Below are 241,375 nucleotides of genomic sequence, written 5' to 3' on the forward strand. Positions count from 1 at the left end.
CTATACGTCTTCCCATTGACAGACAGTGTGTACGGATAAGATGAGTTACCGTCGATAAGTTTATTGGGCCAGAAAAGTCAACGATAGTTACGATTTTCATCTCAAGTCGGCCACAACCAGTGATAGACTGAATGTTGGCAACGGCCGTGAATTCTGATTGAAAAGTGATTATAATTTTGTTTAAGTTTTGTTAAATTTTAGTTATTGGTACTTACGTAATTAAAAAATTCAAACAAGCTATTGTTATTTTATAGCTGTTCAGTTCGTTATTTCGGAATTCTCCATTTTTTTTTATTATACCAACTTCTTTAGATGTTATTTTTAATGTAGGTTGGCGTGACGCAAGCGTATGCAGCCTCAGTGCTGCGAAACACGTCGGGTCCAGTGAAATTCCTCATCGGCAGAGAAAAGGACCCCGAAAACAGCGAGGTGGCTCACCTCATCCGGCAGTCACTAGCAGCTGACAGAGAGAGAGAGGATAGGTAGCTTTACAACAACATCATATACTATCTTCAAATCACATACACCGATTACTTTCATCTACAGAACTTTGTTGACGATTTATAATGAACCAGGAATTATACAAGTGTTTTGAGTTTTATGAAGTGTAAATTCCGCGAAGAATTGTCTTTAATCAATTCGATACGAAACTGAATTGACTGAGCCGAAAACCGCTCTTTCGACAGATTGAAGACAAATCTTAGCGGAATTTACACTTAAATACAACTAACTCATCAGGAAAAAATTTAACCGTAATTAAATTTATTTAATAAAATTGTATACTAATTTTTAACACAAACGTATGCTTATCGTTCAGAGCGGCGCGAGAGAGACAGCGTCGACAGCAGATAGAAGAGCAGCAGACAGTTCCCGAGCGCGACGCACATCCAGATATAGTCACCCTGAGGGCGCTGCTCAATGAGGTACTTAGCATCATGTTACTGTCCTATAACACCAACTCACTCCACCATAAATCAAATCAAAATCACTTTATTCATGTAGGTCACGGAAATCGCAATGACATTGACATGAATGTCAAAAAAAATTTTCTTTGAATCTACCGCTACTTCGTAAAGGGTTGTGCTAATGAAAAGAAATAGCAGGAAACTCACTGCCACTCCAGATTTACATTTTCATCGTTTTACAAATCATTTCAATTACAATATATGTAAAGTGATGCAACAAACATACTCAAACGTCAAACTGGCCAAACAACTTGGCCGATTGCTCTATTTTATATTGTTATTTAATTGAATTTCTTATGTTGTATCAAAATTGAGCCATATAAAATGCATATTTAAGAACATTGATTTTGTAGGGTTGATTGAGACACGCAAATTCCTGAAAACTATTTACAAACAACCTTTAAAAATTAATTGATCAGTTCGCGCCAACGGGTATCGCGGATACGCCCTTGCACGTTGTCATCCTCCCTATTACCAGTGGGAGGCTTCTTTTGCACAAGATGCCGGAATGATTATGGGTACCACAACGGCGCCTTTTTCTGTCGTGAAGCAGTAATGTGTAAGTATTATTGTGTTTCGGTCTGAAGGGCGCCGTAGCTAGTAAAATTACTGGGCAACTGCGACTTGGCAACTTATGTCTCAAGGTGACAAGCGCTGTTGTTGCCGCTCAGAATTTTTTGGGTTTTTCAAGAATCCTGAGCGGCACTGCATTGTAATGGGCAGGGCGTATCAATAACTAACAAAAACGCTATTTACACGGTATCACAGACCTAGTCATAATTGATATTTATTTTTACAGCTAATTTGTAAAAGCTAATCTTTTTCAGATTTTCCGTACACGAGATAATGTTTGAGAATTGGTGCCAGTTGGTAGCAAAAGAGAGGGTAGTGAATAATTTTACAAACCAAATACGTCTAGTGTAATATGCTCGAATAATTTCCTTGAGGCTGGTTTATATATCTCCACTAAAGCATTTAAGCGTTTAAAAATTAATATTCAAAAATTTTGATAAAACTTTTTTAACATCAGCTTAACGTCCATCTCGTCTCGTCACTTATTGTCATAAAAAAAATTACAGTTGATCGGCATGGAGGCAGGAGGCGGCACAGCGGCGGAGATCACGAGTCGACTCCACGACTGGTGCTCCCAGCGCGTGCCCCCGCCCGAGGACTCGGAGCAGCTGCGGCACGCGCTGGCACGAGCCACGCACTCCGCCAGCCGCGCGGCACACAAGTACGAGAAGGTACGCTCCACCACTCACACCTTACATTACAGCCCGAGGACAAGGAGCAGCTGCGGCACGAGCCACGCACTCCGCCAGCCGCGCGGCACACAAGTACGAGAAGGTACGCTCCACCACTCACACCTTACATTACAGCCCGAGGACAAGGAGCAGCTGCGGCACGAGCCACGCACTCCGCCAGCCGCGCGGCACACAAGTACGAGAAGGTACGCTCCACCACTCACACCTTACATTACAGCCCGAGGACAAGGAGCAGCTGCGGCACGAGCCACGCACTCCGCCAGCCGCGCGGCACACAAGTACGAGAAGGTACGCTCCACCACTCACACCTTACATTACAGTCCGAGGACACGGAGCAGCTGCGGCACGAGCCACGCACTCCGCCAGCCGCGCGGCACACAAGTACGAGAAGGTACGCTCCACCACTCACACCTTACATTACAGTCCGAGGACACGGAGCAGCTGCGGCACGAGCCACGCACTCCGCCAGCCGCGCGGCACACAAGTACGAGAAGGTACGCTCCACCACTCACACCTTACATTACAGTCCGAGGACACGGAGCAGCTGCGGCACGAGCCACGCACTCCGCCAGCCGCGCGGCACACAAGTACGAGAAGGTACGCTCCACCACTCACACCTTACATTACAGCCCGAGGACAAGGAGCAGCTGCGGCACGAGCCACGCACTCCGCCAGCCGCGCGGCACACAAGTACGAGAAGGTACGCTCCACCACTCACACCTTACATTACAGTCCGAGGACACGGAGCAGCTGCGGCACGAGCCACGCACTCCGCCAGCCGCGCGGCACACAAGTACGAGAAGGTACGCTCCACCACTCACACCTTACATTACAGCCCGAGGACACGGAGCAGCTGCGGCACGAGCCACGCACTCCGCCAGCCGCGCGGCACACAAGTACGAGAAGGTACGCTCCACCACTCACACCTTTCATTACATTACATTTACACGCGCCCACATTTTCTTGCAAGCAAGTAAGGATAAATAGAATCATTATTAACTTCCACCAATATATGAATGTGCGAAACGATGAATCAATGAACATATTTGACTAGAACACGTTTGAGAACAACTTAATTAGGGTTCATTCTAGTAATTGAAAAATGATTTTTTTATATATTCTTGTTTAATTGTATGTTTTTGTTTGAACTAATGGTCTCTTTGCCAATGTTTAAATAATATAAAAAAGTAAAGAAAATTAAATTTTCTAACAAGAAAAATAACCTAAAGAAATTTGGGTTGAGCTGACGGCAAAACTAAATGAAAAAAAGTTAAGTGCATAAAAGTCATTTTATGTACTTAACATTTATATTTACCTTATATTTGCTTGCAACATCAATCCAAAAATTTATTATTATTAACTTGAAACCATCAAAATTGCAGTACAAGAATTATGTATGAACTACTTCAGTGAACTTGCAAAGAAACTGCTTAATAATTACTGTCTATAATAATACGATTACTTTGCAGCAGCAGTGCAGTTTTGTTTGTGGAATAGCTATTCATTTATCTCAGCGGTCCTGCAGAGTACCTGCAACATGCCTGTTTAATAGAATACTAATGTATTATCAAACATTGATCTTTTTGACAGGCGTCGCTTTTTACACGCTTTATATTAGCTTCACTTGTATGTTTGTATGTTTGTAACCGACTTCTTTGGGCGCGATTTTGACTCACTTTAATTACACGCTTTATATTAGCTTCATTTGTATGTTTGTTACCGACTTCTTTGGGTGCGATTTTGACTCACTTTAAACGGCTAGATTTCGTTCAGACTTTGTAGATTTATCGAGGACCGATGACATTACACTAATTTGATAAAATTATTCAATTTTCAAAATATGATTTTTGTTAATTTATATAATTTTTAAATAAATAAATCACTAATAAGCGCCATTTAGTAATTTATTGTAAACTACAAAGGAAACGCGCGACATGTCAAGACAATTCCACAAAATTAAAGCATCTAATTCGTTTAGAAGCGAATAGATGGCGGTGAATTTATATTTCCATTATAAATTATTAGTGCGTGATTTAACTGAGCTAATTATTATAAGAGCTAGTTCGGGGATCTCGGGCTAGCTGAATTAAGTGATATTTCAATATAACTAAAATATTTTTATTTGCAAATATTAAAATCCCTTCATTCAATCTAAAAAAAATAACAAAAAAATGAAAAATAAATTATAGTTTAAAAAAAACTAAAGAACACGCTTTATATAAAATTCAACTAAAAATAGAAAATAAATTTAAATTGAAAATAGTGTAAAATAATATTATATATTTCATTATAAAAAAAGCGTGGGGTGCTTTTTAAGATATTATTAAAATAATAATTCTTCTATATCCCACGCTTTTTTTATAATGAAATATATAATATTAGTTTACACTATTTTCAATTTAAATTTATTTTCTATTTTTTAGTTGAATTTTATATAGAGCGTGTTCTTTAGTTTTTTTTAACTATTATTTTTCACTTATCTACATAAAAACTTAGTACACACATAACCATCTAAGGGTAATTCCAGAGAATTTAATTCCGTATAAAGTCGATGTGGAGCCCATAGAGTAAACATTACTGTGTTTCGATCTGAAGGGCGCCGTACCTAGTAAACTTACTGGGCAAATGAGACTTAACATCTTATGTCTCAAGGTGTCGAGCGCAATTGTAGTGCCGCTCGCGTTTTTCAAGAATCCTGAGCGGCACTGCATTGTAATTTATTTATATATTTATTTAATTAATTAAGGTACAAAAACGATTACAAAGTAAAACATATGAAATAGAAAATATTAAAAATAAAGTACTTATCACTATAAAATTGTAAAAACTATTGTACACAGCGTTATATTATTTAAATTCACATTGATAATATGTAAGTACAACTAATACTTGGGTGCTATGTAAGTGTTTCTTAATTGTTATTTTAAAATTATGCAAACCTTAATTAAATATGTCGATCTCACAATTTTTTTTCTCCATCTCAAAATTTCAATTTTAAAATGGGTAGGGCGTATCAATTATCATCAGGTGAACGTCCTGCTCGTCTCGTCCTTTATTTTCATAATAATAAAAAATACAGAGTTAGAAAACGAGTTGTTTTTCATAATGTTATGTGACGTAGGCTCGACGGGCTTTGCGCGAGTGGAAGCGTACGCGGGCGATGGTGCGTGCGCGCGAAGAGTGGTGGAGCAATACGCTGCGGGAAGCGCATCACGAGTACGCCACCGCACTATCGGCGCTACACGACCGAGTCGCGCGCCTCGAGGTTCTTTTGCTGGTCTGTATCTCAACTTGTTCAAGCTTTTTTTCTGACAGTTAAATTAATATTCCAGCGAAATAGATAAGCCGACCTTGAATAATATTGGTAAATGTGATTTAATAATAACACACTGAATCATTGACATAGACATGACATAAACTTATAATGCCTACTACTCGGCTAAGTCGATTTAGTAAGTCTTTTGTGAGGCAATGTATATATGCTGTTACAACAAGATCCCAGAAATTATTCAAAACAAAAGTATTACGTTGTTCAAAAGAATTGTTTAAAAAAAACGATTGTGTGGTAAAGGTTACTATAACATAAATTAATTTCTTAATGATACCACAGATTAGGCATGGAGCGACCGCCCTCAGGCTATTAAATAATAAGTTTAATTGTACAATATTACTTTGTAAACATATTTTTTCAATGAAAAAAATAGGCCGCTGAGATTCATGCGCCCATTCTTCATTCATTTTGGAATGGGTGGTAGATTTTTTGACTTTGAATAAGTGATGTCACATCCTACTTTGAATAGAAATATTTGAATTTGTTGTGTTTGGTACTGTTCCTGAGGTTTAATAACGTTTTAGTCATAAAATACCAAATGTTGTTTATTGATACGAAATTGGCTTACAGTACCGCAGACTTATCTTAAATAAAAGCACTTAGACTTTTTCAATTTTATTAATCGTATTTTGACAGCTCACGGCTATGAAGTTCCGTATTAAGTTCAAATTTCAAACAAACAATATCGTACTTCATCGGCGGGTACTGCCCCCTTAGTGATGTGCACACAAGAATAATCGGATTTATTTTCATATTAAGTATCATCATTTTAGCTAGAAGACATCCATCCACTGCTGGACAAAAGCCTCACCCAAAGATCGCCATGACGATCGGCCCTGTGCTGCCCTCATCCAATCTATTCGATCTTGATCAGATCTTAGGTCCATCTTATGAGGCCTACCAACTTTTAATATTAATAAATATGATTATAAATACTTAGTCTGGACATAAATACTGTTAGATTTAAAAATATACAAAATTAACATTTGAATTTGGAATCGTGTAATTTTTATATGATTGTTCATTGAGTTTTTTTAATTTTTGCGCCAATACATTATACAATATTTTGCGATATTAAAATGGAGTGGGGTGATAAAGAGAAACGAATCGCTGTGATTGCATTACACAAAGTAGGTATGGAGCCAAATGCAATTTTTAAAACTCTCCATAGCTTGGTATTAGTAAACACCCCAGTACACAAACTATTAAAACGTACAATGAGACCTCCTCTGTTTGTGACAGAAAAAGATCTGGCCGTCCACATAGTGTTTGTACGAAAAAGGTGGTCGAAGCAGTAAGGGAAAGAATTCGACGAAATCCTGTCCGAAAGCTAAAGATTTTATCTCGAGAGATGAAGATAGCACCTACAAACATGTCGCGTATTTTAAAAGATGCATTAGGACTTAGCCTATAAGAGACGTACTGCTCATTTCTTAACTGCAACTGCTGAAGCGGTACGCAAAGGACCGTATAAATATGGTGATTTTTATATTTTAAATTGTTTTATATTTATTTATTAAACTAACACACTGTAAAAGTAATAAAATTAATGTTATTTGCAAATGATTTTTTTTTTCTTTGTTTCAGTAATTATAGCAAGACTAGGTATATCGATAATAAAGTCCATTAGGATATCACTATTAATTAAATGGACAAAGTGTAGTATCAATATTTTTGCTTAAGTATTTCGAATACGACTGTAGAAAAATCGATATGAGATGTGTAGCCTAATGGAAGATAGGGTTGAGGGAATAGTCCTCATAACTCTGGTTATCATGTTGTTACGTAAAATGTTCGCGAGAATTCGATTGGCACTTTGTATTGAATTGGTATTAGTATATATTTACAAAAGCATGAGTAATTAAGTGTTACATTGCGTTGTCGACTAGGAGACTCAGAAGAAGGCTGGTCTGCCGGTGATGTTACCGCACGAGCCGTCTGCGCGACGAGAGACGCCGCCGCTGCCCAGGAAACCTGACCCCGATCCCTTGCTAATTAATGGTAATACATTTATCAATTAACATATAAAAAAATGGCAGTTGTGAAGACTGCCAATAGAAGTGAAAACTATAATATAGAACTTTTAGTATTAAAATTTTAAATTTCATAATGTTTAAAAACAATTAAATTATTAATTTCAATTTATATTTAAAACTTATTTTCAATTATATAATTCAATAGTATATACAAATTGAACTTATCACCACATCCACATCACAATATGTCAGCTATACTACTCTAAGCATTTCGGTGTCGCGAACTCACGAGATTTCACGCATCCAAAAAGTGTCTAACGATATATATTTATATTAATTTTATATATACTTATTTTAACTAATTTTTTATATATTTATTTATCGCGTCCGCCAATTATGAGTATGACGGTGATGCAAGCCCATAAGATTTTCCCCTACCAAAAAAATACCCCACGCGGCTACTTCAAAAATGTTTTTTTGTTATAATCGCCAGATCAGCACCTGGTTTCCCAGAGAACATAGACTCCAAGTCAAAATTATTTCATGTCTTTTCAAAACAGTTTTATTATATTGTTCCTATTTTGTTTTTTTATTATACTACAACATTATCGTTTACAGATCCATGGAGTTCTGATAGTGACCTATCAGATTTGTCGCCAATCGAAGACGAATACGCGAAAGTCGATAAGTCGGATAAAAGACAACGAGAGGCTCCCGACATTGGTGACGTGACAGCTTCGACTGAACCGCAACCAGATACCACACCTGTCACAAGTACCGCCAACGTAGACGTGACGTCACCTGCTGTCACCGCCGCTGTCGTTGTGACGTCACAAGTGTTCACCAATGCGCAGTCCACCTACACAGATACAATGTTAGTTATATAATATTTTACATAGTAATAGTATATCAGTGATTTTATTTTGTAGCTTATTGTTACAAAATACAAATACAAAAACCTTATTGTTAACATACATTTTGATCAATATTAGTAAATGCGCTACTTTTCAAAGGCATCCAGTAAAGTTTGACAAAACCCCTTAGCAAAAAAGAAACAGAATTATAGAAAATTTATTGAATTAGGCGTTACTTTGCGGAAATCCATAATTATACAAATGATTTAAGTTTTCTTTAGTGTTAATTCCGCCAATATTTGTTTTTAAAAACAATTCGACACGTGTTTCGACTCTACACGAGGCATCCTCAGGACGTGTTGTCTCGACGAAATCTGGCAAGAGTCTCTTGCAACATAATCATAATAAAGAAAAGGTAGCTGACTAAAATAAGTTGCTGCCGTCTTTTTATTTAAGCTCTAGAGATACCACTGATAAATAAGGTCGACAAGAAGTTGTTAAGCCTGCTACCAATATTTTCATATTCCATAACCCAAAGTCCCTCAGAGTATGGCTTGAGTACCTCCAGAAATAAAGACATGCATGGCTGGAAAAAGTTGATTTTCAAAATCAAAATTGTTTTTTGAACTCATAACATTGATTTACAATGGCTTAAGTTCAGTCATACACTTAATTACATAACAATAAATAAATAATATCAAACAGATAAAATTAAAATCAAACAAATCAAATAAGTAATATAAATAACATCAAACAATTAAAATCACATAAATCAAATCACACTTAAGTAGTGCAATTCAATTCCAGGCTGGTTTATCATTTAAATAATCTTGGATATTGTAATAGCCTTTGCTGCTTAATTTACTTTTTGTGAAGGCTTTGAATTTGTTTATAGACATATTTGCTATCTGTTCGGGGAGTTTATTATAGTCAAGTCAAGTCAAGTCAAAACATCTTTATTCAGTGTAAAACTTTATAAGTTATTTAGTGCAAGTCAGGATGAAGTACAAAAGTTACAATAGCATTCAAATGAGTATAACAATATTCATTAACAAAATTTAGAACATTAATTCCAACTATCTTTATCATATCAGCCTTAGATATTAATTTATTTTTTACGATACACTGAAATTTTTTAATAGGTAATATTTTAATTTCATTTGGGAGTTTATAATAAAATATAACACAATCCACTTTAAAAGATTTAGCAATTTTACGGAGCCTAGTAGATGGAATTGCTAGTTTATGTTTGTTGCGTGTATTGACACTGTGTACATCCCTATTCTTTTTAAATTGGCTAATATTTTTATGAGCGTATAGGAGGTTCTCGTATATATACTGGCAGTGTACTGTCATTTTTTTTTTATTTAGTCCACAAAACTGACTACAATTGTATGGATTGCAAAGTAGTAAAATATACAAAAATATCGTTATTATTATCAATTGAGTCTACTGGATGTGGACGTGGCATGCGTGATTGAGTGAAACAATAACTACAGCGCAACAAAACACGCTTAACAAACAAGCTTGATAAAAACAGGACTTATTATAACAGCCAATAACAAGAAGAAAAAAAATTAACAGATTACTTACTTGCTAACTTATCTATGTACTTAATTTATTTTTTATTTTGGGTATATTGTCACAGAAGATATCTATAGCATCTCTGTAATAATTTGCAAAAAAATTGCATTCTATAAAGCGGACTATGATCACCAAGTTTTGTTCTTATTTGTGGCAAACAGAAAGTCTTGTGATTATGTAAGCGGCTACAATCACGAGGCACAACGAACTTCAAGCGTTCAAGTAATTCAGGCGCGTCAATGTGTCCCTTCATTAGCTTTGCCAAGAAAATAACATCTGCATTCTTTCTGCGGTCTTTAAGTGATTTCAGTAAGAGAGACGAGAGTCGTACGAAAACAATTTATTACATTTGAAGTCTTTGTAAGATAGATGGTATAGAAACCGTTTTTGAATTCGTTCCATTCTATCGGAATGAACTTGATACCCTGGGGGCCTCCTCCTAAAATCGATATTCGATAAATCGTGGCATTAGTCGTGTCGAATCCTACTCTTAGTTACATCGTATTCAATGTCGAAACGATGATTGAACGAACGAAACATTATTTGATATTATCGGTCCTAACCCTACTCTTAGTTGAAAATGTCAGAGACGAATATTCGAATTTCACAATTAATCAAACTCCACTTTTACGATAATCTCAACGACACCTTCTAGGCTGTCGATGTTTATATCGTTTCAAGTTGTATAGATATATTTGCCATACGATATACATACTTAATAAATATTATTGAAATAATTATATGTGATTTACTATTCAACAGGATTTTTTTACTACTAAGTCATTTAAGTCATTTTATTGATCGTTTATGCGTAGAAATAATGCAAATGGCCGCCTGATAAATAGGAAGTCGACGAGAAGGGTTGAGTTATTTTTTTTTACATTTTATTATCCGCAAGTTTTGTATTATTTATTCAATTTTAAATGGTCATATTATATTCATAACATATTTTTTTAACATTGACATTATTTGTAAATGATACCAAATTGGTGGTACAGAGTCTGGCATGGTCCTTAGCTCCTAAACTATGTTTTGACTTTTGACAGTAAACAGCGGCGTAGCACAGATAATGTTTAGGTTTGAACATATTTCATTCACACTTACATCGTAAAAAAATCAAAATATTAGTCTATGGTAACGATAAACGATAAGGAATTCGAACATTTGTAAGAGTAGGGTAGTTGCGATATATTCGGAGTATTATCGTATCGTTCCGAATGTATCGTTGTCGATTTTGCGAGTAGACCTCCTGGACTCCATACCGTGCTGCAATATTCAAGGATACTGCGGACAACACTGTTGTAAACGAGTATAGATAAACTGGGATCTTTAAATATTTTCATTTGTCTGTAGACTTGGCCAGATATTTTTAACGCTTTAGATGTTATTTGTTCTATGTGTGGGCGAAAACTTAAAGCCGAGTCTATAATAACACCAAGGTCTCTGATACTATAAACTTCCTTAAGACTAACATTGTTTATTTTATATACACAGTCTAACGGAATTTTTTTTTTGTTAAATTTAATGTGGAAACATTTTTCAATTTTTTTCAGTGAACAGCATCAATATCATTTTGTAGTGTTGTCACGTCAGCTTGGCTGTTAATAGTTTTGTAAATGTTCATATCGTCTGCAAACAATTTGAATTTAGAATTTAACTTGAGTGCCAAATCATTTATGAAAATTAAAAAGAATGTGGGACCTAAATGTGATCCTTGAGGTACACCCGATGATATTTTTATCTCATAGGACTTGAAAACATTAACAGCAACCAGTTGTGACCGATTTCTTAAGTAAGATTCACACCAACGCAACAATGAGCCATGAATTCCCAAGAACTAAATTTTTGACAATAAAATATTATGGTTCACCATATCGAAAGCTTTTTCAAAATCAGTGTAAATTGCATGTACTTCACCAGTAGCATCTACAACCTCTGCGATGTCTGAAATATAACTAAGTTCGAGGTAGTGGATTTACGAGGGTGAAACCCGTGTAGATTAGGATCGAGATATGGAGCTATATGAGAATATATTACTTTTTGAACTAGACTTTCTAAAACTTTTCCACATATTGATAAAACAGATATAGGCCGGTAGTTTTTTATATCTTTTGATTTGCCGGACTTATGGACTGGTGTGACATATGCAATTTTCATTTTGGTAGGAAATATGCCCGTTTGCAAAGAACAATTATATATGAGAGTTAGTGGTTTAACTAATTGGTGTGCGCATTTTTTTAGAAATATTGGAGCAATAAGATCTGGACCGGGTCCCTTAAGTGAATCCAGGTTTAAAAGGTATTTTAAAACTTCCTCTTCAGTTAGTTGACAACTACCGAGTGGAGCATTGGGAATGGTATTGTTTAGGTGTGGTGCATTTCTTACGTGACAGTTACTGGTGTTAGTATAGACCGATGAAAAATGTTTAGCAAAGGCGTCGCATATATTCTTTCCTCCTTTGGCCACAAAATTATCCAGACTCATTTCTTTCGGAATACAATTGGTACCATTTTAACGTTGTTGTTTAAAAAACTTCCAAAAGTAGGTAGGATCATCATGGATAGATTCGACAACGCGTTTTTTAAAATTGTCATAACAACCTTTTATCATGATGGCACAACGTCCGCGTAGTAATTCGTATGAAAATTTGTCCATTGAGTTGTTATATTTTTTACTTATGTGGTGGATTTTTGCTTTTTCTTTAAGTTCTCGTAACAATGGACCTGAAAACCATATAGGACAGTGACTATCTCGCGGTTTCCGCATGGGTGTATGTCTATAAATAATGGGCATTAGTGTCTGGTAAAATATTTTTAATTTTGCATCGACTCAATAGACATTGTGAAATAGAGACAACCAATTAATTTTTTTCCAGTTCATTACAGACATTACCATAGTCACATAAGAAGAAGTTAAGAAATGGTGTACTAGAAGGTTTCATGTAGCGGTTACAATTTACTTTTAAGTTAATTTGTAGGGGTGGATGATGGTTGTCTATTGTGACCAAAGCATTTTTACTTGAATCCAATCAGTATTATTTATAAGAACTAAGTCTAAAATACTTTCGTTTATATTTTGAATAGGATTGCATTGTTTTAGGTTGTTGAAAGCAACATGCTCTAAAAAGAGAGATTCAATATTATTACATTGTCGACCAGACATTAAGCCGTTTCCATTCGGATCAGCTGCTCAAGAGATGTTAGATAAATTGAAATCACCAACAATAATAGTGGGTGAATCTTGAGATATTTTGTTATTACATATATCAGTCACACTTTTAAAAAAACATTCTAAGTAATCTTCTTTTACAGGCGCTGGAACGTAGACACCACAAAAATATATAAAAATATTATGACCGACTTTAATCGCTATCCATAAATCTTCACATACAGATTCACATGCGTACTTCCTTACAGACTCAAATTTTTTACTAACAGCAATTGCAACGCCATCCCCTTCTTTTTTATGGTAAGATAGTGTAATTTATAGTCATAATATTAATTATAGAAGCGAACACACTGACACCTAAAAGAATTACTGACTTTATGAAGTCTAGTGGCAGGCATGGCAAGAAATAAGGGTAATTTCTAGTATTAATACTTTGTAAGTCACTTAGTTTTTGAACTTATTTTTATTTTTTTGTACAAACATCAAATTCTTGTAAATGTATTGTGAGGCCACTGTCATAATACCTATTTCTTTAAACTTATTCTTTAATGAAATTCTAGATCCCATGTTATAAATGGCTCTAACGGCTCTGTTCTGCAGCACAAATATCGTATTGATCTCAGCAGCATTACCCCATAAAAGGATACCATAGCTAATAATGCTGTGGAAGTAACTAATATATACTATTCTGGCAGTATCTATGTCAGTCAGTTCTCTTATCCTCTTAACCGCATATGCTGCAGAGCTTAATCTGTTTGCTAAGGCAGATATCATCTAGAGTTATAAAAAGGCATAAAAGGCATTTATTTTCTCAAAATTGATTCCTTTAGAATTCTTTTTGATGTCATTTCTAATAACTACTAGATACTACTACCGCTTCGGAAACAAATGGCGCTCTGAGAGAGAAGAAGCGGCGCAAGAAACTCTCCCAGCATTATTTTTTTGCGCTCTTTTCAATAAAAATATACAATATTGTACAATCATTTCTATCGCTATAAAATAATCACAATCTAGTCCCAGGCTGTCCGATCATTTAGATATTCAGCAGTGGAGTAATAGGATTTACGACAGAGCCATTTTTTTATAAAACATTTAAACCTATTTATAGATAATGCCTGAACAGTGGCTTTATTATAGAAGTGTATACATTTACCCTTAAAGCATAATGTATCTTATGAAGCCTACTAGAATTAGTTACAAGCAATCCCTTATTTCTAGTGTTATAATAATGAAAATTACTATTAAGAGCAAAAAGGTGACGATTTTTGTGAACGTATATAAAATTTTCATAAATGTACTGAGAATGAACAGTCATAATATTTATTTCTTGAAATTTTTCTTTGAGAGACTCTATAACCAAGCTGATATATAGCACGAACAGCTCTCTTTTGCAGAGCAAATACTATATCAATGTCAGCAGCATGACCCCATAGTAAAATACCGTACGTTATGATGCTGTGAAAATAACTGAAGTACACTAATCTAGCGGTCGCAACATTCGTGTACTCTCTAATCTTTCTAACTGCATATGCCGCAGAGCTGAATCTATCTGCTAGATGGGCAATATGTGGACCCCACTGAAGCTTTTTATCTAACGTGATACCCAAGTGTAAGACCGTAGTGTCCACAAGTTCCAATCTCTGGTTATTTATAAGTACGTTGGTTTGTACCTCCGCTGTGTTTGGTGTAATGAACCGTAAACACTTTGTTTTTTTACTGTTTAAGTGCAGATTATTCGTCTCAAACCAACGCACTATCTTTGAGAGTGCATTGCTTACCTCGTCATCAACATCTGCACGTCGCTTCACTTTAAAAATAAGTGAAGTATCATCAGCAAACAATACAATCTCATGGCTATCATCTACCACAAACGGTAGATCGTTAATATTTAAAAGAATCAAGAAAGGACCGAGAATAGAACCCTGTGGAACACCTATTCCCACAGGTTTACCCGAAGACCGTTTGCCATTTACATCGACTATCTGAACTCTTTCGCTTAAATATGATTTTAACAGATTTAGGGCTCTATTTTTCACTCCATAACGCCTTAGTTTTAGGAGTAAAGTTTCATGGTGGACGCAGTCAAATGCTTTGGACAAATCACAAAAAATGCCCAATGCATCCTGTGACTCTTCCCATGCGTCAAAGATGTGCTCAATGAGTCTAGTACCCGCATTAATTGTTGATAAGCCCCTAGTGAAACCAAATTGATTTTTGTTTATTAATTTACAAAAATGCATTTGTAGCTGTTGAAGCAAAAATTTTTCAAAAATTTTACTTAAAACAAGCAGCACAGAAATAGGTCTGAAATTTGCAGGGTCAAAAGAACTGCCCGATTAAAACAAAGGTATAACTTTGCTGTATTTCATGAGGTCAGGGAACACACCCTCATCTAAACATTCATAAAATATTATTGCTAATTCAGGTGCTATAATGTCAAGTATGTATTTTACAATATTAGTCGAATGGCCCCATAGGTCTTTTGTATTTTTTAGGTTAATGAATTTAAAGATTATTATTATATCGATACCTGTAACATACTTAAATTTCAAATCAGTGAAAGATACTGGTACGTATAATTTAAGCATATCATGTGCTGCTTTTGGTGAAGTGTTAAGGTCTTTGGTCGTGACAATCGGGATTTCGGAGATGTATTTATCAAATTCAATTGCAATTTCAGCATTATTTACATCTTCAATAGTAGTTGCATGTCGATTAACTTTAAATAATAGTGATGTATCATCTGCAAACAATACTATATCATGTGTGTTCTTTATAAGATAGGGTAGGTCATTAATATAAACTAAAAACAGAAATGGTCCGAGACTTGAACCCTGCGGGACGCGACCCTGCGTTATGTCTCAAGGTGACGAGCGCGGTGAGGTGTAGTGCCGCTCAGAATTTTCGGGCTTTTACAAGAATCCTGAAAGGCACAGCATTATAATGGGCAGGGCGCATCAATTACCATCAGCTGAACGGCCTGCTCGTCTCGTCCCTCATTTTCCCTAAAAAATAAAACCTAGAGTGATTTATGTTATCACTTTAATAACATAACAAATTGGTAAGGTAATAATTTCGTGTGCAGGAGTAGCGTGAAGTCCGGCGTGTCGAGCGCGGGCAGCGTGACGTCGGAGGCGGGGGTGTCACGCGAACTGGACGCGGCCGTGCCCCGCTGCGGGCTGCTGGACACGTCCGTGCACCGCGCGCGCACCGACCTGGCGCGACACCGGCACCACGCGCCGCACTCCGCGCACTCGCCGCACTCGCTCAGCAACGCCAGCTCGGTGAGTGACACACGTACATATAATATAGGAGGCGGGGTGTCCGCGCGCACCGACCTGGCGCGACACCGGCACCACGCGCCGCACTCGCTCAGCAACGCCAGCTCGGTGAGTGACACACGTACATATAATATAGGAGGCGGGGTGTCCGCGCGCACCGACCTGGCGCGACACCGGCACCACGCGCCGCACTCCGCGCACTCGCCGCACTCGCTCAGCAACGCCAGCTCGGTGAGTGACACACGTACATATAATATAGGAGGCGGGGTGTCCGCGCGCACCGACCTGGCGCGACACCGGCACCACGCGCCGCACTCGCTCAGCAACGCCAGCTCGGTGAGTGACACACGTACATATAATATAGGAGGCGGGGTGTCCGCGCGCACCGACCTGGCGCGACACCGGCACCACGCGCCGCACTCCGCGCACTCGCCGCACTCGCTCAGCAACGCCAGCTCGGTGAGTGACACACGTACATATAATATAGGAGGCGGGGTGTCCGCGCGCACCGACCTGGCGCGACACCGGCACCACGCGCCGCACTCGCTCAGCAACGCCAGCTCGGTGAGTGACACACGTACATATAATATAGGAGGCGGGGTGTCCGCGCGCACCGACCTGGCGCGACACCGGCACCACGCGCCGCACTCCGCGCACTCGCCGCACTCGCTCAGCAACGCCAGCTCGGTGAGTGACACACGTACATATAATATAGGAGGCGGGGTGTCCGCGCGCACCGACCTGGCGCGACACCGGCACCACGCGCCGCACTCCGCGCACTCGCCGCACTCGCTCAGCAACGCCAGCTCGGTGAGTGACACACGTACATATAATATAGGAGGCGGGGTGTCCGCGCGCACCGACCTGGCGCGACACCGGCACCACGCGCCGCACTCCGCGCACTCGCCGCACTCGCTCAGCAACGCCAGCTCGGTGAGTGACACACGTACATATAATATAGGAGGCGGGGTGTCCGCGCGCACCGACCTGGCGCGACACCGGCACCACGCGCCGCACTCCGCGCACTCGCCGCACTCGCTCAGCAACGCCAGCTCGGTGAGTGACACACGTACATATAATATAGGAGGCGGGGTGTCCGCGCGCACCGACCTGGCGCGACACCGGCACCACGCGCCGCACTCCGCGCACTCGCCGCACTCGCTCAGCAACGCCAGCTCGGTGAGTGACACACGTACATATAATATAGGAGGCGGGGTGTCCGCGCGCACCGACCTGGCGCGACACCGGCACCACGCGCCGCACTCGCTCAGCAACGCCAGCTCGGTGAGTGACACACGTACATATAATATAGGAGGCGGGGTGTCCGCGCGCACCGACCTGGCGCGACACCGGCACCACGCGCCGCACTCCGCGCACTCGCCGCACTCGCTCAGCAACGCCAGCTCGGTGAGTGACACACGTACATATAATATAGGAGGCGGGGTGTCCGCGCGCACCGACCTGGCGCGACACCGGCACCACGCGCCGCACTCGCTCAGCAACGCCAGCTCGGTGAGTGACACACGTACATATAATATAGGAGGCGGGGTGTCCGCGCGCACCGACCTGGCGCGACACCGGCACCACGCGCCGCACTCCGCGCACTCGCCGCACTCGCTCAGCAACGCCAGCTCGGTGAGTGACACACGTACATATAATATAGGAGGCGGGGTGTCCGCGCGCACCGACCTGGCGCGACACCGGCACCACGCGCCGCACTCCGCGCACTCGCCGCACTCGCTCAGCAACGCCAGCTCGGTGAGTGACACACGTACATATAATATAGGAGGCGGGGTGTCCGCGCGCACCGACCTGGCGCGACACCGGCACCACGCGCCGCACTCGCTCAGCAACGCCAGCTCGGTGAGTGACACACGTACATATAATATAGGAGGCGGGGTGTCCGCGCGCACCGACCTGGCGCGACACCGGCACCACGCGCCGCACTCCGCGCACTCGCCGCACTCGCTCAGCAACGCCAGCTCGGTGAGTGACACACGTACATATAATATAGGAGGCGGGGTGTCCGCGCGCACCGACCTGGCGCGACACCGGCACCACGCGCCGCACTCGCTCAGCAACGCCAGCTCGGTGAGTGACACACGTACATATAATATAGGAGGCGGGGTGTCCGCGCGCACCGACCTGGCGCGACACCGGCACCACGCGCCGCACTCCGCGCACTCGCCGCACTCGCTCAGCAACGCCAGCTCGGTGAGTGACACACGTACATATAATATAGGAGGCGGGGTGTCCGCGCGCACCGACCTGGCGCGACACCGGCACCACGCGCCGCACTCGCTCAGCAACGCCAGCTCGGTGAGTGACACACGTACATATAATATAGGAGGCGGGGTGTCCGCGCGCACCGACCTGGCGCGACACCGGCACCACGCGCCGCACTCCGCGCACTCGCCGCACTCGCTCAGCAACGCCAGCTCGGTGAGTGACACACGTACATATAATATAGGAGGCGGGGTGTCCGCGCGCACCGACCTGGCGCGACACCGGCACCACGCGCCGCACTCCGCGCACTCGCCGCACTCGCTCAGCAACGCCAGCTCGGTGAGTGACACACGTACATATAATATAGGAGGCGGGGTGTCCGCGCGCACCGACCTGGCGCGACACCGGCACCACGCGCCGCACTCCGCGCACTCGCCGCACTCGCTCAGCAACGCCAGCTCGGTGAGTGACACACGTACATATAATATAGGAGGCGGGGTGTCCGCGCGCACCGACCTGGCGCGACACCGGCACCACGCGCCGCACTCCGCGCACTCGCCGCACTCGCTCAGCAACGCCAGCTCGGTGAGTGACACACGTACATATAATATAGGAGGCGGGGTGTCCGCGCGCACCGACCTGGCGCGACACCGGCACCACGCGCCGCACTCGCTCAGCAACGCCAGCTCGGTGAGTGACACACGTACATATAATATAGGAGGCGGGGTGTCCGCGCGCACCGACCTGGCGCGACACCGGCACCACGCGCCGCACTCCGCGCACTCGCCGCACTCGCTCAGCAACGCCAGCTCGGTGAGTGACACACGTACATATAATATAGGAGGCGGGGTGTCCGCGCGCACCGACCTGGCGCGACACCGGCACCACGCGCCGCACTCCGCGCACTCGCCGCACTCGCTCAGCAACGCCAGCTCGGTGAGTGACACACGTACATATAATATAGGAGGCGGGGTGTCCGCGCGCACCGACCTGGCGCGACACCGGCACCACGCGCCGCACTCGCTCAGCAACGCCAGCTCGGTGAGTGACACACGTACATATAATATAGGAGGCGGGGTGTCCGCGCGCACCGACCTGGCGCGACACCGGCACCACGCGCCGCACTCCGCGCACTCGCCGCACTCGCTCAGCAACGCCAGCTCGGTGAGTGACACACGTACATATAATATAGGAGGCGGGGTGTCCGCGCGCACCGACCTGGCGCGACACCGGCACCACGCGCCGCACTTCGCGCACTCGCCGCACTCGCTCAGCAACGCCAGCTCGGTGAGTGACACACGTACATATAATATAGGAGGCGGGGTGTCCGCGCGCACCGACCTGGCGCGACACCGGCACCACGCGCCGCACTCCGCGCACTCGCCGCACTCGCTCAGCAACGCCAGCTCGGTGAGTGACACACGTACATATAATATAGGAGGCGGGGTGTCCGCGCGCACCGACCTGGCGCGACACCGGCACCACGCGCCGCACTCCGCGCACTCGCCGCACTCGCTCAGCAACGCCAGCTCGGTGAGTGACACACGTACATATAATATAGGAGGCGGGGTGTCCGCGCGCACCGACCTGGCGCGACACCGGCACCACGCGCCGCACTCCGCGCACTCGCCGCACTCGCTCAGCAACGCCAGCTCGGTGAGTGACACACGTACATATAATATAGGAGGCGGGGTGTGCGCGCGCACCGACCTGGCGCGACACCGGCACCACGCGCCGCACTCCGCGCACTCGCCGCACTCGCTCAGCAACGCCAGCTCGGTGAGTGACACACGTACATATAATATAGGAGGCGGGGTGTCCGCGCGCACCGACCTGGCGCGACACCGGCACCACGCGCCGCACTCGCTCAGCAACGCCAGCTCGGTGAGTGACACACGTACATATAATATAGGAGGCGGGGTGTGCGCGCGCACCGACCTGGCGCGACACCGGCACCACGCGCCGCACTCCGCGCACTCGCCGCACTCGCTCAGCAACGCCAGCTCGGTGAGTGACACACGTACATATAATATAGGAGGCGGGGTGTCCGCGCGCACCGACCTGGCGCGACACCGGCACCACGCGCCGCACTCGCTCAGCAACGCCAGCTCGGTGAGTGACACACGTACATATAATATAGGAGGCGGGGTGTCCGCGCGCACCGACCTGGCGCGACACCGGCACCACGCGCCGCACTCCGCGCACTCGCCGCACTCGCTCAGCAACGCCAGCTCGGTGAGTGACACACGTACATATAATATAGGAGGCGGGGTGTCCGCGCGCACCGACCTGGCGCGACACCGGCACCACGCGCCGCACTCCGCGCACTCGCCGCACTCGCTCAGCAACGCCAGCTCGGTGAGTGACACACGTACATATAATATAGGAGGCGGGGTGTCCGCGCGCACCGACCTGGCGCGACACCGGCACCACGCGCCGCACTCGCTCAGCAACGCCAGCTCGGTGAGTGACACACGTACATATAATATAGGAGGCGGGGTGTCCGCGCGCACCGACCTGGCGCGACACCGGCACCACGCGCCGCACTCCGCGCACTCGCCGCACTCGCTCAGCAACGCCAGCTCGGTGAGTGACACACGTACATATAATATAGGAGGCGGGGTGTCCGCGCGCACCGACCTGGCGCGACACCGGCACCACGCGCCGCACTCCGCGCACTCGCCGCACTCGCTCAGCAACGCCAGCTCGGTGAGTGACACACGTACATATAATATAGGAGGCGGGGTGTCCGCGCGCACCGACCTGGCGCGACACCGGCACCACGCGCCGCACTCGCTCAGCAACGCCAGCTCGGTGAGTGACACACGTACATATAATATAGGAGGCGGGGTGTCCGCGCGCACCGACCTGGCGCGACACCGGCACCACGCGCCGCACTCCGCGCACTCGCCGCACTCGCTCAGCAACGCCAGCTCGGTGAGTGACACACGTACATATAATATAGGAGGCGGGGTGTCCGCGCGCACCGACCTGGCGCGACACCGGCACCACGCGCCGCACTCCGCGCACTCGCCGCACTCGCTCAGCAACGCCAGCTCGGTGAGTGACACACGTACATATAATATAGGAGGCGGGGTGTCCGCGCGCACCGACCTGGCGCGACACCGGCACCACGCGCCGCACTCCGCGCACTCGCCGCACTCGCTCAGCAACGCCAGCTCGGTGAGTGACACACGTACATATAATATAGGAGGCGGGGTGTCCGCGCGCACCGACCTGGCGCGACACCGGCACCACGCGCCGCACTCCGCGCACTCGCCGCACTCGCTCAGCAACGCCAGCTCGGTGAGTGACACACGTACATATAATATAGGAGGCGGGGTGTCCGCGCGCACCGACCTGGCGCGACACCGGCACCACGCGCCGCACTCCGCGCACTCGCCGCACTCGCTCAGCAACGCCAGCTCGGTGAGTGACACACGTACATATAATATAGGAGGCGGGGTGTCCGCGCGCACCGACCTGGCGCGACACCGGCACCACGCGCCGCACTCCGCGCACTCGCCGCACTCGCTCAGCAACGCCAGCTCGGTGAGTGACACACGTACATATAATATAGGAGGCGGGGTGTCCGCGCGCACCGACCTGGCGCGACACCGACACCACGCGCCGCACTCCGCGCACTCGCCGCACTCGCTCAGCAACGCCAGCTCGGTGAGTGACACACGTACATATAATATAGGAGGCGGGGTGTCCGCGCGCACCGACCTGGCGCGACACCGGCACCACGCGCCGCACTCCGCGCACTGGCCGCACTCGCTCAGCAACGCCAGCTCGGTGAGTGACACACGTACATATAATATAGGAGGCGGGGTGTCCGCGCGCACCGACCTGGCGCGACACCGGCACCACGCGCCGCACTCCGCGCACTCGCCGCACTCGCTCAGCAACGCCAGCTCGGTGAGTGACACACGTACATATAATATAGGAGGCGGGGTGTCCGCGCGCACCGACCTGGCGCGACACCGGCACCACGCGCCGCACTCCGCGCACTCGCCGCACTCGCTCAGCAACGCCAGCTCGGTGAGTGACACACGTACATATAATATAGGAGGCGGGGTGTCCGCGCGCACCGACCTGGCGCGACACCGGCACCACGCGCCGCACTCGCTCAGCAACGCCAGCTCGGTGAGTGACACACGTACATATAATATAGGAGGCGGGGTGTCCGCGCGCACCGACCTGGCGCGACACCGGCACCACGCGCCGCACTCCGCGCACTCGCCGCACTCGCTCAGCAACGCCAGCTCGGTGAGTGACACACGTACATATAATATAGGAGGCGGGGTGTCCGCGCGCACCGACCTGGCGCGACACCGGCACCACGCGCCGCACTCCGCGCACTCGCCGCACTCGCTCAGCAACGCCAGCTCGGTGAGTGACACACGTACATATAATATAGGAGGCGGGGTGTCCGCGCGCACCGACCTGGCGCGACACCGGCACCACGCGCCGCACTCCGCGCACTCGCCGCACTCGCTCAGCAACGCCAGCTCGGTGAGTGACACACGTACATATAATATAGGAGGCGGGGTGTCCGCGCGCACCGACCTGGCGCGACACCGGCACCACGCGCCGCACTCCGCGCACTCGCCGCACTCGCTCAGCAACGCCAGCTCGGTGAGTGACACACGTACATATAATATAGGAGGCGGGGTGTCCGCGCGCACCGACCTGGCGCGACACCGGCACCACGCGCCGCACTCCGCGCACTCGCCGCACTCGCTCAGCAACGCCAGCTCGGTGAGTGACACACGTACATATAATATAGGAGGCGGGGTGTCCGCGCGCACCGACCTGGCGCGACACCGGCACCACGCGCCGCACTCCGCGCACTCGCCGCACTCGCTCAGCAACGCCAGCTCGGTGAGTGACACACGTACATATAATATAGGAGGCGGGGTGTCCGCGCGCACCGACCTGGCGCGACACCGACACCACGCGCCGCACTCCGCGCACTCGCCGCACTCGCTCAGCAACGCCAGCTCGGTGAGTGACACACGTACATATAATATAGGAGGCGGGGTGTCCGCGCGCACCGACCTGGCGCGACACCGGCACCACGCGCCGCACTCCGCGCACTCGCCGCACTCGCTCAGCAACGCCAGCTCGGTGAGTGACACACGTACATATAATATAGGAGGCGGGGTGTCCGCGCGCACCGACCTGGCGCGACACCGGCACCACGCGCCGCACTCCGCGCACTCGCCGCACTCGCTCAGCAACGCCAGCTCGGTGAGTGACACACGTACATATAATATAGGAGGCGGGGTGTCCGCGCGCACCGACCTGGCGCGACACCGGCACCACGCGCCGCACTCCGCGCACTCGCCGCACTCGCTCAGCAACGCCAGCTCGGTGAGTGACACACGTACATATAATATAGGAGGCGGGGTGTCCGCGCGCACCGACCTGGCGCGACACCGGCACCACGCGCCGCACTCCGCGCACTCGCCGCACTCGCTCAGCAACGCCAGCTCGGTGAGTGACACACGTACATATAATATAGGAGGCGGGGTGTCCGCGCGCACCGACCTGGCGCGACACCGGCACCACGCGCCGCACTCCGCGCACTCGCCGCACTCGCTCAGCAACGCCAGCTCGGTGAGTGACACACGTACATATAATATAGGAGGCGGGGTGTCCGCGCGCACCGACCTGGCGCGACACCGGCACCACGCGCCGCACTCCGCGCACTCGCCGCACTCGCTCAGCAACGCCAGCTCGGTGAGTGACACACGTACATATAATATAGGAGGCGGGGTGTCCGCGCGCACCGACCTGGCGCGACACCGGCACCACGCGCCGCACTCCGCGCACTCGCCGCACTCGCTCAGCAACGCCAGCTCGGTGAGTGACACACGTACATATAATATAGGAGGCGGGGTGTCCGCGCGCACCGACCTGGCGCGACACCGGCACCACGCGCCGCACTCCGCGCACTCGCCGCACTCGCTCAGCAACGCCAGCTCGGTGAGTGACACACGTACATATAATATAGGAGGCGGGGTGTCCGCGCGCACCGACCTGGCGCGACACCGGCACCACGCGCCGCACTCCGCGCACTCGCCGCACTCGCTCAGCAACGCCAGCTCGGTGAGTGACACACGTACATATAATATAGGAGGCGGGGTGTCCGCGCGCACCGACCTGGCGCGACACCGGCACCACGCGCCGCACTCCGCGCACTCGCCGCACTCGCTCAGCAACGCCAGCTCGGTGAGTGACACACGTACATATAATATAGGAGGCGGGGTGTCCGCGCGCACCGACCTGGCGCGACACCGGCACCACGCGCCGCACTCCGCGCACTCGCCGCACTCGCTCAGCAACGCCAGCTCGGTGAGTGACACACGTACATATAATATAGGAGGCGGGGTGTCCGCGCGCACCGACCTGGCGCGACACCGGCACCACGCGCCGCACTCCGCGCACTCGCCGCACTCGCTCAGCAACGCCAGCTCGGTGAGTGACACACGTACATATAATATAGGAGGCGGGGTGTCCGCGCGCACCGACCTGGCGCGACACCGGCACCACGCGCCGCACTCGCTCAGCAACGCCAGCTCGGTGAGTGACACACGTACATATAATATAGGAGGCGGGGTGTCCGCGCGCACCGACCTGGCGCGACACCGGCACCACGCGCCGCACTCCGCGCACTCGCCGCACTCGCTCAGCAACGCCAGCTCGGTGAGTGACACACGTACATATAATATAGGAGGCGGGGTGTCCGCGCGCACCGACCTGGCGCGACACCGGCACCACGCGCCGCACTCCGCGCACTCGCCGCACTCGCTCAGCAACGCCAGCTCGGTGAGTGACACACGTACATATAATATAGGAGGCGGGGTGTCCGCGCGCACCGACCTGGCGCGACACCGGCACCACGCGCCGCACTCGCTCAGCAACGCCAGCTCGGTGAGTGACACACGTACATATAATATAGGAGGCGGGGTGTCCGCGCGCACCGACCTGGCGCGACACCGGCACCACGCGCCGCACTCGCTCAGCAACGCCAGCTCGGTGAGTGACACACGTACATATAATATAGGAGGCGGGGTGTCCGCGCGCACCGACCTGGCGCGACACCGGCACCACGCGCCGCACTCGCTCAGCAACGCCAGCTCGGTGAGTGACACACGTACATATAATATAGGAGGCGGGGTGTCCGCGCGCACCGACCTGGCGCGACACCGGCACCACGCGCCGCACTCCGCGCACTCGCCGCACTCGCTCAGCAACGCCAGCTCGGTGAGTGACACACGTACATATAATATAGGAGGCGGGGTGTCCGCGCGCACCGACCTGGCGCGACACCGGCACCACGCGCCGCACTCGCTCAGCAACGCCAGCTCGGTGAGTGACACACGTACATATAATATAGGAGGCGGGGTGTCCGCGCGCACCGACCTGGCGCGACACCGGCACCACGCGCCGCACTCCGCGCACTCGCCGCACTCGCTCAGCAACGCCAGCTCGGTGAGTGACACACGTACATATAATATAGGAGGCGGGGTGTCCGCGCGCACCGACCTGGCGCGACACCGGCACCACGCGCCGCACTCCGCGCACTCGCCGCACTCGCTCAGCAACGCCAGCTCGGTGAGTGACACACGTACATATAATATAGGAGGCGGGGTGTCCGCGCGCACCGACCTGGCGCGACACCGGCACCACGCGCCGCACTCCGCGCACTCGCCGCACTCGCTCAGCAACGCCAGCTCGGTGAGTGACACACGTACATATAATATAGGAGGCGGGGTGTCCGCGCGCACCGACCTGGCGCGACACCGGCACCACGCGCCGCACTCGCTCAGCAACGCCAGCTCGGTGAGTGACACACGTACATATAATATAGGAGGCGGGGTGTCCGCGCGCACCGACCTGGCGCGACACCGGCACCACGCGCCGCACTCGCTCAGCAACGCCAGCTCGGTGAGTGACACACGTACATATAATATAGGAGGCGGGGTGTCCGCGCGCACCGACCTGGCGCGACACCGGCACCACGCGCCGCACTCGCTCAGCAACGCCAGCTCGGTGAGTGACACACGTACATATAATATAGGAGGCGGGGTGTCCGCGCGCACCGACCTGGCGCGACACCGGCACCACGCGCCGCACTCCGCGCACTCGCCGCACTCGCTCAGCAACGCCAGCTCGGTGAGTGACACACGTACATATAATATAGGAGGCGGGGTGTCCGCGCGCACCGACCTGGCGCGACACCGGCACCACGCGCCGCACTCCGCGCACTCGCCGCACTCGCTCAGCAACGCCAGCTCGGTGAGTGACACACGTACATATAATATAGGAGGCGGGGTGTCCGCGCGCACCGACCTGGCGCGACACCGGCACCACGCGCCGCACTCCGCGCACTCGCCGCACTCGCTCAGCAACGCCAGCTCGGTGAGTGACACACGTACATATAATATAGGAGGCGGGGTGTCCGCGCGCACCGACCTGGCGCGACACCGGCACCACGCGCCGCACTCCGCGCACTCGCCGCACTCGCTCAGCAACGCCAGCTCGGTGAGTGACACACGTACATATAATATAGGAGGCGGGGTGTCCGCGCGCACCGACCTGGCGCGACACCGGCACCACGCGCCGCACTCCGCGCACTCGCCGCACTCGCTCAGCAACGCCAGCTCGGTGAGTGACACACGTACATATAATATAGGAGGCGGGGTGTCCGCGCGCACCGACCTGGCGCGACACCGGCACCACGCGCCGCACTCCGCGCACTCGCCGCACTCGCTCAGCAACGCCAGCTCGGTGAGTGACACACGTACATATAATATAGGAGGCGGGGTGTCCGCGCGCACCGACCTGGCGCGACACCGGCACCACGCGCCGCACTCCGCGCACTCGCCGCACTCGCTCAGCAACGCCAGCTCGGTGAGTGACACACGTACATATAATATAGGAGGCGGGGTGTCCGCGCGCACCGACCTGGCGCGACACCGGCACCACGCGCCGCACTCCGCGCACTCGCCGCACTCGCTCAGCAACGCCAGCTCGGTGAGTGACACACGTACATATAATATAGGAGGCGGGGTGTCCGCGCGCACCGACCTGGCGCGACACCGGCACCACGCGCCGCACTCCGCGCACTCGCCGCACTCGCTCAGCAACGCCAGCTCGGTGAGTGACACACGTACATATAATATAGGAGGCGGGGTGTCCGCGCGCACCGACCTGGCGCGACACCGGCACCACGCGCCGCACTCGCTCAGCAACGCCAGCTCGGTGAGTGACACACGTACATATAATATAGGAGGCGGGGTGTCCGCGCGCACCGACCTGGCGCGACACCGGCACCACGCGCCGCACTCCGCGCACTCGCCGCACTCGCTCAGCAACGCCAGCTCGGTGAGTGACACACGTACATATAATATAGGAGGCGGGGTGTCCGCGCGCACCGACCTGGCGCGACACCGGCACCACGCGCCGCACTCGCTCAGCAACGCCAGCTCGGTGAGTGACACACGTACATATAATATAGGAGGCGGGGTGTCCGCGCGCACCGACCTGGCGCGACACCGGCACCACGCGCCGCACTCCGCGCACTCGCCGCACTCGCTCAGCAACGCCAGCTCGGTGAGTGACACACGTACATATAATATAGGAGGCGGGGTGTCCGCGCGCACCGACCTGGCGCGACACCGGCACCACGCGCCGCACTCGCTCAGCAACGCCAGCTCGGTGAGTGACACACGTACATATAATATAGGAGGCGGGGTGTCCGCGCGCACCGACCTGGCGCGACACCGGCACCACGCGCCGCACTCCGCGCACTCGCCGCACTCGCTCAGCAACGCCAGCTCGGTGAGTGACACACGTACATATAATATAGGAGGCGGGGTGTCCGCGCGCACCGACCTGGCGCGACACCGGCACCACGCGCCGCACTCCGCGCACTCGCCGCACTCGCTCAGCAACGCCAGCTCGGTGAGTGACACACGTACATATAATATAGGAGGCGGGGTGTCCGCGCGCACCGACCTGGCGCGACACCGGCACCACGCGCCGCACTCCGCGCACTCGCCGCACTCGCTCAGCAACGCCAGCTCGGTGAGTGACACACGTACATATAATATAGGAGGCGGGGTGTCCGCGCGCACCGACCTGGCGCGACACCGGCACCACGCGCCGCACTCGCTCAGCAACGCCAGCTCGGTGAGTGACACACGTACATATAATATAGGAGGCGGGGTGTCCGCGCGCACCGACCTGGCGCGACACCGGCACCACGCGCCGCACTCGCTCAGCAACGCCAGCTCGGTGAGTGACACACGTACATATAATATAGGAGGCGGGGTGTCCGCGCGCACCGACCTGGCGCGACACCGGCACCACGCGCCGCACTCCGCGCACTCGCCGCACTCGCTCAGCAACGCCAGCTCGGTGAGTGACACACGTACATATAATATAGGAGGCGGGGTGTCCGCGCGCACCGACCTGGCGCGACACCGGCACCACGCGCCGCACTCGCTCAGCAACGCCAGCTCGGTGAGTGACACACGTACATATAATATAGGAGGCGGGGTGTCCGCGCGCACCGACCTGGCGCGACACCGGCACCACGCGCCGCACTCGCTCAGCAACGCCAGCTCGGTGAGTGACACACGTACATATAATATAGGAGGCGGGGTGTCCGCGCGCACCGACCTGGCGCGACACCGGCACCACGCGCCGCACTCCGCGCACTCGCCGCACTCGCTCAGCAACGCCAGCTCGGTGAGTGACACACGTACATATAATATAGGAGGCGGGGTGTCCGCGCGCACCGACCTGGCGCGACACCGGCACCACGCGCCGCACTCCGCGCACTCGCCGCACTCGCTCAGCAACGCCAGCTCGGTGAGTGACACACGTACATATAATATAGGAGGCGGAGTGTCCGCGCGCACCGACCTGGCGCGACACCGGCACCACGCGCCGCACTCCGCGCACTCGCCGCACTCGCTCAGCAACGCCAGCTCGGTGAGTGACACACGTACATATAATATAGGAGGCGGGGTGTCCGCGCGCACCGACCTGGCGCGACACCGGCACCACGCGCCGCACTCCGCGCACTCGCCGCACTCGCTCAGCAACGCCAGCTCGGTGAGTGACACACGTACATATAATATAGGAGGCGGGGTGTCCGCGCGCACCGACCTGGCGCGACACCGACACCACGCGCCGCACTCCGCGCACTCGCCGCACTCGCTCAGCAACGCCAGCTCGGTGAGTGACACACGTACATATAATATAGGAGGCGGGGTGTCCGCGCGCACCGACCTGGCGCGACACCGGCACCACGCGCCGCACTCCGCGCACTCGCCGCACTCGCTCAGCAACGCCAGCTCGGTGAGTGACACACGTACATCTAATATAGGAGGCGGGGTGTCCGCGCGCACCGACCTGGCGCGACACCGACACCACGCGCCGCACTCCGCGCACTCGCCGCACTCGCTCAGCAACGCCAGCTCGGTGAGTGACACACGTACATATAATATAGGAGGCGGGGTGTCCGCGCGCACCGACCTGGCGCGACACCGGCACCACGCGCCGCACTCCGCGCACTCGCCGCACTCGCTCAGCAACGCCAGCTCGGTGAGTGACACACGTACATATAATATAGGAGGCGGGGTGTCCGCGCGCACCGACCTGGCGCGACACCGGCACCACGCGCCGCACTCCGCGCACTCGCCGCACTCGCTCAGCAACGCCAGCTCGGTGAGTGACACACTCGTTGCTAGCTCTTCTAGCAGTTGCTAGGTAATTCTTGTTTCTTTGAACTGCATTAGCTCTTCTAGCAGTTGCTAGGTACTTCTTTTTTCTTTCAGCTGCACTAGCTCTTCTAGCGGTTGCTAGGTACTTCTTGTTTCTTTCAGCTGCACTAGCTCTTCTAGCGGTTGCTAAGTACTTCTTATTTCTTTCAGCTGCACTAGCTCTAGCGGTTGCTAGGTACTTCTTGTTTCTTTCAGCTGCACTAGCTCTTCTAGCAGTTGCTAGGTACTTCTTGTTTCTTTCAGCTGCACTAGCTCTAGCGGTTGCTAGGTACTTCTTGTTTCTTTCAGCTGCACCAACTCTTCTAGCAGTTGCTAGGTACTTCTTGTTTCTTTCAGCTGCACTAGCTCTAGTGGTTGCTAGGTACTTCTTGTTTCTTTCAGCTGCACTAGCTCTTCTAGCAGTTGCTAGGTACTTCTTGTTTCTTTCAGCTGCACTAGCTCTAGCGGTTGCTAGGTACTTCTTGTTTCTTTCAGCTGCACCAGCTCTTCTAGCAGTTGCTAGGTACTTCTTGTTTCTTTCAGCTGCACTAGCTCTAGTGGTTGCTAGGTACTTCTTGTTTCTTTCAGCTGCACTAGCTCTTCTAGCAGTTGCTAGGTACTTCTTGTTTCTTTCAGCTTCACTAGCTCTAGCGGTTGCTAGGTACTTCTTGTTTCTTTCAGCTGCACCAGCTCTTCTAGCAGTTGCTAGGTACTTCTTGTTTCTTTCAGCTGCACTAGCTCTTCTAGGGAAAGTGATATTCGACTCAGTTCTTGATTCCAATTGACTTTATTTACAATCACCTACATTATTTATACCGAAAATGATTACAATAGTGTGCTGTCGGTGTGCAACAGTGATTATTGAAAAGGTTGCTTACTTATTGCCAAAAACTTATATTCATCACAAAACATTACACGTGTATCCTAGATTTACAGTTCAACATACTGCTTATTAAGTTAAAACTTGATTCGTTGACACTTATTTATTAGAACATTTTAATAAATATTTCGTTTCACTAAAATATTTTTAACTATTATATTTACTATGAATCTATGTATTTATCCAATTTATACATTATATTACATAACAAGTAATAATTAATAATAATTAAGTTCTTGAGTTGAACAATACGTAAATATATGAATTGTATTAAGTTGCTTTCTATTGTGATGTACTACGTACTATATATACTAAATACACACTACATATTAAATCAGTGTCGAGGCTAATAATACATAATATTATGTTAAAGTCACTTTTTTGTTAAACATTCCTTATTTATATTATAACTTATGACCTATATTTAGCAGTGTAATTTTGTTGCCAATAAACTTTATTATTATTATTACTATATTTATATTGTTACAAAATTGTTCCAGTACGACGGGCTAGACGACTCATACAACGATTCTGCGGACGAGTCGCTCAGCGAGAGCACATCGGGTGCGCCGCCGCATAACTCTCAGTTATCCGTAAGTTTTACACGTTATTAACTACTATCACTGACCTGTTTAAATACCACTGGACAGTACCGCTGTTCTATATGTTTGACAGCAAATTGTTTGTGCCTATTTGAAGCGCCACTCGCGAGCGTTCAGAGAACTAATTTTGACGTATACTACAAATGGCTGCGAAGGAACGTACAATACTCTGAAGTATTTTTGCATTTTGAATTAATTTCGTTCGTTTTCCGTGTAATTCCGTCTTCAAGAATCGACGTACACATTTTTTTTTGTAAATAGTTTCCCACCATCTATCAATGTTTGCTTTGGTTGTCATCACTAGTTTTAGTACCGCAGACTCGCTACATGGCCAACAGTGCCAAAATGGCGAATATCAAACAGCCACAAAAGCAATATGACAGCCGCCAGTCCAGTGGTTATATAATACAGTCATGACTAATACTATACTTGAACTGGGTAAATTTATTATATTGGACAAAAATATATACTTCCTTTATTTGTTTATTTATAATTGGATATCCAGTTGTTGTTACAATATAACGTACATATAAATTTATATCAATAATCTTACTATTAAGTAAAAAAACTTTGTTACCAGGTCATAATCCAAAAAAAAAAAGTACAACATTTTAAGCATGTCACAGCATGCTCAGAAAAAAGTTACATCCGTATTATATTGAAGGAATAAAATATTGGAAACTATTTTTTTTTAAATAAACATCGAAGTACAAAACAAAAATTCTATGGAATTTGAAGAATGTATGATTTCATCCGTTCTCTCTCAACAATCTCAAAACAGCGATTTTGAATTCTGGTAATATCCTTCCTTCGTCCGTTCCAGTTGCTTTGTTTTGATATTAGAATTTTTTAAGCGGTATAATAAGTATTTTATAATATTGTTCAGTTTAAAATAGCTCGTTGGTGTGTCTATCTCTGTATAGCCGAGTGGTTAGCGACCCTACCTACTAAGCTAGAGGTCCCGGGTTCGAATTCCGGTAGGTGCAAGCATTTATATGATGAATATGGATGTTTGTTTCCGAGTCATGGATGTTTAAATGTATTTATGTATGTTTATATGAATTTATGTATGTTTAAGTAAGTATATTGTATTAAATATATTGTTGTCTTGTAACCCATAACACAGGCTATATATGCTTAAATTGGGGCAAGATAATTTGTGTAAAAAGTGTGTCAATATTATTATTATTATTATCTCTAGTATCTATACATACTTATAATAAAAATGTAAATTTTTTCGTCGTGTCGGTTGTCACGTGATAGCCCAATTGCGGGACATATTTTACACTATTCTTTTAAAGCTTGAAAGTATTAAAATTTCGACTCATCAAAAACAGTTTAATTTCAAGTTTTAACTTAAATTTCCAATTATATTATGAGATATATATATTTACATTTTTAATTTGCAGCGTGAAACCAGACAGAGCTGCGGTAGTTCTGTCGGCAGCGCCACCGATGACGCGGTCTACTCCAGGGACCACAGACATCATCAGCTCTCCGGTAACTTGATTTTTTTCTAAAATACTCAAAAATTCCTTGTTATTATGTGATGACCACTATCAATAATTTGCAACAAAACAGGAATTCGCTTTTAAACACTAGTTATTAATAAATACAAAAAACAACAGTTAACTTGAAAACTATACATTAATACTGTTGTACAATTATATCGTTATTAGCAATTGCTTATGTGATTACTATACAATGCTTTATTTATGTATATTTTGCTATGATTGAATAACTGTAAGTGTGTGTGTGTTTCTAATCTTGTGTTATATTTGTTGTGTTCGTGCTAAATCACAATATGTGTGTTCTTCAAATCACAGTTATTTTAATACTCGTTACTTCGTATTACACTGGGAATGAGAATAGTTCGTTGGAGACTTATCTATTGGCTATAGGCGAAATATGTAGGTATACACACATAACTGCCACGAGCGTCGTTTATTATACTCAAAATGAAAATAAAACTTGATGTATTTCTTTTTTAAATTCGCGGAAGTGGTATTATAGAAAACCGTACTATTCATAGGATGAGAATGCTAACATATTTTCATAAAAAAAGAAAAACATAACTAAATTAATTTAACAAAACAAATTATTACATTTGAAGGTTTTTTGTAGCGGCGCGCACTAAACTTGTAAAGGGTGTACATGAAGCAACTTCAACACTTGTAATCGTCTACTGTGACTATGATATCCTATTAGTCGAGTATTGTTTTTAATTAAGTATTAGTATCATGTTGTAATAGATTCACTCTATGAGATAAAAGGTATACCCAAAAAAAATATTTATATAATATATGAATCAAAAATGACTAAATTATTTGACTATAAGACACTAACTTTTAATTAAATTATTTTTAGGGCTCACGGCGTAGAATTATATGCGCGTTATTTGAGATAAATAATAGTTATAAAAATCAAATAATTAACAGTAGGGCCACCGAAATAATCGAGTTGAGTCATATTTACGTAGTCATTTGAAATAGATGCGTTCGGCTGTATGGTGTACAAGCCTTTGCCTATTTCGATTTGAAGAATGAAAAGAAATGGATAAAAATATAACAGCTGAGTACGATAGGGCCGGCCGCGTCGCTCGCCGAGCAACTGAAGCACGTACTGGCGGAGCGAGAGCGGCGCCTGGCGACCTCCTCCCCGCCCGACCCCGTGCGACTGACGCACGACCTGGTGGACGAGATACGACAGGCCGTCAGCGAGGCCAACGCGAGAGGTACCGCCCCCACCTGAGCCATTTTATAGACGGATGCAACCCAGCGTCCCATCACAGGTGACCTTGATTGTTGCCATCACCGTACACTGCCGATGACTTTCGAATATTGATATGACCTTCATCGTCCTTGGATTGTGGGCGCGTGATTCTATCCGCGGTTAGACAGTGTAGATTGCATCCGTTTAACCGGAAAATTACATCTAATAAAGACAGTTGCGCCAGGCTAGCGAAACTCTAAGAAGAAAGCGATTCACTCGATTGTATGAAATGTGCAGTCATTGATAGATTGACAGATGACGGTTAGAATCTTGTATAAAAAAGGAGATAGCCGAAATCCAATAGCAACTGTTCGCTTTCAAACTTAGCCGAATTATACTTCAAGGCTAATCGCGATACTGTAATTACTACTATTTCAAACTTACGTCAAATGACTGCACATTTCATACTAAACTAAATTTCAATTTTCTAATTACGTAGTGCTTACATCCTCTTTGAGATGCGCTGTAACACGCAGTGAGTGCTGATATATACGTTAATAAAATGTCGCGATAAGATCATGTCCATAATAAATGAAAGGACTGAGATAAAATACCACATTTTTTGTATGATCCATATAAAATGTATTATCATTTAATTTAAATTATTAGAATTAGTAGTGTACGGTTAAGCAACCGTAAAAAGTTTTCAATGTAAATGACATCATGCAATATTGTTTGCTGTGTTATATTTTTCAATATATTACTAGGCTCTTAGCGGTCTTTTCCTTTATAATCATGAATTTTTATATCAGCATTTCTAAAAAAAATGTCTATTTCAACCCGCACCCATACTGTAGTGTTAATTACTTAGAAAAAAATAACCCTGAAATTATAAAGCATCAAACTGCTAAAGAAAGGCACTCTTTGAAATTTTGACAAGTTTGGAGCAATTACCAAAGCCATTGTTTACAACATGATAAGATGTTTTCACACCAAAACACGACTCGCGACTGATTCGCTAGCATATTGGCGCGCGAACGACATCCGTGTGGCCGAAATACAATCCAAGGATGGAAACCAAGCTCACTTCAAGATGACCCCTGACGGAAGGCTGGATTACATCCGTATAAAAATGCTAATCACAATCGAATGTCACCAGTTAACGCTCAATATTTCCGAGCGCTCCCACTACTATAGGTGTTTTTGCTCCAAGCAATAGTAAAATGTGTACATATCTATTTGTTGATGTATAGAGTTTTTATAATTATTAGAATACTATTCACGTGCCAGTGACGTACACAAGCGAGGAATAAAATACTTCTGTCACCTTTAATGTGTGATAAGGTAATTTATTGTGTATTCCTTATACATACATGACTTGCTGCAATTAAAATATTGTTCTGTATTACTAGGAATATTAAAATATGTGTAAAGTGGGAAGAACTTGCCCACAGAAATCAATAATCCGGAAATACAACTAAATATATGTTTTATTTGCAATGATACTGAAGTGGCAACTAAAATCTGAGCAGCGGTTTCGTTTGCGATAGCAGAAAAAAGAAATAAAATACATTTCAAATTGATTTTCATAAAAATAAAGTGAATAAAAAAATATGTATATTGTATGGTAGTCGTCGAATACCACAAACTTATTAAATGACGAATATAATCTTTACAAACAATCATTTTAACACAAAACCCATTATTATTGTGCTTCAAAATAATGCTTTTCTGGTGGTGGATTATTTTGTTAAATTTTCTACTTATATATTATAAGCTTCAACTAATTAAAAAAAAATCAGACTGAGATCCGGACACATGCCTTTGAATAAGTTTAAATTCTTGATGAAAATTGCGGAGTCACCTCTATGTGAGTCATGTGAAACAATTGAGGATGTTGAGCACTTTTTAAAGGAATGTGTCCGATTTCAGTCTAGTAGAGACAAAATTGTAAGACTTATGGGTTTGATCAGATTTGATACGGGCATGTTTGTAAATATACTTGCCTGCCCTGCATCTAAGGATGCCATAAGTCTTATTTGTTGAACACTATCGATATAACTTGCTTTTCGTTTTATTAACTTTTTTTTTTTAGTTTGATATGTTAAGAATTTTGTTTTTCTTTTTAATGTACTTAGATTATAATGGGGCTAACATGTACATACGTATAAAAGCCCCTTAATCAATAAAGAAAAAAAAAATTAAAAAATGTATAAAAATATGTTAAGCTGGGTCTACATACATCGAACGAAGTCAAACGAAAGAGAGTGTACGGCCAAATGCCAATCAAACAGAATCTTTTGTCCGCCATCATTCATTGTAGGTATATGGACAAAACTTAAGTTATACTTCGTTGGTATTAGTGAGATAATATTTTTTTCACGAATTTAAGCAAATATTAACTGAGCAGACTTATTTTAATATTTCATATAATAGTGTTTATAGATATTTTTATAGAATCATAATATAAAACATATTGACATCGGCGCGAGTAACTTCGTCTTAATCTGAAAATACACTCTGATTTGTTTTTCTTAACGCGACAAAAGAAGTATAAGTTCAGAATATATTAGTTATGCTCTTTATTATATTATTCTCTCACGATTTATTCTTTTCATTCTATGCATATGGATATTTCAGAAGTACTTGGTATTAAGTAGTTACTGTATCTATACACAGTAATAAATTGAAAAGCAATATCATAAAATTTTTGAGCGATTTTTACGTTATTATTATGTCATAACCAATCTTGCACGCAACGCTGATACTTTTCAGTAGTGACGTCAATGATGTACTATAATATAATCACTAAGGTAGAAAGGCTAGTTGGAGGCTCCTTTGCACAGGATGCCGGCTAGATACTGGGTACCACAACGGCGCCTTTTTCTGCCGAGAAGCAGTAATGTGTAAGCATTACTGTGTTTCGGTCTGAAGGGCGCCGTAGCTAGTGAAATTACTGGGCGCTCGTCATCTTGAGAGATAAGATGTTAAGATTCACCTTCGCACGACACGGCACAAGTTAGGATATCATCCTCATCCTCTGGATGTGTGGCGGTCCTCTATAGTGCGGTTTACAAGGAGCTTTCTTCCACGTACTACAAAGCTGTGGAATGAACTTCCTTGTGCGGTGTTTCCGGGACGATACGACATGGGTACCTTCAAAAAAAGCGCGTACACCTTCCTTAAAGGCCGGCAACGCTCCTGTGATTCCTCTGGTGTTGCAAGAGAGTATGGGCGGCGGTGATCACTTAACAACAGGTGACCCGTACGCTCGTTTGTCCTCCTATTCCATAAAAAAAAAAATTTAAGTCTCATTTGTAGCAGTAATTTTACTAGCTACTACGTCGCCCTTCAGACCGAAGTGCTCACATTACTGTTTCACGGCAAGACGCCGTTGTGATGCTCATAATCTAATCCGCATTCTGTGCAAAGGAGCCTCCCAATGTTAAAACTGGTAATGAATCGTGTGGTTGGTTACTATAGTGAAGCGTGCCCCGAGCTGTGTGGTGGGGGGCGAAGTCCCGTGGGAGCCGCTGTCGGCCGCTCCCAGCGAGGTCAGTCTGTCGCCGCCGCACGCGCCGCCCGTCACGCTCTGGACCAAGCAACAGGTACGTCTGACACTCAGCCTAGTAGTTATAAACTCCATTTCAACAAAATATGCATGCAAAGAAAAATTGTCAAACAAAAGTAGGTATTTCAAGAAAACATAGTGTTTTATGATAATAAGTATAAATAATTCAATAGATAGTACGGAGGAAAAACTAAGTAATGTGCGGGCCCAAAAACAAATTCAAATGCTTAATTTTTTAACACTGACTCACTTGCAATGAAAATATTTGCTTATCGAACGTTGCCAATAAAATGCGAATAGGTTCTTTTGTTTTATATTATTTTCCGATATGCACGCATATCTTCTATATATATAATGAAAATGGTCTTTGTTTGAGGCTCTTTCACGCCTAAACCACTGATCGTATCGACATGAAACAACCACCATGGGATACGAAATTTATCCTAGATGGATTATGGCTACTTATTTTTTATTTATAAAATTTGCCCAGCGAAGCGAGCGGGAACTTCTAGTATGTTATACATATATTATGTGTAAAGTTTTTTTTTAATTGCAGGTGTGGCAATGGGTATCGAGTCTAAGTGAGGGCCTGGACCGTCACGCGGGCGCATTCGCAGCCCGCGGTGTGGACGGAGCGCTCCTGCTGACGGTGGCCTCCTCGGACCTCAAGCTGTTGGGGCTGAACGGAGATGAGCGGCGCCGCATGAAGCGCCGGCTCAAGGAGCTGCGTGCCGCCCACGAGAAACACCTCAAGGCTATCAAAAAGGCTGAAAAGAAAGCCAAAAAGAAGTAAGAATTATCACAAGAAGCGCAGAGATGGTTCGAATGTTTGCGCCCGATCAAAATGGAATGATATACGCGCGGTTCATAGCGCAACGATAAGACTTATTCTCAGTACGATGTTTCGCTCTTTTTTTAATATTAAGTACTTCATTCTCACACTACTTCACTCAATAACTCTTTTTTTATCACTTTGACATGTTAAATAGAACCATCCCATTTTGATTGCGCGGAATAGAGATTGTAGGTGCAGATGTCACTCCGCTTCAAGTTTGTCTTTTATCATTGGTAATGGAATACCTTGAAAAGGGGTTAATGATTAATCACCCAATTAATTATTTTATTAAACTAACTTTCAAATTGCTTATAAATTAGGTTTGATATTGCAAACAGTGTATGAATTTTGAAAAGTTTATTTATAACCGAAAACATTGACGCAAAATGAGTACAAAATATAATTGAAAATTAATCATTAAAAACGAGCAATAGAATTTGAAATTTTAATGAACATTACTAACATGTAAAGTAATGGTAATGGGTTTCTGGTAAATGGAGTAATAAACATAAATTATTGGAGGTAATGAAATATTGTTTAAAATGCGTCCTCTAGAAAGAAAGATAATCTCATACAGCATTTCGGTGGCATTGTTGTGCATGAATTTGTCCTTCAAAAAGTTGGAATTAGACTTTTCAACTAACACCTAACATATAACGAAAAACATTCAGTTGGGAGCATCAACAAACTTGAAGCGGTAAAATGATATAAAACATTAATTCCATCACTAAATATTATGGTTATAGGAGCTTATTGTTAGTCAATACATTAGGTACTTTACGAATACTCGGAAGCAATGCGTTTGGTATTTTGATGTGATTGGTGTAATCTGTAATGTTCCACACGTGTCACAATGTGTGCTCGCAGGCTATGAGAAATTCATTTGTAAATGCAACACAATGCAATATTTGGAGGAAATGCAACTATTGTTTATTGATTGTTCAATGTCAGATCAGAGAGAATGTGGGGTAATTATTATAATAATATTATTGTGTCAAATATGATATTTACCCTTGATATTCGTTTTTATATTGCTAAATGTCAATATGTTAGTCATATACGTTCAGATGGTGGTTAAAATTGGCTAGTTAATACGGAGTGCCATCCGACTAGCTCATAGTTATTAGAGAAATTGGACTCGCGTGAACGTTTAGACGAATAACAGTTGAATAAGGCGTATCCCGATTGAATTGGATCCGCTTTCTGGAGCGTTAGTCAAAGTCGGAACCGACAAGTATTAACTGTCTCGCTCACTCTCGATACTCTTGCACTACGATAGCATTATGGTGATTGTTTGCTTGCAACGTTGAGTCAATCCCTAGAATACGGGCCGTAATAATATTACCAAAGCAACATAAACATAATAATTATAATATAAATAAAGAAATACCTAATATATTTTGAGTACTGAACTTCTTCGTTGTTCCTACATTTTGTATTTGTTGTGTCAGTTTCTGTACAATGGTGTGATTCGGATTGCGTGAAAGATACTGGCTCAATCTAGTCATAAGATCAACTTGTAAGATTAACGCCAATTAATTAATATCATCTCTCTGTATTTAATCTAATGGTGATTTTCAAATGTTTAGAGTTATTTATTCTATTGCTATAAATGTATGTGTGATTAATGGCGCTATACTTAGTCTTGCCGAAGATAGGCGTATGTATTTTGTAACGGCATTTATGTATTGTATTGCACAAAATGTACTTAGTGAACGATTTAATTGGATAATGTCTTAGATTTACATGTGTAATTTGTGTACGAATAGCAAATCAACATTTAATATTGTGATCTCATGAAGTATAACGAATTATTGCCATCGTCACACACAAGATAGCCATAGATCGACCGATACTGTCTCCCCCGGGTGTCAGTCAACGGAACAGATTATTGTAACATTCCAGTCTTTCTCTATATATTAGCTAAATGTAGACTCTTTGTAGCTAGACTACCCGTCTCGGGTGACATACCATTGAACAGTATTTTCTTTCTTTTTAGCTCTATTTAATCTTGTCTACTATAAACTATAAATAAATCTTTGTAGACTAGCTTCAAAGAGTAGATTTATTAACTTATTTGGTGTGATTTTATTGATTGGACAGCTTTACAGTTTGTTCTAGGCGAAATTAGAGTAGGTATGTCTTGATTATAATTGTGTTAATGTCGAGTGTCTGTTAGGTTACAATATTATATGTGTAAATACAAGTCTCAAATGGACTGAACTTTTGTGTTGGCTTAGTGTATATTATAAACATTATTGGTTAAGATTAATAAGAGTATGTAAACACGATTACTTGACCTTGAAACCATTAACAATTGCCAAATTATGTACTATTTTTTTTTTATTAATGTTATTGTTTTCTTTTCTTATTATAATTTCATTAAATTATTTAATATTTATTTTGGGACCAAATTAATTTATTACATACTTACAATTTATTTATTATATGTATTTGGGTGTGTTCAGATAAAATAATTTTTATTTATTAAATAAAGAAACCAAAGTTGAAATCAATCTGCTTTTTATTTAAACAAAAAATACCAGATTGAATTGTCTGCATTGTGATTATGACATTTATTTATTATGATTTTTATTTAAATATATTGATGTGTTTGAATATATTTGCTTGTAATTTCATATTTCTCATATTACAACTTATAGATCTAGTATGACTCCCAAATATGAATTCCACCTTCGCACGACACCCCACAAATTAGGATATCATCCCCATCTGGAAGTGTAGTGTTCCTACACATTGCAGTTTTCAAGGAATTTTCTTCCACATACAACAAAGCTGTGGAATGAGCTTCCTTGTTTGGTGTAAATCCATGACAGACAGATAGATGGACACTGAGAGTCCCGTTTGCAAAAAAAGCTTTGTGGTTTTTACTTACAATACAGAAATATTCCCTATCATAGTGAACAGATGTTATAATAAGTCTTGCTATTATTTATCTTATCTTACTATTTTTTATTATCTTGTTAACAAGAAATGATACCTATTATTACCTACAAGCTACATTGTGCTAACTTCAGTTGAGTCTTCTGTAAACAAACTTATTCAGAATGACGAAGACCTTTAAGTATATCCTCAAACAAAGATCTATATCTTTCAGACAGTCTCTCAAAGTAAAATTTTACGAAATAAATATTATGACTTTTCATTGTCAGTACATTTATGAAAACTTAATATACATTCACAAAAATTGTTACCTATTTGCTCTTAATATTGATTTTCATTATTATAACACTAGAAATAAGGGATTGCTTGTAACTAATTGGCTTCAGAAGATACATAATATCTTTATAGGTAATGTATACACTTTTATAATAATGTCCCTGCCACTGTTCAGGCATTATCTATAAATAAATTTAAATGTTTTATTAGAAAATGGCTCAGTTGTAAATCCTATTACTCCATAGCTGAATATCTAAGTGATTCGACAGCTTGGGACTAGATTATGATTATTTTATACCAATAGGAATGACAGTATAATATTGTATATTTCATTAAAAAGAGCGCAAAAAAAGTTTGCTAGGAGAGTTTCTTGCGCCACTTCTTCTCTCTCAGAGCGCCATTTGTTTCTGAAGCGGTAGTAGTATCTAGTATATTACAAATGACATCAAAAAGAATTCAATTTTGAGAAAATAAATGCCTTTTTTATGCCTCTCATTCGTTAAAAATTAGGTTATAAAGAAAAACTATTTAGTGTTAAGTTTTTTAGTCTTTATTCTTATTCTTTACTCTTTTACTTCTCTTCCTTTTCTTAGCTTTTTTAGGAGGTTGAGGTGCTTCTGGTGACTCAGTTTTATTCTCTTCATCTCCATAACTAATAGTTACAAAAGCCCCAGGTTTTCTCTTAGTAGGGAGTTTCACGGTATTTTCAACATCTGAGCCATCACTATCAGACTCCTTAACATTTGAATTGTTATTTTCTTCATCAGATTCCTCTTTCTTTATTAAATGATTTTGTCTATTCAACGCCACACAGGTTATACGACAAGCAGCATTTGTAGATGAAATTTCTTTCAGTTGGCTTCCTTTAACTGTCCATACCTTCAATTCTCCTGAGCTAGATGCAGAATATAGTGTGTTATTTTCAAAATACAAACACTTGACCCTTTGTTTATGAGCTGGACATGTTTGTGCCTGTGAGTCAGAGACAGTAAATGTAAGAATGTTTCCATTTTCTAAACCAACAAATAACTGTTCGTCACTACCCCACTGAATACAAGTGGGTTTTGAATTACATTTAATTCTTTTCTCTAAAGCAGCTTCTTTAATCATCCAAACATCAACATTCTGTTGTGAAGCAAGGGAAAACTTGTTCCCATCAGGTGAAAATGTAATATTGGATGGAGAAATAAGACCTTTACTAGCAAGGTTTATGGTGAAAGCTGGTCTGCCTTTTACAAGGTTCCAAGTCCTCAAAGTCTTATCACCGCCTAAACTAAAGGCTAATTTATCCGAAGGATGTATAGCTATAGATGTTACTGGCTGTCCTGAAAAAATTAAGAAATTATTTTATTTGCTAATTTCAGCAAGTGTTTCATAATATAATATTTAATTAGGTAATAAATAAATTATAATAATAATATAATTCAATATAAATATATAATTTGTCTTGTTATGTATTGTAAATGATGTTATAATCTTATCATTTAAATGTCTAGATAGAATGTGACAGCTCTGAAAATGTCGAAACAAATTGAGTTTGACAGTTAACCTCTACTTTGAGCAATGCACACACAATAACATTGTGATTGTAAGATTTAGCTTGTCACACACACTAAAGTAATAAATCTGGCCTGTTTTCATTGGTTGTCTAGCAGCAAGAGGCTCTATCTAGGCATATAAATTTTCTAAGGTTATAATAATACAGGAATGATGATATTATAATAACATGACACTATCTTAGGTTTAACGATTAGGAAGGTTCGAAATTACTCATATATCTGAAAGAATATGTGATATTATCATTCAGTGGTTAAAATCTCATAAAAATCAGGCACATTCACATAAGTTCAAATTGAACAAATTTTCGTTTTATTAGTATAATTATATTCATGTACCCTTAAAATTTCACATTATGAGGTACTTAAACTGTCAGTTAGGGAGTATGAAAATAAATAAAGATCCTGGTCATAACATAACACATGCATGCTAAATCACAACATAAGATTATATTGCATTAGATTATTGTCCTTTATGCTATTAAACACAAATGTCTTATAAAACTCATCTAAACATAGCTGTATAATAATACAACAAGGCTGGCAATACTCCTGTGATTCCTCTGGTGTTGCAAGAGAATGTGGGTGGTGGTGATCACTTAACACCAGATGACCCGTACACTTGATTATCCTTTTCCATAAAAAAAATTATTAAAGTAATCAATTGGTCATTTTTTTATTTAATCTTACTACTTTGTACTGGGGAGGTGCAGAGAAATATTGCATACCTCAGCCTTAACTTATTTCATTCATGAGTTTGTTGACTTCTCACAATTTTTTAATAAAATATCTTGTATTATACAACACATCAACACAGAAGTAGAAAAATATGCAATGCTATCAAATATGTAACTCTATATGCAGAAAAACTTTACTTGGCCAATAGCTATTTACCTCCATGGGCTTTTTTCCATATTTTCTCTACTTGCCAGTTGCCTGTTCTTGTTACGATAATTGATCCATCATCACTTCCCGTCAAAAGATGGGTGCCTCCGTGAGTAAAAGCTGCAGTATTTATTGTGCCATCATGGTTCATAAGTACAGTATGTTCTTTTCTTGTTTTCATATCAATAACCACTACTTTATCGTCAGTTCCTCCTGAGGCAAGGAATTTACCGACAATTGATAAACAACGCACGGATGATGTGTGTGAATGTGTTGCGAATGTCTGTTTTAATTTTGTAACCTAGAAATAATCATTTTTATATTTATACTTTGAAGAAGCAAAACATTGAAATAAGTTTATTTATTAAAGTAAACGCTTATAACGCACCTCATTTTCGTTGCGCAAGGAGTATCCAAGCAAGAAGCCTTCGTAGGTTCCAACAATTAATTCATCCATTTTGATGGCTAGTGAAACTACAATGCGTTTTATTTTATTTAAGAGTATTCAAAATAAGTAATTAAGCATTATTCGACTGTAACACCATATATCTACTCAATTTAATACAAGAAATAAATAGAAACTAATCCAATTTTTAATTTACTAACCTCTAAAGGCTAACAATATTTTTATTTTCACTGACATACACATTTTTTTGGGATTTTATGACCTGGTAACTAATACCTTTAAGTCAAGTCTTTTTTTATACATACACTAAACCCTTGACACATTAATTATATAGCCCATTAAACCCTGGGGATTAAAAGTGATTTGAATATGGAATGTCGATACAATATAAGTAAAAAAAAAAGTTTGTCGAAGACTTAGAACATTGACACTTATATTCTAAGGTCGAAGAAGTTAAACAAAGGCGCGGATTCACTCGAATGGGTTTTGAATTCGTTTGCAATTATTGTTTACTCAAATTTGGGTTTCACTTGGTCTTAAACAAAGGCGCGGATTCACTCGAATGAGTTTTGAATTCGTTTGCAATTGTTAACTCAAATTCGGGTTTTACTTGGTCTCTCCAAAAATAAAGTGTGTCTTACTCAAGTACATAGTAGTGAGAATAAGTATCTTATATTAACTCCAGATAATATTATATTGGAAGCTAAAATGGCATACAGAGTCAACTTATTACCTCCCTTGATCAATACAAAATTTCATAACAATATGACAATTTCATATAATTATTTTGACTTGTGTAGTGTGTATTATTTAGGTAATTATGATTTTGAAGTCATAATGGAGGTCTAACCTATATAAAAATCTTGATAAAACCCATAAAGCTAACAGGTGTTTTTTTGTAATCGAGTATATTGAAAGGTAATTAATTCTTATTTATATTTTGGTTGTCTTACGACCGTCAGCTCGTCTTCAATTCTATTCTTCCTACTGTGGCTTCTGTGTCTGCTGCTCTTGTTACCAATGCTCTAAATAAAAAAAGCTAACTATGAATTTGACAACGATGCAATATTGTTGACAATTGTTATGTTTTTTGGCGGGAACGAGTGAACGAAGGAAGGCGCGCTTATACAAAAAAAAATTGTTTAAATTATTGTTCATTGTGCATATATTTTTCATACTTGTAAATTGTTTATCCTGGTTTATAAATATTCGATTTTTGTATATATAAATTGTTAAGTGCGCTTCCCCATCGCCATGGGGAAGCGTACAGGTAAAAGGCCGAAGAACGGCCAGAGCGACGCAGAACCAGCAGACGAACTTCCCCTATCCGAATCCTCGGTATCTGACGCGGAGGTGACTGAACGTCTCATTGTAAGAAGAAAGGATAAAGAGAAGTATACCCCTTATAGAGCGACAAATTATTATAGGTTGTACGACGAAAATTCAAATAAGAAGGAATTTATTGTATTTCTCAATCGCAAGCAGGGTGAAGTCAAAATATCAGACAAGGACAGGTTGGGTCTGTCAAATGGAATCAGGAGGCATTGCGTATCGGGTGTGTTGCACCTGAGGTCCGTTAATGCTTTTAAAGTTGGTGTTACCTTTGACCTGCCTAACAATGCAAATGTATTTTTAAAAAATGAAAAGTTACTTAGCGAGTTGGAGATGGTTGCCTCAATTCCGGCTTCTGAAACGGAGGTCACTGGAGTTCTTACTTCTGTTCCCACTGATTACTCCAACAAAAAAATTCATCAATTAATTGCATTGAGTAAAAAAGTTATTGCTGTGAGAAGGTTCATGCGGCGAGTAAAGGACCCACAGGGTGTTGTCTCCTTTGTTCCAACGCAAACTGTTGCAGTCACATTTGCATCAACGTTGTTACCTGAGTATGTAACACTTGATCACTGGAGGCATGAGGTTAATGTATATGTACCCCCTATTAAACAGTGTCTACGCTGTATGAAATTCGGCCATATTGCTAAATTTTGTAGAAACAATGAAGTTTGTTCCATATGTTCTGACAATCACAATTTTAAAATGTGTCCAAAAACTTTAACAAAATGTGCCAACTGTGGTGGAGATCACATAGCTATCTCATCTACCTGTCCTCTGAAAAAACAAAAAATTGAAGAAAACAAAGTGAAGTCCCGTAGTGTTAGATACTCAGATCTCTTCAATGAATCTGCTTTCCCTCAATTAAACTCAAAGTATATTGACACACACCTGAGCAATCTTATAAAATCTGACAAATTTATGAACCTCTTGGTTGAAGCAGTTTTACAAATTTGTACGAATAAAGATAAGTTAACTATAAATTCAAATAGTATTAAGGAAATTCTGAATAACACTTTTAGAAAAAAGACATCTAGTTAATTGTTATTATGGATACATTGAATATAGTGCAGTGGAACGCTCAAAGTATTATTAGTAATAGGCTTATTTTTACAAGGTTTTTATATGAAAATCATATCCATATTGCTATAATTTCGGAAACTTGGTTAAAACCACATCAGTATTTTTTAATAAAAGGCTATAACACAATAAGGAATGATTGTGGTAATAAACACAATGGTGTAGCAATTTTTATTCATAATAATATCACATTTTCTAACATAAATACATATTATGATAGTGCTCTACAAAATGTTTGCATTAAAATTAAAATTAATAACAAAGAACTGAGTATTCTGAGTTTTTACAGTCCTTCCAATTCAAATCCTCCATTTAATAAAAACAATTTAAACAGTTTAATTAAGTCCATTCCAGAGCCAATGATATTTGCAGGTGATTTCAATGCTCATCACATGTTGTGGGGATGTGTTGATACATTGCCTCGAGGTAAAGATGTTTTAGAGGTTATAGATGAGAATGGTCTTGTTATTCTGAATAATGGTCAAGCTACCACAATAGGATCTCCATCTTGGCATCCTAATGCTCTTGACTTGACTTTGGTAACTCCATCATTGGCTCTTTTATGTGACTGGTCAGTTATTGACAGTCCTCTGGGCAGTAGTTATCATCTCCCTGTAATAATAAAAATGGCAGTAAGTAGTGATAGTAGTAGTTTGCAAAACACATTATGTAATAATCTACATTTGCCCACTCACCCTAATTATAAGCAGGTGAATTGGAATATGTATAGTAACTTAGTTGTTTCTTATTTGGATGATGTTAAATTTGACACTTTATCTTCAATAGATGCTTTTAATTCCTTTTGTAATACTTTACTTTCTGCTGCCAAGCAGTCAATCCCTAGCTGTCTGTTTTCCAAAAGTTCTAATAGTAATAATGTTACTAGTTCTTGTTCACAAAAATCTTTTAAATATCCTTGGTTGCCTTGGTGGAATCAGAGGTGTACAGAAGCAGTTTTAAATGCTAAAAATGGTTACATTAATTTTAAAAACAACTCCACTGATGAAAATTATGTGGAGTTTAAGAGATTGCGGGCTTTAAAAAAACTTATCTTAAAAAGTGAAAGAAGAAATAGCTGGATAGGCTTGTGCAATTCATTTAATCGTTGTACTCCTTTGTCTTCAATTTGGAAATACATGCGCAAATTTAACAAAACTTACATTCCTGACAGTGTGTTGAATGATAGTTGGATTCCAGATTTTCTACAAAAGTATACTTCTGACATTTGTATCAAATGAGTTAACTAACTATGTAAATGTTGTTAATGATAGTAATAAATATTTGATAGAGCCTTTTTCTTTACAAGAACTAAAATCCGCTTTATTTACTAGAAGAGATACATCTTTCGGTCTTGATACCATTCCATATATTTTACTCAAAAAACTTAATTGCCACAGTCTCAACATCTTTTTAAATAATCTTAATCGCCTATGGAAGGAGAATACTATTCCTGCAGAATGGAAAACAGACTGTTTAATCCCAGTTTTAAAGCCAGACAAAAATAAAATGTTACCTGACTCTTATAGACCTATAGCTCTCACGTCTTGTGTTGGGAAGATATTTGAGCAGCTTCTAAAACAACGTCTCGAGTTCTTTATAGAACAAAATTGTCTTTTGCCTAATAATCAGTTTGGTTTTCGCAAAGGTCGGTCTTCTAGGGAGAGTATAGCGCAGTTACAGCTTGATGCGCATCAATGTTTAGCAAGTAATCAGTAGGTATCTTTTGTCTGTATTTTTTGACATCTCAGGTGCCTTCAATAGTGTAAATATTGCCGTGCTTTGTGACGAGTTATCAATGTTAGGGATACCAGGTAAAATAATAAATTGGATGCAGTCCTTTTTGACTGACAGAAAAGTATATGTAAAATTTAATAAACATTTGTATGGACCACGACTTTCTTCTCTAGGTGTTTGTCAGGGGGGAATATTGTCTCCTTTAATTTTTATTATGTACATAAGACGATTGAACCTTATTTTGGGGCCAAATATAGTAAACCTACAGTATGCAGATGACTTAGTCGTCTATGTATCGGGAGTTGATCTGATTAATTTAGCCGCTACTATTAATAAAGCACTTGTAAATTTATATCAATACTTTTCTTATCTTAATTTAAATGTAAATCCAACCAAATCAAAAGTCTTTGTGATTGGTCGTAAACGCATCATATTGCCTCCCATTTTATACAATGGCATTCCACTGCCTATTTCATGTGACATAAAATTTCTAGGTGTAACATTTACTCCAAAACTTTCTTGGAAAAAATATACAGATAGTGTTATAATTAAAGCGAATAAAGCTTATAATGTATTAAAATCTTTGTGTGCAACGTCGTGGGGAGCGGACCCTAAAATATTGTTAATTTTGTATAAATCGCTTATTCGTAGTCATTTTGAATATGGCTTTCATTGTTTCGCCGCAGACAGCAAAATTGTTAATAGTCTGGATAAAATACAAAATAAATGTATGCGTACAATATTGGGTGCACTTAAAACTAGCCCAATAGCTGCTATGCAAATCGAGGCCAACCTTCCTCCTTTGTGTATTAGATTTAGTTATCTTAAAGAAAGATTTATTTTAAAGCTCTATAGCTTGCCGACGAACAATCTTCTTAAGAATCTTATTGCTTATCAATCGTCTTCATTTCCGAGACAGTTGTTTATCTTGCAAGATTTTTCTTCATTTTTTAAATTTCTACAAGATTTAAATATTCATCGGAATAATGATATACTTCCCTGCCATGCAGGTTCTTTTCGATGTAAATATTCTGCAATTAATGTTGTAATAGATCCAAATTTAACTTCAAAAGAGGAGGTTCATGTATTATTGTCAGAATGGTCTAATTGTAAATTTGTTTATACGGATGGCGCAAAAAACAATAATAATGTTTCTTTTGCAATCTACCTTCCTGAAATTAGGAAGGGTATTGGCTTTAAGATTAATAGATATGCCAGTATTTTTACTGCTGAAGCCGTCGCTATTCTTTTTGCTTTAAAGCATATTAAGAAACAAAATCAACTTAATAAGAAGTGGGTAATAGTTAGTGATAGTATGAGTGTGTTAAAAAGTTTGTCAAATAACAAAATGAGTGCTAACATCAATTACATCATTTTTGCTATAAAGGAATTGTGGTTCGAACTATGTTTAATCGATATTAAAGTGGATTTCGTTTGGGTCCCGTCCCATATAGGAGTAGCAGGAAACGAAAGCGCTGATTTTCTAGCTAGAACTATCATTAATATATCCGATCTATCCCTATATCCTGATTGCAAAGATCTAGACATTAACATACCATATACAGATATAATAAGTAATCTAAAACAGCGTATGACTCTTCTTTGGGGAAGATATTGGTACAATTGTACAGAAGTTGAAAATAAGGCTCATTCGTATACTTTGTTAGATAAACCCGTTAATAGCACACCCTGGTTTTGTAAGTTTAAAAATAACGCTCACAGAAAGTTCTATACTACAATAACACGAATGCGTATTGGTCACTATCGATTGAATTTTCATCTTCATCGCAAAAAAATTGTCTCCTCTCCTTTTTGTGACCATTGTAATAAGCAACAAGATCAGTCTCTGGATCACATCTTTTTTGATTGTTCGTCCTTTGGCATACAGCGCCTTGTGTTGATGGATGAGCTACTGGAAATATATGGTGCACCCAATATAATCCCGCTCTCAGTAATAGATCTATTAAAGGACACATCAACTTATATGTCCTTGTATAAATTTGTATGTAGTACTGTAAATACATTGTAATTTGTAGATACATACGTTGTAAATTTGTTTATAATTATGTAAATACGTTATAACTTGTACATATACAACTAGTAATAGCATAGCGCAATTCGCGAACTGAACAGATAATGTAAATAGGTAGGTATTATTCTAAAAAGTTATGCAAATTACACTGGATTTGACTTTAAGAAAAGGGGAAAATTATTAGAGACTATATTACTGGATTTGGACTTACTAAAAGGAAAATATGGAAAATATTCTTTAGAGAATTATACATTAACGGAAATGGTAAAATAACTGATGACTTTAAGACTGGATTGGATTTGATGAAAGAAACTACTATAAATATTCGCTATCGAATATACATAATTGGAAAAGGAAAATGGAAATAATGTAAGATGAAATGAGAAAACTGGATTGGACTTTTTGTAAAACAAAATAGTGAAAATAATAAATACCAAAGAAATGAAAATACTAACGACAAGGCAGTAAGGCCCCTGGCTATAGCCTGTTCGAAAGAACGAATTAATATAAAAAAAAAAAAAAAAAAAAAATGACAATTGTTATTTGACAATGACATTATATTTTAAACAAGCCTTAGATCTGGCTTTTCTGATGAAAACTTTTATTTTTGTGTTATTTATATCCTGAAAGAAACTCCTCGACGTCTATATTATATTGCTAAATTTTAACGTGTCCATTTACCTATTTCTGGTGGAGCTACTTTTTTCATTCTGGTGAGTGCATTTTGTGCAAGTATTTTGCGAAATTTGTATTGATTTTCAAAATTTTTTGTTTCAATTTTAATGTTCAATGTTCAGGATTCCCAAAAGAGGACCTATTTGGATATATACAAAATGGATTTAGCCGAAACGATGAAGAATGTATTGGCTAAGAGTAGCAGTGGATCATCAAGTGCACCAAGCACATCCACTTCGGCATCTACACACGGCGCCGAGGGCTATGTCACAGAGAAGTTGTACATGCTGTTGCAGCTGTATTTACAAAACAAGGGCTGGAGTCCGAGCATAGAGTTACTACAGTGTTTTAGTGATCTCAAAGAGTCTTCCATGTTACCAAGTTCTTCTTATTTGCAGTAAGTTTTCAATTCTTATTAGAATACTCAATGGCCCACTAGTAACATTAAGTCTAAAATAGGTACATAAAATTAACTAATGTTTTTTTTTTTTTATTTAATTAATTATTTCACATAAATCTCATAAAAAAAGAATCTTCAAGTAATGGGTAAGAAAATTATCAATATTAGCTTTTCTTTGTAGTGAGCTGCACTCTGTGTCTTCACAACATATATTCATTTATGGCAAGAAATAGATACATAGACAAACTTTTAGAGAATTGTAAAAAGCTGTTATTTTCATATATATATGCAAATTTGTTCCTATGTATTCATATAATCATTTCTATAGTTTTGGGAATTAAATCAATTATATGTTATATAGTAACACTTGTTCGTTAAAAGTTAGACTTTTTTTATACAAGAACAAGATCTAATGGTCAGTGTTACTCTCTGCATAGTGCCACTCAGTATTCTTGATAACATATTTAATAATATATTTAAGATATAAGATGTTACATCTTATTAGTCAAGTGATTTTACTAGCCACAGCACCCTTCAAAACAACACACAAAGATCAATTGCACAATACTGCTTGATGGCACAAAAAGGTTCCAATCTAAAAAGATTTACACCCATCTAGCTGACATCTGGAAATAATGATTATGAATTAATTTTCACTACTATATTTTGATGTCCTTGAATACTGCCTTTTGTAATAACTAATATTATTATCATTTGGTACATAAAAGTAATTTATTTATAATTTTTCCACAGAATGATGGCATCAAGAGTGGGTCTTGATGCTCAAGGCAGGTTAATATATCGTGAGAATGGTAAAATTATTTTACCTTATGAGCACTTTGCTAATGCAGTTATGTTAAAACACATGAATGGACCTCATGGGTTACATCTCGGACTAGAAGCTACTGTCAGAGCTGTAAGTTAACCAGTTTAATTCAATTTACAAAAAAACATTATACATATTATATGAATTTTTTAGGGATCTATATTTTAAAAGAATCATTTCAATGATCATAACTTTAAGGAGTTCAGCTCCACTCATCAAGTAAAACTCAATTAATATAAATAATTTGCTGTACCTAGAATTAACTCTTTGTAGGTAGGTACTTACAAACAATGATTTTGGTAGGTATACAATGTTAGGCAAATAGATAAAACATAAAACAACCCATATTATGTAAACAATTCAAAACTCAGATATATAAAATAAAATTCGGGTTTGAGCTTGGAACTGGAATATTCTTATAAAGCCAGAATGCTATTATGAATACTTGTACATAGATATGTGTCTACCAGAACTAATGTTTAGGTATTATTACTAGATATAACTACAAGCTTATAGTGTCCCCTACTAGGCTCTGTAAAATAAACAATTCTTTTGCATACAATAGTATTAAATTTTACAATAAATTACCAAAAAGTGTATCTGAATTATCAATAAATAAATTTAAATCTTTTATTAAATGCAAACTCATGTCGAAGGCTTATTACAGTATTGAAGATTACGTAAACAATATTACAATATGGAATTAAATAGTATTATAGTTGTTTTTTATGGATTATATGGTTCAGCCTTGTGTTGTTTTGCTAGTTTGCATTGTTTTGAAAATATGTTTAAACTTTTATGTAATTAATATGTATGCATTTTTGCATACATATTAATTACCAACATTGCACCAACGTTTTTGCTCCATTGTTCTATTTTATAAAACAATTTTCGAAAAAAGAAAACACTATAGACCAGGGTCGATAATTTTTGAAACCAAAAAAAATTATAGTAGGATGAAACCCATTGGAAGAAGAAGCGAATATAACATAAAAGAAAAAAGGAAAAATAAATTACAGGTGATCTTTTTTTTTTTTTGAATGCCTGACGTCTACGTGTTGCGGATGGTACTTTGCACGTAATGTCCGATGGTGGAATTCGGCCGCTGGAATCAACCCGGACAGCTCCTCTGATCACTCCCCGTGATAAATGCGGTAGAAGATGCAGAGAGAACCCACATCTCTACGCAATGCTAGAGAATCAAGCCGATCGGAGATGACTTGATCGTCGATGATTCGAGCCGCTCTTCGTTGTATGCGGTCAAATGGAAGAAGCTGGTACTGGGGAGCACCCGCCCAGAGGTGAGAACAGTACTCCATGTGAGGCCGAATTTGCGCCTTATAAAGTTGCAGGCGGTGGCTTTTAGTGAAGTACTGTCTCGCCTTACTGAGTACACCAACCTTTTTAGAGGCCAGTTTGTCCTTCTCTTCCAAGTGACCACGGAACTGAACGTCGCTCGATATATCGACGCTAAGTATGCCAATACAGGCTGTGGCAGTTAGAGGAGTGATCTCGAATCGAGGGGATACGACAAAGGGAGTCTTTTTAGTGGTGAACGCACAAACTTGTGTCTTCTTGGGGTTGAATTGGACTAAATTTTGTCGGCCCCATTCCGAGACTTTGCAAAGCATAGTCTCGATTTCAGACAAGTTTGATCCGGTTCTCGTCGACGCTATCCCGGGACATGTTGGCACGGCCGGTGTAGGAAGCATACCCCGTGCTGTCGTCTGCATAGCAATGAATATTGCTGATTTGCAGCATATCATTGATATGCAGAAGAAACAGCGTAGGGGATAGCACACAGCCTTGCGGGACACCAGAGTTTATGGGTTTTAAGTCGGAGCATGCACCGTTGATAACAACCTTGATGCTCCGATCAGCCAAAAAGCTAGTGACCCATTTGCACAACTTCTCGGGAAGCCCATAGGATGGCAGTTTCGCTATAAGCGCTTTATGCCACACCCGATCAAAGGCCTTCGCTATGTCCAAACTCACGGCCAACGCCTCTCCCTTCGACTCAACCGCTTGCGCCCATTTATGGGTGAGGTACGCAAGAAGATCACCAGCTGAGCGACCCTGACGGAAACCGTACTGGCAGTCGCTGATCAGCTGGTGCCCCTCTAGGTATCCCAAGAGCTGGCGGTTGATGATCGACTCCATTACTTTGGAGAAAATGGAGGTAATGGCAATGGGGCGGTAGTTGGACGGATCTGAGCGTACACCTTTCTTAGGGATCGGGTGCACTAAAGCCGCCTTCCATAATTTCGGGACTACGCCTGATGAGTAGGAGAGCCGGAAAAGACGGGTAAGGACCGGCGCCAGTTCCGGAGCACATGTCCGCAGCACTATCGGGGGAATGCCATCGGGCCCGCTCGATTTGTGAATGTCCAAGGTGAGAAGCGCCTTAAGCACGTCACCATGCCGGATTTTTACCTCCGGCATATATGAATCGCACCGCGGCATATGCGGTGGTGGTGCACCTTGGTCATCCAGAGTCGAGTTGGACGCGAAGAGGGAGCCCAGGAGATCAGCTTTCTCTTTCGCGTCATGGGCCAGCGAGTCATCATCCCTGTGCAGTGGCGGAATGGCTGGCTGGCAGAAGTTTCCTTGGACAGCATTGGCGAGCAACCCAGCAAGAAGGCGTGCAAGTCTCTCGCCAATTCTGCCAATGTGCTTCGACTTTGCGTCAGCAATAACTCTTTTGAAGGACCTGGAGGCATGATTGAAGTGTTTTTTAAGTTCGCTGGAATTCACATCCTTAGATACCACCGCATTGACCCAAGCCTGATAGCACTCCTGCTTTCGGCGAGAGGCCATTTTGCAGGAGCGGTCAAACCATGGTTGGGACCTGCCACCGATAGGCACAGAGGAGGATGGAATGAAGAGTTCCATACCTTGCAGTACCACATCAGCAACAGCGTCAGCAGCGGCATCTGGATCTCCCAGCGAAAAACAGATCTGCCTCCACGGGTAGGATGCAAAAAAGCACCGCATCTCGTCCCACTCTGCTGACCTATAGTGCCACACGCGGCGACAGCCTAAGAAGCGGGGCCGTGTTGGGCGCGTGATCGGCACGGTGCTTCGGATCAGGCAGTGGTCCGACGATCCCAGAGGAGGGTCAATGGAAACTAGGTAGCCGTCCGGATGTGAGGTCAACAGAAGGTCCAACAGTGAAGGTGTATGATCTTGCACATCTGGGATTCGCGTTGGCGCAATAACCAGTTGCGTCAGACCATATGCTAAGGCGAAGTCGTGAACAGATCTCCCTGCATGATCGGTGGTACGTGAGCCTAGCCATTCGGCGTGGTGGGTGTAAAAATCGCCAAGAAACACGATCTCTGCAGTGAGGATCTGCTCCATCACGGAATCTGTAGTCATTTGGATGTGTTCGAGGAGCCGGTCAGTCTCTGCGTTACCGCTATGGGACCTATACAGGCATGCGTAGATTCGCGGATGGTCATCGCAGTCTACACGCAGCCAGATGATGGATAGGTCATGTCCTTCAAGAAAACTCAGGCGTCGAGAACAGACATCCTCCCTGACGTAAACGCACACGCCAGCCCGTGGTATAAAGGAGTGTTCCAAATTATACCCCGGGTAGGAAAGGTAAGATGAATCAGCCAGGGAGGATATCTGTGTCTCGGTTAAAAAGAGCAGGGCCGGCTTCGCCGTCTCCAGGTGAAAGTGGACGGCATTTAAATTTGAGCGAAGCCCCCTGATGTTGCAAAAGTCCACAGCGAGTGTGGAGGAGGGTGGTTTGAGCCTCCTGCTCTGTCTGCCCCGAGTCAGCGCAGATTTACCCCCTCCAGAATACGCGGGGCAGCCTGGGCAACCACTGTTAGGTACAGGCCCTAATTGTGGACGCCCAGGGACGGATTTTCCAGGGCTGCATAGCCTAGTACCGTCCTGGAGTAGTCTCGTTTTAGTCTGTGCTGCCATTTGTATTTGGGAGGGGGGGTGTCGGCCTCCGGATACCCCACTCACCGGACGAAACACAGCGGCATAGCCGCTATTTCACGCCGGTTTCGAGTGGGGGAGTGGTATTTCTCCAGGCGTGCCGGCCCAATTCGGTTGTGTCCGTGAGGACCCAACATGGCACTACCACTCCTAATCTGAGGCTGGGAAGTGGAAAAGAGGGGGTGTTTAAGGGTAAAACAATTTTTATCTCGATTTCTGGTGAAGACCTATGGACAAAAATTAAATAGCAAAGTTGTGGTAATTTTTTTTCCATGAACCTTGGTGAAGTTACCTTTCAATATCCCAAAAAAAACCCTCATTGTCAATCAAAAAATATGACGGGATCAAAATATCAGCTTCTTCAAAACAGTCTAGGTAGGCTTTATGTTCGTTGAAATCTCTACTTTCTTATGGTGTGAAAAAAATATACATTACTATGGTAAATGTTCAGAAAATTTAAGCCCATCACAAAGCATTTCATAGTAAATTCATACCTAATTGTAATTTAAGTAAAAAGGATACTGATTCAGTGTTATATTATCCTTTTTTTATAAATAGATTTGCATTTCCCGACCTCAGACCACCCATAATATATTTTTCCTTTAATTTTTTTATATTCTCTTTCTTTTCCAATAGGTTTCATCCTTGTATTATTTTTTTCACTTTTTATCATTTTCAAAGGCTTCAGCACTGGTCTACTAGACTAATTGATATTCATTATAACTTTAAGATTCTCTACGCGCCAATCCTCTCCACCATATAACAATTTTATTTTTAACTCTTGCGTCCTGATATTCCCACCACAAATAATAATTATTATTACAAGAATATTGTTTTATAGGTTGTAGAGTCTTACACAATTGGAAGAGAGCAGTTTGGAATGGAGAAAGAATTCATTGTGGAGGTTGTACAGAACTGCCCGAACCCTGCATGCCGCTATTACAAGAATCAATTAGAGATGACCCAGAAGTCTATACAGCAACATCTTTCTCAACAACCTACTTATATACCAGGTATGTACTGATATTAATACAAATGCTGTTTGAAGTGTTGTGTTTTACTGTTGCGTTGCTAGGTATTTTACTCTGTATAAAACAAAGTGTGTTTGTATGTTCCCTTAAACTAGAAAATAGTTAGTACAATTGAAATGAAACTCTGGAAACATATATAGTGACATGACCGCTCCAACCAATATAGCTATGTTAGGTTGCACTGGTGGTGATTTTTTTCTTTTCGGTCTTTTACTTTCGGTCAAAATGTCGAATTTTTTTGGCGAAGCAAAACGCACCAGTCCAGCTGTTGTTGAAAATAAACTAATTCGTTCTACTTAATAATCGCGTCTTTCATCTGAAGAACTATTATTGATAATACTACATTAGTTTGAATTACTACTCTGTTATGTTATGTTCAAATGTCAGGAATATGGTTGTACAATCGCAATTTTATAAAAAAAAGTGTGTGCGTGTAATCTTTACGCGCGATTGAAATAAAACGAAATAAAACCTTATTCCTAAATAACTTTAGGAATAATTAACAGATACATAAATACATTAATTAAGGCTTAAGCCATCTTCCAACTAAGGACTCAACCACAATATAACCTCATCTTTTGGGCAAATTTGGCATTTCATTCTCTACCAAGAATGAAAAAAAAGTCTTTTTAATTATATTATTTTAACATGTTAGATTTTATTTATTTTACGAAGATTGATATAGAATAATATTGATATTATTCATTAGAAAATAAACACTTTCACTTTTTACAGGTCAAGTCATTATCAGGTTCTTCTCTTCTTCTATCTTTGTTTATTGTTTTTCTCTTTTATTCTTATTTATTTATGAAAGAGTAAAATATTCCTGGGATCCTCCGTTTTATTTAACTGATTATTATTCTCATTTTATATTCTATTTATAATTTTTAATACCATTCCACAATTTAAAATTTTCACTCATAAAATAAAATATTGAAAAATAATTGAAATTAATAAATTGTAGGTTAGATTATTAATTACCACATATCAATATAACGTTGTTTTTGAATTTTAACGAATATGGCTGTTTGGGCTCGAACCCTTTGCCTTTCCTAATAATGGACGTATAAACCAAAAACCGGATGGTACAGAAATGTGACGCCATCTTGCCGTAAAGGACTTCCGTTGCATAGTCGTCCAGTTACCTCTTAGTCGCGCCTAAAGAAATTTTACTTAAAAATATGGTTTACAGATGCAGGCAGCTCAAACTTGTCTGACAGTCAAGCAGTAGAGAGACTGTTGAGAGGAACAGCATTGCCACAAGACTATCAACTGCCTCTTGCGCCCCATTTAGCTGCCCTCAGTGAGTTGTTAAGTAAAAATCATATTTACTTATTTTATTAACCATTACTACACCTGATAGTATGTTACTGACCAATGAATCCTACTAATATTATAAATGTGGAAGTTTGTATTTCTGGATGTCTGTTTGAACTTCTTTAACGCAAAATCTACTGAATAGATTTTGATGAAACTTTACAATAATATAGCTTACACACCAGAATAACAAATAGGCTATAATTGTGTGAATTATACAAAATATAAAAGAAGTGTGATTGTTACTAAAGAATACAACTAGCGCCGTCTCTTATCAACTAGCAAGCAAAAGATCAATACAATTTAAATGGCAAAACAACGTTTGCCGGGTCAGCTAGTATAACATAAAAAAACATGCCAATGGACCTCTTAACTCATAACTGTGTTTATATATTAGATTACATTCGATTTTGCGGTTGATTCAACCACAGTGCCCCTGAAAACGTGACCTGGAAAGGTCTCGAAACGTCGGGTTAACTAAAATGATAATAAAAATGTAATTTTTACGCAAAATCTGCTGTTACAATGACACGCGTTTTCATCATTTAAAAAGTGTTTTATTTAAATGTGTAACACTGGCGTTAGTCAAAGAAAATACTACTATTACTTAACAAAAAATAGCTCCATAGTAAACCATCTAATATACTAATGCTTCTATGCCTCTATGGCATTCATATAAATAAGCTAGGCGATAGTAGAAGTACGTGGGAGAGGATTTACCTACAACCCCAGGGAAAATCTCAGGCACTGATTGGATTTCCTCCGCTGCCACACAATGGATCCACACTGGAATTTAGAAATCTGACTATCCCTGTTGTACATGGTACCCTGTTTTTTTGTGACTAAATATTTTGATGAAATTCGAGCACAAGAAAGTAAATAACAACTTTTTAGATTCTTACAAAACCTTCATAATTATTAAATAAATAATTGACACACTCTTTAAAGCAGAAGTCTATGATACTTTTGATTTTTATTTCTAACTTACATTGAATTCAAAATTAAGTTATTGAATAGAATCAATGTTATCACTTTATACTCCAGATTAATTGCTAAATTTTCTGGTTTCACTAACGCAACTAAGCTGTGAAGAAGCCACAAGCAATATATTTCAATGCTGAGCAGCCTTATAAAGTGTTTTAAACTGTAATTATAACTCAAAAAATGCAGTCGAATTCTTTCTAAATCATTAAAAAAAATATAGGTACCTTTGAATTAGTGTCTTCATTCAAAAAAGGAATGTTCTTTGTTAAGCTTGCATTCAAACAATCGTAGCGATATACAGTTACTGGTCTATATATAATTATTTTATGTTTTTCAATTTCCTTTTATAATAATTAAGATATGCTAATTCTTGACTTCTGACCTATTTAGAAAAAAACAATGTTCTACCTACATGACAGTCAGGTTTTAGGAAACAACACAGCACAACTACAGCCCTAATAGATGTAATAGACGTACTTTCTTCACAAGATGCAGGGGAAGCTACTGTTATGGTTCTATTAGATTTTTCCAAAGCATTCGATTCCATTAATTTCGATCTTCTCTTAGCTAAATTGCGATTCTACGGCGTAGGAGAAAGAACTTTGCGGTGGTTTTCGAAATTACTAACCATGACGGAAATGTGACCACTTCGCGGCCTCTCCCAATTAAAAAAGGGGTACCTCAGGGGTCTATCCTAGGTCCCTTATTATTTACTCTGTACACAGCGGACGTGGTTCAACATATCAAATATTGTAAATTTCATATGTTTGCTGATGACATACAAATTTACCTGTCTTTCAAGCCGTATGACAAGGAAGCTTTCAATACAATTACCTCAGACCTTAATCGGATCTTTGACTGGTCGAAATCCAATGGATTGCTATTAAATTCGAAAAAAACGAAATATATGGTTATAGGTACTCGGCATCAAGTTAAAAAAGTAGTAACTGGTAAACCCAACATTAAAATTAATAATGAACAAATAGAGAGGGTAACCGAGGCCCGAAATCTTGGCTTGCTCAAAGACGAAAACTTACGTTTCGAAAAATATATAATTCAGATTGTTCGTAGTTGCTTTTATAGACTGAAAGTACTATACCGAATCAGAAACTCAATAAAAAAAGAACTACGTGTACTCCTCTGTGAATCTTTGATTCTTTCCAAATTTAATTATATGGATGCAGCCATAGGTCCACGCTTTTTGGAGCGTACTAAACGTCTCATACAACGTGTTCAAAACGCTTGTGCAAGATATTGTTTCTCCATCCCGCGGCGAGACCACGTTACTCCTTATTTGAATAGAGAGTCATTATTAAAAATGGGGAGTCGTATGAAATTGCACTTTGCTACTTTACTATTCGGTATAATAAAGAACGAAATCCCTATTTATCTATTTAAAAAGTTAAAATGGAGATGTGATGCTAACATTCCACATAAGTCCCGCGCTTCGCATGACTCTTTAAATATACCCATCTTCCACACATCCGCATTTCGTGGTAGCTTTCGCTACGCAGCCACTAAGTGTTGGAATAACCTGCCACCACCACTTCGAAATTTGCACTCAAAGGAATCTTTTAAGAATAACTACAAAAAGCTATTATTTCACGAGCAAAAACTAAATTAAATACATCGATTGTAGTGAGGATGGGTATCAAAATGGATATATTTTATCTATATAATATTATATTACTCATGCATTTTTTATATATATTTTTATTAAATACTTGTGTAGCTAGTGGGGATGTACTTTAATGCGTGTATCTGCATCACTACGTGACATATATTTTCTTTTCAGATTTATAAATTTGTTAAGTTCTGAGCTTTGTTTGTTAGATATAGATATACGATAAATATTTAAATATTATAATTATTTTTTCACACATTACTGCCAAAATAGCTCGCACGGAAAAAATATATTAGGAAGTTCATAATATCAGTGTTAGGAAAATACGTCCTAACGTTTGCTGAGAACTTTCCTTTTTGCGAATCGCGCTGCTGCCTCGTTTTCTAGTTATTAAATAAATAAAACTTACATGTTTTAAAGCATTAGTCTTTATTGTTTTTTAACATTTGTATTGTTATTTTTTCTTTTCTTTATTTAATGTTAATTGTTCATATCTATTGTAATTGTAAAAAAATTGGTGGCAGTTTTTCGCAAATAAAAAATTATTATTATTATATTATATTAATTGCCCATAGTAATCTGAATCTATTTTGTTATGTGTGCCATTTAAACAAACTGAATAATTATATTATTTATTCGATATTTAGTTTGGTATACAACATACCTCAAGGTATCAAAGGTGGGCATAATTGTTTGGACTATTGGTAATGTCCTTTATCAATCATTTTTACAATTCCAGCAAATTTAGCTGGTGATAAGTCTGAGCGGCGGGCTGCGGAGAAGCTGACTCAGCACCAACAGATGTTGCTGCAGCATCAGAACAGGTCGCTAGGTCACCAGTCGTCAGTGGACAAGTACGCGCAACGGTCCACCTCGCTGTCGCAATCAAATCTAGAAACAAAATCAAAACACCATTACAGTGACGAACACAAATTAACCGACTTCTTAAGGTAAGAGTCAACAAACATGTTGTTTCCTGTATAATTGCTCAAACTCTGTATTTTTAAGATAATAAGTTAAAAGGAAGGGATTTTGAAAATCCAAAATTAACTCGAAACATAATCTGCGTTTTTTATAAACGCGAAGTAAAGTTATTCCAAATTTTAAACTTTTTTGTCTTTATCTTACCTTTGTCTCTGCAGAATTGCATGACAAGGAGAAGTAATTTTTTAACTTTGAGTAACTTTTCATTGCGTTTATTAATAAGACAATGTTTAGCCAGATGTTAGCGCAGTACTTTCACTTGTTGCTTGCATACTAAAAACTTGCAAATAGTGCTTGCATATTAAACTCAAAATAGTGTCTCTGTGGTTATTGGGTTGCCATATAATATAGAGCCCGTGTACGACGTGGTCCAAAAAGCATCAAAGTATACTTGCGGTGTAAATGGGGCACGTTATATATACGTGATAAAAGTTTCGTACTTCTAGCTAATCGGAACTATTTGAATTTCGAATGTTACATTTTTTGAAACGTTGCAACCTTCTTAGTAACAAAAAAAAAACAATTGGTGGGAAATCATTTGTCATAGCGTTCAATCAGTACGTAGAAAACATGACTTCAGATCTGTGGTCCTCCTGTTTTACAAAATGCTTCGATCGCATGAAAAAATGTTTAAAATGTAAAGGAGAGTATTTTGAAAAGCAATAGACATAATTTTTTGGTTAGGACATGTTTTTTTAAGTTACGCAAAACTTTTAGTGTGACCTAAGTATAGGACGTAAGTGTGGCCATATTGTTGAGGACTTCTCCTATCACTTTTCAGTTCTCAAAATGTGCTAGATACTTTCCATAAAGTAGCACATGGTCGCGATGTTACGTAAGTAGTGATCTGTCTTTGGCCCAATATTTTGCAATTGCTGCTTTATTAGTATAAAACCAGTTACTTATGCTTTTTTCGTTCAATCGACTTTTCATCTTCCCCTACCCATTGCTCCGTCGTTTTATTTAGTTCTGTTTAATTTGTTGTAACGAAGGCCTGACCATTATACAGAATAGGCCCCTCGATGACGGCTCCTTTAAAGGTTTTGGTATTAAATGCACAAATTCAAGAAATATATTATAGCTTCTTTGACAAAAAAGGCTTACTATAATATAGTAGATTATATAAAAGGTAATGGTGCATGGTTCATGTATGGTTCTGCGCAGGCCATATAATTTTATATTTAATAGGCAAACTTTTTATATGATTTAAAAGATTGGCTAGGAGTTTCTTATCAGTTCTTCTCCCCATGTCAAAGCCCCTTTATGTACCGATGTAGCTTCATGACGTTTACCAAGTGTTGTTGCAGTATTTTATGTTATTGTCATTCCCTATTGTAAATAGATAACAAAGAAAAAATGGCGTGCGTACAAAGTACACATGTCAGAAGTGAAACTTCTTTGGAAAACTAATTTTAAATCAATTATCCTAATCTGTTCACTAAACCAAATGTTTTTTGTCAATATTAGAAATTATTAGATGTTCTACTTACTGCTCGATACAAAGTTAGTGGAGAAGATGTACTACGTTTTCGCTGCCGCGCGCTGAACCTGTACGATATAACTCTAGTAGGGAAGATGTTCTACTAACTAGCGACCGCGCACTAAACCTGCACGATACAACGCTAGTAGCGAAGTTGTTCTACTTACTAGCGATGCCATGTGCCTTCATGTTACGTTCGCTCTTTCTCACCCTATCTCAATCGGTCTCAATCTCCCTCTCCCTCTTCTTGGATAAAAACGTCCCACAAGAAAATTCTTGACACTATTCGCACATATAGACACTGGATTAAAAAATGATCCCAAATTAGTTTTCTGCACCCTCGAGAACCTCGGATTCGATATTAATTTTGTTGAAATCATAATTTTGGGCTGCGGCCATCTTGTATTTCAAAAATGCTCCCAAATTCGTTCTCTGCAACCGCGAGAACCTCTAATAAGATATCCAAAATGTTGAAATCATAATCTTGCGCGGTGGCCATCTTGGATTTAAAAAAAAACCTGCACGATACAAGGCTAGTAGGGAAGCCTAAGAGTAAGAAATACTCTTCCTCAATCGGTGTCAATCGCTCTTTCCCTTGAAAAAAAACCTCCTTCACGTGTTGAACAAAATCGTCCCACATTTTCGTGACGCTCTATTTCGTTTCATTCGTATAAAATTTACCCTCATGCGCCTAAAGAAGTTTCACTTCAATAATATACATATTTCTATTTATATGAGGACGTATACGATAGCGAAATAATTAAAATAATGTGTACTTATTATATATTAATAGGTGTTTTTATTACGACAGAGCAAATTTAGATAGCCTGGAGTCTCTGTCGAGCGGCGGCGCGACCGTAGCGGCAGCAGGTGCGGGCGCGGGTAGCGGTGCGGGGGGCGGCGGGGGGCAGGAGCGGGTGGTGCGGGCGTTCGCGGAGCTGGCCCGCAACCTGCAGCGGATGAGACCGTGTGTGCGGCCCGCCATGTGCAAGCCGTACGGGAAGCAGAGCGAGCAGCTGCAGAAGAGTGAGTAGCGTGCGGTCACGGGCACGAACATGTTGTACATACTACGTTCGCGGAGCTGGCCCGCAACCTGCAGCGGATGAGACCGTGTGTGCGGCCCGCCATGTGCAAGCCGTACGGGAAGCAGAGCGAGCAGCTGCAGAAGAGTGAGTAGCGTGCGGTCACGGGCACGAACATGTTGTACATACTACGTTCGCGGAGCTGGCCCGCAACCTGCAGCGGATGAGACCGTGTGTGCGGCCCGCCATGTGCAAGCCGTACGGGAAGCAGAGCGAGCAGCTGCAGAAGAGTGAGTAGCGTGCGGTCACGGGCACGAACATGTTGTACATACTACGTGGGAGCGTGAGTGAGGACTAGATTATGGGTACTACGACGGCGCCTATTTCTGCCGTGAAGCAGTCATGTGTAAGCATTACTGTGTTTCGGTCTGAAGGGAGACATAACATCCTATGTCCTAAGATGACGAGCGCAATTGTTGTGCCGCTCAGAATTTTAGGTTTTTCAATAATCCTGAGCGGCACTGCATTTTTTTTTTATGGAATAGGAGGACAAACGAGCGTACGGGTCACCTGTTGTTAAGTGATCACCGCCGCCCACAATCTCTTGCAACACCAGAGGAATCACAGGAGCGTTGCCGGCCCTTTAAGGAAGGTGTACGCGCTTTTTTTGAAGGTACCCATGTCGTATCGTCCCTGAACCACCGCACAAGGAAGCTCATTCCACAGCTTTGTAGTACGTGGAAGAAAGCTCCTTGAAAACCGCACTGTGGAGGACCGCCACACATCCAGATGGTGAGGATGATATCCTAACTTGTGGCGTGTCGTGCGAAGGTGGAATTCGGCGGCAGGAATCAGGTTAAACAGCTCTTCGGAACATTCCCCGTGATAAATGCGGTAGAAGACACACAATGAAGCGACGTCTCTACGCAACGCCAAGTGATCCAGCCGTTCACAGAGCACTGGGTCCCCGACAATTCGAGCTGCTCTGCGTTGCACGCGGTCAAATGGATCGAGCTGATACTGGGGTGCGCCAGACCAGAGATGACAGCAATACTCCATGTGTGGCCGGACCTGCGCTTTATAGAGCGCTAGTATGTGGGCCGGCTTGAAGTATTGCCGTGCTCTATTAATGACGCCCAGTTTCTTTGAAGCCAATTTGGCTTTGCCTTCCAGATGACCACGAAATTGGCAATCGCTCGAGATTTCAAGACCCAGTATTCCGATACTAGGCGAGGCTTTGAGGGAAGTGTTGTCGAAAAGCGGTGATACGACAAATGGGGTTTTTTTACTGGTAAACGCGCAAACTTGAGTCTTCTGGGAGTTAAATTGGACAAGGTTCAATTTTCCCCATTCCGCGACCTTTCAAGAGAGGACTCGATAGAAGACACAAGTTTCTCCCGGCACTGGTCGACGATTTCCCGAGAGAGACCTGCATGGCCCGTGTATATGGCATCACCAGTGCTGTCGTCTGCATAGCAATGAATGTTGGAGGTGTCCAACATATCATTGATATGTAGAAGAAACAGCGTGGGAGACAGCACACAGCCTTGGGGCACTCCAGCATTCACGGGCTTCGGGTTCGAACAATATCCGTCAACAACGACCTGTATGCTACGCCCAGTGAGGAAGCTGGAGGTCCACTTGCACAAGCTCTCGGGAAGCCCAAAGGATGGAAGTTTGGAGAGAAGCGCCTTGTGCCATACACGATCAAAAGCCTTCGCTATATCCAGGCTAACTGCCAGGCCTTCCCCCTTGCTTTCAATAGCCGCAGCCCAACTATGTGTCAGGTATACCAGAAGATCACCTGCCGACCGACCATGGCGATACCCGTATTGTCGGTCGTTGATCAACTGGTGACCCTCTAGGTATACCAAGAGCTGACGGCTAATTATGCTCTCCATGATTTTGGAGAGCAGGGAGGTAATAGCAATAGGCCTGTAGTTTGCCGGATCCGAATTGTCTCCTTTTTTTTGGATCGGATGGACAAGGGCAGACTTCCATGAGTCAGGGACTACGCCTTTAGAATTAGAGTGCCGGAATAAACGCGTTAGCACCGGCGTCAACTCAGGGGCACACGTTCTAAGCACGATTGGAGAAATGCCGTCCGGCCCGCTCGACTTCCTGACGTCCAACGAAAACAGAGCTCGCCTAACAGTTTTCTGTCTGAACTGTACTTCAGGCATAAAGCTCTGACACCGCGGGATGGTCGGCGGTGCTTTCCGTTGTCGTCAAGAGTCGAGTTGGAGGCGAAAAGAGTGCACAAGAGATCGGCTTTCTCTTTTGCCGTATGGGCCAGGGTGTCATTCCTCATGTGCAACGGCGGCATGGACGGCTGGCTGAAGTTACCAAGAGCAGCTTTCGACAACGACCAGAACTTGCGTGTTCCGGTCGGGTAACTGGAAGCTGCTCGCCGATTTTGACGACGTGTTTAGATTTTGCACGGGCGATTTGCCGCTTAAAAAATCTGGAGGCACGGTTGTATTTCCCTTTTAAGAACTATGCAGTTCGGATCCTTTGTGCCCAGCGCCGCAACCCAAGCTCGATACGCCTGTTTTTTGCAGTCAGATGCTGCTTTACCTGACGCATCGAACCAGGGCTGTGATCTGCCACCGATGGGTACTACAGAGTTTGGTATAAAATATCCATACCCTGTAGTATCACATCGGCTACTGCAACGGCGCAGGCACTAGGATCATCCGAAGGGAAACAAAACTTGCCCCAAGAGTAGGATGCAAAAAAGGCACGCATCCTATCCCAATCTGCTGACTTGTAGTGCCAGACGCGGCGGGTCGCTGGTGGTCTGCGACGTTGGCGTCGGATAGGCACTACACTCCTGACCAGGCAATGGTCGGACGTTCCGAGAGGGGCGTCGACAAAGACCTGGTAACCATCGGGATGTGTAGTCAGCAGAAGATCCAATAAGGACGGCATGTGGCTATCCACATCCGGGAGCCGCGTTGGCGACTCAACCAATTGGGACAGACCATATGCCAATGCAAAATTAGGCACAGATCGCCCTGCGTAATCTGTGGTACGTGATCCAAGCCATTCGGCATTGTGCCCGTTGAAATCACCCAAGACTACGATTTCAGCGGAGGGGATCTGTGCAAGTACGTCGTCAATTGCCGCTTGAACGCAGCCCATGAGATGATCGGTTTCTGCGTTACCACTATGGGACCTGTAGACACACGCATAGATGCGGACGCGATCCTCTAAATCTACGCGGAGCTAGAGAGTGGACAGGTCCCTACCCTCAAAATTGCTGAGACGGTGACAGCAGATATCCTCCCTAACGTACACACATACCCCGGCATGAGGCAAAAAATTGTGCTCAATTTTGTACCCGGGGTACGTTAAATATGACGTATCGCTAGGTCGAGATATCTGCGTCTCAGTAAGGAAATACAAGGCCGGCTGCGCCGTCTCAAGGTGGTGGTGGACGGCGTTTAAATTGGAGTGAATTCCCCTGATATTGCCAAAGTCCACGTTGAGTGTGGAGCGGGGTGCCGAGGTAATATTGCCTCGTTTGTCCTTGGTCATGCGCGGTTCTGTGCCCTCCCCAGAATACGAAGGGCAGCCCGAGCTAGAGTGCCCGGGGAGGGCACTCTATTCGGGTATATCGGCTATTCTCCAACTCTGGTAGAGCCGGTACCCTCCTGGGGTAAAATCTTTTTTAGTAGCGCTGTCATATTCGGGTGGAGGGGGGGGGGAATGGCCACCGGTCCTCGACACTAACCTATGCGAAACATAGCGGCACTAGGCCGCTACTTCACGCCGGTATTCTGTGCGAGTGTGGTAATTAACCCGGACGAGTCTGGCCGGATTGTGCTGACGTCAAAATACGGCAGCGTGACTCTCCCACTTCTAATGGCATTGTAATGGGCAGGGCGTATCAATAAAGATCAGCTGAACGTCCTGTTCGTCTTGTCCCTTATTTTCATAAAAAATACGTAATAAGATTAGGTACTGCCTAAGTAAAAATTGGTTTAGTATGAAACGTGCAGTGAGATTTGACATAAGTTTGAAATAGCAATTACAAAATGCAATTGCGACAAAGTATAATCCGGCTAAGTTTGAAAGCGAACAGTTGCTTAACGGCCGTTTTCAATAACCTATCTATCCTTAGTTTAACTTACTAGAGTTAGAAAAATCCATCCCTTATCACTTACTTACATTTCAATAACCTATCAACAGATAGCACTGGACTATAACAAATAATATAACTATATTGGACATAACTAACGATTGATAAGATCTTGTCATTAAACGGCGATAGCCATCTATCCGTTACTAGAGATACGTTATTGAAAATGGCCGTAAAACGTAGTGGATTCCAGCTATCTCCGTTTTTTTACAAGATTAAAGCCATCATCTGTCAATCTATCAATCGCTGCTCATTTCATACAATCGCTTTTCTAAGATAGATTCATTAGGCTGAACTGGCACGGCGCACTAACGACCTTAGGTGCTGCACAGGGGACGTTTATTGATTTTCCGACGCGGTAGACCCTGTAAATATAGTCGTTAATACGCTTATCATTTTAAAATTTATAACATTTAGTAGGTAATAAGAATGTAAATTAGCTTACCATTTTTTTGCGGTTATCAGTTCAGACTGTAAAAATTTTTATTTGAACTTCCTTTTTAGGTATAAATTGATTTGATCCATGGATCATTGATCCATTGGCCCCTGGCGGCCTTTTTCTTGTTATAAGTTTCTTTCTCTTATCCATATACTATATATAGTAAAATTTTCGAGAAATGTCCTCAGAAACAAGACACTTCCAAACCGATACTAATCCCAATATAACACAAAACTTACATAGTTGTGATCATTAATTAATGTCTAACATGAACTCAACAATCTTTGTAAATATTTTGATGCTTTCGAAATTTCAAAAAATGACATCTAGTATAAATTAACGGTATATTTCAGTACTGCTGGATACAATACAATTGGTTCAGTCACTGCGGAGCTACCTGCCTCCTCCACACATACAGGTCACCTCCTGGAAGAACGACGACAAGCTACGGTAAGTGCCGTCCTTCTTACGTACAGGTAGGCAGAGGTAGAACTGTAGTTCTACAGACAGCGATACTTTCCGTGCCAGTTAGACTTACTTTGGCGTCGATGTCCTCTCTCTGTGGATGTTATGGTCGAAACTAATTAAGATGCTTCTGTGTCTGAAACCGTATATTTTCGCACGATCGCTACTATAACCGGTAACTTCTCACTGAACTGACACTTTATGTTATAGTTAATAGTTTCACCGGCAGCCCCCTTTGCAAAGAGCATGTTTGGCATCGCAAGAAACCAATCCTTGAATGCCAAAGCCTGGATATTATACACCAGGCAACCAGAAAAAAAATACCTGACAACCCAAAAAAGCTTCTTTGCTTTTGATCGGAATTGAGTTCTCTGTAGTAATACAGTCCACTTTAAAAATAATTATTTTTGTACTTTTTTCAGTTCCACCAATATGGAAGAGCTGGAAAGTCGTAAGATAGTAAGTGGTAACTAACAGTTGTGCATTTATTGATGTAGGTACACACACACTAACAAACACACTGTCACATGTTTATTTATATATCACTTGTATTCTGTATTGTTAGGTGTCAAAGTTATATTTGTGCTTGTTTAAACCTTTTAATTATTTTTGTTATATTCGTATTTTTTATATATCCTAGATATATGAACTGTCATATTCAATAACTTTTTCACTGGCATTATTACCTTTTTTTGGTGGTACCTACTGTTGGTTGTATGTGGTATTGGTTTACCCGTTATAAAATATTTTCTTTGTAGAAATATTTGTGCATATAATATTTACACCGCGGTCGCGGCTGTCTTCGAAAGTACTAATAGAACATATACTAAATATATTATATGACATTGTACGAAGGTAATATTTATGAAGAAGAACATGCTTTACAGACTATTTATATTACTGACATAATGTTTCGCACAAATGCAATATATTACTAGTTTTATTTGTGTTATATTTAAAATTCGATTTAAGTATTCGGTATGTACTTTTTGTACTAATGTTTAATTTATGACGTGTGGAGGGGTTGGTTTAACATAATGATTTTATCATATATATATATATATATTAAGTGCATTATTTACACTGTGATAAGTGTAATGTTAGTATTGTATTTAAGAGAGTGCTGTAGTTAAATTAACTTATGGTGATAGAGTTAGGAACTAGAGCTCTATAGGGTAACACAATGAAACACTAATTACCTCCGTATTGTATTACTAAAATCTTAACCAATTTTTGTTGTTTGAAAATTTATTAATCCATTAAATATAAATTTTAAGCAAAAGTATTAAAATTTTAAGCTGGGCGCTCTAAATGGTACTTATACCAATAGAGCTTACTCTATATATGCTGTATGCTGGTAACGACACTTAAAACCAAATAGAGGAAAGAAAAATTACCGCTATAATGGTTATTAATGAAACAGGGTATCAATGTAGGATTCGTGCGGGGCGAAGTTCTGGCGATTTATGAATAAAATTGTGAATTGAACGAAATCTATGTAGATTTGTGATGCAATACGCCACGACTCATACAGAAACTGTTATGAAAAATTGCGCGCTAATCTTTCTCTCCTCCACTCATTACCATAAAAAGTGTTGAATTTCAAATCGGTTTAGTTGACTAGATTACTAACACTAGGGTAAAAGGTTACTCTTTCTGGTGTATAAAACTGCCAGTGTGAGGTAATTAGTGTTTTTTTTATGTTGGCAACCCTGTTTTAGTTTTTCTGCTTACAAGCTTGAAACGGAATTCTAAATTTATTTCCTTCGTCAAAACCCGCCTTTTATTCTTTAACTATTTATTGTAATGTTTATCTAATTGGCTATTTATTTATTGTAACCTTAGTTCGGAATAAGTTTTTGAAGTGACAACATCCCATTGAGCGTATGTGACTAAAGACTGCAAAGTGAACGCTTGTGTAAAGTTGTACGTAAGTTACTTAGTGGACTATTATTTGATTGTGTAATAGCTTTGCCTTAAAAGGTTTTTAAACGGGATGTACTTCACACCAATATATATGGCTGCAACATTGTAATTTAGTGAATGGCCTGGCAGTGCTATTTCGGCAATACTGTCTTAAACAGTCTTCTACATAATTCATTTAATACAATAAGATATTATGAACATACCTTACATTACAGAAAGTAACGGCCCAAGCAATTAAAATCTAAATAACAATACCAAACAGTCCCCATACAGAAAAGGATACATATACCTATAGGTGGCTGAAATTATAACTGACCAGGTAAATATAGCGAATATTAGTAGCCGGAAGGTACTGGAGATGTTCCACCAATTTTGTTGCACCTACTTTATCTTTATAGCCACTGGGTGTAAAACGAGAGAGCAGTATTGCCGATGTCGTGTGCTCGCTTGCACTTTATAGGTTAAGGAATGTACATTTATAAAGTAAAACTACTATAGTTATCTTTGGCATTAATATTAGTTATGAGTGTCGCCTTACTGTGTGGATATTTTTTTTTATAAATAAGTTAAGATTTTCATTTATTTTTAGATGTTTGAACAGTTTCGGTAGATACTAATATTTTTTTTTTAAAGTTTATTATTATGATTCGTGTTTTGCGTGTATCTCTTTATCTTCCAAAAATCACGTTATATGTAAGATTCTAAATAAGATAATATGTTTAGTGCAATAACTAGGCAAAGCCTGAATTCAATTTATATATCTTCAGCGTGTATTTTAAATTGTAAGAGTAGGCGGATAGAAGTTTTAATATTAGATGTGATCGGATTTTATACAGCCTATACATTGATGGACTAGCGTAGTAGGGGTCACCGGTCACTTCGGCTCGACCTTTGCTAACATTAATCATTTTTAATTTATTGTTTGAAATCCCAGTGCGATTGATTAACTGCGCATTAGTTTCCCTAACCGTGTAAGACCCGCGCCCTTTATTGGCAGTTTTGTTAATATTGGTTATTGTCAAGGTATTGTTTTTTATTTTCAATATTGTTGTTTTATAGAGTGATAATTTCAAAAAGCTATACATATTGCGTTTAATCTCCCCAAATTAAATTTGTAAACAACGTAACGAGGAACTTTCTACAAACAAGAAGCGTCACCAATTACAAATTTTATGTAAGGCGCTCGTTGTGAGAAATTCTAGAGACAAAATGATGCGTATTAGGATATTATTCAAAATATTTTTTCTGAGAAAAGTGAAAAAATATTGCCTTTCCAATATAGTAAAAAATATTTTTTATCGATGATGTTATATCGATGACCTCCATTTTGGTATATCATTACATTTTGAAGTGGCAACTTCTTTAGTATTGTTGTGATTTGAAAATAAATGAAACGAAAAAGCGACAGTAAAAAGAGACAGACACATAAATTCGTAAGATTATACGTGGGAGAAAATGAGATAGGAAGCATTATACAGTGTTTTCGTACCAGGCGATCATAGTTGAACAAGAGATTGTCTTATGTATGATGCGAGTATATCTTTATATATTCTGACGTCATGCGCACGACGTATTACTACATGTGAACATAAATATGGTAGCGGTGATAGTAATGTCTTTCATTACGGTTGAAGTCATGTCTTTCATTACGGTTGAAGTCATGTGTCATCGTAGCAACATGTACCAGGACTTCATATGCAGCTTAGAGGTTCTTGCACAATGCACATCTTAAAATGATTATAAAACTGATGACCCGTTGTTATCCGTTGGTGTTCGTGCTCTGCTTCGTGCCACCTCCGCTCGTGCTACAAGTGTTAATACGTATTTGTGCGCGCATGCGTAGTACAAAGCTTGAGAAAAGGCACCAAAAACCCTGTTTTTTTGTATACGTGTACGTATTATACGTTTGTAGAGTTTTTTTTTATTATTTTTATACTAAAATTTTTCATCATTTTTGAAGGTTTGTTGTGACCATGTCTAATATTTTTTATTTTATTTTTTCCCGCATTATGCTGTGTTATAATGCTTGTTTGTTTGTAGTTCTTATTTAATATAAATATCAAATTAATTAGTTCGTAGGTGTCTTATCCATACATTAAAATTACAATGAGGCTATTGTCATTTGTTAATCGGGTCTTTTTCGTGACTGATATATATATATATATGGGGAGCACCATTTATTTTCAAATATCACGAATAAAAAATTGATCTATATTCTATTCAATATCTAATAAAAATAACGCAAATGAGTCATGTTTTAAAATTATTAACAACAATCTATATTAGTTTACTTCTTCTAAATGCTTTTTATTAGTTAACGAGAATATGTATACATGTATTGTTTTTTCTTACATTTTAGTCCATGCTTTGTCAACCATGCTGATTTGGTTGAATGAGCTTTTTATACGACCTATTATATATATTATTATTAGGAAATATTTTCATTTATAAAATTGAAACTGGAACTTAAAAAATATAACATAACATCAAATTAACTCGAATGTATTATTTAAATTATTTTTTCTGTTTCAAATGAATCTCTTCAATTAAAATTTATTATGATTTCTAGTCAAAATTATAAAACCGCGACAATCTGGCATTGTCATCACTATCGTTTTTGTCTTATAGTTGTTTTAAGTTGCGAGATGTATCCATCCGTTATATAAACTATTATTCGTATATTTCATTTATTGTCATTGCTGAATGTACAGCATTTTGTATTGTTTTATATTTTGTCTTTATTGTTTATTGATTTCATAATTGTAATAAATCATCTATTAAAAATATTTCGGCATCTTATATACTGTGATAAATTGATAAAAATGTATTGGGATTTATTTTGGTCTGACTATTGTCTATTTAGTTTTATTTGTGTTAAAAATATCATTTATGTTTTGCCTATAAATAATATGTATAGGGTATATTTTGGCCTTGCCATGTAATTGAGTTAAATGTAAGTAATGTGGAAAAAGCTTGAAATAAACACAATATAAATTATGAACTGGAGAGTTTTATTGTGTTTTAACTTTATGTTTATATTACAAACAACATTTAATCAAAATGGGTATCGATTTAATAAATTTACACTTATTTTAACGAGTAGGTAAATGTAAAGTTCACAATATACAAAGAGTTAAAATATCACAATGTAGAGGATAACGAGGAACATTCGTCTTGTAACAACTGAGTTTATGTGATACGACTCTGTAGTAACACGGCGCGTCATTACATTATTACACATTATTTTAATTCATTATTCACATGTTCACACAGATGAGAAGAGAGTGTCTATCTGTCAGTCCAATCGAGAAGGAAATTCTACCATTTTATTGATATAAGTGGAAGTGAAAACTACTATAGGCGCGCTGAGTGATTTATTTTATGTAATCGAATGAAACTGAGTCATCACGCTCGGCCATGTAACCCACGGATGAAGTCCGTCTGAGAGCTAACTGGGGGAAGCTCGACCAGTCAGAACAAAAAATACTAAATATCGTCTTATGAACCTTATTATGATTTCATATCATCATCCGGTAGGTACATTGATGTTCTGGTGATGGTTGATGTCTTGGAATAGTAAAAGGTTAATATCAAATGAAAATATTCTACGTGGTTGGTTCTTTTTTTTAATGAATTCATTCGGCTCTTATCGTTTTATTTTGTTTTTAAACAACCTACCACACTCACCCTGATGTAGGACCTCCGAATAGTCCGAAACTAGTCGGTAGCGACACTGACAAAAACGTGAGTAAAGCCGTATTAACAGATAATTTTTCACTTCGGGTGAAAAGTGCCAAATGAAAGACGTACGCCCTAACCTTGTAAGGAGACTGATTTACTTTTAGCTTTTTAGTTAAACGTGATTAAATGAAACATTTGATAACAATGATAGTTTTATCCCGATATTCTGAGCAGTTCTAGGAGGCGCGATATAACAGTATTCTACGCGACTTCGTTGCGGGCAGAATTCTCGTAGCTTAGCAGCGCATGTTCTTTCGTCATACCAGATATGCAACGCTACTTCGACAAACAAAACTTGTGACAGAAACACAGACAATACAATACGAATGCCCTCGAAAAATGGACCATACAAAAGCACATCATCATACAATACGCGACATACTTCTTAAATGTTTACATTACATTTGACGTAATGTTGTTAACAACATAAAATTACTGCTATCAGGAATATTTCACTAACGGCCGTTTTCAATGACGTATCTCTAGTTACGGATACATTGCTGTAACCGTTTAATTACAAGATCTCATCTATCCATATTTATGTCCAATATTGATTTGTCTACCTCTAGTAAGTTAAACCAAGGATATTTAAGCTTGTTGTGTTTGAGGTTATTGAAAACGGCCGTTAGTGAATAATAGTTTTTTAGTTTTAGACCTCAAGCCAAGTAAAATTTACAATTAATTAATACATATAAATAAAATTAAAGTGAAGTCTTATAATATTAAAATAACAGCGTTATATTAAATACATACGAATGTTCACTAGTAGGTATTTGTACCAGAGTAACATTTTATTTATTTTTGTCTGTCTTTCTGTTTGTTCCGGCTACTCTCCAAAACGACTGGATCGATTGTGACAGAACTTCCACCGGTATACAGTTTATATTATTATGAGTAACTTACGACCGTTCTCTAGATACGATCTATCATACAAGATTATTTAATCAACACAAATCATCAGACACTAGGATCAATAACAAAAGATTATTAGAACATTTCAATATGATAGATTAAAATATTAATATCGGCTCGTTAATTTACGATTGCATTTGAATGTAAAAATCGACTGTACCGCTTCTTCAATTTTAGAAAATGAATTTGAAGATTTAGAAGAAAATATAAGTGGGAAAATATATTTGGGAAATTCCTAATTTCGATTTAATGGCCACCTGGACGAAAATTAACAAGCCAATGGCGCATCGGATAATTTTTATACTATACCGGTGTTGAATGAATCAGTGATCTATTCTATAATAACCCAAAGTCACCTACACATTAAGTACTTAACATTCATATAATTAGCAAATCGCAATTACGTAAAAAACGTGAACAGCCAATGTTAATATCATAATATTTAAATCAAACGTCAATTTCGTGTAATGTAGACGTTATGATACCCTGATTTAATTATTTGTAATAAATAAATCAATTATTTGTAATAATTAAATCAGGGTATCATTTGCACCGCGGAATGATCGATACTTACGTATTAAGTATATCAAGTTAACATTTCCAATTACCAGGTATAATGTATTCATATAATTTTTAGAATACAATACTGCAATATATAGATACCGTACAAAATGATTACAGTGTAAAAAAAACATTAACCTAAACATTTTTTTATTTCAAAATTTAACCATTAAAAGTAAAATTCTCCCCTTACATAAATAACAACCTTGTCTATCTTAATCTATGGAAAAAATTATTTAATTTCCCAAAACAATTGAAGCTTGTTTTTGAAGATCTATATTACGAATTAAGGTTTTATTAAAAAGTTGAGAAAAAACTGGGGCATTGTAAGTTAAGTATTGAAGATGGAATGTTTATTAAAATGAAGCCCAAATGATTACAGCCTACTCACACATTTAATTTAAAAAAGAACTATTTAAATCCAATACTTGTAAAAATATATTAATAAAGTTTAATTTCACATTGCCACTGACTATAAAGATAAGAAATAGACAAAATATGCTTAATGTAATTTTATATAACAATCAAATATAAAATAGAAATAACATATGGTTTTTATCCGTTTTGAATTCTTTTATAAAAAAAAAACATGAATTTATAATGTGGTTATCAAATAAATAATCTCACTTGTCGCCTTTATGTATTGCAATATGAATGTTACGTTTGTAAAGTTGTTCCACACGACTTAATTATTTGAATTTCGAATTTACCCATTTCCATTTCTCTCATAAAACTTCTATATATTTGTAGAATATAAATACAATTAATTCTAACCCAGAGACAAACATTGAATGTAATTTTTTAGTAATTAATTAAAAATAGTACAATTTAAATGCAATCAACTCCCTACATGTTACAGAATACAATAATGTATTGAGGTTTATTTTATTTAGGAACTAATTAATTAAATTAAACTGATCTTAGGTGACGGTGAACCCTTAATCTTAACATTCTTAGTCATATTCTTACAACATTTCACGCAGGCAGGCAGATTACTTAAGTGTGCAGGGCAGCTACGTCTTACACTCGTGATATGTTAGTCACTTTGTATTAGTGTGCGTGCGTTGCTGAAAATAGAGTCTAACAGTTCACCGCTATTTTTTCGACATGTTCACAGCTGTCACGGTCTATACTTAGACGTATAAATTATTCAAAATTTATTCAATTCGTGGGTATTCTTAAAAGTATAAATAAACCCCCTTATTCATAATAGTCTGCTAACTTAAAGCGTTGCTAATTCTCACTCTGTCTTCTTCTATTGACCTAAGTCAGAACGAGAAAAAACACTCCTTAGCGACTGTTTAAAGTTAGCGGACCATTATGAATAAGGGGGTTAGTATATAAAAATGTAAATTGTGGAAAAATGTTGAAGTTGAATGTGTTCATGGTTTTTTAATTGGTCTGAACACATACACGGAGTCGTCAAGCCAGTAGTAGGCCTGCGCGAAGTCTCCCTCGCAGAGGTACGGGACCTTCGACCAGGCAGCTAGCTCGTACCCCATCTCCTCTTGCATGAACTTCACAAAAGACGACGCCTGCTCTTCGAACCCTGTCCCCTGAATCAATAGACGCTCCTCGGGTTTGTGGTCTTGGGTTACTGCAATCATGTAAGGTTCACTAATTATAATTATTATATAAATTAATTGTATTAATTGGCACGGTGTGAACTCCATCCATCCTTCGTTTCTTGTTTTGTGTCTTAAAATAAATTCTATTATAATAAATGATGGTTATTAATAAATATATATACTTATTATGGCGGCAAACGGACAAGAGGTTCAAATGATGGCGGTGGAACAACGGCGCCAATTTCTGCAGTGAAGCAATAATGTGTAAGCATTACTGTGTTTCGGTCTGAAGGGCGCCGTAGCTAGTGAAATTACTGGGCAAATAAGACTTAACATCTTATGTCTCAAGGTGACAAGCGCAGTTGTAGTGCCGCTCAGAATTTTTGGGTTTTACAATAATCCTGAGCGGCACTGCATTGTAATGAGCAGAGCGTATCAATTACCATAAGCTGTACGTTCTGCTCGTGACATCCCTTATTTTCATTGAAAAAAAAAAACCGCCAATGGACATCCACCACACCAGATGTCAAGAGATGCGTTGGTTGTATATCAATGGTTGCCGGCCTTTAAGGTGGTAGGAGTATACTTCATGCTTGAAGATACCTAAATCGTATCGGTTCAGGAAAACTGCAATTGGCTGATTCTACAGAACAGTGGTGCGAGGCAAAAATGATTTCGTAAAACGCGCAGTTCTCCGCCAGAGCTCATGGCCGTTTGCCCCCTCTTATATAAAAATTCCTAACGGAAATACAGCAAGATAGAAGGGGAAAGCGAATCTAAGGTTACTGTAGCCGATTAACCGACAAGTCGTAAACAGTTAGCCAAAGTTGAATATTAAACTTCTAGCTAACAGACACATTGACAAATATAATTGGACACGCATTAACGGGCTGTCAGATCGCCTATACGCTAGTATATTCTAGCGGTCTTACAAATAAACTTGGTATAAAGTTATATCTGAGACTAAACCAAGAATATGGAAAATTTATTTATTTAATACATCACAAAATCCTCAGAACATAGGTTATAAAAATACTATTGTAGAACTTACTTCTAATAATGGATTTAAAATATTAATAATAAGACGTGGAATTTGTGCGTGTGTGGTTTTGTGTGAGTGCGTGCGTGTTTGTGTGTGTGTGTGTGTGTGCGTATGTGTGTGTGTGTGTGTGTGTGTATGTGTTTGTGAATTACTTTTAATTTATACTTATATTTTATATTCTAATATATAAAATTCTCGTGTCATGGTGTTATACATTGAACTCCTCCGAAACGGCTTGACCGATTCTCATGAAATTTTGAGTGCATATTGGGTAGGTCTGAGAATCGGACAACATCTATTTTTCATCCCCCTAAATGTTAAGGGTGGTCAACACGAATTTATTTTTTTTGACATTTTTTTTTAAATTTTGATTATGAGTCAGCATTAAAGAATACATACAACTTCAAATTTTCACCCATCTACGATCAACAGTTACTTTTGTAACGCGATTTTAATATCGGCAATACAACGATTGCTGGGTCAGCTAGTAATCTATAAAATGTTTACAAAATAGACATTTTGCTTATGATTGCTTCATTCGGACGTATAACGTTTCCCGCGTATTACAAGGCTGCCTGACATTCGGAAAACTTCAGAATTACCATTCTATTGACGGTGTTGTCAGTGATATAGTCAACTTTTTGCATATTCTTGATTTATTCCCATTTGTTAATTTAGCAATACTGCCGTAGGAGTGAGCCTCACGTTAATGACAATGAAAGAATCACCTTCAACGTAGGGTTTGTAGGGCAGCACCAGCGCCAGCACCAGGAGACCACCCTCGCGGAGTGCGGAGCTGGCCTGCCGCAGCATGACGCGGGGCTTGCTGCAGCGATCCAGCAGGTTCAACATGAACACACACTCGAACTGCTGCTGCTCCGACCACTTATCAGCATCCAACACCCTGAAATGAAACAATCTGAAATTAATGGAATTATTTATTTTGTTTTGGAATAGGGTATGTCCAGATCTTCACTATTACAATGTGTCCTTTATTCAGCTCAAATTAAAAGCATGCAAAAACTTAACACTTATATAAATATTCATTAATACTATAAAAATTATTTTCAAGCAGCCATTTAAAGAGTCTTGGTATAAACATTTTATTTGACATTATTTTCAAGTCCTCAGGCAATTTGTTATATAATTTTAAGCATATGTTATGGCCATTTTTAAGAAAGAGTGTTGTTTGAGGCACGGACGAGTAATAAAAGAAAGGACTCCGCGCCGTCATATTAGTAAGTGAAGCACCGTTATGCTAGTGTGTGTGCGGTTACGGGGAATACTAGTTACACAATATTTTCTCGATTAAATTATCATATATGGCCACAAATACTTATAAAGTATCGTTTTTACACTTTTTCACAACGCACGACGGCATTTTTTAAATATTTTATTGAGACGCAAACTGATCTGTCACAGACGATGACAATTCTAATGGCCGCCTATCGGCCTGTAGTAGTGTAAGTGTGTGCGTGGGACTATGTATTTACACGTTAATCGGCTTGTTTTGGTGCTACACTGTTATGTAAGGTGACACGGAGTCCTTATTTTTTTTACTGGTCTAGTGGTTTTAGGATAATGTTTCAAAACCAGTCTATGCAGTTGTCTTGTTAATCTAGCATTCACCTCAACAGCTGACGTGAAAAGATATGGAAGGACCGTACCACCGTTTATATAGTTTGTATAGACTTAAGAGTCTCGGCATCAATTTAATGGCAGGGAAATCGGGTGATCTGATGATAAATGACCATTCCAGCAATTATTTCTTATCAGCAGAGGAAGTTCAGTTTGTATGAAATATGAATAAATACATGTCGTAATATATGTACTAATACGTCATATTGACTTTTTAAGTTCGTGCCATAGGACTACGTTATAAGAGACAAAAATTCCTTGAGAACCTGTGGAGTATTTATGTAACGGCCTTGATGCCCGGCTGAAGACCAAAACAGATTATTTGAATTCAAAAACTTAAACAAATTTAAAATACTTTATTCAAACAAAACAATGCTTACACTTACAATACTACGATTACATTAAATTAAAACTATCATTACGGGGAAGTGTACCAAGAATACTGGGAGCATACGAAATAGCGCGCAAGTTTTTTTTTATGCACACGCCATATGTAAGGTGAAGGTGCCTACTTCAAAATTATAATTTTAGTGATAAAATTTATATGTTTTATAACAAATTATTGTGAATTATAAATACTTTGATAATAATAATTGTATTTTCGTCTTAATTAGGGACACATTTATTTATTCCAAAAATGTAAATGGATTTTCAGCGGCATAGAACCTATTTGTTGTTACAAAAATAAAACTGTATTACCCGCTTAAATTGAAAATACCCTGTTCAATCTTATGTAATTTACAGTGAGGTAGTAACTTAACTTTTGTATGGCTAATTATATTATGCACTAATGTGTAATAGTTCGCTTAATAGCCTTAATAACGATGTAAGAAGGCTCACTTTACGCAGGTGTGTTGAAAAAAATAAACATTTTTTATTTGATTTGGTATAATTCTCATGAGATAAATAAAGTGAAACGTACGTGTATCCCTTGCTGCTGAGCACCTTCCTCATGGAGGCGGATATCTCAGTGGCGTACTTGGCACTGAAGAGGTGTGCGAACCGGCTGCTGACTTCACCATCTCCCGCGCCCACGTCTACCATCGCGCTGGGCTGGCTGCTATCCCAGTGGACGCGGTTCAGCAGCAGCCGGGTCTGGCTTTCAGACAGCACGAACATGGAGCCGCGACCCAGCCATCTGGACAACAAGAGTCGGTCAAGAGTGTGTTGAACTAAACACAGTCTGATCCGTACACAAATCTAAAAACTTATTTAAAACGTACAAATTTAATTTGTACCACAGTTCATGGACGATGCGAGACTAGAACTCTCGAGTTCCGTCCGAGCGCTCTTATAGCCTAAACACATGGTCAGATTTGGTCCTGTCGAACTAGTTTAGGCTCCTTTGCACTAGGCACCTTGGCACTTAGGCTAGATTGGTATCACAACGGCGCGTATTTCTGCCGTGAAGCAGTAATATGTAAACATGACTGTGTTTCAGTCTGAAGGGCGCCGTAGCGAGTGAAATTACTGGGCAAACGAGACTTAACATATTATGTCTCAAGGTGACGAGCGCAATTAGCAAGTAATTGTTGTTTTCTTTTTAAATATTATGTAATTTAATTCTAAGCGGCTTTACACACAGATAAGCTTCCTAAAGTTTAAGTGTGTGTTATTATATTGTAAGCTATAACTATATTGTATTTTAAATAAATATTCTAAAAAAAAAAAATTGTAGTGCCGCTCAGAATTTTTTCGGTTTTTCAAGAATCCTGAGCGGCACTGCCTTGTAATGGTGGGTAGGGCGTATCAATTACCATCAGCTGAACGTTCTGCTCGTCTTGTCCCTTATTTTCATAAAAAAAAACCGAAGGACACGGTGCGGCGCAGGACCATATTCGATGGTATGTTGTATTGTCCATTGCACAAAATTATTATTATTAGCGTCCAGACCGTATCGAGTACGACGGCGGACCAATGGGTGCGAGGCGCCCATCCGAGACCACCGGACCGTCCGATGGTCCGGCCGTACCAAATCCGACCATGTGTTTAGGCTATTACCAATTGAGCCAACCGTCCGACTTCCGAGTGACACATCGACCGAAAATCTTGGTATGTCTTGTTCAACTCTCAGGTTGTGGCTCCATCTACAGGAACTACGTTACAGATGATAACCTGCTCAACCCCAATAATTGCATTAAGAGTTGAACAAGATATACCACCCAATAATTGATTATGGTGCGAACAGTTAAATTTTTAATGGCGTTTAAATCTAAATTTTGCCGTAAGTTCCATAATTCCTAATAATAATGGAACTTATGGCATTGAAATGAAAAGGGCAAGAACAGCTGTTATAATCTGACTGTTTAGGAAGTTTTCTTATCGCGGTGTATTTCGTATTAGTATCGTTTCGTGGTATATTATTGGAAGATAATATAACGCTCGATTCATGAAGATAATCTAGTAGAGGTAGTTACCTAATTTCGTAAAGGAAGACAATGCATTATTTAACTTTAACCTTCTGTTAAAAAGTGGCGAGACCAGCAAGACGTGCACCTGACGGTAAGTGATACGCCCTGTCCGTTACAATGGAATGCCGCTCTGAATTTCTTATTGAACCGTATGTTCGGAGCGACGCTCATCACTTTGAGACAAAATAATAAATAAATAAATATTGACACACTTTTACACAAATTATCTTGCCTGTACTATGGGTACATGACGACGATATATTTAATACAAATATCCGGACGACCGAGCCTTGCTCGGATTTTTAAGAATGTACAAAACTTGAACAAAAAAAAAACTAATAGGACATCTGGATTCAAACCGGGGTCTTCTACTTTCCGGATCACCCAATGTCCCATCTGAGCTATAATAGTCTTGTATATAGTGGCGAAATTTACCTTTGTATTCTAATGTTATTGTAGCTGTTTCTCATTCAAACATGGATAAAACCGTTTTTTTAAATTGAAACCTAGCTAGATCGATTTATCACCCCCGAAATCCCATGCATACCTAATTTTATGAAAATCGTTGGAGCCGTTTCCGAGATTCAGATTATATATATATATATATATATATATATATATACAAGAATTGCTCGTTTAAAGATATAAGATAAGATATACTTACTTAAACATACATAAATACATATAAACATCCATGACTCGGAAACAAATATCCATATTCATCATATAAATATTTGCACCTACCGGGGTTCGATCCCGGGATCTCTAGCTCATAAGGCAGGGTCACTAACTGGGCTATAGGGGTCGTCATGTTAGAATAGAATAAAAATATATTTATTTCCCATAGGGAGTGACAATAACAGACAAAATATAGCAACATCACTTGGTAACGTCATAAAGATACATCAGTTCGTAAAGGCGCTTTGACGTGGGAGAAGAAGTAACTAGAAACTCCCAGCCCTTCTTATGATTATGATTAACGCAAATTTTACATATTTTAAATAAAATATTATTCAATGGATTTAAACGCGTGTAGTTGTAAATTTGTTTTTACATTAGATTCTTGAGTTTTTACTTAATCATTTTTATCATAATTTTATTTATCCCGACGTTTCGTGACCTTTTCGGAACACGTTTTCAGGGGGACTGAAGTTGACAGCAGTCGAGATAGTATTTGTCATAGATGTCATTGCGAAGTTTAGTGCCATTTATTGCATCGGAAGTGGTATTTGCTGTAGACAGATGGTTTTTGAAAAAAATTACTAACAGTGTTTTAGTATGTGTAGTTATGGGTTTTAATTTGGAGATTATTGCATCCCATGTGTTAGATAATTTTAGCCTGTGTTCTCTATTGTAATTTGGATGTTTTTAATTTCAATGGCTTCACGTACCGTTCTTGGGAGAAATCTATTCTCTTTTGCCATTACAATTTAATATCATCTTTAATTGAGCAAAGGATATTGGTCAAGTGGTATAAGTGAAGTTTTATCGGCCGTCATTACACTGGTCTGACAATTGAAGAGCCACGGCCTTACCAAGTTATTGGCGGGTAGGTCGCAATTACCGCGGATAAAACACAAAGCAGTGCAGGGCTGAGACTGCATCGAAGCGCAGCAAATTAAATGCCTTTGGCAGGCGCTCTGCCCTCGAGGCCGCGACGACTCCGGGCGGCCGCGGGCGTTCGTCGCGAGTGGATAATGACTAGCAAATCCTCTACTCATTAGTTGAGATCGAGCATCGAAGCAATCGATACCAATCGCGTTGGCCAAGTAAAGCCGTAATTGTGGTTGCCAGAGCCGGGGCTCTGTTATTAGTGAGTGGGGCATATATCACGTTAGCTAATGCCTCGGCCCCGGGCGACGCATTCGCCTAATTATATTACAATTGCCTTGGACAGCCTTTGCATATTTATGTCCATTTTCCTATTAAGTGCTGTTTTCCTAAATTGAATGATGAAAGCATTAAGAAAGCTTTTTCCGAAGTGGTGATAAATTTAAAAAGAAACAAACTGTTTTGACATTAATAAGTATAATTTCCTTAACCTACATGAATAAAGTGATTTTGATTTGATTAGGAAGACGCAGTGTTGGTAGGCCCCACACAAGATGGACCGATGATCTGGTCAAGAACGCCGGAATATGTTGGATGAGGGCAGCACAGGACCGCTCATCATGGAGATCTTTGGGGAAGACCTTTTTCTAGCAGTGGACGTCTTCCGGCTGATAATGAGGACTTTTTAGTTACCACACTAATATTTGTTAATTACTAGTCTACGTCAAAACGTCTATCACACTAATTATGTTCGACAGGAGATCGCAAAACAGCGGTACCGGTCTAATCACAGAAACATAAGACATTGTATCTTTAGTGATGGGTTCAGTGTGATGTGAACGATAACGCGATACGATTACAATTATATAGACATTGGTGCCTTTTAACATCCAGTGAGACATCAGCTCAGTCCCTTATTAATAAATAAGAACCACTAGAAAACACAGGTCAAACGCCAGTCAGACTCGCACACAATAGATTCCGTAACATCGTACATCATTATAACATCTACTTTTCTAAGAGAAACATTTAGAAACTTTTGCATATCGATCCTTTTAGATTTGCCAAATTTTTGTGATTAATAAAAACTTTGTCAACGTTTCAGCGAACTATTGCGATTTATGAGACACAGCCGGCTGACAGACGGACAGACTGTGAAGTTGTAGTAACCCGGTTCCCGTTGGTTACCTTTCGATGACGGAACCCGAAAAAAGTAACGCTTCACACACTTGATGTAATGGCAAGGGATCTGTATTTTATGTCGAGGGATCAAATCTGTCCTTAGTACTATTATCCATTACGTACTAAACTCAGTTTGCTAGTCGTTGCCACCGGATTGCTTCATTGTGCCACTCAGCGCTCACGCCATAAATGTTTCATGAGCCAACTGTATCGCCAGTAATCAACAGACATACTAAGCGTCATTATATGTAAAACAAATCATTGCTATGAGATCGCATTACTTCCCTCAAAGAAGTTCCATTTTAAGATCCCCAGAACGAAATTGCACTTGGCAAAGTGTAGCGCAGCGATAGGTGTCTAGTCGTGTATCTATTTCAATAGAATACGTTGGCCTGCAAGTTGCAACAGGGAATCCGATGCGGTTATCGAAGACGGAGGTGAGAGATGTACGCGAGGCGGGGGAGGGGGACGGGCGCAGGGGGTGCGAGGCGTTCGTATCGCGATTGCATCGGAGAGCAAACAAGCGGGCGGGGTGTCGCCGGGCGCTCAAATCATATTACCCCTGCTCCTGCCCCACACCAGCGCCTCACCACACACGTCATGTGAGTGTGCGTCGCTATGGCGACGGCCCGGGCCGTGCATGATATTAGTACGCGCGCGACTCATCTCCGGCCGTTTAAGCCTCGCGCCCGAACCCGCGGCCTCGCGGGGAAATTAGAACCAGCGGCGAACGGAAGCCGCTCGACCCCGGACTATCTTCGTCACTTGCCACGACCCGTCCATCCACGTTCCATACTCTAATTATTACAATTATTTATATAAAAAAACTAGATCTAGTTTTTTTATATAAATAAACTTTTTAAACCAACTTGAATAACGCGTACCTCCAACAAAACTGTGGAATAAACATTCTTTCGTGTTGTTTTCAGGCCGACACGCCGTGAGTGCATTTATAAAAGATTGTACTTCCACTTAAAAGGCTGCAAAACGTTCTTGTAATCTTTAGTCGTGGAACGTCAAATCTCTTCTTATTAAAAGTAAGCCAGTATGTACGTGTAGGTACTTTATCAAACAATCTTCATCATAAACAACCTATCCTGCCAAGGACACGAGCAAAATTAATTTAACAACACAATAAGAAATATAATGGAATTACATAAGGCGGTCGTATATCTAAGCACGTATCTACAAAGGAACCCCACCCTCGTGTGTATGTAGATACCTACACATTTGCTTTGCTCAAAGACATTGTCGCTTTCAGGCACCTCATTAGAGCGCGTCCCATGTGAGCCTACCTAGTACCCCCACCCCACAGCCCCCCCTTCTCACAAAGGAGAGCAATTCTTTTCCTGAGCTCGCAAACTTGGATGGATAATTACAGTTAGGTAGCTATGAACCCATTTGTCCTTAATGTCTTTCAAGACGTTTGCAAATATAAATGAAGTATAGCGGAGATAAGTTGACTCAAATGAATAACGCTTTGTAACTTTGAAAGTTAATCAACGTTGATTATCTTGAACGGCTGATAGAATAAATAAAAAGAAAACCGTTTGCATGTCTTCTAGTACAATCCAACAGCGAAAACATTATGAAACTTAAAACGATTCATAGCTCTATAAAATTCATATCCGTTTAGAAATGATATGTAATCTAAGGTAAAGTTTTATGTGATATATTAGCAGACGGCACTCGAAGCCGAGGACTATAAAAATTTGAATGATTACGCGAATATTACAGGGAAAGCGTTGCCTTGCAACTGAACATCTACACGAAGATAGGTTAAACGTTTTAGTGCTGAGAGTGGTATCGTAAACAGCTGACACGCATCACTAAAATATTAACGACACTGAGTAGAAAAATGAGGAGTATCAATATTGGTAGCGATTTTCGGTCGTGGAGACACTACAAATAATGGCCGGCCCGAATTTATACGCGGACCCGAATTGGCCCGATTGAATATTTTACCACGCCACGAATGCTTTCCACGATATTTTTCTATTTCGTTGCCCATTTCAACTATCAATTGCTTAGTTTCCCTCTTTAATGCTATTCGTGCGACATAAGGAATTCGGTTTTAAATGGAATACAGTGTTACAAATGGTGCACTTATCTTTAACTACCAGTTCTTTGGTGAAATAGTTAAATGAGGTTATGAGAAGGATTGATGAGAAAAGGAAGATGTTCAACTGATGGCAACTGATGGCAATTGATATGGCCTTCCCATTACAGTGCCGCTCAGGATTCTTTACAAATTCAAAATCTGAGCGGCACGGCGATTGCACTCGTCACTGTGTCACATTAGCCCAGTACATTCACAAGCTACAGCGTCCTTCAGCCTGATACACGTTAAATGTTTTCCGAAACGCGTGTTCGACGGAGTTAAGCGGTTCAATATAAACAGTTTGACGTGCGAACACGAGATCCTTATGATAGTAGAATAGAATAATCCCACGAGACTCATGCAACTCTTTGGAGTTAGCTTCGAACCAGCTAGGACTAGCCGCAGCTCTAGAATTAGACCAATATGTCAACGAAAGGTTGTTTTCACGAGATCTTTATAGTGCTGGCCAGTACATAAATAAAACAAATGGCATATCTAGGACGAGTGTTTTTGTGTACAGCGAGTATTTATAATTTCGAAAAAGACATAGAAAAGGCACGGACTAGTAAAAAAAGAAGGACTCCGCACCGTGATATTAGCAAGTGAAGCAACGTTATGCTAGTGTGTGTGCGGTTACGGGGGATACCAGTTACACAATTTTTTCTCCTTTAGATAATCATATATCCACAAATACTTTTATATTATTGTTTTTACACTTTTTCACAACGCACAACGGCATTTTTAAAACATTTTATTGCGACGCAAACTGATCTGTCACAGACGATGGCAAATCTCATAATGGCGACCGATCGGCTTGTATTAGTGTGTGTGCGTGGGGCTATGTATTTACACGTTTACCGGCTTGTTTTGGTGCCTCACTTGTTATGTAAGGTGACACGGAGTCCTCATTTTTTTACTCGTCCGTGAAAATAGGCTGAACTGAGCATTATAACATGCCATTGCTGAATTAAAAATTTAATCGTTTAATGTATAAAATACTTATCTAGCTAGTTGTATTTGTTACCTTAGCATACTTTTCTATTACTAAATACTTGTTATTACTTGACTAATAAACAAGTTTGCTTTTAAATATATCTCTTATTAAATAGAGCCACACTTGAATCGAATTATTGGCCCCAGTGGCAAGTACATACTAAAAAAAGAAAATATTCTCAATAATTAGGTAGATAATAGTACATTAGGTACTAATATTAGGTAGTAATATTAGGTACTTAAAATACCTATTTCGTTTATTCATAATATATTTATTATCTGTTATTTGCATTCTTCGGGGTATAGACGAATGGAGCAAAATGCATCACAGACTGGTATCCTAGAACTAACGATGATAACAGGCAAGACATGGTCTGGGATAGCTAAAGATAGAAAAGAGTGGAAGAAGTTGGAAGAGGCCTTTGTCAATAGAGAAACAGATACTGATAGATATTTAGTTATGGATAGAGAAATAAAGAAAAAAAAATGTCGTTTTACATTCTCCTCACTGGTGGCTCAAATGTAAATGTCTGTGCCAAAGTCAACACAAAGCTTACATATATACTCCCCATGTTGTCGTCATGTTGTGAACATTCCAAACACTTGAAACAGTAAGAGTTATAATAATGTGTTGAGCAGAGTATTGATATATAATATGTTCATATTGCGGGTTCATATGTATATTCCATATGTAGTAGCCACATGTCATCATCTCGTATATATTATATATACTCCCCATGTTGTCGTCATGTTGTGAACATTCCAAACACTCGTAACTGAATAAAGGCTTATAGATTATTATTGTCTGCTAAATGATTCTGTAATTGGTGCTATGCATTCAATCTTCTCCAAAACAAATATCGATGCAATTTCATTAATACTTATCATACGGACGATCATACGAAACTTTCTTCACCTAATTGTACGAGTTCGTCGTAGAATGAATCCTACGAATTTAATAAGAGCGCAATACTTATAGAATAGTGCGGCTTGCAGCATCCAGTATTTCCCGTAACGAGGGAATCATGAATCATGATATACTCACTCGTTATGTCTACGAACCGCGCTCTCGAGTGTTTTATTCCCTGTAAAATAAAAATATCTTCTGTTTCCTATTCGTTTATATCTTAATATGTAACCTCATGTTTATTACGTTCAAAAGTTATGCCTCCGTGTTACTGACGTGCACAATGAACCTTTCGGAAACACAATAACCTTTGAGGTGTTAAGCTGCATCCAGGAGTACTCCTCGGATGGTTTATTGCTTATTGAGTGGGCCTGACGGAATGCGTATTCTTGTTGGAATCTCAGTCAATATCACATAGGTGACACCAGAGTCGTCTCGGTGGGAGGCGTATAGATGGACCGAGTTTACAATAAGAGAATAGTTTAAAACAATGAGTATTGTCGCGTTTGGTGCGAGCTGTACCCTCGTTAGCGGCGGCCGCGCCATTGGCCGACTCATTGGGGGCGTGGCGTGCGACGTGCGCACACGCAAATAGCGCAACCGCACACGAATTAAAACAATAAAATGAAAGTGATAAAATAAACTCTTGAGAGTATTCGTTATTGGGCCTTAATGGCACGGAGGTGATGCTGCGCTTTATGGCGGGAATCATTCAATACTTTAACATAATTGTAGTCGCAGTTCCCATTTTGAAATACACTCGTCAAGAGCTCGTTATCCAAACATGGTTTAATACTCCGGGTTAAACTAAATCTCTCTTATGATAATATAAATTATTTATGTGAGACTTTTCCTATACCTGCGTGGAAATCGATTCCTTTGCAATCATGTCGCCCCATCAATATTTCGGTATTAAAGGTATACTATTTCCATCCTCTTTTCTTATCTAAAACCTAGTAGGCATGTCCATGCCAAATTGATCATAAATAAATAATGTTCATAATTAATAGGTTAGTTGCTTTATCGTTCATAACAAAATATAAGTTAGGATTATTATAACAGGCAAGACATGATCTGGGATAGCTAAAGATAAAAAAAAAAGAGAAAGAAGTTGGAAGAGGCCTTTGTTATTAATAATAATTAATTAATACGTTGGATGAAGGCAGCGCAGGATCGAACGTCGTAGAAATCTTTGGGGGAGGCCTTTTTCCAGTCTTGTGGACGTCTTCCTGATGATGGTGATTATTATATTACACGAGTAGGTTCCAGTGGTATACAGACAAGAGCATCACGAGTTTCCGAGTTATAGATATTTAAGTTTGTTTAAATATGTGTATTAAAGTTAAAATTTATTCAGGCGTGATGAGGGTAAAAATAAACTAGCAGCGGAAGTAGACCGTCGAAATACGATTTAGCGGAAATACTCAAGTCAGGGTGATTGCCATAAATAGTTATATAGCCTTGAATGAATTATTAATATGTCAAATAATTAATATACTTGTAGATAACTGAGGTATAATAATTTGTTTGATATCAGTAACTGCGATGATATAATTAAGCGACAAAATTCAAAAATCAGAGTAGATAAAATTATTGATATAGAAAATAAAAGTTTGTTCGTACTTATGCGATACCCTTCAACTTTGTTAACCGACTTCAAAAAGGAGGAGGTTATCAATACGAGCGGTATTTCTTTTTTTTGTATGTACACCGATTACTCCGAGATTTATGATCCGAGTTACGTAAATTTTGTCTTTAGTTCGATGCAGAATAGATGCCATTTGGTCCCATAAAATTTTTACATAGTTTGGCCCAGTAGTTTTCATTTTATGAAAATTTTTGTTTATCTCGGTGATATAATTGTTTTTTGTGTACGTCTTTTGTAGGAGTTTTCATTCAGGTTGATTATATATTATAATTATTAGTTGACACTAAAAAGTAAAAATTAAAACTACGTTTAAAAAAACCGACTTCAAAAACTGAAAAGTATCACATAACTAAAAATTTAATTTAATACACCTTTACCTTTAATATTAAAAACTAAAAAATAAAGCTAAATGTGTTATAAAATAAATTTTTTAGTTACTAAAAGTTTAAGTTATTTGATACTTTTCAGTTATTGAAGTCGGTTTTTTTAAACGTAGTTTTATTTTTATGTCTACTTACCGTACCATCAAATTCAAAGTCATAAATCGAATATTTACATAAAAATCATTTTCAAAAGTATCTTCATCACAATATTTGGTGTGTGCTTTTTTTTATGAAAATAAGGGACGAGACGAGCAGAACGTTCAGCTGATAGTAATTGATACGCCCTGCGCTTTATGCAGTGCCGCTCAAGATTCTTGAATAACTCACAAATTCTGAGCGGCATTACAATTGCGCTCGTCACCTTGAGACATATGATGTTAAGTCTCATTTGCCCAGTAATTTCACTTATTCGCCCTTCAGACCGAAACATAGTGATGTTTACACATTACTGCTTAAAAAAGCCTTAAAAAACGGTGACGTTAATATATTTTATTAAACCTGTGCACATAGTAGTTGGATCACGTGAATATAAGTGATGGGTTCTGGCAGTCGCCAGTTCACTCGGCGGTCTGTAACAAATGCAGTCTCATTTACTAATGTATCAAACACAGCCGACACTGTAAGTTGTTCCATTTCGGTAGCAAATGAAGCGAAAACTCTACATTGTTTTGTACTTGTTTGTTGATATTGATCACTTATATTAAGTAATAGTTGTTTAAACATAACCTTAGAGTAGGTCAGTACCATATACAATCAATATTGTATATGATTGGAGATTGTATGACCGTAAAAGACCACATAAGACATCAATTCGTTCATAACATTCGTCCTGATTCTTCTTCGGCGTTACACTCTTGTCAGAGTGGTCGTGGTCATCACGTCGAGGTTAGTGGCCTGTTTCACAATGCGACGCCACTCGTCTCAAACTGCCGCTCTTCTCGTGCATTCATGCAGAGTACCGTCGACAGCTTGCCTCACTTGGTCCATCCACCTTATCGGGGACCTGCCTCGTGGTCTAGTGCCCTCGACTTTACCCTGCACTATTAAGCGTTCTATGGAGTCGCTTCCACGTCGCGATACATGCCCGAAGAAAGTGAGAATGCGATTCATCCGGATACGTCATTTATAAAAAAAAAGTTTTTATTTATAGATTTCTTAAATGTTAAATTGATACTCGAAAGAGTTAATACGAAGTAAATAGTAGGTATATAACTTTAAGAATATGTTATCGAATTTCTTTAGTACAAGCCGATGTCCTGGGTGTTAATACACCCTAGAACACAAATAAAATTTGAAAAACAAAATTTTATGAACGATGCGAGATTCGAACCCACGACCTCCGGCGTTCCGTGCCGGTGCTCTAACCAACTGAGCCAAACGTTCGAGTACCGCCTCGTTATAAAATTCTGTTTGCTTTGTTCAACTCTCAGGTTGTGGCTTCATCTACAGGATCTACTTTACAGTTGATAACCTGCTCAACCCCAATATTTGCATATTAGGAAATTGACTTGAGATGTCGCTCTTGTAAATCTAAACAATATGTTATGTTTTTAAAGTGATAACCCTCACTTCTAGGATTAATATACAAATAAAATTTTATCAACGATGCGGGATTCGAACCCACGACCTCCGTTCCGCACGACGACGCGTTCCGTGCTGGTGCTCTAACACCGTAGTAGTTAGATCGCATTTTCCCCGTAACGCATAGTATTTTATTCTAGAAATATTCGAAGAAAGTGAAAAAAAAATATTTTAGCAACATACATTGCAAGCATCAAATTGGATATGACGACATGAATTGAACGCAGGTTGTCACATCAATGCAAAAGCACTTTCCGAGAAGGTGTCGTAGTATAAAGGTGCTGATAGACTTAGCATTTTCTTGGTGCAGAAGAACGAACATTCGCCGTTTTCAATATAATGTTAACACGAGGAAGAAACATAAACTTGTTATGCCTAATACTCGGTTAAGTCGAGTTAGTAAGTCTTTTATTGGGCGATGTATATGCTTCTACAATATGATCCCAGAAAATGTACAAAACAAATGTGTTACGAAATTTAAAATAACTGTTAAAAAACGTTTGTGTGGGTCAGGTTACTATAGTATAAACGATTTTCTTAATGATATCACAAATTGGGAATGGCTCTTTAATTATAAATGTTTATTGTACGATATTGCATTGTAATCCGTTTTTATAAAAAAAGCCCGCTGAGTTTCTTGCGCCCGTTCTTCTCAGGTCTGAGGCAGTCTATTTTGAATTAGTGGTAGTTTTTGATGTTCAATAAGTGATTTTGAATCCTGTTTTGAATAAAAATATTTGATTTTCAATTTGTCGAACTGAACAACGATTAGAGCCAAAAATCTCTACGAACATTATCACGCCAACTCCTGCGAACGCACTAGTAAATAGTACATTCCTGAAGTTGTCAGGCGGTCGCGTGTACTGCATTTATACTTATGGGCTATACTAAAAATTTACTGTCACTTCGCTAGAATGTTCCACTTAATTTTTTTTTAATTTTAAAATCGCTAGATATAACAAGATAAATTTTAAAATTAAGGCATGCTCCTTAGTGTGTTCCTTCCAAAGTTCGGTTTTCGACGTACTTTTTTAACCAAACTGTGGCATGTCTGGGTATTTAAAAAAAAATGTACCACTATGTTTCTTACCGTACGCCTTTCTATTCCTTTTCCATAATCACATTAAAACAAAGTTATTTTTATTATCATTTGATTATTATAATATTTCGCAAACGAATAGTCAGAGCGCTTTCGCACTAAATCCGATCCGAACCCGATCCGTATCCGTAAAAACACGGTCCGAAGTAGTCGTAGAACAATTCCTATTGTAGTTTACGCACTTGATCCGTCTTCCGTCAACCGTTAGAAATAGTTCTACACCGGACCGTTTTTCACGGGTACGGATCGGATTCGGATCGGACGTAGTGCGAAAGCGCTCTTAGTCTCGATATTTTGTTGAATAACGATAAAAGGAACGTAATGTCTTCGAATGGCATACGCGATCGTTACTAGTTTTTAAATTTCAATCTAATAAATATTTTTTGGGGCTATATTATGAAAATCATCGCGTGAAAATTGGTGTTATGTGGTACTCAATCTCGACTCGCTCGAAACTATTCGTACCAATCCCAGATAGGGACCTCCTGAAAAGAGGTCAGGTTGACATAAGTGAAAGAAGCCAGGGGACAGCAGGACTGTGCCGACTCTAAGAGACAGGTGCGATTGTTTTGTTTGTATATGCATAGGTAACATTTATAGTTTCAGATATCGATTTGTTTGGCATAGATATATAAGGTATAGATACACTACGTTGAAGAGACCGTTGATGAGTTTGTAATCGCCATCAACGTTTGCTCATCAATTACTCCGTGAATCGAGAGACAATTTTGCAAGCCGCTGCCTGATTTCGTTTATTAGCAATGTAAACGTAATGTTTTTCCTCAAGGAGGCGGCTGGGCGCTCAGCGGGAGCTAGTTAGCTGGCACCGAGCAAACATTCGACGTCAAAGCGTGATTGTGAAGAGGAGCGTGATTATTATAGCCGCCGTAGTTAGCGGAGGCTTCATTAGAGGCGGGTGGTGAGCCGCCCGGGGGGAAGGGGGGGGGGGGGCGAGCTCATCTCACGGCGGGTGCATCGTGGCTGCGCGCGCAAACAAATTAAAAACGTAAGACGCGCCCTAATCAATAGCTGACTACGCCGCGAAGCCGAATTAACTCACCCGAATGAAAAAATGAACAAAATTATATTCGCGCGAGACCCTGTACCCTACACCTCGGCCCCTCGACCCGCGCCCGCGGCCCTAACCCCCGCGCCCTCCCAAGGAAATTGCTTTTCTTTCAGCGGGCGCACACACGGCGCGACGGGCGCGACGCGAGAGGGTTAACTCACCGACACACACAATATTATAATTTACGTTTCCCCGTATATCGCGCTGTAAGTAGGCACTTTACCTGGGTGTTTCACGCCCGCTCAGCCCTCGGCGTTCGCTAAATCTGAGCTTTATACGTTCACTTGACGCGACGAGAGCGATATTAGTTTTGAGCTAAAGCCTCTCCAACTACATTATATATTAATGCTCTTTTGTATTATCAACTGCCGAACGATCGCTCGATTTCCGAACAAATACGATCGAAGCACTTATGCAACACAAACATGTTGAGACGCCTAATTGTAATAAGCATTAGGTACGACACAAGCCTTCGAGGCCTACGCCACAAGAGGCAGCATCTCGTATTAGACAGGTCTCATTAATCGGCGCTCAAGTCCGCCCAATTAACGCGTGGGCGATGTTAGCCGCCCTGGCTGGCCAATGGCGTCCGCCCGAGGATTAATTAAGTAACTACCCGTCATCTGACGCTTGCCCCCCCTCGGGCCCCGCGCGCTTCCCTCACCCCCTCGGAGTCTGTGGACACGCCCGGAAAACTAACCACCTAATGAGGGGAGATGACCTTACGTGTTTGTGTGCTTTGTCTGCCAGTGTAAGGACAAACTACGTCCGGGCGACGTGTGGCTGTGGTGGCCTTTGTGTACTGTTATGTAACAGAAACGTAGGTACCTACTATGTGCATTTCAACGTTCCTAGTTAAATTTTTCATAAGCTTTCATGATTGCGCTCCGACTTGTTCAAAGGTGTATAGTTGATAAGACAGACGACATAACAAACGAATCGTGTTTTATATCGCACTTATTTCGTTGTTGCCTACATAATTTTCAGCGGAGTTATGGTCTAATATTATTCCCTACTCATGGAAAAGGTATCGCGGCTGCATAGAGGATTGTTTAGTTCTCTAAAGACAGCGCTGTAAACTGATGTTTGCATCACGTACCGACACATTTAGGAACTCTTTGTTTTGTTATTCAACGTTTTTGATATAAAAGATCGGTAATATTTTTTTAAATACACTAATAAACGATCACAAGATCAGAATTTCATTCATTTGTAATTTAAACTTATCAGTGATTGATTCCCTATTTCTTTTATTTAGCTTATATCATTCATTCTCGTAACATTCGTGTTATTTTTTGATCATAATACTATTCAGTCACCAAAATTAAATATTAGAAATAAGTCAAGTCGAAATATTATGTTTCATCGTTTTGAGTCGTGTGTTCATATTAGTCTTATTAAAATACCAACATATAAACGTTCGAGAGAAATTGGAAAAAAGCCTTAAAAATGAAGCATAATCGCGTACGACGAACGTAGGGGTGCCGAAATAACTAATAGTTTTCGTGGGGGCGTGTTAGCATTTTTCTTCTGTCGGTGACGGTTGCCCCCTCAGCCTTGTGGGGGCATAAGGCCCAGTTTCTGAAGCCTCCGATCATTTACACTCCATTTGTTCACTTAATAACAAAACTATTATACGTATTTTTTATCTTTTGTCAACAAACAATCATATTTAGTTTCAAACAAACACCAGTCAGCCCGTTTTCAACTAACTTCTGATGCCTGCTTGGATTGAGTGAATCGGCAATTGAGAGTCAAATAAAATATTGTTGTTATTAAAAAAAAAAATGTTCCATTACTTTTTTTTTCGTCTTTGGTCACAGAAAAGGATTGCTTTTATATATCAGATGTCAGTAGGAGTATACTCTAACGGCCTTTCCCAATAAACTATCTACAGATCGCGATAAATTACTACCTTCTACTGTGAGTAATTAGCTGTCAATCATCTGAAGCTGTCCCAATATACCCGATAAGTCATTCTTAAAGCCTTATATTGGGACGCGTGAATTGCACCTTTCATACAAACTTCTATCGCTGGTAAGCTATACGTCTTCCCATTGACAGACAGCGTGTACGGATAAGGTGAGTTACCGTCGTTAAGTTTATTGGGACAGAAAAGTCAACGATAGCTACGATTTTTATCTCCAATAGGCCACAACCGGAGATAGACTGAATATTGGGAACGGCCGTTAATCTACGGATTCCTAAGTCGTTCCACAAAGTGGCCGTGTGAGGCAAAAACTTACTTGCGAAAGGTGCGGTTGCTGACGTGAGACGCGACTTGTGCCGATATTGTGGCTGGCGGAGCTCGAAGAAGCCGCTGGCTAAGAAGCTGAACATCAACTGACATATAGATTGAAAATAAGAAGATCCTCTTCCAGTTTCGTCAATATCGAGTGCCAAACGGCACAAATATCTATACTACTATAAGGATTTTGTTTCATTTAGTTTAGAGAGACTAGGTTCATGCTAGTATGCAGTGTTGTGAACGCGCCTCATCAGGCTACAGACAACCCAAGCCCTGTCAGTTATTTTGGTCAACGGATCAGTCAAGATATCAAGCCGCCGTGTTATTAGTAACTACCACTTTAACGAACTCATGCATTTCGTTTCTTGTTAATCTGTGGACACGTGATTTATATTGTTCCCATAAAAGTGACAAAATATGGATCGTATTTTATGGCAACCTAGATGCTAAACCAACAACATCAGGCGGTCCATTTGCTCGTTTAGCACTTATTTTGACAGAAGAAATAGAACATAAAATCAATCCACTTGCTACATCAGTAGGTCGGAGTGTCACTTTAGATATATCATCAAATATAGGTATCAATATTAGAAAGTAACGCGAAACGGGGTGTAATGACGCAATCTCAAGCCTAGATCAAACTGGCTGATAATGGTTGAGACAAAGAAGTTAACCAAACCAAATCGACTTAGATTATATTCGCATATTTACAAGATAAAATCAACTTAATACTCGTATGGTATTCATTCATTCCCTTTGACAACAAAAAATTAATTACGATGGAAAAATTACAGCAACTGTCAACTCCAATTGTCACGAGGGGCTGCTGAAAACCAGAGTTGTGTTGGTGTCTTCTGCACTAACACAACAATATACTGAGTCAGCTCCTTTTAGCAGGGAATCACGCACTGCACAGTTCCTTTTTTATATTTAAAAAAATTTTGTGACTTATTTCATTTAATTTATTATTTTAAGATTGTAATTCCTAATAAATTGTATTCTATTCTAATGTATCTCCTACTAACCTTTCCATTTGAAAAAATACTATGATTATTCTTTTAAACGGGAATTAGTAAATATAGTTAAATTTAATTGAAAAAAATTGATTGAAGAGAAAAATGCATAATTTTCCCCATAAATGTTTAAATTAAGCATCAATTTGAACATTAAGCTAGTGCCTATTATAATATAAATGTATCACTATTGCTTAAGCCCAATTAATATAACAAATTCCTATTTTCATTTAACAGCAAAAAATATTATACTTCACGTAACCCAAAATCTAAAACGCTTACGGGATAGACTCGCATGGCCTGATGACATCTCTTACTTGAGATAAAAATCGTAATTTTCGTTGACTTTTCTGTCCCAATAAACTTATCGACGGTAACTCTCCTTATCCGTACACGCTGTCTGTCAATGGGATGACGTATAGCTTGCCAGCGATAGAAGTTTGTATGGAAATTGCAATCCACGCGTCCCAATATAAGGGGATAAGAATGACTTATTGGGTATATTGGGACAGCTTCCACCAACTAATTACTGACAGCAGAAGGTAGTAATTTATCTCTATCTGTAGATAGTAAATTGGGAACGGTCGTAAGTAAGTATCTTAGCCCCGATCATTCCGAATATTAACAAACCACTAAATAGAGACATAATAGATCGTCACGATCACATTTTGCATTTTAGATTTCAACCTCAAACACGAATCATTAACATACATCAGAATTCAATCAAAAGTTATACAGTCGCGCGTTACGCAAACAGAATTTCGCTAATAACTTATTCGCCCGCGGATCCAAATTGAATGTTCATCGTCGACGAGAATAAAAACATCTCGTTTAGTCGAATAGTGGCGCATTTAGCTCCGTAGTGAGGTGCGTGAAATGGCCATTTACATCGGGAGAGAACGCGGGCCGACTCGACGTAAACTCAATTCTTTCCACCTACATTTGTTTTACGTTCCAATGAATAGCTGCATGCAAATAAAGCTGCGTTATTGTTTCCGTGAAGGGCTGAAGATGAGAGCGGAACAACGGAGGGCTCCAAGTAAACGTTTTTCAAGTGCAAATATATCTTTATGTGTTCCTGCTTTTAGAAATAAAAGGGAACCGAGCTCACATTTTAACGTAGGCACATTTAAAACTACTTGCTTACATTACTTACTTGTTGTTTAACGTTTGGAGTCTAGTGTTACTATTTTCGGCAGACCTTATAAATTTTTTCAGTTTTCATTAAGATATCATTCTGAAGGGGTAGAGAAGAGCATACTTAGGTGTTTACGGTAAAAACAAAGCAATTTAACATTGTTAATTTAAAAGTACCTAATGTGTTTTAATTTTTGTTATGAAAATAAGGGACGAGACGAGCAGGACGTTCAGCTGATGGTAATTGATACGCCCTGCCCATTACAATGCAGTGCTGCTGCTCAGGATTCTTGAAAAACCGAAAAAATCTGAGCGGCACTACAACTGCGCTTGTCACCCTGAGACAGATGTTATGTCTCATTTGCCCATTAATTTCACTAGCTACGGCGCCCTTCAGACCGAAACACAGAAATGTTGACACATTACTACTTCACGGCAGAAATAGGCGCCGTTGTGGTACCCATAATCTAGCCGGCATCTTGTGCAAAGGAGCCTCCCACTGGTAAAATAATTACTAACCATCTATATAAGTGGAGGTACGTACCAAGTTTAATAAAATTCTAAATGAGTCTAGCTGGGAGTGATTAATCCACCGCCCCTTAGGAACGCCCGGAAAATCTCAACCCTTTCGTCTTAATTACTGCTAGTCACTTCAGCGGCGCCCTCCCATTGGTCGAGAGACTTGCCGCACTGTCGCCCTCCGTTTTAATTGGTCGCAAGTAATTAATGCTGCGTACGTACTGACGGTCCGCTTCGGCGAGGGGACGATTCTAATTTGAATTTTTAATTACGCTCGTGAACGTTTCAGCGACGCCCATTGGTTGGAATGTTGCTCATTTACATAGAAACAATACCTATTGTTTCGAATACCTCCTAGTTCGCGCCTGTTGCTGCCCAGACGATATATAACTAATGCGATTGATTAGTACGTAATTATTACCTTTGTTTATTAAATCAATGACGACTAATAAAGGAAATTATCAGTACCATTGACGAACATATGAATAATGTTGTAATTATATTATTATAGTAATAATTCTGAATGAACCTATGTCAAAGTTATAGGTATATTTCCATATTAGGTTAGGTATCCTAATTGAGCAATTTTGTCAAATGCCTGCAATTCTATCCATCATTAATTGTGCTTTATATTATAGCGAAGTAAGTTAAATGATTTAATGTTAGTGGTGAACACTTATTATTGAAAATATTTTCAAGCAAAATTTGCAAGCACTGCCAAAAACAAAAATAAATAAGAGTTTATTCAATCAAAAGTTGCCAATGTCTACATTTTTCAGAGCTAAGTTTAAAACAATTTTTAAATTAGTTAAATTTCCGAAAACTGAAAATATTATTTGTTTGTCATTGTTTGCGTCACAGTCTTACTCATAGCTTACAATATACTAGCGAATACACTAACCTGACAGCCCGATCATGCGTGAGTCGTGACAAAGCAACCAATATCACCACGGAACATTCCGTCAAAACGCCAAATGTCATCAGCATCCCGTTGATGTCTAATGACCTTCACAACCACAATATCTCAAGAACCTGCACAGCCACTTAGTCTACAATATGAGTTAGGGACCTTCTAACTCGAGAGTATACTCCCACCTCAAACACCGACAACGTATTCATGTACCCCTAGTACTGCGAATGTGCCTGGGAGACTGGTTTTTACTTTCATCAGATGAGCGACTTATCCTTTTGCCATTTCGTAATATAACAAAAGTCAGAATTTAAAAGAATTGAAATACAAGAAACAGTGTGTATTTTTTCAATGAGTCGCCTGGTGTTAATCAATTGACGATCAATGATCGATGACGATCTACATAGCCCAGTGGTTACTGACCCTGTCTACTGCGCTAGAGGTCCCGGGGTCGAGTCCCCGTAGGTGCAAACATTTATATGATGAATATGGATGTTTGTTTCCGAGCCATGGGTGTTGATATATGTATGTATATTTAAGTAAGTATATTGTATTAAATATAGTCTTGTAACCCATAGTACAGGCTATGCCTAGTTTGGGGCAAGATAATTTGTGTAAAAGTGTGTCAATATTATATTATTACCGCCGCCCACATTCTCCCGCAACATCAAAGGAATCACAGGAGCGTTGCTGGCCTCTTAGGAAGGTGCGCGCTTTTTTAATGGTACCCATATCTTATTCTCTTGGAAATGCCGCGCAAGATGAAGAATGTGGGCGGTAATGGAAAGTTCCTTAAAACTCGCATTGTAGAGGAACCAAATGGTTGGGATGATATTCTAGTTTGTGGCGTGTCGTTCGTGGTGAAGGTGGAATTTGGTGGCACGAATCAGATCAAACACCTCTTCACACTTCCGACACACGACGAAGTGTCTCTATGCAATGCCAAGTGATCTAGCTGTTTAAATGTTTCTAGCACAGGGGCGTGCATATCATATATGCAATTAGGCGGTGCCTACCTCGCTATGAACCTAAATAAATATAGCACTAGTGATAAAGTTAATTTAGTTTAATTTGGTTTCGTTATTTTACTACCAAAGTTCTATTGAACACCCACTCATAAAATTTGTCCTTACGCTAGCTATCTAGATACTAGACACCTACGGTAAGCAATGTTTGCTTATTCCGAAGCTCAACTACGACTAGTTAGATCCACAGTGCCTACCTTGCTAGAAAACCAATGCACGCTCCTGTTCTAGCAAATATACTTTTTACAATAGTTAATAACGAATTAAAGGCAACGGTGTGGCAAGAGAACACGAGTCTCGATGATAATTTACTATCCGATTTCACTCAACAAACAACTAAAGCTAACCAAAATACCATATTTTTATGTACAAAACCATTTTATTTATGTAGATGATGTCAATGACACTAAAAGCATACAGATTTATACAGCTTCCAGATTTCAAAGCGGAGTTTTTCCTCAATTAAGCAAGCCGATCGCTGCGTGTCATTATTAGACCGGAGTTTTTGCCCGGGGCACGGGTCAAGCCGGATGAGACAATAGCCGGTGCTGGCGTCGTGACGCGCGCTTGGTTCCGCGTGCCGATCACCATTCACCAATAACCGCTCCATTCAATGGCGAAGCTTTTTTCTACTTCAGATCGGTCATGCATTCCTGGTACCGTCGCTCACGACTTTCAGTTTGCACTTAACTTTTTATTGGATGTAATTTGAAATTAAGTAATACGTTCGCACCAGTTATTAATTAATTTAAATGAAACTTTTTTTAGAAGTAATATAATATGTTTCAAAATATTTTTTACGTCTTTTCGACTGTAAAGTTTCTTTTTTCTATGAAAGACGAGAATAAATGAACATACATTCGGTTAACCTGATGGTAACTAGTAGATAACTGCGGCCTACTCAACAACTCATAAACGTGCAAATGAATTCGAAAACCGAAAACACATTCGTACGAGAGGGACCTATTGCGCCACGGACGCTTTTAAGTTCTCTCAATAAATAAATATAAACACCTGCCTTGCAGACCAAAATGGACAAAAGCATTACAAGATTAGCACTCGATGACATAATCACCTCGGTATGCAGGGGCCTGGGATTCAATGAGCGAATACGCTGCAGAGGTACTGAAGGATCTGCATTAGGCAGATAGAGTGAGAAGAGCCTAAAGTATAAGGTTTTTTAATCTGTTTTGGTTTTAGATCCGAGAACACCATACGAGATTATCACCATGGATTTTATTACACGTAATAGTATATTACGCACCTAGGGAGAAAGGTCATTCTCACCCGCGGAATATTGGCAATCGCGGGAGGCAATGTCCTACTTATCGCGCGTGGTGCGTATACAATTTTTGGCCGATTCTCTCCCGACCCCCAATACGCTCCTCTTTTTGCCCCTCGTACCAGGGACTAAAAGCGAGCTATTCATCCAGGTGGGAAAAAAAATCTATAGAAATCACCTGGTAGAGATTAAAGAGCTTCTGCCACGGTCTATCTGATCATGGATGTATTGAACAAGTGAAACAAACATGTGGATAAGAGCATTGGGAAAGTTTTGACGCAGGATGTACGGCACAACTCCCCGTATTGAAGATAGGTCCAGGAGTAGAGAACCAAGAAGAAACATTCTGTTAAACTGCATAACCGACAGAAAAAATAAAGAAGCCTAAAAAGCTTATAGTGTATTATCCGGGTGGCCAGACATGTCTAGCAGTAGGGTACACATGACAAATAGTGCGCTTCCGAAGTGCAACACATGAAGTATGCACAGCGCACTCTGTATAGCCTTCTTGTAACCCAAGCCTTACGCGCAGCACCGCGCCATAACATAATTAAAAATGATTTAAGGCATTCGTTGCGGCTGCTTTGTTTTGTGCGTTATATTTCACTTGCCCCCACCACAATCTTAACACGACCGCTCTTAATTCTGTCACAGTTTTTATAACCCATTCCATTTTTAATTCCTTTTGGTTTCGGTAGCGCTACGCTTCTCGGAAAGCGGTTTAGACACAATTCCCAAAACCATGTCCTTGTACGTATCCGATTTCGGGCCTCGAGCCTTTGCAGCATCGATTTTAATTACGCCGTTTTAATTAGCTCATTTAACGGCTACTATAAACTATAATTGCAAAGCGATCCATTACTCAAGTGATATAAAAGTTTCAATGTTTAAGTAATAAAATTTTAATAGGTCGAGTGAACAATGGCGCTCGATGCATAAAGTTGTAGTGTATAAATAAGTATGAAAAGGATTAACTCTGGCTTGTTGACGCGTTCTCGTTGGCCGGGCCCGGCGCGGTCGGGTTTCCCTACCGTGTCCGTGTTCACGTCGCCCAAATGTAATTCTTCACGGATCATACGCGGCTCTTGATGACTCTACATTAAACAGGAGTGAACGATGAGTGTTCAATTTGTGAAGGATCGTTTGCATTTATTTGCGTGCATACCTGTAAAGTTTTTTAATCACAGCTTTTCTTATATTTATATACTAGCTGACCCGGCAAACATTGTTTTGCCATATGGGTTATTTTTTATAACCGAAGATGAAACGGTCACTCACGTATTCCTGGAATGTGCTGGGGTGGCCAACCAACGGGCACAAACTAAGGTTTGTGTGTGTGTGTGTTGTGTGTTTACTAAGGTAAATACAAGGTCGCTCCAGGAAGTCTGTGAACACCCCAGGAGTGTTCTGAACTTCTGGAAGGAACTGGGCTGGTTGGAATGACTGGCCAACACTGCACGCAAAATGGACCCAATTAAGCGGTCTAATTGCGGAAACAGGAGCCCTTTACCAATACCAATGGGTTATTTTTAGAGTTAAATCGTTTCTTGGACATTGCAAAACTTTATTTTTCTAAAATAAACGTAGCCTAAGTTACTCCTTATTACAACAGCTACGTGCCAATAAAAAACCCGTCAAAATCAGTCCAGCCATTTCAAAGATTAGGCGAAACAAACAGACAGACAGACATACAAAAATTGTAAGAAATGTTATTTTGGTGTATGTACCGTATATATATTCATATACATGTAGTAAAAACGGTTGTTTCAATATTACAAACAAACACTCCAATTTTATTTATATGTATAGATATTATACGAGATTTGCACAGATTTGATGAGTAATATTGAAATCAACATCATTAATATCACTACATATTATAGAACAACGTTCTCCGCCGCGTCTGTTCGCGATAAACTCAAAAAGTACTGCACCGATTTTCATGCTGTTTTCACCATTAGATAGATTTATTCTCGAGGAAGGTTTAAGTATATAATTTGTTAAGTTTTTGTAGACATGCGGTGTTGGAAAAAAATAAGCCGTCTGGGAGCTTTGAACGAAAACCCTTTGAGATATAAGTAATCAAATAATGTATGGTGAAATTGTGTATCTTATATAGTTCTACAGAAAAGTCCGCGATGGCATATTATGTCTATCTCTTAAAGATAACATACCATATCCATTTTAATACTATATTGTTATGTTTATACATAATACGAAATAAATCCTTATCATTTTATTACTACATAATATCATAAAATCATTCAGAAATACGTTTTTGTTTCATTTGTAACTTATTAAAAAAGATTACTTATTCTAGACTACATTATACCTGAATATTTACATCATTTTTTTTCTATTGACAGGATAGCATCTGTCGGGTCAGCAGGTATACTTTTGCCAGGGGCGTGCATATCATATAGGCAATTTGGCAGTGCCTACCTCGTAATGAACCTAAATAAATATAGTGTTACAATTATAATTAATTAATTATTATTAATTTAATTTGGTTCCGTTACTTTATAACCAACTCCTATTGAACCCACCTCAACAATTTTCCTAAATACCTACGGTAATCAAACTCTAGGCTCAACTACGACTAGTAATGTACAGTGCCTAATACCTATATATTTCTTTGAATTGATCTCTGACACTGCGAAAACTATTTTTAGAATTAGCAATGAAAAAGTGGTGCAAGTTGTATTAACAAGTACAATATTCTGTCGAGACTATATGTAGATCGCGGAATGGGTTGTAGTGAAGCCCTTTCTGTTAATACTCAGAAAATACAAGTTTGGACTTTAAGAACTACGAAAACTCTATTTGAGGTATAAAGGCTCTTTGATAACACCATTCTTAGTGTCTCGTCTAGTGTTGGAATAATGCGGTTGCCAATTTCCCAATTATAAGAAACTAGAGGTATATAACTATAAGTAATACAATATTTGAAGCTGGCCCAAAGAACAAGCTTCACGGCAGAAATAGGCGCCGTTGTGGAACCCATCATCTAGCCGGCATCCTGTGCAAAGGAGCCTACCACTGGTAAACTACGACGACCCGACAGCCCCGTAATACGTGACCATTTTGATTTATGATTAGCTAGTGCTATAATATTAGAAATACTAAAGAAGTAATGCCAAGCGTGGCGTTTACGACTTGATAATCTTAATCGGTTTCAGTATCAAAAGATTCGCTTTCCTTATTTCTGTCTTGCTGTATCTCCGTTAGATATGTTCTTCTCTCTCTGTGTCTCTCTTTGTCTATACGTTAGTATATTGTAAGTCTACTTTCGCGGTAGAAGATACAACTTGAAGCCACGTCTCTACATAACGCCAAGCGATCTTAAACTAAAAGTAATGCTATTTTTTTCCAACATTTTTTTTTAAATAAAGCCATATTGGATAACCTTCTCTCAATTAATTGATAATTCCATTCCGTCGACTTAAATTTAGTTGATTATCAAACGTCCAAATCAGCCCAAACAAAAGATAGGGCCTATTAAGCCCAACACTTTAACCCTTCGTAGGTTAATCAAAAGCCATAGGTATAATCCATCCCATTGACCCAGATCATAAAATTTTACGAGTATAGCAAGGCCTCACCACAAGTAAAGGAAAACTCCTAAAAAGTTACTTGTTTTCAACTGACTCTAAAAAAGGAGGAGGTTCTTGATTCGACGGTATATTTTTTTTGTATTCTCGATATCTCAGATCTCAACCATTTTTAGACCGATCTGAAAATTTGTTTTTGCGATAAATTGTTTGATAGCAAGTTTGTTGAATTATGAATCATCACTTTTGTCGCCTACAAAACAATGGTAGTAAATATGTCTCAAACCATTGAACTTTTTAATTACTTTTACACTCTCGAAAAGCCTTTATACGAAAAACTGCGTCGTTTATTTATATATTTTGTCAAATGAATATTTTGACCCAAAGACTGATATTGGCACAATAAAAATTAATATATTCAGTAGTTTTTTCGTTTTGCCCAGCCATACATACACACAAAATTTCTATACAATACTTTTTGATCCGGAATTCTTTCCAGAAAACACAGCTAGTAGCTACTTATATTTTTTTAAATTAATATTCAATGTACAGTTTTAAGTTTGTTAAGATTTTATTGTATGTAATATGTATTGACAGATTGATGACACTCGCAGATACAACATTTGGAACACAGATCTTCAGATATCCAACAGTTTCGGTCTATTTAGAATTCTTTAGACAGTGTCAGGTTAACGTTAAGGTTATTTCGAGCGATGTTCAGTTCCGTAGTCACCTGGAAGAGAAGGCTAAACTGGCCTCTAAAAATCTGGGAGTACTTAACAAGGCGAGACAGCACTTCACTACAAAACATCGCCTGCAATTCGGCCTCACATGGAGTACTGTTCTCAACAAAGGGCGGGCGCTCCCCAGTACCAGCTTGTTCTATTCGAACACACATGTATAACGAAGAGCGGCTCGAATCATCGAAGATCAAGGCTCAGTGGATGGATGACTGCTCAGAGGAATTCAAATTCAAATATTTTTATTCAAAATAGGATTTATAATCACTTATTGAACGTCAAAATCTACCACCCATTGTTCGAGTTGATACCAGCATACGACTTCCATCACCGGACATAACATCAAAATGCTAAATCCACCCGCATTACGTTGCCTTCTATTATTATACTACAGCTGTTGTTTACGATGTTGTCATTTGAAAGTGAAGTTCGATACCCCGTGCCCGATCACCTCAACTGGTATGATTGTTTGCATTACGAATATACCTCAACTGGGCTATAAGATCGATGGTAGACAGACATACATCTCAGCCAAACTCGTCACTCAATCTCGGCGGCGACCATTTTATTAATTTCGTATCGAGTGAAAAACAAGAAGGCAAACAAAAAGACATTGTATTATTTAGTGGTATTAATTCAGCCGGGCACCGCGGTAAGTGGCCGGCCGGGCTTCGTGACTCGAGCTCCGTCTGCGTTAATTAGTTTTTTGTTGGTTGGGCGGCTCAGTCGACGCCGTCAAATTACGATGAGTCGGCCGTTCGGCTACCGGCCTCGTAATAATTATACACTCGTTACTACTGTGGCGCGGCCTCGGGTACCACGATGCGTCAGCGTCGCATACGACGTCCATTTCAACATCGATAGCTAGTAGTCGGTTCTATGGTATTCTTGTTTTTATGGAAGTGGAGGGCAAGGGCCGTTGCCGACCTTTAAGGAAGGTGTACCTACGCACTTTTTTGAAGGTACTCATGTCGTATCTTGCCGGAAACACCGCGCAAGGAAGCTCATTCCACACCTTTAGTGTACGTAGAGGAAAGTTCCTTAAAAACCGCACTGTGGAGGACCGCCACACATCCAGATGGTGGGGATGATATCCTAATTTGTGGCGTATCATCAGGTGAAACAGCTATTCGGAACACACCGCGTGATAAATGCGGTAGAATACACACATTGCAGCGACGTTACTACGCAAGGCCATTTGATTCTGGATTTAATGTCACCGTCAATTAATGCTGAATCTGGTTTTCAATAAGGCGATTATAATCTCCAAATCAATATAGTATTGTACAGAAACAATAAACTATCACATTCAAACAAATCCCAAGCTACGTCATCCGAAAGATGGATTCAAGAATGATATGACCAAAACTTTCTATAGATCGGTTGTTGAAATGATAAAACCAGGTATTCGAATCGCCAATTTAGGACGATGGATGCTTAACTGTACCTATCATGCAAATACCAATCCAAAAATAAATTCTATCCCACTGATAGATTGAAAAGAATTAATGTCGTATCGCCTATAATATTTAGAATTGCTATCTTTAATATGCGCCCGAAAATTCATACAGTCCATATATCATGAGCTTTTATCCCTACATGATCCAGTCGGCTGTTTTTTGAGTTAAATAATTATTATTATTCATTATGGTTCACTGCTGATCAAATCCACGTTTTTCGTTACTTCCTTCTTATTACAAAACCAATATAATCAAACATCGATGCATCGGGGCTTAGTAGCATCGCAGGTAGGCGTGTACCGAATGAAGTAGTATCGATAAATCTATCGATAAAATCGGCGACGTCGACGCGCGCGGTAATTCCACACTGACATGACAGCGTAACTCGGTGGCGACGCGTGCGCATTTCATTCCGCCCGCACCGAGACGCGCTCCGAAATAATCGTCATCCACTCAATGTAGATAGTAATCAACGCGGCTATTATTATTCTTAATGTAATTTTTTCTGTGTCGGAGATAGGTGAGGATTACACGAGATTCTCTTTGTTGTTTTAAAGTTCATGTGGTTTCTTTTTTCTCTCGAACTTAACTAACGTGATTTAAACTTTATTCCCTTTAAGAATAATAAATGATTACTTTATGATAAATGTTAAAATATAAATAATAATAAGTTGAAAAAAGTCTTTTTGCATACAGTTTGCATTTTATAATTTTATTACAAAATAGTCCTTTTATCGGTCTTTTTAAAACTCAATTATATGAATGACTAATTTATTACAATTTTTATACTATATTTGACTTTTTAAATTTTAGATTTTCTTTTTTATAACCTTGTGTTTAACTTTGTCTACATATGTATATTATGGTTATTATTTTCTAATGACAGCAAAGCTATTATACATTGGTGTTGCAAAAGAGCAATCGAAAGCAATGTTTATTATTATAATTATTGTTGGCGCAAATAAGCACTCAAATCTGATCTATTGTGCCCCCTACGTGTGTTTGGTGGACGCACGCCCTAACGATGACTATGCTCAATGTGATGAGGCAGTTGGGCAACGTTGAGAGAATTTTCCCTTGCATATTCGAGTTCAATTTGTATCTAAATGACATCCTAAGCCAAGCAACCTTAAGGCGACACTAAATGGCAGCGACCTTGAGCGATATGAGTTCACGTCTGCCGGCCCGCCATCTATGTAACAAAGCCAATATTTTCAAAATTCTTGCGTGGAAAACAGTTTATATGCTTACAATCCTCGTTATTCACTACTAATCTGAATAAATGAACCTACACAAAAAAGTACAAGGTATAAGAATAACTTTTCTGAGAGAGGTACCAAAAAAATGCGTCACGCCATGCCAAAAAACTTGTTTAACTTCAAAGAAAAGTGGTAGTTCAAAAAGGCTCGGCAGTGTTAACTATAACCAACAGCAAGCATTAGCAACCTACAAATAAGACTTGAGGATATGTATAACAGGATTGAGTAGTGTTCATAGCTCGAAATGCTATACTTTCACGACAGAATTTGTCTAAAAACATCATGTTTGCGTGTTTTCTGCTTACTCTTCGCCTTAAAGAGGCGCAGTATCCTCATTTGACACAGGTGGGGTAGGTCTTCTTCCTGGACATTGAGGGCCTTGAGGCAACCTGACCTCAATGCGGCGATGGCCTCACATTCCAGAAGGATGTGTTTAGGATCCTCGTAGGCCTCTTGGCATTTTTTTTTATTAAAATCAGGTATAGTTAATCGCAAAACTGCAAAATGGAATTGGACAGGCCATATATCAAGGGCCAGTAACGAAAGATGGAGCAGTATAGCAACAAACTGGTACCCATTAGACGCCAAAAGAAGAAGAGGTAGACCTGGTACTAGATGGAGAGACGACCTAGTAAATTACGAAGGAGTGATGTGGTCGCGCACAACATACAATAAGGACCAATGGAAAAAGAAGGGGCAGGCCTTTGCCCAGCAGTGGGATGATATATAAAAAAATATTGTAAATAAATTAGTAATAGTTTTAATATTGTAATAGGCTTTAATAAGTAATAAATAAATAGTTAATCGTCCTTTAAACAGCACGCGTTGTATATTTCGTGCAATTTTTGGTGAAAGAGTTAATGATGAGGTATTGGGATTCCAATATACGTTGTAGACAAATTTTAAAACTTTAAAATTATTTTTCTTGTATTTGTTATGGAAACAGGAAGTTACAGCAGAGCTACCTAACAGTATGTAATACATTCGAATATTTTCCCATTTTCATACAAAACAACTTAGATTAAGAATGATGAGGGTCACCAGTTGATCAACGACCGACAGTACGGCTTTCGCCATGGTCGGTCGGCAGGTGATCTTCTGGTAAACCTAACACATAGATGGGCGGCGGCTATTGAAAGCAAGGGGGAAGGCCTGGCAGTTAGCCTGGATATAGCGAAGGCCTTTGATCGTGTATGGCACAAGGCGCTCCTCTCATAACTACCATCATTTGGGCTTCCCGAGAGCTTGTGCAAGTGGACCTCCAGCTTCCTCACTGGGCGTAGCATACAGGTCTACGGATATTGCTCGAACCCGAAGCCCGTGAATGCTGGAGTGCCCCAAGGCTGTGTGCTATCTCCTACGCTGTTTCTTCTGCATATCATTGATATAGCAATGTTGCTATGCGGACGACAGCACTGGTGATGCCGTATTCACGGGCCATGCAGGTCTCTCTCGGGAAATCGTCGACCAGTGCCGGGAGAACTTGTGTCTTCTATCGAGTCCTCTCTCGAGAAGGTCGCGGAATGGGGTAAACTGAACCTTGTCCAATTTAACCCCCAGAAGACTCAAGTTTGCGCGTTTACCACTAAATAAACCCCATTTGTCGTATCACCGCTCTTCGAGAACAAAAAAAAAACTACCGCTCTACCTAAGAACAAAAGCTTTTTTATTACGGCAAATATTAGATGCTTGTGTGTGTGGCGTCATGACACTCAATGGCATCTTTCAAATTTTGTAACATACGCTTCGTGTTATTTTACATTAAAATTAATAAAATACAAAATACCTACTGATGCTATATAATCCCAGTGTATTTCTTATTTCTTGCAGTATTATTTTTACACAGTTTTACTACGTAACCCGGCTTTTTAGTTTCAATTATTAGCAAAGTTTAACAGAACATGTGGCACGTCAACGTCAAACATTGTTAGAGCGCAGCGGAGACCAGACCTTAATCTAAGAAAGACAAATACTTTCAATTTTAGTTTTTTAGATGGATCTGATAGTTTTTCCTAACTTTGTCAAACCACCCCAATTTAAAAGTAAACAAAATCATTATAGAAGTATTGAACTTATAACACTAGAAATAAGGGATTGCTTGTAACTAATTCTAGTAGGCTTCATAAGATACATAATAGCTTTAAGGGTAAATGTATACACTTCTACAATAAAGTCCCAGCCACTGTTCAGGCATTGTCTATAAATAAATTTAAATGTTTTATAAAAAAATGGCTCTGTCGTAAATCCTATTACTCCACTGCTGAATATCTAAATGATCGGACAGCCTGGGACTAGATTGCGATTATTTTATAGCAACTGTACAATATTGTATATTTTTATTGTTAAGAGCGCAAAAAAAACAAAATCATTATAGAAGTATTGAATTATAACACTAGAAATAAGGGATTGCTTGTAACTAATTCTAGTAGGCTTCATAAGATACATAATAGCTTTAAGGGTAAATGTATACACTTCTACAATAAAGTCCCAGCCACTGTTCAGGCATTGTCTATAAATAAATTTAAATGTTTTATAAAAAAATGGCTCTGTCGTAAATCCTATTACTCCACTGCTGAATATCTAAATGATCGGACAGCCTGGGACTAGATTGTGATTATTTTATAGCAACTGTACAATATTGTATATTTTTATTGAAAAGAGCGCAAAAAAAAAGAATGCTGGGAGAGTTTCTTGCGCCGCTTCTTCTCTCTCAGAGCGCCATTTGTTTCCGAAGCGGTAGTAGTATCTAGTAGTATAAGAAATGACATCAAAAAGAATTCTAAAGGAATCAATTTTGAGAAAATAAATGCCTTTTATGCCTTTTATACTATACAGACGAATATATCTAATATATAAAAATCTCATGTCGCGGTGTTTGTAGTTAAACTCCTTCGAAACGGCTTGACCGATTCTCATGCAATTTTGAGTGCATATTGGGTAGGTCTGAGAATCAGACAACATCTATTTTTCATCCCCCTAAATGTTAAGAGTGGTCCACGCCAATTTTTATTTTTATTTTTTTGACACTTATTTTAAATTTTTTGATTATGAGTCAGCATTAAAAAATACATACAACTTCAAATTTTCACCCATCTACGATCAACAGTTACTTTTATATCGCGATTTTAATATCGGCAATACAACGTTTGCTGGGTCAGCTTGTAAGCCTATATATTCGTATGTATAGTATGTAAGTGTATATGTATATGCGGTACAAAACATAAAGAGTTTTTGTTGTGTATAAAATTACTGCTTCCTAAGTGCATGCCCTCCTATGGAAGATAGGTATTTATTAATGATTTAATTAGTTGAGAGCACGGCGGCTACTGATTTCTTTGTTGCCACTTGCAGTCATTCAAACACCTAAATTGGGCTTCTAACTAATTACCGCCTCACTTCAAGGGCTGTCAAGATCTCAAGATACGAATTTAGCGAAGATTTAAATAAATTTAATCATGTATCATGCTTCGATCGTTTAAACGTCTAGATAGACGAAATGAATGACGAATGAAAACGTCGAAAACAATTGAGGTTGACAGTAAGCCTCTGTTTTTTTTTCTTTATTTATTTATTTAGGGGATTTTATATGTATGAACATGTCAGCTCTACTATGATATAAGTACATTTACACTAAAACAAAATTCTTAACTTAACAAACTAAATAAAGTTATTAATAATTACCAGATTTTTTAATTATCGAAAAATAATAATAAATAAATAAAAAAAGGCTTTTATTGTATATCAAAATTATATTTTATTGATTATCCTCTATCACAATCATCCTATTATCAAGCTACCGACTTGACTTGGAAGACTCTTAAACTGAGGTCAAAACTGCAGAACTACTCGCCTGCCGCGAACTTGGGGTGAAGTTGAATCATCGCGACAATTTGTTTTTTTTTAAAGTTATAATCCTCACTTTTGGGATTAATTACAAACTGAGTTTGTATCACTTTAGAAAAAATAACAAATTGTTTAGATTAGATAGAGCGACATCTTCAGTCAATTTCCTAAATATGCAAATATTGGGGTTGATCAGGTTATCAACTGTAAAGTATATCGTGTAGATGAAGCCACAACCTGAGAGTTGAACAAGACATACAAGATTTACCAACGATTCATCACTAAAACAGTTGGCTCAGTGGAAGAGCGCTCACACGGAACACGTTAGTTCGCGGGTTCGAGTTCGGTTCCCACATCGTACAAAAATTTTGTTTTCAAACTTAATTCGTGTCAATAATCGTGGCCTCATAAAACCGTACAATAGCTTTTTTAATTAAACATTCTTACCACCAGAACATTTAAGTCTTTTTTTTTATGGAATAGGAGGACAAACGAGCGGACGGGTCACCTGTTGTTAAGTGATCACCGCCGCCCACAATCCCTTGCAACACCAGAGGAATCACAGGAGCGTTGCCGGCCTTTAAGGAAGGTGTACGCGCTTTTTTTGAAGGTACCCATGTCGTATCGTCCCTGAAACACCGCACAAGGAAGCTCATTCCACAGCTTTGTAGTACGTGGAAGAAAGCTCCTTGAAAACCGCACTGTGGAGGAACGCCACACATCCAGATGGTGAGGATGATGTCCTAACTTGTGGCGTGTCGTGCGAAGGTGGAATTCGGCGGTCTTAATTCAAGTATTCATTGAATATTTTTCAAACTGTACAACTGACAGCCCTAACACTCATGATACGTAGTAGCTATAACGCATACGCGGAGCAATGTGAGGCCGTTAATTAAAAACTTGGAAGCCATCACTAGATTAGTTGTAACGGCCACAAAAAGGACGGAGCTGGTTCGGGCGAAACACCTCGATTCGTCACGAGTCACAGCTTTATTTTTATTTGAATGCGCCCTTTGTTCGACTTAACCGAATTTGCTGTTATAAAAACTGGCTAATTAAGAAATGTTTTGACTGCCGTTAGAAGTTTTAGCGTTCTTGTCCAACGGCTCCCTCCGATTGTCCTCATTCAAATTTTATTGCGGCTTCAGATATTTCATTAGACAATTCTTTGTGCTTTTGAAGGATGTTAAATCATTGTTCTTAATCTCCGAAGAACCGTAAAGTTTTCTATAAGCTTACATCAATTGTTCACCAAAAAAGCTTCTTGTCCTTATAATATAATAATAATATTGACACACTTTTTACACAAATTATCTTGCCCCAAGTTAAGCATATATAGCCTGTGTTATGGGTTACAAGACAATGATATATTTAATACAATATACTTACTTAAACATACATAAATACATTTAAACATCCATGACTCGGAAACAAACATCCATATTGATCATATAAATGCTTGCACCTACCGGGATTCGAACCCGGGACCTCTAGCTTAGTAGGTAGGATCGCTAACCACTCGGCTATACAGGCTATATATACCTTATAACATACATTTGACGAGAATATTATGTATCTTGTTTAGAACAACAAAATAAGTCTTTAATACTAGAATCGTTATATTTTATATCCATCCACGTGTAAATAGGGGTGTTATGATTTTGCGTGGCTATGTGTAGCATTCTACCTTCCAAAGTAATGGACCGATTTTGATGAGTATTTTTCATTTAAAGCTGATGTGATGATGCTTCTAAGCTATTACATAATATATGGCCAGGGATATTTAAAATTTATAATTTTATTAAAACTCAAACTTTTTTCTGGATCGTGTAAAGTTCATCAAACTTAAAAATCGCCAACTAACATTATTTTGTTACATACACTAAAACAATAGCTTTATAACTTTCTACTATTACTTTCAAATATAACAATTTAATTCAAAACAAAAATAGGAAATAAAAGAAAGTGCCTTGACCAAGACGCCCGGGAAGAGCTTTTTTAATCTTTACAGAGATAGTTTATAAGTCTTATGTATCTTATTACCTTTTATCTTTATTTATATGTATTACAATATCATTTTATCTATTTGTTTCGTATGCACACTGGGTATTTTGCCTTTAATAAAAACTTATTACTATTATTAATAATTTTGAACAAGTAGGTATATCTGAACTGGACACGATCTTCTCAGGTGATTTTTTTAAGTTACTTATCAATGTGTTTATTAAAACAATTATCTATTCATTGCACTAACTGTAGTCTGTGTTATTTATTATACATGTACAATTAATCAAGCATATATATCTATATATATATCTTTAAACGAGCAATTCTTGAACATATACATATATATATATAATCTGAATCTCGGAAACGGCTCTAGCGATCATAAAATTTAGTATACAGGGGATTTCGGGGGCGATAAAACGATCTAGCTAGGTTTTAATTTAAAAAAAATTAGTTTTATCCGTTTAATGAGAAATACCTACAATAACATTACAATACAAAGATAAATTTCGCCACTATATACAAGACTATAATAGCTCAGATATTGGGACATAGGGTGATCTGGAAAGCAGAAGAAACCAGATGTCCTATTTGTTTTTAATCCGAACAAGGCTCGGTCGTCCGGATATTTATATATAATATACTTTCTTATTTTTTATTAAATTCGAACTCATATATTTTTATTAATACTTACTTACTAATATTTTAATATGAACAAAAATTAATAAACAGACAGTCATGTGGGAAGGATGGACGAAAGTAGCTTGACTGCACAAGTTTGCACGCCTAGGTCAATTTGTCCTAGCTTTCCCAGATCAGGGTGTACTTAAAAGAGAGCAGGCCAGCTTTCATAAAAGGGTGGATGCGAGTGTAAGAACACAGCGAAATACGGAACCGTGTCAAAACTAAGAGCCCTCTGAACGATTCCTTCATCATTCGCCTCGCAAAGTTACGTCCCACACAAAAAATTCTTTGTTCGACCTAGATTTTATTCCTATTTCGGCTCGAAAATAAGAATAATGAATAATTTATTATTTTATTCTTGTTAAGTCACACTTTCTGTTCATTATTCGCCTCGGGTATTAATTTATGTGTTTTACAACATGTTTTGTACGGACAGCGTACAAAATATTTTAACTAATCTTATTTTTGACAATGAATATTATTAATTAACTCAACAAATTAGTACTCAATACCAGAAATAAATTAATGGCAACAGGAGCCTTTTTTAACCGTTAAATGCATATAATATAATACTTTTGTTTTTTTGGTTTTAAAACTCTTTTAAAAAACGTGTACAATGTGTGCCCGCTAGACATTTAGACAAGCAAGTTTATAACTTTACATTTACAAGCAGGTAAGTCATAACGTAAAGTCGTTTGGTCTCGGGTAAGCTATTGCTCTTATATATATATAATATTGTTGTAATTCACATTTTTTTTCTGGCTGTACTAAAATAACATTATATGAAGTGACCCGAAACATGAACAAAAATAAACATGGGACGAAACAGGAATGTAGCACGAAAACTCGAGGCGAAACAGGAACTAATCCTCTGAATTGTTTTTCTTGAATTCGGTTGAACACAAGTTCTAAACATCATTTTAAGAAGACGATATATTCATTAAACACTGAAGTAAATCAAAATAACGAAAGAGTAAGTAAAAAGATAGAGAATAGCAATAACATCGGGCCGGTCCCGCTTCTGATTTATGTCCGTAATTTTCCAGACAGTTATAAAAATCTAGCTGCGATTTTTCATCGCGCTCACATAATTAGACAATTCATGAATAGGAGTCATATTTCGAAAAGCTCACGTCACGGATTTATCCTTGAATCGTATTTAACCTACGACAAATAGTGTCTAATAGCCGTTCCCAATATGCAGGCTATCCCTTACTTGAGATAAAAATTGTAACTATCGTTGACTTTTCTGTCCCAATAAACTTGTAACCAAGTAACTCGCCTTGAGTTACCATCGATAGCATGCACGCATCCGTGCACGCTTTCTGTCAATGGGACGACGTATAGCTTACCAGCGATAGAAGTTTGTATGGAAATTGAAATTCACGCGTCCCATTATAAGGCAATACGAATGACTTATCGGGTATATTGGGACAGCTTCAGATTATTGACTGCTAATTACTGACAGTAGAAGGTAGTTATTTATCTCTATCTAGAGATAGTATATTGGGGACGGCGGTAAGACAATGGTGTACTATATTAACTTAAGTAAACACATTGTACCAGTAAAGTAGGCTAATTGTTCGACCATAACTATTAATAAACAGGGTGTAAACAGACAACCTCGAAATACGTAAGGTTTGCTTAGAGCTCCCTATAACTATATCATAGCTACTGGCATTTTAGCGAGGAGTTCTGTAGTTGCAGAAAAATAATTTTTAGGCAGCATTCTAATGCATATACATATTACAAAGACTGTAAATAATATTAACTTTATGTTTGTAAAGGTATTAATATGTATTCTGTTCAAGTGCGAGTCATAGAGCCGGCATCCTGTGCCAAGGAGCTTCTCACTGGTCTAAAATCAATGAATCAAAAAATTAAACTGATGACAAATTTAACAGAGAATTATAATAAACACATCAATTTCACTTTAAACATACATTTTAATACTTATAAAAGCAGAAGGACATTTTTATTATAAGAAAATTACCATAAAATAAAAATTAATTTTATATAATGCATTTAATCAAGGCCCTTTACTACTAAATTCAAGTGTATTCCATATTCGGTAAAATGTTTATCGCATTAAAATCGTATATTCGGTCATAACTCGTCATTAATTATGAAATATATAAAACAAATAAAACAAGTTGTTTGAATGTTGTACACAGGCCGGTGCCTGCACCCCGGTGTTCCGTATTAATTTCTGTCATGCCTTTAATTGGTCACCTCGCGCTAAAGCCTTTACGTCGTAGAGTATTAAACCTAACTCAGACGGCATTTACAAGCCAAAATTATACAAATGATTTGAGTTTTCTTTAGTGTTAATTCCGCCAATATTTGTCTTTAACCAATTCGACACATGTTTCGCCTCTACACGAGGCATCCTCAGGACTATCTATTTTCATTCATAAACATTAACATTAAGTTATGTGTGATTTTACCGAAATTTCAGTTAAATTATTCATTGAATAAACAATAGGCTCGGTTCAATGTGTGTCGGTGTTATTCCCAAACTCCTACATTCTAACCATATAGGTTAGGCATAGAATAGAACCCAGACAATAGAACAACATTGATTTGGTACTGGTACCAATAGTTTAAGATATTAATCAGTTCAAAGACTAATATGCTATATTAGTCCTATAATGCTTTTATACTATATTTCGTAATGAAGCAAATGGAACGCTTAGATAGATCTAGAAAATAAACAAAACAGGAGTATTAATTTTATGTAGTATATAGCAGTTTGGATCAGGCACACAATAAAGCATTAAAAATATAACAATAGCATCTCCTTTTCGTTTATTATTCCAATATTTTAATAAATTCGTGGACAGCACTAAGTCCAGTGCGATCTAAAACGTCCGCTCACTTGATACAAAAACGAACAGATTTTAATTTATAAGAGACAGGACAAACGATTAATAATTTATTTTGGACCGTCCGTCCCTGCGAGAGGGCGAGCGTTAAAAACAACCGTTAAGACCGGCGACTTTGTATAGTTTGCGTTTAGTCCGAAATGCCAATTGCGAGTATACACAAGTATAACAGCGAGCCGGAATGTCGCATTAAAAAACCCCGCAGATAAATAAATCGCGTCGCACATCGGGCAGCCAAAAAAAACTTCTATATTCGATTCTTTAATGTGTTTAAAAAAGATATAAATAAGCGGAGAGTCTGGATTCGATTGAAAATGAATGAGGGTGAGCGCGATAGTGGAAATTAGCATTGAGGTAGGATTCAGCGGCCTTTGTGCGATCATATCGAGGTGTATTCTTTGCGCTTTTTACCGTGGCGACGGAGCCGGCGCGGCGTTTCAGGCCTTATTACGCTCCTTTTGGATTTTTTCGTCTAAATAATTACGAAGGCGCATCGATGGCTTGTCGATAGAATTGCAATCGGGACCACTTCCACAGAGATACGATGAAACAAGAACAGAATGCGATTTACTTGCGTGTACGTATTTGTGGCCAAGGGATGTGCGTTCGTTATTAAGTAGAAGTTTTAACCTATCATTAAAGATATTTACCGTGATTCAAGGATTATTATTTATTTATGGAATGGATCACCTGGTGGTAAATGGTCATTATGAAGGTACACAATTTGGTTGCACGCGGAGGAAAGATTCCCGTTTCCTGCAAACTTCATAATAACGTACCGTGATGTAGGTAAATATATAATATGGAAGGTAAGAAGTATGGGATGAAGCGGCTGTGATGAAACCGTTAGAAACTCAGTCAAATAATGCAAAACATCCCGATATTAGGGCTATTATTGTTCAAAATGATGAAAGATTTTTATATAATGGATAGGAGGACGAACGCAGAGTTCGCTTGATGCGAGTGGTATACCTGTCTGGTTTAATAGTGAACAAGAGGATGTGTTGCAACGTCATCTAGGTACAGTTTATGACAAAGTGGATATCACAGAAACCGTCACCACGGAATTCAAAAACAATCCTGGGATACAAAATTTCAAATCAATGTATCGAATAAATTCTGAAAATTTTCGACAAAAATTATACGAAAACTGAATTTTGTGTACATTATACGAATTAAATAAATGAACAGTTTTTTCTTTATTTGTTTGAACGCACTAATAAAAAAACATATACACAAATAATTCCAAATAACTAGTTAATAGATTAACGTTGTTATTTAGCTAGCCTTAAATATATAAATCGTAAGAGAAGCCGAACTGTTTTATCAGCGTGTGGTGATGTAATGTTTAGTGATAAGTAAATTATTTAAGTAATGAATAATTAAGAAGATAAGAGCTAAGGAAAAAAGGGAGTAAGCATTAAGCAAGAGATCATTAGCGATGGCGCCTTAAATGACGACATTGCAATAATAAAGGCAACAATGGGATTGAATGCAGATGCTGAGGACGGAGCAGGGAAGGCAGCGCGATCGACATTTGTATGCGGTATCTAAGAGCACAATTGGAAGCCGGCGTTGCTCTTCACGCTAATGGTACACTATCGGACGATCGCTGAGCGGGGACCGCCTCGGAAGACCACACCGTACTTTACTGCTTACAATAAATAAACGCGGCTTCAGCCACCGCATAACACTTACTAAACAATGCCCTATCATTACAAGCTAGTTTCTTTGTTTATGCAAAACTACATCTGTCGTATTCTGCATTATATGCGGTGTGGCTTTTACTATTGTTAATTTAGTACTGTTCGAAAGGAAATTGGTTTATTGGGAATTTTCTGCGATTTGAAGCTTTTTAAGTAAGGACTTTACCAGCGTCAACTTCGATTACATCATGAATTGGATTTGGGTCACAATTTTGAATATTTTTTAGCTCGAAACACTCATCGCTTACTAAAGACTGTCCTATCATTACAAGCTAGTTTCTTTGTTTTTGCAAAACTAAATCTGTCTTATTCTGCATTATAATATGTGGCTTTTACTATTGTTAATTTAGTACTGTTCGAAAGGAAATTGGTTTATTGGGAATTTTCTGCGATTTGAAGCTTTTTAAGTAAGGACTTTACCAGCGTCAACTTCGATTACATCATGAATTGGATTTGGGTCACAATTTTGAATATTTTTTAGCTCGAAACACTTATCGCTTACTAAAGACTGTCCTATCATTACAAGCTAGTTTCTTTGTTTTTGCAAAACAAAGATGGTGGATGGTTTGAAAGAAAATTATCTGCGATTTAAAACTTCTTAAGGAAGTACTTCGCCAGCGTCAGTTTCGTTTAAATCATGAATTGGATTTGGGTCACAATTTTAAGATTTTTTAGCACGAAACATTTAATAATTGGACATAATAGAATCAGCTATTATGGTTTCAGACATATCGTGAACCTTTATAGATTCGTCATGTCTGTCTGTCTGTCCGTGTATGTCACAGACACATTTTTCCAAAACTATAAGAACTATACTGTGGAAACTTGGTAAGTAGATGTATTCTGTGAACTGCATTAACATTTTCACACAAAAATAGAAAAAAAACAATAAATTTTAGGGGTTCCCATACTTAGAACTGAAACTCTACATTTTTTTTCATCAAACCCATACGTGTATGGATAGGGTCTTTAAGATGTCTTTAAAAATGATATGGATGTTTTTAATATCATTTTTTTTTCTATGCTACATAGATTGCGCGAGGGACACTTCCAAAGTGGTAAAATGTGTGTAACTTCTAAAATAAGAGAATGATAAAACTAAAATAAGTAAATGATACATTACCATGCTAAGTAGTTTTTTTTAATACGTATATGAGAACTCATTTGCAATATATTATTTTAAGCAAATAATTTTTTTAACGTTTTCCATTTAAATAATATTATACCATTTTCCTTTCTATATAACTTATATATATCATGTTACTTGCTGCTACGGAATCCTTCATGGACGAGTCCGACTCGCACTTGGCCGCTTTTGCGTACTTAAATGGATAAAGTGATACTAGTTTGATTTGAAGATAAATTCATCAAAATCCATCGAAAAGTTTTTTGAGATGTGGCAAATTATCGTTTTTGTTAAATCAGCCTGGACAAATTTTGCATTTAATATTATTTTATACCCTAAACCAGCATATTTGGAAAACAATAATAGATCTTAAATGGAATAATTTGTGGTGAAATGACCAGATGACCTACGTAATGTTAAGAGGCATTATCTGACCATAACATTGAACAATTATGATTGTGTAATTCATACTGTAGCAATTCATAAATCACACCAAACGAATTTTATTGCTGACTGTACTCATAAGTACAGATATATATATATAGATATTCTAAGTAAATTTTGAAGTATACCGAGGCTGGGAATACATAATATGTTCTTTTGACACACGATTACTCGTCGTGTAATATTAAAAGTATTAGGAGATGGGTAAAAATTTTTTTTAATTGAGAATTATTTATGAAATTTTTCAATGTCACATTTGTGTCGATGTTTATGTGGTTATGTTAGAACGACTCTACAAACGCACTAAAGTGAGTTTTTTATTTTGATGCGACCCGATTATAACATTACATTGTATATGCATTGTCTCATGTGTCTGCAATCTCACCTCCAGTCATACATAGCAAAATAACATAGGTTTAAAATTTTTAAACAGGAAATCTCAGGGCTACAGCATGTCTTCAAAAATAAAGTCGCGGAAACTTTTAAACATCAATGACCATATGAAGCGTCTTGCAACTATAAAATATTTAAATGACGTGGTTTTAATGCTCACAAGAATGCAATTAAAAGTATGCTTGTGAGACGGCGCAATTAAAAAAGGTCACTGTAATTAATATGTCGAAACGGCGATTTAAGGTAACTTAATTCTTGCGCATTTAAATTTATTGCTTGTGAATCATGAGTTGCCTGACATTTTACTGGATTTATTGCAATAATTATTGTTAATTTGTTGCTGTCGCTAATTATACCTGATTGATTAACGTGGCTGACGTCAATAATCTTTGGAAATATACAATGTGAGGCCTTTGGATATGTCCCGGTTATTGTCACAGATTCACCTTTCAGTGGACCCGAGAACTCCAGTACTATACGGCCATATTATCTCTGGACCTCGCTGTAACGTGAAGCCCCCTCTCGTTCCCCTTTCACCCCCTAGCTCTCGTCCTGTTGCGTCAGTGCGCTTTTGCAGTTTCATTACTTTTGTTTACTTAAAAGGGGCACTTACCTGAAACGATATTCCATGTATTTTTAAATTTGAGTATGCTGTTATGTGAACAGTTTTTCACTGAACAATTTGCGTGGTGTTCTAATCAAAGCGCGGTCGAAACACAAATGAACGAAAAGTTTGCTAATGGACGCGTAGGCAGAGTTTGCTTTGGTTAATTTATTTTTGTGGGTCTAGTTGTTTATTGTACGTTAATGTGCGTCCAATCAGATCATATTGTCAGGTGGGTCTAGTTAAATTGGGTCATTTGCTCGTAAAGTCATTTATTATGATACAGCCAAATCTATGCTAGGAACCGGACTACCTTAGATAGCTACATCTAATATACGATAATTTATAAATAATATACTTAGTTAAACTAAGCTTTCTTTAATCGTCACTATTAATATTGTTTTCCTTAAATTACTGAATCTATCATATTCTCGGATAAAGTAAAGCTCGTGAGAAAGACATTCTAGAATCTCAACGACCACTTTTCACATCAAAGTATTTTACAATGGATGTTAAAACAAATTAGTTTATAAGGTGCTGCATCCAATATATGAATCGTGTTCCTAGCTGAAAGTATATTTGACTTTAAGTTTGGCTTTGAGTGAATTTATTGAAAGATCTAATAAATTAATAATTTCTCAATAAAATTCGACCATTAACACCGGAAAAGTCAATAGGTTTCGAAGCTAGAGTTCATTGAGTCATTTATCCTAACTATAGGCGCAATGATTAATATCCCGGATATTTTGCTTAAGGGGAGCTAATAACATCGTTACAAACATTTCCTGCTCAACAGACACCACTCATTTCTACAATTCTTTTTAGAAATTATTGTGGGTAGTTCGATTTTATTGGTCATTCGTGTATAGGTGTTATTAAGCTGCTTTAACAACACGCTTTTGATACACGTATAATTTAGCAAAGACTTTCCAAAGAAATTCCTCTATCAGGTCGGGAATGTACTGAAAAGGGGTTAGGTCTAAGATCATGAGAGTTTACCGGTGGGAGGCTCCTATGCACAGGAACCTAGATTATGGGTACCGCAACGGCGCTTATTTCTGCCGCTAAGCAGTAATGTATAAACATTACTGTGTTTCGGTCTGAAGGGCGCCGTAGCTAGTGAAATTACTGGGCAAATGAGACTTAACACCTTATGGGTAAAGGTGACGAGCGCAATTGTAGTGCCGCTCAGAACTTTGGGTTTTTCAAGAATCCTGAGCGACACTGCATTGTAATGGATAGTGCGTATCAATTACCATCAGCTGAACGTCCTGCTCGTCTCGTCCCTTATTTTCTTAAAAAAAAAAGCTTAATGCGAGTGGATGAAGTCAGGACCATGGCATATGGAGCTCCATATTCTGTGCTTCCCTCGTAGTATTGATGACGATATAAGGCAACCCACACATATAGACATGCATCTTGAGACAACTCTAGTAGGCAATAGGCACTACTTAGTCTATATTTAAACAGGAGCTCCTATGTTGTTGATGATTATGCTGACGTTCGACTGATCGTATCGACGTAATTTTGCGAGACATGGCCGGGTTTTTACACGCTTTTTATTAGCACAAGAATGTTTGTTTGTGACCGACTCATTTGGGCGCGATTAAACAGACAGACGTCATTCAAACTTCGTTACATTAATTTGATAAAATTATTCCATTTTTCAATTTGCAAAATAAGATTTTTGTTATTTTATATAATTTTCATCTATCAACTATAAGGCAGGAAAAGGTGTTGATTTTAAGTTTCATCTCTATTTTTTAGTTCGGTTTTCAATGAATGCGTGTTTTTTAGTTTTTTGTAACTACTATTTATTTTGTTTGAATAATTTTAATGTATTTATTAATGTTTAGGTGACTATGGAACGCGTGGTGATGCAGTGAGTTGAAGACACACGAGTAAGAGGTATGTGACCTGTTAGATGGACTGATCAAGTCGGAATGCAACGGGAACGAAGTGGTACGCATCACACAACTCGTGAAAAGATTGTAAAGCGAGCCACATTGCCCATTACTGTGATTTTTACAATGACTAAAAATAAAAAGGCATAACAGGCATTTATTTTCTAAAAATTTATTCCTTTAGAATTATTTTTCATGTCATTTCTAATATACTAGATACTACTACCGCTTCGGAAACCAATGGCGCTCTGAGAGAGAAGAAGCGGCACAAGAAACTCTCCCAGCATTCTTTTTTGCGCTCTTTTTAATGAAATGTACACAATTGTAATGTCATTGCTATTGCAATAAAATAATCATAGTCCCAGGCTGTCGGATCACATAGATATTCAGCTGTGGAGTAGTAGGATTTACGACGGAGCCATTTTTCAATAATACATTTAAATTTATTTATAGGTAATGCCTGAACAGTGGCTGGGACTTTATTATAAAAGTGAATACATTTACCCTTAAAGCTATTCTGTATTCTATAAGCCTACTAGAATTAGATTCAAGTAATCCCTTATTTCTAGTGTTATAATAATGAAAATCCACCTTCGCACGACACGCCACAAGTTAGTAATCATCCCCACCATCCTGGAGGTGTGTCTCCACAGTGCGGTTTTCAAGGAGCTTTCTTCCACGCACTACAAAGCTGTGGAATGAACTTCCTTGTGCGGTGTTTCCGGGGCGATACGACATGGGTACCTTCAAAAAAAGCGCGTACACCTTCCTTAAAGGCCGGAAATGCTCCTGTGATTCCTCTGGTGTTGCAAGAGAATGTGGGCCGCGGTGATCACTTAACAACAGGTGACCCGTACGCTCGTTTCTCCTCCTATTCCATAAAAAAAAAATCACTACTACTACACACTATTTGTGAGGTAATGTTGTTTATTTTTTACTCAGTATTTTATTGACTCTTCAGTGGAAAGTCTCTGCAGTTGTAAGTATCAGCAACACAGTGGAGGCACCATCGCGCGGTTTCTTTCGAACAGTGGCAAGTGATAAATAAAGTGTCGGTAATTGAGAGACGGAAGCAGTCAATGAGTAAATCTCGTCCGTCAATTTGTTTAAATTATTTATTAGTGGCCGGCTATAGACACCCGCACGGCGATCGTTTTCAGAGCCCGTTCACAGGGCGCTCCGGACGCGGCTAGGGATGCACTCATTACGCCGCCAATCTAATTTGTCGATATCGATAACGGGGCGTTATCGAAATATGAACTACGTGAATGTACTAGCTTTAAATAGGAATTAGTACTGGATGGAAATAGTTTTCGATAATGATGAACAATATCCGGTGGATAGGAAACTACACTAATAATATTAAGGCGACAGTAACTCTGTACGTCTGTATCCTTTCACGTTTAAACCATTTAAATGGATTCATGAAGTTTCGAAAAATAAATAGGTTACTTGAAGTAATAATTTTACGCAGACAAATTTGTATGTAAGAGTTAGTAAATCACAAATAACTATACCACATAAAGTAGATAGCTTTTCTATGAAAAGTAGTACTTATATAAATTTAATACCTTATGTAATGACAATACGAAACATATTAGAAGGTAGTCATTAGTAATCTAAGTATGAGTACTAAAGTACTGAGTATTTATATTTTCTTTTAACACTCTTTTTTAAATGCTTAAATGCATACACCACTTTTTGAAATGCCAGTGAAATCAAATTATATACAATTTACCTACCATAATGTTTTTTGGAGCTTTTAATATTCATTTCATCAAAATAGAGTTCAAAAAGTACAAAAAGAGCGCATATATATGTTGTTTGACGAAATTTTAATAGTTTTGCTTTAGAAACTTTTCTGTCAAATATTATGAATGTATAATGGAGGGCCAGCATTTAAAGATCATCATCAATCATAAGATGATATAATTATAATATTATCGATAAACAACATTGGCAGGACAACACTAGTGTCGAGTCGAATTAGTTAATTTGTGCAGATACGACACAACACAATGGACGAGGAAATAATATACCTACTTATATAAAGCTAAATATCTATCCACAGGCAGATTGTAATTGGCGTAATTGGTTGAATCTGGACGCACTTAATAATGGGCCATTGTCGTGATTCAATCGGCAAATCACCGTTTGTGAAAGAAATGATTCATTAGTATCTCAAAGTCAATTTGATTGGTTTATGGCCTTGGGAGCCAGATGGTATATTCCGAATTATTCTTACTTGTTGGTAAAATTAATACTAATTATGCCTATTCAAGCTTGACATATAAATTTTAAATTCTGTTAATTTAATTTTATACGATTGTTTTTTTTTCCAAATTAAAATAATGTAATTATTTTTTTTCATAATTACTTGGAAGGTATTTGAACATATTTTTTTGGTTTGTATTACATATAAATTTAAATATTAATTGAGATCTTTCACATCTAACATAATATACGACGGGACATAATGTTTTTAATAGGTTCCGAGATATAGGTGAGACGTAAACTTTATGCCTATATAATAAATAATTGCTAAATTGTAATAAAGGATTAGTTTTTTTCGTTATCAATTTTAACAGTAGGAACATTAATTTTTTGTTATTTGGTAGAGTTTTCGTTACAGGAATCATCATGCTTGCTTACTGCCACTGCTTGTGGCGGCGACGTGGGGAAGGTCGTTCCCTTCCCTAAAATATGGCCCAGGGAGGTGATGGCTGATCCATGCGTCATGCTCGTGAACGGGCGCTACTTGTGGTGGCTGGATGATCCTGTCACCGAGACGTCTAATTTATTATTATTAGAATATATTTTCTAAAGTAAAACTTTTATTACATCGTCTCAAACTTTTTCGTCTGTGTGTTGCATGTCGCGTGACGGTCGGGCGGCGCCTATAGTTCACAGCAGCTGACCGTGTAGTGTATAGACTATTACTCATTTAGTTGGAGACTTATTCTCCTTTTATTATTTCCCATTATCATTACAATTTTCCAAGTATAAAATTAAGATTGATAAAGCGAGTTTTATACCCTCAATGAAATATTATTGCAAATATTTTTAGTTAAATATCTATAATGTGAAAAAAGTTTCACTTTTACCGTGGTTTCATAAAACCACACAATCCTTTTTTATATATAATAGCTAATAATGTTCTCTTATTTTAGTTACGGTATCTGTGGATTGATTCATCAACAGTATTGTACTGTATGTATGTACTCAATAACTCAATTGTACTTATTAATTTCCATTTTTTTTTACTTACGCGTGTAAGGCATATAGTATTTCACGTTTGAGTTTTTTTGTTGCATCACTTCGCTTAAATTGTAATTAAAATGATTTGTAAATTGAAAATAAGAACTTGTAATACCAATCTGTTTTGAATAGAGCAACCTTAGAAACTCTAAGTTCTCTCTCGGACTTTTCTAAGGAAATCTGCCTTCCAAATGAGCTGTATGAAAAAATTACATATTTTGTAATATAATTTTCCTATGAAATAAAATATTTTATATTTCATTTGATTTTGATCAGCTACCATCAAGTGAGTCCCATGTTCATCCGGTGCTGACTGCGTATTTCATGCATTAGATATCCTCCATATTCTAACAAAAATATATGAAATAAAAGCACTTACCCATTAATATCGGTGGTGGTCCAGAAATGTCGGAGTACAGACTTGGCCAGAAGGTACCACAGCTGCGTCCAGATCCAGGTGGACTTGTCTATGGACTCCGAGAGGAACTCCTGCGTCTCCTTATCCGGATGCAGCTGGACAAACTTCTCCTGCATCTCCTGGCTCAGCTTGCTCTTGTCAACATTGTACCACTAGAACAAACCATATTTATGTTTAGACGCGCCCTTTGGTGAAATTAATGAATATTATATTGCTTTCAAGACGTAATAATCTTGTGCGTATAGTTTAGGACTCAGTCCTGAATGGTACCTATCCAACGGGAACCCTTACATATGGGTCCGCTGTCCATTCGTACGTTTGTTACTCAGCTAATATTTTGACAGAGCGTGTATTGCCACAATAAAAACCAATTTATTTTATATATTACGACCCAGCAAACGTTGTATTGCCATATAAAATAAAAATAGAAATTTTGAGGCTTAAAAAATAGATGACAACAGATTCTTAGACCTACCAAATATATCGTACATAAATTTTATCGTACTACAATTATTGTATTCTATTGCCATCTTGCAACCCTATTACGGATCTGTGGATGTAACAGAATAATATAAAAATCGTGATAAAAACAGTGGTTGATCGTAGAAGGATGAAAATTTGAAGTTATGTGTATTTTTCAATGTTGAATCATAATAAAATAAAAATCAAAAAAATTGTAAAAAAATAAAAAGAAGTATTTAGGGGTGGAGTCACCCCTAATTCACAGACCTGTCCGATATGCATACAAAATTTTATATTAATCGGTTTAGCCGTTTCGGAGTAGTTTGTTAACAAACACCGCGACACGAGAATTTTATTTATTTGATAAAAAATCGGGAAATTATTGGTTTTACCCCATTTTTCGAAAATCGAGAGTTTTCATCAGATCTTAACGTTTTAAGGTCCTAGGTAGCTTCCCTGACTTTTCCCACGATGGTGTTCGTAAGTCTGTCTGTATGTATGTGTGTGTACGGATGTATGTAAACCTCTTATAACTTTTGGCCTTTACGCTCATCCGATTTCATCGTGGTTGGCGCCATTCGAAAGGTTTTAACCAAACTTAGATTTTGAATACAATTCGGACCGATTCAGACTGGTAGATTTTAAGAAATCTTATGACGTTTTTTTTAAATAACTTTTAAACGGCTTCACGATCGACTGAAAACTGTGTGAAAATAGGTTTATTCATTCAATGGTAATTATGGTTTAAAAATTTATAAAATAAGGTTTTATTTAACTTTTATATATTTTTTTTGAGGACAAACGAGCGGGTCACCTGGTGTTAAGTGATCACCGCCGCCCACATTCTCTTGCAACACCAGAGGAATCACAAGAGCGTTGCCGGCCTTAAAGGAAAGTGTACGCGCTTTTTTTGAAGGTACCCATGTCGTATTGTCCCGGAAAGCCGCACAAGGAAGCTCATTCCATAGCTTTGTAGTACGAGGGAGAAAGCTCCTTGAAAACCGCACTGTGGAGGACCGCCACACATCCAGATGGTGGGGATGAAATCCTAACTTGTGGCGTGTCGTGCGAAGGTGGAATTCGGCGGCAGGAATCAGGTTAAACAGCTCTTCGGAACACTCCCCGTGATAAATGCGGTAGAAGACACACAATGACGCGACGTCTCTACGCAACGCCAAGAGATCCAGCCGTTCACAGAGCACTGAGTTCCCGACAATTCGAGCTACTCTACGTTGCACGCGGTCAAATGGATCGAGCAGATACTGGGGTGCGCCACACCAGAGATGACAGCAATACTCCATGTGTGGCCGGACCTGCGCTTTGTAGAGCGCTAGAATGTGGGCCGGCTTGAAGTATTGCCGTGCTCTATTGATGACGCCCAGCTTCTTCGAAGCCAAATTTGGCTTTGCCCTCCAGATGGCCACGGAATTGGCAATCGCTCGAGATTTCGAGACCCAGTATTCCGATACTAGGCGCGGCTTTAAGAGAAGTGTTCTCGAAGAGCGGTGATATGACAAATGGGGTTTTTTTAGTGGTAAACGCGCAAACTTGAGTCTTCTGGGGGTTAAATTGGACAAGGTTCAATTTACCCCATTCCGCGACCTTCTCGAGAGAGGACTCGATAGAAGACACAAGTTTCTCCCGGCACTGGTCGACGATTTCTCGAGAGAGACCTGCATGGCCCGTGTATACGGCATCACCAGTGCTGTCGTCCGCCTTCCCCCATCAAAGGCCTTCGCTATATCCAGGCTAACTGCCAGGCCTTCCCCCTTGCTTTCAATAGCCGCCGCCCATCTATGTGTTAGGTATACCAGAAGATCACCTGCCGACCGTCCATGGCGAAAGCCGTACTGTCGGTCGTTGATCAACTGGTGACCCTCTAGGTATACTAAAAGCTGGCGGCTAATTATGCTCTCCATGATTTTAGAGAGCAGGGAGGTGATAGCAATAGGCCTGTAGTTCGCCGGATCCGAACTGTCTTCTTTTTTTTGGATCGGATGGACAAGGGCTGACTTCCATGAGTCAGGGACTACGCCTTTGGAATAAGCGTGCCGTGTGGATAATAAGAGTGCCGGAATAAACGCGTTAGCACCGGCGTCAACTCAAGGGCACACGTTCTAAGCACGATTGGAGAAATGCCATCCGGCCCGCTCGACTTCCTGACATCCAACGAAAACAGAGCTCGCCTAACAGTTTTCTGTCTGAACTGTACTTCAGGCATAGAGCTCTGACACCGCGGGATGGTCGGCGATGTTTTTCCGTTGTCGTCAAGTGTCGAGTTGGAGGCGAAAAGAGCGCACAGGAGCTCGGCTTTCTCTTTTGCCGTATGGGCCAGGGTGTCATTCCTCATGTGCAACGGCGGAATGGACGGCTGGTTGAAGTTACCAAGAGCAGCTTTCGATAACGACCAGAACTTGCGTGTTCCGGTCGGGTAACTGGAAAGCTGCTCGCCGATTTTGACGACGTGCTTAGACTTCGCACGGGCGATTTGCCGCTTAAAAAATCTGGAGGCACGGTTATATTTCCTCTTAAGAACTTTGCAGTTCGGATACTTTTTTCAATATAGAACTGGAACTCTATGAGCTCGAAGTGCTAAAAATCGTCATAAGTACAATTTGAAGTGCTTAGGTATGGAATTAGCAGAGATGGCCTTTAGGGTTAATCATTTTCCATTTTTTTTAAATCATGATGGCGTAGTATCCCAAATTCACAAAGTTTTTAATATAGTTCCTTCTCTTGCTTGTTTTATAAAATAAAGTATTAAAACAGCGTATTATTGATGTGTGAGGGCCGATGGCTGAGCTAATGACGTAATTTCAAGTTACCTACTTTATTCATGACTAAATAAAATCGACCTACATTCGGCAGTAGTTAGTGCGAGAACAAAGCTAAAGATTCAAATCAAAATCAGACCCTACGCAGAGAAACGCCGAGAAAAGCAATCAAAAGAAACCACGGTAATATCTTTATAAAACGCATTACCTAATCACAGGCTTAAATCGATGTTTAACAACAGTCTGCATCAAGAATCTAATAACATGTGGCTCGTAATGAGTTGCAAATAAGAGCATGCTGTTGAGCGTACAAATCGTCACCCGTTGTGTGTTTAACTTGGCCGCAGCTCGCCGCCTTCACAAAAGGCACGGCGGCTGTTAATTTCACGCCGCCTCGAATTAACATTTCTTTACGCCAGAGAATAATAACGAATTAAAAAAGCCTCTCGCCTCTACATGTTGTCGTAATGATCGCGCCGAGGTACGAACTCATCAGAGCCAACTTAATTAATGCCCCGATCTGTCTTTATATTAAAATCAAATCGATGTGGCTTCTGAATACAAAAAAGCAATCCTTCACCTTAAGAAGCATTCGGTTTATAATGACGAGCGGTATTAATATTCTGCGAGTTATTAATGAGGAGCCTTTGTATTAATTCTATGTCATAAAACATGTTGGGAATACTTGTGCCTTCTGGAGGCATCGATGGATGGTGAGCAATATAAAAATGCAATAATAACAATTTTGTTTGATACTTAAAGACTACTAAGAATGCTTTGCTGAGGGCCTAACAGAACAGGTACAAGATATAGATAGTTAAGACATAATAAGGGATAATATACTGTGATATAGGAGAAACCATAAAATAGTTGAGTTACTGTTAACAAACAAACGGTTGTTGATTATAAATTACTAAAAAAAACATAAGAATATCATAAATAAAACTACCCGAGACAAAAACAGACAAGACAAAAGATGATGAAACAAGTTGAAGGAAGATTTTGAACTTCTTCCGATGTGCCAGGTACCGTTATATCGAAGATGTTGATACAAAAAGGGCCAAGCATATAAATTCAGTAGTAATTTAAAACAATGATAAATACTGAACAAAATAAATATTTAATAAGGGAGAGAACACCGATAGCAAATCACGTTGGTGATTATGCAATGCGCCGTCTTTGCATTTAAAATAACCTGCATTGGAACTACGGGACTCGACGAGGCGAATTCTCTAGACAGAATACAAATAGTGGAAAATTTTGAATGCTCAAGACATTCATAATATACATACACATGTTTAGACTTTTCCTGAAGGGTGATCCAATTGTTTATTATTCCGTGCTTTGCATTGTAGAATATGGCTTTGTTTTTGTGTCAAACATCATAATGTTGAACACTTCGGACTGTATTATATAATGCAAATCTAGATTAAGAAAAGCATCGACAGGTATCAGGTAAAAGAGTGGTTATCTTATAGAGGACAAACTGAAACAGACAGTACTACAAAATTAGCGATAATTAACAAGTGGCATATTCTGGAGTCGTCTTTTCTTCCCAGCGTCTCTTCCACTCGGAAGACTCCTGTCACTCTAAAGTCAAGACACACGTAACAATTACATCTGTACACAAATAAAAGTTGAAAACAAAATTTTAGGAACGATGCGGGGTTCGAACACATGACCCCTGGCGTTCCGTGCCACTGCTCTCCCAACTGAGCCAACCGTTCGAGTGACGTATCGTCATTAAATCTTATATGCTTTGTTCAACTCTCAGGTTGTGGCTTCAAAGTAGACAAGAGCGACATCTCAAGTCAATTTCCTAGTATGCAAATATTGGGGTTGAGCAGGTTATCAACTGTAAAGTAGATCCTGAAGATGATGAATATTTATGCAACACTCCTGAAATCGGGAATCGAAACGTTTTTGCCCTAAATGCGCACATATTAACTAATACCTACTGTCAGAACAGCACATATTCAACAGAAAAAATATGAACGTTAATTATATAATGAAATAGTCACCATGTTACACAACTTCTAAATTATTAAATTAATCACATAGGTATATGGGTGTTGTTGTTTTCGAACAATGCTTATGCAGACCAAAGGTAGGTTTAGTTTATTTATGAGAATCATGCTTAGGATTCCATTTCAGCTCGTGTAAGCCCGATTTGCATGAATGACAATATCCTCATTTTAAAAATGTACCTGTTTAGGAAGTGGAAGACAAATCGCGAATCACTTATTCAATTCGCCGTCGTATCGAAGACGAATTACTCTTACTCGTTCTAAAAATATATATGGGTTAAACATGTTGTTGGAGAACTGGTCAACGGGTCAGGACATTAAAAGGACGTGTGCTCTTTGTGTTGGCCGATTATCGATGAGTCGATTGAATTGTGGATGATCATTCTCTTTGGAGGACTCGTTAGCGCTAAGGTCAGCGGAGGTGCCTCCATGGAACGAATGGATGAACGCAAATCCTTTATGCAGCGGTCGTTCGCCTCTCTAATGAATCAAAGACCTGTGAGCATATTATTGTCAATATGAGTGCAGTTACACTGAGTTGAAAGCCTTTGATTACCAGATTAATGATAAATTTCTATAGAAATCGCAGCTAAGTTGAAACTTTGAAACGTTGAAAGTTGTCAAACTGATACTTACGAATGTAAAAGATTTTATCTACACCCATGCTTTAAATCCTCTATTAAAGATTCTGAAACAGTTAGCTTATTGCCAACATTAAAACACCCAATGTTCTAATAACCATTACATCATCCAAAAGAGTGTTGTAATGTTGTACTGAATTTCTAAAACAACACTCCTATTTTTTTTTCATTCCCTTCATGCTCAAAGAGTTTTAACAGACAGCCACATTCTTATTGCTCGATGCGTGGGCATTTGTATAAATTTCAAAAAAATAACATTTTGGTTTACGCGCGTTCCACACCACCAGAACGTCGCGCGCCGTAAAAAAAGTAGGTTATTCGAATCCCCGCCATTTTTCTTCGATATTTTTTTTTGTTGTGTTTACAAAAAATGAGTGATTAATTTCCAAAAGAACATAATATTCAAGTAAATTTTAATTATTGCACTATACAAAATGTAAATTACTACTAAAATAAATAATTCTTTCATTAATACTTAGTGTATTTGTATATAATCAGTAATGGATGATATTAGGTTACTACTAGGACTGGCTGTTTTAATGTTAGCAGTAACCTAACTGTTTCAGAATCTTTTAGAGGATTCATATTTTGGGTGTAGATAAAGTCTTGTATGCAACTGTTGATAATTAGGTATTAAAATACTCATGTGATACTATTATAACACTCGGCTTCGCCTCGTGAGATAAATCCACATTCGTGTTTTAATACCCCTTATTACACAACAGTTGCATAAATAACTATTACCACAACTTTGGAACAGTTGAGCATTAATGAGAAGATGTGGCAAGAAACTCATTGGCAATTTTTTTTTTATGGAAAAAGGAGGACAAACGACCGTACGGGTCCAGAGGAATCACAAGAGCGTTGCCGGCCTTTAAGGTGGGTAGGTGCCGCACTTTTTTTGAAGGTACCCATGTAGTTACATCCCGGAGACACCGCACAAGGAAGCTCATTCCACAGCTTTGCAGTGCGTGGTAGAAACCTTCATGAAAAGCGCACAGTGGAGGACCGCCACACATGCAGGTGGTGGGGATGATACCAAATGATATGACAATATATCAATATGTAACAAACAACCTCCGATAATTGTTCACTTTCCATAATTTTCTTAAAAACTTACTTAATAACATTGAGTATTAACATTGAATAAAAAGTATTAAGAATAACAATTTAGACTTAGGTACTTCCTAAACAGTCTCCTGTTTCCAATCCTAAAACGATAGAGCAAAGAACAAGCGTTAAATAAATACTCCTTATCCAAAAGCAGACTATTAAAAAGACAAGTAGCAGTTAGTATAAAGCTGTATGTTGTAGCTAAGTGGCGCACAGGATCCCCGTGGATTTCCTTAAGCGGCTCGAGAGCTTGTTTGCCCGGCGCTCCATTAAAATGGGATCAGTCGGGATGCAGATTGCCCGGACTATGCAAGCAAGACGTATGGGCGAAGCCTTGAACAAATTATTCTGTATGAATAATTTGGAAACTTATGTCTGGCATTGTGGAAAATTCCCGTCACCGTGAATTAAGAATATGCGCAAAATATAACTACGAGCGAATAATCCTCTAGTGTCGAACTAGAATATCAACTAACATTGTTTTTTAATTTATTGTTAACGAACTGATCCCTACGAACTCGTTCACGTACACATGACTGAGCAAGTAGTTCGTTGTTTCTAAAAATTTTAATATCTTTATATTAAGTAAAGACATCGCAATATTTTTTTCGAAAAGGACCAAGTGTCTAAGTACTAAAACGTAGAAGTAGAAGAAACGGAATAAATATTTCTATATTTCAATTCAGCCTAGAATGTTAACACCAGGAACAGACATAAACTTATGATGCCTACTACTCGGCTAAGTCGAGTTAGTAAGTCTTTTGGTGGGGCGATGTATATGCTTTTACAACAAGATCCCAGAAAATGTTCAAAACAAAAGTATTACGTTATTCAAAAGAATTGTTGAAAAACGTTTGCGTGGTAAACGTTACTATAACATAAATGACTTTATTAATGATACCACAGATTGGGAATGGAGTGACCGCCCTCAGGCTATTAAATCTTAAATATTAATTGTACAATATTACTTTGTAAACATATTTTTTCCATGATAAAAAAGCCCGCTGAGTTTGTTGCGTCCATTCTTCTCAGGTCTGAGGCATTCATTTTGGAATGGGTGGTAGTTTTTTGACCTTTAATAAGTGACGACACATCCTATTTTGAATAAAAATATTTGAATTTGAATATAGGAGACAATAAATAGTCGATCGATTATATAAAGGTCATGATGGTAACTATATTAAAAATATAAAAAAGACTATAAAATCCTAAGTAAAACTCAAAAATAATATGAATTATGAATTAGTATTGTATCTGTATAAAATGCAAGAAATGTATAAGAAGCCGAATTTTAAGATATGATAAAAAGCACTGAACAAAGTCTTCATGTTCGTCGGAATTGGAGTTTGGTGGTGCAGTGCGCTTTGCACACTTTAACGATAGTTTGTGAATCAACCAGTCCTAAAATTGATGCAACTGTCAGAAGTCATCCAACTATCAAGAAAGACCCATGCTTAACCGTAAGTAGATATTTTTTTAAATAGGCACGCAAGTCACTTACCTGAGAAGTAACTGCATCGTGTTCCTACCAAATAGTACATAACGTCAAATAAGTTTATATACAACTAGCTGAACCGACAGACGTTGTTCTGTAGATAATAAAAAATATTCAGTTTTATATGAATTTGCCAATAATATTTCAAAACATCAAGAATTATTTCGTAAAAAATGCTCCCTGTTGTTATAATGAAATTGTTTCACAGCGGAACAGTCAAACCAAAATTCTCTCATAGAAAAACATTCCATACAAAACAAATATTGAAAATAAAAATAATTATGGGTCCCAAATCGAAATAAAAACTAACCTATCTCTCAAGTTTGATTAAACTGCACTCCATAAAGTAATCCCAATTAAAATCCGTTCATTAGTTTAGCAGTCTATCGCGGACAAACAACGTGTCACGTAATTTACATATATTAAGATTAAACAAACATTATCCAAAATTTTGTTAGTGTACTGAAGTGTAATGATTGGAAAAGTAATTAATAAAAATTCTAACAGATACATTCTGTGAGTAATTCATCGGTTACTAATTTAGACTATGCCTCAATACGAATCTTATATCGTAAACGCGCATACAGTGCACTTACTAAAACCATTCAAACCATTTCAATTTTATTTACCGCACTTGTTCTACTAGCCGTAAGCAAATGCAAACGTCTACCATCTCAATTAAGTATCGCCATGACTTATAGCAGTAAAACAATTGTTTTCGATTAACAACCAACGCTACCGCGATTTAAAATATTGCTGTGTATTGCAATATAATTGATTTCTTTCAGACATTTGTTCGGAACGTTCTCGAACAAGCAAAGGCGTGGCAAATAGGATTGGATAGGATCTAAGTATGTATGCATTTTTTTTTAATTACTGAGGCTTAAATAATTAAGTAGTTTTAAAGAGCTTGTTGTACAATTTGTATATTATTATTAAATTATCTCTGGTGTGTATTGAAAATAAAAACAAAAAAACTATACAAATTATATATTGTATAATTATGGATTTCCGCAAAGTAACGCCTAATTCAATAAATTTTCTAACAAAAAACTTTCAGTTGTAGGACTGCACGTCAGAAGTGAAAACTTCTTAGCTTCACAAATTTGATAACATTATATTTGGTTTAAAAATATTTTAGGAAGTATTTTTTATTAGAAAATATTTTAACGTACGACATATTAACAGTAATTTTTAAGTTATACGTAAAAACGAATTATTAATATCCACAAACAAATAAACAAACAACGTCTAATAATCTGAGCGTAATTAAAATAAATTCAAGCAGGTAGGTAGGTTTTGCTTGAAATGCAATTGAACGGAAATTCGTCTATACGGCATCAGTATTAATACGGCCAATAACAAGTGAACCCGTTATCGGTAGTATTATTACTCTAATAAATCTGGAAATACAAAATTGACATCGATAAAAACTTCTGTTAACTTATGTGAAATTATCACAATGACCTTATATATTGTTCATAGGAGTAGAAAATAACAGAATGAGCCATAAATACCGCATCTGCGGTTTTGTTCTTTGCCATCACGAGTAGCCCGGGGGCTGGCGTTGCATAATTGTTTTAAGCTCGTCTTTTAATTGTTCTATCGGGGGATGCGATTTATATCACTACGTGACCTCTAACAGAAATACCATTTAGATTAATTCCCACTATTATTTCCGCGTATCTGCCTCAGGAGAATGTTCGAAACACAAATTTAATCAAAGATTATTCTTGTTGCCCAACAGAATTAACATTTAACATAATTGAATCCATTGTTTTGTTTACGCAATCGAGGTTAATATTACTCCATATTGATATAAAGTTACGTAACGCGATCTATTCGTGTGAACAATGAAATTACTTTGCGATTGCAGTTAAGTGAAAAATAATTTGATTGCGTAGATTAAGACATTTCATTTGGATTTGATATTCGGTAATGCAGAACGCTAAAGCTTATAGTAGTAAACAACACAGCATGAATTAATTAAGGATTAAGCACTAAATATGCACTATATGTATTTTTATTAATTTAACTATTGTTCGAAAAACATAACACTAGATATAGATAAGAAAAACTGGATTTTGTTGTAATCCGATACAGCAAAAAAACAAAATAAATTAGACTTCGATGAATCCCTTGATTCGTCTAAGCAGCTGTGCGAATAAAAAAACGAAATTGACAGTTTTACAGTATTACCAGTGGGAGGCTCCTTTGCACCAAATGCCGGCTAGATTATGAATACCACAACGGCGCCTATTTCTGCCGTGAAGCAGTGTGTAAGCATTACTGTGTTTCGGTCTGAAGGGCGCCGTGGGTAGTGAAATTACTGGGCAAATGAGACTTGACAACTTAGCTCAGAATTTTTTGCTTTTTCAATAACCCTGAGCGGCATTGCATTGCAATGGGCAGGGCGTATCAATTACCAACAGCTGAATAAAAGAGTAGATTATAAGAATAATACTTATTAAATAACTAAACAAACTGAACTATGTACTTAGTATGTGCAGTAAAATTAATGTAAAATTGCACTTTACCGTTGCACTTTAAAACAAGCGCGTTAGTACTCCTACCTAAAAGGCTTCCTGCAACTATATTAAACTATATTATTACAACTGTATTATCCTGAGCGGCAATTCATTGTAATGGGCAGGGCGTATTAATTATCATTAGCTGAACGTCCTGCTCGTCTCGTCCCTTACTGTCATAAAAAAAACTACACTTTTGTTGCAAGAGACAGAGAATAGAAAGCGATGACCATGTTAACCGTCAGATGAGTAAGAACCTTTTACACTTCTGTTTTGTACCTCAAACTCATTGCCCATCCCTAGGAAATAAAAAAAAATAATCGCAAAAGGTCAAAGTCACACGAAACAGTAAAGTGTAAATAATAATGGCAGGCAAGAATAAGGATTTCCCCTCTAAGATGGCATTCCAATTTCCAAGCAAACTATGTGCACGCGTTGCCAAGAATTACGAGTTGAAACTGGTTTTGCATGAAGTCAAACTGCACTGATTTGATAGTTAAACGAGCCGTTATTTGAGAGACAATATCTCTGTTACTTGCCACCGGTGTGGTCCGCTAGCACCTAAGTACTATTGATTGATAAAGTGTGAATAAATTGACGGGCGTGTTGATCTAATGAACTGGCACAGTTCTATAACAGGGGTGTGAAGTGTGCTACTAGAAAACTCGATGTTTATACTACCGCTGACTCTTAATGAGACTTTTTTATGGAAAATGAGGACAAACGAGCATACGGATCACCTGGTGCTAAGTGATCACCGCCGTCCACATTCTCTTGCAACACCAGAGGAATCACAGGAGCGTTTCCGACCTTAAAGGAAGGTGTACGCGCTTTTTTTGAAAAAGTCCCGGAAATACCACACAAGGAAGCTCATTCCACAGCTTTGTAGTACGTGGAAGAAAGCTCCTTGAAAGCCGCACTGTGGAGGACTGCCACACCTCCAGATGGTGGGGATGATGTCCTAATTTGAAACTGCTGAAAAAATGTCAACAGACTCGGTGGATTGTATTAAAATTTTAGGTCTTCCCATGTTGCGTAAAAATATGTTTATAAGTAAGTATATATATAAGTAGTATATACTAATGTATATTAGGTACTTACATATTAATGTAAGTGGTAGAGTTTGTGAGGTTATTGAGGGGATAGTAATCCCTGGATGTACTGAACCAATTTTGAAAATTCTGTCACAGATTGGGAATGCAGCGACCGCCCTCAGGCTATTAAATAATAAGTTTAATTGTACAATGTTACTTTGTTAATGTTACTTTAATTGTACAACATATTTTTTTGATGGAAAAAAAAGCCCGCTGAGTTTGTTGCGCCCGTTCTTCTCAGGCCTGAGGCATTCATTTTGGAATGGCTGGTAGTTTTTTGACTCTCAATAAGTGATGTCAAATCCTATTTTGAATAAAAATATTTGAACTTGAATTGAATTTGAATTAGTAGCGTGATACGATATTTGTATTAGGCGGCGAACAGACTCTCGGAAAACTCTCTGTATACAGAGATTATTACACTGGATCCCCGATAATGAAAGCAGCTCTGCATTGCACGTGGTCAAATAGTTTGAGCTGATATTGGTGCACAAGACGATGAGAGAATGTGTGATGGTACATGCGCCTTATAGAGTGCTAGAATACTGTCTTGTTCAATAGAGTTGGGGGTTTTCAATAAACAGGTAATATATACTGTAAGTTTCTGGATTCTCATTAATAACTCCACACATTATGTTTATGAAATATATGTATTGTTGTTCAAAGCACAATCCTTCACTATATCAAAGAATATGTAATACTGCAAGTAATATATACACATGATTGCATTCTTTTCAGCCTTCCTGAGGCACGTCTTAAACAGCGGTATCTATTGAGTGCAAGGCTTCCGAATCTTCAGATGTACATGCAAAATCTTTCGCAATTGGTTCATAACAATACTTAAAATAACTACGAATTTGCATGTAATTTTTTATCATTTCCACTCAGTTGTGATAATATGATGATATAAATAAAAGAGAATGTATGTTCCCTAATAACTCCTAAACTATTCGAACGATCTCAATGAAATCTTTTGTAATAGATTCGTTGAAGCTCAAGGAAGGTTTACATATATAACTTGTATGGCAAAACAGCTAGTATGATATCTTATATCTTTAAACGAGCAATTCTTGTATATATATATAATCTGAATCTCGAAAATGGCTCCAACAAATTTCATAAAATTGAGTATACAGGGGATTTCGGGAGCGATAAATCGATCTAGCTAGGTTTTAATTAAAAAAAATGTAGTTTTATCCGTGTTTTAATGAAAAACAGCTACAATAACATTAGAATACAAAGGTAAAGGTCGTTACACTCTTGATAGAGTGGTCGTGGTCATCACGAAGTGAAAACTATATACAAGACTATAATAGCTCAGATGGGACTTTGGGTGATCCGGAATGCAGAAGACCCCGGTCCGAATCCAGGTGTTCTATTAGTTTTTTTTTGTTCAAGTTTTGTACATCCTGAAAAATCCGAGCAAGGCTCGGTCGTCCGGATATTATATCTTGAAACGAGCAATTCTTGTATATATATAATCTGGAACTCGGAAACGGCTCCAATGATTTTCATAAAATTTAGTATACAGGGGATTTCGGGGTCGATTAAATAGATCTAGCTAGGTTTCAATTTTAAAAATAGTTTTATCCGTGTTTAATGAGAAACAGCTACAATAACATTAGAATACAAAGGTAAATTTTGACACTATATATACATGACTATAATAGCTCAGATGGGACATTGTGTGATCCGGAAAGCAGAAGAGCCACGGTTTGAATCCAGATTCCCAATAAGTATTTTTTTTGTTCAAGTTTTGTACATACTTAAAAATTCGAGCAAGGCTCGGTCGTCCAGATATTATTATCCAACTTTCTTGTTGATTGAGGCACCGCACACAATTTTCAAAACAATGTCATCAAATGTGTAGGTACCGCATGTTCTATTTTCAATTGCCTTTTAAATGTTTGTAACAGAAACATTCAGTATTGCCCACGTAGTACCTACCCCCAGTATGTTCAAACCAATTTGGCTTTTATTTACAGATGACTATGGAAATGGAAATGGGATTTGCTCGAGATTAGCAGGATTCCGATATTAGGCGAAGCGTTAAGAGGAGTGTAGTCCTAGAGCCGTGATACGATAAATGGGGATTTTTTAGCGTCGCGCAAACTTGAGTCTTCTGGGGGTCTAAATTAAATAAGGTTATTTTTTTAGTTGTAGCGTAATCGTAAGAACTATCTTTGATAATTCGGTTGATATGGTATGACATCCTATCGAAAATTAGATGTTATTGAGATGACATAAGGAGCAACTTGCTACCTATTAAGGCGACACTAAACGCCAGTGACCTTGAGCCATATGAGTTCACGGCTGCCGGCCCGCCATCTATGTAACAAAGCCAATATTTTCGAAATTCTTGCGTGGAAAACGTAACATTTTAACAGGTTCTAAGTTTTTATGCTTAAAATTCTCGTTATTCATTTTAGAATAACTTTTCTGAGAGTAATACTAAAAAAAATGTGTGATGCCATGCCAAAAAAATTGTTTAACTGCAAAGAAAAGTGGTATTTAAAAAAGGCTGTGGAGTGTTAACTATACCCAACATCAAGCATGAGCAACCTACAAATAAGACTTAAGGATATGTGTAACAGGATTAAGTAGTGTTCATAGCTCCAAATGCTACTTTTTCACAACAAAACTTGTCTAAAAACACCTTGTTTGCGTGTTTTCTGCTAACCCTTCGCCTTAAGGCTCGTGGCAAATGCGATGATAAAAACGAATAGTATTGCCAATGTTGCGCTCTCTTTCACTCAATCAGCTAGTTATTACGACAGGAACAATGCATTATATGCCAATATTTCTGCCTTATGGAGCTGTTATTGCGACCGAGGACTTATAAAATGGTGGCATGTACAAGCGGTGAGGAGCGGAGTTCTGAATCTCATATCTATATATATAATGAAAATGGTCTTTGTTTGAGGCTCAATCACGCCTAAACCACTGATCGTATCGACTTGAAACTACCACCACTCGATGCGAAATTTATCCTAGATGGTTTACGACTTATTTTTCGAATTATAACGTTCCTTCATTAATTTATTTCCTTTTAAAATTCGCACAGCGAAGCGGGCGGTAATGACTAGGTAAATAAAACTAAAAGAAATACCATTCGTATCCAAAAATGATCTACAAATAAACAGACAATAATAGCTAGAATCGACAGTCTTCAGTTTTACAAAACATGTTTGCTTGATTCCTTCAATAAATGGTAATGGAATCGTATTTGACAGCCATTTTTTGTTCCAGACATTAGCATTCGTCCTTGGTTGCGACAATATTCCGCGAAGCACTACTACGCGTTATTCCGTGACTACATTATTATGTTAATGCCAGATAGAGGTCACAAGTCGACTGGAGAACAGTATATATTAATATATTTTTTTTATGACAGCAAGGGACGAGACGAGCAGGACGTTCAGCTGATGATAATTGATACGCCCTGCCATTAGAATTAAGTGCCGCTCAGGATTCTTGAAATACCCAAAAATTCTGAACGGCACTACAATTGCTCTCGTCATCTTTAGACATAATATGTTAAGTCTCATTTGCCCAGTAATTTGACTAGCTACGACTTCGCCGACACACAATAATGCTTACACATTACTGCTTCACAGCAGAAAAAGGCGCCGTTATGGTAGCCATAATCTAGCCGGCATCCTTTGCAAAGAAGCCTCCCAAAGGAATTACATAGATTAAAGATTTTATTCTTTGTTTGCTCGGGATTTGATTATAAAAGTATGAAGTGATGTAGGCCCCGATTTTTATTAAAGCTTACATCACGATGAACTAAGAGATTATTTAAGTATACTGTGTAACCTAATAACAATAACATTAATAATTTAACATAATAAAATTAACATTGTTTAAATTGTAGACTATGAAACAAGTGTGCTATATTTGGTCATTAAGCTCGAGGTGGTATTGCGCTCGAGGCACATACGTGATAAGGGCACCCAAAGTGTCATGATCAATGCAGACGCGTGTCATACGATGTTATTTAACACACTTACATGGAAAAAAATAAGCATTTTGAATATTATTTAAAAATCTTATTAAATCTGAATTTGAAGGCATTACTATTTTTTTTAGGCAGACTATCCAATTCGACCAAATCATAAAAGGAAAGCGCTTAATTCCGCTAAAAACATCAGCGCTTATATTTTCCAACTACCCGCACAAATAAGCCGTGACGTCACGTGTCTGAGTCGTCACAATGCTTAGTAAATTCGCACTCGAACGATTGCTGATTGAATTGATTGTAAAAGAAACTGAGAAGGGGAGACCGTGGGCCGGTATTTTTATCGGCTGTAGACGAGCACGCGGCGGCAACACATACCCGGCGTCGCTATGTTTTTGTTTCAAACAATCATTAGTCACCGGCCGAGCCTCTACTCGAGTTTTTAATGAATGAGTTACTCCTTGATAGCCAATATGGCGGTCATCGGTCCCGTCGATGTCAATTAATGTACTGTGTTTGTGACAATGTCGAGTACTTGTTTCATTGTTGTTCGAATGGCTATATATGACCATTGTATTCCACATAGACCTTGAAATAGTTACCCACCGATGTGTATGAGGCTTTTTGTGTATTTACCAGCATTTAAGAACATTTAATACAGGTAAATATGTCATGCAATAATTACTAGAGCATTTTAAAAGTTCTCCTATATCCGAGCCTAGACATTAAGAATGTATGATTAATTATGGGAATGTTATTATCCCCGCGCGTAAAGATAGGGCCACGACGCCATCTTGTTGACGTCATACCGTCAAAATTATCGTTTGCCCCGATTGCTGATGTTACGCAGTCATTAACATGACAAGGTTCTGCCCCTGTTCGAACAAGCATTATAATAGATACAAAATGTCTATGATAAAGACCCTTTTAAGAATACAATAAGAATATTGATTGGTCTTTAAGGGTGAAGTCTTAACCTGGAAGAAGAATCATTGAGAGCAAAATTCAAAGAAATTAACATCTTGACTGTTGCTTCTCAATACATTCTTGATAAAGTTATGTATTTTCATAGGCAAATAAGAGAATTTGTTAGAAACTATCATAACCATAATGTTAACACCAGGAACATAAGCTTATTCTGCCTACTACTCGGCTAAGTCGAGTAAGGCTTTTGTGGGGCGATGTATATGCTTTTACAACAAGATCTCAGAAAATGTTCAAAACAAAAGTATAACGTTATTCAAAAGAATTGTTAAAAAACGTTTGTGTGGTAAAGGTTACTATAACATAAATGACTTTGTTAATGATACCACAGATTGGGAATGGAGCGACCGCCCTCAGGCTATTAAATAGTAAGTTTAATTGTACAATATTACTTTGTAAACATATTTTTTGATGAAAAAAAATAAAGCCCGCTGAGTTTGTCGAGCCATTCTTCTCAGGCCTGAGGCATTCATTTCGGAATGTCTTTTTTTTACTTTCAATAAGTGATGTCACATCCTATTTTGAATAAAAATATTTGAATTTGAAGGATTAGGAAGCTGGATTATGCACATCGATGAAATTATGTAGATATATTATTAACACCATATGTGACTAATAATGTGAATTAAACTAAACACTATTTTTTTTTTATGATAATAAGGGACGAAACGAGCAGGACGTTCAGCTGATGGTAATTGATACGCCCTGCCCATTACAATGCAGTGCCGCTCAGGATTCTTGAAAAACTCAAAAATTCTGAGCGGCACCACAATTGCGCTCGTCACCTTGAGACATAAGATGTTAAGTCTCATTTGCCCAGTAATTTCACTAGCTACGGCGCCCTTCAGACCGAAACACAGTAATGCTTACACATTACTGCTTCACGGCAGAAATAGGCGCCGTTGTGGTACCCATAATCTAGCCGGCATCCGGTGCAAAGGAGCCTCCCGCTGGTAATATGTGAATTAATAAAAAATCTGAGACGTACGACCGCACGACAGAAGTAAAAACTTCTCAACTAGAGAAAATTGTTTATATTATGTATTTTTAAATAGAAATAATTTTACCAAATATTTATATAGTTGCATAATAATAGTTGAATACGTTGGATGAGGTAGCGCAGGACCGATCATCGTAGAATTCTTTGGGGGAGGCCTTTGTCCTGCAGTGACGTTTTTCGGCTGATGATGATGATTTATATAGTAATCAAATCTCATCATGTATCAATATATGTATCTATATGTCCTTTAATTAACGTGAGTGTTACATCTGTCTACAGCAAATACCACCTCCGAGGCAATAAACGGCGCTAAACTTCATAATGACAACTATGACAAATACTATCTTTGACTCATTTCATCTGCAGTCCCCCTGACAACGAGATCTAGAAAGATCTTGAAACGTCGGGTTAACTAAAATAAAAATGTAACTTTTACGCAAAAATCTAATGTAAAAACAGTTACAATTACACGCGTTTTGATCCTTTAAAAGTGTTTTATTTAAACGACACAGAAATTAAACAGCTGAAGATGTTCTAAATGCAGAAAGCTGAGTAGGATTGAGTTTTTCATTAAATTTCAAAATGAAACCCAACCAAAAAGTCCAGGCAACGTTTGCTTTTTACCAAGATTTATATTCCATCTTAGGAAATAAAATAATCACGTCAGCGTCGATTTGCATACAATGGTAAAATAATTTTACGCGCGTTTCGCCGCGGTTAATTCTACTTTTTGTACTGCTTTCCGCTATCTACGAATCAAACGGGGATTTCGTGAGCCGTTTAAGTGTTAACATTTATTATTGACAGTTTTTCTTAATAAATATCGTAGGAAATTGAATGATATTAAACATAGGTTTTTCTTATACCATTAAATAAATAAATTTTGGTATAAGTATATAAAAACATCATATCAAAGTATATTGAAAACGGCTCTTATCATTTGGGTTCTAGCATGATAGAGTAAAGCAAAAAAGATTTGCTTGTTTACAAAAAAGAAATTAAATGATTTTACACTGCAAATATTTTTTTATATACGCAGCGTAATCTTGCAAATAATTAAGCCTAACTTTGTCGTATTAAAAAAATCGGCGGGTATTTCTACTCGGCGTAGATACATCTAAGAAGAGTTGGCATTAATCAAATAGCAGACACTGGAAAATAGGTCTTAATTTTTTTTTGTTTTAGGACGAAAGTTATGCTTGCCTGATACAACTGGTTCCCATTAATTTCTATTGGTTAGCAATCCTTTAATCACGTACATCGAACATACCAAAGCTCTTCGCCATCTGTACAGATAATATGATGCAGATTGTTAATTAATTACATTATTATTATCATAGACTACAGAAAGAAGAAAGAAAGAAAACGTTTATTTGATCACAACACTACAAAAAACCTTGAAACTAATTAAATCAATCTACATAATTATACTAATAAGTAAAAAAAATATACCAAATATAGTGTCACGTGTGACCAAATATAGGTCTCCTACTCAGAATCAGGCTGCAGCAAGCTGTAGCGCTGGTTTTCTGTGGGTGCCTTAATAAGTCAAGTTACCTACTACAAAATATTTTAAAATAAGGAAAATAATTCTCTTTGGTAGTGAATACCTTCATCTTATAATAATACGTATCTACAGAAAGTTAAAAATATCCTTTGATTTAAATTTATACATAATTTTTATGTACAATAAATATATATATACAATATTTTCGGGCACGGGATATCTGGTGTAAATAATGTCATAGTGAAAGTTCACATGAGTATTATTAGTCTTCTTAACTAAAGGATTAAAGAGGTTATTTTGATATTATTTTTATTGATGAATTAAAAAAGCCCCTAACATTATATCTTAAAAACTTTTGTCGAATTTAATATCGAATTTTAATCGAAACATTAAAAGGCATAAAATTGTCTTAACAGTTGTGACCAAGAAAAAGACATGAAGTTTTCCAGATTTAATTAGTCTTCATAATTTAAGTCAGGAGGAGGCCATTGCGCCACCGCCGGCGAATAACGAGTAGAAACTAGAAACGAGTTAGTCACCAGCTAGAAGCGAGTGTAGTTCCGATAATTTAGTCGCTGGGCGAAATCGAGTGTATGAACATCATGGGATGATCGCTTGAACTCGCTCGGTCGACTGTTTCTGATGTTATCTTTGATAACTCTTGTCGCTGCGACAAATCAGTGGAGCGCGTCCACGCTGGCATCGGCAGTGTGAACAATCAGCAATCAACTGATAATCATTGACCTGTATAAATGCCACTGGACAGGGTGTTGCATATGTTTGACAGCAAGTGCCTATTTGAAGCGTCACTCGCGAGCGATCAGAGATCTAATTTTTACGTATAATACAAATGGCTGCGAGGGAACCTACAATACTCTGAAGTATTTTTGCATGTGTGAATTAATTTTGTTCGTTTTCCGTGTAATAGGTAATTCAAGAATCAACGTAATAAAGTACACATTTTTTTTTGTAAATAGCTTCCCACTATCTATCGATGTTTGCTGCGGTTGTCATCACTAGTTTTAGTACCGCAGACTCACGCTACATGGCCAACAGCGCCAAAATGGCGAATATCAAACAGGCACAAAAGCACTTTGACAGCCACCAGTCCAGTGGTAAATAGTAGAGGTCAGTGACTGTTAATATATGCGCCACTTTTATTTACACGGGATCTTTATAGTCTCTTGTACATAAGTTTTTTGAGCGAGAAAAGAGGTGACAGTTACTGGCTTTGACAAGTGCCTAAAGGCGATAATAGCGTGACACAGAATGTGTAATAGTAAGAGAGAACGAGCTCAGTGCGGCAGACAGCGTGGCGAGGTTTTGTGGTTCACGGACACTAGTGTCGGCGCCGTCTACCAATAGATGCTTGGTATAGATGTGAACGTAGGTGTCCATCAAAGATTTTGCTTGCAAGTTTAACTTTAGCTGACTTTAGAAGAAACTATTCGTTAAACTTTAAGGATTGAACAGGTTTTCTTCAGTGTCTTTAGTCGTTTTAAAATCTATCCAAATTGTACGGTAATATTTTCAAACGGTGCGATAACGACAACTCTGTCTTGTTGCTATTTCTATTAATCAAATGGTTTTTTTTTGTAGAAGACAATTTTTTTTCGCAATAACACTGCCGGTTATAACCGGCATTCTTATAAGAATACAAAAATGACATTACAATTTACATTCAAAGCGCCGTCGTCTATCATAAATTCGGCCACGAAATTGCGACAGACGAGTAGCAACAAAGGGTCCACGACTTTCCCGCAAAAAGATGATCCTTAATCTGATTAAATCTCCATCGCGGACGTCGGACCGTGAAAGATTAATGAATATTTGTGTGAGGATTCCCAGAGCTGGGCACGTACCGTTGTCATAATCATATTAGCTGCGATCGGAGGTTGGTTAGTTGGCTAGGCACGCAGTGTCACGCACGCCGGCACGCTCTCGTGTTTACCCACCGTCCCGTGTCCCGTCCTGTCCCGTCACTTGCTCAAATAACGAGAGCACCGCGGGAATCCGCTCTGACACCTCGCTATCATTGTCACTTTACGATGTGAGACTTAAACATATAAAAAGCGGCCAAGAACGAGTCGGACTCGCCCATGAAGGGTTCCGTAGCAACAAGTAACATAATATAAAAGTTATTGTAGTTCGTTGTAACGAATTATGATGTATTATAAAAAACTACTTACTAGATCTCGTTCAAACCAATTTTCGGTGGAAGTTTGCATGGTAATGTACATGTTTTATCATTCTCTTATTTTAGAAGTTACACATTTTACCACTTTGGAAGTGTCTCTCGCGTAAAGTATTCAGTTTAGAAAAAAAAAAATTAGAAACCTCTACGTGTGGGGTACACGTATGCGTTTGATGAAAAAAAAAATTTGGAGTTTCAGTTCTAAGTAAGGGGAACCCCGAAAATTTATTGTTTTTGTGTCAAAATCTTAATGCCGTTCACAAAATACATCTACTTACCACGTTCCAACAGTTGTATGAAAAAAAAAGTGGCTGTGACATACGGACGGACAGAGAGACAGACATACGAATCTATAAGGGTTCCGTTTTTTGCCATTTGGCTACGGAACCCTAAAAACGTGCCATAAGCTTTAACATTAATCATACACAACGTAACCTAAACGTTCTACGTTTTAACTAATCCGGTAAATACTAAAATTGAACTTAGTTCGAAGCAATTTAATATAAAAGTTGGAAAACCTACCGCGATCTTTCTACGAACTGAATAGGTGCCAGTTAAGAACACAAAGAATACGAGAGGTTGTATGAAAGTCAAAGAAGGCAGGAAAGCATATTGGGATCGTGGCGAATGAGGTCCTTAGTCTCTGCCCATTTTTCTGGGACACACGTGTTTGTAAAAATGCAATTTCAACGAAAATATTAAAAAAACAGTTAGTTTTTAACCGACTTCAAAAAAGGAGGAGGTTCTCAATTCGTCGGTATTTTTTTTTATGTTTGTTACCTCAAAACTTTCGACTGGGTGAAGCGATTTTGATAATTCTTTTTTTATTTGAAAGCTGGTGCTTCCCGTGTGGGTCCAGATCTGACAGTGGCATACATGAGAAAAATCATAAAAGTCTTAAATTTGCTATACATACGTATAGCAAATTGGATGATAAATTTACAAATAACTCAATATCGCGCCAACCGATTTGATGATTATTTTTTTATTGGAACGGATATACTTCAAAGATAGTTTGGTAACAGTTTGGTTAGGTTCTGATTACGGAATCCATGGCAAAGTAACGGAACTCTTCAATTAAGCGCTTACTCTAGTCGATGTCATCCAAGATAGGCTTGTAACTACATACATAGTTATAGGTGAGATGTGCTTGAGTCGTGAGGAGGTGAGAGGCGAGAGCGGGTCGCGGCGGAAGGACACCGATTCCAAAAATTACAATAATCGTAACTAGAATTATTTTGTATAAAAATACGCAATTATTTTTATACTTTTAAGTGCATATTATATCTATTGTTTTGGAATAGTGTTTTTGAAGTCAGTTGTTTTTATATGTTAAAATTTTTTATTACAGGCCGTTTCTCTTACTTGATATAAATTAATTTTAACACTATTCGTTAATTTCTAAAACAACTTTCCAGTAATTGTTATAGGTTACACCATAGAAATGTAATAAGAATGTAATAGAATAAGTCCTAATTCCTTGCGGACAACTGTCGCTAGTATATACAGTATACACTGCTACGTACGCGTTACAACGCTCTGGATATTGAGGGACTTGTACAGCAATGGTGTGCAAAATGACGGTTATACGAATAAATTAGGAATCTCATAGTAAAATGATTGACATGTTTAAAAAAAACAACTGTTATGTAATATTTTGGTTGGTATAATAATGGCAGGTTCTGAAAGTGTTTCAACAGATAAATTTGCTGAAACACCATATTTACATGTTGTTAGTGTTCTGATAAATACTAAATCACTACTCTTACTGGTCGGTGTTCTATAAGACACCTGTTAGGTGACATGTTTAACGCGGATATGTCACTTCTAGTACCTTCTCATTCAGATTGCTATGGGTTACAGTTTAATTCATTTTTATGTAACAATTTCTTTTATGAAAATAAGGGACGAGACGAGCAGGACATTCAGCTGATGGTAATTGATACGCCCATTTTAACGCAGTGCCTCTCAAGAACCTTATATATAGCCTTATTGAAAAACCCAAAAATTCTGAGCGGCACAACAGCTGCGCTCGTCATCTTCAGACATAAGATGTAAAGTCTCATTTGCCCAATAATTTCACTAATTACGGCAACTTTCAGACCGAAACACAGTAATGCTTACACATTACGACAGAAATAGGCGCCGTTGTAGTACCCATAATCTAGCTGGCATCCAGTGCAAAGGAGCCTTAATTATAACTTTAATTAACTTATATACTTACTACAACTTGTACTGTTGGTACAAGGGAAGCTCCACACTCAACGTAATTACATTATTGTGAAGTGTAAATAGTGAATTAGCAATTGGTATTGCGCAAATTGCGATTTCAATAAACGCACTCGTAAAATAAGCAATTGAGACTCGAAAGAAATTTAACGTGAGAACGTATTGTTTCATACAAGTGTGCACAAAAGAAAAATTCAATGCGTGCTGCGTTAACCAGCTCTCAGCTCGTTTTCGACCCGCTTTCGTGAACATAAATCGTATTTTAATAAAACGAATATTTACGAGCGCGCATTGCAAAAAGCTGATTTAATATTTAAACAAACATTAGTTAATCTGGGACAATACCTAATTATGTTTCGGTTTAAAGTTACCGAGTGGACGTTAAATCAAATCAAAAATATTTTTACAGACACACGCACTCACGCCTTGTTCCAGTCGGGGTAGGCAGAGACAATAGAATGCCATTTGCTTCTATCCTTACAAACCTCACGCGCTTCCTCTACATTCATTACTCTTTTCATACATGCTCGCCGGTTGCGGGTGCTTCGGACCTCTCCTTTTCTCAAAACGTCCCCAATTTGGTCGACGAATGTTCTACGAGGTCTCCCGTGACCGACTTGCCCACACACACTTGCCTTATATATTTGATGCGTCAATCTTTCTTCACTCATTCGCTCCACGTGTCCAAACCATTTCAGCATTCCTTTTTCAGTCCTTGTCACAACATCCTCTTTCAAACCACAGCGCGCTCGTATTACCGCATTCGGAATTCTATCAGTCAGTCTTACCCCACACATACTACACAGTGGTCGCATAATATATTTTCATTTTTATTTCATAGGTAAATCGTATTACACTTGAAATATGTATTTTTTATACAGCTCATGCGGAAGGCAGGTTTCCTCGGAGATGAATGAACAAGAAACTCTGAGGCTGCTCTTTTAAAAAAAGATTAGGTTTTACAATTTCTTATTTTTATTGCACTTTACAAATCATTTCAATTACAATATATGCAAAGTGACGCACTAAAAATACTCAAACGTCAAAACCTGAAAGGCTTAACACGAGTAAGTAAAAAACAAAGTAAATTACTAATTATAAACACAAGAGTTATTGAGTATAGTAGATGCATCAATCTACACGTACCGTAATAAATAAAGGCATTATGCGAGCATTTTATTGAATAAAATAAATAATAAATATAAAGATAATTAGATATTAATTAATATAACTTATAAATAAAAAAAGATGAAGCAGACCTCCCGTAACGAGATCATCCAGCCACCAGTTAACTTCGGAATAGCTAAATTGTATTCATACATTCGTGTCTCGATGTTTGGGCAAACGTTAAATAACAGCACCATGTTATTACAAAAGTGTTTTACATAATAGTTATTTATGCAACTGTTGTGTAATAAGGGGTATTAAAACACGAATGTGGATTTGATAATACTATCACATGAGTGTTTTAATACCTAATTATCAACAGTTGCATACAAGACTTAATCTACACCCAGAATATGAATCCTCTAAAAGATTCTGGAACAGTTAGCTTACTGCTAACATTAAAAGTTAAAACACCAGTCCTAGTAGTAACCTAATATCATTCATTACTGTTATCATAATTATATACAAATAAACTAAGTATTAATTAAACAATTATTTATTTTAGTAGTTATTTACATTTTGTATAGTGCAATAATTAAAATTCACTCGAATATAATGTTCTTTTGCAGCGTTTAAAATGAATCGCTCAAAAATATCGAAGAAAAATGGCGGGGATTCGAATAACCTACTTTTTTTTACGGCGCGCGACGTTCTGGGAGTGTGGAGCGCGCGTAAACGAAAATGTTCTTTTTTTGAAATTCATACAGATACCACGCATCGAGAAATAAGAATGTGGCTGTAAGTTGAAACTCTTTGCGCGTGAAGGGATAAAAAAAAACATAGGAGTGTTGTTATGAAATTCAGTACAACATTACAACACTCTTTTGGGTGATGTAATGGTTATTAGAACATTGGGTGTTTTAATGTTGGCAATAAGCTAACTGTTCCAGAATCTTCAAGAGAGGATTTAAAGCATGGGTGTAGATAAAAGAATATATCATATAATATATAGATATTATACATATTTATATTTATACTTGACAGACGTTGTTCTGTACATAATAAATAAAATACTGTTTTTTATTAGTTTGTCTAATATAAATAAAAATCTAGTAATTATAAATGTACCTACAACATGGATTGTTTGACTTTCAATTGTGTTTTCATTAGCCTTTATAGGTAAGAATGGATTTAAAACACAGTAACTAACTTGAATAGTAGAGTTCAGGCAATACCCGTTCCGCGAACGATAAAACTATGCTTACTCACAGAAATGTTATGGCAGTGATTTCATAGTGTAATTTACTGCAAATTATATTACCTGTATAGTCGAGTGGTTAGCGATCCTACCTACTAAGCTAGAGGTCCCGGTTTCGAATCCCGGTAGGTGCAAGCATTTATATGATGAATATGGATGTTTGATTCCGAGTCATGGATGTTTAAATGTATTTATGTATGTTTATATGACTTTATGTATGTTTAAGTAAGTATATTGTATTAAATATATCATTGTCTTGTAACCCATAACACAGGCTATATATGCTTAACTTGGGGCAAGATAATTTTTGTAAAAGTGTGTCAAAATTATTATTATTATTGTAACAATCGAAAATATTGTCTGTCGAAATTCGAAAATTTTTGTTTTATCGTGTGTGATTAAGATTTTCTTCTTGAGTATTTTTATTGTAATATTATCAAAAACGGTATATGGGTTTATCCGATAGCATTTATCAAAACAAAACTTAATCAAGACGATGATTATGATGTTGGGTGGACTGAAGCTTACGTAAGCTAAAAACGAAAGGTATGAGGTAGTATTGTCAATAGAGACCACAGACTTACGGCCGTTCCCAATATTCAGTCTATCTCTTACTTGAGATAAAAATCCTAACTATCGTTGACTTTTCTGTCCCAATAAACATATCGACAGTAACTCACCTTATCCGTACACGCTGTCAATGGGACGACGTATAGCTTACCAGCGATAGAATTTTGTATGGAAATTGCAATTCAAGCGTCCCAATATAAGGCGATTAGAATGACTTATCGGGTATATTGCGACAGCTTCAGATTATTGACAGCTAATTACTGACAGTAGAAGGTAGTAATTTATCTCTATCTGTAGATAGTATATTGGGAACGGCCGTTAGAATATTCTAGCGTATATATACGACCTGACGGCTCGATAAGCGTTACCGATTTTGATTTGTCAAACTTTTCAAATTCAAATATTTTTATTCAAAATAGGATGTGATATCACTAATTGAAAGTCAAAAACTACCACCCATTCCAAAACGAATGCCTCAGACGTGAGAAGAATGGGCGCAACAAACTTAGCGGGCTGTTTTTTTAATCAAAAAATATGTTTACTAAGTAATATTGTACAGTTAAACTTATTTACCTATATATTTACCTGAAGGCGGTTGCTCCATTCACTAATAATGATGACGTTATCACATTAAGATAGTCATTTATGTTATAGTAAACTTTACCACACAAACGTTTTTTTAAAAAGCCTTTTGACAATGTGTACTAAAGTACTACTACTAGTGGTTTAATATTCAAAATACTAAGGAGCTAATTCCAAGCGTAGCTGACTGTTTACGACTTGTCAATAAAAATCGGTTACAGTAACAAAGGATTCGATTTCCAGTTCTATCGTAATACATTTACGTTAGAGATAATCGTCCTACACGGTTTGTCTTAAGGCTAGTAAAAGGCATTTATTTTGTCAAAATTGATTCCTTTAGCTTTTTGATGTCATTTGTGTCTAATATACTAGACACTACTACCGCCTCGGAAACATATTTGGCTCTGGGAGAGAAGAAGCGGCGCAAGAAACTCTCTTGTAGTATATTGTAAATCTATGGTAGAGACCAAGAAACTAACAATGATACTATCGCAACCGGAGGTTATTAATTATTCGCTATAATTTACGGCGGTAATAAAGGTGTACTCAATAATTCACGCGGAGCGACAGGCAGGCACGCAACCGTTATCCACCATAAGACATCATAAACGGCGTACCATCATCTGGGTTTATAAAAAATTCATGCTCATCTCACGTTTCGCCACCCCTCTTAATTTCGCGTGCTTCTTCTACGTTTGTGTAAAAACTTCGGGTGTCTTTTTATGACTTTTACTGCGGTATAATTGGGAGGGGCGAGTGCTTACGTCCCAGAGGTGACATAAATACACCTTCCCCCCCCCCCCCCCCCCTCACACACCAGCTCCGAGCTCTGTGCTACCCCCTGTTTATCATATAATATGACACGGTAAGAAAACATTAAGCATCTCGGTCAGCTTGTAATCAACCGCTGCGAAAATACTCGATGTTATTACAAAAAAAAAATTACATGACTAACGACCGTTCCCAATATACTATCTACAGATACAGATAAATTACTACCGTCTACTGTCAGTAATTAGCTGTCAACAATCTGAAGCTCTCCCAATATACCCAATAAGTCATACAGATGATTTAAGTTTTCTTTAGTGTTAATTCCGCCAATATTTGTTTTTAAAACAATTCGACGTGTTTCGCCTCTACACGAGGCATCCTCAGGACGTGTCAGACAACTTTGTCTCGTGCCAGATAACGAAACACGTGTCGAATTGTTTTAAAAACAAATATTGGCGGAATTAACACTAAAGAAAACTTAAATCATTTGTATAATTATGGATTTCCGCAAAGTAACACCTAATCCTAAATTTTCCAATAAGTCATCTTTATCGCCTTATATTGGGACGCGTGAATTGCAATTTCTATACAAACTTCTATCGCTGGTAAGCTTATACGTTGTCCCATTGACAGACAGCGTGTACGGGTGCGGTGAGTTACCGTCGTTAAGTTTATTGGGACAGAAAAGTCAACGATAGTTACGATTTTTATCTCAGGTAAGAGATAGACTCAATATTGGGAAAGGCCGTAAGACACATGTAGTTAAATAGTGAACTCACTATAACGTAAGTGACCTAACAATAACGAAGTCTAAAATGGAGTTTATCTCTTTCTATTACAAAACAGTGTTTAGCTTGTGTTTGACTAAAACATCGTTAAGCACGACATAAACTGAAATGTTCAGGAACAAAAGGAACGGAACACATTTTTTTCCAGCTGTCATCTATCTGTCATCATATAATCTAAAACTTCTATATGAGCTATCTATCCGTTAGACACACCTTAGACAAGCTTCAGCTCGTGTTAAAATATAAGCAATTCCTATAGATTGTTGAACGCTAAACAACTGAAAGACATAGCTTTGTAATATAACTTTTTTTAAACAAGTGTTAAGCAAATGTTTTAATTAATAACAAATTCCAAGGCTCCATACGAACAGGAGCATTATCACCGCTGAAATCAATCAAATCGTCACTACCTTTAAACGGGGCACTTATTTTCAATCTGGTTTCAATATGCGTTATATAAGCGTTGGGCGGAACTCTACCTTGTGGAATTTCGTGCTTTGAATTTTAACCCCACTTTTTTTACTCTCGTTTGATTGAGCCACAGATGAGTTAGTGGAACATCTTCGTTACTAGCTTGATCATGGTTAGGTTTAGCGCGAGATGCGTGTAGGAGTCGACAACGCATCTGAAAATCTTTGATCGTTTTTTCTTTTATTATAAAGTTTAAAAAAAGTTTTCTTTAAGTCACTAACCTATAAATTATAACATGGACACCTACCTTCTAATACAACAGACAAAATGACATTTATTCAAATGATTTGAATTTTCTTTAGTGTTAATTACGACAATATTTGTCTTTAAACAATTCGACACGTGTTTCGCCTCTACACGAGGCATCCTCAGGACATGTTGAGTCGCCAAAATCGGGCACGAGATGGATATGAAATTTAAAAGTAAATCTGACAAATAAAATGATAAGACGTAAAAATTATTAATAGGCAGATTTCAAACAAAATTATTTTATTTATATTAACTACTAGCTGACGCGACAGACTTTGTTCTGTATATAATAAATAAAATAATATTTTTATATAAATTTGTCAATAATATATCATAACATCAAAAATTACTTCGTAAAATATGCACCCCGCTGTCGTAATGAAATTGTTTCACAGCAGAACTGTCAAACCGTGGGTCAATAAATTCTCTAATAGAAATTATGTATGGACATCAAAGGAAAAACAAATTTGTTGTTTTTATAAAATTTAGCAGAATTTTGCTATTTATTTACCTTTTAAACCTTCTCTGGACTTCCACAAATAATTCAAGACAAAAATTAGCCAAATCGGTCCAGCCGTTCCCGAGTTTTAGCGAGACTAACGAACAGCAATTCATTTATATATATATATATATAGAAGAAGATGATTTAATAACTCAGAAGTGGTAACCCTGACTGCTCTACCGGCACTCACGTAGTGACCGCCGGTAGCTTCCTCTGCCCCCACCGCACCGCCTTTTCCATCTTGTGTCGCCTATTTATCTATTTATTTAGATGGAAAATGTCCCGTCAATTCCTGATTGATGTATTTTAGTAGGCTTTATAAACGTTTGATTGTTTAAAGCGGTTCGCAAATAAGTAAAGATAAAAAACCCTTTCAAAATCAAAATCAAAGTTTTTATTTGCATAAACATGTTAGATTGATGTTACATAAACATTTTAAAGTACATGTTTGCCACATTTATGACGTGCAAATTTTACAAAATACATTTCTCAATCATTAGTTACAATAATATCAATTCAACAAAAGATTAGTAGCAGTATTATATAAATTCAAACATTGAATGAAAAATACCTTCCATTTGATTCGGTTTTAGTTTAACTATAGTCTGTAAAAAGTTGACAGCTGAAAGTTCATGGTTACAGAAATTAAAAAAAAATCGTACTCAGAAGTCCACACAGATATGGTTGCGAGTATAAGCTCGCAAATAAAATGATATGACGTAAAATACACGGTAATGTGATAAACAACACGAAGTATAGTCCCCTAGTTCGTTTCAGCTCTGTCTCCCAGGTGGGTGTGTCGCAAATGGCATTTGTATGTTACTTTTCGGTTGTGCAGCGGCTCTGTGACTCACATTTTATTATAGAGAGAATATATTTTAATTCAACATTACATAAATAACATGTAACAAATACATCACTTAGAACTTTTACGCAACTGTGCGGACATATATTTTTAGGAATATCAACAGCTACTTACAGATATTTACGAATAGAAGTAGCAAGAAGTAAAAATATTAACTATAACATGTAATATATTTTCTAATAATAAGCACATAATAAATGATTTTATTATAAATTGTTTTATTGCGTTATCAGTTGTATTAAAATATCTAAATTAATTATAATTTGAGTGCTTGATGTTTTTGTTTTTTATTTTCAGGCAAAAGTCTCGTTTACTGGACGATGAATGACGAAATATTGCAATGGTACGGATTCGAAAAACATAATATTTAATTTGCACCTATTTGTTCACAATACAGCTCGGTCTAATAAGACTATTATGATATTTTCTTAGAACATAATTCCTTATGTCCCAATCTACGAAGTTCGTCACACACAAATTAAAAGGCTTATCTTCAAAAAGAAAATAACTATTACATTTTTCTAGATCTTTGTATATTATTTTTAAATATAATATCATAAATATTACAAGAGCCACGATAAAAAATTTGTTTTTAAAGAAAAATACAAAAGTAGACCCCTGCGTGATGTTTTTCCGTTTTACTATTAAACAACGCGATATTTGAAGTTAAAATTAAATTTGGTAAATTTATACAGTATTTTACTTAACAAGAAAATATTATCGCAAACTGAAAAAAAAATTATATCGCACTTACGTAAGTAGCTTTTGGACGGATTTTGCGATGGTTTGGAAACTCTATCTTGTACATAGTATTGACGTGAAAGTAATTATCACACCACCTACCACCAGGTAGGACCACTTCTTTCCACTTGCTACGATCCTTACATACTTCTTTCGCTTCGTCCACTTTCATTATTCCTTTCATACATGCTCTCCGGTTTAGGGTACTCTTGACCTGGCCTTTTTTCAAGACGTCCCTGATTTGATCTTGAAACGTCCGCCTAGGTCTACCCCTTCGATTCTTCATTCACACTGGCCTTATACACTTTCTTCGTCAATCGTTCTTCATTCATTCTCTCGACATGTCCAAACCATCTCAGCATACACGGTTAAAACACGCCCATTTTAAATGAATGGCCTTAAATTTTATAGCCCGTTATAACTAACAAAGCTGTTAAAGCCAGAATTCGCCGAGCAACAAAGATTTCCACTAGGACGCGTATCATCAAAGATGACAGGCAGACAGACAGACAGAGTCAATCATCAGTTCAATTCCTACAGTTAAAGAGAGTTGAAATCTTTAGAACAATCAGTGGCCCATGGAACAGCGCATAAGCCAATTCGTGATTCCAAAACAGATCATAGGCTTGTATCAAAGGTAGTCATTTCGAAAGAATTGGTTTTAATTTTTGCAGAGACTTCAATGAATAACAACATTAGTTTTTTTAAGACTTCATTACGTCATACAAAAATAAACGCATATTTATTTGTAACAGATCAGATCGCGACAGGCGAGATCTCCAAAACTACTTATATACCTACCCAATTAACTAGAAATTTTGCATAGTTACTCACTTCGCAATGACTACGGAACGCTCACTAGGACTACGGAAACCGTATTGAAAAGGTATTCTTCAACGACTCACCCTCGCTAACAAAGATTTTTAATTACTTGTTGGATGTCAAAATATTACATATAAAACAATTTTGTCAATTTAAACTTACACGTTACGCAGCAAAACTCGGCCTACACGTCTATTATGCAGAGTTTTTGTTGGGTTGTGTTTCAACCGCGCTTTGAATACAACGCCACGCAATGACTGTCCAAATAACAGCATATTCAGACTTAAAAACCCTCACTAACAAAGATTTTTAATCACTTTTTGGATGTCAAAATATTCTACGGGCAATTGCTCTTTTCTCAAGGTGTGGCATTATTTAGAGCCATTTAACATACAATAATCAAAGCTGATTCTGTCAGATATCTTCTATTTTATATTCGTCGTTCGATAGTTTCGAATATCAAAGGAAACAAGCCATACCTCCGGTGCTCACGTCAAACGCGATTTCAATTTAGAGCCCGTAGTGACGTCAGTAGAGACGCAAATAAATAGGTGTGCACACGACCCCAAACCTTCGTGTGCATATTTATTTGCGAATTCCGAATAGCTCTCAGTATGTGGAGGCGCGACTTACTCCCACTTGTCTATCTACCAATATCGCACTTTGCGAAGACGCCATTATTCGACGCGACAATTGACTACAGCTCTGGGACGCCGTATGATAGATGGGACGTAAAACGTGGACGTAATTGAGATTTCTATTATAAAAATTGAACATCGATCTGTTTTGTCTATGGGTGTTTGATCGCGAAATATGATAGGCGACCACCAAGCGGGGTTGTTTTAAGCTGCGTTTTTATTTAGCGTTCAAGATTGTCAAATGGAAATACAATTCGAACACGCTGGCTTTCTGATAAAATCTGAATCCAATAACTAACATAATAATAATAATAAAGACCTTTATTCAGACCAACTTAGTAGGTACCTACTTACATAGCATATATTTTTTGTTGCTACGCTATTCTTAACAAATTGTATTTTAATACTTAGTTATTCTTTGTAGGTCTGTTTGCCAACTGGCAAAGGTCTCCTCCAACCTTTTCCATTCCTGCCTATCTAATAACAATTACATAATAAACCTAATACCTAATTGTGTTCATTGTTGAATGCTCCTTTAAAAATTACAATATCATACATGTCCAATTAAATACAAAATTTACGGAAAAAACTTTTCGCATAATATACATCGATTAACTCAGAGCTCGCCCAAAATATGATTTTTACTTCTTCTTCATCTTCATAATATCAGTATAAATATCTGTGAGTGCCCACGTGATTAATTCGATAGTAGAAACGCACCTTTACGCAGGCCGCGACGGTCGTCAATTTGTATATTGTCGTTATTAAAGTCGGTGCGGAAAATTTGGGTGCGCTCATCCATCATAGTGTCGGTTGACCGTTCCGATATCGCGCTCAATATGTATTGATTTACTACAACTAAGCTTTTCTTTACAAATCTCATCGCTCCACCCTTCCTTCCGTCCAACCAATGCTAACGAGCTGTTTGTCCTCCACTTATAAAGGCGACAAATACTCATTAATATATTCTATTATGTTGTTGTTATATTATATTTTAAACATGTCGAACTTAATTGCAATAAATTTATTGCATCGCTATCACTAGCACGATTTATAGTTTCCCGATATTTCGGCGCGGTTACAGGCCACGCGATCGTGTCGCGAAATAGCCCCAATAGCCTATTAGAAGGTTGCAAGAAAATGTGCGACCGACATTGTATATGCTTAAACATTAACTTATATAGATATATTAAAACATTTATTCAAATTAAATCAACAAAAAAAAAACTACGTCACGCACTAGATACACGCGAGTGGACGCGTACACGAGACAAGCACATCTTGTTATATTGTCTATTATGCAGAGTTTTCGTTGAGTTGTGTTTCGACCGCGCTTTGAATACAACACCACGCAATGACAGTATTCAGTGAAAACCTGTCTAAATAACAGTATATCCAAACTTAAAAAGGATGGAGTGTCGTACTTCAGTGAAGTGCCTCTTTAAATTAACAGAATGGTTAACTAACTTGACGTTTTAAATCATTTTGCTAATAATTACATTTCATTACAAAATACATCGTCGACGATATGTGCGAAAGAAACGTCCGTCTCTAAAGCACATTTCGCACCATAATGATCACCTTCTTATGGGCAAATACTTAGAAAAGGCTGTAAGCATTACTGCCACGAAATAAAAAAATACATCGTTGAAGATATATACATAAATATACAACATGTAGATAATGAAACTAATCAAATAGGTTAACGTTCATTAAGCTGTAAGGAAGGCCTTGAGCAGGTTACCTGAGATGGAGGCGAGAACAATGGTTTCGATTCACACGTGTGGAGGATTATTTGCATTCGGAAATAAAGAGAGGAATGATAAAAGAAAGGCGCGAGAGCCACCGCCCCGGGGTACGAGGAGGCCGGAGGTGGCGGGCGGCTCTATAGGGGGTAGGGGGCTCGTTACGCGAACAATGGAGAAATAATGTACAGATTGCAGTGAGCGATGCGCCCGGCGCGTCTCAGGTGTCTTACGAACGGACTGGCTCATGTTGTATTTATACTTTACTAACACCCACTTAACATTATGTACTTGATGTTGAATTTATCAGAGCCGACTTGACGTCCCATACAGCTGATTGGTATGTGCCCATGCTTACCGGGTTTGAATCCCAGTAGGTGCAAACACGGTTATGATGAATATGTTTGTTTCCGAGTCATGGATATTTATTTGTATTTATGTGTGTATAAGTATATCATATTAAATAATATATCATTGATTTGCAACCCATAGAAAGGCTGTGCCTAGTCTGGAGCAAGATAATTTAAGTGTGTCAATTTAATATTAATACTTGATGACTTTAAAGTTTAAAGGACAAGTTATTTCTTCTTCTTATATTTCTACGATTCAACGACACACAAAAACAAAAAAAAACTTAATGACGCGATGTATTAATTAAATAAATAAAATATATTAGTTAAATCCAACCACAACTCACTATGGCTCCCTTATTATTACATAGTTTATTTTTCTTTATTTATTTAGGGGCTTTTATATGTATATACATGTCAGCTACATTATAATCTAAGTACATTAACACTAAAACAAAATAAAAACAAAAATTTTAACTTGCTCCTGTATGGATAAATCTTTTTGTAAAAAATTTAAACATTTTTTCCACGCCAAAGTGTATGCCACCATAATATCATAATACAATCGGTCTTACTTTGTGGATCTCTCTGTAATCGCAGCGAGTATGTATTCATGTATGCCAGGAAATTAAAATAAAATTTCGATGGTGGATGGCAGAAGAAAGGGTACCCCTTCTTTTAAATAGTTAGGTTATTTTAATAATGTTATAAAATATACTGAAGGTAAAGATATAGGCATAGATCGTAATTCGTGTATTGTTAATTATTTTATTGAAATTTCAATCCGTGTGGGGTGTTGAAGCTATTGCTTAAATGTAAACGCAACCTAAAAGTTTATTTTGTCTGTGCTCAGTGTGACATATGTAATGTCAAATAGACGTCAGCCCTTTAACTTCCTGTTCTCTGCTAATGGTCATTGGTAATGTAAGTACTTGTCTTGTTTGTTATCGCTCATAGTATTAAAATCAAGTGTAATCTCATCGCAGTGTTTTTATTCCTATCATTTTTCCTAACATGGTAGCAGAGCGTGGTTGGGAGAATAGGAAAAAATATTTATTTCGGCGAGATTACGCGTACCAATTTTTCATCACGCACGCGTTACTTCGTTGCTTCGGTGAACAACATGGCGTCCCCGCTTGCACAAGGTATGGAGAAACTAAAAGGGGCAGAAAACTACTCCACTTGGAAGTTTACTATGCGCATGCTATTAATTCACGAGGAATTGTGGGACTTCGTTGAAACCAATAACGAAAGCGACAAAAATAAAGGTGAGAAAGCGTTGGCGAGGATCGCGCTCTCTGTGGCACCGACGGTAATACCGTACATCCGTTCTGCCAAAACCGCGTTTGAGGCGTGGAACATACTGAAAAAGGCTTATGAAGGACGTGGTCTGAGCAGAAGATTGGGCCTGCTGCGGAGTCTTTTCAGCACCAAGTTGAGTGAAAATCCCTCGATGGAGTCATACCTACACAAAATTAAGGAGATTTCTCACCAACTGGAGGAAATAGAATCACCTCTGGATGATGAATTTGTTGCAGTGATAATGTTGAGTGGACTCACAGAAGACTACGACCCGCTCATCATGGCAATTGAGAATTCTAGTTCCAAGTTGACGACCGATACCATCTCCTCTAAACTATTACAAGAGGTACAAAGGCGTGAAGACAAGAACGAAGGTGGTACAGCCTTAGTCACCACACACACACAGAAACAATTCAAATGTTTTAAGTGCAACGGCAAAGGACACCTTTCTCGGAACTGTCCGGAGAGAAAGATTGCAACTGCAAGCAACTACAGTAGCAGCCTGGGAACGAGGCATCCACCGAGGAGCTCGCAGAAGAAGGTTCCTGTTAAAAACAAGGCGCTTGTGACGGCTCTCTCTGTGAATGTGAATAGTAACAAGTGGTACATTGATTCCGGAGCCACTAATCATATGTGTAACAGTGCAAAAGTGATGGTAGGATGTGATCCGAAAAAAACAGTGGATGTGTGCATTGCAAACGGTGCAAAGCTATCCACTGCGGGGTTAGGTCAAGTAAAAGTGCAGCTGAAAGACTGTGTAAGGACAATAAGTGATACTTATTATGTTCCTAATTTAAGTACTAATTTGTTGTCAGTCAGTGCCATGACCAAAAAAGGTTATATTGTTACTTTTGATAGTACATCATGTACTATCTATGATAATAACGAGATTTTAGCTACAGGTACCCATGTCAATGGTGTCTATCAGCTAGATACTGTGTCTGATAGCGTTTGTACTGCAGAGGAACAGGAGTGCAGTATGATGGCATCAGCTGCGGCAGACTTGAAATCCCAGGAAGTGTGGCACAAGCGGCTCGGTCACCTTAATCTAAGAAGTATGCAACTTTTGCAAAAAGGTATGGCAATTGGCGTTCATTTTAATACTTCTGATTTTCAGCAATGTGTGTCTTGTGTTGAAGGAAAGCAAAGTAGACTCCCTTTTCCTAAGAAATCAAGTAGTAGAGCGACAGAAGTGCTGGGTTTAATACATACAGACTTATGTGGTCCCATACAGGTTCCCTCTATAAGTGGTGCTAGGTACATACTTAGTTTCATCGATGACTACACAAGAAAGCAGTTTGTCTATTTTTTGAAATCAAAAAATGAAACTTTTGCTAATTTCAAAAAATTCAAAGCCCTTGTGGAGAATGAAACTGGGAAGAAGTTAAAAGTTCTTAGAAGTGATAGAGGCGGAGAATATATGAGTTCTAAATTTAAGGAATACCTAAAGACCTGCGGGATCAAACACCAGAAGACCATCCCCGACTGCCCACAACAAAATGGCGTCGCGGAACGGGCCAATAGGACGGTGATGGAGAAGGTTAGATGCATGCTGCGTGACGCTGGACTGGAAAAGAAATTCTGGGCAGAGGCAGTGAACACAGCAGTCTACTTAAAGAACCGCAGTCCTACCAAGGCCGTTCCTGGTGAAACCCCCGAGGAGAAGTGGACAAACAAGAAGGTAAATCTAAACCATTTAAGAATTTTTGGTTGTGTAGCTTATTCTATGGTAAAGAATAGGAGGAAACTTGATCCTAAAAGCAAACCATATATTTTTGTGGGATACAATGAAGAGTCGAAAGGCTACCGACTAATAGATACTGAGAACCACAGAAACTGTGTCAATTCTCGCAATGTTGTATTCATAGAAAATAAATTTTGGAACAAAGACATGTCACATGATGATAGTTTCAAGCAACATCCTATTGTTGACATCAACAGTCTGATTTCTAATGAAATTCAGCAATCAGAATCATCCACTGTGAGTTCTGATCAATCTGATGACATGAGATTATCACAGAGAGAGGAACAGAGGATCAGCATGATCACACTGTATGATTCTGAGAGCGATAACACAAGTTCTGAAACGGAGAACTGTTTGGATTATACTTACGTTCCAGGAGATGACACGCTGGCTCAAGCAGAGCAGGAAGACACCTCCTACGAAGAAGCTGATGGGTCCTGCCTAATTGCTAATTTTGTGGCACTGGCTGATGGTTACCCTGATGATCCGCAGACTGCAACCGAAGCACTGAAGGGACCGGATTCAGACAGTTGGCGGAGGGCAATGACAGATGAGTATAATTCATTCATTAAGAACAAATGTTGGACTTTGACAAAACGTAAACCTGGCCATAAGCCCGTTCAATGTAAATGGATTTTTAAAAGGAAATATGGTGCTAATGGTGAGCTCATAAAATTTAAAGCTCGTTTGGTTGCCAAAGGTTATACCCAGAAATATGGTATAGATTACCAGGATACTTTTTCACCTGTAGTAAGGTACTCCACAATAAGAATGCTTCTTGCTCTAGCAGCAGAATACAACTTGGATTTGGAACATCTTGATGTGAAAACTGCTTTTCTCAATGGAGATCTTGAGGAAACAGTATACATGGAGCAACCAGAGTGTTTCAAGGTTAAAGGGAGCGAAGATATGGTATATAAGCTCGACAAGGCTGTGTACGGCCTTAAACAAGCTTCCAAGTCTTGGTACGATAAAATTACTAAGGTGCTCTGTGACAAATTAAAGTTCTGCCGCTTGACTTCTGAGCCATGCGTATTCTTTAAGTGTGAAAATGGATCAATGATGATCATAGCGTTGTATGTGGACGACTTGATTGTATTTTTATCACCAGATTTTCAAGGAAAGGATAAAATAAAGAAGGAACTACAGGAGGAATTCGAAATCACTGATCTAGGGCCAGCTCAGCATGTACTTGGCATGAAGCTGATGAGGGAAGATAACAAAATTTACCTAAATCAGTCGAACTACATCCAGAAGGTACTGAAAAAGTTTCGCATGGAGGACTGCAAACCAGCTGCAACACCCATGGAGACAGGTCTTAAACTTACCAAAGAACCCAAGCAGTACGAGACCTACGACTACAGAGGTTTGATTGGTTCTTTGATGTATGTGGCAGTTTGCACCAGACCTGACATCAGTCATGCAGTTAGCTACCTCAGTCAATTCAATGATTGTTTCGGCGAAACTCACTGGAAAGCTGCCAAAAGAATACTACGTTATTTGAAAGGTACAATTAATTTTAACCTTGTATTTTCCAAATCAGGTTTGAACATTTCAGCCTACGCAGATGCTGACTGGGCGTCAGACAACATCGACCGTAAATCGTTTACTGGCTTCATTTTTACCGTGGGCAAGTCCGTTGTTGCTTGGGAGAGCCGCAAGCAGCGCACTGTTGCTCTGTCAAGCACTGAAGCAGAGTACATGGCGTTGTCAGACACATGTAAGGAAGCTTTATTTATTAGAAAATTTTTATTTGAAGTTTTTGGTACCATGGCTAAAATCACGATTTATAATGACAATCAATCTGCTATTAAGTTATGTAAAAGTTTTGTATTTCATTCCAGAACAAAGCACATTGATATACGTCATCATTTTATTAAAGAAATTGTTAATAAAGGTGTTGTTGAAATAAAATACTTGTCAACTGCAAATATGTTAGCAGACATATTAACTAAAGCACTTTGTAAAGAAAAGCATAATTATTTCACAAGTCAGTTGCTAACAAGTTCATAGGTTAACTTATAATGTTTGTGTTTTAACTGAACTAAGTTAGAATGTAACTTTGTTAAGTTGTAGTTTATGTTTAGCTTGCGTTTAAGGGCCAGTGTTGAAGCTATTGCTTAAATGTAAACGCAACCTAAAAGTTTATTTTGTCTGTGCTCAGTGTGACATATGTAATGTCAAATAGACGTCAGCCCTTTAACTTCCTGTTCTCTGCTAATGGTCATTGGTAATGTAAGTACTTGTCTTGTTTGTTATCGCTCATAGTATTAAAATCAAGTGTAATCTCATCGCAGTGTTTTTATTCCTATCATTTTTCCTAACATGGGGATGAAAGTTTTCATGGGAATTCGTCATTATCTGAGATGAAACCATTAAACTTTGTATTTAAGCACTCGACAGAAGTAAATAAACATTTGTTCCAGCGTTTTGAAACGTTGACCTACATTGGGATGAAATAGGAGATGAAAGTTCGCAAGAAAGTCCAAACAAATCTGTCTCTGCTTAATAGATATTAGACTGTCCTCAATGATAAGGGATATCCGCTGTAACATAGAAGAGCGTATGCAGACGGAGGTCGAACGGCATCTGTGAGAGTTCCAAATATTAGTTACGTTAGTAAAGAAAATGGTTGGGTGGTCCCTTATTTGCCTCTTTTGTCAAAATTGTTTAAGGTGCATAAAACTGTCAAGGCTTGCAGTTAAGCAGGGCTTGATCAAATATAACTGCAAATATCGTAAAGGTAGCGACCAAGCTATTTTTAGAAACATAGAGGTCGCTAATTCCATAGATGAATATCAAACATATTTCTGGTCGTTATGTCAGCAGCGATGAAGGAGTGTGGTGGCTCTTAGGGTTCCCGTTATACGAAAGGCACCCCACCGTCACACACCACAGTGTGCATCTAGAAAATGGTGAACGTGTCCATTTTACTGAAAATAATTTGCGAGAGATACTTATCTTCTCCTCAGAAAACGACATTCACCATTTATGCTGTTATTAAAGAATGACAATCAATGGGACGTAGCACTTGAAGAGGCTTTTAGAGAGCCCCAGATGAGTGAGCTTTTCGCTTTATTAATATGTACCTATATGTGCACATACACACATATGGACTTTCAAACCCTCAGCATTATCATTATGGGAAAAGTATAAAAATTATATGGCGGATAATAATAAAAACATATAACAAGAGCAGAGTTCGAATGCTTCATACAATGATTTTATTTATACGGTTGAATTAACAAAGGTTGAAGACCAAGTGATAACTATTACTGGAAATGAATTATCTGATTTTGAATAGAGCAGGTCACAACGAATTGGAGAAGTTAGTAGTGAGTTAGTGAGAGAACTAGATAACGATAAAGTTTCTTTAATACGACAAATAACGGAATCCACATTTAAATCCAGAGCAAGAATTAGTCTTTGGTACAGTTAATGAGAAAGTTGTCTGCGGTGAAGGTGGTTCGTTCTTTTTGGATGCTGCAGGAGGCACTGGCAATATATATAAATACTTTCTTTAAAATATACTTGGCTTAACTTAACTTTTTAATATGTGGCGTGCTCACGAATATAAAACCCGCAAAATCTTTACGCAAAGGATGGCAAAACAATAAAACGTAGTTTATAAAAATACAATAAGCAATTTACTGTTAACCTTATGTTCGTATGTGTATTTTTTTGCAAAGTATCCTGAAAAATAAAAAATCCTGCCCAAAGTAACTATTCCACGCGGACGAAGGCGCGGTTAAAAGCTAGTTTATAATAAATGTTACAATGGCATTCGTTTAGCTTTCAGAACTTTTTATCTACATAAAATTTTACTGTAATGAATAAAATACATTCCATGATTAATTCAAATAAAACGGAGGATTAATCTAAAATCAAAGAAACAGGCGTTGAGAATAAACTCGAAATTTGAGTTCATGGCTTGAATGTATTCAAACAAAAGATACAGCTGGTATGTATTATTTATACATATCTTACACAAATAAAACTGAAAACAAAATTTTATGAACGATGCGGGACTCGAACCAGTGACCTCTCGCGTTCCGTGCGAGCGCTTTTTCCAACTGAGCCAATCGTTCGAGTGACGTATCGTTGATAAATCTTGTATGCATCGTTCATGTTTTTTGTTTACAGTTTTGTTTGTGTAATTAATCACAGAAGTGAGGGTTATCACTTTAAAACATAACAAATTGTTTATACACATCTTGTTCAATCTTAACGTAACAGTATTTCTGCTCTAGATTGCTCGGACATGAACATTTTATTACTATGTAAGTAAATACATTTAAGTATAGGTAATGTGTGAATGTGAAAGGTGGATCTAAAGGCTTCATAAATTTGTATATAATAATAATCATTTCTTAGACAATTTATACGTCTAAAAAGAGCTCATAAGCCGCGCATGAAAACAGGTCTGGTTTATTTTGGTGTAAGCTAAATCTTACACTCGCGATATTTTAGTTACTTTTTTAGTGTGCTTGCGTTGCTGAAAAAAGAGGCTAACAGTTCACCACTATTTTTTTCGACATGTTCACAGCTGTCACCGTCTACCTAGACGCATAAATTATCGAGGAATCATTTATAGGTCACGATTTCAGTATAGATTCAAGAAAAGAATTGTCAAAATCAAAAAGTAAACTCTATCTGACATTATAATTATTACAATCACTGTTGAATTATGTCATCTCTTTCTTTTTACTTTCAAAATCCTTGGGTTACCACAGAAACTGTGCTACTTCAAGCGTAAGGAATGTCTTTGTTAGTCTAAAGTTTATATGATACTAGCTGCCCGATAGACGTTGTTCTGTAGATTATAAAAAAAACATACTGTTTTATAGGAATTTGCCAATAATATTTCAAAATATCAAGAATTTTTTCGTAAATGATGCTCCCTGTTGTTATAATGAAATTGTTTCACAGCGGAACTGTCAAACCGTGCGTCACTAAATTCTCTCATAGAAAATATGTCCATACAAATGTATCATATAATATAAGGTAATCGTATAAGGTAATCGTCTTGATTCGAGTGTAATCGGCGTGCGGTGCGAGGGCAGTAGAGATCCAGCACCGGGCGAGCGCCGAGCAGTCAGTCACTCAGTCAGGGAGGAGCTATCGAGCGAAGCGGTTGTATCGCACGCACAACCGGGAACGCCAAGTTCTTATAATGTATAATCTTAAGACTTTGAGAAGTGTATCTACCATTAAAATTGTCACGTTTATAAGACTGTCTTGCTGACGTGTTGAACGTCAACAAAAACTGATCAACCTCTAAGATTTTGACCGGAAGATGTGACCGGCTTTGCACCGTCATATAAATAACGATAAAGACACAAAGCTACTCCATAGATACCTATGTAAAATATTCCTTGTGTGATTCGAACTAAAGCAGAAATAGGACACTTTAATTAATAAGGCAATGACAGTTACAGATCAAAAGTGTCCGTAATTACATACAAAATTATTACAAGTGCACTTCTACTTTACCGCAGAAATAAAATAGTTTGAAAAAATAAATAGACGCTTCAAAATCCACATGATTATGAGGCGTGCATTTTTTCCACACTTATGGTATATAATGATAGATGCACCCGTTCTCATGTGCCAACATTCTCTTGTATTCCCTGAAGACCTTAGAAGGTGTCACTACCGGTGAAGTGGGTGGTATTTTAATTTTTTTTAAATGATTTAAGGAGATTTAAGTGCCAAGTACAGTGTCTTGATAAGAAACATATCGAAATTGCAAAGTCCATCATCATCAAATATCTGTCAGCATAATTGTGAAGTTTGCCGACAATATTGGTTGAGCAGGTTATCAACTGTAAGTTAGATCCTGTAAATGGAGCCACAACCCGAGCATTGAACAAGACATATGGACATTTCGCGGTCCATGCGTAACTCTGCGTCCAGGCGCTTGGTCGGAACCCAAGAGGCGCGAGTTAGAGTCCGGCATGGTCCGACAATTTTGGTACAAATTAAATTTGTATATTTATTCCTAGAGGTGATGGTTATGACTTAAAAATAACAAACTGTTTATATTTGACTTGATATAAGTGCACTCGTATTAGCTTGTGAGGGTGATATAAGTAAAAAAATCAATATTAGTTTCGAGAAAACTGCTTTATTTAGTTTAGAAACGTAGTGCGTGAGAAAGCCGCACATCATAATACACAGAGATAGATTTGGTTCGGGAATATCGCAGCCTGTAGATGATTCCATAAAGTCTGAGCGAGGCAAAAAATACAAACGCTAGGCTGTGCTAGAAGAGAATTTCGCATATTATATTGAGACGTCCGCAGGTGAAAAGCGACATTAAACTGAATAACTCCTAACATTTCCCATGATATACCATAGAAAATGGTACTGGATGAACTATGAACCCCCTCTTTCATCTAATATTGCTCATAGACAACTTTAGTGGATTTTGTATGTGAGGTCAATATTTATTTATTTATTTGTATAAAGAAACTTACAACTATTTATATTACATATATTACATACAGGTATGATAATCTATAAATATTACACTAGCCAAAATAGTTCCTAACGATTCTTATTGCATAGTGAAGTTTTAAGACTTATTAAAAATAATTACAAAAAAAATACAAAAGTTTAAAGAGCCAATAAATTCACTGGTACAAATATAACTTTTGGATACCAATTTTTTTAACAAAAGATACAAAATCGTACTTATTAAAAAAAAAGAAATATGTCTAGGTGGTTATAGCAGTCATTGTGTGTTCTGCAAGCTCTGATAAGAAATCTATTTTTACAATAATTAGTCCAAAAGAATGGCACTAAAAATATTTGATTGGTGAATCGATGACCTGTTATTGGACATTTGAAGCAAATACGACTAAGTAGGAGTGGTATTGGTGTCCTTTGCAGTGCATATGCAGTTAGTCATACTGCTACTTTCGAAATTTCATTCAAGTAAAAGCTAAAAGAGCTCTTATTAATCATGTGTGGTACACAGTACCCATACATTAGGATACATAGGAAGTACAAGCAATCACAGCAGTCACACCAATCTCGCATGACACCGAAATCGTCCTCGTTCATAATAATAACGTATAAATTAGTCCATTTAGCTGGCACGGCACCGCACCAGGCTGCGAGCTCGGCTGACGATTAACGGAAGCGTCTACTTAACTAATTTATCCCCGGGTGGTTTTAACGAATGGATAGCCGTGATTACGGTGCAACTGGGCCTCTGCATACATCACACTACAATGTTCTATCAATATTTACAAGTATTTCACTATTATTTTGTTCAATTGATTCTAGCGTTATCTTAAGGATTAATTTGACATTTACACATATTTATTACACTGTGATTATAATAAAAATAAAGTAGCCTGATAATCAATCAACTGGTAATGATTAAATTAAAATATTATAAGTTTTTTTTTGCTTACGTAGTTACATTAACGGACCTAGAGAGATGTCGATTAACACGCACCGTAATAGGGTCACATGCGAGGAGATGAGGTAATGCTAATTGCAATTAGAAAGAGATGTCGGAAGAAATAAATGATGTTCTTTTTCCGAAATTATTCCTTACTTAAAATTAGTCAAATCCATGCGTTTTAGTCGTTAACATGTATTTCGTGCTTAAAAATTAGTGTATATTTTTTGTTATGTCGGTAACTCGTTATGGAGACTCATTGGTCATCTAAAAAATTATCTTATGATAAAATCATGATAATTATGGTGGCGTACGGTGTCTCCTGAAAGACTCCGAAGTTCGTCCATTTGACAATCAGCGGGTTGTAACTAAAACAACGCAATATAAAGACGAGATGAAACTGTGGGTATTACTGTTGTCGATATTAGAACAAATAGTAAGAATTCAATATTGCAAATTTTTAAAACAACCGCCATAAAAAGAATAGAAACTCTCGTCCGACTCTTACTTGACTGTTTTCTCGATCTAAATGAATATATAGATGACCTTCGACTTGACTCCCCCAATTTATTTGCATTAGATACTCAAAAGTCGCCAAATTTGACTCGTCCGTTGCTTGTCCAAAAGGCAACTTATCAATATTAAGAATCAAATAAAAAAATCGCGACATTTTAATAACATTGATCAAATAGAACAAAAGTGTGTGGACCCAGCACTCGACACAGTTGAAAGTTAAAAGGGTCGCGGTGGGCGGCTGCTAGTGTGGGTGAGAGGCGCGGGGTGTATGGCGAGCGACGGCGGGGGGCGGGGAGAGGGTTGAATGTCTTATTTCCTCCACAATTCAGAAGTATTTCGTGTTTTTCATACGCAAATATATCCTCGTTATTGAGGCACACGTGAGCCGCTATTGCGTCTGCGTCGGATGAACTTTCTATTGAATTAAGTTGTGTTCCCACATCTAAGGTATGTCTACTTCGCTAGGTTTATACACAACACGCTTATATTATGCTTATGTCCTCGACTTCAGTAGCTTAGATTAAAAACAGGGTCAAAACGAAGGGTTCCGTAGAACTAGACAAGATTCGCTTAAAATCAACTTAATATATTCGATCAAATTGATTTCATATCAAGTCAAAGCTTTGACAAGGACATACTTTCCTATCACAAACTTACATTTTGGCTTTAGGCTTTGATTTTAAAGTAATATAGGTACTTATATTATACTTAAATCAAAAAACAAGTTGTATTTTTTTTTAAACCCAATGTGATACTAAAATCGGTTTTATAACACCATCTTTCTCCAAATTAAGCGTAGTCCAAATCTTACTGATGACCTGTGTGAGGTACGTTCTGCAACAGCGACAACTAAAGTTAGCCACACATTCAGATGGTGAGGGTGACATCCAAGTTGTAGCGTGTCGGGCGAAGATAGAATTTGGTGGTAGGTATTAATTAGGACAAAAAGCTCTTAGGGAACACTCCTCGTGATAAATGCGACACAATGAAGTGAAGCAATACCACGTTATCAAGCCGTTCACAGAGAGTGCTCTGGATCTAGTAAGAACCCCAACCATGCAGCAGTCAAAGGTTCGAGCTGATACTGGAGTGCCTGACCAGATATGAGTTCATTATTTTATATAATGTGGCCGTACCTGCGCTTTGTAGAGCACTAGAACGGATTGACTTATGATATCCTATTTGGGGTCAACTTCGCTGGACTCTGTAAGACATTCCAGATAACTGAAGAATTGGCAACCGCTCGAGACCCAGTTTAATACTAGGCGAGGTATAAAGTGGCATCATCGAAAATCGATCCTACAAATGGATTTTTTTTGTCAACAAAACGACCTGTATGCCACGCTCAGCCGGGAAGACCAAAATATGGAAGTTACGAGAGAAGCGATTTCCCTATATCCAGATTAACTACCAGGCCTTCTCCCTTGCTTTCGATAGCGGCCACAGATCACGGTCAGAAGATCGCCGATTGTCGACAATGGCGAAATCCAAGTTGGGGGGTCGTTGATCAACTTGTGACCCTCTAGGTACATTAAGAATTCACGGTTCCTCACCATGAATTTTGAGATCAGGGAGGTTATGTTAATAGGCCTGCAGTAACCTGGATCCGAGCCTTGCCTTTTTTGGGGAACAAATGGACAGGAGCTAACTTTCAGGAATTCGGGGCGTAATCTCTCCGCTCTATTTGAGGATGAGTAACGGAATATTTTTTTGTCAAATCAAAATTAGATTTAATCATTTATGTCAAAGAATAACATTTGTGGATGACAAGATTTCGACGACTTCCAGCCTTTCGAACAAGCCGGATTCCAAAAAGGCTTTAGCACGATAGACTACATACATACGCTGCCGCAAGTTATACAGAAGATGGAGGAGTATAACCAGCCTAAAAGCTCGGCGTTCGCGGACTATGAGAAAGCCTTTGATTCGATCGAGGCCTGGGTGGTGCTTGAGCCTCTCCAGAGGCTCCAGAGGTGATATACGGATTATCGATCAATCAAAGCCTTGAAGTGTTTGTATGGAAACGGCATCATGTCAGTCTGTCTTCAGGATTAGATCTCGAAGCCTATCCGGATGCAGCGGGGAGTCCGACAAGGCGATGTTGTATTGCCGAAGCTGTTCACCGCTATGTCAACGGCGAATACATCACCCAGCTTTGTTTCGTAGACGATTTCGTAATCATGCCTGAGACCATGGAAGACTTAAGCTTGATAGCTTCAATACGACATTTGATCTCAAAATGAACATGGAAAAGACGAAGATCATGTTTAATGCCCATGTTGCACCTGCTCACGTGACAGTTTGGAACTGTACTCGCGAAATTGTTGATGAGTACGTCTAGCTTGGACAAATAATTGGACTTGCCCCAATTTCAAGAAAGAGGTCACTAGTCAAATCCAACTTGGATGGACAGCGTTTAAATCGCGTAAAATCTTCTCATCCCAACAAAAGTTTTTAACCATTGTGTGTTGATAGTGATAACATATGGAAAGCAGACGTGGTCGCTAACTATGGGCTTTACGAGAAAGCTCATGGTCACTGCAATGGAGATGCTAGGCTATGCTCGGAGTTTCCTAAGGAGAAATCTTTCCAATCAGAAATGAGAAACAAAGTCACTGAAAAAGCCCAGATGATTGCGAAATGGGCAGGGCATATAGCTCGACGGATGGCCGTTGGGGTGGTAAAGTTCTTGAATGGCGACCACGTACTGGAAGACGCAATGTTGGTAAGCTGCCCACAAGATCGACCAACGGTTGTATGAGAAGGCCTCAGGACCAATCGTCGTGGAGATATTTGAGGGAGGCCTTTGTCCAGCAGTGGACGTCTTTCGGCTGAAATAATGATGAATGGATGACAAAAGCAATACATTTAACTATAAAGAAACTCATTGCCGCTCTGTTAAATCAATATTTACAGCTTCAACATTTTACAAATTATTTTAATTACAATCCATGCGAAGCGGTGCAGCAAAATTACTTAAACATCACTTACACGAATGCTTAAAACAATAAAAAAAGTAAATTAATTTTGAAATAAACAATTTTTACAGTACCGTAAATGCATCAGTCTACACACATTGTAATTAAATAAACGTATTTTATGAGCATTAGCATTAACATTATGAAGATATTTATATAACTATAAATTTATTAACTTTCAATTTAATACTATATGTTGAGTTCTAAATGAAAGCATCATCGATGCAAGAAGCATCTATTGCCTGCCTCAAACATATTTTAGTGATGGATTGCCTCAACCAGATTTTAGGGAGGGAATGACCAGTCCATTTAAAAAATTTAATAAGTCTTAACCTACCTGAAGTTGGGATTATATTCTCATAGTTACTTTCCTAGTTACATAGAGTTCAGATTCTAGAATGGTAAGGATATCTCCGTCATTAGCAGGTCCATTCACATTACTAATGATTTAGAAATAACTGATGATTCTAATGAAATCCACCTTTACTAATAGAGCCAAATTTAAAGAAATATATTCTGAACCCAACAGGAGAATTTCCATCAGGCCTGCTTGACTTCTTAATGTCCGAGTAAAACAAAGCTCGCCAGACAGTTTTCTATCATTTATTATAGAGTTCTGCAACCTCTGTATTTCGAGTTAGGGACCAAAGGAGTGCAGAGACAGTCTAGTAATTCCTATATACCTACTAAGAAGTTTAAGTTTTAAAAAAGTTTACATTTAATAAACAATTCCATACTAATATATTGTTTAAAAAAAAATTACAAAGATTATCCAAAATAATAAGCATAAATTACACTAAATAAATCTGTTTGAATCCTAATATGTAAGACTTATGATTCAGTTTTATGATTCATAAATGTGAAATGGGATGATGACAATTAAAAACTGTCCATCAATCAAAATTTATTGTTGCTGCCCCCTATTTTGAATCACAGAGAGGAATACTTATTTAAAACTCTCTGTATTTTGAACAAACATAAGTTAAAAATCATCAAGATCAAAAGATATTTCCAATAATATAGACTAAAACAAGCCCAAAATATTGGAAAAATTATTACTTAGTAGACTCATATTTGTGCCGTGAAGCAGTAATGTGTAAGTAATACTGTGTTTCGGTCTGAATGTGCCGTAGCTAGTGAAATTACTGCGCAAATGAGACTTAGCAACTTATGTCTGAAGGTGACGAGCGCAGATGTAGTGCCACTCAGAATTTTTTGGGTCTTTCAAGAATCCTGAGTGGCAATGCATTGTGTAGCTGAACGTCCGACTCGTCTCGTCCCTTATTTTCATAAAAAAAAACTCAACACAGACGTTGAACTGGGTCATTGGACACACACATAATATGTTGAAAATATGATCTCACTATATTCTAGATTTATCAATACAAAATTAATACCCCATAAAATTTAATATTAAAAAGTACAAATAAATTAAAAGAAGAACAGAAATTATTCGAAAATCTACACATATCAATAAAATATATATTAAAGTTAATATTTCGTTCAATACTTAATATATTTTTATTGTAAGGCTTACCATTAAAAAGTATAGTTAAATTTAAAAAATTAAATACAAAAACTTTGAGGTAACCGAGTTAATGGAAGGCCAGTGCTTGAACACTGGCTAGGCAAGTTAATAGCATAAAATGTGAGTGAAAGGTCAAATGTTTACTGCATTCAACCAGGGAATGTACTTAAAAGTGGTTATTTATAGAGCACCAAGAATAGTCAGGATGGCCGCAAATGGAAGTTTGACATCACTGTCTACTCCTCTAGGAGAGATGCACGGTTATACTATATTTTACTTAATATTTATTCTTCAAAACAATATATAAATAACATACTACATTGTTGTAAGGCTTTGCTTAACCAGATTTTAAATAATTGTACTTGACAAAAAGTGATTGAATCCATGGTCGGTTAGGTTTTTACATACGATAAACAAATCAAAAACTTAATTTAAAATATATTATCAAGAGAAACTTACCTCATTTTGATCAAATTCTTGTAGGTATCTGTCATTTCTATGTTTTTCATACATTGCACGAGCTAGGGCACTTCTGGGTCTATATAGTCCGTTCAAAGCTGACCCGCTGGCCATACTTTCATGTTTTATTCTGCTTCCCAAGGGTAAGTTTGATTCCCAATCAATGAAATTAAAATGTTCATGTCTTGGACAGACTTCTGTGTTTTCCTTTGCATAACAAGGGAAAGAACATACTTTTAAACAAGATACCACATCCCGGTTATATGATAAGCATTTGTTAATTAAGATGTATAGCAAATAAACCCAAAACATACGCCACATTCAAAATTTTTGTTTACACATGCAGAAAAATGCTGTAACCTTAACATAATTCAGAATGAAATGGTTATAACTTATAATAGAATGGTGACCCAAATATGATTGCACTTAATCCGATAATCGTTTCTTAATTTGAGCAAACAAACCATTTTTTGATGTAAATATTACATAGGAGAATAGGAAATAAATTCAAAAATTCATTGCAATTTCTAACAATACACGAACTGTCAAACGTCAGTATTCAAAATATACATGTCAAGTGTGAGGAATGTGTCAACGTCAGCTGATTCAACTGACTTAACCCGCTCTAGCCCCCTCGCATTGGAACGGAATCCTGTCGTACATGACGACACTGCTATAGGTATCAGTAAGTCATTTCAGCGTAGACTTTTCTAAAAGGCTGGCAATTCTCCTCTGGAGAAAGAGAATGTAGACGGCGGTGAATCACTTAACAACAGGACATACGCACATACGCACGTTTGATTTTCTCTTCCATAAAAAAAAACGGGTGATCGCCAGTTTGCAAACGGTAGGAACGGCTAATTAGGTAGGAACATTTCATTGATGATTTTTATAGTGGCGATTGCTGTGACCTGTCTCATTCCTAACGCGCTGGGATTATTTTCGAGTTAGGTACCTATAACATTATTTAGCGATCTTTCACACAAACACAGTTTTGGAATGTTTTACCTGAATAAATACTAAAGAACCTAATGTGTCCTTATAATCCTACTTAAGTACGACGTTTAAAATGCAAATAAAGTCAGGGATATTTTACTTACCCGATTTTGTTTGGTTTCCAAAGCTCCTCTAATAACAATATCACGGAGAACCTTGCTCATAATTATAACGGAGTTTACACTTGCAAAAATATTAAACTAGTATAATATTTAAACTATAGCTCTGCTATTGTTGCACTGGTTAAAACAGGTTTACTGATAGTACGTATAAGGATAAAAGTGTCCAGATAAATGAGGCCTGTTTACTTTTATAAAAGTTCTTAAAACAGCTTAGCCTTGGCCGTGACCGCCGTTCACTGTTACATTGCTGACCGAACGTTAACGGTGTGAAAAGGTAAAGAATACAAAAACAATAACAAAAACAGCTATGTTTTTCTTTACAGCTCTCGGGCCTTTAGTTATTAGTAATCTACCTGACGTATCTAAATATAATTTTATTGCTATCTGTAGGTACTTCATTTGAATAGTATACCTACTACTTATTCAATATATGTAATATCTATAAAAGGTCCCCTACCTACCTAGCACATTATTAAAAAAGTAGTTAAAATAATAGTTAACGTGGTAAAAGCCTGGATCTGTATCAATATTAATTTATTATTATTTAGGGTAGTATTTTATATTGATAGGGAGTAGAGCCATACCCTGGCTTTTCGTGGACAGTAGACTTCCTCGTAGTAGTAGGTACTAGTGGACGTTTGTGACATCAGCAGGTTACATTGAGCATGTGAATTAGATTTAATTGAAATACACAGTTGAACTATATTTTATTTCATATCGTTTTCGAACCGAGTAAGTGAATGACGTACTGTGTCCTATGATCTTTGCGAGGCATTATTACACACACACAGCACACAATTAAAATAACTAGTTAGGTACTTACTCTACGTTACAAGTCTCTAGTGTACCTTAAATAGTTATTTAGTAAGTAATAAAAGTTAATTGAAAAAAATATGTTGGTTCCTAAGTGAGTACCGAGGTCTCTCTAATAGTATTAAATGCTATTTTGTCTAATTTGTTACTTTTGTATGAAGACAAAAGTTAAACAATTCATTGAAGTAGGGGTTACTTTGCGGAAATCCATAATTATCCAAATGATCTGAGTTTTGTTTAGTGTTGATTCGGCCAATATTTGTCTTTAAACAATTCGACACGTGTTTCGCTTCTACACGAGGCATCCTCAGGACGTGTTGTCTCGCCAAAATCTGGCACGAGTCTCGAATTGTTTAAAGACAAATATTGGCGGAATTATCACTAAAGAAAACTCAAATCATTTGGATAAAGTTAAATAATCTTTAAAAGAAAACATAACTGTATGTACTATTTTTACCAATAATATTATATTTTGTTGTGATTTTTTTTTACTATGTTATATCTTAGCATTTCATTTGTTATTGTAAATATGTATTGTAGGGTCTTTTAGTAGGCTTTACGTTGATTAAATTAAATGTGGCAGTAATTATTGATTATGTTAGGTTTATAATATTGTGAAGTGAAACCACAAAAATATTTGCTTGTCTGTCAAGACGAAACATGTGCCTGCTCATAAATTTGTAACAACTTAACTTGTGAATGTTTCTGGTAAATAAAGAACTTTGAATTTGACTTTAGGTACTGCATAATAAGATACTAAGTACACATATAGACATATAAGGAATAATAACGTATTTGCATAAAGTATTTAAATGTTAGATACAATTTCATTTGAAAGTCTATTTAATTACAATATATGTAACTATATGATATTTCAAAATTATATAAAAATAAGATAAACGCCCGTTTTTTAGCTTTGATAATGTATACGTCTAAATAGAGTCTTGCTGTTAGACAACCGAAAAAAAACAGGCCAGTAATATTAGTTTAGCGAGCCTGATAGCCTACATCTTACACTCGCAATTTGTATTACGCTTTGTGTTAGTGTGCATGAATTGCTCATAATAGAGGTTAACTCTAATCTCATTTTTTTTTAGAATTTGCGCATAATGATCGCGGGCGATGCACCGCGAAGGGTCGCTGCATACCGAGCTGCCGGAATAATTTATATTATCGCGCGTTCTTTTTATTTTGCGATAACTTTTATGATATTTATTTAGATTCTATGGTGTAAAGTATGATGGCCATCATACGGTGCAAGATTTTCTTAAGATATCTGACGTATTTAATTAGAAAAATCCAAATATCTTTCCAATGATGTGTTTTTTAAATAAATTAGAATAGGTTGTATGATTTATTTTTATTTTCGCTTATTTTAGGTTCCTCATGAATCACTATGTCTTTAGTAAAAACCCCAATAAAATCGGCTCAGCTTTGAATTTACTGAAAACAGACAGACAGACGCATCGTGGGACTTTGTTTTATTATAATATGCAGTAATTAATATATAGAAGAGTATAAAATAAATACACAAAATAAGGGATTGGGTATATACCTAAATGAATATTACATAGCAGCTTAGATAAATTATACGTCTAGAATGTAGATAGACTGTGAAAACGTTGAAAAAAATAGCGGCGAACAGCAAGCCTCTATTTTCAGCAGCACACAAAAACAAAGTGACTGTCGTACCTATCGCGAGTGTAAGACGTAGCTGTCATGTCACTAAAGTGATAAATAGGCTAACAGCAACAGGCTCTATCTAAACATGACATCAAGAACTATTTAGATAAAATATATAATGTCCCAATTATTGATATTAGAACCAAAATCACCACAGGTAAATTTAGAAAAGATGCTGGAAAGGATTATGTTGTAAAGGATGATGATATCAAGTATGCAATGGTGGTACTGCCAAAAACTATGACATTTGAGTTTCCAAACATATTTTAAAAGAAAAATGGAGATTTGGAGGATGATACAAAATCCAGACCAGATGTGCCGCTGGTTTTCTATTTAAGTCTTGGATTAGGACGAACTTTGTAAGTTAATAGATATAGAAAATAAAATTTAGACGTATAAATTATCTAAGCATAGAATATAAATATATGGACCTATTGGGACTAAGTAAAAGGTTGAGGTTTCGAATGGCACACCAATCAAATATTGAAAATTAAAAATTTAAGTATTTAAAAAAAAACATACCTTTTTATCGATGCTCGGAATTTTTAGCTGATGAAAGGCGTAAATCTTTGTTTGAGGAGGAACTTGAAGGTCCATTCTGAATAAGATTGTTTACAGAAGACTCAACTGAAGTTAGTTGGGAAACAAAGCACGTTTTTTAATTGTTGAGACAACTCGTGTTGACTGAAGTTAGCACAATGTAGTGCGTAGGTAATCATTTCTTGATAACAAGATAACGTGGGCATAGACGCATGATAGTAAGACTTATTTTGATAAGTGGTCTGATTACTATGACTGGGTATATTTCTTTATCAATGGTAAAAAGAACCGTATATACTATAATTATTCACTTCTATTTGTCCAGATATATATTTTCTCTGTCTTTTTCTTTTATAATACTACATTACCTAAAGCTAGTTTTAAAAATCGCTATTATTGTTGTATTTTATTAGTTATTAATTTATGCTAGACATGCTGAGTACACACCCTCGTGGAGTTGCAGCCATCTTGTATTTAGCTGATAGTTTTTTTTTGTTAATTATGTATTTGTTGTAATTCTGTTGTGTGTACCTATTAAATAAATAAATAAATTGTTTGCTTTTCATGCGTTTCTTAAATAGATGATGATTTTTATGATGCATGTATTGTACGAGCACCTGACAAACTAATTTGTTGTATATATTACAGCTAATGTAAAATACTTATTGATTTAAAATACTGGTCGTCGAGTTTCTTGTACGTTCTTCCCACGAGATATTTTTCCGAGCATGAAGTAGATTCAATAATTTAAATTAAATATTTATAATCACGATTACAGGCGCTTAGTTTAACTTGACTTTGATTTTAATTCAGGTTAAGTACTATTACTAGCTATTTCATCAGCTCGTTCAAACTCCGTTGGAAATGATCCATTTAAAGAAATTTCAGGCTGAGATCTATAGAGAGTATTTAGACTTTGCTCAGACTTTACTTACGTAAAACTTAGCTTAGTGTGATAAAACGCGAACTTGACTTTTGCATTGGTCTATGTTAGCTGTAGTTCAGTATAATTTCAGCTGTCAAATGATTATAAAGAGAAAATCAAAGGTTATGCTAAGCTTACACTCAGCAAAGTTTTAGGTAAATAAAGTCTGAGCAAAGTCTGTGTACTCTCGATAGATCTCTCAGCCTTAGAGCCTTACACTAAACAAACATATCCGTCACCTTTACTTTACCTCATAAACCGCACTTGTTAGAGAGCTAGTTAAATTATTTCAGTGTGTATACCTGCTATTATAACAATAAGAAAAATTAAGAAGGCAAAATCCAAAAATATGGCCGCCATTCAAAAACTAAAGAAAGTTTTTTTTACAATAACAACAGATTGACGACCCCTATAGCCCAGTGGTTAGTGACCCTGACTACTAAGCTAGAGGTCTCAGGTTCGAATCCCGGTAGGTGCAATCATTTATATGATGAATATAGATGTTTGTTTCCGAGTCATGGATGTTTATATGTACCTATTTATGTATGTTTAAGTAAGTATATTATATTAAATATATCGTTCGTTGTCTTGTACCCATAGTACAGGCTATGCCTAGTTTGGGGCAAGGTAATCTGTGTTGTGTGTAAATAACAACAGAGTATTTCATAATTTTGTCGTTATATATCTTGTACTGTTTGTACAAGTAGTGGATCGTTTAGTAACATGCTATTTTAATAATTCCAAGTGGACAACGGCGTGCAATTTGTTGAAGAATTCAATTCAGTTTCTAATATCAATCACTGAACAAGTATTTACGAAGAAGGAGTTTTTTCTCATTATTAAGAGGGTAAAGGGCATGTCAACTCTACTCAAGCTTCTTGGTAACAAAAGTATTTGGCATTTTAAAGGGGGCACGTATGTGCCCCCTTTCAGGAAAATCATTACCGTAGTTAGGTGGAGTGAAAACTAATTATTCTTATGGCTGGGGACCGAAACAACAGCCTGGAGGAATCAGGAGGAGGAGAGGAGCCAGGTTACCTCTCTCGCACAAGATAGCCATGGTTTTAATTCAGAATTAGAAGCATATTTAATTTATTACAAACAAAATACAATTTACTTTACAAAACTAACATGTTAAATAGTATTGGCATACTATTAATAAACTTACGTACAATTTTTATCTAGATTTAATGAGTAGCTTGGCTCTAACTGTATAAGTTAAGGGTATTTTGGTGATTTTTTTTCTCACTTTCTATAAAAAATAGAAATGTAAAGAAAAAATGGGTTTTGTTTTCATATTCTGTAGATATACAATATTTTTTTAACAGTATAAGCTTTATGTAATCCGTCTAGAATTGGTTTCAATTGTGCTCTATTTTGGCGATTTCTTGGGATTGCGGCCTTAAAGCGCACCGTTTGGGTAGGTCACCGAATTTAATAAATTATATACCCTATTATCTTACTAGAATTACTTTACTATTTATCAGTAGCTGTCACTTGATGTATAGACCAATAGGTCGTGGTGTTTCGCTCGTGACCTGACTATATATTTATCTGGCTGTCCTTTAATTAGAATACAAGACCAAAATAACTAATGAAATTATTGCATTGTCATCGCTACTAGATACCTGTTTTTGTTTATGAAAATAAGGGACGAGATGAGCAGGACGTTCAGATGATGGTAATTGATACGCCCCGCCCATTACAATGCAGCGCCGCTCAAGATTATTGAAAAACCCAACAATTCTGAGCGTCACTACAACTGCACTCGTCAGTTTGAGACAAGATGTCATGTCTCATTAGCCCAGTAATTTCACTAGCTACGGCGCCCTTCAGACCGAAACACAGTAATGCTTACACATTACTGCTTCACGGCAGATAGAGGCGCCGTTGTGGTACCCATAATCTAGCTGGCATCCGATTTAAAGGAGCCTCCCACTAGTTTGTGCGCAGTCAGGTCTAGTACTTCTATATTAAGCGTGGTCAGTAGTATTTAAATGTCAGCAACGCTCCTAGAGTTCCTCTGAAGTTGCAATAGAGTACGAGCAACGGTGATCACCTACCTGTCTATACCATTAAGTGCTCGTTGACGCAGGTGCATTGGTTTTCTAGCTTGGTAGGCACTATAGATCTAACTAGTCGTAGTTGAGTTATTACTTAGTTACTAGTTGTTGGAATATCCAATCTGAAGATTGCTTACCGTCATTATTTAGTATCGACACTCAACTCAATCAGTTTTTTTTATGGAATAGGAGGACAAACGAGCGTACGGGTCACCTGGTATTAAGTGATCACCGCCGCCCACGTTCTCTTGCAACACCAGAGAAATCACAGGAGCATTGCCGGCCTTTAAGGAAGGAGTATGCGCTTTTTTTTAAGGTACCCATGTCGTATCGCCGCGGAAACACCGCATAAGGAAGCTCATTCCACAGCTTTGTAGTACGTGGAAGAAAGCTCCTTGAAAACCGCACTGTGGAGGACCGCCACACATCCAGATGGTGGGGATGATATCCTAACTTGTGACGTGTCGTGCGAAGTTGGAATCAATTTTAAGCAAAAATAAAAAAAAGCGTAAGATTTTTTTTTATAAGTATTCAATAGAAGTGTGGTTATAAAGTAACGTAACCAAATTAAACTAAGTTAACTTTAACACTTTATTTATTTAGGTTCATAACGAGGTATTACCTGATTGCCTATATGATATGCACGCCCCTACGTGTAAGTCATGAAGTTTGATATAAAATAATTTATAAAACGATGAAGATGTCGATGTTAATTAGAGTGGCAATAAGTTGCTTGACACTTCTCATCAAAGCTCAATCCTTCTCGAAGTGATGGTAAATAGTAAAATGTATATAACTTTTGACATAAGCGAATTTTCCAGTAATTGGGAAAAAATAATTAATAGCTACTCGGTGAAGTCGAGTTAATAAGTTGTATATGCTTGTACAATATGATCCCAGAAAAGTACACAAGAAAATAATTTGCTTAGTCTCGTGCCAGATTTTGGTGAGACAACACGTCCTGAGGATGCCTCGTGTAGAGGCGAAACACGTGTCGAATTGTTTAAAAACAAATATTACTAAAGAAAACTTAAATCATTTGTATAATTACGGATTTCCGCAAAGTAACGCCTACTTATTAAGTTTCCTGTAATAAATGACTTTTTTAAATGATACCAGATTGGAAATATATCGACCGCCCTCAGGCTATTTAATTAATAGATTTTATTGTAACGACTTTAAGAAGAAGAAGCCCGCTGTGTTTCTTGCCACAGAACACAGAAACATTTCTGTGCTTCTTGCCCTCACTCTCTTTAGCTCGTTTTTGATTGATTTCAAATCATATTTTGAACAAAAATAAGTAAATGATTTAAAATTCACAAGTGTCATTTCTTTGACCTAAATGAATGTAGTACATATTTTTTGATTTGATTTATCGGCAAGCTCCTTTGTTTCCATAAAACTAAAACAAAAGTTTAAACTTACAACATTCTCCAAATGAATTACAAATAATATAGTTGTTTTAGTGTTAGTGCACTCAGTTCAATATGGCTCTTCGATCACAAGCTGAAAGCCCGAAGCGATCTCTCGCAATGGACGCGCCGGCGCACGCGGGACATTTAAAATAATTACAAGCCATCGGAGAGACGTAACAGCCCGTGTTTTGAGACCATTACTTATTTTTAATTCCAAAAATGCCTTTAGAGGCACTTAGAAAGCTCTTAGTACTTTGTGACTAATGAGAGCCTTGCTTCATTTTATTGTAGCTAATTTTGTATTTTGGATAAGCTTGATTACAGGACTGGCACGTATGGCTGAGTTATTTAGGTTTTTCCGATTATTTTCTAACAACAAAAAGTAGGGATAGAGAAAGTAGATATGAGTGATAGAGTCGGTCTGTATAATGCGTGATATGTAAGAGCTAGCTTTGCTGTGGGGGAAAGCAGCTGATATCGAAATAATATTTGTTATACAAATAAGGACGATTAGGCCGATCTGAATTCTAGAGAATCCCTTAGAATTCTCTTCAAACAAATAGGTATTCTTACAATAGTATGCCAATTCATTTATAATAATATGTGGATGGTTTATAATAGGAGGAACGAATACTTTCAAAATAAAGCTATACATGATATCAACACAAGAAATAAGAATAAATAACAATTCCAAAAACGAGTCTCGGTAAAATACAAAACTCATTTTTACGTCCTCAGTGTACAGTTTTTTAATAGAATTCCAAATAATATTACATCTCTAACTCTTATTATATTAAAAAAAAATTAGAAAGACTCGCCTTATTCAAAAAGCCTACTATACGAATAAATAATATATAGAGGACAAAGAGTCATAAAAAATATATGCTCCTGGTCAACCTAATAATATTAGGTTTGTGTAATATCATGAATGTAACATGAAAATAATTACAATTGATGACCCCTATAGCCCCGTGGTTCACTAACCACTGGGCTATAGGGGTCATCCGGGACCTCTAGCTCAGTAGGCCCAGCTCCCCCTACTGAGCTAGAGATCCCGGGTTCGAATCCCGGTAGGTGCAAACATTTATATGATGAATATGAATGTTTGTTTCCGAGTCATGGATGTTTTTAAGTATGTATGTTTAAGTAAGTATATTGTATTAAATATATCGTTGTCTTGTGACCATAGTACAGGTATGCCTAGTTTGGGGCAAGATAATTTGTGTAAGAGTGTGTCAATAATATAAAAAAAATTGTAGTCTTTGGTTTTATACAATGTATAAAATCTACTGTTATTTGCATTATATAGAATAGCTTAGTAGGCTTGCTTTTTGAGCAATGTTTTTAAATTTTTGTAGTTATCATGTGTATGCTATAACATGGTTCGTCATGCTCACTAAAATGGCATTGCTTGCGGCGGCGTCATGTGCCGGGTCGTCTCCTTCCATCAAATATGTGCGAAGGGAAGGATGGCTGGGCCATGCGTCAACTCGCTGCTAGGTCGACTTTAAAAAATCAGTATATTTGTTGGATGCGATTAATTATTAGTTATTTATACAACTGGTGTGTAATAAGGGGTATTAAAACACGAATGTGGATTAATAGTATCACATGGGTGTTGTTTTAATACCTAATTATTAACAGTTGCATACAAGACTTTATCTACACCCAGAATATGAATCCTCTAATAGATTCTGAAACAGTTTGCTTACTGCTAACATTAAAACACCAGTCCTAGTAGTAACCTAATATCATCCATTACTTGATTATATACAAATAAACTAAGTATTAATGAAACAATTATTTATTTTAGTAGTAATTTACATTTTGTATAGTTCAATAATTAAATTTCACTCGAATATAATGTTCTTTTGCAGCGTTTAAAATGAATCGCTCATTTTTTGTAAACAAAACAATAAAAATATCGAAGAAAAATGGCGGGGATTCGAATAACCTACTTATTTTGTAAGGCGCGCGACGTTCTGGTTGTGTGGAACGCGCGTAAAGGAAAATGTTCTTTTTTTGAAATTCATACAGATACTACGCATCGAGCATTAAGAATGTGGCTGTCTGTTGAAAGTCTTTGCGCATGAAGAGATCGAAAAAAAAAAATATAGGAGTGTTGTTATGAAATTCAGTACAACATTACAACACTCGTTTGGATGATGTAATGGTCATTAGAACATTGGGTATGTTGGCAATAAGCTCACTGTTTCAGAATCTTTAATAGAGGATTTAAAGCATGGCTGTAGATAAAATATTAATCACGACCATCATGTTCATGAAGCATCCTTACACAAATAAGGAATTCAAGCTCTAAAGGCTGATGCAATCTATCCAATATAGGATAATCTATGTTTATACAGTTTAAAAACTAATACTAAAAGTATAAATAATAAAATATACTAAAAGTAATAACTTTTTATCAAATATTTAGTATTTAAAACGCTTTTAACTAACACAATTTATATATTGGATGCAGCGCCTTACAAATAAAAATGAACTATTGATTGAAGAGAGTGGCCGTTCAGTTTCTTGTAGGTATGCAGTTCATCTCACGAGCTCTACTTTTTCCGAACATATTATGGTAGATTCAGTAATTTAAAAGAAATATTTATAATAGTGACGATTCAAATGCGCTTAAGTTAAGCCTTATTGAATAAAGTTTACTTGACGTTGACTTTGACTTTGACTAGCTAGAACGATTCTTCGCCCCGTAAGCCTTCTGTAGTACCTATATTTGTAGTTATCGAAGACGTCTGAGAGATGCACAAAATAAATTGCTTCTTTTACACTGTAACTTTTGTACAATTACTTGGCCAAATTGACGACGTTTTTTAAAAGTTTATATTATATTTGTTAACGTCAAGTATAACCTTTTTTCAAAGGAGCCCATTGCTTAGGTACATTTTTTCAGACTGTGAAATTTAGATTCTACGTTTCGGTCACTATTTGTTAATTTCCCTTGTCCTCGAGATTTAAATAAACTATTTTACAGTATATTAATTTGTATCAAACAATAAAAATATCATTTATACCGCATAAATACATAATTTAGTCTGAAGTATGATACAAATGGTCTAGTTGATCAACTAACGTCAGGCTGATGACGGTGTGCACGCGCATTTAAACATTCACTGATCACTCTGATAATTTTTCCCTAACACGCTAAGAGGAGTGAAACTTCAAAAACAGAGGCTAAGAAGTATTCACATAGTCGTTAAGTTACGTAATATAGAGGTGAACGGACAAGACTAAGTATTATTTGTAATATTAGATACAAGCCCATGATTGGATTAATAATAATACGTGTGTTGTAAATAAAGCAAACGGTCAGCTTAATTTAAATTTGTGTTCGTAGTTTTTGCAAAGTCAACCGCATTCTCACACCGGCTCGGCTTGATGCACTTCACTTCTGATTGGATCATTACCGAGTTCATCATACCCGTGCGATCCTCGGGCCACGACAGAGACGGACAAATACGAAGCCTGCGAGAGTGAGCGAGCCAGCTGCGAGCATCGCACAAGAATTATTTCATATCATGATTATTGGAACTTTATTGCACTCCGTAACTAACAATTGACATTAGGAAATGCAATTTTATATTGATTTCGTAATCTCGCGCATCGTTTATTTTTAAGCGAGCAAATCTTTCTATGATTTGCGGCTAACCAGGCAGGCTTGCAGCCGATGTTATTAAAATATTTGGATGTTCTAACTTTACACGTAGCAGGAAATCGTTTAACCGACACAAAGGGTGGGAAGATGGCGAGAAATTATCTTTTCGTCGGATTCAAAACCGCTAAATGATCAATTACACGATGTAGATTGAATTATTGAGATATCAAAAGTAATAATTTTTTCACACCGGCCGGAAGATGGCGTTGTGATCACGTACAGTGGTCAAGATACGTTTATCAATGATTTCGGCCGAATACAGACATCACGTTTCTAATAGCCCTCAGCTGGAAGCCAGAAATTTGCTCTATTAAATTGCTATAGGCATTAATAATTCTAGTTGCTTCATTTGTTGCATTTATCGATGAAAAAGCCTGCTTATGTAGACGCTACATTTTTATTAACCTAAATAATATATACAAAAATCTGACCAAATTTAAGATATACTTTCTATACTTTCAAATAAATGATTTTAAAAGGGCTTGGATGTTGAAATAAAACTGTGCTATTAAAACCACACAGCAGAAGTGAAAACATTATCATGGCGTTTGGTTTAATTTATGTATGTATAATTCATCATTAACCGGCGTCCACTACTGGACAAAGGTCTCCCCCAAAGATCTCCACGACGATCGGCAACGACGATCCTGTGCATCTCATCCAACGTATTCCGGCGATCTTGACCAGATCATCGGTCTATCTTGTGGGGGACCTACCAACACTGCGTCTTCCAGTACGTTGTCGCCATTCAAGGACATTACTGCCGCACCGGCCATCTGTTCGTCAAACTATGTGCCCAGCTCATTGCCACTTTAGTTTCGCAACCATCTGAGCTATGTCAGTGACTTTGGTATTCCTAAATGCCTAAATGTGCTCAAAAGTGTAAAAAATAAATTTTTCTTTTTTTTTATTTAAGAGGGGGCAAACGGGCAAGAGGCTCACAGGATGGGGAGAGGTGAGGCAATCGCCCATGGACATCCGCAACAACAGGTGTGTCAAGAAATGCGTTGCCAGCCTTTAAGGTGGGAGTATGCTCTTTTCTTGAAGGTCCCTAAGTCGTATCGGTTCGGGAAAACCGTAGCCGGTAATTGATTCCACAAAGTGCATGTGCGAGGCTAGAAATTTCTTGCAAAACGCGCGGTTGTGGAATGCATGACGTCAACGTGATGTGGATGGTACTTTGCACGTAATGTCCGATGGTGGAATTCAGCCGCTGGAATCAACCCGAACAGCTCCTCTGAGCACTCCCCGTGATAAATGAGGTAGAAGATGCAGAGATAACCCACATCTCTACGCAACGCCAAAGAATCAAGCCGATCGGAGATGACTTGATCGTCGATGATTCGAGCCGCTTTTCGTTGTATGTGGTCAAATGGAACAAAATGGTACTGGGGAGCACCCGCCCAGAGATATCACTTCTGTCGAGCGTCCCGTGCCACACATGTTTTTTTTTAATAAAATTTGGCCCGCGTTTATTAAATCAGTAATTTTGATATTAAATCACAAAAAAAGAATGGGGTGTTGAAGGAAACATTGAATTGTAGATAAACAACAATGTTTATGCGGTAAATGTTACTATAACAGATTAAATGACTTTTTTATGATACCACAGATTGGAAATAAAGCGACCGCCCTCAGGCTTTTTAATAATAAATCTTATTCAACGTTAAAAACATTTTAAATATTACATTTTTAACAGGCACCATAACAAGGAAAATAAAGAAACTATCGCAAAAAAGTGGTCGCTTGTCCTCCTCTCAAAATTAGTTGTAAGTTATGCAGACTAAGAATTAAGAATTATTTTTCTTTCGCCTTTTGTTATGTAGAATAAGATTTTTTACGATTTGATCGAATCGATGATTTTGTACGATTGAATTGTTAACAAAAAGGTAAGTTTTGTTGATTTTTGTTCTGCGGGACGTAAAAACAACATCGTTTTACAGTGACACAGTTTCTAAAAATAAAAGAGTTTGAATAACAATTCACATTTTGAACGAAGCCTTTTTGTACCTTGAGTTGTCTCAGTCGAATATTGTAAGTATGTATAGAGTTTGCCAAACATCAGTTCGTGCACTTCACACCGCCATTATCTATAATTACCGTGCAGACTCGGTTAAAACATTGTTGCTTTCAGGCAAGTGTAGAAAATTACACTAATTAAAATAATTAAACTTAACGATAATTACCCTTTTGTATCTGCATGTTGGGAGTAAGAGCCTTCGCAATGTATTTAGTCTTGTTTTGATTTACTTGGCGTGGCGATCATGTAATTGCTGATTTTAATTAATCGATATTGTATTTATGCAAGTTGTTACTTTTCATAAAAATAGACATTAAATATAATGCCCAAAACTGTAAATTTCCAAATGTGATGGAAATATTTATAAGAGTTGATTTAACACACAATGTTTCTTTTTTATGAAAATAAGGGATGGGACGAGCGGGACGTTCAGCTGATGGTAATTGATACGCTCTGTCCATTACAATGCAGCGCCGCTGTAGATTATTGAAAAACTAAAAAATTCTGAGTGGCACTGCAACTACGCTCGCCACTTTGAGACATAAGATGGGAAGTCTCATTTGCCCAGAAACTTCACTAGCTACGACGCCCTTCAGACCGAAACACAGCAATGCTTACACACTACAGTTTCACGACAGAAATAGGCGCCGTTGTGGTTCCCATACTATATCCGGTGCAAAGGAGCCTCCCACTGTATGTTTAATCATCAAAATGAGATGATATTTTGCATGCTGGTTACCAATGATGATGCATTTTTATGTGAAGCATCAACTGGATTTATCTTCTGGATTAGCTCCTCATACAGGAATCATTCAAGTGCGTGCGTTGCTGAAAATAGAGGTTAGTAGTTCACCGCTATTTTTCAGACGTGTTCACAGCTGTTACAGTCTATCTACGTATAAATTTGAGTTTGAAATGAAAGGATTCGCTTAAAAAAGGCAATTTTAAAACACAAAATTTGAAAAGGCTTGTAGTAAAACTAAGAAACACTAAATAAATATTTTTCGTGGTACATCTTTGAAAACTTGAAATATACTGAATAAAAACTCGTTTTTTAAATGCGTATAATATCTTTAATTTTTGTATCTATTAATACCTATAATAGTTAAATGTTATATGAATTTCAGTAGAGTCGGGGAAGGTTTGAGCTAACCTTTAAGAACATGAGAGTAAGCGTTTGTGCTTAAAAGTTTCATTTGTACTGTTCGCAGTATAAAATGTTTGTTGAGTAAAAGTTAGACTATGATATAAATTTGGTTGTAACATGCTATTTATTTATATTATGTATTTTTTAATAAGACTTTATATTTTTACAAATGATCAATATTTAATTAACAATCACCGATATAATGTCATTGCTTGTGGCGGCGTCATGGGTGAGTTTCTCCCCCCAAAAAAATATGGTTGTTATGTTGAGTGAGGAGATGGCTGGTCCTTGTGGTGGCTGGTGTTCCTGTTACCGAGAACTCTGCCTCATTTGGCAATTTTTTATATATTGCTCCGATAATACCTTTATTTGTCTGTGAGGATTAATGCATATAGATAGATAGTATATTAGTTTAAGTTTTTTTATACGCTTTATATTAGCTTCACTTGTATGTTTGTATGTATGTTTGTAACTGACTCCTTTAGACGCGATTTTGGCCCACTTTAAACGGCCAGATTTCATTCAAACTTTGTAGATTTATTGAGGACCGATGACAATACACTAATTTGATAAGATAATTCCATTATTCAATTTGCAAACTAAGACTTTTGTCAATTTATATTAATTTTAACTAAAGTCGATATAGGAATTGATGTTAAAGTAGGTACTTAATAGTTTTAAAAATACGCTTTTATAGAAAACTTAACTAAAAAATTAAAAATAAATTATAGTTTAAAAAAACTAAAAAGCACGCTTTATATAAAATCCAACTAAAAATAGAAAATATATTTTAATAAATTTAAATTGAAAATAGTGTAAAAAAATATATATTTTATTGTAAAAAAAAGTTTATATAAAGCCTGCTTTTTAGTTTTTTTAAACTATAATTTATTTATTAAATTTTTTTTCATCTTTTAACTTGCAGAGTAGTCAGAGTAAGTAAATAGTTTGTTGAAGTTTGAGAATTTTCCTTTAACAGTCTTTGCATACATTGTAATTAAACTAAAATATTGAAGCTGTAAATATTGATTTTAATAAAGAGGCAATGAGTTTCTTTCCACTTTTACTTATTACTATACCACTTAGGTGGTAAGTGGTAAAATTATTTTTAATATTTTACATTACGTAAGCGTCATTGTTAATTAACTAATTAATTACGTCGTTAACTTTTAGATGAACCTCCGTCCTATAATATACGCGGAAAACTTGTTGTTAAAGCATCATTAGCAACTAATATGCTAAGATAGACTCATAAAGGGAGAAGAAAGGAAAGAAATTTATGAGAATGCTGGATTTGTTTTTGTCTTCGAAATTGTATATGTAGGAGACTATTAATTTTTTTGCCAACCGTGGCGATATATGCCTTGTTTAAGGACAATTTATCGTATCTTCCCTTTTTGTACTTTTTATCATGTTTTCTATTATAGTCAGCTGCATTGAACTTATTTCTAAAATGATTAAAAATAAATAAATGATCAAAATGTTTGGTATTGTTTTATTTCATTATTATAAACTTTACTGTCGGACTGCGATCGTCGTGATCGAAATGATTAAACATAATCCACAATAATTGACAGTGTAATGGAAGTAATGTAAAGGCTGCTTTTTACGGTGCGTGATTGTCGAACAAGCGCTTACTTGAACTTGTTAGATTAAAAACAAGTAATGCGATGACTACAAATTGAAGGAAAATGCTATTGAACATGTTCATTTTATTTTATTTATTCATACTTTAATAAAACGGCGTAAGCCAATTACTTTAATATTTTAAAGTAAGTAATTAATTACAAATAAACAAACTAAACAGAATACACAAATAATAGTTAATAAATACAAAGCTTACTGTAAATAACTAACAATTAATAAACATCCAAATACCGTTCTTCCATTCCTCTCACAGAAACGCAAGCACTCTGTTAAAATCGTCTGCCATCTATCCGCAAATAAAGCACAAGCAGGGTTGGCTTCGAGAAGAGCATTGAGAGCAGAGAGAGACCTCGGTATAGGTGAGTTGATGTGAGCCACAGTACGATGTGTCGGACTCGCAAATAATCTATGCCTCCGCCTCGAACAATAATTGTCCGGTACAAAGATTCTACATAGCTCAACATGCAAACTCGGCGCATCGATATCACCTCTGAGAACTTTGCACATAACTGTGAGCTGCTGTCGTTTTTGCCTAACCTCGTGGGAGTTGTAGTCTAATGTACCCAGATGAAATTTTGTGGGATACATATAGGGGTAGTATCCATGCATTTGTTTATAAAGGTACCTAAGTTAAGCTTTTTGTACCTTTTCGAGATTATGAATGCAGATAAAATATGTATATATGGGATATCAATGAGCTGTCAACCCGGAATTGTTTGCAAGGACGCTACAATAAGTCGGGTAGAACAAGACTGTAGATTATCGAAGATCTGAGAATTTAAATTCAAATTCAAATATTTTTTTTCAACGTTGGATTTTTAAATTACTTATTGAAAGTGTAAATCTAATTTAAGATACCTCTTAAAAGTTAAAGGTCTTGAGGATGTAATTTAAACTTTGGCATAGTAAGGTCACACGTAGGGAACGTGCTAAGTCTAGTCTTCCGAATCTCATTCTTCGGTATACTTAGGAAGTTGTTGGCAGGTGCTAGCGCAAGTAGGCAAAATAGATCCTAGGATTTAAGTGTTTTTCGAACCCCAAATCATTATAAAAATTAGGTCTTAATCTGCCATTAATTCTAATATAATAAATAAATATAAATAATAAAAACTATGTCTGAGTCCTGAGAGGAACTGGCATAACAAAGTCAAGAGGAAAAGATAAACTGCATTACAATTTCAATTTATTGATTGAATTCTAAAGACATGGTATCGTTTATGAATTGTTTAAGTAACTGTTATTTACGCGTACGCCAAGAGTGTCTACAGTACATTGGAAATCCACCACAAACATAGATATAGGCTTCGATGTAGTTATAAAGGATTTCAATTTCGAACGTGATGAATTAATGCGTTCTTTAGTAACAATACCTTCTTTAATGCTTCACGACCCTTTTAAAAGAAAGAAATTGTCTTTTTTAAGATTTATATTCATAGAATCGAATTAAATATTAGGTGAAGGCATTTCTAAGAATTAGCTGCTGCAGTTTTAAAGAGATACTTAAGATCACTTAAGATCACCGATACTTAACAAAAAGTACGGAGTAGTGGGTATTAAATGACGCTGAGCTATTACGTTCGGTTATGTAACGCTAGTTCGGTAAGTGTGCTAAAGTCGACTAAGAGAGCGGGATCGAAAAACAATAGCTACATTTCTTATTATAAAACTCACCTTGATGAAGTTATCTATCACAGGCTGATCACATGCATATTATCTATAGAAGCATCTATTACAGGGAGTGTTCTGAAGAGGTGTTTAATCTAATTCTAGGCGCCGAATTTCACCTTCGGCTTCGACACGACACAAATTAGGATATCATCCCCACCATCTGGATGTATGGCGTTCCTTCACAGTGCGGATGCAAGAAACTTTCATCCACGTACAACCTAGCTGTTGAATGAGCTTCCTAAGGCGGCAGTGATCACTTAATATCAGGTGTAACGCTTGTTTGTATATACCATAAAAATCTAACAATGATTAACTAAGTTTACTACATATTATTTTATAAAGCCTACATTTTACTTATAAAATTACCATACTTAATGAATAGTATTGTAATTCTTGTGATATTATTAACATTCAGCGACGCACGTGTAGGAAAATAAAGTGTAAAGGAAATATAAACATTATAAGAGAATATGTACTACAATGAACTAAATACTTAAAAAACCTCATAAACAACATCCAATAATTAACCCAAACTCGTAAAAATATAACAAAATATCAAACAATGGAAGTTAAGCCAAAAAGTAGTACGAAGATAATTAAAACGAGTACAATCTCTCACCTCGAGCTGTCATCGGTAGTATCACAAGACGCAACAGATAATTGCAATAATCTTCGCATATTTCCTTCCACCCGTCGAGATCGCAAAAACAAATTGCAAGGCATTCTTCGCGGATCATCGCGAATAATTAAGCTCCGGTAATGATTAGGGTTGCGTCTTTCAAATACAAAATATATTCTAATATTATTTTTGATCTCAAAAATTGAAACACAAATAAGGTAACTTCACCTTTTTTAATTTAAAGGGGCTTTAAATTTAAGTAACTTTCTGTTACATCAGTTATTTAGCAGTTTAAAGTTTCGCCGTCGAAAACAACGGTAACACACAAACAAATATATAAAAAGGCGTATAAAAACCTTGTTAATATTCGAATGCACAAAGTAAAAAGCTGTAATTTAGATTTAACTAAATGTGGTAATTCTTCTTTTTATTTCTTCTTTAAAGATTTTTCTAAAGACTTTTTATAGTTACTGCAAAAAAAAATACATATTACTTACTCTCTTTTGATGATACTTAAAATCTTGTTAATCAACAGAACTATTATAAATATCTACCACTCCTTCCACTAGACCCTCGTCACATATGGCCCATCACCTTATCTGTAGCAATTTTTTGACTTAAAGTACTTACCTATATACTCTACATACATACATTTTTTTTTATGAAAATAAGGGACAAGACATACATATACATATTTGTATTACTATAACACTCATTACTTACGAAATAACTGCCAGCGCTTGTGTTTCCAGTACTTAGCTCTGTTCAAACGCTAGATAGATCATCCTTTGTACAAATCTCCAGGTCTTCGGGTCAAAGGGTCTATAGGTCAAAGCTGTAAGTTTCACTGAGACCGATATACTTTTATATTATCTATATTTATATAAATTATTTAATTAATAAGTTCAGTCACATAATTTTTACTCTGGGAAGCAGAGTGACCTCCTTTTGCCACGCTTCTGACATAAATCCCTGGATTCTAGGATTGTTCTTCCTCTGACGTCTACTCTTTTAGAAAAGGTATTTCTTAGTGAGATTAACAAGAAATAGTGACCTTACCTACCCCCTTAAAGTACAGATCTGCAATGGGGTTTAACGGTGTACAGCTGTAATGTTTTTCACAAACATATTTATATTATTTTCGTATATCTGCATCACGTTGATGGAGTTTCATATCAAAGGCCAGCAATGCATTTGTGATCTCTGGTAATACTGATATGCATGAATCTCTAATATTTTCGATGAATGTTACATCTTATCTGTGGGATCTACGTATTATCGAGATTTGATGTCTACTGGGTATTCTGTCTTCTCTTCATAAAGCTCAATCTGTTTCACTATTTGAGGTCCATCTTTTTATATTGGAGCAAATCTAATATCTCTGCTTCCATCAGCTTTTGAGCAGGGTTTGATCACCTAGGTATATTTAAAAGAGGTTTCAACGAAATTAAGTCAATCAGTAAGCCAGCAAGATTCTCTCATTTTTTGGAAATCATTTACCTTATAGCACAGTACACTCCTATATTTTCGCAATGAAAAAAAAAGGGGAACTGGTGCGAGATACTGATTACTCATTGGTCAGATAATAGTCACAATATATCGCAAGCAGTCCGTATTGGCTGCTATAGATTTTTATAAGATCTATTTTCTAATGTGCTATCTAAAAGCGTTTTCCTATATCAGGCGTCTATGGGTCTTTAACGAGTAAGAAATACAATAACTTACATCATATTGAATAAATAGTGTACCATTCTTTCCTTAAGTAAATATTTCTCTCTCTTAACAAAGGCTTTGTACGCCGCACATCCCTAGTGATAATTACAAATGGTGTTTAAAATGTAAATGTTGTCGCCCGGAGTGTCTTCAACGTTGTAATATATGCGAAGTGGTAAGAGATAAGGACATGAGATTTACACCTCCCCGTGTCATGTTTTTGAGATTTAACGTACGATGACCGTTTACGTCTTTAAAGTGTAACTCTGCTTCTAACATAATTTAAATATATTTAGGGATACAACAGAAGAGCCTAGTAGAAATTGCGTGCTATTTATTTTCTTAGCTTTTAGTATATATTCTTCTTAGCTTACACAGAATTAAAAAATAATTAACCTTTATTTATGACAGAAACATGGATGTTAGCCGGATGAAACCAAAACTGGAGTGTTCAGTAGAAATAGAAATTTATTTACCTACCATAGGGAGTGACAATAACATAACATATTGCAACAACACATGGTAAACGTCATGAGGCTACATCAGTTCGAAAAGGGATTTGACTTATTATAATTTTGAGAAAAACAGATAAGAAATTCCTAGCCCATCTATGACATAAAACTTAGCCTACTTAATATAATATTATTCAATTTTAGGTGGTCTGCACAGAATCTGACAAGAACCATGTATCATTCCTTATAATCTACTATAACTAACCTTTTTATTGAATTTGAGTTCACTGAGCCCTAGCATACCGTTTGGTATTTTATTGTAAAATTTAATACCAAGCAATTAAAAGAAATTTCCGGAAGCGAGTCTTCTCTCTCTTAAAAACTTTTATGAGCACAAAAATACTATGAGCATCCATAGAGTTATCCACACTAACAAACCGTATGAAATAATGCTATGGAAGAGCTCAAAATATACCAAACGAGCTGTATTTATATCTGGCATCTATCAACTTTTACAATTTAACATAGGTTATTATATGTTAACTATTTTAATATTTTTAAGATAATATCATAAAGCATTTTGCTATTGTGAATAAAAGTGTATTTATCATAAATGGAAGATTGTTAATATAGACTAAAAAGAGAAACGGGTCAACGATCGAACCCTGTGGCACACCTATATGGTATACAAACTGTTTAAAATTAAAAATTCGTTAGCTTGTTTCTTGTGAACCTTTGCTATAATAAGCTACAGTAAGCTCAAAAAGAATTTTTTGAGTCAATCACCTGCTAAGCAACTGGATCAATTGATGGTTGGTGATTATACATATATATAAAAGCGTATATTGATAAGTTTTGACCGGAAGTTAAGTGATTCAACCTTAATAGTAGAGGATCTACAAGAGCGTTCGACTGTTCAGTCGTATCGTCCTGAAAACACCGTACATGGAAACTCATTGCATAGTGAGTTGTACGTGGCAGAAAAATCCTTGAAAACTCCACTGCTGATCAAGGCGTACTTCATACATGTACATAACGTTTAAATGTTTTTCTTTAGAAAGAAAACATGAAGACAACAGTTGATAAAAGTGGTATATTGTATCACATTGTAAGGGTTTTAATGGTACTAAAACTATGAGATGATTCTGTATTGGCTACTAATTGTACACTTAATTTAAGTAAAATATTGTCCACTATTAGCAAAACCCAACTGTTCTATTCTATGTCGTGAATTGGCAGTTTTTCGTGTAAAATTTTCAAAATGAATCATTTAAAATAAATTTGTACATTTGATATGAAGAATAAATAAAAGTACGATTTTCAAGACTTTTATTTGGAAGCGTCACAGACGACGAAAATTAAATTAAAACGACTGTAAATCTGACAAGCAGTCACGAGTTAATAGTGGGAAGAATGACATTCGGGATCATGAAATGTCTTCGCCAGTGTTGCTACATTTGATTAAAAGCGGTTTTCGTGCGACAGGCGAATTTCATTCAGTGTGATTTTTTTTATAGAATTAGTCTAGAATCTAGACTCTAGATCAACGTCGATTTAAAATTAAATTCTTGAAATGAAAACTTGTTTCGGTTTTTTACGTTTAGCGATTTTTTATTGAGGGATATCTTATAAGATTGCGTCAACGACATGTTGTCAACTTAAATCTCGAAGTGTCGATAGACGTAACACAACCAGCCCCTTAGTGTACGAAGTAATAGTATATAAACAAATATTCATGAAACAACCAAATAATCTAAATAGAAAAAAACATTTAATAAAATTATAAATAGTTTTTATTCTTTCTGGTGTTCGTCAACTCTTTGTCCTTATCTAAATTATAATATCAAAATAAGTGAAAAAAGTTGGGTGAAATTTTTTAAGATCGATTTTAAAATTATTTATTTTCCAGTCTTTTTGGTATGACAATCAGTATTAACTACTCTTTGAAAAAATAAAGATTTTTTTCTTCTATTGTTTCGCACTCTATCTAAAAAAATCTATACAAAAAACAATTAATGTAATCAATCATATACAATACGTGTATGGTCTAACTAAGGAATCAGTTCTAGAATAATGTTTTGAAAAATAATTTAAACTCAGCATTGCCATTGTTCGAAAGCGCGGGAAAGCGTTATACGGTTCGACTTTGACAGCGTTCTCAACGCACGTTATTTTTTTTTCTTTAAAATCTTTGTATCTCAATCAAAAGGATTGGAATTTGTTTATTTTGTGAGTGTTTCCATTTATACTCATAGACTTAGTCATGTGTCAGTGTCAAGGCACCGGCTATAAGACGCAATGGCATCTTATTCCATCTGATGTCACAATACTGTAGACAGAGCAGAAAATTCAAATTCCACTGGACAAACATGTTAGACCTTTCAATGCCCCAACAAATGACGAGGTTGTTTTCCTATAGTTAGAGAAAACTTCAAAGTTCGGGATATTATCTTACATCGCCGTAATTAAACCACGACCGTTTGAAACTCGACGCTCATTTGGTGCGCTACAATATCCCTTCATATTATGACAAGGATGTCACTATTGAATCAAAAATAAATAATAAATTCCCTTACAGTATAAAAAACACTTTGTTTAGATCTTGTAACTGCCACTATAAAATTTATATACTAGTTCAGTCACTGTCATTAAAACAATAATTTATTTGCAAGTGCCAAAACAAGTTCTAAACACCTTCTTGTAAACAAGAACTATACAAACCGTTTGATGGTTCGTGAAAATGTAAACAATTACACCTTGAAATATTGGTGAAATAATCACCACAAGCCGTTCATATTTATGTCAAATTTGATACTTAACTACTAATGAAAATACAGAAAAAACTACTAATGAAGACAACAGAAGAAGAATACAGAAAAAGTCAAGTCGTGCAAGCCGAAGTCATTAGAATTGTCAATGTCAGAGAAGACTCGAAGAATAGAAAGAAGTCTTCCAATAAAAGTTTAAATCTTTAATGGATTTTATTGTGAATAGCATGTTTGTTGAGTTGCATTACTCGATCTATTATTCTGTTCATACCCCACATTCCAAAATTAAAACTGACAACTATTCGAATTTAAACAAATGCAACTTTGGCTTGTATTTTATACTAACTGACCTGGCAAACGTTATTTAGCCATATAAATTATATATGGAAACCTTCCTTGAGCTTTAACAAATCTATTACAAAAGATTTCATTGAGATCAGTCGAATAGTTTAGGAGTTATTAGCGAACATACAAACATACATTCTCTTTTATATATATACTCGTAGATGACGAAAAATAAATTACAAATGCAGTCATTGAGTGTCGCGCTTTTCTATCAAAAATGTTTCTCACATGGCCCATTGCGTGTTGGCTGTTATTGTTTATGTATCTTTAATAGTAAATGGAAGGATATCTGAAACGGTTCAAAATTTTGAAAGGGTTCTGTTTTGTTACCTATATAACTGCCTTTCCTGAAAAATTCCTAATAACAGGAAAAAGGCTTACAACGCTGTCTTAAAACGAGAAAGTTAAATAGAAACAAAAACTTTTTCGCACACTGTTCATTGCACATGTGTGTGCAGATTAAACACGTAGCACGGTACCAACTAAATGTAAATGCAGAAGTATTTCACTAAGATTCGTAAAATGCTTCGCCAATAATTCGAAGAGGCACAAAGAATAAATATCATTCAAAATAAATTTATCTGAAATTCCTACTTTTCACGGGGACACAATTCTGTTCGGTTTTCCGCGGGAGATACAACAAAGCTAACAAATCCTGTTTGTCGGACGGGAGCAGCGCGTGATTTAATACAAATTATTATTAGACAACATAAATAACGTTGTATGGGGGCGAGGCAGGCGAGGCTGCTTAATAAGTAATAAAGGGTCATCATTTATGGAGTTGGTCGGAATTAACCCGTGTGGACATGTGCTGTTGTGACGTTATTACCAAATAAGACAACTTACAGAGAAGCGACATCATTTTTCCTGTTATTGTTGACAAACAATACCTATAAATCAAAGTGAAATTAGCTAACTCCTAAATATATTATAAGACTGAATCATGACATCCTGAAAAAGAAAACTTTAATAACTTATGTGGAAAATCGATAGAAGCTTTGAAGAAAACTGAACGAAATAGCAGCTTAGTTAACACAACAGAATCAGACCCTTAATATTGAAGGTATATGCGCCGGAGTGGATTTTGTATATTAAAATGTAAAAGAAATACCAGAAGAATCATAGTGACAAACCATGTTATTGCGGCCGGTTGAGACACTTTTTCTCTAAAACTGACACAAGAAAGCTCAACGGTGCAGCTAGAGAAAGCGATACATCCAAGAATTGTACCATCTATTTGGCGAAGCCTAAGTCGGGAAAACCCATACGGCTTGAGAGGTCGGAGAGAAAGAATAGAGCAGAATAATCAGCAGAACTGGACAGCGATAAGCATGACGACATCGGAGCCACTATGGAACGAATTAGCCCAGAGTGGTTTAACTTGACATAAGAGCTTGTACAACCTATTTGTATCATAACATTTGTTCTAAACTTGTTAGTTCTAACTCTTAAATCTTTCAATAATAATACATTGTGTTGCATCATAGCCTCGATACAAGTAAGTCATAATAAAGCTGAAATTAATAAAGGTGTATCTCATGTAGCTCGTTATTTATTACAGACCCAATTCATTTATCGGTTTATTAGTGAGGTGTGCGCAAAGAATACTAATGTATCGTAGTATACTTCGTACTGGATAATATTAACGACTCTGTGTGGCTTGGGATTATTGATATACAGGTAACCAATTCTTATTTTGTCGTAAAATATTTGGTTATTTGGGTTTTATTAGATTAACAAATTTGTATTTGAATTATAACACTCATTCCAATGAAATGTGTAATATGGTATTTAAATTCATTTTAAGCGAGTTTGCTTTTATTTTTACTTCTAAGACAGTCAACTCGGGTGGTCTCTTGTCATTTAATGATTGGGCAACAACTTTATAGACATATATCGTTTTAATCATGATGTCACGAATGCAAATACTGTAAATTATTTAAAAATATATGTTCTACTGCAAAGTCAATGCGTACGAGTATAAGACAAATAATTAATAGTAATGAAAAAGGGGGAACAATAAAGCCTTGCAGTTATTAGCTGGGAGAGTGAAAGACTACAGCATTGAATATAAACTTATAGTAAACTATTCACGCTGAGCAGGAAGTAACTCTTGCTCTTGTGATTTTTTTTCTTTAAAGAATGTAAGCAAAATTGCAATTTCATATTTTTTGGCAAAACAATGTAATAAAATTTGAAGACATTGGACTTATCTATTAAATAAAAATTGGATCTGAAAATATCCCACAAGGAAGCAGATTCCACAGTTTGGTTGAAGGTTGGAGAAAGAAGTTGTTTAGGATGTTGTTAAAAGTTTGTGTCTTGTGATGCTATTGTTGAATTACGCGTTCGTAAATAAATTGCATAGCATTGTTGTTGAGCAGTATTTTGTTTGTGGTTAATGGTTCACAACGGTAATTTAATAATAATATGAAGTACTTTATATTTTTTTACCTACATCCATGCTTTAAGTCCTCTATTAAAGATTCTAAAACAGTTATATTATACTTATTGCCAACATCAAAACATGCTATAACCTAAACCTAGTCCTAACAACCATAACATCATCCAAACGAGTGTGTGTTGTAATGAAATTAAGTACAACATTATATCATCAGTTTTCATAATAACACTCCTTTGTATGATATTATGGTTACTAGGACTGGCTTTTTTTTAATGTTAGCAGTAAGCTACCTGTTTCAGAATGTTTTATAGAGGATTCGTTTTATGGGTGTAGATAAAGTCTTGTATGCAATTGTTTATAATTAGGTATTAAAACACTCATGTGATGAACATGTTTGGAGCTGTAGAACTTATAAGTATGGATCTATTATGCCCCCCACATGTACTTGAAAGCAGATTCTTAGATTTTCATACACCGCGTAGGTGTAGAAATGAAGCCTATTACTAACGGACTAAGATTTTCCTTTGCATTGCTTGAGTTTAAATGATATCCCTAAGACCTATTGCTTTTGAGAGGAGTAGACTCTTCAACTGCTCCAGGTGGAGAAAATCCTCTTCTGTTAGTATAAAAACTTTAAGGCACTCTTACACAAGCAATGGCCATTCTAGAGAAAACCTTGGACGGTTCGCCGATGTCCACTCTCCCTTTGTGCAAAGCATAGTACGTATTCGCTGATTATGCTCAGAAGAAACTTAGCCTGTCTTGAAGTTCTTTTTTCAAAGGTAGGTAGGGTAGGGTTAAGGCAGCTGTTTAAAATAATAGAGAATCTTAACTCAAATTGTACAATATGAACGTTTACTTTAGTAAGTTAGGTTATCTATAATTATCAATATTTACATGCAAGCAGCAATAAAATTTGCACAGTTTGTTTCACAAAGCGAATTCAATTTATAATACTTTGTAGCAGAAAATAATTTTAATAGCTTCAAAGCTAAAAGGGTTGCCATACATAGCTTCCGTTACCGTAATTCCCACAAAGCCCGCCGCATACCGATCCCATTACACTGCTAATCTGCAGAGTGCCGCCGCTCTAAATACCACTTTTCCCCGTATTTATCGAACCGAAAATAACATCTCTATGAAAATATAAATGTTACCTTTTTTATCGTTTTTCGCGTATCCCGTTTTTTTCCAGGAGTCAAAAGCTTGAACAGACCACTTTCGCATTATGGAATTGCCAAAACTCCATTTGAATTGTGTTACCAACAGGCTTAATTTTGACTGTTAATCAGCAAAATAGAACTTTATTTGTATGGGTTATTAGAGGCATATTTGAATGAATTTCCCGTGACGTAAGGCTTTCGGGGAATAGATGCCCGCAGTGAGCGTAGAAATGAGATATTTTGGAAGTATTACGCAAATTGGATAGCTTTCAACACTCAACGGAGTATGTTTCGAACTTTCACGGGGAAATTGAATTAAAAATATTATAAGATGTAAATATGTAGAGGACTGTAATGATGTTGCATTGCAGTGGCTCTGATGCTCATTCCTGTTACAGCAAATTGCTTTTGCCGCTGCAATGTCTGAATTGGATTTCCTAACTCTAAGACGCTGCTTATTTAAAGTTTTCGAGTGTTTCTCCATATGTACTCGTTTTTATATTTTCTTATGTGCTATTGTTTCTGATTTCAGTTTGGTTTTGTTTAAGGCATAACATCCTGATTTCCTACCCTTGGAGGTAAATGCGGGCTGTTTAAAATGGAATATTACTAATTTATTATTATTTATATTGATTAGAGTTAAAAATATATTTTGTGTTTTAAAATAGAAGTCTTTTGTTTTCAGTTGTTCGGAGCGTCGAAAATAGATAAAATAGAAATTGCGTGCTGTTATTACTCGAACTGCCTGTTCGATCAATTTCAGAACGGAATAAGTAGTTTAGATTTACAAGATAAATAAGGTGAATTTGGAAAGAAGAAGATTCCCCAAAGTTGAATATCGCGAGCAATGACGTTCTATATTGATCACTAGGGACGTTTAACAATGGTAGTGACATCTATTTGTATTGTTTATAATCCTCGTATCAATCAATGATATTATATACAATATCATTGGTATCAACGATGTTTTCACTTCTGCCGTATAGTCCCAAACTCAAACCGTTTTTTTAATTACTACTATAAATACTAACATGAATATTCTTGTAATTATTTTATTTTCTTTCTGTATTCCTTTACGATCTATTTGTTTATTTTTCAGTCTATCGACTGATTTGATTTTTTTAGTATTGAACCTGGAACCATTGGATATACAAGACTTTGCATTTTTATAACAGAAATATCTGGACGACCGAGCCTTACTCAGATTTTTAAGAACGTAAAATAATTGAACAAAAAAAAAAACTAATGGGACATCTGGATTCGAGCCGGGGTCTTCTGCTTTCTGGATCACCCATTGTCCGATCTGATCTATTATAGTCATGTATATGGTGGCGAAATTTACCTTTGTATTCTAATGTTACTGTAGCTGTTTCTCATTAAAACACGGATAAAACTAAATTTTTTTAAATTGAAAGCTAGCTCGATCGATTTATCGCCTCGGAAATACTCTATATACTCAATTTTATGAAGAGATTCCGAGATGGAGATTGCTCGTTTAAAAGTATAAGATAAGGCAAGCCAATGAATATAAGTTTTAATATATTCTGCTTTCTTGCAAAGGCTTACAATATGAATAATATATCGATAAGTATTATATCCAGTCTATCTCTTGGATCGAGCACATGTGTTACTGATTCGCTTCCAATATTTTTATTTCAGCATTTGGAGATTCAATAAAAAGGAAATCGAGTTAAATTATTTATTATCACAGTACAACACTTTATTGTTTTTCGCGATGATTATTGTAATACTTTCAAATTCAAATTCAGAATATTTATGTTGGATATTTCTATCACTTACGGCCGTTCCCAATATACTATCTACAGTTAGAGATAAATTACTACCTTCAGCTGTCAGTAATTAGCTGTTAATAATCTGAAGCTCTCCCAATATACCCGATAAGTCATTCTTATATTGGGACGCATTATAATTTTCATACAAACTTCTATCGCTGACAAGCTATACGTCGTCCCATTGATAGACAGTGTTTACGGATAAGTTGAGTTACCGTCGATAAGTTTATTGGGACAGAAAAGTCAACGATAGTTTCGATTTTTATCTCAAGTCAGAGATAGACTGAATATTTGAAACGGCCATTAATAAATGTCCAAAACTGTCACCCATTTGAAAAGATAAGTCTTAGACCTGAGGAGAACGGCGATATCAAGCATGTTCCATCATACTACATTATCCAATTTGATAATTGTAAAATAACAAAAAAAATTAACAACCGACTTCAAAAACACTAGATATAATGCACTAAAAGTATAACAATAATTGCGTATGTTATACAATCTAATTAATTAATCTAATTCTAGTAACGATTATTGTTAGTTTTGTCCTCCCGCCGCGGCCCCGCTCTCGCCTCTCGCCCCCTCACATCGTACGTGCGACTCATGCACTATAACTATGCATGTAGTTACAAACCTTCATTGGCTGACATTGACTCCAAAAATAACAATAATCGTTACTAGAATTAGATTAATTAATTAGATTGTATAAACATAAAAAAATAATTCAGTACCTCCTCCTTTTTTGAAGTCGGTTAAAAATACCTTACAAAACTAATAGTGTATCATTAGAAGTGCACAGATTAAAACAAATAAAATAAAGGCAACACTTGAACGTGAAATTTATTTGCTCAGGTAATTTCCTCTACTAATCTACAACTGGATTATTATCATTATTCCTATATGGTATAGTTCTCTACTTACAGGGAGTTCCTTTTGGGAGTGTTTTTTTTATCAAAGCATTGTTTTTTTATCCCTCAGTTCCTTTCCAGTATTAGGTCCGAGTCCAGAGCACTCTGCCATCTCAAAGGCCCGCCAAATTTCTCTCATCTCAAATCATGTCCATGTACGGATGGTGGTTTTTATTTTCCATGAGGTAAGCACACTCACTTGTAAGGTCACATAGTTCGACGGTCTGATGGCCGGTGGGGCAGAAAAGTCCTCGAATGACGACCACGTACCGGAAGACGCAGTGTTGGTAGGCCCCCCACAAGATGGACCGACGATCTGGTCAAGATCACCGGAATACGTTGGAGATCTTTGGGGGAGGCCTTTGTTCAGCAGTGGACGTCTTCCGGCTGATGAAGATGATGATGATGTAGCTCACATGCCTGTTTGCCTCTTCTAACAAAAAGTAATAATCTAGTCTCATAGCCTTACTGCATTGATAATATTGAGTTGAGTAATAATGTTGAGGAGTTCAGAGTTATTTGTTTAGTGATATATAAAAAATACAATAGCTGCCAGATGCCGGGGAATGCATGTTTGGTTTTCGATTAGGAATCACCAATTCTCGAAGTATAACAAACTTAATTGATTTAATGGGCGGTTAGAAAAACCTCAGTATGGTTTTAAAAAAAACATTTCTGAGGATTTTCATTAAAGATAATTTTTTTGCTGTGGTGCTTCCTTGTGCGGTGTTTCGACGGGACGATACGACATGGGTACCTTAAAAAAAATTACTTCACAAAACCTTACTATAAGGCTGGCAAAAGTCCTGTGGTGTCCCTTCCTATGGTATTGCCAGATGTGGGTGTCGGTGATCACTTAACATTAGGCAACTCTTCTCTTCCATAAAAAATATCTTCTGTTATAAAAACTACAAACTTTGTTATAAAAATTTTAAAAACTATTGGCATATCATTGAGTGTGTAGCTTCATTAATAACAGGAGCAATAAATAAATAATTCAATTAAATTTAATGCATTACTAATGCAGTTTACTGTCGCTTTTTTCTCGCTCCAAGCACGGACGATTTGTTTCGTATCGAAGGGCGCCACAGCTACTGAAATTACAGTTCCATTGAGAGTTGAGACTTAACATCTTATGTTTCAGGTTGACGTCATGAGAATTTTGAGTTTCCAAAAATCCTAAGCATCACGTGGATAGAAAGAATCACTTGCTATTAAGTGAACGTTATAGTCGTCTTATTAATTTTCATTATCAAATTTTTCACTTTTCTAATGCGTAACTGTGCTGAAGTCTACCGGCAACATTTTCGCTTTAAAAGGTTAAAGTTTAAAAAAATTTAAGATTATTTAATTTAAAAATTTAATTTTAAAGTTTCGTTTGCAGTATTATTATAAAGGTAAATAACCACATTAGCTGTTACCCTTTTAGCTGGTGTTCTAATACAAAAAGACTTAGTTTTTCGGGTTAATATAGAACTTGTTTATATTGAATTACCATAACATTGGGGTTATAATCTGTAGTTGAAAAGAAAAGTCCAAGAAACATGTGTTCTAAAATGCATATTATGGGTGTAAAAAATGTAATGTTATGTAATATTATTATTAAGTCATAAATATGAAAGTAAGATAGTGACATATTTTAATATAATAATATTAATATTCAAATGTTCATAATTCGAAGCTGTATAGTATGCAAGCGTTGCAAATTTTCTCGTAAAGGTGTGTGTGTGTGAAACTCAAAGAAAATAAAATTTAAAAAAAATCATACACCATTCGATTCGATCGATTAATGAACGGTCTCGTTAATACCATAGAGTTATGGGAATTCAACATAAACACGTACAGCCTATGACACTCGCAAATAATGTGGCTTACTATTGGTAGCAGAATTTTCAATATCTTTTCACTCACAAACTGTACCTCTAAATAATATTAGTATTGAAGAAGCAAAAGTAACGGTAGAAAGCTGCATGCGGCAGCAATAATTTAAATGACAACAAATGACAAATGATTTATGAATTAACGTTGTGTTGCGTCTGCTTTGAATATAATGAAGATGTTCATACAAGTAATGACGTACAATCGTCTACTATTAAAGCTGCGTATGCGCATTTAGACGTCACAGTTGAAGTTTGTATGGAAGTGGAGAATGCATGGAATTCTCACTTAGCTTATCGTCTATAATGCCACTTTATGCACTTGTATGATCATTTTATTTATGAGTTTTGATAAATTATATTAAATCTCATATGTGTGCTAGAATAATTATAACTTGGTATTGTTTTTAAATGTTACAAGATCTTTATTGTTAATTCTGCTAAGTTTTGGCAGTTCATCTTCAGAAACTGTTGAAATCTCTCTCTCATTTATAACATTTTAAATAGCAATGGATTTCCTTAAAATAACGCCTAATTATATTAGTTATCTTGTAATTTTAATATTTATCATGTTTCTGAAGATTCCTTGTCAGTAATGCTGATTGCAGTTTCGTTCTTTAAATTTCAGTTAGGTATAGGTATTCACGGGCTACTTTCCGCAACTCGACATCAGCTATACGCCTATTTTGTGTTATAGGGTTGGGTTGCTAATCTTGTCATCCCAACTCCTCAAGGAAGTTACTCAAACCTCTGATATCACCCATGACTTCGGGGAGTGTCCTCGGTGACCCCAGGTGTTTGGCCCGGTATGAGGCCACACTACGGCACTCCAGGATGAGGTGTGTGGCCGTTTCTTCTGTCTCCATGCAAGCCCTGCACAGGGGACTGTCGGTGACACCTATATTACTACAGATGCTTGTTAAAGGGGCCGTGACCCGTTATTACATGAGTTATCTTACGTAATCTTGATCGTGTGAGTTTCACCAGCTTGCGAGAGACCCTCTGATTTATGCATGGTAGAGTCTCTTTTGTCTGTCTGCATGCACTCATCTCCTTCCAGTATTTATTATTTAGCTCCTTGGTGTGCTGCCTTATGACTGATGCAGGCCAACCAGAGGGGAGAGGGACTAAATTTCAGTTTCGACTAAAGTCAATTTGTGTCTCATTATCCCGTGAGGCGTGTTCGTACGCTCGGGTGTTCTTGAAGTGATAAACTTCTTTAGCACAGTGAAGCGCCAATAAATAGAGACATTTTGTATCAGGCAAACATGAATTAGCGCTAATTATCGGTATGATAAAGATTATGGATGACGCATGTTTTGCATCATATTCAGATGCAGGTACGTACCAGGACTTCAAAAATATCATAATTAAATGTTATAATCTATTATCATCCATTCTAAAGGATATCATCTTCTCAGACCTTACAAAGTGTATAGTGAAAATCAGAACAAATTTGTTACCTAATTTAGAGCCTAGGCATATATACCTTCATATATGCAGAGGCCAACATTTCATAATTATGATATATTTTTGTATTTTAATTTTCTTGTAAGGCTGATTTACTTTGAGTGTTTAATTTCAGCCGTAAGACAAATTCAGCATTATAATGAAGTGATATTTAAAAATTCTTACTATTTTCTATTATAATTAATATTATATTATAGTTAATTAATATTAAGTAATGATAAACCAGTACCACTGCCTTTAATTAGCCTAAATTAGCCTTAAACTTAGAGCGGTAACAAAAAATACCATAACAACATAAAAAAAAACTTGCTGTAATTTTGATAATTACGTATACAAACTAAAATTAACTGCGGACCGAAGCGTGGGATGCAAACACACATACATCAATAATTGTTTCATATTAAATACAAAGTTAATCTTTTTGGGAGCGTATTGGGAAGGCTCTGGTCTTAGAGTATTTAATCAAAGTGAAGTGACTTTTTTTAACCTTAGATTTTTAGCTTAGCACAGGGGATACCGAGTAGCGATAAGTTTCGTAATGTGTAGGGAAAACTAATCTAGGTCCCGGAAAAAAGGTGATGCTATTGAAAGAACACACAGGAATAATAAAAGTAAATTGTTTAGGTATTTGCCCAATCACTGTTTGCTAGTTAAATTCTACATTTTACTTAAACTCTGTTGCCATTATGTATTTCTTCTTGATAGGAAAATTTGCTAACATGTAAACAAACTCCCAAATAGAATCAAAAATGGTGGTACGTTATGTTTCATTTAAATTAAATAAAGATTAGAGGTTTAACCAGGCATCACAAATGGCGACAGTTCCCGAGCATGACCCACGGACGAGACATCGTTTTTTTTTCAAGGGACGAGATGAACAGGACGTTGAGCTGATGGTAATTGATACGTCTTGCCCTTTACAATGCAGTGCCGCTGAGGATTATTGAAAAACCCAGAAATTCTGAGCGGCACATCAATTGCGCTTGTCACCTTGAGACATAAGATGTTAAGTCTCATTCACCCTTCTGACCGAAACAAAATAATGCTTACACATTACTGCTTCACGGCAGCAATAGCCGACATCCTGTGCAAAGGAGCCTCCTACTGGTAAAGCATGTGCTTCTTAGGAAACCTTAAAAACCCTCCTCACGGTCCCAAAATTACATTTTTATATAAACTCTAGTTATATTTAATTTTAAGCAATCTGCCTTCTGGTTAGATAGTCTAAGACGTGTCGTATTATATTTGAAAATCGACAGCTATAATTTGAGTTCAATCAAGATTTAATTGTTTTAATGAGAGTCCATGCGTGAACGCTCCAATTATTGTTTATTTTTAATCGCCCCAAGTGGTTGTTATGTTCGCAAGCAAGCACGCATTGGCCGCGGGCGTTCATTTTCATTATTTTAATAATGTTAACTTCCAATAATAATTTACAGTGATTTGGGACTAAGCATGTTTAAGATATTCATTAGAATTTTCTCGAGAAATTATCAATTAATTGACTATTTACTTTTTGGAATTTTTAATTAGGAAATTTAAACCTACCCTAGCCGCGATGTTTAGTTCCAGGCTCATGCAAAAATCAAAATTCACAGAACAAAGTCTCTCCGCGCCACGGTTGAGTTTTGCCTAACAGAACTAACAAGGGAACAGGTCAGGGGTTTTCTAGGAGATTGTGTCATACAAAAAATATTATTTATTTTACATTTTTTCCAATTTTATTTGTGAAACTTACAGCAAATTTCGAATATAGAGAAAACCTTGCATTTTGACAACATTGTTATAATATTACATTGTGATACAAGATTGGTAATTTAGATTAAAGATTGGTCTCCGCTGTGCTCCAACTAGATACCGTACTAACCTACCTAAGAACAATAGCTTTTTTATTACGGCAACTATGAGATGCTTGTGTGTGTGGCATCTTGACACTCAATCTTTCTTTATCTTTCTTTATCTTTATCTTTCAAATTTTGAAACATACTCTTTGTGTTATTGAAATTAATAAAATACAAAATACTTACTGATGATATGTTATCCCAATGTCTTTCTTGTTTCTTGTAGTTTAATTTTTACAAAGTTTTACTACGCAACCCTGCATTTTAGTTTCAATTATTACCAAAGTTTAACAGAACATGTGGCACGTCAACGTCACACATTGTATGAGACTGGCTCGAGTACGCCGCTTGGGCGTAGGATTAGTTGCCGCATATTACGACTACGCCTGCGACTATCTAGTTGGAGCACAGCGGAGACCAATCATTAATCTAAGTTTCCACCCTTGTATCATAATGTAATATTATTACAATATTGTGAAAATGCTTTTCTCTATTTCCCACTCATATTCGAAATTTGCTTATATGAAACTCTGTAAGAAAAATGCGATTCACTCGATTGTATGAAACGTACAGTCATTGATAGATTGACAGATGACAGCTATAATCTTGTAAAAAACTGAGCTAGCCGGAATCCACTAACTTATAAGCAACTGTTCGCTTTCTAACTTAGCCGGGTATACTTCGCCGCCAATCGCCATACTGTAACTATCACTATTTAAACTTATGTCAAATCACTGCATGTTTCATACTAAATTAAATTTTAATTTTTACTTAGGCAGTCCCATCTTTTATTACGTACTATCGACACCCTCTTTGATACTCGAAATCAACAAAAAACCACAACCTATTTTTTTTTATTTTATGAAAATAAGGGACGAGACGAGCAGGACGTACAGCTGATGGTAATGGATACGCCCTGCCCATTACAATGCAGTGCCGCTCAGGATTCTTGAAAAACCCCAAAAATTCTGAGTGGCAATACAACTGCGCTCGTCACTTTGAGACATAAGATGTTAGGTGTCATTTACCCAGTAATTTCACTAGCTACGGCGCCCTTCAGACCGAAACTCAGTAATGCTAACACATTACTGCTTCACGGCAGAAATAGCCGCCGTTGTGGTACCCATAATCTAGCCGGCATCCTGTGCAAAGGAGCCTCCCACTGGTAATATAATAAATATATTGTTTGTCATATTTATTATATACCTTCATAATACAATAAATATGACAAACGAACGTCAGCTAATAGTTCTAGTCTGATTGTCAATTGAAGATGTCATTACCAACGCGTTTCATAATTGGGCGACAATTGCTATTAATTTTAAGCAATTATAAACAGCTGCGAGTCATAAATCTCTCATTGTCAGATCAATATCTTAACCTTAGCGGTCATACACATATATTCATCGAATAGTGATCACCTGCTCATAAATTATGGAAAGTATTTGTGGGTACCGAATGAGACTGAGCCGTCACGCTCAAGTATGTAACGCTTATTCGGGTAAAGCTCGGTGATCATTGTTGTATTTTTTTTATTTAAATCGACTTTACGCACGGTTCATCGGTGCTGGTATCCCACTAGTTTCTGACCATTCAGAGGTGCTTCATCAAGGAGAGTGTAGTAGTTCGCAGTCACGCCACCTCTAGCATTACAGTCTCAGTAACCACGAATTTATTTTGAAATATGTAAAAAAGTATACTCGTACCTTATACCAATCATTGTTTTATAGGCGTTGTAATATTTTTTGAAATGCAGCCATCACCCTAATACACGTCTTCTGTTGTGTTCAGTTCTGTGGAGAATTGGTGTCCGCTTAATTACAGATCCATCTTTAAGCCTCAATGTGGTTTTTCTGAGTTATCTTATACGCGTTTCTTTAATTTTAACTCAGACTTTAATGTGTCTCTTTAAGAAGAATTACTTTTTTGTAAGTCTATCTATTTCAAGTTATAGTAAAGTCATAGTTAAAGTTAGGAAAATCCAAAAGTGCCCATAATCACATATTTCACAACATTCTAATGTTAGGAAGAAATAAACAAAAAACATACCTGAAATTGCAAAGTCCATCATCACTTAATAACTGCCAGTATCATTGTGAAGTTTTTCAACAAGATTGTAATAAAAACAGTTAAAAAAAAATAAAAAAACACGCTTTCTTGAAAAGATAATGATTGAAATTTAAAATGAACATCAGTTCCTGCCTTATCGACGAAAGATGATAAAAATATATTAATTAACAAAAATCTTATTTTGCATAGTGAAAAATGGAATAATTTTATAAAATTAACTTATTTTCATCGGTCCTCTATAAATCTATGAAGTTTGAACGAAATCTGGCCGTTTAAAGTGAGTCAAAATCGCGCCCATATGAGTCGGCTACAAGCAAATACACATAAACAGGTGAAGCTAATAGAAACGCTCTTTTAGACCAATTTTCCTGCCACACACGAATCTCCAGAAAAGATTTTTTAATGTTATAATTTACTTTGTTAAGCAGAATAAGTATTATTGAAATGAATTTTATTAACCTCACAGATTATTTGTCTTGATATAAGTGCACTCATCACTCACTCACGCATCTGAAAATGCGATATAAATAAAAAAAAAACAATTTCAGTTGCTTTTTTTGATACTTCGACAGTTGAGCAATTCCTGAGGCGTGCAGTAATAAAGACAATTTTAACTTTATAACATACAATTACGTTCAAGAGTAGATCACTTATCGATTTACCAAACAAACAGTTTTGATACAGAATTTTCTGAAGTCATTGCGTCACCATTTCACTTTAAGCGACCGAACCTCAATTAGAAGCAGATGTAATAGCGAGGACGTAGAAAGAGAGTTGTTCCATTAGCAGAGTTAATCTCGGTGACGGAACACATTGCTGCGGTAATAGGACGAGCGAGAACGTGAACGCCGGCGAACAATTTACAAACTGCTGAGGGCATTTGGTAGGGACAGGCATTCGGCTGGCCCTAACTTGGCCTCTGAGATAATAGCAAGAAACAACACGTTGCCAGAGTGACGGATTGCTTCGGCCAGTGGGAAAACGCTGAGGGATATCATAACAGAATTGTCTTTAATATTTAGGTCGTATTGCAACGGCTTTTGTTAAACAGATATTTCGCTAGTGATTCACTTGTCAATTGTTTCTGAGTAGTGTAGTTTTTAAGCTTATATTATTTGTTGAATTATAAATATTCTGAGAGATCCTTCCAGATCAAAGTCGCAGCAAGGCTTCAGTGATTCCTCTTGTGCTACAAGACAGAAAGGGCGATAGTGGATGACCGAATCATAACTTTTACAAGTGTCTGGTAAACAAAAATAATTTAGACTTTTAAAAATGACTTCATTTGATTATATATAAAAACTCGATTCGAATGTAAGGAATACTTTTCGTAAAGTACAGTACTGCATTCTGAAATTAATGAATAGATGTGAAACAAATGAAATTAGGCGTTATTTCAAGGATATCTATTTAAAAAGTTATTTATTATGATATTTTTTGTTAATTCCGCCAAGTTTCAATAAATCACTTGGGCCAGTGTTGCGCTTCTACACGAGGCACCTTCAGCAGCTGTTGTGTTAGTCAAATGCTGTAGCAAGAGTTATAACATTTTAAATATAATAGATGTGTCGCTAAAACGCTACAAAAAATATATGAATGAAATGGATAAACTACAATATAACTTATTAAAAGAAAGATCTCGTGTGCTTATAAATAGTGCTTATGAAAAATATATAAAAAAAATAGAAGATAATATAAAAGTAAACCCAAAAATGTTCTGGTCTTACATAAAATCTAAAAGAGGTAATACAAGTGTAATTCCATCTTTAATGAAATTTAACGATAGTTCATCGAACGATGGCACTGAGATTGCTAACTTTTTTGCTGAGTTCTTTTCATCTATATATAATAACACATCAAAAATTGTATCACCACAAAAGGATAGACACACTACATCAAAATTTAATAAAAATAGTACAAATCACCTACAGGTAAGCGAAACAGAAGTTAAAAATAAGTTAATGTCTCTTGTCATTAATAAAAGTGCGGGAACTGATGGTATACCTCCTGTATTCTATAAAAATTGTGCTGCGGAATTATCGATACCTTTATCAATAATATATAATAAATCTCTGAGGGATGGTATATTTCCAAGTGAATGGAAAAAAGGGAAGGTGGTGCCTATATTCAAGAAGGGTAATAAATCGGATATTAAAAATTATAGACCAATTACTGTACTAAGTACTCCTGCCAAAATATTTGAATCTTTTGTCTGTTCCCAAATCTCATGGGAAACTAAACATTTAATAAGTGAAAAACAACATGGTTTCGTTAAAAAACGATCAACCCTTACAAATTTATGTGTTTTACTGATTCTGTTATAACTGAAATGAGCAATGATAAGGAGGTTGACGCTGTGTATACAGATTTTAGTAAGGCGTTTGACAAAGTCGACCACACCCTGCTAATAAAGAAGCTAAGAGATGCATACTGCTTCTCAGAAAGTGTATTGGTATGGTTAGAATCATATTTAGCTCATCGACCACAAGTAGTTAAAATAAGTGGGTATCAATCTAGAAAATTTCAACAAACATCTGGTGTTCCTCAAGGCTCTAATTTGGGACCATTATTGTTTACACTGTTTATAAACGATATTTCCAAAAGTATTCAAGAATCAAATTACGAGTTATATGCAGATGACTTAAAAATATATCGTACAGTTACTTGTTTAGAGGATCAAACGAAACTACAGAATGATATCCATCGTGAAATGTTATGGTATAAAAATAATTTGATGGAACTCAATGCGTCCAAATGTCATTTTATAAAATTTTCTAGGAAACGAAAGAAATTGGAGAGTAAATATCATATTGATGGCATACAAATAAATCAAATAAACCATATCAATGATTTGGGTGTCATTTTAGACGAGGAGTTGAGATTTGATAAACATATTGACAAAATAGCTCACAAAAGTTTTAAAATGCTTGGGTTTTTCTTACGTAACACCAAGGCTTTTACATCAATTCCTACGCTTAAAATACTATACTATTCCCTTGTAAGATCTCAGGTTGAATACAATTCGGTAGTTTGGTGCCCCTATTACAAAACGTACATCACTAGAATTGAGTCAGTTCAAAAGAAATTTATATCCAAATTGAGTTATGTCACTAATAATTACACTATTATAAGTTACAAAGACAAATTAAAATTTTTCAATATGAAAACCTTAGAATTGCGAAGAAATGCGTCACAAATTCTTTTCTTATATAAATTATTAAATAATCAATTAGACTGTCCATTACTTCTATCTAAGATTGGATTATGTGTACCACCTTATCCTTGTCGTATTAGTACATATCTGCCAGTACATGTACGATTTTTCAGAAACAATTATGGCTCAAATTCACCTATCCAACTTATCTCAAAATTATATAACAGTAAATTCCATAGTAATAGTAGTATAGATATAAATTTTAATACATTTGGAATTTTAAAAAATACGCTTTTGAACCCTTATAATTTGGATGTATAAAATTATAGTTTTTAGTAATAGAAAACACATATTGTAGTAGTATTACTTAACTTACAATAATAAATGAAGGCAACGCTGTGCATACCTATAAGTTAGATATACAAATATAAATATAAGAAATTTTATATTATAAGTAGTCATAATATTAATTGTGTGTCTAGTTGGTAAGCCTTTTCTAATAAATAAATAAATAAATAAATAAATGTGTCTGTACCTATGTATATATTACCGCCTCCACAAGCCTCGTGCATTTTTAAATTACAGAGAGACTTTAAAAATTTTTGTTTAGTATAAATATGTATATAAAGGCTTTTGCAGAACTAGTTTTATATTACAAATCAATCAAACATTCAAAATTTTATGTATTTCGAGGGCAAAGTAATAATGTTAGTACATAGCACACTTATTGTGTCTGAAGATTATGTTAAATACGCCTCGGGCTGTGATTAGTGGTTTTATGAAAGTTGTTGCTTTCTTGCCACGAGTGGTGTAGGGCAAGCAATAAATACAACGCTCTGACACCTCAATTTCAAAATCTAGAGGTCTATAAAGTTCGACGAGGCAGCAATGATAGAAAATTAGTAATATCCTAGTCTATCGGGGTGAGGAATGGGCTGCCGCGGGCGGTTCTCGTGTCGTGCAATATTGTATGCAGAAAACTATGAACTTTATACGACAAATTAGCGTTGATTTTCTATGATTTTGGCTTGCTTTACAGTAATTATTATTATTGAACATGAGGCCAAGAATTTTTTGTGGAGTTATGTCCATATTTGTGTTTTGCTATCTTTTATATTTTTATTTATTATAATTAAGTATGTGTCATTGTTTTGGCTATAATTTGCTAAATGGCTACTTATTTATTCAATGTCTATATACTTAAGCGGGCGAAAAACGTATGTTATTGGCAATACTTTTCGAAAATCATACAATCCACTGCTTTGTGATTATTTCTTAAATCTTCTTGTATATTGATGGAGTATTTTTATTGGTTTTTGATGTATAGTATAGTAAATTCAAAAAGTTTTAACGGACTTTTTTTGAATCTTACAATTTACTTGTAAGTTTATAATCATTTGTCATTCGTTATATATCATACCATATTTTCTAGCAACTCCATACTATCCACAGTCTTGGAAAGTTTTAATCTTCCAATTTACCTGTAGTAAGTAATGTCATTGACATTGACGTTTGACATTGTTATTGATAAGTAATGCAATTTCACTGCATTTTCTTCAGAGATTATTTTTAAACTTTTAAATTTGACATGTTACTATAATATGATAAATATATAGCGAATAACTAAAGTAAAGATATAAGTTGGTGAACCTATTTAAGTGTACCACTTTCAATAGATTGTGTATATTATATCCACTTATAAATGCAGAAGTGATTTTCGAAGTGGTGGTAGAAACCTTCATATTCATGTAAAGCGTCATTTTTTAATCAAATGATTGATTCGATTTAATTTGATTCGATGCGCTAATTAGTGGATCAGGTTGTCTGTTTGCCATTGTAGGTTTATTGCGTTAAGATTTCGCTATGACGTCAGAATAGCGTTGACCGCACCATAGCCGCCGGTTGATAATAATCTCTCGCGAAGTATAATAGCGCACACCACGGGTAATTATTGTGGTGCAGTCGTGAGATCGTGAGCTGGTGGAACAGAGGAATGCATCTCCTCCGGGGGGTGTGCTGTAAACCAACAGAGCCTCGACCGAGTAAATAACTGATCGCTTTCCCGCGCTAATGATAGTGCCGTTGCCGCGTTAGATACGCTAAATCCAGATTAAATAATAAGAATTATTTATAACAGCACATTTTATTAACTTGATCTTGTCGGGGGATTTCATTCTGCATAATGATTTTATGTCACTTTGTAAGCGGTGTGTTATAAACCCAGCAAGAACAAAAACATGTGGTTTGTTTATTGATAATTAATAACAGCAAAAGTCGATCTTGGACCTCCAATTATGATAGACTCGCCTACTTCTCTCAAACCTTTCTTCCAAATCAATTCAAAATTCATTTATTCAAGGTCAAAACTTATGAATGTTAAAGAAATACGTGTTACCACCTACCACGTGGAAAGTTATACCTAGTCCAGAACTTTGCAAAATATTTTATATTTTTTATAAGAAATAGTGACGAGACGAGCAAGACATTCACTAGATGGTTAGTACTACGCAGCCCAGGATTCTTGATTGAAAACAAAATTCTGAGCGGCATCGCAATTATTGTGCTCGTCACTTAAGACGACACTAAATGCCGGCGACCTTGAGCGATATGAGTTCACGGCTCCTTTGTAACAAAGCCAATATTTTAAAAATTCTTGTGTCGAAAATGTAACATTTTAACAGGCGCACACAGTTTAATTGCTTACAATCCTCATTATTGATTACTAATCTGAATAAATGTACCTACATAAAAAAATTAAAAGCTGTAAAAAGAACTTTTATGAGAGTAGTATACTAAACAAATGCATCATGCCGAGAAAAAACTTGTTTAACTGCGAAGAAAACTGGTAGTTCATAATAGATTTGGAGTGTTAACTTTAACCAACAGCAAGCATTAGCAACCTACAAGTAAGACTTAAGGGTATGTGTAACAGGATAAAGTAGTGTTCATAGCTCCAAATGCTATATTTTCACCACAGCACTTGTCTAAAAACACCTTGATTGCGTGTTTTCTGTTTACCCTTCGCCTTAAGAGAACAGTAATTTCTACTACACTATTTGCTCGGCCGCTAAGCAATCTTGGGAAGACAAAACTACTGAGTGCCACGCCGTACCCCGCCGAGTCTGGTCGTTGTCCGAGTTAAATTAGCTGCACCTCGCCGTCGTCAATCTTTTTGCATGTACCAACCCTAGTGCTCCGTCCAGACGCAGATATGAATTCAAAGGAGACCTCTGAGTTACGTTACTGTTCTATTACTTGAAAAGTGCGTGAAGTCCCAGTAGGCCAGTAATTTCAGCTGATTTCTTGCACATTCTTAATCAGAAAAAGGAGCCGCTGTGGTAGCCTCCCTATTCCAAGTAAGTCATCCAAAATACATATATGTTTTGACTTTGGTACTGTAGTAAGTGATAAACAATATAATAAATTAAATAAATAATAACAAAAATTGCATTATAAATTGTTTACGACAGTGGATGCATCAATCTACATACCATTTTACAGTTTTGTTGTTCTCATGGTGGTTACCGAAGACCCATCTGGATTTTTTGAAAGCGTTGCTGCTATAAATATGCGAATGGTAAATCATTTCGAACTGGAAACTAGTGAAGAAGATTCAAGGTGTTATTGTTGTATTAAAGAATGTGAAGTATATATTGTATGTCATAGGAAAACAATCTACAATCGTACAAATATACCAGTCAGCTGAGATACCTGAGTCATAATTTGCATACCTAAGTTGCAATCACTGTATTCGACGAAATGAAATAAAACTTGTCCACGTTAGGTTTGAAGCTCACAATGAAGTCATTCCTTTGTCTGAAGGATCAGCATTCGCCCGAGGGATTCTCTCGAGACTGTTCAGACGTGTATTGACGTTTGGTCACGGGGTGTACTGCCATACTCTTGCCAAGTTTAATAGGCTGTAGTGGCCAAAGGCTCCGTTATACCTCGTAGCTAATGATTGGCCGGTATTAACTTGGATCCAGAGGAACTTAATCAGAGTAACATCTAAACCAACATAACAGAGAGATTACATTCTTGGTGTTTGTTTGTAATGTATAAACTCAAATACGACTTTTAACGTTATTCCGTCTAAAAAAATAAATTATAAGATAAAAATTGAGATGCCCAAATTTACAATAACATAACATAAGGTATGATCAATTAACCCATAAAAGTTATGTTTCGGCATGCGCTATGAATAGTAATAATCTATATATTCCATTATATTTTGTGGGTATCAAATTTCATTTTCAAAAGTTCTTTATTTAAGTAAAAAAAAAAAAGAATAGAAAGTGCATTCCTTGGCACAGTCAAAGAAATAACAATCTTACGACATTGCCTAAGAAACGATGTGGTTAATGATTATGTTTTAATAATAATAACAGATGGTTGATATTTTAATGTGTACTTTTGGAGGTAAGTAACACTTGTTTACTAAAATATTCAAAATGTTTAGCTTAGTATTAAGCAATCATTAATTTATTTCAGATGGCAAAGGTAATAAGTTAATCCTAATTATTAATTGAAGGTAGGTTGAAAATAAAATACTTGAAACGATTTGTTCAAAGCGGTAATTAGCTTGTGGGTATCAAATGAGACTGAACTGTTACGCTCGGCTATGTGTCGGCTCGAGTCTGGAGTGCGATCATTTAGAGCATCAGGTTACTACGGTAATAAAAATACAATTATAACTGTATATAATATAAGTATTAAACATTCATGTATATACTAATTAATACTAAGTGAACCTTTTTTTATGGGAAAAAGTGATGAGGTGACCAACTAAGGTTCACCTGATGGGAAGTGCAATGAATTTCAGGATTCTTAAGAATCCCAAAATTCTCAGTCACATAGACTTTGCGCTTTTTATTTTCGTGTGATAAGATGTTGTCTTATTAGCCCAGTAATTTTATTAGCTACGGGGCAGCGCCTTTGATACCAAAAACACAATAATGCTTGCAAGTATGAAAAAATCTGGTTTACCAGAAATTAAATATTTGAATTATATTCATTATGGTCTTTATTAGATAAAAATAGGTCTCTCAATAATATAAGTTCGAAATGAAATTAGAAAACGAAAATAAGTGCCTCTGTATTAATTTCAACTCTATCTCAAAACTGTTCCGAGCGATTATTGGATCTAACAGATAATTTTATATCGCATTGTCCTGGAGCGTAAAATTTTCTGTTGTTATCTTGATTCTGAGAACAGTCTGACATTATTCACCAATTAACTGTTGGTAATTATTGAACAGTACTCCGGCCGGAATCTACAGTGAATTTAACAATAATATATATAATTAATATTGATGCCAAGTTGCGCAAGTGATTTTTATAGAATTCAGAAGGTAGGTATATATCGAAAATATTTTGGGGACGTATAGCGTTCGGGATGTGGGCTATTACGTACTCGAGCTTTTTTTTACCTTTTCCGAACTTGTGCGTTCTCTTTCCCAACTGTCAAAATAATGTCTATTAAAAAGAAAAAACCAAGCACGAAGTTTTTACAAAAAAAAAAAAATCATAGAAGTTTTATGATTCATGCAAATATTTCTAAAAAGAAGCTACTAATTTGTTTCAATATCAGATTTAATGATTTGATTCAATGAGTTAGGTTAGGTTTCATTTCATTTCATTTCGATCTCATAAAGTTTCATTTTCTTTCATATCAATAAGAAAAAGCTATCGAAGACTTGGCTGTATGGGCATAGGCAAAGGCCTACCCAGAATGGGTAAAGAAAACAAAAAAAAAACACGGCTTATATTTTTTACAGTTGGCGCCATTTTCCAAAAATTTTCTTTGCGAGTTTAGTTGTTTGTTGCACCAAATAAGTAATTTCGATGGTATTTTATCTGAATTAACACTATAAAAGTTTGTCTCAAACAGTTAATATGCAACCTATAACTTCCCCAGTTAGTATAAAAAACTGTACCAATTTCAATTTATATGTGAATTATAACTTTTGTAAGGAATAAATGATGAGTTAGTTGATTTTTTTGTGTTTTTATTATTCTATTAAATTGCTTCATTTTTTCGCAACTGTATTAATAATAGTTGTTCAGTACACGTGCGGAACCGTCATTGCAAATTGTTCCGCCTGTCAACCCTCACCTTCGGCTGCGTCTCGGCTCGGGTATACATTTGTAGGAACTCTGCAATGACAGGCTTTCCGCACTCGTAATGAAATACACTATTTTCTCAAATCAAAATCACTTTTTTCTTGTATATCACGGAAATGACACTTACTAATGTCAAAGAAAAAAATTATAGAATCTACCGCTACTTCGTAAAGGGTTGAGCTAATGAGAAAAAGTAGCAAGAAACTCATTGCCACTCTTTTAAATCAAGATTTACTTTTTCATCGTTTTAAAAATAATTTCAATTACAATATAATATTAAGTAAAGTGATGCAATACTCAAACGTCAATATAGGATTATAACACTATTTAAAAACATTTTAATAGCATGGTGAAAGAGTATAACTATTTGTTTTTAAATCGTATATAGTGATAGTGTTAAATACCAAAATGTCAAAATAAATGTGGGTGTTTTAAAATTGTCGTTCACTAACCGTCAAGTTAGTCACAGAATACGTGGGCCATATAAAAAGTTACTGGACGGGCCATTTGTAATACAATAGTAAAAAAAACTAAACTAAATTACTCCGAGAGTGGGTTCATTTTAATTAGTAGTAATTTAGTTTAGTTTTAGATTTTCGTATCATTTGAAATTTGTGTGGAAGCAGTGTGATGAATTTAATTTGAGAAACAATAACAAGATTGTTTATGGTTTTCGCAGTGGCTTCAATTGGCCACCAAAGGGTGGTGAAACTCCATCTCGCAGATCTGTGTATTTCTTGTTCAGTGAATTCTGACGTAGACCTGGTTTTATCTGTGAAGTAGATTCGTGAAGGTGCCATGCGACTGCTTTTACGGAAATGAGTATTGATACCATATTGATTGTTTATGATAAAACATAACATATCCGAAATATTGCACAAATTTAAATGCAAAAGATTTTGCTTTTACACCTTAATGTTCGGAAACTTTACATTCGATGGATACCACATGATTCAACAGATGACCAGAAACAACTGCGTGTAGAGTGCTGCCGCAAATGATAAAAAAAATGTCATTGGCTTTGTTCTATGTTGTCACCGGAGACGAAATACAGTTGTGGTCTGAGTGGCACTACAACTGCGCTCTTCACCTTTTTATGAAAATAAGGGACGAGATGAGCAGGATGTTCAGCTAATGGTAATTGATATGCCCTACCCATTACAATGCAGTGCCGCTCAGGATTCTTGAAAAACCCAAAAATTCTGAGCGACACTACAATTGCGCTCGTCACCTTGAGACATAAGATGTAAAGTCTCTCTCTCTGGGCAAATCCCAGTAATTTCACTAGCTACGGCGCCCTTCAAACTGAAACACATTAATGTTTGCACATAAATGCTTCACGGCAGAAATATGCGGCGTTGTGGTACCCATAATCTAGCCGGCTTCCTGTGCAAAGGAGCCTGGTAAACTGTTGCTTTTAACCTGTAAGTTAGTTTCTTGTGTTATTTTTCTTTCGGTCTCAGTGAGTCTTACATCTTTGTACCGTTTGGTGTCGAGCCACTTGGACCGTAGGGCCCAGAGGCGTAGAGAATGTATAAAGTACTATCTTCTCGCCTTAGAAGGGCCACTGGAAACCTAAGCGCTGGCAGCTATTTCGGTCAACGGATCAGCCTAGATATCCAATGGAATGGAAATACTGCCAGTATTCTTGATACACTTCCCCGTAATAATAGTTTTAATTTAATGTTATCTTAGTATTGTAAGTATAAGCATTGTTTTGTCTCAATAAATATACCTGAAAGATTTCTTTCCTTTTTTTTATGGAAAAAGGAGGACAAACGAGTGTACGGGTCACCTGGTGTTAAGTGATCACCACCACCCACATTCTCTTGGAACACCAGAGGAATCACAGCAGCGTTGCCGACCTTTAAAGAGATGTGCAAAGATTAGAAAAGTTCAAAAATGGTTCCCTCTTTATTCAAAGATCAGAGCGATACTCCATATGGGACCATACGGACTCTGTGGCTTTTGATGATCAAATAGATTTGATAAAAGGCCTGATGATCTCTCTATATTTTGCCTTGTAGATGATGAAAAGTGTTGTTGGTGATATGACATATTATGGAGTTCTTTACGTTTGATATTTTATGAGATTGTTCGTGGATGAAACTGAACTAGATTCATATTTCATCATTTTGCGACCGATACGAGTAGTTTCTAAGGGCGAAACAACTTTCTTCCAGAATTGTATTGTATTGACTATGACACCTGCATGGCATTATCAGTAATGTCATCGAAATAACAATGCATGTTGAAAGGAAGGAAGAAGGAATAGTGTTGATACTGCCTTGGAATATTCCAGCGTCAACAGGCTTAGGGGTCAAAAGATAAGAAACTCCCACAATCATCAAAATTGAATAGTTAAATAATAGATATTGTTTTTTTTTTATGAAAATAAGGGACGAGACGAGCAGGACGTACAGCTAATGGTAATGGATACGCCCTGCCCATTACAATGCAGTGCTGCTCAGGATTCTTGAAAAACCCCAAAAATTCTGAGTAGAAATACAACTGCGCTCGTCACCTTGAGACATAAGATGTTAGGCCTCATTTGCCTAGTAATTTCACTAGCTACGGCGCCCTTCAAACCGAAACACAGTAATGCTAACACATTACTGCTTCACGGCAGAAATAGGCGCCGTTGTGGTACCCATAATCTAGCCGGCATCCTGTGCAAAGGAGCCTCCCACTGGTACCTCCCATTATATTAACATTATACATTAATACCTACATGTATATTTTGACGCGACAGAGAAATAATGTGAATAGAATATTGCAGAATATAAATTTTTACGTGAATATTTCTTATTTAATCAAAATAATTTTTGAAATAGAAACCTGAATATAGAAATTACAGCATACACATACGCATACTAAAATCCTACTTACTAAGCTAGAGATCCCGGGTTCGAATCCCGGTAGGTGCAAGCATTTATATGATGAATATGGTTATTTGTTTCCGAGTCATGGATGTTTATATGTGCAACCCATAACACAGTCTATATATGCCTAATTTGGGGCAAGATAATTTGTGTAAAAAGTGTGTCAATATTATTATTATTATTATACAGCGAATAGAAAGTTCGTATAAAGTTCATATTATAAATTAATAACATTACATTTTGATACAACTAATAAATCAATAACAAGGAGCTTTCTTCCACGTACTACAAAGCTGTGGAATGAACTTCCTTGTGCGGTGTTTCCGGGACGATACGACATGGGTACCTTCAAAAAAAGCGCGTACACCTTCCTTAAAGGCCGGCAACGCTCCTGTGATTCCTCTGGTGTTGTTGATATACTGAGTTGATTAATTCGTTAGAAGAATAATATTTGAAGAGAGATTTGGTCATAGGTGTTCGTGATTATTAGCTTCTGTTAAGCTTATTTTTTAGCTTAATTACTATATCTAATACTAGTGGACCCAACAGACGTTGTCCTGTACATACGTCTTAAATTTGAAAAATCGGTCCAGCCGTTACTCACTTCACTAACATACACATGAGCAGGAGAATTATATTATATGGGCGGAATTGAGAATCTAAACCAATCTCAAATTCACTGAAACAAACAAAAAAGTCATCAAAATCAGTCCAGCCGTTTAGGAGGTAGTTTAATTGTGAATCTAAACCATTTTCGAATCCACCTGAAGACACACACCAATCTCAAATTCACTGGAACACACAAAAATATCATCAAAATCGGTCCAGCCATTTAGGAGGTAGTTCAATTGTGAATCTAAACCATTCTCGAATCCACCTGAACACACACAGAAAGTTTCATTAGAATCGGTCCAGCCGTCTAGGAGTTCAGTGACATACACACGCACACAAGTATTATGTATATAAAGATATAAAATTCTCGTGTGGTGTTAAACATTGCACTCCTCCGAGACGGATTGACCGATTCTCATGAAATTTTGAGTGCATATTGGGTAGGTCTGAGAATCGGACAACATCTATCTTTTTATCCCCCTAAATGTTAAGGGTGGTCCACATGATTTTTTTTTTAATTATTTTATTTTATTTGATTTTGTCAGAATTAAGAAATACATACAACTTCAAATTTTCACCCATCTACGATCAACAGTTACTTTTGTATCGCGATTTTAATATCGGCAATACAACGTTTGCTGGGACAGCTAGTATAAAGATAATATTCGTCAGATACAGACTTGTTCCTACTGTCATACATTATTAACTTATATTTCAGATGATATAATATTGTTTATACATTCTCCTTCTCAAAGACCCTGATTGATACAATACATCGACAGGATTATCATAAGCATATAAAACAAATTTAGAACGTACAGATAAGGTCACTAGCATTAATGAGTGTACAAATATAGGTACATATGTATGACCAGCAAGTATAACAAAGTCAAATATCTGCGAACAGCGTCGCAGCGTCTGGTAAGGGTTGATAGTAGGGTTGTCACTTACCAATTAATAAAACCTATCATTAATTTCATGTACTGTTTGAAATATAATAATGATAACGTAGCATTATATACATTATAATAATTATATTTAGAAAATTAATCTATATAATTATCGAAAAAAGCGTACAAAATTTATCAACGATACGTCACTTGAACGAATGGTTCAGTTGGAAGAGCGCTCGCACAGAACGCGAGAGGTCGCGGGTTTGAGTTTGTGTAATGATAATACCTACGCAAACTTAAGGCTCCGTATAAAAATCTGTCATTAATGTTTAGGTTATGCTCGCTCGGGTCAGTCAGAGCAAAATTTACTAAAACAATTTATACAAAATTTTAATTATACATATTGTTAATGTTATAAGTTTATGAATATAGATTAAAATCATATTCTACTCCCAGGCTGTCGGATCACATAGATATTCAACTGTGGAGTAGTAGGATTTACGACAAGCCATTTTTTTTATAAAACAATTCAATTTATTTATAGATAGTGCCTGTACAATGGCTGGGACTTATTTATAAAAGTGTAAGCATTTACCCTTCAAGCTATTATGTACCTTAAGAAGACTACTACAATTGGTTACAAGCAGTCCCTTATTTCTAGTGTCATAATAAGGAAAATCACGAAGACCAAGAAGGTGACGATTTTTGTGAACGTATATTATATTTTCATAAATATACTGAAAAAGAACAGTCGTAGTATCTATTTCTTAAAATTTTTCTTTGAGAGACTGTCTATTACAAAGCTGATGTATATATACATACATACATTTCAATCTTTTTTGCACTGTAGCTTAATTCATTTAAACTTATCGTTATAAAATCATCTATTTGCCAGTAAAAGTCAATACAAAATGAATAACTATACATATAGAAAAAATAATAATAATTGATTTCTGTTATAAGTATCATCTAACATTCATACAATTGTATTGATATTAAAATAACATTTGAAATTTATTTATGTGTTAGGAATATTTGAGCATCGTGGCAGCCCTGCGGGAAGAAAGCAGGGGTTGAGAAGTCGGCGAGATAAACACAGGGTGCTCAATTTGTACAACTACACAAATGCACAACCCTTCGGTCGGCGGTTCTCGCCCGCTGCCCGCGCGGCTTGACGAACGAACGGGGTGCGTTCCGTTCTTTATTACTACGGAATTGGCTTTGCAATTGATTGGATTTCAAACTTATTTGATACGAGCGACCCTCGTGAAGATTTTGTTAACGTGGCAATCTGACCAATACATATATTGTTCACATATTTATGTACAAATGATTTAAGTCGTCTTTAGTGTTAATTCCGCCAATATTTTTCTTTGAAACAATTCGACACGTGTTTCGCCTCTACACGAGGCATTCTCAGGACGTGTTGTCTCGCCAAAATTTGGCACGAGAGGCGTAACACGTGTCGAATTGTTTTAAAGACAAATATTGGCGGAATTAGCACTTAAGAAGACTTAAATCATTTGTATAATTATGGATTTCCGCAAAGTAACGCCTAATTCAATAAATTTTCACATATTTATGGTAAAATATCTCAGCGTTAGTGGATTTTCTAAAAATACAAACTTATTCAGTCACATCTACATGAGCCATCTGATTCTCTCTTATCTTATAGATAATTATGTAATAGCCATGTTATAATTCTGGATTACTTTTTTAACTAACATTTTCATTTGTAAAACTTATAATACATTTGTAAAATTGTTTATACAAATGTTTAGTTCAGCTTTTGTTGCAACTTCTACTGAATAAATATATATTAAGATAGACTTTTAAAAATGTAAGAAAAAATCGACATCCTAATACGTGTTTGAAATCACCACTCACTATAAATAACAAAGTCACAGATATAAATAATTATGTAGCCATTTGTAGCGTGATTTAAGCTCATGTTTATGTTAAAGCTCATTATGATCACAAGTGCAGTACAAGAGTCGTCAGCGACAGCCAGCCATAAAGCCTCTAATCCTCATTCAGAATGCTCCGCGTATACAGTAGCTCTCATTAATCACTCTCCCAAGAGAAAACTTTACCTATTCAAAACTCTACCTGAGATATTTTCTTTTAACTTTTAAGCTTTGTTCAAAACTTTTGATGGACTCTGAGTTTTAAGTAAGTTGAATTTTTTATAAACGACTTGAATGTTTTGTATTTTATTATATCTAACTATACAAGGCACTTGACTTTGTCTGCAAGGAGTGACATATTTGATTGATAACTTTTATCTTGATATGCTGTTATTTTTGGTTCATACTTTTGTATAATAAATGTTTTTGGTTAGAAGTTAAATTTGTATTTATGTGTAACAACAAGTCGTTAAATTTTCTATGCGAGTATCTGCGGATTTGTTTTGTTGGCGTAACGTTACGTTTTTTTTTGTTGGTTTGGTATAAATTTAAATGAGTATAGGAGTTTTTTGGGTTCCGTAGCCAAATGGCAAAAAACGGAAACCTCATAAGAGCTATACTGTTGAAACTTGGTAAATAGATTCTGTGAACCTGTGAACCGCATTAAGATCTTCACATAAAAATAGAAAACAATATATTTTGGGGTTCCCCATACTTAGAACTGAAAGTCAAATTTTTTTTTTCATCAAACCCATGCGTGTGGGGTTGCTTCTATGGATAGGTATTCAAAAATGATATTGAGTTTTCTAATATAATTATTTTTTCTAAATTGAATAGTTTGCGCGAGAGACACTTCCAAAGTTGTAAAATGTGTCTCCCCCCCCCTATAACTTATAGAAGAGAGAATGATAAAACTAAAAAAAATATATGATGTACATAGCCATGCAAACTTCCAACGAAAATTGGCTTGAACGAGATGTAGTAAAAAATATTTTTTAATTTATGAAACTCACTATTAATGAAAACTATTATTAAAACATCTATCAAAGTTACAACGAACTATAAGAACTTTTATATTATGTTACTTGCTGCTACGAAACCCTTCATAGGCGAGTCCGACTCCCACTTGGCCACTTTTTATAATATTATAACCCCTAATATGGTTTGATTTAACTGTAAATAAAGTCTCAAAGATATGTTTGACTAATACTTCTGTTACGTCTACCCGGGCTACAATACAGAGTACAGAACAACGCATTTAGGATGTTTATGGACCTGCAGGAGTGCTCAAACGGTCCATCGAGTGCTTTTTGAGTCGATCTCGTGAAAATAGTCCGTTATATAACTATTCACAGATTTTGTTAAAGTATACTCCAAAGTCTGTATGTATCCAAAGTCACTCTTTAGTTAAGTTTAGAACTATAGACACTAGAACGCGTTTGTTTTGTAAAAACCAATAAACTTGCAATTTTGAATAATTATGAATTTTTTCATTGACATTTTAGAGCAGATCTACCTTGACTAAAAAAATGCATATTATTGTGCGCAAAACTAATATTTATGTCATTGTGACTCTCTACCTTGACGAAAATCCTTCATCACATATACTTAAAGCCTCTCAGAGTCGATCGATCGTAGTCTAACAATTTTGAGGTAGATTGCCAGCAGTTCAAGCTTTTATATCATTTAGAAAAAATGTTTTTTCTATTAGATACCGCGTTAGGAAAAGTTCCAATATTGTTTTAATGTAGTGAACAGTTATGATAATGTAATAAAAAGACATTGGCTTCAAAATTAAAATATACAAATAAATTTATTTAATTCAAATTTAAATATTTTTATTCAGAATAGGATTCAAAATCACTTATTGAAAGTCAGAAACTACCCATTTAAAAAGGCCTTTTTAGACTGCCTCAGACTTGAGAAGAATGGGCGCAAAACTTTATAAAAATATCGATTACAATGTAATATTGTACAATGAACATTTGTAATTAAAGAGCCTGAGTGTGTCCGTTCCATTCCCAGTCTGTGGTATCATTAAGAAAATAATTTATGTTATAATAATAACCTAAACCACACAAACGTTTTTTTAACAATTCTTTTAAATTTCGTAACACATTTTGTACATTTTCTGGGATCATATTGTAAAAGAATATCCCCCTTATTCATAATAGTCTGCTAACTTAAAGCATTGCTAATTCTCACTCTGTCTTCTTCTATTGACTTAAGTCAGAATGAGAAAAAACACTCCTAAGCGGCTGTTTATAGTTAGCGGACCATTATGAATAAGGGGGTATATATCGTCCTATAAATAAAAGACTTACTAACTCGACTAAACCGAGTAGTAGGCGTAACAAGTTTATGATTGTTCCTCGTGTTATCATTATGATTGTAGCAGTTTCTAGCAAATTCCTTCATATATTTATAAATATAATATGGATATAATATAAAGAATATATTGAGATGCAACAATCAAGATGTTTATTTCATCAAATTTTTCTCTTAATGGTTTTCTAGGACCTAGGTTATAAATAGCGCTGTGTAAATAGCTAACCCTACAATAAGATATTACTAACATTATATTGGCTATATGTGGTGTGAAAAAAATTAATATATATTTTTTTTAATAGAGAGTTTAAGAGTTCAGCCAATATTTTTTTACTGTAAACAGGTTCTTAGTTAAATTTTTTGAGAGTTCTCTGAAACTTACTTTGTACTCATTATAGGATAAGATACCTATTTATTTAGGCAATCCAAACAAATTAAAATAATTTCTAACTTTAACGTCTTAATTAAATTACATTTAAATCTTATTGTAACTTTAAAGGGGCGCACAGCTTGAATAATATTTAAAAATCAAATCAACTAAAAATGTCTTTTTTTCTATCTATATATTGTTTTTCTCATGTTAGTGAAAAAATAAGTATTCTTAGTGAGAATATAGTTCTTTAACCATATACACACACTTTTTTTATGAAAATAAGGGACGAGACGAGCAGGACGTTCAGCTGATGATAATTGATACGACCTACCCATTACAATGCAGTGCCGCTCAGGATTCTTGAAAAACCCAAAAATTCTAAGCAGCACTACAATTGCGCTCGTCACCTTGAGACATAAGATGTTAAGTCTCATTTGCCCAGTAATTTCACTAGCTACGGCGCCCTTCAGACCGAAACACAGTAACGTTTACACATTATTGCTTCACGGCAGAAATAGGCGCTGTTTTGGTACCCATAATCTAGCCGGCTACCTGTGTAAAGGAGCCTCCCACTGGTAAACACTTACTTGTAAGTGGAGAATAAAATTATCACACTTAATGGGTGATTGTTCGGGATCCTCGTGTATACTGTATGCAGTAATTCAATCTTCGTAAAGATTAGTTCCACCTTATTGCTGACTTGAGAATTTTTATCACATTCAACGCAATCAGAACGCCAATAATTTCCTTCATAATGACTCGGCAGTCGTAAAATTTGAGCATTGCGCCAAAATGGTGGCACATTAAAATTCCCTCCCCATCGTTATAATGGGAGTTATCGGCGATTCGGGACATTGGGTATTACCATCTCAATCGGTAGCCATTCATTGGGTTTTTATTTTTTAAATCTCACTGTCAATTTTGCATGAACGCGTGTAGGGTTGGATAAGGATTTAGCTTGGCTTTATTTTTCATTAATATATACATGTATGTTTTTTGTACTATTTAAATAAGATGACAAACAAGTATATGGAACCGAAAGTTTGACATGAGCCTCAGAACATATATACGTCTGGATAGACTATGACAGTTGTGAAAACGTCGGAAAAAATTGAATTTCGAACTAACCTCTATTTTGAGAAATTCACGCACACTAACTTTTTTTTTTATGGAATAGCAGGACAAACGAGCGTACGGATCACCTGGTGTTAAGTGATCACCGCCGCCCACATTCTCTTGCAACACCAGAGGAATCACAAGAGCGTTACTGGCCTTTAAGGAAGGTGTACGCGATTTTTTTGAAGGTACCCATGTTGTATCGTGCCGGAAACACCGCACAAGGAAGCTCATTCCACAGCTTTGTAGTACGTGGAAGAAAGCTCCTTGAAAACCGCACTGTGGAGGACCGCCACACATCCACTAACTGACACTGACACTAACTGGTATATATTGTTCAACTCTCACGTCTTAGCTCCATCTACAGGATCTACATTACAGTTGATAACTTACTCAATAATTACATATTAGGAAATTGAATTGAGATGTCGCTCTTTCAAATCTGAACGATTTGATATTTTAAAGTGAGATCCCTCACTTCTGGGATTAATTATACAAAATCATAATTAATTTAATTTATAGATGTGTATAGTTGTGACAGAATTAATAAAATACGACCGTTGAATGTGTTATAATGAGATATAGATACACCGACCACAGATTGATGCACATAACAATTTATTATATTAACTAACTTGTGATAGTGGCGGTGGTTTTTTTTTTTTTTTTTATGAATAGGAGGACAAACGAGCGTACGGGTCACCTGGTGTTAAGTGATCACCGCCGCCCACACTCTCCTGCAACACCAGAGGAATCACAAGAGCGTTGCCGGCCTTTAAGGAAGGTGTACGCGCTTTTCTTGAAGATACCCATGTCGTATCGTCCCGGAAACACCGCACAAGGAAGCTCATTCCACAGCTTCGTGGTACGAGGAAGAAAGCTCCTTGAAAACCGCACTGTGGAGGACCGCCACACATCCAGATGGTGGGGATGATATCGTAACTTGTGGCGTGTCGTGCGAAGGTGAAGGTTGAGTAAAGTTGGTTAGAGAATAAACAGAACTGAATGGAATACTTTGGTCGTCCATACAAACCATAGATAGACAGATCTAGATCCATCCATAGATCTTAGATTAAGGTTTGGTCTCCGCTGTGCTCCATCTAGATACCGCAGGCGTTG

At 37.7% G+C, this 241,375-nt stretch overlaps 4 protein-coding genes and 1 long non-coding RNA gene across 8 annotated transcripts; 2 read left to right on the plus strand and 3 right to left on the minus strand.

Moving 5' to 3' along the window:
- The first annotated feature begins 3,093 nt into the window (after positions 1-3,093).
- LOC126970308 (uncharacterized) lies at positions 3,094-41,552 on the plus strand. Its single transcript, XM_050816150.1, has 10 exons — positions 3,094-3,136; positions 5,352-5,507; positions 7,451-7,562; positions 8,156-8,411; positions 16,229-16,427; positions 31,817-31,909; positions 33,328-33,418; positions 34,503-34,652; positions 38,114-38,238; positions 38,758-41,552. The coding sequence occupies exons 2-10, from the start codon at positions 5,391-5,393 to the stop codon at positions 38,992-38,994; spliced, it is 1,380 nt and encodes a 459-aa protein (XP_050672107.1). The 5' UTR covers positions 3,094-3,136; positions 5,352-5,390; the 3' UTR covers positions 38,995-41,552.
- A 1,191-nt stretch (positions 41,553-42,743) lies between these two features.
- Positions 42,744-45,301, minus strand: LOC126970319 (p21-activated protein kinase-interacting protein 1-like). The gene is made up of 3 exons (XM_050816163.1): positions 45,046-45,301; positions 44,667-44,958; positions 42,744-43,541 (listed from the first exon to the last, which is right to left on the minus strand). Exons 1-3 carry the CDS (start codon positions 45,112-45,114, stop codon positions 42,760-42,762), a joined length of 1,143 nt encoding a protein of 380 aa, XP_050672120.1. The 5' UTR covers positions 45,115-45,301; the 3' UTR covers positions 42,744-42,759.
- Positions 45,302-47,681: 2,380 nt separating this feature from the next.
- On the minus strand, positions 47,682-49,210 carry LOC126970340 (uncharacterized). Its single transcript, XR_007730605.1, has 3 exons — positions 48,989-49,210; positions 48,171-48,438; positions 47,682-48,087 (listed from the first exon to the last, which is right to left on the minus strand). It is a non-coding gene; the product is annotated as an uncharacterized LOC126970340 (long non-coding RNA).
- Positions 49,211-51,807: 2,597 nt separating this feature from the next.
- Positions 51,808-75,516, plus strand: LOC126970312 (uncharacterized). 3 transcript variants are annotated; one of them, XM_050816156.1, is made up of 9 exons: positions 51,808-51,954; positions 52,039-52,313; positions 53,070-53,232; positions 57,941-58,112; positions 59,323-59,445; positions 62,795-63,005; positions 65,331-65,545; positions 70,478-70,574; positions 71,012-75,516. In XM_050816156.1, the coding sequence occupies exons 2-9, from the start codon at positions 52,075-52,077 to the stop codon at positions 71,061-71,063; spliced, it is 1,272 nt and encodes a 423-aa protein (XP_050672113.1). In that variant the 5' UTR covers positions 51,808-51,954; positions 52,039-52,074; the 3' UTR covers positions 71,064-75,516. The 3 variants fall into 3 exon arrangements, with proteins under 3 accessions (XP_050672113.1, XP_050672110.1, XP_050672112.1); XM_050816153.1 differs by lacking the exon at positions 51,808-51,954 and having other exon boundaries at positions 52,024-52,313; XM_050816155.1 differs by lacking the exon at positions 51,808-51,954 and having other exon boundaries at positions 52,024-52,313; positions 59,323-59,433.
- On the minus strand, positions 75,508-186,998 carry LOC126970320 (protein-L-histidine N-pros-methyltransferase). Of its 2 annotated transcripts, none has more exons than XM_050816165.1 (5): positions 186,864-186,998; positions 131,280-131,470; positions 82,900-83,115; positions 81,068-81,243; positions 75,508-79,326 (listed from the first exon to the last, which is right to left on the minus strand). In XM_050816165.1, exons 1-5 carry the CDS (start codon positions 186,936-186,938, stop codon positions 79,112-79,114), a joined length of 873 nt encoding a protein of 290 aa, XP_050672122.1. In that variant the 5' UTR covers positions 186,939-186,998; the 3' UTR covers positions 75,508-79,111. The 2 variants fall into 2 exon arrangements, with proteins under 2 accessions (XP_050672122.1, XP_050672121.1); XM_050816164.1 differs by lacking the exon at positions 186,864-186,998 and adding an exon at positions 182,728-183,270.
- Between the last annotated feature and the right edge of the window lie 54,377 nt (positions 186,999-241,375).

The sequence above is a fragment of the Leptidea sinapis genome, chromosome 20, assembly GCF_905404315.1.
Source record: "Leptidea sinapis chromosome 20, ilLepSina1.1, whole genome shotgun sequence".
Lineage (NCBI taxonomy): Eukaryota > Metazoa > Arthropoda > Insecta > Lepidoptera > Pieridae > Leptidea > Leptidea sinapis.

Coding starts and splice junctions, on each gene's coding strand:
- LOC126970308 (XM_050816150.1), top strand. CDS start 5,391: ATGGTGCGTGCGCGCGAAGAGTGGTGGAGCAATACGCTGCGGGAAGCG. Junction 31,910..33,327: donor CGCATAACTCTCAGTTATCC/GTAAGTTTTACA, acceptor TTTAATTTGCAG/CGTGAAACCAGACAGAGCTG. Junction 33,419..34,502: donor CAGACATCATCAGCTCTCCG/GTAACTTGATTT, acceptor TGAGTACGATAG/GGCCGGCCGCGTCGCTCGCC.
- LOC126970319 (XM_050816163.1), bottom strand. CDS start 45,114: ATGGATGAATTAATTGTTGGAACCTACGAAGGCTTCTTGCTTGGATAC. Junction 44,959..45,045: donor CCTTGCGCAACGAAAATGAG/GTGCGTTATAAG, acceptor GATTATTTCTAG/GTTACAAAATTAAAACAGAC. Junction 43,542..44,666: donor ATGGAAAAAAGCCCATGGAG/GTAAATAGCTAT, acceptor TAATTTTTTCAG/GACAGCCAGTAACATCTATA.
- LOC126970312 (XM_050816153.1), top strand. CDS start 52,024: ATGTTCAATGTTCAGGATTCCCAAAAGAGGACCTATTTGGATATATAC. Junction 58,113..59,322: donor ACAACCTACTTATATACCAG/GTATGTACTGAT, acceptor TATGGTTTACAG/ATGCAGGCAGCTCAAACTTG. Junction 65,546..70,477: donor GAGCGAGCAGCTGCAGAAGA/GTGAGTAGCGTG, acceptor GGTATATTTCAG/TACTGCTGGATACAATACAA.
- LOC126970320 (XM_050816164.1), bottom strand. CDS start 183,048: ATGTGGCGTATGTTTTGGGTTTATTTGCTATACATCTTAATTAACAAA. Junction 81,244..82,899: donor CTCAGCAGCAAGGGATACAC/GTACGTTTCACT, acceptor GTTTCATTTCAG/GGTGTTGGATGCTGATAAGT. Junction 79,327..81,067: donor CTACAAACCCTACGTTGAAG/GTGATTCTTTCA, acceptor ACATGATTGCAG/TAACCCAAGACCACAAACCC.